General features: G+C 35.5%; 16 protein-coding genes, 5 long non-coding RNA genes and 1 other non-coding gene across 25 annotated transcripts; 12 read left to right on the forward strand and 10 right to left on the reverse strand.

Moving 5' to 3' along the window:
* Positions 1-16,814: 16,814 nt before the first annotated feature.
* On the forward strand, positions 16,815-16,894 carry Trnal-uag. Its single transcript has one exon. It is a non-coding gene; the product is annotated as a tRNA-Leu (tRNA).
* A 39,088-nt stretch (positions 16,895-55,982) lies between these two features.
* Positions 55,983-76,572, forward strand: LOC108604984 (homeobox protein vnd). Its single transcript, XM_033294509.1, has 5 exons — positions 55,983-56,548; positions 69,866-70,179; positions 70,225-70,668; positions 75,247-75,756; positions 75,898-76,572. The coding sequence occupies exons 1-5, from the start codon at positions 56,014-56,016 to the stop codon at positions 76,372-76,374; spliced, it is 2,280 nt and encodes a 759-aa protein (XP_033150400.1). The 5' UTR covers positions 55,983-56,013; the 3' UTR covers positions 76,375-76,572.
* A 23,228-nt stretch (positions 76,573-99,800) lies between these two features.
* Positions 99,801-129,994, forward strand: LOC108606503. The gene is made up of 3 exons (XR_001915455.1): positions 99,801-100,641; positions 118,817-118,841; positions 129,727-129,994. It is a non-coding gene; the product is annotated as an uncharacterized LOC108606503 (long non-coding RNA).
* Positions 129,995-130,418: 424 nt separating this feature from the next.
* LOC108607256 (activating transcription factor 3) lies at positions 130,419-137,617 on the forward strand. Its single transcript, XM_017997940.2, is given in 5 exon segments — positions 130,419-130,684; positions 130,780-130,863; positions 135,702-136,213; positions 136,265-136,334; positions 136,380-137,617. Coding segments are annotated over 5 exon segments (1,782 nt in total). The 5' UTR covers positions 130,419-130,468; the 3' UTR covers positions 137,280-137,617.
* A 6,713-nt stretch (positions 137,618-144,330) lies between these two features.
* Positions 144,331-147,176, forward strand: LOC108604985 (ATP-dependent DNA helicase DDX11). Its single transcript, XM_017994555.1, has 3 exons — positions 144,331-146,046; positions 146,114-146,311; positions 146,374-147,176. The coding sequence occupies exons 1-3, from the start codon at positions 144,331-144,333 to the stop codon at positions 146,998-147,000; spliced, it is 2,541 nt and encodes an 846-aa protein (XP_017850044.1). The 3' UTR covers positions 147,001-147,176.
* A 562-nt stretch (positions 147,177-147,738) lies between these two features.
* On the reverse strand, positions 147,739-149,008 carry LOC108605869 (S-adenosylmethionine decarboxylase proenzyme). Its single transcript, XM_017995682.2, has one exon. It carries the CDS (start codon positions 148,901-148,903, stop codon positions 147,851-147,853), a length of 1,053 nt encoding a protein of 350 aa, XP_017851171.1. The 5' UTR covers positions 148,904-149,008; the 3' UTR covers positions 147,739-147,850.
* A 527-nt stretch (positions 149,009-149,535) lies between these two features.
* Positions 149,536-151,874, reverse strand: LOC108605566 (atypical kinase COQ8B, mitochondrial). The gene is made up of 2 exons (XM_017995333.2): positions 151,097-151,874; positions 149,536-151,040 (listed from the first exon to the last, which is right to left on the reverse strand). Exons 1-2 carry the CDS (start codon positions 151,740-151,742, stop codon positions 149,653-149,655), a joined length of 2,034 nt encoding a protein of 677 aa, XP_017850822.1. The 5' UTR covers positions 151,743-151,874; the 3' UTR covers positions 149,536-149,652.
* A 417-nt stretch (positions 151,875-152,291) lies between these two features.
* LOC108604986 (asparagine synthetase domain-containing protein CG17486) lies at positions 152,292-154,008 on the forward strand. The gene is made up of 2 exons (XM_017994556.1): positions 152,292-152,659; positions 152,718-154,008. The coding sequence occupies exons 1-2, from the start codon at positions 152,292-152,294 to the stop codon at positions 154,006-154,008; spliced, it is 1,659 nt and encodes a 552-aa protein (XP_017850045.1).
* Positions 154,009-154,675: 667 nt separating this feature from the next.
* LOC108607203 (FAD synthase) lies at positions 154,676-156,195 on the reverse strand. The gene is made up of 3 exons (XM_017997867.2): positions 156,065-156,195; positions 155,329-155,905; positions 154,676-155,262 (listed from the first exon to the last, which is right to left on the reverse strand). Exons 2-3 carry the CDS (start codon positions 155,824-155,826, stop codon positions 154,990-154,992), a joined length of 771 nt encoding a protein of 256 aa, XP_017853356.1. The 5' UTR covers positions 155,827-155,905; positions 156,065-156,195; the 3' UTR covers positions 154,676-154,989.
* Positions 156,196-156,311: 116 nt separating this feature from the next.
* On the reverse strand, positions 156,312-159,274 carry LOC108607202 (mediator of RNA polymerase II transcription subunit 15). Its single transcript, XM_017997865.2, has 2 exons — positions 158,902-159,274; positions 156,312-157,426 (listed from the first exon to the last, which is right to left on the reverse strand). Exons 1-2 carry the CDS (start codon positions 159,056-159,058, stop codon positions 156,420-156,422), a joined length of 1,164 nt encoding a protein of 387 aa, XP_017853354.1. The 5' UTR covers positions 159,059-159,274; the 3' UTR covers positions 156,312-156,419.
* A 1,011-nt stretch (positions 159,275-160,285) lies between these two features.
* Positions 160,286-160,996, forward strand: LOC108606021 (probable 39S ribosomal protein L49, mitochondrial). The gene is made up of 2 exons (XM_017995848.1): positions 160,286-160,406; positions 160,468-160,996. The coding sequence occupies exons 1-2, from the start codon at positions 160,350-160,352 to the stop codon at positions 160,957-160,959; spliced, it is 549 nt and encodes a 182-aa protein (XP_017851337.1). The 5' UTR covers positions 160,286-160,349; the 3' UTR covers positions 160,960-160,996.
* A 2,190-nt stretch (positions 160,997-163,186) lies between these two features.
* On the reverse strand, positions 163,187-164,568 carry LOC108605624 (breast cancer metastasis-suppressor 1-like protein). The gene is made up of 3 exons (XM_017995407.1): positions 164,187-164,568; positions 163,867-164,111; positions 163,187-163,796 (listed from the first exon to the last, which is right to left on the reverse strand). Exons 1-3 carry the CDS (start codon positions 164,389-164,391, stop codon positions 163,446-163,448), a joined length of 801 nt encoding a protein of 266 aa, XP_017850896.1. The 5' UTR covers positions 164,392-164,568; the 3' UTR covers positions 163,187-163,445.
* A 370-nt stretch (positions 164,569-164,938) lies between these two features.
* Positions 164,939-166,314, forward strand: LOC108605889 (protein YIPF1). The gene is made up of 4 exons (XM_017995704.2): positions 164,939-165,509; positions 165,573-165,779; positions 165,835-165,927; positions 165,988-166,314. Exons 1-4 carry the CDS (start codon positions 165,057-165,059, stop codon positions 166,279-166,281), a joined length of 1,047 nt encoding a protein of 348 aa, XP_017851193.1. The 5' UTR covers positions 164,939-165,056; the 3' UTR covers positions 166,282-166,314.
* Positions 166,315-172,663: 6,349 nt separating this feature from the next.
* LOC108606065 lies at positions 172,664-173,766 on the forward strand. The gene is made up of 2 exons (XR_001915410.1): positions 172,664-172,977; positions 173,356-173,766. It is a non-coding gene; the product is annotated as an uncharacterized LOC108606065 (long non-coding RNA).
* Positions 173,767-188,610: 14,844 nt separating this feature from the next.
* On the forward strand, positions 188,611-192,825 carry LOC108606865 (ELAV-like protein 2). 4 transcript variants are annotated; one of them, XM_017997373.2, is made up of 6 exons: positions 188,611-189,136; positions 189,752-189,796; positions 189,857-190,114; positions 190,172-190,415; positions 191,063-191,107; positions 192,341-192,825. In XM_017997373.2, exons 1-6 carry the CDS (start codon positions 188,947-188,949, stop codon positions 192,663-192,665), a joined length of 1,107 nt encoding a protein of 368 aa, XP_017852862.1. In that variant the 5' UTR covers positions 188,611-188,946; the 3' UTR covers positions 192,666-192,825. The 4 variants fall into 4 exon arrangements, with proteins under 4 accessions (XP_017852862.1, XP_017852861.1, XP_017852863.1 ...); XM_017997372.2 differs by having other exon boundaries at positions 188,612-189,145; XM_017997374.2 differs by lacking the exon at positions 191,063-191,107 and having other exon boundaries at positions 188,613-189,145.
* Positions 192,826-197,749: 4,924 nt separating this feature from the next.
* Positions 197,750-200,724, reverse strand: LOC108605973 (calcitonin gene-related peptide type 1 receptor). Its single transcript, XM_017995795.1, has 9 exons — positions 200,609-200,724; positions 200,222-200,528; positions 199,671-199,761; positions 199,520-199,611; positions 199,337-199,463; positions 199,172-199,273; positions 198,987-199,102; positions 198,438-198,511; positions 197,750-198,347 (listed from the first exon to the last, which is right to left on the reverse strand). Exons 1-9 carry the CDS (start codon positions 200,712-200,714, stop codon positions 197,968-197,970), a joined length of 1,395 nt encoding a protein of 464 aa, XP_017851284.1. The 5' UTR covers positions 200,715-200,724; the 3' UTR covers positions 197,750-197,967.
* A 15,431-nt stretch (positions 200,725-216,155) lies between these two features.
* Positions 216,156-219,037, forward strand: LOC108604991 (mucin-5AC). Its single transcript, XM_033294510.1, has 4 exons — positions 216,156-216,351; positions 216,416-216,562; positions 216,621-218,281; positions 218,366-219,037. Exons 1-4 carry the CDS (start codon positions 216,156-216,158, stop codon positions 219,035-219,037), a joined length of 2,676 nt encoding a protein of 891 aa, XP_033150401.1.
* An 83-nt stretch (positions 219,038-219,120) lies between these two features.
* Positions 219,121-220,866, reverse strand: LOC108604992 (mucin-5AC). The gene is made up of 3 exons (XM_017994559.1): positions 220,548-220,866; positions 220,317-220,487; positions 219,121-219,845 (listed from the first exon to the last, which is right to left on the reverse strand). Exons 1-3 carry the CDS (start codon positions 220,864-220,866, stop codon positions 219,121-219,123), a joined length of 1,215 nt encoding a protein of 404 aa, XP_017850048.1.
* Positions 220,867-221,575: 709 nt separating this feature from the next.
* Positions 221,576-222,190, reverse strand: LOC108606088. The gene is made up of 3 exons (XR_001915412.2): positions 221,914-222,190; positions 221,707-221,859; positions 221,576-221,642 (listed from the first exon to the last, which is right to left on the reverse strand). It is a non-coding gene; the product is annotated as an uncharacterized LOC108606088 (long non-coding RNA).
* A 2,651-nt stretch (positions 222,191-224,841) lies between these two features.
* LOC108606128 lies at positions 224,842-225,692 on the reverse strand. The gene is made up of 4 exons (XR_001915420.1): positions 225,543-225,692; positions 225,350-225,480; positions 224,997-225,284; positions 224,842-224,935 (listed from the first exon to the last, which is right to left on the reverse strand). It is a non-coding gene; the product is annotated as an uncharacterized LOC108606128 (long non-coding RNA).
* A 1,174-nt stretch (positions 225,693-226,866) lies between these two features.
* Positions 226,867-227,316, reverse strand: LOC108606054. The gene is made up of 2 exons (XR_001915409.2): positions 226,998-227,316; positions 226,867-226,941 (listed from the first exon to the last, which is right to left on the reverse strand). It is a non-coding gene; the product is annotated as an uncharacterized LOC108606054 (long non-coding RNA).
* A 12,870-nt stretch (positions 227,317-240,186) lies between these two features.
* LOC108606094 lies at positions 240,187-240,856 on the forward strand. The gene has a single exon (XM_017995939.1). The coding sequence runs from the start codon at positions 240,261-240,263 to the stop codon at positions 240,636-240,638; it is 378 nt and encodes a 125-aa protein (XP_017851428.1). The 5' UTR covers positions 240,187-240,260; the 3' UTR covers positions 240,639-240,856.
* Positions 240,857-243,793: the final 2,937 nt, after the last annotated feature.

A 243,793-nucleotide genomic window follows, 5' to 3' on the forward strand; every position in this document is an offset into this window, starting at 1 on the left:
ATTCATATTTTAAGCATTAACTGAATGTCATAACTTAAGCAAATTTAGTTATGGAATTCATTATAAGCGCATAGTAATGCATTAGTTATTAGTTAACGATTAATTTAACAATTAATGTTAATTGCAAAACCAAAGGCAATGCGCTTTAATTAACTGCGCTTTCGTTTTATGTTTAATTGCACTTTGTTCTCGACTAATTATCGATTAACTTTGGCGCATTTATTAGCCATATCAAAAGCTCTTTGGATGCGCGGCCCTAAACCGACCCCAGACTTTGTCATGAAGCTTGCTTATTGCTCTCGCTTGCGACGTCGGCGTCGCGTCAGCGTTTTTGCTTCGTCGCGGTTTGGCAATTTTCAAGCGAATTCGCTTCTTGCACACACTGCAGCAAATAATCGAGTGGCAGTGTCAAGGGGCAAGCGGGGCAAGCGGCTGAAATGCAAATCGAGTGTCTCGGCAACTCGAAGTGACATATCAAAGCAGAATCAAATTTGACAGACAACCGCGCTAATTTCTGCTCGATGTTTCATTGTTTCAAGGCGTTCAGTTGCGGTTGCTATTGCCGCTGCTTGCCGCTTGTTGTTGTTCTTATTGTTGTTGTTTATGTCGGTGGTCGCTCTAAAGGGGTGCGAACTCAAAAAGCATCGGGGCTGTGTTCACTGTCACTGACTCAGCCTCCAGCCTCAGTCGCAGCCTCAGCCGCAGCCTCAGCTCAGTCGCTTGGCAGGCAGGCCAAGGCATTTGCTTCAATTATTGTGCCGTTTGACGCATTTCAGTAAAAGAGAGAGTGAGAGCGGGAGGGAGGGAGGGAGCAAGAGAGAGAGCTAAAGCTGAAGCTGAAGCTTGCAAGCGTATTCTGATTGGCTTGAAAAGAAAACAACACTACAAAAATTAAAATAATAATAAAATAAAAAAAGGCAAATAAAAAAAAAAATAATAATAAATAAAAATTATAATAAAAATAAAAAAAATAAAAATAATAAAAAATAATAAATAAATAAAATAAAATAAAATAAAGAAAAATAATATCAAAAAAAAGAATGAAATAACGAAAAAAAATAATAATAAATAAATAAATAATAATAATAATAAATAATTATAATAAAAAAATAATAATAAATAAATAAAATTAAATAAAAAAAAAATAGCAAAAAAAAAGTAATAATAAAAAAATAACGAAAATAATAATTAAACAAATATAAAAGAAAATTATTTCACAAACAATTTATTTGATGTGTATATTTATTACTGCATAACTTATAATTTATTTATTGCTTATGCTATGCGCATTTTTTTAGCTGCAATTATAGATAGATATATATAATAAGCTTATGTTATATTAAATTCATCAGCATTTTACGAGTCTTAACAAGGCATAAAACTCTGCAATCGAACAAGTTAGCGCTGAGTTAGAGCTTAACAAAGTTTTGCTATTTCATATAAATTTGGCTTGTTTTGTTTAATGAAATGGCATAAAACATCGAATTGCATTTAGTTTTTAGCTAAGTTATAGCTTAACAAAATCAGCAGTTTATAAATGCTTCCCAATAAATTGCTATATTAATCAATATAAATTCCTTTATATGAACAAACGTAACTTGGTTTTATTCTATTATTGTGTCTACTTTTTTTTGCAGTGTTTTTTGAAATGCAAGTTGATAGCTGTACAACAAGCAAGATCAGCCGAGCGCTGTATGCGGCGCATATCAAACTGCCAAACTACATTTATTAGCCTTGCACCCCCCTCAGCCCCACGCTCTGCGCACTACTCTTGGGCTTGGGCTTGGGCATCTGGAACTGGAGCTGAAACTGGGGAACGTCAGCGGCGGCTGCTGCTGCTGCTGCTGCTGCTGCTGCCGCTGCTTGTACTAAGAACTGAACGTGGAAATTTGATATAGCGCGAAATTCATTAGCGAGGGGCCTTTGTACTTGTTGAGCAAACAGCTGAAACTCGCAGCCCTTGGAATTTGTAAGTGACGAAATATATATAAACTGATTAATGCAAAACAATAGCTGATATGGGTTGCCAAGCTAAAGCCCAAAGCCCAAAGCCGGATTTACAATGAAATGGATTTTCTAATCGTTCGCCGGACCACACGCGGCCCCAACAAATTGAGGCCAGCAAGTCAAGCAAACGCGTCGTGATGCGCCATTAGACACAAAGTAGCCGTGCTCAGTGTACTACCAAAAGCTGTTGCCAAAAATAATTCAGGGCTCAAAGTGCTGCTCTTATATAAAAAACTGTTGTGAATCAAATGATTCGCGCTCAAGTGCGCGCGCTCAAGTGCTAATCAATCGAAAGCTGACTGGACGGACTGACTGACTGACTGACTGAACTGTATGAATAATAATTAACTATAATTACTGCTGAATCAGTTAAACAAATGTGTGCGCGCTCAGTCCGAACTCGGCTTAACTTATATATGTACATAACTATATACGACAAATAATTAAAAAAATTGCAAGCGAACTCAAAGCATTACAGCTAAATCATTATAAATAAATATGCATATAATAAATAAATAATATAAATAAATGTATATGAATATATATATAAATATTTAGATAATATATTGCAAATTGACTTAAATAACAATTGATGGCAAGCCTGACTTTTGTATATTTAGCAACTAAATAAATAATTAAATAAAAAAATATAAATATACATATATAGATAGATAAAATATAATTTAAATAATATATATATTTTATCTAAATATTTATATTTTTTTATTTAATTATTTATTTATTAATATGTTTGTTTATATTTGCAATGAATTTTTATTAATTATCAATAAATATATATATTTTTTAAATTATAGCAAGCAAATTGACAAATTGCAAGCTTGACTTTTGTATCTTTATCAACTAACTTTAATAATAATAAACTAACTGCCTGCTTTTGCTTAGCTGCATATGTTGCATATAACAATAAATAAAAATGAGTTTAAAAAATATATATATATATTGAATTGCTTAGTTAACAAATATTAGGCAAAAAAAAAAATCTGTCTGCTTAAACAATAAGTAAATTGTATAATTGATATTAAATTAACTGCTATTATATATAACATCTTTGCAGTTTGATGTAATTATGTATCGGGCAGATCGAGAATGTGATATTAACATTTTAACTACTAGACTAACTAACTAATCGGTCGTTATATTAACTTACTAGTTTTATTTATTTCTTATGCTTGCAAATTGCATATTAATAATTATTTTTGCAATTTAATTTATTTTCAGCCAACGACAAAACGTTTTGCTATTGAAAGCTGCTGCCCAAAATTAAATTCTCTGGTAAGTGTTTACAATTGAGCAAGTTAATAACAAATTCATATTATATATATTAATTACATGTAACAGCTAAAACTTTTAATTACAACAATTATTAGCCAACATTTGTGGTATTAAATGCAAAACGTTCTTGGAAACAAAACCAAAACCAAATTAAATGAAACTAAAATAGCAGAAAGATAAAAGCAATGACTGGCTAGCAAATTAAATAATAAACAAAAGCAAACGCTTATGCTGATAAATGCTGCAGAGCTTTAAACAGCTGATTAGCATTATATAGTTTATATATATCAAAGCTGCAGTTGCTATTTTATTTATAGAAATTGAAGCAGCAGCTTAAGCAATTTAACGCATAATTAGCAGTCGAACAGTGAAAGCTGCACAGACAGACACACATACAAATATATATGATATATATATATATATATGTATATATATATAGCTAAATATATGGAGCAGGTTAATTCGAAGCTTTGCAGCCGCTGAAGAAGCAAAAGCAATAAATAGCAAATAAGATACAGATACAGATACAGCTCAAGTGCCAAATCGTGTTTATTTGCGCTATAAAATTAGCGCAGCTACAAATACAATAATATATATATACATATATATGCATATATAGTTCTTGTTGTTGTTTATTGTTGTTCTATTTATTGTCTGTAAATTTTTGGGCACGACTGTTAGCTTGATTGCCATATGACGCGGCAGAATTTAGCTAGCATATGATTATCACACACACACGCACATAACTGTTATATTATAGTAGATGCCAACTGTTGTGCGCTATTATAATAATTATAATTATTATTAGCTGCTTGTGTGTTTTATATAAACTTCAAACTTAATTGCGGCTAATTCAGTTTGCTGACTCAGCTTTTGGCTCACACACACACACACACACACACATATATGCATGCCACATACAGCAAATTAACCCCTTAAGTGCCACTCAGTTGCGTTTGTCAAGTTGCTTTAATTGACTTTTAAATTTGCGCAAAAAAATGAAACCACAGTGCGAAAAAAAAAAAACAACAAGAGAAAGCTCAAAATGTAAATTAACACAAAAAATCAAAGCGAAAAAGTGTGACAAAGTGCTGCGTGCTTGGGCTTGGGGGTGGGGCTGGGCTTGGGGTTGGGGGTTGGAAGTAAAGTGCAGCAGCAGCAGCAACAACAACAATTGCACTCGTTGCCGTCGTCGTCGTCATAAAAATGTTCACACCTCAGACAATGCCCACAAGTGGCAAGTGGCATGTGGCATGTGGCAGGCGGGACGGGGGGTGGGGCAGCACTTGACTGGACGCAGCGCATTAAAGTTCGCTCACACGCCTCAGCAGCGACGGCAGCTGATTTTCATTTTCAAGTGTTTTCTTTGCTTTTTTTTATTTTTTTATTTTAATTTACGTCAACGCAAAATCAAAGCAAAGTCAAAGCAACTTGTCTGCCGCTCAGGGTCTGTCGTCTGCCCCAGACCGCACACATTGAGCACACCCCACACACACACACACACACGCACACAAGTCAGTGAAATTAGAATATTTGCTCTAGCGACAGATTTCGAGACAAAAAGCGGCAAAGGCTATTAGTGGACATTCTCAAATATCAAAGGCAGCCCCAAGACAAGTTCGAAAAGTGTTGCATGTACTAAAATACCGTTATATTATATTGGTATGCAGCAATTAGCAGCAGCAACTCATTCTAATTGCTGATCAATTGTTGTTTGAGCACAAATATCAATTTCAAACTTTAGGCAGCTATAAACAATTTAATTGTTTAGCATTTTAAATATTTCAAATATTTATAAAAATAAACGAAAACTTTGTTGCTTATATTAGTTTATTTTTTTCTATGCTTGCATACAAAATTGGCAACATTATTATTTGTATAAATTTTTTAATTTGCTGCTGCAATTTCTACATAAATTAATTACTGCAATTCAAAAATTAAATTGAAAAGTATGCGCAATTTTATTTATTTTAAATCAATGCGTATTGTTAGTATATTTTTTAATATATAAAAGTGTAAGCTTGAAGAAAAGTGGAGAAAACTTCAATGAAAAGGAAAATAGTTGAATAGTTGGAATAGAAAATGTTCGAATGAGATTAGAGTTCGACCGACTAATATATATAAATATCACAACTATATTTTATTTATAATTTATGTCATAAAGTGGCCAAGCAAATAATTAATAAATAATTACTGAGCGCGAATAGTGAAAAGCAAAAGAGATTGCAACTAACTTTAAGCAAATGAAAACTATAAGATTAGCAAACTGAATGCTGTAGTCAATTGACTCTCCGGCTTAACAACAATAACTTGGGCCTATCACAATTTGTCATAATAATTGTTGCATGTGTGCGTAAACACATCAGCGCGACTGTCACAACAAAGCAAAAGTGAAAATTGTCAATTAAATGTTTAAAAAATATAAAAATATTACAATGCGCCAAGTGAGAGCGAGAGCGAGCGAGAGTGTGAGAGTGAGAGAGTGCTATGTATTGTGTAAAAGATCAAAGGCACTTAATGTGCCACTTGCGGGTGAAGTCGTTTGTGGGGGGGCGTGGCGAGGGGGTGAAGGCGCCAGCAGCCCTTGTTGACTGCGAGCAGGAAATCCGTTTGAGCTTTTGGCCACAAACTTGACGCGACTTTAATTGACAAATGTTCAGCAACAACAACAGCAGCAAAAGTGTAAAAAATATATAAATAGTAAAAAAGAAGGTTAGCAGCCAAAGGCAGAACACACAACAATCTGTGTGTGTATGCAAAAATTAAATAAGATGACGCGTATAAAAAAAAAGCCGCACACACAACAATAAACTGTAACCAAAGAGCTGAAAAGCTAAAAGTGATTTCTCACATTTATTACGCGTTAAATCCAAATGTGAATTAATAAACAACAACAAGAGCAGCAGAGCAGCAGAGCAGCAGCAGTAGCAGCGCTGCTGGCAGCGACAGCAAACAGCGAAGAAGAAAGCAGCAGCAAAAGGAAATATTGCTCGGAAGTGCCGGCAAACAAAGCAAAGCACACACACATACACACACACAAATTGAACTTTGCCAGCGAACTTGAAACAAAGAGAGAGCAAGAGCGAGCGAGTGCCAGAGCGAGAGCGAGCGAGCGCAGCTTAATGCTTCAGCTGTATGGCGATGACATTTCAACGCTAATTAAAATAATAATACATAGCAATAATAACAGCATCAGCCACAATAACAATAATACAACACTTGCCACTTCATCCTAACAGACAATCTCTCACACGCACACACACAGACACACACACACAGCATGTGTCTCTCTTGCTGTCGCTGTAGTTGTTGTTGTTGATATTGAGCTTAAGCTTAAGCTCTCTTTCTTTTTGAAGCGCGCTCTGTTCGTTGTACCCGTTAGTTCGTTCATTGCTGATCTCGACGTTTTCGTTGCCGCACAGTGTGACAAAGGCAATGCAAAATGTTTGTTTTAATAACAACAAAACGTTAATTTATTTCTTACTAAAAATTAAATAAAATAATAAACAATTTGCACTTAAATAAAAGACTACATTAAAGAATGCATAATAAATTCTTGATTACAGCTATTTCTAATATGTTAAATTAAATAAAATTAAAATCAAAGCAACTTAAGTTTAATAACATTTAATTGTGTATAAATAAAAATGTTGCATAAAATAAAATTAATACTTAAATCACAAATTTTTACTAAACAAACTTGAACAAAAAATAATAGTCAACTAATTTTTTGAATAGCTAAAATTAACTGCTACATTAAATAAACATAAATAAAATAAAAGGCAGCGCAGGTCAAAATTTAATAATATACAAATTTGTTTGTGAAGTTTATGCCTAAATTCTAATTGTTTTGCCTCACTGTCGCTTGTGTTCGCTTTCGCGCTTTGTCTATTGCTCTCTCGCTCGCACACATATTGCTGTTGCAATTAGCAGCTCAACTTGAGTGGAGGTGGAGTTGAAGTGCCTCAAAAGCTGAAGCTTAAATCTCAAGTCAGCGTCAGTTGCTGCTGCTGCTCTCGTTGTTGTTTTTGTTGTTGTTGTTTCGTTGATTAATTTGAGTTCTTGTGTTTTTTTTTGATTTGTCTGTTGTCTGTTTCTTTTGTATGCAAACTAAGCGGCTCTGTGTCCAGGGCAGGTGACAAAATCAGTTGCCGATTGCTAATTGCGTTTGCAACTGTAGCAATGACTGGGTGATGGGCTGATGGGTGGAGTGGGATGGAGTGGGGTTGGGTTGGGTTAGTTGGTTTTAGCTTACCCGGCGCATGCAGCAGCGGGTGGTGCGGTGGCATTGACAGCGCTGTCGGCGGCGGCGGTGGCGGTGGCGCTTGTTGCGTGTGATGCGAATGATGATGCGGATGATGGGGATGCGAATGCGGATGATGCGAATGCGGATGATGATGATGCACTGCAGCCGCCAGCTGATGTGGCATAAAAGCCGCCGCCACCGCAGCATGAGCATTGAAATAGGCCATCCTAGAAGCGGCTGCCATGGTGAGTTGCTGCTGCTGCTGATGTTGCTCTCTGTAATGTTGTTGATCTAATGCTGCTGCTGCTGCTGCTGTTGTTGTTGCCATGTTGCTGCTGTAATGTGTTGCTGTTGTTGTTGCTGTGCTGGCGGCGGCGGCTGCTGCTGCTGCTGCTGTTGTTGGCGTTGAACGCGCGCTTAATGTTGTTGCTGTTGTTAAATCTGTTGGCGACTCGCATGCTGCTGTTGTTGCTGCTGCTGTAACTGTTGCTGTGGTTGTTGTTGTTGTTGTGGCTGCTGCTGCAACTGCAAGTCCCAGCAGCTCTTGTATGGCAAATGGCGAACGTTGCGGCATTTTCTAGCCGCTGAATCAAATCAAAACAATGCGCGCCAATTAAATTGTTTAAGCTCGTGCTCTCTCGCTCTCGCACTCGCTTGCGCACTTGACTTGGCTAATATGCCGGCTGTGTGTGTGTGTGCGTGCGTGTGCGTGTGTGTGAGCCGCGTCTAACTGCACTTAACATAACATTCAAAACACTCCAAAAAATTATTTGTTACGCGTTTTTCTTCGCTGCTGCTGCTGCGGCTGCTGCTGCTGCTTCTTCTTCTTCTTCTTCTGCTTGTTCGTTTTGTCGCCTGTCGCAAAAACACACAACAAATTCGCAATAATTTCCACGTTAAACTGTTGCCTGACTTAATGTGCACCAGGAGTTTTGTCGTCGTTGTCGTTGTCGTTGCTGTCGTCGTCGTCGCTGCTGCTGCTGCTGCTGCTGTCGTTGTCGTTGTCGCTGTCGTCGGTGGTTGGGACAACTGGCTGGCCAAAGAATATCGCTACGTTCCATCTGAACGGCATGTGGAACTGCAGCAGCAGCAACCAGCAGCCAGCAATATGCACGGACAATGGCAACGGTAACGGCAACGGCAACGGCAACGGGATTTGGCTGCTCCTCGCCAGCGCAAACGCTCGCCTCGCACGCTCGCCGACAAGCAATGCCTACAGTTTGACGCTGGCAGCGGCGCTGGCAGCGCTGCAACGCAACGTTTATCGCTCGCCAGCTCGAAGGGGCGGCGCCCGCTCTAGCTAGTCGCACTGCTCGCACTCGCAGCAACATTTCCCCTGCGCTCAACATGGCGCATGACTAAAGCGCAGCAGCATTGGTTAGAGCAGCAGCGCAGCAGTTCGCACGCGCACGCTATAGCTGCGCTGCTCTAACGCATGCAGCACTTCCAGTACTTCCAGTCATTGGACTGCGCGCATTAGTGTGCGTGCCAGCAGCTTTGAGTGTGTTAGTGTGCGCTTTGCTGGTGTGCGTAGTGCCCATTTTGTATTGTTTGGTGCTGCTGCTGCTGCCGTCGCCGCTGCTGCTGCCGCCGCTGTGGGGTGGGCCAACTTTTGGGCTCGTTCGATGAAGGACGCCAATTTATGGGCCAACGAAAAAAAAGAAGAAACGCGCCCGAGTCAAGCAGCTCAGGCGCTGTAGTAAAAACTACGCGCTGTTGTTTTTGTTGTTGTTCTTCTTGTTGTTGCAACAATTGTTTTTGGGCGCGAAATGCGACACAATAAAAAAAAACAGTCTAATTAAAATTGTTATGCAAATTAGCAAACACTAACTAAAGCTTTAGCTTGTGTGCATATTAATTATCTATTTGCAAAATATGTAAATAGTTTAGGTCTATATGCATACATATATAGTAAATATAGTACTACAACAAAAACAATTGGTACAATTAATATAAGTAAATCATTAACAGCAATAATAGCATAAAGTTACAATTACAACAACAATAACAAATTAACAACAACACTTATAACAATAATATTTACAATAAGCAAACCAACAACAAATACAATTACAACAACTACATTCATTACAACAACATTTATTACAACAATTACAACAATAATTACAACAAATATAAATAGAGTAATAAAAATTAGCATTAAATCATTTAAACCACAAGAATAGCAACAACAATTACAACATTATGCACACGATTAATAAAACAACAACAACAATTACAACAACAACAAATATAACAACAACATTCATTACAACAGCAACATTTATTACAACAAATGTATGTAGAGTATTAAAAATTAGTATTAAATCATTAACAACAACAACAATAATATCATAAAATCACAATTACAACAACAAATACAATGACAACAATAACAATTGCAACTACAATAAGAGCAACAACCAATTACAACAATACAGATAACAACAATATTCACACTAATAATAAAACAACAACAACATTTATTACAACAATTTCAACAACAACAATTGCCTGCCCACGCGCTCTTGGCTCCAAAGCTGGCCAAGTCGATTAAGCAATTGACATGGCCAAAGCCCAAAGCAAAGCTTAATAAACAAAACAGTTATAAGTTTTCTTGCTTTAGTCGGGCAGTGGCCACGCAGTCTGGCTAAGCTAGCGTATGCCGACGTGCGAGCGAGACAGCAAGCCAGAGCGAGCGAGTGCGCGATCATTTTGGTTTTTTCTATGCGTAGCGCTGGAATTTTTGAAGGTAATTTGATATTTTTTTATACGTTGTCTGCGCAGGTTGCGGCCGCCTTAAGGATGAGGATGATTCATGCCGCGAGAATTCGTTCCAACTTATTTTTAACAGATATTTATTTTTATTGTTAATTAACTTGCAATTACAATTCATTCAACGTGCGTGCAGACAATGCCAATAAAAGAAAATAAAACTAGCGTAGTGCATACGATTTTAAGCTGTCAAAATAAATATTGAGTTTCCTATTGACAAAATAATAATGCAGATAGTGATTATGTTTTTTTGCTTTAATTTTTTGTTTGTTGGTAACTTGATATGCTGACATAGTTTTTCAAGCACACATACAAACAAACGTATGTGTGTGCAAAAATCTTTCAGCTGCTAAAGATTTGGCTACAGTCGTTGTCCGAGTGCTTGCCTCTCTCTCTCTGTTTATCTCTTTCTCTCTCTCTGTTTGTGAGTGTGTAGTTATGTCCTTAAGCTGTTTGTCCTTCAACTTGCAGCTTTGTTTTGCAAATATTTTGACGTTTGGTTCTCACACTCACAGACAGACACACACACACACACGCACACATATAAAAATCTTCTTTTTATTTAATATTCTTATACAGGGTGTTGCTTTATTCTTGTAATTTTGCATGCACAATCAACTCTGCAGCAATAAAAAGAACATTTCAAGACAAGCCAAGACATGAAAGCTTTGAAATCGAACGACATTACACTGAGTTACAGCTTATCAAAGTTTAATATTTTACAGCAAGTTGTGTTGTTTGTTCATAGCATCAATAAATAAAATGTAGTCTCATTTGAACTTGTTTGCCACGCTCGTCGAATTATTTTTAGCTGACTTACAGCTTGTCAAAACTTGAAATTATGATTATGATGCCGTTTTTAAAAATTAATTTACCTAATCATTTGCTTATTTTTATTTGCCAGCTCACTGTAAGAACGCAGGACATTGCGAACGCTTTTATATTGAACGTTTGATCGACTGACTGGCTGGCTGGCTGGCTGTCTATCAGGCAAGTTATTGTGATTGTTTTTTATATATATATTGCATGCTAATCAGTTGTTTTATTTGCTTATCTATCACTGCAGCGAACGCAGGACTTCAGCATATAGGATACCTGGCTACTAAAGTGCGATCGACATCCTGCAGAGCTATCAGAGTTAACTGAACTAAGGACGACAACATCAGCACCAGCGGCAATAACAACAACAATGGCTGTGCTGCTTGGAGGATGCTGAATCAATTATTTTTATTTAAATTAAGTTATTAATACATTCTTTGTATTTGTATTCTTTATAAGAGCTTAACTTTATAGTTGGCTTGTTGATGTTTCTTGTATTATTTTGTATTAAGTCCTTGCAATGTTTGTAATTTTAGTTGTAAGGCTTAGCTGCTATATTGTAGTATTAGTAACAAAACTCTTTGGCAATAAACAAATAATTATCGTACAGAAAACGCTATCTTCTTATTATTTTGAGGGCATACAGGCTTTCAGGCTTTTCAGCTTAGCTGGCAGGACTATGGCAAGTTCGTTGCTTAAGTCTTTTTTTGTTTACTTTTTGTATGGAAAATTTGTTTTAGCTCCTGCTCCTTTGTTATCCTTCCAATTCCAAAAGGACATGCATTTTCGTGCTCCTGGGCATCGAATCTATCGAACTGCATACCAGGATATCCAGAATTGCACAAAAAAATTTCCTGAAAAAATTTGCAGGGGGTAGGTCGCAAAAAGTGGCCCAAAAACACAAAATGTCCTTTTTATCGGAAACTGTAAGGACTACAAGGATGTCCTTTGGTGTCCAAGTAGTGCTCCTTGAGAGCTTTCAGAATATACAATTCAAAGGACGAAAGTCCTTACAGGAGCCAAGAAAAACGCAATTTTTCGTATACAGAAAATAGGATATATATCCCGAATCCTTGCCAGGATCAGGACGAAATTGATGCTAAACGATTCCTTTTTTAAAGGCCTATCGTCCAGCAAAAGGACATCCGGATTGTCCTTGTAGTTCCGGAGAAAATACAGATTTTGTGTTCCTGGCCACTTTCCTCGCGCCCTGAGGCGAAAATTTTCTAAGTTGATGGACATTTAGATGACCCCATATTTTTTTGATGCAGATCGATAGAGTCTCGTCCTGTGAGTGCCAGGAACCTATAATTTTGGAAATGCGACCTAATCCTGCCGAGATATGCCCACTTTTCTGTAGAGGATCGCCAGTGCTTAGCTGCCCTTGGAAGTATGCAGTACTTTTTGCAAAACTGTAGCAATACAATAAAGTGTTGCATACTTTCGCGGTGGTAAAAAAACCAAAAATACGGAGCGACTTGGAGCTCATCCGAACAGCCTAGCTAGACGGCCTAACGCCGAGTCATCGCACAACAGTCAGGAGAAGATTAAAACGACACCCCCCTCAAGACCTGCTGGCTCGGGTCTTGACCTAATGATCTCATATCCGCTTATATCCTAGGCACTAATATCCTCAATTTATATTCAGTTTATATATATTATGTTTGTTCATAATTATTCTTTTGTTATTATTATTATTATTCTGATTTGTTTAAGTTGCCCAATTAGGTAACAGTGCACATATCCTTGATATAATTTCTTAAATAAAAAAAAAAAAAAAAAAAAAAAAAAAAAAAAAAAATATTCAATAATTAGTAGGCTCTAACTCAGCCAAAGGATGTCCGATCTGAAAGTTTTATGCATTGCTATACTCGTAAGAAGCCTCCCAATTAAACTGCATCTCAAATTTGGAAAATCCAAGGAGAATTGATTTTTTGAAAATTCATGATGTTACATCACGAATTTTGTTAAAAATGGCCAAAAATCGAAAGTTGCAGAATCCAAAATGTAATGATGCAACTTTGTTTCTAGCATCAATACGAGCATGCAACAGTAAACAGATGCACCATCGGATGATTATTGGCCAAGTTATGAACAAAAAACAAAAGCGCAGCATTGAGTGTTGTTTAATTTTAAGCTTTGCGAAGCTATAACTGCGCGAAAGCTTGTCGGATTGGAATGTTTTATACTATTTTATATTAGCGTTTAAAATACAATTCATAATAAGTATACAAATGTATGATTTGAAATTGGTTTAGACAAGTTATGAACAAAAGATTAAGCAAACCCAAACATTTTCTAGCTTTGATGGGCTGTAACTCAACGAAAGAATGTCCGATTTCAAAGATTTATGCTGTAATATACTCGTTAGAAGCATCTTAACTAAATGAATGCATGAAGTGAAACTGCAGAAACGAATCGTCCTTGAAATGCGCATCCTACACCCTATCAATAATAAATCAATTGTTTTCGTTGCATTATGTATTGTCAATTTATTTCTTTATGTTTATTTACAAATTTTCTATTATTTTAAATACAATATATAATTAATGTAATACATATATTTAATTAAATAGACTAATAGCTGTAGCATCTTTTGAAGCAGGACTAACGCTGTTCCCATTGCCGCTGATAACTGATGTTGTAATCCCAGCTTAGTCCAGACGGTTCTGCCATTTCTCCATGAAGCAACAAATAAATACAATGCGCTGTAAGAAAATTAAATTCATATTACAAATACTGTTATTCAAATATATATATTCAAAGTCTGCATAAACAAGGAATATCATTAAGAAAAGCACTAAATTCAAGTTGAATGTAACAGTTCAATTTGAATTGGCTATAACTGAAAGCTGGATGATAGGCGTAGGTAAGTATAATGGCAGACTGGATAGGTAAGGTAAGTATTTTTTCATTTGCAGACAGCAGCACACGCCGCTCTCAACTGGAGGAAAAAATAGACTTACATCAATAACAAAAGTTTGTTACATCAAAAGCAAAAACGTGTGTTGTTTAAGCTTTAAAAGCTTGTAGCTTGTATCCGATTGAACTATGTTATGCCAATTCACATTAGCGTTGCAATTGCAATTAACATTGGTATACATGTATATGCTTTAAAAAATTATTTGGCAAAGTTATTAAGAAAATAGTAAAAAAAAACGACCAGTTTCTTTGAAATATGAAGCTATGATAAGCTATAACTCAGCCAAAAGGCGTCCAATTATAGAGTTTTATGGCTTGTTAGACTCGTGAGATGTATAAGAATAAAACTGCATTCAAAATTGGAAAGTCTACGATTTTCGATATTTTGACAAAAAACGTGATGTAACCCCTGTAAATTTTTGACGAAAATGATGCCGTCTTCATTTCGTATCACTTTCTAACTTTGCGAGGCTATATCTCAGCCAAAAAAAATCGGACTGAAGAGAATTTTAGCTTAATGCACTCATGAGATACTTAAATAAACATATGCTGTTGTCTTCGATTGCTAATAAATAAATTGTTTTGACATAGTTATGGCAACAAAACCAGTGATCCTTAAAGAGTAACTTTTTGCTTAATTTCAAACTTTGCGGAGCCATAACTCAGCTAAAAAAAATCCGATCCAAATGTTTTATACGTCCTTATGTTGGCGTGGAAAGCACAATTAAAATAAGCATAAGATTGTATGATACAAAAATTATTTGGCGAAGTTATGATCAAAATAGTAAACAAACAAGATACATTTTTGTGAAAATATCGCACTTTGATAAGCCGTAATTGAGAGAAATTTACATCCGATTGCGGTGTTTCATGTCATTGTTAGACTCGTGAGATGCATAAGAATAAAACTGCATTCAAACTTGGAAGTTTTAAGACTTTCGATATTTTGACAAAAAACGTGATGTAACCCCTGTAAATTTTTGCAAAAATCAGGCCGTTTTCATTTCTTATCACTTTCTAACTTTGACAAGCTATATCTCAGCCAAAAATGATCGGACTGAAGAGATTTTTGGCTTAATTTACTCATGAGTGAATAAATAAACATATTCTGTTCTGTTTGATTAGTGAAAAAATTATTTAGATTAAGTTATGGTAGTATAACCAACGCTGCAGACTGAGTTTTGGTTTATTTTCCAACTTTGATAAGCTATATCTCAGCTTAAAAAAATCCGATACGAATGTTGTATAGCTCTTTATGTTGGTGTTTAAAGCACAATTAAAATGAATGTCATGAGGTATGGTACAAAAATTATTTGTCGAAGTTATTAACAAAATAGTAAATAAACAAGCCAATTTTCTGTGGAATATACAACTTTGATAAGCCACAACTTAACGAAATGTCATCCGATTGCACAGTTTTATGCCTTGTTGGACTCTTGAGATGCAGCTGAACAAAACTGCATTCAAAATGCAACTTTGTTGGCATCAGGACGAGTAGAAGACAGCAATACATTCAAAAATTGAATAATTTACGAATGTTATGGCTAAATAACCAATGCAGGCAAGTTGCTTTTGTTACATCAGCTTTTTACATCAATTAGTAACTTTAACTTAGTAGCCAACAGAGTAAGTAGAGAAAGTGTTTGCTCATTGACAGACAGCAGCGAGCAACGATCTCCTCAACTGTAGCAACAAATAGACTTGTAACAACAACAAAAGTTTGTTGTTTAAATTGCCAAAAGAGCTGCTGAAGAGTAGTTTTGTTGAATTCACTATGCTGTTGATCAATGAAATGAATTTTAGTATTAATAACAGAAATCTGTTGACTTAAAATTGGGCCTGGCCTCTTTCAAAGTTACATTCTGGCTTCGTTTACAGTTTTGTCAGCATATCAAAAAGAAGATTCAAATGCTCGCGCTCAAGTGCGAAAGTTGAACAAAACTTATGCATAGCCGAATTTGTATTCAAAACTTGCCCATAATTGAGTTTTCTACTGTCAATTAAATGTCAGACTTATATACCTATGTATGTTATATTGTTTGTTGTTCGACAAACTTAATTATGAACAATTAAAGTTCAGTTACTTGTTATTGTGTTGGCTTTTTATTTTTGGGCAATTCAACTGTCAGTTGAAAAAAAAAAACAAAACTGTTTAATAATTTGTTGAAAGACACTTGTAAGACGTTGCCAAAAGCAATTGTTTATTTCGCTGTTGCTCTCTCGCTCGCACGCGCAGCAGCGTTTGTGTAATTAAGTTGTTTGGCTGTCGGACAGCAGCTTTTGAAACTTGAACAACAAAAAGTAATAACAATACTATTGTCACACAATTGTTGTTGTTGTTGGTGATTAGTTGAAGCATTAATTGCCGCACAATGGCAGCTTAATAATAATAATAATAATATAATAATTATGCTCAAATAAATGAAATGAATGTTAGCCAAATACTCTGCTAATGCCAAAGTAATTTATTATTATTATTATATAAACAATAAGTGAATTTTGTTAAGCCTTAAATGCTCTCAACTGTTGGTTTTGCTATTATTAGCCTGAAATCAAACACATTATGTTATTAACGTGTTTGCCTTTTCAATTATTTAATTGTTTGGCAACGTGAGAAAATTAATTTGCCCCAACAGGTCAATGAAATTGCTTGTTTTAATTACAAACACACGCACACACCACACACATTGTAATTATTAATCGTTAGGATAATTGATAAAGTGAGACGCTTGGGGATCGCTCAACGGGCACAGGCAGCGTGGCCGAGTGGTCTAAGGCGCTGGTTTTAGGCACCAGTACGAAAGTGCGTGGGTTCGAATCCCACCGCTGTCAAGCGAGAGAGAATCTTTATTTTATTTTATTTTTTACAATGCAGCAATTGAAATTAATTAATCGAAAGCTGCAGCTAGTGTCTCTATATGCAATAAACATTATATTAAGGCAACTAACCCAAACTTAATGTTTGTTTGGTTTATTATATGCTAAAAGTTGCTCAAACAGTCTAAACTTTCATATAAAGCAGTATACTATATAAATATTATTAATAAGTGCGTTTTATACTTAGTTTAATTTTATTAATTCAGTACTGTTATATAGCTGATTCATTGCAATATCAAGAAATTCCAAATAGCTTTGCTTTACTTTATTGCTAACAGTTTTTTATTGTCATAAATTTAACAGCGCTGTGTTTCATTGTTAATATAATATGAATAAAAATAAAAGATATAAGCAAAAGTGCAATTTTGCAATAAAAAAGTTACTAATAGCTACGTTTCAGCAATAGAATTAATTTGAATGTCTGTCTTTTGTTATTAATTAACAACAACATTTAATGCTAAGCATAAACATTAAAGCAGTAATTAATACAATAGTTATTAACAATTGCAATTAATTAATTAATTTTTACTCATTTATTTGCCTGCAGTCGGCGCCACAGCAGATGGCGCAACTGTGCACAATTTATGGCTAATTTATGTGCTGCCTGTGTGGTTTGTGTCCTGGCTAAATCCTGTTGTTCTTACAGCGCCGCTAACTTAATTGACAAATTAACAGGCAATTAGCCAAAGCTTTGGCGCTTTAAGCAGCTGGCAAAGCTGTAACTAAGCCAAAGATTAAGACGATCGAAAATGTTTTAAACGCAAGCGAAATGTTTTATCATGCTCAAGCACTTGAGTGGGATTGACAAGGGTTCTTTATGTGTCTGTGTGTGTGTGTGTCTGTGTGGCTACCAAAGTGGCCAAGTGTGTGTGCTTAACAATGACGGGCAACCAATTTAAGCAACTGTCTAAAGCGGCCACTTGAAGCAGCAACCGAAATGCAAACACTAAACGCTCCGCTCAGCTCCGCTCAACTCCGCTCCAGAGCAAATTAGAAAATAAGCAGCAAACTGAATTGGAATTGTAACTGGGGTGTGAAAAATTAGTTACACACATGTGTCTCTCTCTCTGTGTGTGTGTTTCAAAATGGCCGCTGACTCTTGAATTACAATTGAAGTGTAAACGGAGAAGTGTTTGCCCAGCGGACAGCTAAATACTGTTGCAAGCTGAATTTGTGTGTGGCATGCAGCGCGAACTTGAGCGCTAATGATGATGGAAGTTGCGCCTGTGGGTTAATCAAATTCTGAAACGCCCAAGCCGAGCAGCTGGGCAAGCTGCAACTTATGCAAAGCGGCAGCAACAACAAAAGCAATGACTTCAATTAGATGCGGCACAATGTGTGGCAGACGGTGGCGGGTGACTGCAGCCAACCAAAAAAGGGGCGCAGCTTTGTATAAAAAACATGGCAGCGGCAGCAGCCTCTCAACAATTGTGCGGGGTAGGGGCAGCGCCCGTCATCGTCGTCAGCAGCAGCAGCGGCAGCCACTTTCAATTGTGGCAAATTGCAGGCGTTTCCGCTGCTGCCATCATTACTTTATTACTTGAGTTTTGAATTCAACGCTGCCTCCCTTCCACTCACTCTCTCGCTCTCGCTCTCTCTCGCTCACACACTCGCTCTGTTCCTTTTTTGCATACAATTGCTGCTCATTGTATTTTTTTTCTTCTGCTGCTGCTGCTCTTCGTTGCTCTGTGTCATTTTATTTGTTAATTTTCAAATCAAAATTGTGACGCAAATTTGATTAAAGCGCTTTCAAGCTGTGTAAGCTGCTAGGGGCTGGGGGTGGGGGGTTGCAACGCTATACAGTGTCTGCTAATGAGCTATTGACGAATTTACAAAACGAGCTCGAATTCGATCAGTTTGCAGTAAGAAAATAAAGCAATTTATACTAAATGAAGAGCGTTCCATAAGTTAAATAAATAGTTTATATAATATAATAAATTTTATTGTATATAATATAATATAATATAAATTCTATTATATGCACTTTTTATTATTGTAAACTTTAAGCAAGTTGTGTCAAACTGCTTTAGCTTTTATTTATTTTTTTTCTTTTTGATTTTAGTTGCTTTTAGTTTATTGCTTGTTTCTATTTTAACTATTTAAGTTTATTGTATTTACCTGCATACTATTTTGTATTATTAACTTATGTGCTGGCTGCGTTGGCGCTTGTTGAAAATCTGTATAAATAAAAAGATCAAATAGCTTAAACTAACTTTGTTGCAATTTATAAAATATTATTTTAATTGCTTTGCATTGCTATATTTAACTGCAGCAATGTCAATTGCTTAACTTTTAATAAAAGTTAGTTAGTTGCAAAATTTCAATTTTTGCATAACTTTTTTTGAAAAGTAATCTAAAGCAGAAAATCAATTTTAAACCCAAAAAAAAGCGCCGCAGTTGCTTTGATTGTGCGCAAAAGCCAAACAGAAAGATTAATCAAAAAAATATGTGAAAAAAAGCAGAGCAAAAGAAAAAACTGAATGAATGAGTAGCGCGTAGAAAATTGAAAAAAAAAGTAATAGCTGAGCATATATAGAAATATATAATTTGTAGTCTAAAAGCAAAAGCTGCAAGTTGAAATAAAAAGTTGAAGCCGACGGCGCTGAGTTGTGGTTGTTGCTTTAATTAGTTAAACAATTATAATGTAATATATAAATATAAAATAAAATAAAGCAGCACCTTAAGCTTATGCAGCATGTTGCATGCCCCAAATTGCAACAAATTGCAGCTTGGCATTGCTCATGTTGCTCTTAATGAGAATGACTGAATGACTGAGAGAATGAGAATGAGAATGATAATGATAATGATAATGATAATGATGAGGCTGATTTTCATACAAAGGGAGAGAGCGGGGCGCAGACTTGAGTTGGGTTCGAGTTTTCATTACAATTATGCAAATGCGACAAGTGAGTTGCACAAAGCGACACGCCCACATGCCGGCCGCCCACACTTTATGCGCTGTGTGGGCCCCCCCCCCCATTTTGTGCAACAATGCGAAAGTGCAGCCGCAGCCGCAATTTGTGGCATGCAACACACACACAGACAGAGACACACACAGACACATGTGTGTGTATGCCATGGAATTTTGCAATTTGTGCATAATAATAATAATAATAATGATAATGATAATAATAATCGCACTCACATGTAGCTGCATGCCCCAAGGAAAAGCCAAAGAAAAATGAAAAATCAGCAAAGCCAAATGAGAGCCAAGAACTGAGCTGAGAGCTGCGAGCTGCGAGCTGCGAGCTGCGAACAATTGCCGAGCTGCAAGTTACGCTGTAAAAACAAAAGCAAAATTCCAGTGGCATGCCACACACACACTCGGCTCATGTGTGTGTGTGTGTGTGTGTGTGCCATGTGCCTGGTTAATTGCGGTGGTTGCTGCTGCTGCTGCTGGCTGACAAACCAGCAGCCAGTGTGTGGGCGCTGCCACGCCCACAGCTGCTGCTGCTGCTGTTTCTCCACTTGTGAGAATTGTGCAATTTTCAATTATTTTCTTGCTACGTTTTCTTGTTTTTTTTTTTTCATGCACAGCTGAGCTGTTGTGGCTGCCACACAAGAGAAGCAGCAAGAGCAAGAGAGTGGGAGGGGGTGAGGGACTTTTGCATAATTATAAGCTGCGCTTGCAGCGCTCTCAGCCATAAATCATAATTACTGCATATGCATGTGTGTGTGTGTGTGTGTGTGTGTGTGTGTGTGTGTGTGCGCCTAAAATTATGCAATAGTCTGATTAACGCCGCTGCATTTGCAGGACCTTTATGCCATCCTGAGCTCATTAGTTAAGTTCTCAGCTGCATTTTTTATAATGGCAACGTGTAATCTTTTTTATAATACTTGTTATATTCATTTGTTGCTTAACAAAAATATTTACTGTAGTATAAGTGTGCAATGAATTTGCTTAATGCACTTTAAACTAAATTACGCAGTCGCTGGCATTAGCAACTCTTCAGTTATTATATTATATTTTATAAATAAATAAGTAAATTAAATAAATCATAATTGAGCTGTTAGTTGCAGCAGCTATAAGTTTTTTTTAATAATTTCATTTAATAACTAAGCATAGCATAGCAAAGACTTAATTCAAATATAGAGCAAGGCTTAAACTATTTGAAAGCTTCACAGCTGTTTTGCATTTACTTTTAGCATTAACATTATTTTTAATAATGAATTTAACGAAGTAATTAAATGCTTATTTACTATTAAAAAGCACTTACTTTATTTTGAGGGTAAAAGTTTAATTTGAATTGGATAAGGCAAATATATCAAGCTAAGTAAGTTAAGTATTTACGTAATAATAAATTGCTTTATACAATAACATACATAAATCTCATCAAAAAATTAAATATATGAAATAGCTTATATATACAAAAATACCCTGAAGGCCTCAGTTGCTATAGCATTAATTCTAAGTTATAATTAAAATAAATTAATAAAAAATATTATTCCTTTTTTCTGGCAATAACTTGACAATAACATTTTGTAAATTGATCAAATATTTTTATTTTCTGATATTCTCCAATGCTTTTCACTGAGTGCTGCACACTTCAAAGTTAGAAATCAGCTCAAAAAAGTAAACAAAATAGCAGCTCAGGCTTTTTAGCCATAACTTGTTCAAACATTAATCAATGCTGCAAAATTTGCAAAGCTGCGTTATGCTTGTATTAATGCTATAAAGTAAGTTGCAACATTAAATTTATGATTTTACAATTTTAATTAGTAAAGTAAAAAAAATATTGAAAATTCTAACATTGCCAAATTTGAATGCAGTTTTATTCAGCTGCAGCTTAAGCGTTCAGCAAGGCATAAAACTTTGCAATCGAATGAGCTAGAGCTGAGCTACAGCTTTGATTTTTCATAAAAAACAGAGTTTAGTATTTGGTTCATAACTTTGCTAAATAAATTGTTAATGCATAGCATTTTTATTGTGTGTATTAAACTGAAATATTTCAAATCTGATTACATTTGTTAGAGTTAGAGCTTGGCAAAGTTTGATATACATCAAATTCTAAATGCTGCGGATTTTGCGTTCATAACTGGCTCAAATCTTTAATCAAATTTATGCTATGTTAACTAATTGCTGCAAAGCAATGTAAACTGGCATTAGCAATTATTTGTTTCAGTTGATTTTGCTTGAAATTTAAACTAAAGTGACAGCCAGCATAAATTATTTTGATATAACTTTAACTAAATAAATGTTGAGCTTATCAAATATAAAAAGAGCCACTTATAGTTTAGATAAGATTAGATGCGATTAGTGCGCTTAGTTACAATTTTTAAAAATGTAGCTTTACTTTTTTGTTTTCAACTCAACTGAAACTGATTAAAAGTAATTAAATTAAACTAAGACAGCGGCTAAGCATCAATTTTAATATAAAATACAATTACATAAATATTTAATAGCAGCAGCGCATTGAATAAATAAAAAGTACTTTAGGCATAGTTCAGAGTTTACATATAATTGAATATATCGAACTATCGCATGTCACTTTGAGTTATTCTGATGCAAATTTATGCTAAAGTTAGTCACGCATTAGCTTAAAGATTTATATAAATGTTTATATATAAATAAATCAAAATATGCAGAGCGTAGCAGTAAAATTTAATTTTTTGACATACGAAATGAAATGAAATGAAATGGTTGAATATATCTATAAGCTCTAGCTTAGCTATAACTATAACTACAGTTATATTTTAAACTTTAACTAAAGCTATGTCTGCTTGCTTTGGTGCTTTGCTTTTTGTTCAAGTTGCTGGGCGCAAACAATTGGAGCAGACATGGAGCACATGAAGCTATTTGCATATGGCTATGAAGTGTCCAGCGCAAGAAAGAGATAGACATAGCAAGCGAGTGAGTGGGACAAGACATTTGTGTCTTACACTTAAGCTAGATAAGCAGCAACTAAAATAGAAATTTAGTAAAATGCTAGAGAATGCAAAAGCAACAACAACAACACAAAGTGCAGCTCATGCGACGGAAATGAAAAGAAATTGCATTTACATACTTATGGCTATGTGTGTGTGTGTGTATTTGTACTCATAAAAGTAATATACATATAATGAAAAAGTACTTCATTAAAAATCAACAACAACAACAACAACAGCAGCAGCAGCTCAAGTGTGTGTTGATTTCCATATAAAGCAACTGAGCACAAAAAAAAAAAAAATGAGGAAAAACAAAAAAAATATGCACTGAGGAAATGCTAAGTACACGTGATGATGGAAAGCAGACGGCCAAGCAGCTTAAGTTGTGCAGAGCAGGGGAGGGGGAGGTGGGTTGGGTGGGCTGCTTGGAGGCTGTGTAATGCGTCAGAGCGTCATTGTTATAGAAAATGAGGCAAGCAACAGCAGATGGACACACAAAACTCATGAAAGAGAGAGAGAGCAACAGCAAGAGCGAGAGCGAGAGCGAGAGCGAGAGCGAGAGCTTTGGAATTCATTTGCCGCTTTGACTTGGGATTAAAATTAAAAATGTGTGTAAATGAAAAAATGAATAAATATGCAGCATAGAGCGAGCGAGAGAGAGTGAGAGAGAAAGCTTAAGCCTCAGCCACACATAATTGCTACATTTCGTATTAAGCAGTTTATGCCACGCCTCAACCCACGCCCACGCCCACGCCCACGCTCTTAGCCTGCCGGCAAATGGCAACAATTGAAAAGCGTCTTTGATCTTTCGCTTGGAAAGCAATTTCCAACGCTTTTGTTTTCTTATTTTTTTTAGCTGCTGCTGCTGCTGCTGCTTTGCTTTTTATTATTATACAACACACTTGATATATAGCTAAAGTTTATTAGAAGCTGCAGCAATTTGTGATCAATTGCAATTCAGTTGCCACTTAATGTTGTTAGCTTGAGAATTGCAAATATTTTAAGTGAAATGTTGAACATTTCTTTGTTTGTTGCTTAATTTGTGTGGCAATAAATTAAATAAGAAAACTTTGCTTCACATTAGCAATTAATTCTAATTTAATTATTAGTACAGCTTTGACATATAAGCTGCTACAAATTGTTTAATTAATGCACTAATTGCTGCTGATTGCCACTTATTTAAAAAGACTGCGACTTTGTTATCAGCCATGTTTTTTACTAAAAACAATTATAATATAATATTTAAACGCTGCACTATTTGAAAATAACACGAGCCAAAGGCTTAACAAATGTTATGCCATTTTAAAGATATTCAAAAATTGTGCGTAAATGTTTAAAGTTTAATACGCAGCTAAGGCAACATTGAGAGCCGAGATTTCCATCATCTATATATCTATCTATATCTATAGCTAGCTTGTATTCATGCTGTAAAGCATCGAGCATATGAATTTATTTTTCGTTTATTTATAAGCAGTCATTAAATCAAATCTACTAAAAATTTCCATTCAAATCAAGTTAGTTTAGTTCAAATTTTTTTCAATCACCATTAAAGTTATTAAAGAATTTTGCACATAAGTAAATTATATTGAAATTTAAAGCAGCTGATTAACGCTATACACTAGTCTAAGTAATTAATAATTTAGCAAGTGTTGCTTGGCATTATAATTTATAATATATAAATTAAATAATAATAATAATAATATAAAACATGACTGCTTATGTTTTAAATAAAAACAATTATAATATGTAATGAAGCAGTATATGAAAATAACTGTAGCAAAGGCTTAACAATTTGTTTTGCTAAATTAATTCAAAATATAACAAGTATATTATATAATATTATATTAAGCATTGTTGTGCTGATTTTTACTTTCAAGCTTAGCTTAGCCTCATTTGCATCACATTAATCACTTTAAGCTTCAGTTCGCTTGCTTAGTTCGCTCTCAAATTTATGCACATGTTTGCTTATTGTTGTTGTTGTTGTTGTTGTTGTTCTGGCTTCCTGCTCGGCTGAGTCATGTGGCTGTGGTTTCCTAAAAATTGCTGATCCTTTTTGCTTCTGCACTTTGTTCCAGCGCATGAAAAGAAGATTTTTGGCATTCTTCTGTCAAAATATTTACACAATCGTTGTCAGCTGGCATAGACTGTCTGTGTGTGTGTGTGTGTGTGTGTGTGTGTGTGTGTGTGAGAGCTATTGTCCTTTAGTGTCAACAGCTTGTTGCTTGTGTAGTCTTAATTACTTGTAATTACATTATATTTGTATTTGAGCTCAAGGACACGCCTGTTGACTGCTCCTTTTTGCAAGACTGCTCCTGGTCAAGGGGCACAAGTGACAAAGTAAATAAGCAGCCTAAGCTGTGAGGATCAGCTGAGCTGAGAGCAATTGGCAGCTGCTTTGGCTTGGTAGCCTGAGAAAAACTCGAAATCGAAACTCGAACTCGCTTCGCGACTAATTTGTGCGACTTGAGTATTTGCTAAACTGCTGCGTCATGCACTTGACGCATCGCTCTCTCGCTCTCGCTCTCGCTCTCGCTCTCTCGCTCTCATAGCCCCAATTAATTGCATGATTAACGTCAATCTGTGCCACGCCCACGCAGCCGCTGCTAGGCAACTACAAGAGCAATACTTGAGCGTTTGCCCACTTGAGAATTATATGTAATTTTTTTTTTCTCACTCGTTCACATGCTCTCCAGCAAAAAGGACACACAGGTGCCAATGCCACATGGCTCAGCAACTTTTCGCTTTGCACACACACACACACACACACACACACATCTTGTCGTTTCTTTTTTTTTTCACTGCCACTTCAGTTCGGCTACCTCCCTGAACTCTAAGCCGCGCTCTAAGCGTGACTAAAGCGTTTCTTCTAACAAGCTGTTAACGAGCGTTGCATGCAACACCTAGAAAAACACACACACACACACACACACATACACATGTGTCTGTGTCTGTGTCTGGCTTGGCAATCGCATTTAATTGGTAAATGGTTCATTTAGCAGTCAGAACCAATTATAAAACACACTCGTCGCTCGCTGCTCGTTGCTCGCTACTCGTTACTCGCTAGCTCAAAAAAATGCCTCAAGTGCTTTCTATTTTTACAGTTACACTTTATTGGGTGCACGACTTTATTGCTGCATTTAAATATAGCAAAGCATTAGCTTAGATTAGTTAATCGAATTGTTAATCAATGAACAACAATTTGCGCATTGTTCGCATTGTTTTATAATTAATTAACTATTTACTAATGCTGCTTGAACTCACCTGAACATTCAGCATAAGTTGTAATAGGCTTTAATCAACTTTTGAGTCACGCTGAAATAAAAATAAGCTGCGTTTTAGTTGTTTATATTTGAAATTTATATATAACAAATTATTGTTGAATACTATACAAAATAAATGAGTTTATTTAATAAATTTAAAAAATTTTGCAATTTGCATAATTTGGTTACAAGTTCTAACAATAAATAAATAAGGCACATTTATTAAATTTATAAAAGACAAAAAATTTAAATAATGACATATTTTAAAATGCTTTATATTAATATATAAATATATATGGGCAAGTTCAACCTGAAGGCCTTTGTTGCTCTGGCTATACCAATTGTACCATAGAATTTAATTCTTGGCTACATGTAAAAATAAATAAATAAATATGGGCAAGTTATTGTTGGCTAGATAAAAATTATTTAAGTTGAACATTTATTTGCAATTTTGAAAATTATAAATTCGAGAACATAAATTGCTTCTATGATTTGAGTGATTTATTTAGATTTATTTTGATGCAAATACTAAAATAAAAATTGCTAACTAATTGTTGCATTTTAAATTAACATTTACTTTTAGTGTTATAATATAATAATATAATAATAATAATAATAAATATTATTTTATTTTATTTATTTATTAACTCTTAACAGCAGCTATAAGAAGAAAAAAATAAACGTATTTCAATTTTGTTCTAATTGCTTGGGAGGCTAAAATTTGCATGTGGCATTCATTAGAAATATTTTGCGAAACTGCCGCTTGTTGCCTCTCAGAGGAAATCAACATATTTTAACATTAATTTGTGTGAGCCTGAGCGACGCCGCAAACGAGTTAAAAGTTGCTCGCATTAATATGCAGCAAAAAAAGGAAAAAAAAAGGAAAAAAGAAAATGAGAAAAAGGCGCATAAAGTGCAGAGAGGCGGGAGGCGGAAGGCGATGTGTGTGTGTGTGTGTGTGAGCTCGACGAGCTGTTGAAATATAATAATGAGGACACACACACACACACACATACGCATGTAGCTCTCGTTAGTGACGCCGACGCACCTGCAAACGAAATGGAGTATTAAAAAATTATGCAAATGAATTCGTTGGATTCGCATTCGCCGCGTTGCCGTTTGCCACACCCACTCGACAAATGGGCGGAAATTAAGCGCAGCAGCAGCAGCGAAGGACGAAGGACGAAACACGACTTCAGGCACTATGAATGTCGTAAATTAATTTCTAGCGGGTTGTTATGTAATTCTTTTTTCATCATATATATTTTTTTTTTCTTGCTTTGTTTTACATTTTTTTTTGTAGTCAAGCTAAGCAGCGACTGAGCTGCAGCCAGGGCTGGGAGCGCGCGCTGGACAACAATTACGTTTTAATTGCAATGATTTCCCCTGAAATTGTAGCCAACGAAAGAAATGCGAAGCACCAGCACAGTGGGCACCAAATAGTTGCTGCTACAAATCAAAATTGTATTTAAAACAAATAGTAATATTTAAATTAATCAAATATAAGCAATAAATAGTTGCTGCTCTAAGTCAAAAACATATAAAATATTTTGATATTAATTATTAGCATATGCTTCAAATATAAATTGCAGCTGCTTAACAAAATGAACTATTAGCAAGCATAGCTATGTTTATGTTTTTATATAGTTTAAACATTAGGCTGTGTAATTTTATTTGCAATGCTGTTTGAGTTTTTTGCGTTAATTTTTTTCTATGCTTGCCACAAATTTTGCGCTTATTTCTAAGTAATTTATATTTTTTTCTGCGTATATTTTGCTTTATTAATTTGCTATAGTTTTTTTTGTTTTTGTTTCATAGCTTATTGTAGACCATTAAAAATATAAAAATTAAACAAGTCTTTGAGTTTAGATTTTAGGCAAAGCCTTGCTCAATTTTTTAAATAGTTTGAATTGAATTTTGAATTGCTGTGTGCGCAATTGAAATAAAAAACTTATACAAGCTGCAGCAACAAATTTTGTTTATATATAAATAAAAATGTATTAAATTGTTTAAATATTTCTATTTCAGTTTGCTTTGCACACTGTTAAGCGCATTGGCTGAACTGCTGGGCTGGCAATTTTAATTTCGCTTAACGAATTATTAAATCCTTAGCACTGAGTGTGCGTGTGTGTGCTGGTGTGTGTGTGTGTGTGTGTGGTTGAAAATCATATTCACATTCATGCTTGAATGAGTTTTCTCTGTGTGCGTGTAGGCACTTGCCTGATCAAAGGACGACACTCTTGAGAAATTATCATAAAAGGATTTGTGGGCAAAGCCTGCAGAAAAAAAAAAAAAAATTACATACAAACGAATGTTCCATTCCATTTCAATTTTGAATAGAGCGCAGCTTGGCTTTTGTTTTAGACGCTGTTGTTGTTGTTCTTGTTTTTTATATCAAAAAAATTGCAAAAATTTGAATAATGCGCAAGTGGCGTGAATGCAAAAAAAAAAAAAAAGAGAGGAAATGAAATGAAATTCATATTCATATGCATAAATGCAATGCAGGAATTGAAAAGTGAGTAGCAGCGCTGCAGCTAAGCTGATTGCATAATAGGCTGAGAGACAGACGTGCAGACGGACGGACGGACGGACGGCGCAATGTTGATCCCATCCGTTTGACTTTAGCTGCTGCTGCTTGGGCGGCAATTTGCGTATTTGCAATTAGAAGCGAGAGCCCAAATGGCAAGTGCCAAGCACAATAAACATCAATTGTGTGGCATGTGGCAAGTGCTGCCTGCTGCTGATGAAAATTGGAAAAATGCTAAATAAGTAATCAAGCAGCAGCAGCAGCAGCAGCGAGACAGCAAAGTCAATTGCAATGCGCCTCATCGCCGCCTCAGCCTCCGCCTCCGCCTCCGCCTCCAGTTGTAAAATATTTAATCGGCATTTAGCGCGTTTGAAGTGCATTCAAATTGCTGCTTACCTGTTGTGCAACCAATTCACAACACATTTGCACTTTGAAGTGGCTTCAATGGCTTGCACTTCACCAAAAGCGGCGCAGAGCAATTTGTTCAACAAATTTAAAGTAACAACTAGAAAAAAATTTAAGCAAAGCAAGCGCTGCAAATGCTAAAGACGTTAACTATATTAAATGCTTAACAATAGTTTATAAAATTTTTATGCTAGGCATTTAATTTAAATTTATATTAAAAATTTGCTGTACTTTTGAGTTGCACTTTTATTTTTAAATAATGATTATTATAATTATAATTAATTTTTTATGCGCTTTCCACTTTGCTTATTTTTTTATAATTTTTATTTAATTTAATTTTTGGCAAGCGATCGCTTTAGCTCGCTCCAGCGGCAGGACGCTGAAATTTCAGCCTGCACTGGTTTGCGTCTTGGCTAAACTCTTCACTTTTTGCTTAATTGCAATTGCTGCCAAAGCTTTCATTAAAAGCTTTTTTTCTACTACAATAAGCTGCATGCCGCAAAGGGTTGCACACACTCACACACATGCGCACATGCACACGCATACGCTGCAACTGGCTTTGGCTTTGGCTTACGCTGCGTATGCGTCACGTTTTAATTTATTAAATGATTTAATTTCACTGATTCGATTTATTGCTGCGTCTGTGGGCGTTTCCTTAGCAATTTCTTTTGCCATTTAGCAATTTTCTACGAACTCTGCACTCAATACAATCAGCGCAATAAATTCAATTTCAATTTGTGTGCCCCAGGACAAGCTTAGAGCGAGACAGAGCGAGTGGCAGACAAACAACAACAACAACAGCAGTTCAAATATGTCACAGACAGAGAAGCTGCGCGCCCAAAACTCAACCCAACCACCCACTCACTTCTTAGCTGTCCAGTTAGTTGCGCTTAAGTAGTTGGCCTAAAGTGTATTTAAGCTAAAAGCTTTACAGCCAGTCCCACTTGACAATGCGCCAAGTTATTGTTGCTGTTGTTGTTGCTGCTGTTAATGTTTTTTGTATTGACATTTCGGTCAGCATCTAATCCGTCTGCCTACCAAACAACATTCCCTTTTGGACTTACCTCGAGATTTATTTGCCGTTGTCGTTGCCTTTACCAGTTTTGTGGGCGTGGGTGGGCGTGTGCGCTGCTCTACGCTTTGGTGGGGCAGTGGCAACTATTGCGTCACTTGCTTAGCGATTGGATATGCTGCAAAATAAATGCGTTATTCTTATTAATAGTGACGACATTTATTGTTGCTAATAAATATTGCATAATTTTGTTATAATTATATAATATAGTGTGTTAATATAATTATTGTTGAAATTATGCGCAGCAAACTTAATTATTTTAGCCTATTTTTTGATATGTAATCAACTAAGCTAGAAAATATGTTACTTAATTAATAAATTATTGATTTTTTAATGCTTTTTTAGCTCTTTTATAGCCTTAATTATTTAATTATATTTTATTTAAATATTTATTGATTTTATTAGCTTTTTTTAGTACTTTTATAGCATCCATTTTTTTTATTATATTTGGTTTTATTATAATATTGATTTTATTAGCTTTTTTTTATTACTTTTATAGTATTAATTATTTTATTATTATATTGATTTTATTACGTTTTTTTTAGTACTATTATAGCATCCAATATTTTATTATATTTGGTTTTATTATAATATTTATTTTATTGCATTTTTTGTATTTTTAAAGCAAACATTATTTTATAATATTTTATTTTATTATAATATTGATTTTATTACCTTTTTTTAGTATTTTTATAGCATTAATTATTTTTATATATTTTTTTTATAATATTATTGATTTTGTTACATTTTTTTTGTATTTTTATAGCATTAATTATTTTATTATATTTGGTTTTATTATAATATTTATTCTATAAGCTTTGTTTTTAATATTTGTATAGCTCTAACGCTTTTAACGTTTAATTAATAAACAGTTATATTCGTTTTGCTTGTTTATATTTTCATAACATTCTTAAGTTTAATTACAAATATCGAATTCAGTTTAGTTTTGTGTGCTGATATTGGCATTTAACTTAATTGTTTAAATGTTGAAGCCTAAGCTTCAAATTGCTCTTTTTATGTCTAAATTTTCTTTATTGAATATTGAACTTAAGTCCCATCTTTTGCCTTTGCTTTGTTTACAAAATGAAAATTGCTTAGCTGCAATTTGTTTGTCAATAAATGAAGCTCAAAGTCTCGGAGCTGAGCTGGCTGAGCCTTTTTTATTCAAATGAGAAATTTTGCCACAACTTGCTGATGCAGCACAAAGTGTGGCAAGCAGCTTTCAATGTTGCCTCACACTTCAATCAATTGCCACACATATTCAGCTGCAAAATGTTAAATAAAAAGAAATATGCGCATACCTGAGCTACAAATATTTTTTGACAGTTCTCAGAATTTGTGAAGTTGTGTGAGTGTTTGCGGAAAATGGTTGCAACATCTGTCGCTAAATAAAGTAACGCCTAACACAGATGCAATGGCCTTTTTATCGCTGCCACACAGACAGACAGACAGACAATGGGTCGAAGTGTAAACATTGCGCATCAAACTGACAACAGCACAAGAATAAAGAAAACTATGGCAAACATGTTAACCAACTCAAAATTCTGACACATTGTTGCCGCTGAAGTGGCAGCGAGGCAATGAGGGTAGCAGCTCATCATTATAATATAATTATTATAATAACAATAATAATAATCATCATCATCAGCATCGGCGATTTAAATAAAGATAAAGTAGCGCAGCGGGTTTCACAAGAGCGAGCGCCTATTATTGGTTTATCAGCTTGCCACTGATCAGCAAACAGTTGAATGCAGAGAAAGAGAGAGGGAGAGAGGGTGCTAAGCACACACACAAATAGTTACTCAACATGTGTGTGTGATCTATTCAGCTGCATATGTTAAATTCACACAGTGCTCTGAATAAATTATTAGCATAAATTCTTAGAATTTGTTTCATAATTTATATAGCAACGTTAATTTCTAGTAAATTATTATGAATTTTAAGTCTAGCTAAATTAAATTAATAAAATACTAATGTAAATGTTTAGCTTAAGTGCTTATAATAAAAAGCTTTAATTATTAATTTGATATGTAGCTATGAAATATTTTCAAATGTAAAATTTAAAGCATTGTGTTTAAAGTGGCTTTAAAAAATTATCTAAATTGGTTTTATTATGATAAAATGCACTTTTCTAAGCATAAAAAATTATTTAATTAAGTAAGTTTACAAGTGTAATAAATAATAAATAAATAAATTGATTACACACTTTAAAACTTAGACGCAGTATTTCGATTAAATTTTAATATGTTTAATATTTAATTGTAAAATTGCTAAACATTTTTAAAATAATAAAATAATATGCATGCAATAAATACTTAAGCTCAAATTTATTTAAGCAACAGCATTGAACTCAGCATCGAATCGAATTACAACAACAATCAGTTTCAATCTTTTGGCTTCAAGTTAAAGTTTGTCAAACACACACACACACACACACACACATAGCTACAAATACAAGTGTAAGTAAGTTCGCTGGCATGTGACATGCGCCAAAGCTATTTGCTCAACAATAGCAACGCTTGCTAAGCCTGCGTCCCCCCACCACCCACTTCTCAACCCATTCTACGCATCGATGCAAGCATCATAAATAAGTTGTTGCAATAGCAACTAAGCAACGCAAATATTGGCAGCACTCAAACGCTGAAGCCAAGTTAAATGCAGTTAGCAACAAGTGCGTGGCATAGACGAATAGCTAAATACCCTGTATATAGCATATAAGAATATAATAATCGAACTATATTTATTTCCAAGCGTTTGTAAGAATTTCATTACAATTATTTCTAGTTTCGCTCATAATTTAATGACTGCAATTGCTATTGAAAAAAATTTGCAAATATTAGCAAATTAGCCACAATTATTTATTGCACATAATCTAAGCTGCATTAAATTCAACTATGCAAAAATTATGTTGTAGTATTTTTTTTATAAATATTTGCAAAAATGTACTGAAAATAATTTGTAAGTATAACAAATAACTGCTTTAGTAAACTTTGAAAACATAAGCGTTATTAAAAGATTTAAGAAAAATACAAAATAATAAACAATAATTATGTGCATCAAAAATATGCAACAATTTTAAACTTTAATAAATAAAATACAAAAAATTTTAGTTAAATATAATTTTTATCAATTTTTGAGAGACTGCATAATAGTTATGAGTTAAAAAATATTGAAGCCCAAGTTAGCCTCGGAGTAGGGTGAGGTATGGTTATGGTTTAATTTTTATACAATAATTGAAAAATAATCATAATTTTTATTTCTATTAAAACAATTTTAATAATAAAAATTTAATAAGAAGAATACTTATTTATAAAAAAAATAAGTGTTAGTATTTTTTTATTCAATTTTTTACTTTTAATTAAAATTAAAACAATTTACAAAAAAAAAAAAATGTTATTCTTTTTTAATAAAAAAAAAAAGGTGTTATTATTTAAATTTTTTAATAAAAAAAATAATCGTTACGATCACTGGAAAAAAACGCCAAAAATTTATAAACGCAAAATAAATTAATTAATTAGTAATTAATTTTAGTAGTACGTCGGAGTTTTTTGTTTTAGTTGAAGTTTTCAATTTGAATATTTCAGCTCAATTAATAACAAATTACAATCAATAGAGCAAAAGTTATAATTATAAGCAGTGAATAAATAAATAAAATCACGCACTTTGTTTTAATTATTCTGTATATTAAATAAATTAAATTTGATAGCCATGCATACCCAGCATGGCGCAGTTTCAATTCTCAAAGGGTATAACGAGTTGGCGTCTTGACTGTTGCTTGACTTGGCTGTTTGCCGTTAGTTGTGTGTTTGACAGAAGTTATTAAATCGAATCGAATCAACGTTGCCAACTGACGTCTGATGGGAGCTCTGACAAGCGTTTTGCGATTTACGCACTTGCCACCTGCCCCAGCCAGCAGAAGGTGCAACTATTTTTTTTTTTATTTATTTTGCAATCAATGTATAACAATAATGTAATATTTTTGTTGCTACTGCTGCTGCTGACAGCTCGAGTGTGTTGCAAGTTGCAGCAGCAGCTAAACGAATTTCTATTTCCAGTTGACAGTTGGCTGTTGATATTGCACTTGCACTTGCAACATGCCACACACAATGCCTGTTAATCAACAACAACAACAAATCAAATAGAAGTTATGGCTATAACTGAAATGCAATTGCGCTTAAAGCCAAAGCCAAGTCCAATTCATCAATTGCAGCAGCAGCAGCAGCAGCAACATAATGACTTCCTGACTTGCCGCTGCTTGTGGCAGCCATTAGCGAAATTTGAGCAACAACAATGAGCGACCAAGTAAAGTGGTGTGGGGTGTGGGGGGGGTTGGGAATTAAGCTGCAAGCCATTGAAAGTGCACTTAGCAACAATAATAAAAAAATAATAATAATTTTTTACGTCGCTTCACTTTTGCTAAAAGTCTTGAGTTTCGCTCTTCACTGACTGCCAATCGCTTATTGCCACGCCCACCCACACGCCTGTACGTTGACAAATTGACTAACTGACTGACTAACTGACAGTCGCTGCAATTGTCTGCGCGCTTCAATGCGCATTGCTTGTTATCAATTGAAAGCTCAACGAGCTGCGCTGCTGCTGTAATCAGTTATCGATAGACAATCGATTGGCATGCATATATATGCTATAATCAAGTGTTAAACTAATTTTATAAATTTTGTACTGCTTAATTGAGCTTAAGCTAAACTTTTTCAAATAAATAATTGCAATTATTTTGTAGCTGAAATAATTTTAATAACAAATGCTTACGCTTAAAAATCTCTACAAAATATATACAACTATCTTAATATATATATAAATATCAAACATAAGCTTGCCGCTTAGCAAAATTAGCTCAATTTTTAATTTCACTATAAATTCTATAGCAAAGTGTTCAAGTTCAATAAACATATCAAGCAATTTATATAATTTATGGCACTTCATTAATTAAGCTTCAAATGCTGTAAGCATAAATTAGTAAGTTTAATAAGTATTAATTCAATTATTTATGCATTAGCATTTGAAATATTTGAGTTAACTAATCATTTTGCCCAATTACTTGTTAATAATTTATTAAAATAAAATGCATGCAGTCAATTGATGCTGATGGAAAATAACAATCAATTCAATTATTTATGCATTAGCATTAGCCAATTTGAAATATTTGAGTCAACTAATAATTTTGCTTATTTAATTGTTAAAACAAAAAATATTGCAATTTATTTTAAGTAATTTGAGTTTGTTGGAAAATAATAATCAATTCAATTATTTATGCATTAGCATTAGCCAATTTGAAAATTTTGAATTAACTAATAATTTGAGTTTATTTTAAATAATCAAAGTCAATGGAAGCTGTTGGAAAATAATAATCAATTCAATTATTTATGCATTAGCCAATTTGAAATATGTGAGTCAAGCAATAATTTTACTCAATTACTTGTTTATATAAGAAAATCTATTAAAAGAAAATTAATTAAAAGAAAAATAAACTATTAATGCAGTCTGCTTAATTTCAAATGCAATACAAATTCAATGGCAATTATTTTTGTAAATTGTGCAAGTTTTTGCTTATTTAAGTGAAACATAATAAATATAAACTTACGCTACTTTTATAGCGATTATATGTTCGATTTATGAAAGACAATTGGTTGGTATTAATACAGACCTAACTAACTTAATTTGTGTAGCGCATAACAAAAGTCACGCTAGCCTAAGCTAAGCTGCGCTGCTGCTGCGCTGCTTGGCGCTAATGACGTTGATGAGTTGACGAGTTGGGTTAGAGCTTCGTTTTATTTTGCTTTCTTTCTTGCCAGGATATTAATGCACTGTTCAGTGGATGAGGAGGGGAGGGGGGTTGGCTTGGATGTTGGCGCAGCGTTAATGAGGACGATTATAATGTCGCTGATTTGTCGGTGTTCAATCTGATGGCAACTGAAAAGCCAAGTTGCCACACCTGGCCGCACGCAGCTGCTGCCGACGCCGACGCCGACGCTGGCGCTATCTCCATTATGCCAAGTGGGTGCTGCTGCTGCTGCTGGCGCTGGCGCTGGCTGCGAATAAGAACGCTTGGCATATTTTGTAGACTAAATGAGGTTGAGTTTTTGAGTTTGAGCAAACAATGAGCGTAACCCTAGTGCAGGCGCTAGAGTCAACATGGCTGAATATTCAGCTCGCTGTTTTGGTTGGTTGAGCACTTAGAGCGGCGGCGCGGCGCGGCGGGGCTGGGGTTGGGTGGCTGCCTATTGAATTTGAAATTCGCTGCGTTGCCTAACGATGTCGGCGCTCTCAACATAAATGTGGAAATTTGTATGAAGATAATGATAATGTGGATGGGCCCGGGCCGAGAGCTCTGATAGCTGATGACTACTTCACTTAATGTGAATTCACAGGCGAGAGCGAGAGCGAGAGCGAGCGAGAGCGAGGCCGTAATACTGCAAATCGTTGTATAATGAATGAGTATCGTCTGCTTGGGGGCAACTCGTTATCCGATTTAACCGTAAATAGAACCGTACTTAAACGTAGTTGCCGCGCACCTCGCCTCAAGTGCTCTCCACAGCAAACAGAGATCATCCTTCTGCTGCTGCTGCAGCTGCAGCAAGTCCTTGCTGAAATCTGAAATTAATATGTCATTGTGCGCAAAAGTGTTTGCCGCACACCAAAGTTTGCTAAAAATTCAATTTCCACCCCACCCAGCCCACTCTCTAACGAGAGTTGAGCTCTCTAACGAGATTTGCATATGTATGTGCCTCCCCCCATCTTCCCTCTCTCTCCAGCATGTGTGTACTACACTAGACTCTCGTATTTCACGCATCATAATTCCCAAACTCAATTCCCACTACGCCATAATCAACTGACTCTACTCCCAGCTTCAGCTTCAGCTTCAGTTGCTGCCAAGACGCAAACGCTCAAATTTGTTGCAAATTCCGCACAAAATTAAAATGAAAATTGCATAAAAATATAAAAACTTCGAAATCAGCAAAGCAAATGAAGCGCAACTTGTTGGCTCTCTGCCCATCAATTTTTATATTGAATTTGGGGCTCTGACTGCTGCTTAGTTGTTAATAGTCACTAGTGACTGATTTTATTTAATGCTATGGCTTAAAGTGTAGCTTAGTCTAACTATGTATATGTATATTATTTTAGAGTCTATTTGTATAGAAAACTAGCGTAACTTTCTATTATTGATTTAGTAGCTGTTACTTAAGCGTTTACTATATAAGCTATGTAAATATATGAGCTGAAATTTGAGCATAAAAAGTCAGCAAATAATTTGAAAATTATCTGGCAGTGTTTTATTCGATATCTGGCTTAATAACATCAACATTCTGCTCAATTAACAGTTAATTAAACTGTTTAAAATTAGCTTAAATTAGTTTATCTTATCAGCTTGGCAAAAATGATTTAATGTAGTCCCAGCTTATTATTTTTACTCTACATAATCATTCTAAACTTTGAATTTTTTAATGGCCAGCACATCTGCCAAAATGTTAAATTTATATCGAAAGGTTTTATTTATATATATAAGTATTATATATAACTATTGTTGCCAAGAATTGTTGGTAATGCTTGAAATGACTTTAATGTGCAATAAAATATTGAAGTGAGTTTGAATTTCATATTTAAAACGATAAGTAAAGACTAAAGATTTATTGAAATCAATTATGCAATATTAATTTTGAATCTAGTCAATGCGTAATATATACTGTGCATACTATAGCTATTAAATTTCATTAACGTTTGTTAATCAATTGAAAAATGTGTGTAAATTCTGCTAATTGTAATCGAAAATTTGTACGTTTTAAATTATTTTAAATTTTTATTTTAAAACAATTTGTAATCATTAGTTCAGCTTTCAAATAATTATAAATTTAATTGCAATTTACACATTAGATAACTTTCAAATAATAATAAATAAAATTGCATTTAAATCTTTCAAATAATTATAAATTAAATTGCATTTTAAACATTAGTGTATAATAAGAAAATCAATTGTAATTAACACATTAGTTAAGCTTTCAAATAATAATAAATTAAAAAGCAAATTTTACATTGCAGCTTGCAAATAATAATAAATTAAAATGCTATTAAAATTAACAAAAAAAGAATAATAAACTAATTGCTAATGATTGGCATTAATTATGTTTAAGAGCTAAGCATATTTAAGTGTTATTAAATGCATATTAAAGTTACTCAAGCTCGCACTCTCTCTCTCTCTCTCTTTCTCTCTTTCTATTGCAATTAAGCTAAATGCTAAGCGCAAATTAATTGCATGCAGTTGCGGCCTCTGCTGCTTCATTAGAGTCGACAGTGATATGCCTCATTAGAGCTCACACACACACACACATAGGTACAAGGACTTGCAGCATAATAATTGTTGATTGTTGATTCGTTGCGTTTTGATTTGATTTGCATTGAGTTGAGTTGATGCAATTCGAAATTGAATTCAATTTGCTAGAGCAACGCACAACGTTCATTAAGCGCATGCCGCCACTTTGGCTATAGCCACCCACCACCCACCAGTGGTTGCTTGGGTGGGTAGGTGGTCAGTTAGTCAATATTTCCAATATAATGTACAAGAGTCGAAAACGGCGTTGGGCCTAGGATCCAATCAGGGTCAGCAGCTTCAAGTGTGTGGGTGGGTGGTTGGGTGGCGCTGTTGCTGTCACTTTTACACACACACACACACACACACACACACAGACATACACTTGGCGCTGGTGGTTGTTTGCTCAGCTCTCACCTGTGTGAGTGAGTGAGTGGCTCAGTGGCCCGCCAACCCCCATGGCCAACCACTTAGAAGCCACCGCAGTCACAATCAGTAGTAGTCACTGTAACAGTCTAAGCTATAAGTATACGCGCGCATTCTTTTTTTTTTGTTTGCTTTTAATACTTTTGCTGTTGATAACAACAATTTCTTTTTGAACAAGTATTGAGATTGATGCTGCTTGTGTCTTGTCGCTCTGTGAAATGTGTTGTCGTGTTGCATGCCCCTCCCAGTTAATTTGTGCGCCAATGCCATGAGAGGCGCTCGCTCGCTCTCGCTCATGCTCGCTTGCGCGCTCTCGCTCACTCGTTGGCATTTTTCTCAGCATTCATTCATTCATTTTCATTTTATGAATTGCATTTGTGCTCTCTCCCTCAAGCTCTCTCGCTTGCACGCTCACGCTCTCTCGCTCAGTCGCTCAGTCGTTCAGTCGCGCGCGCTCTCTCACTCTCACTCTCTCTCGCTCTGTTGGTTTCAGTTGCTGCGCAAAAGAGGAAGCCATTATAAAATGTATGTGGTTGTTGCTCTTGAGCCCTGAGGGCTGCGCGTTTATTAAAAACGCTGATTACTCCACCGTTCGCTTAGCTCGCATTGTTGGTGGCATGCAACCACCCTGTGTGCTTGCAACATAACTAATTCATGCCCCCAAAACATAATAAGCAATCAGCTTAGCTATAGTTAAGCTTATGAATATTAAAAAAAATTATTATTATGCGCTTTGACTTTAGTTAAATTTTAAATCGCTTACATTTCATTTTGGCAAAGCTGCTGCAGTCACAAAGTTTCCTTCGCTTTGGCACACACTTTCATAAATTAAGCATAACAGTCTCCATATCCTGCGTCCTGCCTGCTTCGTGTGTATTTTATAATGAGGCGCCCCAGCCCCACTGCTTGCCACGCATCTTTAGCTGCTTTGCATTCTGTCTCTTCTTTACTGTTCGCTTAGCATTCGCTTGCCTTTCAAGTCGCTTTGCTTTCATAATTGTTCTCGCTCATGTGTGTGCGCATTGCGAATTGTTAAAACAGCATAAACAATTATTATTAATATTTTTATTTCACTTCCTTTTGAAGTCACCACTTTGAGTTTTCTTTTTTTGCTCTGCTTGCATTTAAATTTGATATCTTTGCATTTGAAATGAAATATGAATTAAGTTTTCATTAATATTTCAATACATTAAAGCAATATCTAAAGCTTTGAATTCATTATACTTAGAATTCAATATATAAGAAAACTTATTCTTCAGTCGAATAAAATGAAACAATATCAAAATTTAGTCTTAAGTCATAGCAAATGCATTCAAATCTTATCCAATTTCTATTCTTTTTCGCATTTAAAATATTATTAATTGCATTGCTTATTAATATTTTGACTTGCTATGTCCATTACTAAGGCTTAAATGCTAATTATGCTTAGTTAGTAGCCAATTTAGAGTTGAAGTATTAACTTGCATAATTATATTAAATTAATATTTCATTGATTAACTTATTTATTTAGTTTCAACTATGAACAGTCGACGATAAAAGAAAATGTTCTGTATTTTTTGATAGCTCAATAGATTTGTAACCAACATACAATATACATATATGTTGTCTATATAATATATACTATAAAAATTGTGTAAGCTTATTTTATTAATTTTTTATTTTATGCATAATTTAATATGCAGCAGTAAATGAAAACTGATTGAGACTGAGAACGAATGAGAGAGCAAATTATTTGTATTTAGTTGGGAGAATTAGCTATAGACAAAAGATATGGAATATTAACACAAGTATAGCCAAGAAGACAGTTTAATACGCATTATGATTTGTACTATGAACTATTTATATCGATTATATCGCTATATCAATTCAAATTAACATTTGTTAATCAAAAATATATTTGAAGTATTAAGAACAAATATTTAATTATATGGCCTTCGATTTATGCTCAAAACAGACTTAGGCAGCTTATAAAAAATTCCGTCAATTTTTATATTAAGTTCTAGTTTGAAAACGAAGCATTGACAATTGTTTTAAAATTTATTGAAAGTGTAAATAACTTTCTTTGAGTTATTCAGAGTTAAGCTGTTAACTTTTGTTGTTTTAAATTTTAAAGCTTAATTGCCACAAGCCCTAAAATTTATTGCTGCCCCTGACTTAACTTGCAACTCACTCTTTGGGCTCTTTGGGCTTAGGCCACAATGTGAATTTGTTAGTTTGCTGCTTTGTTACTTTGACTTTGGCTTTGTGATCTAAGCCACGAATGCGTTTTCTTTTTTTTTCATTTATAAATGGCGACGAAGCGTTAAACTTTGCTCGCTTATATCAAAGGCCTTGTGCCTTTGCCTTGTGTGTGGCATTTGGTTGATGTTGCCCCACTTAAAACGCAGCCAAGCAAGCGACGACGACGACGACACCTAAGGCTGCAACAAAGTGAAGAAAGTTGCACAATTACAAAGAGGGCGGCAAAAGGCGCGCCACATATTTTCATATATATACACTATATATATGTATATTTCTTTTTTTCATATGCATGAGCCACCGAACCAATCTCTCTTGCTTTTGAAGTCTACAAATTATGGCCGCCTGCAGCTTTTGGCCTGGGAATTGGGATTGGGATTGGGCGGCGTCCAAAATGAAAAGCAGCAGCAGCAGAAGTAAAGCGTTAAAAGGTAAAAGCAAAAGCGGCGCTTGAGTGGCGTTGAACAAACAAAAGTTGCCAGCATCATCATCATCAGATGGCAAAACGTTTTTTATTTTAATTTGAATTTCGAAATTTTCGGAATTTCAAGTGCAGCATTTGAATATCAAAGGGCAAAAAGTGCACAAAATGAAGACGCAACAAACAATAAACTGCACTTGGCGCCCCAAGTATCGCGATGGGTGGGTTTGGGGGTGGGGTGTGGAGGCAAAGGTCGCAAAGTTGGCCATATTTATATTTTTCGTACGCCATGCTGTGAGCTTTAATTTGATCAAAAGCAGCCATAATGCCCCCCACCCCCTACCCATACCCAGTATGTGTTGCATGCTGTTGTTGCACGTTGCATGAATGGCGCTTGGCACGCCCCCTCTGCCTGCACTTCTAACCCTTAACGAGTGCCAAGCGCAGAGCCCTCTTGAAATTATTAAAAATTGTTGCCTAAATGATTTCTAATAAGCGAGGGTTGCGCTCTGGCTCTGGCAAGCACTTCCGCCTTCCGCTCGAGGTCCCATCTACGCGACGCGACAGGCAACGCCCCAGGTGGCGGGCGCAACGCACAGCGCACTGCTTGCAACTCAAGTGGCAGTGGCGGTGGCAACAACTGCAAATTTACTCTTGCAATTTTCAAAATTAATTTGATGCCAACTTGAGTGTGGCAGCAACTAAGATAATGCAAATATATATAGATTTATATATATATTAATATTATATATATCTTTGTTATATCTTAAATTGCATCACAAAAAATAAACAGCATATTTTTCAGTTTAATTTACAAATATTTTTGGGCTTATGAGCATAAATCAATATACGCTTATTATAAGTTTGTTATATATTCCACACAGAAGTCAGCATAAGTATTAATTATTTTTCCTATTTAAGCAATTGTTGCTTGTGCTTTTAATTAATCAATTCTTAAATGTTTGCTTACAAATTTGAACTCAAATGCAATTTTCAAAATTAATTTGATGCCAACTTGAGTGGGGCAGCAACTAAGCTAATGAAAATCTATTATTTATATTTATATATTTATTAAATACGATAGTAAATTAAGACTTTGTCGAACAGTTAATATCTTTGTTATATTAACAACCTCAGCAGCTCACAAAAAAAAAATAGAATATTTTATAGTTAAATTTAGACACGCGAACAAGCAACGCATAAATATTTTTGGCTTTATGCACATTTATATGAGAATAAATCAATATATTATAAGATTTATATACATATATTGCTATATATTCCACACAGAAGTAAACTTAAGTATTACTTATTTTTATTTTTAAAATTGTTTAAGCAATTGTTGCTTGTCAAATTCTGAAATGTTTGCTTACAAATTTGAGCTGCAAATTTACTCAAGATACTCAAATGCAATTTTGATATTAATTTGTTCTGATATTGTTATATAATCTACCCAGAAGTCAATATAAATTTTACTTATTATTATTATAATTGAAATTGTTTAAGCAATTGTTGCTTTTGCTTTTAATTAGCAATTGTTATAAGTCTGAAAATATTAATTATGTTTCAAAACCTTTTTTTGGTATCTAAACTCTTGGTACTAACTTTTGATTTAAATAGAAATAAATTGCACACGAATTATGCGCAATTCTTATTAAAAAGTTGAAATGAAATTTATTGTTTGATTTTTCGTTTATATAATTAAATTCTCAATTACTTAACTAAACTATTACTGAAAATCAAAAATGAGAAATTCTATAATTAAACTAACTTTCGCTATAAGCAACTAATTTATATTTTCTAAGCTCAAAGCGAAACATAAAAAACTTTTGTTGCAAATTTCAATATATAAATATACAATTCGTTTCGAAACGCAATTCTATGAAATTATATATTTTTTATGCGCGTCCTAAGCACTTCCTGCCTGCCTGCCTCGCCTTTATGCACGCCATTTGCAATGGGCTGGCTGGCAACCCAATCAAACAATCGACTTCAATCATAATATATTTTCATTCTTTGCGATTTTCTTGTTACATTGATTACATTTATTACAGTTGTCGCCTGCGCGCTGCGCTGTCATTTTATTTTTCCTTTTTTTTTCCTTTTTTTTTTTTGGCTGCTGCTTTTTTTTTTTTTTCTTTTTGTAGCTGTTGCTCGGCAATTTTCCATGGAATTGTGTTGATGTCCTTAATCCTTGTCAACACACTGCGTTTATTAGAGAGCGACAGACAGACAGACAGACAATGGGCCTGTCCGTTTTGGAACGCTCATTTGTGGTGGGAAAATTGTCATAATCTTTTGACGTGCGCTACCCCCCGCTGAATTTCAACGCTCCCCCCGCAGCTCAATGCGCTAACCCTAGCATAATTTCTATTTTCTTCTTGCTTTTGTCAAGTTTTCTTGCTGCTCAGTCGCTCAATTGCTGCTGCTGCTGCTGCTGCTGCTGCCTTTGATACTTAATAAGAAATTGTTATGGCGCCTTCAGCGTAATTTGCATGCCACGTCGCTTGTCGCTCAGCTCAAAAGGCATATCAATTTACAATTCATTAAAATTTCATGGCTGACTGTCGACAACAGCAAAGAGCGTCAAGCAATTAGCGCAATTAGCGCGACTCGCTGACTGCGAAATAAATCGAATAAGCAACTGCCACATGCAGCACGTTGCAGCTGCTCCAACTGGTCACTGGCTGCAATTCGATTGTCCTTCAATTCAATTTGCGTCAAGTGTGTGTGTGTGTCTCTCTGTATGAATGCCAAGTGGACTGTGTGTGAATAAATGAGCAAATTATTGAACAATTTGTGCAACCAATTGGGGCAACACAGCAAATAGACAGAGAGAGAGAGCGAGAGCGCGCACTTGAAGTATAGTTATAACTGCAATTTGTCGCACTTAAATTTCACTTTGATGTATTTTAGTGAATAAAGTTTGACTGCTATTTAGTTACATAAAAATATTTCTCTATGCAAAATTTTGTTTAGCTTAGCAACTATTTTAAATGCCATTAATATAATAATATATACTAAATATTTCGCCATACAATTTATTTTACTTATCAGCCTGAAGGCCTTTGTTGCTCTGGCTACACCATGGAATTTAATTCTAGGCTACAATTAAAATAAATCAATAAATTTTACTTACCTTTTATAAACATAAGTCGAATTCTCAGTTAAATAAATAGCAACTGTAAGAAAAAAGAAAGCAGAAGCCATAAATAGTATATTTTTTTATAATTTTATAATTTTCATATTTTTATAATTTTATTGTTAAAAAGTTGCAGTCGAATTTCATTAAATTAATCATTCTTTTGTTAGTTAAATATTTAAATGTTTCTAGCTGCATTACTTAATTAAATTATTAGCAAAAATATTCTATGATAAATTTGTCAGCTTAACAAACGAATAAACTTAACAAATTATAGACTAAACTGTATTTTATTTGTAGCTAGATCACTTAAAGCACTAGCTATTATTATTGTATTATTAAATATAATTATTCAGTTAAATTCTATGTCTTGAGAAAATAAACATTTTAATGCTGCTTCACTTGAAATTTCAATTTTCATTGCTCAAACTTTTTAGCTTAATGTTTATAAATTTGCTAAACAATTGCTGCAAATTATGTGCATAAGCAATAATGTAAAATAAAATAATTTGTATATTATGCGCTTTAGTCGCCTCGCTGACCAAATCACCTGCGCGTAAATTTACGCAAATATTCAAATATTCAAATATTCATTGGTGTATTTAAAGTTAATAGGCATAAGAATATAATGATTGCATAATGGGCATGCGAGTGCGAGCTCTGTAACTTAACAGCTGTCTGTCTGTCTTTCTGTCTGTGTGAGCGCTTAGAACGCAGCAGCTATAAGACTTGAGTACACTAAATATGAAATTATATATTAGATTAAGTAGCAAGTACAATTTTGTGCATAAAATTTGTGTATATTCAAATTATTATAATATATAAAATTAAAAAAAAATAATTTTTTAATGAAAAATTTACATTCTTTATACAAATTGAATGTTTTAATTTTGCTAAAATATATATAACAAAAATTATTTAATAAATTTCGCATATTTTTTATACAAATCTAAAAATAATTGCCGCTTATTTCTTTTAAAGCCAAACCCAACAGCAATAGTTGGCTTGCTTAAGTGACATAGAGTCTGCTGCTGTCGGCTGTGCACTACTTAGTTGCTCGCTTGGTTTTTCTTCATGGTTTGGGCTTGGGGGTTGGGGTTGGGATGAGCAGTTGTTGGCCCTTGTGCTCATCTGTGGCTCAATTCGAGTGGAAAACGAATTTGAATTCGCATTCGTTCTCGGCAATTTCTTTTGTTGTGCAGCTTGGCGTGCTGCCTGCTCATAGAGAAGGGGGGGAGGGGGTGGGGTGGAGCTGAGCTGTGCTGTGCTGGCTTGTTAAATTGATTTATTTAACACGCTAGTGCCGTAACGATAAGCGATAATCATAATCATAATAATTGCAGCCAGAGCTGCCATTTTGTAAGCTAAGCTGCAGCTCCAAGGGGCAGGGCAGGGGCAGGGGCGAGTGGGAGCCTTAAGGGTTGGCTTTACTCTAATTGCAGCCGCAGATCAAACAAAAAAAACAAGAAGCTGTCAAAATACGCGCAATGTCACTCGAGTGAGCTCAGGCAGGTCGCGCTGGGGTCACAGGTTCCGCTTCAGATTGGATTTGGGTTCGGATTGGGATTCGTTGGGCTGCTGCTGCTGCTGCATTTGCAAGATGGCGCATTTGACTTCCATTTTGATTATTGCGGCGCAGTCACTTGGCGTAATTAAAACCAAAACCAAAGCGACAAGGACAACAAGGACACGCAGCATTGTGTTTTTGCTCGCTGCCCGAATGACATTTGCGCCACAGGAAATAGCAATTCAATTGGAGTTTATGCTCTTCATTGTGTGGAGCAGCTCTCGCGCCCCTTTTGTGTAATTGAAACCCGATCAACATCCCAGCCATGACACAGGCAATCCACAGGCTCGCAATCCTTTTCGCATATAATAGCATTGCTGCTCCTCACTCTTCGCTCCTCACTCTTCACGCAATTTAATCAACTTGACGCGTTTCCTTTTCGCGTATCAATTACCAAATGTTTTGACAGCAATTGTCCAAATAGCCGCCAACACTATTGCCGCATCCTTTTTATTTAGTTCAACCACAGCCTTGAGCAGCCGTCAGCAAGCAGCGAGCAGCACAGTCTAGTTCACAAGTTTGTGCACCAGTGTTTGAGTTTGTTTGCATTGCTTTACAATTTCGATTCACACAACTAAAGTATTCAAAGCTTTAAGTTGAATTTGCCATAAAAGCAAACTGATTATTTCTCATTTCAATTTATTTATATTTAAATAAATATCTTTTCATTTTTAATCAAATTGCGCACCAAAAGACATTAACAACTTAATTAATGAATGTTGTCTAGTAAATGGAACTATAATTATTTCAATTAAAAGCCAACATTATTTATATTCCAATTTTTATATATATTCTCTTATCTATTTTTTATCTATTTTTTATTTATTTTTGATCTATTTTTTTTCTATTTTTTATATACATATATATATTTTTTTTATTTATTTTTCATCTATTTTTTTTTTCCAGCAATTCTTTTTATAAAAGAAAATTTTCGAAAACAAAATATATTTTATTAGTTGGTTTTATTAAATGTTTACTGTACTAGCTTAGTGCTGAAATTTTAAAACATGCTTTAATCTTTGCTAATCTACAACAATTGGAAATTATTTATTGTAAGCCGTACTTAACATATTTAAAGCTTTTCGGCGATTAAAATTAAATAAAGCAAAACGTCGAGCAGTTTTTATCAAACTGTGTTAATTTATTAAATAAAACTAAAAATGCGAAAATTATTAATAAAAAAAATGTAGCATATCTGTTTCAATTTTGAAAATAATATTTGGCATAATGCAGAATTATTTTCGCTTTGCTGTAATTATTTTTAAACTAAACTAATCATAAACTGAACTAAAAATTATAAGATTATTTAAAAAAAATATGTAGAATATTTGTTTCAATTTTGAAAATAATATTTGTAATAATGCAGAATTTTTTTCGCTTTGCTATTATTATAATTATAGTTTAGTTTAATTTATAAAATTAATAAAAAAATATCTAAAATATTTGTTTCAATTTTGAAAATAATATTTCGAATTCAACAGCAATATTTTTCGCTTTGGTGTCATATTAATTGATAAATATTACAGCTTTGCTGCAAATACATTTGAAATTTATAAAAACGAAAAATTTCAGTTGCATATAAAATGTTGGAACTTTTCTAAAACGCTGCTGAGCTGATAAAAAAAACTGAACGCCCTAGTAAATGTAATTGGAACTGCAGTAACTGCCATAAATTGATTCAAAACAAGCTGTGAGTGGTGCGCTCCCAACTTAGTGACAGCTTCACTTAATGTCCATTATTTGGTGACCAGAACACAAAAATATAATAATCCAAATAATAGCAAAATTTGCTACAAGATTAAATCATTTTTCCAATCAATCACAACAGCCAAAGCCCGATGCAAGCTAAACGAATGAGCGAGGGGGGGGTGGTTGGGTGGTTAAGCAATCAATAGCATTGATGTTTACTGTAAGCAATGCAGGAAGTCAACAAAGTTGTTGTGTTCGTTATTATTATTAGTAAGTAAGTGAGTGAGTGAGTGAGTGAGTGAGAAAAAAAAAAGGAATTTGAGGCTCGTTAAAGTTGACACGTTCATTACGTTGGTCAAGTGTTGATAATATAAATTGGAATAATTTCCATGCTGGCTTAAAAGGCGTTAATGAGCAAAAGCAGCGACGGCGACAGCAATGAAATTTGATGAGACACGAACAAATTAGTGCTAAATTAAAAGTCAAAGCAGCCTATGAACAGCACAGCTATGTGTGTGTGTGTGTGTGTGTCAACAACAAATTGTGTCAAATGTCAAAATAGAGAGCTACCCCCGCTATGTGGCAACGTCACCTGCTGCTGCTGCTGCTGTGTGCTGTGCAACATCCAATTAAATAAAATAAGCGACAAATCGCAGCAAATGGATTTCAATGTGCGTCTGTCTGTCTGTCTGTGCGTCGTGCATCATGCCACCAATTAAACTAATGATAAGCAAAAGTGTAGCGCGACAAAAGTCAAAACAGCAATAGCAACAAATGTTAGAGAGCGAGTCGCAGTGTGGGGGGGCAGTTTAAGTTTGAGTTTGAGCTTGGGGGTTGTTGCTGCCGCCATTCGATGTAACTAAAATTCAGTGTATGCGGCAGCTTCATCATTATCAGCCTTATATGCCACACACACACACACACACACACATGCACATCTGTGCTGTCTGCTATTTGCTGGCGGCACGCTTCCCATAGCGTGAGACGTGAGAAATTGCTTGTTATCAAGTTTATTTGGCTGGCACATGCCAAAAAGTATGCTACAGAAATCAGCTACGTGTCGCACTTGCAACAACTGTATGCCACACACATGCGTGTGTGTCTGTGTGTGTGTGCAGCATGCAAAACTGTGTGTCGCACTGTCGCTTAAGTGGCATCATTTTGAAATAAAGTTGATTCAATCAGTTACTCACTCTCTCCCTCTCGCTCTCACAATTCATTTGCCACATGCAGCAACCAAAAGGATACAGCATGTTAGTAACATATACATGTTTGCATGTGTGTGTGTGTGTGAAACATATCTGCTGCTTTATAGAGCTAGCTACAGCAATTCTATTGGCATTTTAAAGTTGCTCAGCCAGCAGCTTAAATTTGAATTAGTCAATTAAATTATCAAATCAAATGTACATTAAATTTTTGTTATGCTGCTTGTCTAAGCTTTATTTTAAATACTATTTATTTGCTATTCATATTGTCTTTTAGCTTATACATTTACTAAAATGCATTCAAGGCTTTACTTAATTCATATATAAAGCTCAAGCATATTTATTTGCATTTAACTATATTTTTAATTTTTACAAATAGCAAGCCAAGATTTTCATGTTCGCTTTTACTTTATTTTTATATATATCAAACAATATAAAACTTTTAACAACAAATTAGCAATTTAAGTTTTAAATGCAAAAATTATTATTGTTCACTTGCTTTAATAATATTGCAAATAAATGCAATTAAATGTTAAACAATATATATTTTTTTTGTTTAATTTTTAATTTTTTTTATAATTTTTTAAAGTTATTAAAACAGCTTTATTAAGCAGCAGCTCATACTAAAGGATCATATAAAATGCCAGTTAAAAAAGCTTAAAAAGCGAAAGCTGCAAAGCTTAGTCAATGTCAGCGCTAAGTGCGCTGCTAACGCTGGCGCCATCTAGCGGCGCAGCTGCCATAAAAATGCAACTGCCATAAACAAATGCAGAAGCTTTGCGCAAGGACTAAGAGTAAAATAAAAATATGGAAATTTTTATATTTATTTCATATTTAATTTTTTTATTTGCATGCAATTCAATTTGTTAGTTTAGTTTAGTTTGTAGGCAGCTGCGCCAAAAAAAAAAGTTATTCTTTGTATATAATAAAAGTTACAAACAAAAACAAAGCGGACAAATTTGCTTTGACAGTTGCCTTGAAATTTTTTTAATTGAAAAGCGCAGCAAAAAAAGAAAAGAAAATGCAAACAACGCGACATCTGGCGGCCAATGTGTGCCAACTGCAACTTATGCAATTTAGCAGCCAACCCCAGCCACATTTCATTTGCATTTATTTCGTTTTAATAAGTAAATATATAAATTTTAAATGCTTTTACATTTATGCGCAGCCCCCAACCCCCCCAAGAGCAATAAAAGCAGCGTCAGCAGCAAGCATTAAGACAAGCGCCCCCCTCAGACTACACCCATGCATGCTCAGCTAGTCTTACAAACGTCGCTTAGGCCACAAAGCAGCTCAGCCAAAACCCCATGATGCGACAATATTTGCACCCCCCACCCTTAGCTCAAGTTGTTGCTTTTCATGTTGCAATTCATTTGGTTTCGAGATTAATTTTGAATAACGCGCGCTCTCTTCGTTTTGAATACCATTTAAAATGCTTTCGTTTCAACTCTGAAGCTGGCAGAGACTTCAATGCGCTATAATTGAAAAAATTGCGCTTAATACGACTAATGCTTAATGAGCTCTGCACCAAGGACCAAGGGTTCGGCCCAAGCAAAAGCAGCGACTTGGCCAGTTGGGTTTGGTTGGGTTTGGTTTGGTTTGGTTTTGGTGCTCGAGACTGCAATTTTATATTCAATTTTTTGCGCTTTTCATGTTTTCATAAGCCACAAGCATTGGCATTGAGCTAAAGACTGTAGCGTGGGGCTTGGGCTATAAGCAATTGAAATTAGAGACACTTAATGGGTTAGGTGGGGGGTTGGGCTGGCGAGCTTTAAGCTGTATAAGTTGAAAATAAATTTAAGCGCAAGCAACAAACAAATTAAAGACTAGCGAACATAACTGTAGCTACAATTATAAATATTTGTGTTGTATTTATATAGAAAATCGTTGCTTAAGCTACAGCTAGTATTTTATTATTAAAAACAAATTAAAGACAAGCGAGCATAACTGATACAAATAAAATAGTTTAAGCAATAATTTTTAATTGAATTTTATAAGCAATAGTATAAAATGTACTTTTTTTATAAAAAAAAATCAAAGTAAGTCAAATTTTTAATATTGGCTTTAAATTTTTTTTAAAAAAACACAAATAAGTAAAAAAAATTTTGAAAATTTGAAAGCAAAAGACCAGCATAGCATAAATACTAAGCAAATATTTTATATTTATATTTTATATTTATATTTTATGTTTATATTTTATATTTATATTTTATATTAATATTTTATATTTATATATTTTATTATCTTTGCATTAAAATCCCCCAAAATTAATTTTAACAACTTTTAGCCAAGCGTAAATTTTTTATTGCATTTTTTTTAAGCTAACCCACTACTCTAGCCATTAGTTTAATTATAGTGATACGTTTAGTTAGTAGCAGCAATTATGGCAAGCATATATTTTACTAAGCTATATGAATGCTGTCAAAAAATTTAAACATTTCATAAGTAATTAATATTATTGAGAAGATTTAACATTATAAATATTGCTGCTACTATTTTGAAAATATAACAAAATATAAAATAGAATTGTTTGCATTAATAATAATAATTTATAGTACATAAGCATAGCTATAATTTGTGTATTCTATTAAGTTTAATTAATGCTAATAATAGTTTAAGCAGCTGCTGCTGCTGCTGCTGCGACTTTGTCTCAAGCAATTCAATGCTTAGCCTTAGGGTTCTAAATTAGAAACGCGCCAACCTTAACCTAAATAGTTTTAGCTATAGCTTGTAATAATTAATAAATTAATGAGTGCAGAGCAGCGTAAGAAAAATCAATTTGTAACTTGAACTAAATGCAGCCTTGGCTAAAATTAAAATTTAAAGCATTTTTATGCTTGCAACCCCTTAAAGTCAACCCTTAACCTCATAAAAATTATACAATTACAGACAAGGGGGTGGGGTGGGTGGTTGGGTGTCTGTAGCTTGAGCTGAAGTTGTAGTCCAAATGCAAAAGTTGACCAATTATATAAACCACTTAATGTTACAACGACGCAGCAGCAACAACAAAGTCAGGCCAACCAAGACGCACACACACACACACACACACACATAGCAAGCAAGCAACATGCACAAAAGGCCACAAAAATAAATAAAACTGAAAACGAAAACACGTCAATGCGATAATTATTAATAATTATCCACTCGTCCTTCTTCTGTTGCTGCTTCTTTTTGTTGTTGCTGCGCCATTGGCACTGCGGCCGCCCGTCGAGGCCACTTGGGTCTCTCTCTCTCTCTCTCTCACTCTCTGGTGCGGATTTCGCGCTGAGTGGCGTTGCAACAAAAGCAGCCGTCTCCTCATCCTTCATCCTTCTGCCACTTCCACTCCCACTCCCACTCCTGCCTCATTCGTTGTTATGGCCTGGCTTGCTAATGGACGAGCAAAACTAAATTATGACCAAAATGGTGTTGGCTTTCTGGCTGGCTGCCACTTATGTGCCACTCACACACACACACACACATGCGTGTGTATGTTGCCCTCTGGTGTCGCCCATTTTGGGCTCCATACTCAGCGCGTGTGCATGAAACATGTAATTATGAAATTAACGATTTCCAAGTGGCTCAAAGAAACGTCGGTCCGTCGTCCTCGTTGCCACATTGCGCGTCTGTGTGTGTGTGTGTGTGTGTGTGGCAGACAGCGCGCTTGTTTGTCGTTTACGCTTTTTGTTTTTCAGCAGCAGCAGCAACAACTTTATATATTTATTCATTTAATAGCGCACTGAGTGCAACTTTTGAGTTCAAATAGTTACAACATTTTTACAAATAAGCGAAGCTACAGGCTAACTAATAATAGTTAAATAAGTCACTAAGCCACAAGCTGAGTATTGAAAGCTTAAGCCAAAAACTGTGAAGCTTGAGCACAAATCAAAAGCTAAGGGCAGTTGCAACTTAAACAAGCAGGCACTAATTTAATTACAGTTAATTAATGACAGCATATTAATTAAAATTATAATAGTTCAAGTTATATAATAGAGTAGTGCAAGTATTTATTTTGAATTGTAACTTAGAATTAATTCTATATTACAATTATGTAGCCAGTATTATGAGATTTATGAATATTATTATATTTTTTTAAGAATTTTTTATTATTATTATTCAATATCAAAATATTTGTATAAACAATGCAAGTTTGAATTATTTTGTATTACGAAATTGCAAATAAAGTCAATTGGCTATGAAAGTAATGCAGAGAGTTTTAATTTAATGTATTTTAATTCAATTGAGGCGTTTAAATTTAATTGAATATATATATATGAGTTTTTTAATATTTAATATTTATTTAAATTTAATTGAACAAATATATTTGTAGCTATGTATTTGGGTATTAAATATTTTTCAATATATTTAGCAACTTGTAATTAATTGAAAAATAATGTAATTGCAATTGGCTATACATATATATATACATATATAGACGCTATATAATAAACAATTGTTGTCTGCGCTTGTGGCTTTCAATGCCAATGGCAATGCAAATGCCTAGCGAAGTGTCAATGGCAATTGTATGCGGCGGCTGCTACTGCTGCTTGCCACAAGTTGCATGCAACAAGAGTAAGTAAAGTGTGAGAGAGCAGATTGCAAACATTAGCCAAGTACAAAAGGCAATTTGTTATTGTTAATGCGCATTTTTCGGTTTAGGCAATAACAAAAGTCAAACACACACACACACACACACATAGGCATGTGTTTTAGCTAATATGTAGTGCCCACCCAGTTGCTGCCCCCCGCCCCCCAAGGGAATTGGAAGCGTTGAGCAAAAACAAAAAATTCTGAAAAACTGGCAGATGTTTGACTGTTTTTAATTAGTTGGCCAATGCACAAGCTTTTAGTCTAATGAACGTTCGAACGCCTGCAAGTAGGCAACAGCAAATGCAGTGGAAAGAGAGAGAGAATCAATCAGCATTGAATTATGAATTTGCATGCAACGAACGCTGCTGCATGCCTCAAGTGCAACAGCAGCAGCTGCGAAAAGTGAGTGAATAAGTTTTAAATGCATTTCAAGTGGCCGCCGCAACAAACATCAAACGATAAGAACAACAATTGTAATAGCAATAGCAATAAAAAGGCAAACAAGTGTTTAGGCTTCAACAGAGAGGCTTTTAGATTGAGAGAGAGAGAGAGAGAGCGAAGGAGAGTGAGAGCGAGAGCGACTCAAGTGCTTGGCTACAAATAGTCGCAGAATCAAAGCGCTTAAGCAACTGCAAGTGGGTGGGAAGTGTGTGGGGGGGGGTTTGACGGCTGCTTCGGCTGAGTGATTAATGCAGCGCGTTTGCTTTGACCCTCAAGTGCAGTTAACAAACAAAATATAAAAACAAGCGCAAAGTTTTAGCTCTGTAAATTTACATATATTCAATTTTTAAATATAATTTTATATGCATTTTATTATAATTATTAAACGCGCTGTCCACTTTAAACTTAGCTGTGCTAATTTTCAGCGCAAGAGACAGCAACGTGCCAAAGTGTGCTAATTAAGCTGCAACATCCACCCACCACCCACCAGCCAGCAGCCAAAACCAAGCAATTAACTATGTAAAACGGCAGCCTAATTGCTGAGTTAATTAAAAACTCATATTGATTATTGCAATTGTTATGCAATGCGACTAATTAAGGCAGCAAATGTAAAGAAGTGACAAAAATGAGCGCAGAGAGAGAGCGAGAGAGAGAGAGTGAATGCAAGAGAGAGCGCGACAATTTAAATAGCATTAATTCATTTTAAATTAAATAAATAAAGCGCACTTATGTTGCATAATTAAAATATATATATATATATATGCACATTAACAATTTAAAAGAAACAAAAAAACAACACGTGAAATAAATATTTGTGCGCTAATCAAAACGATATAACTAATTAGTCAACAAAACGTTTTTTTAATACTATAAAAAAATATTGTATAAAATTTATTGAAATAAAACACGCACAGTGTGGCAATGTGACTTGGGCCGCATGGCCCGCCAAATTGGCGGCGCAAAACAAACTAAAAACTCAAGCCTAAGCCCAGAGCCGCAAAGCAGCGTACAAACACACACACACATACAATTCACACGTACAGTGTAAACTGTGTAAATGCTATGCGTGTGACTGCTTCCAGTGTGCAAGCGAAACAGCAAGATGCGCTAAGCGTATGCGCAAGCAAGCTAGCAAGCAGTTGAGTCAAGCAGTTCCCCTGCAACTGGAAAGCAGCGCAGCACTTGCGTGCGCTAGAGCGAGCTAGCCATATGCATACGCACTAGCTATTGCGCTAACAGCTAAAGATGGCGTAGCAGCGAGCAGCGAGCAGCGACGTCGACAGCAGATGCTGCTGCTGCTGCTGCTAAAACAGTTCAGTCGACAATTGGCAAGCGAAGCAGTTGAAGCTACAACGGAACAGCCAGCGAAGGCAGCAGCAGCAACTACAAGCAAGCAGTGTGTGTGTGTGTGCGCGTGTGAGCGAGAACGCGTTGCCTTGCTGTCGTGACGTCGACGCTGGCAGCGACGCTTGTTGTGACGCTTTTGCTCGCGTGCAGCGCGCGCTTTGGTTTCAGTTCGTTTTTGTACGCTAAGCACGCCGAACGCAAAAATCGGTACAAGCAGCAGCAGCAGCAGCAGCAAATACAAAAAAGCAAATTAACACCCACACCAATCAACACACACACATACAAGCGTACGAACGTGAGCAGCAGCAGCAGCAGGCAGCAGACTTTGCACTGCTTGAGAGCTTGAGGCTCTCGCTAACTAGCTAAGAACAACAGTTAACCGTTACTTTTTGAGACTTTTGTCAAAAAAAAAAAATAGGAAAAATTTGTGTGCTCAGTGCTTTGTTTTTTAATTAGCGTTGTGTTATTTTTTTTATTGTGTGCTCGCTCGCCATGTTCAAGAACAAACAAGTGCAATAAATCGCTCGAACATTTTTTTCTAAACAAATTTTCGCATCACTCTGTAAGCGCCGACGGCAAAATGCAAGCAACCAAAATGCGCACACCCTTTGCCATACAGGAAATACTTGGCCTGGGCTATCAACAACAGCAGCAACATCAACAGCAGCAACATCAACAGCAGCAGCAATCATCGCAAGCTGCTGCCGCTGCCACGCCCAGCAGCTCGGAGGCGCCACTATCGCCAGCGGCAACGCCACCGCCACGCAACGCGAATACGCCACAGCAGTCAGCGCTGGCGCCACAAGCTTTGGAGCCACCAACGCGAGACTCACGCTCCATATCGCCGGACGTAACGCGTCTGTCCGCCGCAGCTGCCGCCGCCGCCGCAGCCGCTGCGCATTGTCAACTGCCCGTGTTCAATCCGGCAAACTTTTATGCAGCCGCCGGCTATGCGGCCGCTGCCAGTGATCCCGCCAACGCAGCCGCCGCTCATCATCATCACATGACCACGCTGGCCGCCGCCGCCTATTTGCGCGGGTTTCTGCCTCCGGGCTTCAGCACGCCGCACGAGTTCCGTGGCCACTTTCAGCAGCACTTTGGTGCACAGTTTGCAGGTGAGTTACAGTCACACACAGACACACACACACACATTAGCAGCTGCAGCTAATTTGCTGATCAGCCAGCTGGCTAAACATCAAAAGAGCGACGAGAGCGACGAGCGAACTAATAAGCTCGAGCGTGTGCGACACTTCGCTGGGCAATGAAAATTAAAACAATCAAACGAGAAATTAAACACGAGCAGCAGCACAACGTTGTGTGTGTGTGTGTGTGTGTGTGTGTGTGTGTGTGTGTGTCACATATAGGGTTGGTGGCCAATGCGCAGCAACAGCTTATTAATAAACACACACACACACACACAGAGACATGCACATGCATGCACAGGTTATGAGCCTTGCTCATCGCCATTGCCATAAGTGTAAAATTTCACACGCACACACTTCAAAAGCTTACTATGTGTATGTGTGTGTGTGTGTGTGTGTGACACTAATTAAACGCATAGATTTCCATAATTTTCCACAAAATTGCAACTCCAAAGCTTTGCGCTTAAATTCAAAGCAGTTCGATTAGCAAGCAGTTTGCTAATCAAGCAGCTTGCTAACTATCGTTCTATATTAAAATATATATATGCTAAATATATAAATGCCATTAAATATGCTAGCTGCAATTTGATATATTATTTTAATTATATTTTTTTTAAATTAATTAGCTAAAGTTTATGCAGCTTGCGTATTAAAATAAGTTTTTTTTTGCTTAAATTTCGCTGCACATATTTTTGAAATATTTAAATTAGCTGCTATAACAAAGAATTGTGTTCAAGCTTAAGCTCTACTTGAATTTCAAGCACTATATGCATATTTTCTAAATACTTAATTTAATTATTTAACTTTTATAGCAAGCACTAGCTGCAAAATTCAAACTGCTTGACTTTTCAAAAAATATTTGCTTTGAAATATTTGCTCAGCTATACGAAATACGCTTGACTACAAAATCTGTTTTCAGTTTTTTTTATAGTAAGCTATGCTAAATTGAATTTTTGTTAATTGTATGCATTTGCTTAATAGTCAGCTGGCTAAGAATATTTAAGTGCAACAAATTAAATTAGTCAGTTTAGAAAGTTAACAAGTCTGCAGTAATTTTAATAGAAATGCATCATTCAAGACAAATGAGTTTATAATAGATAAATAGTTAGATTTAGCTAGCTAGTAGTAATTTTTTTTAAATAGAATTTGCATTAATCAATTAAATTAGTTGTGCTAAATAAGCGTCATAATTATTTAATGAGCAGTTTAATTCGAAGCTTAATCGCAGAAAAATGCGTTTTACTGCTCAAAATACTAATTGAAAATAGTCTAAAAATAAATGTACATTAATAATAATATTTATATATTTTTATAATAGGCATTAAAAGCTTTTTAGATTAAAGATTAAAGCAAAATCGCAAGTAATTGCAATTTAATCATTAGGGCGCACAAAAATAATTTAATTAGTAATAATGACAATTGCTAAATTGACAATTACTGGCATTAGATATGCCCAGTTGAAATCTCAAGTGAGTGCTGAAAAGGGCGTGAGGGTTGAGTTAGGGGCGAGTGCCTAAGCTAAGACACGCCCAGCATTTGAATTGCCTTTGACCACAAGCTATAGCGCTGCTGCTCACACACACACACACACAAACACACACACACACACATGCAAACATATTTAATTTTGTTAAATTTTCACACTTTAGAACTGTTGTTAGGCATTGTTGCTGCTGCGGCTTTCACTGTTGACCTTTCCGGCAAATGCTGCTCAAATAAAAAGAGAGCAAAATAGAGAGAGCGAAAGAGAGAGCGCGCGCGTTCGTTGTGGCTCTTGAAATTGCTCTAGGGCCACATTTGTTGTTTGCACAACAGTTTGCATTATACCTGTTGTTGTTGCCCCTGGGCTAAGGATGAGCTGTGAAAAAAGCAGCAACGTCTTGTCCTTTTCTCTAGCCAAAGCAACATACACAAAGGCCAGGCCAGGCAGCTGCCACTGCCACTGCCACTGCCACTGCCACTAGCCTGGCTGCTAGTTGTGTACAAAATAAATCGACTCGAGTGGTTAACCGCAGCAGTCGCCGCATTCAGAGGCGGCAAGCATATCCTTTTTCTTTTCTCTCTTTTGCACCTTTTCTTTGGCAATAGCGTGAAAATAGTGAAGCAAGAATTGCTACTTTAGTGCCTTGGCGTGTTGGCCACGTTGTTATCCTTAATTTGAGTGGCCATTGAGCGCCAGCGGCCTTAGCTATAGCATACTTTATAGCCAAGTCCAGGCCCTAGTCCTAGCCCAGGCTACTCGTCTATTTGTCTTTTGCCTGTTTCCTTTTCTTTTTTTTTGTGTGACCTTTTCAAGTACAAATATTTACTTGAGAGTCATGCAACCTGTGCGTCCTCCTGTGTGTGATCCTTATTGCTCCTGCTGCACACACTTGTCTCTCGACTTTATTATTATTATTATTATTTTCACACGTCTTTGGCCTTTGGGCCTAGCCCGGCTGTTCAATTTTCTTTAACACCATTTGTTATTATTTTAGCTGGCAAAATTAGTTTGCAAGATTGTAGCTGATAAAAAATAATAATAATAAAAACAATATAGTAAAAAAAAGAGAAAAGCGGGCAAACATTTGTTACAACAAAATTATAAAAATAATAATAAAAACATAATATAATGTGAATACTTATGAAAAGCATAGAAAAATTTGATTTTTGACTTAAAAAATTAGTAAAAAATAATTATTTAAAAAATTATACAAATAAATAATATTACAAAAAATAATAAGCTGATAAAAAATAATAATAATAATAATAACAAAATATAAAGACAAAAATTGCTTGACATTTTTCTAACAAACAAAATTGATTTTAGAGTCAAAAAGTTAGCAAAAAATTTAAAAATAATACAACAGCAAACAAAAAATTATAAAAAACAATTTACTATAATTTATGGTTGCTTGAAAAAATGTTTGAGCTCAAAATTAACTTGAATTGGCATTAGGCTAAGAAAAAATAAAGTAAATTGAAATACAAATAAAGCATATTACAAAAAATAAAAGTAACAATTTACTATAAATGTTGAAAAATTAAAAAAAACTCAAAATAAGCTTAATTTTAAATTAGGCTAGCAAAAAATTAAATAAATTGAAATGAATTTAAGCAATTTGAAGCAAAAAAATATTAGCTTAGAGCAAAAAAAATAAGTTGCATATTTTATGTAATTTGCAACTACTAAAACAACTTTTATGTCCTAGTCAACTTAGCTGCTCTTTTCTCTGCAGCGCTGCGTTAGAAAATCAATCACGGCAATTTGAAATATTATCACAAAAAAGTAGAAAACAAGGCGTAGCAACAATAAAAAAAATTGAATCGAATTGCGATAAGCAGCAGCAGACGCACTTCCGAATCGTTGCGAATCGTTGAGCTAGGTTAAGGAATCGGAATCGAAGGGGCAGGAAATGCGCAGCGTTTGTCGTTGTTGTAATTTGATATCTACTACTGCTTGCTGCTTTGTAGTTTTTCTTTTTTAGTACTTGTGGAAAAATTGCTGTGAAAATTGCTATATCAAGTGTTAATTATGTGACAATGAGTTGGCCGAAATGGAAACGAAAATTGAAGTAAAAACGACTTGAAAACGATGCGAGTTGAGTTGTGGGCAGTTAGTTTCGTTGGCTCTATTATTATTGTTTTTATAATAGTAATTTTTTAATTGGAAAACCACAAGTTCGAGCCTAGAACCGAGCAAAGCAAACAAAGCGTAACGTAAACAAATAAAAAAAAAAAAGATAATTTTACCCAAAAAAAAAAAAAAAAAGAAAGAGATACAAACGTTTCCAGCGAACTGCAACCAAAAGTGGCACGACCTCAACTGCTGCATAAACAGCTCACACACACACACACACGCGCACGCACACATATGTGCGCACAAGTGAAAGAGCCAAACAAATTGATGACAACAAGTGGCAAAGTGGCAAGCGAGCGTCGAAAGGAGCCCAAAGGCAAAGACTTTTACCAACTGGCCCACCAATTGCCTAAGGCTCTTGCCAGGGCAACATGCAACATGCAACATGCCACATGGTGCTGCATGATCAGCCAAAGGCATCCACTTCAGACTGCAGTTCACAGTGCCCAAGCTGCAGATTCAGATTCGTTGTCGTCATTTTTTCTAGGAAGCACTCAAAGTCCATTGCGTGTAAATACAGCTTGAGTCGCACTCTAACGCGCTCTCGCTCTCTCTCGCTCTCTATCTCTATCTCGCTCTAGACTCTTTCTCACGGCGCGCATTGCCTACAAGGCTAGTCAGCTCATCAGTCTAAACTTTAAGTGGCTTTGTTGCCAGCTTAATGCGCATTCACTTGCTCTCTCTCTCTCGCTCTCTCTCTCTCTCGCTTACACACTCTGTGTCTCTTTCTTTCACTGCTCGATCCTCTGGCGCATGATTTGCATTTAAAAGCCGCTGACTAGACTCGCTGCACTCTTGTGCCTAAATATATAAACCCCCCCACCACCCACTTGCCACCCCCTCGCGCACTAAATGAGGCGCCACTTGCTTGTCAATGCTTGCAAATAGTTTGACACGGCGATTTTACACAATTTCAAGCAATTTTCGCAGCCGCTACACAGAAATAAGCACAAAGGAGCTTTTAAGTTAGTCATGAACTTAGTTTAGAATTTGAGACGCTAAGACATACAAACTTATACTTATATAGGCTCTAGTATTCAAATATTATGCTAAAAAATATTTATTTATTCCAAGAGTGAAACTTATAGCTGACAAAATATTTCTGCTTCAAATTTTTAATTAAAACCTCATAACACAAAAATTATTATTTAATTTATTTATTTCAAATACATAACTTCCAAACTATTTCTGCTTGAATTTAAAAAAAAAACCTTACACAAAAATATTTATTTAATATATGTATATTTATTTCAAATATGCAGCTTATAAATTTCTGCTAGAAATTTTCATTTCTTAGCTCATTAAATTTAGCTGAGCAGCATAAATAAATAAATAAATTATATATAAATGTTTGGCAGCAAAAACTTTAGCTAAGCATAAATAAAATTACTAAATAAATGTTAAAATTGTTTGGCAGCAAAAACTTTAGTTGCTTCAATTGAAATAAATTTACTTAAATTTTAACTTTATAAATTGCTTACTGCTCTTGCATAAAATTGTTAAAATTGTTGTTAAAAAAATTGTTGTTAAAAAAATATATATATATATATATATTGCTCTTATGCATAGTTTTGAATTATTTACTCAACTAACTAGTGCGCTTAGTTCTAGTTGCTAACTGAGTTTGAAATAAGTTAATTAAATTAATTTAAAAATAGATTTGATATTGCTATTTGATATGTTAGACTGAGACTAATTTATGTGCTGCACTTGACTTGGTTAGTAACTGTAGCTAATGCTAACTGTGCCTCAAATGCAATTAGCTCTAGTCTAAGCTCTAAGCGCTCTTCGCTCTCTTCGCAGCTGCGTCGCAATAATTTAAATATTTCTTAGCCCAAATGTTGCGCATTAATCTAATCAAAGGTTGTGCCAATGGCGCTGCGTGTTGCAAGTTGCGAGTGTTAGTCGCCCCAGGCGGCGGGCGCGTGTGGCAAGTTGCGTGCGCCAAATTGAATATTAAACGTGTTAATCTATTTTACGTACTAACTACACACACACCCTAGCAACGTGTGTGTGTGCAACATTATGTGGCAAGCGTAATTTATTTGCCAATCTTAAGCAGCGTAGCGAGTTGTTTTTTTTTTTTTTTGGGTGTTGTGGGTGTTTGGGCTTTAAAAACGGTTTGACTTTTTATTAATTTCCCTGTTGACAGCAATTTGCAACGCTCAACGAATTTGTTACCACCAAACACACACACATACATATGTATGTGTGTAGTTAGTATAGAAGGGTGCTTGGTTTGTAACTGTAATGTGGGTTTGAACTCAGTTACATGTGTAACGAAACGGCCCAACAAAAAAAAAAGAGAAACAAGCAAAAAGTTCCGCATGTGTTGATGGGTTAATAAATATTTGAACACACACACACACACATACACACAGCTGTATGTGTATTTTTATATTTACCGCTATTTCCGTACCCACCCATTTGGGCAGTGTTGTAAAACGTTGCGCCCTTAAACGTAAAGGGTTGTTGCTTGTTGCAAGTTAGTTGCCCATTTAAATGCCACGTTTCGTTCTTACAACAAACAGTAAATATACAACACATACATGCGCATATATATGTATGTGTGTGTGTGTGTGTATTTGTGAGGTAGCCAGTTTTATAGCCAAATGAATTTTATACCAGTCCCAGTCCCAAGCTTCAACCATTTGGCCTGGTTTGTGATTCGTTGCGCACATTGTGGCCACATTGAAGTCGCCACAGTGCTAGCAAATAGTAAACACACACACACACACACAGTTACTTGCAGCTAACATATAGTTATCGATAAAAAGTTTAGGCAAATCACTTGCGGGCTAGCAAAGCCATAAAAGAAACTTTTTCATTTAAAAAGCAAAAATTAGAATAGCACAAAAAAGTGGCAAAATATGAAATATTCAAATATAAAGAGCATTACTTTTTTATATTTGTTGAATTTATATATAATTTTATATATAAATATTTGAGCTGCGTTAAGTTTAAAACATACTAAAATTAGTATAAATGCTTAATTTGTATAAAAAGACACAAAATATGTTTTCAACATAAAGCAGTGAACACAAATAATGTGAAATAAAATATACAATAAAAATTTATAAATGCAGCTAAAGCCCGAAAACTTGTAATAATTTTTTACTACTTAAGATTTATTATAAAATTACAGCCCAAGTTAATAACATTGCTAATGAATATACTAAAAATTATTGTTTTCATTAAAAAAATAAAACTTTTAATGATTACATTCAATTCTATGAGTTGAATAAGCTCAACAAATTTAGTCAAATTTTAAAATAATTTAGCAGTTGCTTAAGCTTGCAACGACTGCGATTAGAATCGAAAATTATATGCTTAGGTTAATTTTTTAGCGCATTTAATGAAAACTAATGAGCAATTAGACAAATTAGCAAATTGGAGCGCAGACTTGGAATGACTAAATAGCTTGCCACATGCAGCTGCCGCCACGACACTTTAACTAGCTCGATCATGGCCACATGCATGCATAAATAAATAAATAATTGACTAGCTAAGAAATCGCAGCAGCAGCAGCGCAGCAGCGAGAACTCAAGAGCAGCAAAGAATGAGCACAAAGTAAGCAGCGAATCGAAAGTGGGCGGGTGGGGGGTGGGCTGGGTAAGAAAATCTTACTAACTACCCAATTATTTCATTTAAGCTTCAGTGCTTCAGCGCTGGCAGCGCTGCCAGCGTCGACGTCAGCATACAAAATGAGCGCACAAAGCACAAAACGCAAAATGGTTGAAAGCAATGCGAACAACAAAACGAAAGCGCAGCTTCAAAATCAAATCGAACAACAAAGCAAAAGCAACAACAACAACAACAAGTTTGGTCAAGTGCGTGGCACAGTGGGTGGTGGGGTGTGTGTGTGTGTTTTTTGAAGCTAAATTGCGGCGCAGTGAAAAATCAATGGCAAACAAGCAGCAAAGCAAAGCAAAGCAGCGAGCAACAATAAATAAGCGAAAATAAAAACGATGCTAAAAAGTGAAATTGGAAAATAAGCGTAACACAAAACCGCGAGCTCAAAAAAAAAAGAAAAAAAGAATCGCATAACAACAGCTACTACCTGTGCCACGCCCACACCCCTCAGCCTTTGGCTGCTGCCACATTTTCAACGCTATAATAAGCTCACAAGTTGTCTGATTGTTGCACTTGGTGTGGCAGCCACAGAGAGAGAGAATAAAACAAATCAAAAATATATAATTAATAAATAAAATTGTACTAAAAACAATAAACTTAAAATATTGTTTGAGCGAGCAATAAATTAATCATAAAATAAATATAATTAAAAAGCTAACAAAAATAATATAACATTATGAAATGATAAAAAATAATATGGCTAAAAATGATATAGTATTTAAAAACTAAGGTTAAAAAAATATATAACAAGTTTTCAAATACTTATAAGGCTGCTGCTAAAAAAATAAAAAAAAAATTATTTTAAATTGCAGCATGTGCCAAAATTAATGTGGCTTATGTTATAAGAAAATAATAAACAAATATTTATAAAATGATTAAATAAGCTTATGGCAAAAAAAAAAAAATAGTTTAAATTATTGCTATATAAGCTTAAAACATAATTAATATTATCTAAAAATAGTTTTGAAACAATTATTTGCATATAATTTAAGCTAATTGCATTTAATTTTTTAATCTATATTCATAATAAACTGCTAAATAAGAAAAAGAAAAATATATAAAATAAAATTGAGTTAACGGCATATTTAATATATTTCCGAGAACGAGTAATAAATAAATAATAAAAAAATAAATATAATATAAAAGCTATTAAAAATCATATGCTTAATAAATAAAAATAACTATTTGCAATTAATTTAATTAAAAAAAAAATAAATATATAATGAAAAGAATATAACAATATATAAAAAATTATAAATAAAATAATGTCGCAAACTATTTGCTTCGCTATAAAAAAAAAGTGAATAAAATAGTTGCTAATTTAGGAAATACATTGCGCTAGTAACTTATTTATTATTAAGCTATTAACTAGCTGAAAGTTAAAGTCATGACACAATAATGTGCTTTAACTATTTATCGCTAATTTTCTGTACAGCATTTAACGCTAATTTTGTTTTTATGCTGCTAAAAAATTAGTTCAAATTTAATTAAGAAAATTGTCAGCGCAACCAAAATAGCCAAAATAGCAAAAAATATTTTTGGCTAGTGCAGCGTACCCGCTCCCACTCTCAGCTACAAATTAGAGCAGGCGGCGCCCGCCATCTTGGAAAAACAACGGGACTGCCGCCCGCCGTTATTTCGTATTTATTTCAACAGTAGTCAGAGTCAGAGTCAGAGGCTCAGGCAGCAGCTTTGCAAATCGAGTTAACAAGCTCACAGCAGGCGGCGGCGGCGGGGGCGGCGTGGGTGGTTGGTGGGTGCTTGGGCTGCCAAAAACTGTGAGCAGCCACCCACCCAACCAAACCAAACTGAAAACAACCCCAAACGCATAAAAAAAAAATACTAGAGAAATATAAAAAAATAAATAAAATAATAAAGAAAAGGCAACTAACAACTTAACCACCCGCCAGACAAAACGCAGCATGTTGTTCGGTGTGTGTGTGTGTGTGTGTGTGTGTGTGTGGGTGGCAAGCAACCCCCCCCAAAAGAAAAAAGAAACTCAACATTTGCCTTGCCATTTTTCTTTTGCCACTTTGCTTCTTCAACTTATTTACGTCTCCATTACAAATAATTGCGCGTCATATTGGCTTAGCTATATAGCAGGCTGTCTCGCTTGCACACACAGCTAAGAAGAAGAAGCAGAAATCCTTGAGTTTGAGCCAAGTTATCTAGCTGCTGTTGCCTTGGCGCAAATAAATACACTTTTCATTTTGAAGTGAGAGAGGGAGAGTGAGAGAGAGTGAGAGAGACGTAATGGCAGCTCCAAGTGTGGCCCCATTTCTTTAACGCTGCCACGCCCCGCACACCCACGCCCCCGCGCAGCCCATTAGGTTGTTTGTGTGTGTGTGTGTGTGTGTGTGTGTGTGTGTTGCTAGCGTAAGTAGTAAATACGCTTGAGTATTATTAACGTAAATGCAAAATTGCCAATTTCGAGTGTATTTCCTGTCAACAGAAATTTTACTTTGCTCAGCCAGCCAGGCAGCCAGCCAACCACCCAACACCCCCCAAGGCAAGTCTAGAAATAAAATTAAAAGCAAAAAATATCACCGCAGTGAATTTAGCTTAAGCGACTGAGCGAACGAGTGAGCGAACGAACGAGCGCGCGCTTCTGCTTTTCTTTTTTTTTTACGGCGTCTTTTATTTTTACTTCATTTGCATTGCCAGCGCACCCAAGCGACTCAATTTGAGTTTATTGGTAATTTTACATTTCTCTGAACGACGCGCAACTAGGCGCAGCAGCTTTTGTGGCATGCGGCATGCGGCATGTGGCAAGTGTGTTTGCCAGCAGCTTAAGTTAGCTTTGGCGCTTTACATTCGCAAACAGGCAAGGCCAATATTCAATTCATAGTCGTCTTGCCGCGTGGGCGTGGCTCTGACGGCGCAACGTGTTGAAGGCTACTCGTAAATGTAATAGAGAACTCTGTGGCAGGCAATCAGGCCAAGTACGCAACGTTAGAGTAGCTTAGACTGCAAATGCTAAACTCAACTTTAAGCTACAGTTAGCCAAGTTAATAGTCAAGTGCTAATTAACGCAAGTCCAAAGTCTAAAATTTATACACACAAAAATTTTAGTTATTTAGTTTGATTAGCATAGTATAAATATTAATTATGCTTTAATAATTAAAAGCATTAATTTGCTTATAGAAATAACAAATAGCAAAGCACTGCCTAGTCGACTTTATAAGACTCTGTGCAAGCAAACAAAGCTTAAAATTAGCTAAGAATTTGTATGCAATGAATAAAACATGTAAACAAAGTTTAAAATTAGCTAAAAATTTTAAATCTCTAAATAAAACAAGCAAAAAAAGTTTAAAATTAGCTAAGAATTTGTATGCAATAAATAAAACAAACAATTAAATTCTTAAATTAGCTAAAAATTTTAAATCGCTAAATAAAATAATTAAATTAAGCAGCTACAGCAGTAGGCAGACAAAAGTTTAAGCTAAGTTGCTAACATTTTTAAATTAAACTCATTAAATTAAAGTTAGCAAACACTTAAATATACAAATTTATTGTAAAATAATATCTTAACAATTCTATGCAGGCATTCACAATAAATAATAAAAAGTTGCTTATGTTTAATTAACATTACACGCAACAAAATTTGAATTTATGCAAAAGTTCAGTAAATCGAATCTTAGTTATGTTTATTATTATTTAGTTCTTATTAATAGCAAAATATCAATTTACTGAAAATAGAAAAGTGTAAACAGTTTTGCAATTTTATTGATATCAGTGAGCGTTGCTCATTAGCCAAAACTAAAATGCAACTAAGCAATAGTGTTGCACACTAGACTTGCCCCACAACTTGCCACACACATTTGACTTGCACTAAAATGTTAACATAGAGAGGCAGCGTCTAACCTTTCTGGCCTGGGACTGAGGAGTGAATTGTGGCCCTGGTATATCAATAACCAAAGCCACAAGACAATGGGCACAGCTTGAGCATTTGCTTAATTGAACAATTAATAGGACAAAGGCAGGCGCATTGAATTCAAGTCCTGGACAAACGTGCAGCAACTGGTATTGATTACAGCTGAAGAGCGAGAGCGAGCGAGTGAGCGAGAGCGTGCGGCTATCAAATTAATTTAGACAGAAAAACGTACGTGGAAAAACTGCAAAACACTGAAGCTGGGAAAATATCGCATGACTGCAAATCAAGCAAACTCACTGAGACCAACAGCAGCAAATTAAATTAGTGAGAGCGACGCAGAGCGACAACAAGCGTGAGCGACATTGATAGCTAACAAAAGTGGCTAAACTTATAGCTCACTCTCTCACTCTCTCTCTCGCTCTCTCACTCTCTTAGTGGGCGTCGTACTAATGTTTGCTATTTATAAGTGAGCCAAGGCTAGAAGAACAAAGCGCTGGGCTGGACATTGGGCAGCTGTTTGCGCCCCCCTCTCTCTACTACGCCCAGCTAATTGTTAATTGATGTGTGTCTAATGATGCCGCCAAAGTGGCCAGGCAATAATAAAAGCAGCAGCGGCAGCCAACGAGTCAAACTAAATTGACGCAACTATTTTTGCTTGTTGTTGTTGTTGTTGTTGTTGTTATTGTTGTTATTGAATCAATAAAGCTATCACTTGCTTTCAATTTATGCAAACTAATTAACAAACATTTCGCGTATCAAAAGTTCAATTACAAGTTGGCAACTAATTAAAGCCAAATTAAAATTCATTAAAATTTAATTTATATGATTTATATATGAGCGCTAACTTTGGTTAATAATATTTGTAGCATATTAAAAATTTATAGTAATAATTTTAGTAGCAATATTTTCAATCAAATCTCAACAGCTTTGAGTTCGCTTAGCAATGAATTTGAACATTTTGAACATAAAATATTTGCTACAGTTAAAAATACAAACTCTAAAGAAAATTAACTGCTAACTTTAATTACTTGCTAAGCATTAAGCTCATATTAATAATTAAAAAAAATTAAATTAAAATTTCGAAGCACTGCAAACATTCTTAAAAATTATTTTGTAGCTTAAAAAATAAAATTGAATGCCTACTAATTTAATTATTTGAGTTAGCTTAGCAAAGTATGCAAAAATAATATTTTTAATAATAATTTTTTAACTTAATAATTATAAAAATTATAAAATGAAGCTGCGCTGCATTTAGATTTAATTAATTTGTATTTTAAATGCAAAACTTACCTATTGGCCATTTGTTTAACTGTTAGTTAGTTAACTGTAAATAAAGAGTAGAGCATTTTTATTAAATTTGAAGTACAGTGCGTTCAATTAATTTAAATCTATTATTAATAATAAGCGCTTAAATAGATTTGCCAAAGATTGTGGCACACACACACACACACACAAATGAAACGAGTGTGGGCCCGGAAACTAATTTGCCGCTTATGAAGAAAAGTGAGACCATTATTGTAATCATCATTGGAATCACAATAGAACGCCCCGTGTGACACGCCTAAGCCGATTTTCGTTTAATTTGAGACGAGCGAGCGAGCGAGCGAAATTAGGGAACACGACAAACGAAATGAAATGAAAGGCGCAATAGAGTAAAAGAATAGAAAGAAAGGGCTAAACCACTTAACACCCTAACACCCTAATTGTCAAAACAAAAGCCAGCAGACGATAACGAAAACGAAAACGAAAACATCTTGACGATATTTCCGATAAAACGCTCACGCTCCCAGTCGCTCAGCTCTTGACTGTGCGCAAATATTTTGTTGCAATTTTCTAAGAAAGCAGCACATGCTTCTGCCGCTTTTGTTGTTAACCCTTTCGGGTCGTCTCCTCGCTGACATTTGAATAAAAATGCTGGCAACTTGTCAACAAAAAATCTGCAGCTCATGGAAAAATGTTTCAGCTGCCGAGTTCGAGGCGAGTTCGAGGCGTTTATCGTGGCATCGGGTTGGGTTATGGCCTTTGATTGAATTCAGTTGAAGCGCACGACGTTTGACTATTGTCAGGCATTTAAGCTTCGCAGCTATTGCTGTTGTTAACATGTGTTCCAAGTCATGTAACTTACATTGCCCTCTCTTCTCTCTCTCTCTCTCTCTCTTTGCAGAGCAAGCTGTCGCACGTGGTCAGGAGTACGCCAGCAGTTTGGCCAATGCCAGCGGCGATGAGCAGTCGCCCAGCAAGTTGAGCTCCAATGCTGCTGCTGCTGCCAATGTGCTGGATGCAGCGCAGCTAAGCTCAGCCAGCAGCGCAGCAGCAGCAGCAGGCGGCGGCAATGTTGCAACTGTAGCTGCTGCAACTGGCGGCGGCGCAGCCAATGGCAGCACTGGCTCCAGCTCCGTTGCCCTTTCCGTTTCGGGCGCCAGCACTTCACCCTCAGCTGGCTCTGGCTCAGCTGCTGCTGCTGCAGCGGCTACTGCTGCCGCCGCCGCCGCTGCTGCTGCTGCCGCACTGGCCGCTGGGCAGCCACCCAATGCTCATCATCATGCCGCTTTGGCGGCACATCAACATGCGGCGGCAGCTGCTGCGGCGGCTCATCATCATGCGGCGGCTGCAGCGGCGGCGCATCATGCGCATCATGCACATCATGCTCATGCCCATGGCCATATGCATGGACATGTGCATCATGCACATGAGGCGGCGTTTCTGGGCGCCGCCGCTGCTGCGGCTGCCGCTGGTGGTGGCAACGCGGCCATGCATGGCGCGCATGGCGGCGATGTGCTGGTCGGAGCGGGTGTGGCTGGCGGCCCTGGGGGCAAGAAGAAGAACAAGCGTCGACATGGACGCACCATCTTCACCAGCAGCCAGCTGGAGGAGCTGGAGAAGGCGTTCAAGGAGGCGCATTATCCGGACGTCAGTGCACGCGAGCTGCTGTCCATGAAAACGGGACTGGCCGAGGATCGCATACAGGTAAGTGAGAGAGAGATTGCCACACACACGTGCAACACGTAGCGAGATTTTTTTTTTTTATTTTATTGCGCGCTCGTTAAGCGTCAACGCTTTATGGCTGTCGCTTGAAATCAAAGATGGCTTCGATTTGTGGCTGCGCTGAGTGTGCCACACACTTGTGCCTCAATAATGAGGCAGACACACTGATTACATAATTACAAGTGAGTGCTCAAGCGACACGACACATAAAGCAACAAAGCTCTCTATGTGCAACATGCAGCGCATATGAAGTAAGAAAACGTGGCAAGCGACAGTCGCCGACACTCCAAAAAAAACACACAAAAAATTATTTTTGCAAATTGTTCAAATTCGTCACAATTCATGCGCTGTCTCTGTCGCTCTATTGCTTGCTCGCTCAGTCTTGTCTCATTTGTTGTTACCCCTTGCCAATTGGGCCGCCAACACTTGCAACATTTGCCACAAATAGAAAGTGGCAAGCAAAAATTTTAAATTATTGAAATACATGCAAAAATGTATAAATTATTTAAGTTATTAAATAAAAGCAAACTGCGCAAATTACTGCACTAATCAAATAACAAAAATTTTAAGCAACTAGCAGCAGTAAGAAAAACATAAATTTTTAGCTGTAATTCAATATATTTAATTTAATTGCAGCTAAATTTGCAGTTAGCAAATAAATGTGCAATTTGCTTAAAGACTCAAATTTGAGCTCCAACATTTATTAGAGTTTTTTATTTAGGTGCGAAATTTTATTATTGAGCATATTAAGTTCAATTCTTGGAATGCTGATGCCACAAGCTTGTGCTAATTTTAAATGCTTTAGCCAATTTAGTATTTATTTATTATTAATTGAAAGCGTTTGCAAAAAGAAATACTTGACATATTAGCTTGTCTATATAATTTAGTGAAGCTACAAAAGAAAATTCTGCTGCTTCTCTAGTTTAGTTTAGTTTGAACTAACTAAGCCAATGAAATCTCTAGCTCTAACTATTTTAGCTGCAGCAAACTTTATTTATTTATTTATTGATTATTGCGATTTTATTGTTTGTTTATTTAACTTAACTTTAAGTTTGAATTCTCGATTCTCAGCACGCGCTTATTTTTATTTGAAGCAGTTGAAATGCTTTAGCTTGTTTATTATTTTTAATTAACTATGATAAAATAGCGTTGTTGTTTTTAAAATGGCGGCATGCCTTGTTGCTGTTGTTGGGGCACGTTGGCCAATGAATGGAAGATGCCACATGCCACATGCATTATGTTGCCCTTAACTGTGAGTTTGAGTTTGAATTGTTGTTGTTGCTGTTGTTGCTGCTGCTGTTGTGGCTTGTGGGACGCCCACATACAGCAAATGGGCATGTGGCAAGAGCCGTCTATGTGGCAAGTGGCCTGCAGCTGACTTTTTAGAAGCAGCGAAACAAAAGCGTCTGTGTGCATGTGTGTGTGTGTGCAAATCAAATTAACAAGCACAATTGGCTTGTAGAAGAAGCAGCGCAAAAAAAAACACACACACGTAATACGCACACGTAACTTGAAGCGTACACACACACTCATACAAATGCGCACACGCATACACAGTGTGTGAGCGAGAGCGCAATACGCTTGCACTTCAATTAAGTGCAAATATGGCGCAGTCTGCGCACAGCTTGAACAACAAAAAAAAAAAAAAAGCAGCCGCCGCACTGCCAACGTTAACGCTTCGATATTAGTTCTCGCAGTCGACGTCAGCGTCGCAGTCTGACGTCTCGGGTTGAGGCAATCATTAGCACACAACAGTGCGTCGCAGCGAGATGAATGCGACTGCGACTGCGAATGCAAAATGTGTGCGATTGTGCAAGAGGCTGAGTGCCCATTTAAGAGAACAGGTAATGGGCAGAGCGAGTGTGAGCGCGTGTGCGAGCGAGAGCGACAATAACTACGGCAGCCATGCAAAATATACATATATGCAGACAAAAACAAATATCGAAGCAACCATTAAAAGTTTTTGCACACACACACACGCACAGTCGCTCTCGCTTGCACTCACTTACATTGTTTTTGTTTTTTTGCCAGCCTGCCTGCCGTTTTTAATTGCATTCCATTTTGTGTGTGTGTGTGCTGCTGCTGCTTCTTATTGTTTTTCGACTGCGACGCTGTCAGCTTATTGTGCAGCTTAGCAGCAAATATGGCGCTGCTGCTGAGCGCGCTACGCTCTCTTGCTCTCGCACAAAGTTTTTGGAGCAGCCGAAAAATGTTTTCGTCTGACAAAAACGTCGCTAACGTTTTGTCTTATGTGCTGTGCTTGTAATTTAAGCAGCTCGTTTGCGACGCGCTTGTCACCTGCGCTTGCTTTGTATGCGTGCGCAAAAGAGATGCAAAGTAAATAGCTGTTGTTCTTGCATTGTTTGTCAATTCTACTGCAATTGGCTTTGGGTATATGCGCTTACTTCAATTCCCGCTGGCGGCGCTGCTGCTACTTTTGCTGCCGTTGCGCTTTGTGCTTTGTTTCTTTTGCTAATTTCGGTGCTCATATTTCTCTCTTGACTGACTGCGCTTATACCCTTTGCTCTTTACTAAGAGCAAGTGGCTTGGCATATTTAATAAGCTCAGTCGGCTGCTGCATTAAAAACAAACGCAAATGCATTAAAACAAAACGTATATTGTGCACTTCACCGTCTGTTCGCAAAAACAAAAATATATATAAAATTGAAAGAAAAGGAAATCGCTTTACTTCAAGTTTAAGCTCAAGCAGCCCAAGAAACAATTGCAAATGGCATACTTAACAATAAATATGGCACAGCAAATGTATAAATATGCGCATTTTTCACTTGCTTAATATAATAATTATGATAATTATTGTGCTTATGCCGCTTTATATACACTTTTTTAATTTCTCTGCGTCTCTCTCGCTTTTAATGAGCTGTTAACACACACACACACATACAAATGCAACTGCTTACATTTCGCTGATGATTATGCATAATTATGTAATTAACATTTAAACAAAAGAGGTTATTCCTCTAGCAAACAAAAGCATTATACAAATTGCTATTTGCATTATGCAAAAAAAATAAAATAAAAAGAAAGCGCGTGCCGCCACCCTAACGGCAAAAACCCTCAGCCCACCCACTCAGCAGCGCTTGCCACAACTATAAACTGACAACAGTAACAAGTTCAGCAGCAACAACAACAACAATGCATACAACTAGGCACATTTTAAAAAGTCATTTATCAACGCATTAGCAACACTGATTGAGTTTAACCCCAGCCCTAGTTCGAGTGGGTGGTTTGGGCTGTTTAGGGGTTGTGTGGTGGGCTGTGTAAGTTTGTTAAGTGTTGTCAACTCAAGCAGATTTAATTTGCCGATCTCAAGTGCAACAACAAACAACTAAACAAACTGTAAATGCAAATGTTTAACATCACACCAGCACCACCCACCGCCCAACGCCCAACGACCAACACAAATATTTAATGCGACCAACGTCAGCAGCAGCAGCATCATCATCATCATCATCGTTGTTGCTGTTGTCGCATTTTCCATTTTTATGGTCCACAGAGAATTGCGGCACATGGCCTGAGTACGTGCCCGCAACCCTGGGAAAAAGCCTGAACTTTTCACAACAGAAGATTAAGTTGTCCCCAGAGAGAGAGAGAGACGAAAGCGACAGCGAACGAGCGACTGAGCGAATCTCAGTGCGCGCACCCACTTCACAACTTGTCTGTGAAATTGAAAATTGACCGTTTAATGTTGCAAGTGCAGCAGCAACATTTTAGCGCCACTAATCGTGCCACACAGCAGCAGCAACAACAACAACAACAACATCGCTTGTGGTTATTGAGCGGCAAATGCTTTTGGCATTGTCTGTCGCTTATAGTTAATTTAATTAATTTGCCACTCAAGTGAGACACAAGGCGAAGATTTGGGGGTGTGTTAAGTTTAAAATTAAAAATATAACTTAAAGCCAGCAGAGCAATTTCAAATTAAATAATAGCAAATGTTTCTGCATAAAGCTGCAACAAAAAAAAAAAAAGTTATTAAATAAATTAAGCGACGCAAACTAAATTTAGCAGCACAAATCTAAAAATAAAGTAAAACAGCCAAAAAAAATTATTGCGCAATAAATAATCAAACAATACAAAGCTGAATAATTAAATTTGACTTAATTTTATGTAGCATAAAAGATTAGTAGAGTAATTAATTATTTGTTCTAAAAATAAAGTAAATAAGGGAAAAATATTAAAAACAACACTAAACTCCATAACTAAATTAGACAAAATTTTAAGTAGAGTAAAAAAAAATAACTAAAGTAATTAATTAATTACTAAAGACGTAAAACAACTATAAAGGAAAAAATTATAAAAAGAAGACAAACCTCAATAATTAAATTAGCCAACAAATTAGTGGAGTAATTAATGAATTGATCTAAAAGTAAAGTAAAGAAGTAAAAAAACTAAAAGGAAAAATTTTAAATTGGACTTAATTTTAAGTAGTAAATTAATGGAAATAAATAAATTGAATGCACTAATTATTAAGCCACAAATTGCACTAATTTTTAAACGAATTTGTAACTAATTTGTTGTTTACTTTTGTTATTATTGCAGGTCTGGTACCAGAATCGACGCGCCAAGTGGCGCAAGACGGAAAAGTGTTGGGGCCACAGCACCAAGATGGCCGAGTATGGATTATATGGCGCCATGGTGCGTCACTCGCTGCCGCTGCCGGAGACAATCATCAAGTCGGCCAAGGAGGATGAATCGGTGGCTCCTTGGCTGCTGGGCATGCACAAGAAGTCGCTGGAGGCGGCCGAGCTGCTGAAGAGCGACGAGAGTGATAGGGAGACGCCCACATCGGATGACACCAACACCTCCTACTCCGCGGGCAGCACACACAACTCGCCCATATCGAGTTTCTCGATTAGCCGACTGCTGTTCGATGCGCCGCCGCCGCCCGCAGGCGCCGCCAGCGGCAAGCACAGCAAGCATGCCCACCACGCCCACGCCCATGCGCACGCCCACGCCCATGCACATGCGCATATAGCGGCAGCCAATGCCGCTGCCGCTGCTGCTGCTGCAGCGCATCATCATGCGCATCATGGCGGCGGCGGCGGCAACGGCGGCGATGCAGCTACAGCGGCGGCGGTTGCTGCCATGCATCAGCAACATCAACAGCAGCAGCAGCAGCAACATCATCAGCATATGCAGCCGCTGCAGCAGCAGCAGCAGCAGCAGAGCCAGCAGCAGCATCAGCATCATCCGTACAATCAGCAGCAACATTTGCATCATCTGCAGCAGCTGCAACAACAGCAGCAACAGCAGCAACAACAACAGCAGCAGCAGCAACAACAGCAGCAGCTGGAGCGCCAGCAGCAGCAGCAACAGGCAGCAGTGCAACATGCCATGTTGCATCATCATCATTCAAGCGCTGGCTATGCCGAAGCAGCAGTCGCTGCCGCCGCCGCTGCCGCTGCTGTGGCAGCAGCAAATGCACGCAATGCCGCCGCCAATGTTGTGCACGTTGCCGAGTCCGAGCCCGAGGAGGAGCCCGATGAGGATGAGGATATGCTGGACAAGGATTGCTATGCCGAGGCGGATGCTGAGGCCGATGGCGAAATCGATATTTGCGATGATGATGATGAGCAGGAGGTGGCGGCGCTGCAGGCGCATCAGCAGCTGCTGCTCAAGGTCAAGCAGGAGCAGGCGTCCAGCAGCGGCGACAGCGCCAGCAGATGAAACATGTACATCGATGTCTTGTTCTAAGCCAAAAACAAAGCAACAACAACAACAACAACAACGAAGCGCATTGAAATTGAAATCGATTTGTTAGCGTCACTTTTTGGGAGAGATAATTGCAATGATAATTTAAACAAATTAAACTAATTATTAACAATATTAACAATATATGCATACAATTTTTTTCATACACCTAAGTCACACTAATACAAGCTTACAAGCAAACATTATTAATATTAATAATATATACAATATATATGCATAGTCCCTTGTGTGGCTCAAATTTTAACGTTTTTTTTTTTTTTTTTTTTTTTTTTTTGGCATTTGTAAATATTTATTATTTAACTATTTTAAGTCTTGCTGCTAAATGTGATTTAATTTAATTTCAAATTTTTTTTTTTCAAAAACAACGCTTTTTATTATTTAAGCGCCACAATCAAATTTTTTTTTCTAATGTACGTACAATTTTTAAACTAGCTATAAAATTCAAACTTTTTTTTATAAGTTAATTAGACATTGTTCTGTATAAATGTAAATAGCTCACAGCAAACTACAGCGAGCAAAAATATATAAAACACAAAAAATACAAATCAAAAATGAAAAACAATTTTTTTTTCTCTTACACATGCACACACATAAATGTTTAAAATAAAATGCTATAAGTACAGCAAGTTCAAGCAAAACTCTTTTTGTATTGCAAATGCGCAAGCAAATATATATATATAAACACAATATACATATAAAAAAAAGTTAGATTGAAATAAAATGGCCGACATATATGCAAAATGTAAATTTGTTGTTTTTTATGCAGAGACAAATTCAAATAAATTCAAATGCGCATTTGAATTGCGCGCGGCAGCAGGGTTGCCATATCGCTGGCAATAGCAGCGTGGCAGGGGAAATGTGCGCAACTAGGCAGGGGAAATTTTTGTGTGCGAACGCTAGATGGCGCAGGCAGTAAAGCAAGCATGCTTATAATTCCCAACTGCAAAGTTAGCTGTAGCTACAGCCAATAAATCAGCTTGTATCTAACAAGTATATAGTTTATAAATAGCTGCGCATAGCTATATTATTTTTAGATTTATTATGTTTTGATGTGAAATATTTACAAATAAATTTTATCGCTTTATTTAGCTGCTGTTGTAAATTAGTGTAAAAATGTTGCGACACCTGCTGAAGTTTTGAGCTTCAGCGCGTTAGAGTTGGACTGGCGCGCTGCGTTAACGTGCGCGTGCGTCTCATCCGACCGCTCTATAAAGTTCTTGAACGCACAGCAGCGGGTTCGCCTCCGGCCGTTGGCTAGAGCTTTTGCAGTAAGTTGTTTATTAGAGAACTATATAGAGTTTTGAATTTCTTTCTGTCTTGTCCATCCCCAAAATTCCGCCACACACTGCTCGCCTCAATCCTCGCCAGCAAGTGTGCCAATTTTCTATGATGAGGGGAAGATTATATTTCTCGGAAGGAAGCCGTGTTGTTGCTAATACTAAAACACGCGGTGCCAATAAGATGAGAAACATTTTTTTTTGTTTTTTATGCGACCTTGCCAGCAACTAGATAATAAATAATATAACTCATATATTTTTTATATTTTTTTGTTGTCATTTGTTGACTTTGGCAAAATGGGCGCCATAAATCAAATAGGCGCTGCTGCTGCTGTCAAGGTCCAAGGGACCTACAAACATATAAATTGCGGCGAGACTTCCGTGACGCACTATATATAATATATATATATATTTTTTTTGCTTTGCGGCATGCGTGCGTACGCGTGTGCGTGGGCCAGCAGCACTTTGGCCAAATGCCAGGCCGGCTGGCTGCTCTCAGTTATTAAATTGGGCCGATCTTGTTGCTCTAGACGTCTCTATATAATTTATAAGTGAGCGTGGCACAATTTAGCGCGATATACAATACGCAAAGTAACTAAAATTAAATGCAAAATTAATTGCCCCACACACAAAGCATTGACAAATTTATGAGCAAGTTCCTAAATAAATTAATTGATTAAACAAATTTTGTATGTGTAGCACTCAGCTTTTGTAGCACTGCGCACAGCTGCTGCCAAGTTTCAAACCTTGGCTTGAGTACAAGCTTGCCTTAGGCACTCGCTGCGGTGTGTGCATCAACTATTTAGTTATGTGTCTCAGCTAAAGCTTTCAGTACATTTTAAATTGCCAAACTTTAAACTTTAATTTAACTTATTATATTCTATATATATCCCTTATTGCTATCAATTCACAGCTGCAATGCATAAAGCACAAACAAATTTGTTGTCTAAATATAAAATGCGTTTGCTGTTTTTGCAGACTCTGAGTAATGCGTCGTAATGCAAAGAAAATCGCTTTTCATGAAAAGCTGAAAATGAAATGAAAAATGTGCGGCACATGCCAACGCTGGCTGCATGGCTTATTCATACAGCCAAAATCATTAAACGAAATTTTGTGTGGCAAAAAAAAAAAGAAAGAAAGAAGAAAAACAAATAAAAATGACTATACGAAAAACCGAAGCCGAAACCGAAATCGACAAAATGCCCCGCAAAGTGTCAAAAATGCGTCAAGATCAAAGAGAGCCACAAAAACTTGGCAAATGCAACGATAAATTGCCCACAATGGCAACAACAACAACAACAGAAGCAAAATATATAGATAAAAGATATATATTTATATATCTGTGAACAAACTTATATTTGCTTTACGGCTGTTTCACATTGCTTGAGCGCTTTGGACAAAAACAAAAGAAAGCAAAAACAGCAACATGGGCGTAGCCAGAATGCGAAATAGAGGGAGCAATAATAACAAATATTACAACAACAAACAAATACGAACAACATGCTAGGAATATATCAAAATAACAAAAATTGCAACAACAAAAATATAACAACACCAATCAAAATTACAACAACAACAATTCTACAACAACAATCACCAACCCCAAATGCTTACAACAATAACCAATATTACAAGAAATAATAATACAATAATACCTTTATAACAATAACAAATATTACAACAATTTCAACAACAAATGCGAAGAAAATATAATTAATATATAAAAACAACAAATAGTGTAACAACAACACCAATCAAAATTACAACAATACCAATTCTACAACAACAACAACCATCAACACCAAGTACCCACCATACAATATTAAATTTGTTTACAACAAGCAATATTAAAAAAAAAACAACACCAATCAAAATTACATCAACAAAGTAACAATATTAAAATTTTTACAACAACAAGCAAAATTACAAAAAAAAAACTACAACATTACAACAACAATAGTAAAATTACAACAACAAACAAAATTACTACAATATTAAAATTACAACAACAGCAAATAATAAATGTTGTTGTAATATTTTCTGCTGTAACTTTGTTTTTTGTTATTGCTCAGCAGCTAAATACTAAATACTGCTTTCTATATTGATTTTTTTATATTTTATATTCAAATTGTTGCTTTCGTTATTTATTATAATTTCAAAGTATTTTTACTTAAATATTTATGAACTAGTGGGGGGTGGGTGGATTGCCTGCTACGCCTCTGAGCACTGAACATTTTACTTTTCTTACAAAATTGCGAATTGTTGTGTGTTGTGTTTGTTCAACAAATTGTGGCCTGCTGTTGCCATATGTTGCACACAAGCGAGCACCACACTCAAGTTGCAAGTTGCCCACACAGAGACATTACCTTGACTCTTGCACTACACCCACCGCCCATCGCCCACCAGCCCCCGCTTAGCTGGCCACACACAACAATTGCTTGGGGGCTGAATTTTTGGTTTGGGGTTGGGGTTTAGAAAAAAGATTGAAAAACTAGCGTTTAATGCATTTAAATGGGCTCGATTATCAAGTTGGCAGCACTGCCAAGTGTGTCCTTGCTGTCTGCCATTTGACAGCTGTCAATTCGTTTCAAGTTGCAACTGCAAATAGCAAAGTTGCAACTTGATGTTGCTGCTGCTGCTGTCACTCAATTGCTAACATAATTGACTTTTTTCAGCTTCATTTTCTTGGTCTATTTAACAGCAAAGTGGCAGCGCTGTCATTCATAATTTCAAATTCAAATGATTCAATCACAAGAAGTATTTTCAAATGAGAGTATAAAATTAAATTGAAGCATTTTAATAAGCTATATATTTTGTAAGCACAAAGTATTTCGTTGTTGCTCGCTAAGCTTCAAATTTTACATTATAAAATAAATAAATTTTTATGCTTTACTAATTTTAGTTGCTGTCTTCAAATAAATATATAAATATTAATCAAATATTAATTCTTTACACTAGTTTTTATATATTTATATTTCTTGTTATTTTCATTTAGTTAACAATTGCTGCCAATTCAAGTTTTTACATATTTTACTAATTAATTTAATTTATTGCAGCCAAATTTAAATTGTTTGCTTTATTCTAATCACATATAATTAGTTTTGGTTACTAATTTTAGATGCGCTAATGCGCTCTCTATCACGCCAAAGCTAAAATAATAATAAAAAACAAATAATTCAAATACTGTATAAAAAGCAAAATAAAAACAAAGTGAATATAAAAATAATCAAAACACTTTAAGCGCCTCTCAAGGCTGCCAACTGACTGTGGCGACTAAATAAATGTTTGTGTGTGTGTGTGCGTGTGTAAAGGAGACTCTACATAGAGCATGTGTATTGGATTTTATTTAATGGCCGCTGAGCTGGGGCTATATGAGCCATATGAACAGACAAGTGCGCTACAAAAAAAAAAAATATATATATTTGTGTGGACAGCAACAACAAAAGAAAAGAAATTAAAGCATAATAAAAAGTTAGCTGGGTCAAAGCTGTGGGGCAGACGCTATTATAAAAATATCTAAAATAAACAGCGCTACCCTGTAACTGCGCAGGGTATAAGCAACTTAAAGTAAATAATAATAAAATGAGTACAGCAAATATTCAAATAAAATGCAACATTTTTGAATGCATATGTTTAATGCTAGCATACCCAAACTATTATACACTTTTATTATTACTATGCCCATTGTTGTTGCTGCTGCTACAGTTTTGATTAATTAATTTCCTGACTAATTCCTGCACAATGCGCGACTCGCTGGAGCCGCAAATGTGCCAAAAAACAAAAAAAAGAAGAATAGAAAAAAACACTAAAGCGTATAAATTGCTGTGTGAGCGAGACAGCGCTACACTGGAGACAGTTTCAACTTTAAAAGCTGTGCATAATTTGTGAATAATTCGCAAATGTTTTCTATGGCGTAAATTCGCATTTTTTTATTGTCTTTTTTTTGCTATTTATTTTGCGCAGCAAGTTTCATAGCTTCATTAGCAAACAGTGAGTGGGAGTGGGAGAGAACTCAACAATGTGTAATTCTCGAAATGTATGAAATTGCAACTGCATTTGAGAAACAAACAATTTAGAATTGAATGATGCCAGCGACAATAATAAAGAGAGATAATAAAGTTCAAGTTCAAGTGCAAAATAAATCGATATTCACTAATTCTCAGCTTAAGCATTGTGCGCTTTTAGTTTAAAAATATTAACGAGTTTTCTTATATAACAATTTATTATTATATTTACAAGTATCGAAACTAAACAATTGATACTATTGTTAGCATATTAAATTAAAATATATTAATTAAATAGTATGAAAATAATACTAGCTATAGTAAGAAGCAAAATAAAATAAGTATGCTAACGTATAAAATTACTAAGCTCGCTAGTATCGATTAAAAATATGAAATATATCATTTATCGATAGTATCGATTAAATGTAAAATATAATAAAAATAACTCTAACGTTAGTACATATTAAAAATATACTTTCGACATAGTATAAAATAATTAAACGTATTATTTTTAAATATGTTTTATAATTTAGTTTTCAAATATTAATGAACGCTCGAATTATGTTTTTTTTCTTTTTTATTAATATCAATTTATTAATATCAATTTATTTTTTATAGTGACATAGCTATTTAATTTTTATATTATTGTTGTCTTTTATAAATAATATAATTATAACTTATGCTTGCTTTGCATTTATTTACCAAAGTCCTTCAATGTTTTCTTTTTTTTTTTCTATTTTTTATTTGCTATTCTCTTGCTAATAATTAAATTACATATCGCATAAATTTTCGGCATATGAAGAATGTCTCAATTGGGAATTCAGTTTGTCGCTGTGTGTTGAATTCAATATTTGACTGATTAAGTATGCACACACTAATGTGTGTGTGTGTGTGTGAGTGTGTGTGGGTGTATAACTTGCTTGTTTGCATAGTTTTTAGCAAGTTAATTTGCATAAGAGTTGTATTTTTTGTAGCTATCAGACCAAGAACTGAACAAACGACTCTTGATATATTGTTAGAAACTATTTGTGAAAAACATATAAATTAGAAAAGTTTTAAGCCACTTGTTGTCAACTAATTTTGTTGCGCATGCGTCAGCGTTAGTTAAAAGCCAACAGTCAACAAATGAATTAATAGCTAACAATGGACTCGAGCCACGACCACGACGACGACGACGAAGCATCTCTTGCAAGCCAGACTGATTGGCTAGAGATTCAGCCGTCTATTAATAGCTGACAGCTCGCTGGGCTTGCGATGACTAGCCGCTGGTTAATAGGGGGAGACGAGCGAGGGGGTTGCGCCATTGACAATCGACATCGATAAGTTTGCATTTCAAATTGTTGTTGTTGTTGCTGTTGGCATTTGAATTGTAATTGAATTGGCAGTGGCTGTCGCACTAACTGAAAGATCAAACACTGCATAAACTACAGTAAGCATTCAATATAAACAACTAATTGGCTCAAAAAGAAGTTTCTGGACTTTTTCTCTAATTCCATAGCGCATTGCATGTCTAAAGAATTTTATTTTGTATAAATAATAAAAATGCGACGAAAAATTTTGAGTTTATGCATTAAAATTATGTAGTTAATTTTTTTTAATTTATATTTATACTAGAAAATAATGAATAAGCAAAACGTTTTTTATGAAAAATACACTTAATTTTTTTTTGTAGAATTTTATATTTATATTACAAAAAAATATTTGAATAAGCAAAACGTTTTTTATGAAAAATACACTTAATTTTTTTTAGAGCTTTCAATTTATAAAAGAAACCTTAACTGTTTTTAATAAAAATTTAAAGCTTTTAGCGTAACAATTGAAAAATTATGTATGTAATAAAAATATAATTAAAACAAATTCTTCTGTTAATATAAATTGTAACTTAAATATCTTTTAATAAAATGCTAATATAAAAATCAGCAAAGAAATAGTTAAAAACCAATTGAAAATAAATATTTATTTTGTGTTTCTTTGCTTTTGCTAATTGTAGCCTTAATTTTGTAATTGCAATAACTGATGTATGAATATTTATCACAAGCAGCGAAGTTGCTTCTATAGAATATTTACTGTAAGTAGTGTAAACTAGCTAGCAAGTGCTTCTATAAATATTTGTCCAACTAACCGGGTGTCATGGATATTATTGACGACGAGTCGAGCGCGCTCTGAGCGTTGAGTCATGCGCAAATAACTTGGCTTATTAGAAATTCAAAGCTGTTCGCACTCGTTCCCCTACCCCTGCCCAACGCTCGCTTGGGGGTAACATAAAACTCAGCGAGGCAGGCCAAAGCTGCTGCCACGCCTGCAAGCAGCAGGAAGAAGAAGCAGCAGCAGCAGCAGCAGCAGCTTAAAGAGCAGGCCAACATTCAAATGCAAATGAGCCACATCAAAAGCAGAGCCAGAGCCCCAAACCTCAAACCCCATGCCCAGTGCTGCGCCCCAGGGCTTACTACTTGGACAACTGTTGAGCAGCTTGTTGCTGCTTTTGTTGTTGTTGTCATTTTGGCCAAACAGTGTTAATGAAAAAAGCAAAACGTTTTAATCACAACATATTTGAATTTGCATATAAATTATTATACATTTTGTTTCTTTTGCTCTCGCAGCTACCCTCGCATGACTTTTATTTCTTTTTCTATTTTGTAGCACAAACAAAATGTTAAATACTTGCGCAAATAAGCAGCTTAGAGACTTGGCTGTATTTTTGTAACATTGATTTGGTTTTTGCCATAAAACAAAACAACGAACTTATATATATATATATATATATATATAGCAAATACTCATTAGCATGCAGGCTGTGTGGAGAGTGCTGCGTGGGCGTAATTCCATAAAAATCAAATACTTGTCTATAGAAAATATAAAAAAACTTAATTGCAGAGCCGACTACAAATGCGCTTTCGACTCGTTTTCGCTGAGTAAAAGCAATGCGCATAGAATTGTTGGGCGCAGTCGACAGTGGAGTGCGCTGTATAAAAAAATTATAGCGCATGGGCTACAATTTTTTTTTGCATATTTTAGACAAAAGCATTTAGAAATTTTCTATAGACAGAATAGAAAACCTGCTCAAGCGTTAACTAAAGCTTTTATAAATAATTATGACAGAATTTTATAAATGTTTTAAGAACTAAATTTTTTGTTCTTTTAAGCTTAAATAATTTTTTTATGTTTGCTTTCTTTTCAAATTAGTTTACTCAACAAAAAATAAGCAAATATATTCAAATAAATGCCAAATATTTTTTAAATTTGCAGAATTTATTACGAATTTCTATAAGAATTATAAAAATTTGTTTACTGTACACACAAAAATCGAACAAAATCTAAAGTTCAGCCCAAGTTTATTATTATAATTATATTAAGCATTATAAAAATTTTGTAAACATCAAAAATAAAGCTTAACTTTAATTGCATAAAGTTTAGAGCTTAATTTATTTTAATTTTGAATTTAATAGTTCATTAGCGAATTTTTGCTACAGATTTCAGATATGTTAAAAAATAAAAGACCGCTGTACTCAGCGCTCTACAGAGTCTACAAAAAATAATGTTAATGCAGCAAAGCCAATGGAAAGTGTCAGCATTTGATGTGAATAACGCAGCCGTTTGTTGTGCTGACTTCTGTGGTATGAGCAATGCAGACATTAAGTATACGCACTGTATGACAAACGCAATGCAATTGAAAAATCATAAATTATGTGAATTAGATAAGCAACGACATTGACTTTTGCACCCGCAAAATATATTTGCGAACAGTGAGGCAAAAGGTGCAAATCGGCAACGTGTTTTGCGATTGGCCAACGATAAGCGCTGCGGCCCGTGTCTAACCAATCCCAGGGCTGGCCACATTGTCGGCGCAGGCCAATGCCAAAACGAGAGCCGACAGCAGGCGCAACAGTGCGCGCGTCCGACTGTCCATGCGACTCTCCAGTTATAATTAGCCATTACACTCAGCAAAAAATTTTATCTGCTTGAAATTCAATTCAAATTTATTGCCCATAGGGCGCTCTATTGTAATTGCATATCAGTGTTGCTGTTGTTGTTGTTGCTGTTGCGATAGCAACCAACTTGAATTTATTAGTTAATTGTTTTAAGTCTATGTAATTGCGACTATTTTCACAGCAGTGACTTCATCTAGCGATCTGACTAACGATCATTGATTGGCTAAAAGCGCATTTGACTAGTGGGTGGAGTCTCATCCAGCCAGCCAGCCAGCCAGGGCTGCAATTAATCTGCACAGATTTATGCAACCCCATTATGCCATTAGCTGTTTTTAAAACATTGATTCATTGACTGATAGCCTAAACGCTGACTCAGCTCCAGCTCAGTTGCAGTTTGGCTTGACTTTCTATATAATTTGCATAGACCTGCCCTCGTGACTAACTCAAGAGACTTTAGCCAAAAGGCGAACTTAATATTGGAATAAAAAGGGTTGTGCAATCAAAGTCTATAATTGAAAAATAATAATTATTTGTACGTTTCAGTGGGTGAAATTAACTTTGCAAATTTGCATTTCAATTGAAGTGCATTAAGCTTTGATTATAACTTTGGAAATTACATTTAGCAAAATTGCATAAAATTTTTGAGACACTATTTGAACTAAAGAACGCTCAACGCAGTCCCAAAATTGTTGAGACACTAGTTGGACTAATTAACGCTCAGCCCAGGCCCAAATACATTTTTTAATATTTTTATCTCATTTTATTATACTAAGCGATGGTCTGGGACTGCTCTTGGTCTCTCCCTTTCTCCCTTTCTCTCTCTCTCTCTCTCTTTCTCTCTCTCTGTCTCTCTCCTCTCTCTCTCTATCTCCAATTTACACTGGTAACAATTTTTTGTAATTTCAATAGCATTTAAGCAATATTCTTATACTAAAGCTCTTAAATAATTTGATTTATTTTACAATTCAGCAACAATTTGTGGCTTTTAAATCTTCTGGGTCTGGGTCTGGTTATGTAGGTAAAGAGTGAATATATATACAGCCATATAATCTATATAAGCAATCTCTGTATTAGCTATTTGTTCATTCAAGAATTTCTATATAAATTTCTATAAGCAAGCTCATTATTTTCCGCTTAATTTTTCATTCATTGCAATTTGATTGAAAACCAAAAATACAAAAACTCACAGTTTATTCATAAAGTTGAACATTTTTATATTATTATATATTATATATTGAATTATTTTTCTATAAAAGATTTTTTTTATATTTTTGAAAATAGTTAGTTGCATGTCTTGATATAAAAACATAAAATAAATATCAAACATTGCTTAAGCTAAGGCAAATATTATTGTTTTATTTATATAAAAATTAAATAAGTTTAAGTAGTTTAAGAAATTAGCGCATAAATTAAAATAAACGCGCGTTATAACATAAAATTTAATTATTTACTTTTAAGCTCATCCATCAATTCTATTCACTTGCTAAAAATAAAGCGTTAAACATAGTGCAAAGTACAAAGAGCCGTAGCCCAATTGTTTATTTGGGGTTTAGACAATGCGCTACACTCTGCTGAATTATTTAGAGTTTATTAAAATAATAAAATAGCTACACCCACACACACACACACACACACACACACACGCTAAATATTTCAATGTCAGAGCTGCTAATTGTTGGTCAGTAATTATAATTGGAACTGTCTTTGGGTCTCTGTTTGCTTGGCTTGCTTGCTTGCCAATCTAAAGTCATCAAAATTGCTGTCGCAGTTATCATTGCCAAGCAAGAACACACACACACATGTGTGTGCGTGCGTGTGTGTGTGTGTGTGTGTGTGTGTGCATAACGAAATGTAATCTTTATTTAATTTAAAGTTCACATATAGGTTGAGGATATGATTCATTTTAATTGAGAACATTCCAGAGTATTTTTTTAAATGCTGTTACAAACAGAAATAAAACAGTGGCGTAGTGAAGTGGCAGCAAAGAGGGGTTGGGTACAATTAAAATAATATTAAACATTTATTTAAAGTCTAAAATATAATAATTTTTGCATTCTTATATTCATATTAAGAAAATTCCTATTTGAATTTGAAGAAATCTTCAAAACTCAAATTGCAGCTGCTATAAAGTTATTAACAATTAACAATGTGCTAAATTAATTTTTGATTGATTTTGCATTTCTATAAAATTTTGTAATAAATAATAATAACATATGTATGTAAACAGTTTATAATAAGAACATTTCTAATTGAATTTTTACAATTTTTCAAAATTCAAATTGCAATTGCTATAAAATTATTTAACAATATTGATAAATTAAATTTGATTGATTTTGTATTCCTATAACATTTTTTAATAAATAAAATATTTAGATATGTAAAAAGTATTTCATAATAAGAAAATTTCTATTTTTTAAAACTCAAATTGCAATTGCTTTAACATTATTAACAACAAATATATATAGTAAATTAATTTTGATTAATTATAAATGAATAACAATTTAGCTTAGCCCCCTCTTGCTCAACGCCACTGGCTAAGACGCCTTATCAGCAGCTATAGCTGCAAATATTATGTCTACACAGCTCAAGTAACAAGGCAAGCGCTTTTTTTTTGCCCCCTCCCCCCTTGACTCGCTGTTGCGCCACTGCTGCTAAAGCCTGGGACGGTGTATATCAAACAACTCGATCTGTTTGGTTTGATTTGAGCCCAAGCGCTTGGTAGCTTCAGCTTCGGGGGCGCGTGGGGTGGGTTGGTGGCTTTTAAGTGGCGTCCCACGCGTTTGTTGACGCCATTAGGCCACATGCCGCATGTGGCACATGCGGCAAAATCACATACGCAAATATATGCGAAAAGCGCAAAAGCCATGGGCGCCTCACAAATCGCCAAGACAATAAAAATGAAAACCAAATATATATTTTCTACCTCTCGCTCTCACTCGCTCTCACTCTCTCTCTCTCTGTATTTTTCTTGCTACCTTTAAGCGCTGGCTCGCTTGTGGAAATGAAAATGAAAATGTCCTGTAGCCGTCCTTCGAGTGTTTGAATTAATTGCGTAGCGCACGCCCGGCTGGCGACCGACTACGCCCCAGCAATCCCAACGACGACGACGGCTGCTCGACCATGTAACAAACGAAGCACACACACCCCCCAAGCCCACAAGCCCGCACAATAAATGAGTTTATGTCCTAGTCCGACAACGACGTCGGCGGCGGCGTCGTCGCCTGCACATCCGCAAGTCCTTGCAGTCCGTTGGCGAACGCGTGTTGCTTTTCGACTACATAAAACTGGCGCCAGCAGTCTGCACACAAAATGGCGGCCCACTTGCTAACCCCCACTACCCGCCCAGCCCCTTAGACAGCCGCCTGCCGCTTTATTATACAATCGTAATTTCGCATCGTAAAAGCGGGCGGCGAAAAATGTCGAAGAAAGTTTTCGTGTTGCGTGCAGAAGCGTCGAGCATTTGGCTGAGAGGGGGCACACACACACACACACACAGACTAGCAGCGCACAGCTGGCGCTAGTCCTGAGTCCTGCTAGAGCGCGCGGTGGGGCTGCCTATCAAATATTCGATACACACAACATGCCTCGGATTCAATTTCGAAGGCAGCATATTGACAGCTACTCTATATGCATATATATTCTAATAGAAAACGCAACTCGAGTTCTTATTTATATAAATAATAAGGCAACATATATTAAATAAATGTTGCAGCATTCGTAGCAGTTTGAGTTTAATGTTCAAAGCATTTTTTATAAATATTCTGCAGTTAGTAAATTCTAATTATAACTAATACTCAAAGCTTAAACGCAAATATGCATTAAATCTAACAAAAATTAATAATTATATATTATACTATTATCAATGGGTTTAATGTCAAAGCAATTTTTATAAATATTTTAGTAAATTCTATAAATTCTAATTAAACTAATATCTAAAACTCAAAGTTAAAGCTCAAATATGCAAAATATCTTTATTAAAAAATATATTATAAATATATTATATCAATGGGTTTAATGTGAAAGCAATTTTTATAAATATTCTGCAGTTAGTAAATTCTATAAATTCAAATTTAATTAAAAACTAATTATAACTAACAACCAAAGTTAAAGCTCAAAAATGCATAAAATCTATATAAGAAATATATTATATGTATATTAAATATATATATTATATCAATGTGAAAGCATTTTTTATAAATATTCTGCAGTTATTAAATTCTATAAACTCTATTTATAACCAATACTCAAAGTTAAAGCTCCAATATGCATTAAATACTTCAAAAAAATATATTACATATATATTATATTAATTCAAAATATTTACTTGTTAGCCTTAAAGATATTTATAACATATTTTTAGTTTCTCAAAACTTTATATATAAAAATTTTATTTTATAAAATCAATTATTTGCTCAGCTTATGCTTGTTGCTTGCATTTATAATTGATTAATTAATACGTAACATTTATCTAAATGCCACATATATATTTTAAAAATTTTTAAAAGAGCCTAAATTTCTATGAATTATTTTAAGTAAAATAAAATTGGCAATTATTTGCTTTAGCTTTTGCTCTGTTGCCTTTGGAGTTCTAATTTCATTTAAGCGCATTTATTTATGACCAAAGCAGGCTTGGGCTGCATGTACTTGCAACATAGCTATATATATATATAAGATATATATACAGTACACACATGGTGCACAGACAGTAACGAGGCTGCCAAAAACGGGAAATGGGTCAGCAGTCGCAATTGCTCAAGTTGCCAACTCGAGGCGACGCGACTGTTGCTGTTGTTGGAGTTCACAGCAGCAGCAGCAGCAGCAGCAGCAGCAGTTGTTGCTGTCTGTTAGTTTGTAATTGAAGTTTAAAGGGCGACGACTGACTGACTGACTGACTGACTAAACGACATGAGCCCTAGGGGCGCTTAATCGCGCGCTCTCTCGCGCTCTCTCTCTCTCTCTCTCTCTCTCTCTCTCTCTCTCTCGCTACAATTATTGATCCAGAAAAATAAAAAGCCAAAAAAGTGTGCACTTCAGTTGGAAAGGGGCGTGGTGGGGGGCCGGAAGCGTGTTGTCCACAGACAATGCTGTTTGCATTGCTGTCGAGCAGCAACTTTGGAATTCCAAAGAACCGCAACTCGCTACATGGCATGAGCGAGAGCCTCAAGCTGCTCGCTGCTCATTGATTTCATTTCTGCCGCTGCTACTTCAAAGCCAAAGTGATTTCTTATCGCTTACCATGGCTTACAAGTGGTTACAGACTGGTGCAAAGGGTGCAGAATGTGTTGCTGCTTAGTCACTCACTAAATAGTTAGTGCATAGCTGGAGCTGTGTGTGTGTGTGTGTGTGTATTAGTGGCCAGTTGGCAAGATAATAAGGTCACCCTCCAGTGCCTGCCTGACTGCCTTGCATGTATGCGAAATGACTTTTTAATTGCACACGTCATTTGCATACACATAACTCATACAAAGTTAGTAACTACTATATGCTTAGTACATAAGCAATTAATGCACTTCCAGCGAATTGCTGCCAGAGTGCGAGAGTTGTCATAAATGTGAATTAATTCGCGCTTAAGCTTTAAACGCAAGTAAATTAGCGAGTAAGTATAACGAGTGCAACCAAGAACCGTCGATTGCTACTAAAATAGTAAAGAAAACTATAGAAAGAATATTTAACAAACTTAGCGAGTAACTATAACGAGTGTGAGCAGCAAGCTTACGAGTAGCGAGAGAGTTAGTATAGAAAACTATTGAAGGAATATTTCAATTAACAAATAGCGCATAACAGTGCAGCTAGTGCAAGCTTAGCGAGTAACTATAACGAGTCTAAGTAGCGAGAGCAAGATGAAAGAGTAGACTTAAGCTAAAATATAGAAAACTAACAAAGCACAAATATTTCAAGTGTAACGAGTAGCGAGTAACAGTGCAGCTGGCAAGCTAAGCGAGTAACTATAACGAGTAGTGAGTAGCGAGCGAGACAAAAGAATAAAGATAAGCTAATAAATAGAACACTAGGCCAATCACAAATATATTTCAAGTGCAACGAGTAACAATGCAGCCTGCAAGCTTATAACGAGTAATTATAACGAGTACAAGTGCAGCAAGCTAGCAAGTAGCGAGTAAGACAAAAGAGAAACTAACAAAATACAAATATTTCAAGTGCAACGAGTAGCGAGAAACTAGTAACTGCAACGAGTAGTTCTTCAAATAGAAATATAATGCAGACTTACATGAAATGTGGTTCGTTTAAACTGAAAAAGAGACAAAAAGAAAATTATTAATAATTTGTTGACATGAATAATCAAAAAACAATTGGAATTAATATTTTTAGCTAAAACGTCGGTTTACATTAATATAAGTTAAGGTGCGAAAATTAGAACCAAACCATTTTCGATTATTTCTAATTATTTGCATTTTTATTTTAACTGCATGCAAAAAATTAATTAAAAATAAATGAAAAAAATTTTATAATAAAGTTTTACTTCCAGCAAAAATATTGTTTATAATTGAATATAGTATAGTAATTTTTTTTTAAAGTTTTATATAATCTAAATTAATGCTCAACTGTTTTTAAGATAATTTGCTGCTGATTGATGAGCAAATTAATTGAAAGTATTGCCAGCTGAGTACGATCGATGCCCAAAACTAATTGAATTTATTAGTAAGCATAATTAAAATGTAACTGCTGTGGCTAGAGCTCGTCACAGTAGTAAGAGCAATATATATATATCAAAGGTTTATTGTATATATTTAGTTTAATCTGTTTTATGGGCTGCTTCGTAGAATTGCGATAACTGAACTTGTAAAAATATATTATAGATATATATATTGCAGTTGAGCCTTAACTATGCGTATGGGATACATGCACGCGCCGACAGGTGGCGCTAGTGTACAACATTGTTGTGTGTTGAAAAGGAATGTTGAATGCAATTTTGCAGCTATTTTTCTAATGGGCTACATACTTAGTAGTAGTTGTAGCTGAAGTACATAGTTTGGCATAATAGTCATAATATAAACTGCTCGGCACTCTCTCTGCCCAGTCTCAGCTCAGAGTTTTATGACATTGCATGTGGCCATAAAAACGTCGCGTGCATCTCTTTGCATGATGAGAAGAGAGAGAGAGAGAGACCGAGAGAGTGAGAGCGTGTAGCATGCCCTACAATGTGGCACATTGTGCCAAATTTTTTGTTGTTTTTGTTTTTATTATTGATAGCTCTTGTGCTTGAATTTCAATGCTATAGCCTAGAACCCTGCTGAGCAAACTTCGCATTTAATGCAGGAACTGGTCTTCCGTCTCTCTATTTTGCATAACAAAATTCGTTGTACGTTGACAGCTAATCGCTGCTCAATGCGTTGAGCTGTTTTCGGCAACTCTCGCGCATAATCAATAACCCCATACTTAAGACTTGAACTCGACTTTGACTTGGGGACAGGTTGACCGTCGAGTCGACGCTTTGAAACAAAAGCTAGATGTGTTAATCTTTTGTGTGTGGTACATTGCTTTTCAATTTCTACAGCAGCAGCAGCAGCAGCAGCAGCTGCCTCGCTCCCTCGTTGGTTCGCTGGCATGCGGAAAACAAATTGAGTAAAACGTTTTCGATAATAGACAATTTCAGTAGCTTAACTCTTGACTTGTTTATAATGGAAAAGTATGAAAAGAATCTCTTGGCCAAGCAAACACACACACACAGTTCAGTGGCTTTGTCTCCACATAGACAAACATTCAGTTGATCAACAAAGCTCAACAAGCAACAAATTCGTTTCCAATGTAAACAACAATCAAAGCAACAACAACAACAACAACAAAAGGCAACTGCGACAAGCGTTGACACGGTGATCTGTCAAAAATTTCGGCAGCTTAACACTGTCCACAGTGCGTATGTGTTATATCTTAACCACACCTCCTCTCCACACACACACACACACACACTGCGTACATTTTTATGTTGTTGTCGCCGTGTGTGTTCCACAGCTTTGGAAGCCTCTGGGCTACGCTTTGGGCACGGCTGGCATTGGGCGCTTTAAACAGTAAAAAGTAAACAACTTGGCATTAGTTAGGTTAGAAACGTTCTTTTCTAAATAGCCTACAACATTTGCAAGAATAGGCAATGATTCAATTTGTTTATGTCATTAAAAGTATTGAAAATGTTTTTTTATATTATTTTTAAGCTATGCTATAAATGTTTCAATAATTTCTTAAGTCGATTGCTAAGTAACAAAAAAAAAAGCAATAAAAAAGGCATAAGCATTGACAACAGAAAAGATTAAAAATTTGAATTTTGATTGCTACAATAAAAATGTCAACTGCATAAAGTTAAGCTGGAAAAATATTTGAAATTATGCATATGCATTTTATATGTAAAATAAATAAATAAGTACAAAAAATATATAAATAAATAAAATTTTATTTTTAAATGTTATTAAATACAAATTTAAGGCAAGAGTTTTATATTATCTGCTATTAAAAATATAGAAAATAGTAATGCGTATACTTGATATTTAAAAACTAAATTGCAATAAATATATAAAAAAAATAAAATAAATGCATTTTCTATTGAACTAACATGGCTCTAAAATTTTATTGATATTTAAAAATTGTCATCAAGCAATCAAATCTGTTGTGACTGAAATAAAACTAACTAACTAATTAACATTTATATAATAGTAGTAGTTTTTCTCTCTAGTCTTTTTGTCTTTAATCAGTTTATTAGCTGGCATAGTTGTATACTAAACACTTTGATGCATATCAATAAACTCATCTTGGCATTTCCGGATGCGCTCATGCCCTGCAGCTCTATACTGAGTAAAATACAATATGCGACTGTCATTTGAGTTGAGACAAGATCGCGCTGCGTCAATCGGAGATCTAAGAGATCAATATGCAAAACTAAAACAAAAACAAAATATAAAATATGCAAATATAGATTTTTATATTTTGCTTTTGCCATTTTATGTGACAATATTTCAATTTGTAACTAATTATTGCCACAAAGTCATTTAACTACGCATATGTATATAGAAACAGATATATATAGCATAACGTATGTATATCCGTTTGTCCAACTTGTGTGTTGTATATGCAAATGCATAAAGCTGAAAATTTATTGCAATGCCGTGCGAACGAAACAAAACGAGCCCCACCAACCCGAACTGATCGAGCGAGCGAATGGGCGAGCGATCTAGGCGGGTTGGCCGGGGCATACTGGTCGTATGAGTAACAAACAAAAGCTATTAAAAATTATTATAGCTGTCTATTTAACGTAAGACTGTCAAACAGCGAGGGACCCCAATTACAATTGCTAGAGCGCTAAGCGGCTGTTTGGCCAGGGGGGAGTGGGTGGGTGGGTGGTCAGTATACTGTTGCTGCCTACTGTTAGGCGCATCAAAGGCGATCCATAAATACATTTGATGCTCTAACTTAAGCTATATGAACAATCAAAGTTAGCACAACATTCATTTATATTTCAAAACATTTTTTGTAAGTTCGATATTCTAAGAATCATAACAATATTAGAACAAAAATTTTGAGAATGTTTTTCAAAGAAATCAAGCATTAAAAATGCGAATAAAATTGCAATAATTTAATAACAAATTATTTAAAATTTAGTTTAATTTTTTAAGTTTTTTTAAGCAGCCAAATTGAGGCACTCTAATGCTCATAGTTAGCATAATAAAATTATTACTTATTAAATTTCATAAAGTTGCTCAATTTATTGCTAATTGTTGCTTATTAATTTTCATATTAATTAATTAATTTAAGGTTAGTGTATTAAAATCTTCAGCAAATATTATTGCTGACTAATTTTTATGTCTTGCTGTTAGTTTGCAATGAATAATTTTAATATGCCACAAAAATTTATATATATGCAAAAGTGCAATGCAACTGCTATTAATTATTGTATATACATATATAAATTTTTAAAGTTTTTTACATAACACGTTTGCAGCTTTGAATGTTATTTAGGCAATTGGCAACTACAACTGCAACATACAAACTTTGCCACCTGTTTGTGTGTAGAGTAGATACCAAATCACATGCCACACAGCAGACACTAAGAGACAAAGATAGCTAGAGAGAGAGAGAGAGAGAGCGTTAGCAAGCGCAACTGTTTACATTTTGGCACGCTTTGTGCGTCGGCGTTGGCGTTGGCGTCGCTGCAAAAAAATATAATTTTTTTTAATATTTTTGCATTGACTTGACTGAGTTTATTGTTATTGTTGTTACTGCTGCTGCTGATTTTAATGCTCATTTTATTCTTTCATTAGAGCAGCCGAACGCCGGCGACATAGAACGTTTGATTGTTGTTGTTGTTGTTGTGCCTACACTTTGTATCTCGTCGGCTGCCTTAGTAGTTGTAGTTGCTGCTGCTGCTGCTGCTGCTCGTGTTCGGTTTGAGTGGCTTTGGCCAATCAGCGCGGCGATCACCTCATCGCGCGCGTATGACTGCAGCTGATGCGGTGATGCCTAAAAATAGATTCTGAACATTCACTTGAAGCCGAACGCACACGAAGCGCCTGCGAACGCTACGAACGCTTCGTTGTTGCGCCCCACGACGGCCTTGGAACACAATGGAAAAAGAAACGAAAACTGTGGCGACGGCGCTGCCACCGGCAACTGCCAGCTGAGCAACGCACACACTCTCTAGTGCATGCTCTCGCTCTCTCTCTCTCTCTCGCTCTGTCGCTTGCAGAGAAAGCTTTGAGCATGCGAAAAAAAATGAAAATGAAAACATAAAAATTATGTGTAGGCGCTGACTGTAACTTTAATTGCTTCAGAGCATGAATGCAATTCACTGTTCGTACTACAAGTACAAAGAACATTTGTGTTATAATCAAAAGCATTTGCTATTTATATTTATAACGTTGCTTGTATGCTCTAACTATATGAATAAAATATATTTGCATAATTTAAGTCGCAGCATTTAGCCGAGTGCTATAAAACATTTAATTTATATAATTTATGCTTTGTTGTTGTTGTTGTTACCAACGACATTTAGAAACTGGTATGCTCTTCTTTGTTAGCAGAGTGTTCGCTGCCTTTGCGGACGTGGTGGAACGACTGCCCGTCGCTGCGTCAGTGGGACAAACAAACATATTGGCGGAACGGCATGGAATTGAGACACACACACACACACACACAGCGAAACTGAAACCAAAACAGCCGGTTGCTATTTGTTCTGCTTCTTCTTCTGCTGCTGCTGCTTCTACTTTGCTTTTGCAATTTTGTGCTCCAGAGTCACGAGCTTTGTTATTGTTTCTTTTATGCGCACATACATATGTATCTAGATACATTTTTAGTTTGTTTGTATGTGTGTGTGTGTCTTCCGTTTTGGGTTTTGTGACTTTTGCCGGCTCTATTCCCTATAAGCCCCAAGCTTGTCTTTAATCATATCAACTACACTAGTCAGCATATTCCACATTCGTAAATTTTTACTACTTCAAGCTAAATTTACAAAACTTATGCTCAAGTTGTAAAGTTCTGATCTCGAGATATGGCAAGCGGCCTATTCGAGTTTCGTCTCCCGCGGGCCTCTTAAAAATTCTGTGCATACTTTTCTTATCGATTGATAAAGCTACAAAAAAAATATATAAAAAAAACCATGCGTATATTATTTAATAAAAAGTATAGTATAGTTAAAATATTGCGCCCAGCAGCGAGCGCACCTTTAAAAATTAAACAAAGCCCAGCCTAAGCATTAAATATTCAGTTCTTTAGTCTGAGCTCAGCATGATATTATTATATAGAAAATGCATAATGTATTTGTAGCCTAGATTAAAAGGTTACCGAAATAAATATTAGTTTCTACAAAGTAACATAATTTTGTTTTAATATATAGCGTTGGAAATGTTGGAACTACATAAAATATATAATAAATAATTCAAGCTAAACTTCGAGCAAATGTATTAATTAAATTTTTAAACATTTTTTATAACAAATTAATGACAATAAGCTGACGATTAGTTTTAAAAAATGCCATGTTAAAATCTAAAATATCAAAAAAATTTGTGGTGTACCAAATTGTTCATTTTAGAATAAAAAAAATATTTTAAAAATATTTGCCATGTATTTGAGCAAAGAAATTATTATTTTTATAGCTACAAAATTTAGCTTGAAGAAATAAAAAGTTCCAAGTTGCTTTTTGACAAAATAAATATGGCAGCTAGTGTATATATTTATTATATATGTATGTATAGAATATTTACTTGCAAATTTAGAAACTTAGCTGCGCTTTGTATCTATGCACAATATTATATATATGTATATATATCGAAGCATATGATTGATTGCCAATTGCCTACACACATACACACATGCTTATGTGTGTATGTGTTTCTTAGCTGTGTGCACTCTTTTTAGCACGTCGACCATGGCCCATGAATAACAACGTCGCCGTCCCTGCGTCTGCCGTTGCCGTTTGTTCTTGCTGATAACAGCTTTGAGTTTGAGTCTTATCAAAAAGCAGTTTCAATTCTTGTTGTTACACACACACACACACACATGCATAGGCTTGTTGCCTTTGTTGTTGTCAAGCAACAGTTAAGTGTTTTTTTATGCAACATGCATTTAATTATGTATGCATCATATCATGTGCAATGCCTTTAATAAAAGATTTTGTTCAAGAAATATGCGCCCCAAGGTCATGGGCGCCCATGAAGTTGCATTTCTAATGAGCGCGCGCCGCGTCTCAATGTCAAGCTAACAAACCAAACAAAACAAGTAACAAAATAAATAAAATGCAGCTATGCTTATGCTTAAACAGCCATATGGCTGCTATATAGACATTTTAATAAATTTACAATACTAATGTTATAAAATAAGAAACATAAATCAACAAAATTTATGAATTTGACTTGCCTAAAAAATAAAATAAAATATAAAATAAAATAAGACTTGACTTATAAAATAAAAAGCATAAACAAACAAAATTTATGAATTTAACTTGCTTATAGAATAAATAAAATAAAATAAAACTTGACATAAATAAACAAAAATGTATGAATTTGACTTGCTTTACTCACAAATTATGAATTGCATACTAAAAATTATTCAAAAATAAATAAATTTAAATATATATATATATATACATATATATATATATCATAATAATTATTACATAGTTTTTAAAATAAGAAAATTTATTTGAATTTCAGCTCGATTATTGATTACTTTTCAATTTTCAAAATAAACATAAGAAGTAAATGAAATTCAGCTGTTTAAAAATTTTGAATTTTAATTTGAAGTCAACATATGTTTATTTTCAAATATCTATTTGAAATTTCTTGCGCTGTATTTATGTATTATATGCTGCATATATTTAAAATATAATGTTATAAATAAAAATGTTTTAATATAAATAAAATTACGCTGCCTAAAAATATTTAATAAATTTTTTATGCTAATTTATAGGCAATAATTACATGCAGTATGTTTTTTAAATTTCTTGCTATATATATATTTATGTATGTATCTATGTTTGAATGAATAGCTGTTTAGCTTTTGGCTGCGGCGCAAACCGGCAAAAATTTGGAATTTGTATTTTGGATACAGACACACAAGCGCACACACACACACACACACACACACTGACACGCATGCAAAGAGAGCCCCCAGCGCGTTGTTTGTGTGCACACATTTCAATTCCATGACATTCCTATGGCAATTGACACTGGGCGCGCAGTGGCGTCGCTCAATTAACGCAAAGGGGATACACTTGCTTAGCAGCGTGTGTAACGGCGCCTCTGACTTTTGCTTTGAGTTTGCGGCGCGCCGCGTGCGCTTCGCTCGTTTGTTTATTTGTTTGGTTTGGTGGTCGTTCCATTTTTCAGTCGTTTTGCTTGAGCAGCGTTCGCTTGGCCGACCGAGTGTCGCCGCTTTTTAGTGCTTTGCGTGTAACTGAATTGAACGCGACGACGACCAATCGACCGACAGAGCGACAGTCCGTCAGCCTACTCAACAGCGCTGCCCACCACCAAAACGCAAGCAGCGCTAGCGACAGAACCCGAACGCGCAGCCGACGACGAGGTTCTTATTAGATTTTTATAGTGGCAGCTTTTGTTGTTGTCTCGAGCTTTAGAACAACAACAACAACAAAGAGCGCTCGCTTGCCGCGCCTTTGCCTTAGCGTTGTTTTTATTATTATTATTATTCTTTTTTTTGCTCGTTTCGCTGCTGCTGTCTCGTCTCGTTTCGTTTCGTTTTGTTCTCTTGTCGCTTCGTTCGGTATTAGAACGAATGTCGCTGTCGACGTCGCTGCCGCTGCCGCCGGCGCTGGCTGCGCTGCCAGCCAACTGACTTATTGGCTTTAAGCGTATTTCAAATTCACCCGAACTTTTATTCAACGTGTTGGTTTCGTCGCGTGAGCAACTCTGAAACTGAAAACGAATCAAACAAACAAGAAAGAAAAAAACACAAGCAAAAAAACAGAAAACAAACTAAAGACAAACAACAACAACAACAACAAAACAAACATACACTTAATAACAATAAATACATTTTTTTTGTATGCCCTACACCTACAGAGAAAACCCGAAAAAAATTCAACGTACACCCACTCGGAAAGACGTAGGCCCTTAACTGTGTTTACGTCTCTTTTTTTTTCGGTTAATTTGTTATAATTTTTTTTTTTTGGATCGTCGTCGTTTCCGTCTCGTCGTCGTCGTCGTTGTTGTTGTTGTTGCAGCTTCCACAACCGGAGATCGTATTGTATATTTTTTTAAAGTGCTTTTCCAACAACGAAGTGTTAGCAAAACCAAAATATGCCTTATAGCGTTACGCTTTAGTGTTAAAAGTGCACACGCCCCCACCCCCTTCAAAGCCTCCCCCTAGAACGCTTAAAGTGGCAAAAACCCAAAGGGCTTATGCCACCACATTTGAAAAGTTTAAGCGAACAGGTGTCAGTGTTGGTTAACGTTTTAATGGACAATCAACAAAACTGAAAAATAAACAAAACAAACTGCTTCCAATTCTTCCGGCTCTTCTCAACCAGCAGCAGCTGCAAACGAAACGCGTTAACAGGTGAGCGCTTCTAAAACTAAAAAATATATCTAAATAGACCCAAAGTACGTGACTTGAGACACATTGAAAGTTGCACGCCCACGCCCACAAAAACTAACGCCTACGCGCCAAACGCCCCTTTGAACCCGAGAACTGCAATTGCAAAAGTTTTAATAGCTTTGATAATAACTCTTCAAGTATGTGTGTGTGTGTGTGTGAGCTTTTGCGGTTTGCATTTACGAAAGGGGGAAAGTCCCCAGAGCTCACAGCTGTTGTGCCTACAAAGGCTTGACCCCCCCACATAACATTCATTAAAAAAATATTTAATAGCGCTCAAGTTTAAAAAAAAAAGTAAAAATTGTGACTAAATGTCAACGTTAATAGTAAAAATGCATTAACTAAATTGTATAAAAATAAACTGCATAATTATTATATTATATATTTAAAGTCTAAATTGCTACAGCAATTGAATTAATAATATAAATAAATTAAATATTTAAATAGCTATTGTGAAGAAAATAAAGTTGCAAGCAACAAATAAATTTTATATAAAGTTGGCAGCAGCAATAATAATTAAATTAGTAATTTTAATAGACATAGACATTATTTAAAATAAAGTTACAAAAAAAAAAAAAAATATATATATAAGCTTAGTCAACATTAATATTTATAATTATTTTAATGCAATACAATTTTTCAATAATTTAATTGGAATTTAGAAATTCAAAAAAATAAATAATTATTTACAATAAGCTAAAAATCAACTCAAAATATTTTAAAAATGTTATAAAAATTATTTTCAATTTTCAATTCAATGCAATAAGCTTAACAGGTGTTTTGTTTATAACACACACACATGCATACATAACTAAAAACAACAAATGCAGCTTAATTTATTGTTTATTTTTAACAACTTTATGCGCTGCGCAAATTTCATTTATTGTACAGCAACCCAAAAAATAGAAAAAAAAAAAAGGTCAAAGCAACCCCACACAGCAAGCAAAGTCAAGCCCCCCACCCCACAAAATTTTGTGCTGAGCATCCCCCAAAAATATTGTCATAAAAATTGCAGGCTTAGAGCAATATATATATATAGATAATAGTATAATAGAAAATTTGTGCGCTGCGCATTTTATCGCATAAGATTTATGCGAACGTATGCGGAAAATGCGATGGAAAATCAGCTTTAGCTTTTCTGCAAGTCGAAGGGAAAATGCGTGTGGCCACATGAGGGTGTTGCCAGAGCGGGGGTTAGCTGGCCATGCTATGAAAGGGGCGAAAAAAACGAAAAAAAAAAACTCTTTACATGTCTGGGCGATGAATGATTTTCATTGTTGGCTACCAAGACGCAGTAGCTACTGTTGCTACCAAAACTTCGCTCTCACTCTCTCTCTCTCGCTCTCTCTTTCTGTGTGTGTGTGTGTGTGCGTCTAATGTTCCGAAAACTGCGGCGTCACATTTGCTTCGACGACCCCATTGACCCGCCTCACTCTTTCGCTCTGTCTCATTCTTTTTAACAGTCGCAATTCCAAACTCATTGCCGCTTCCAGTTTTGGGCTTCCATTACCCATACCCCCCATTAGCCCCCCCTCCCCATGCTACACACATTTGCCAAGATTTTTGTTGTATGCGTGTGTAAAGTTTTGTGTGTGTGTGTAGCTCAGCGAGCTCTAAAAAGAATGTGAGCGACATGTGTTTATTTTCTATACTTGCTACAAAGCACTTTTTGCTACATGCCACATGCCACACATAGCCACTGAAGTTTATAGCCTTGACAGCCAACAGGCCAACAACTCTATTTGACACACACACACACACACACATACAAACTTTGTCTTGCTGTCAAATTTTTCAATTTTTAAAAACCAAAAATTTTCACCATTTTGCTGCCAAGTAAATAAACTAATAAATAAATATTATGTTGACACACACACACACACAATTGCAATATGCAAACAGAAATGCGCACAGAGATTCTCTCTCTGTACATAAATAAAAAATTGCAGTGTAGTCGTCGCCACTGGCAAACGCATTTCAACAGCTTGACAAACAAAGTACAGTGCACACTCATTGGTTGCAACAGCAGACAGCGCAGCTAAGCAATAAATTAACAACATTAATTATTATATCCCAACATGTTTGCAACTAAAGCTAATGTTTTCATGTTTTTATACATTTCTAATACATTTTATATTAAGTTTGATTTATTCATATTTTAAAATTTACTAAAACGTAACAAAATGCAGAACTTGTTGAATTATAAACAAAATCAATCGATTTTGCATATTTTTTAGAACTTATTTCTATATAAAAATTCATACAGATCTATAATATTTTACATTATAAAAATGCAGCATTATTTAACTTATGCGGTAGTACTTTTTAAAATGTAAAGCAACAATCTATAATATGTTTTAGTACAAAAAATAAATACCACTATTTTTTTAAAATTTATTAGCTTCAGCAATTTGATACTTCTTATTTAAATATAAAAAATTTACAAATTTATAATGTCTCTAGTGCTGCTCAAAATGTTAAAATAATAAATGTTATCAATTATTTGTTAGTACTTTTTAGTACTGCTAAATATCTAGCAGTCTATAATATTTGTTAGTACTTGCTAATACATTTAAATTTAGTTGTTTTGTCATTTTTATTAGTTACATATTAACAAAAAAAATTAAATCTATTGGAATTAATTTATTTTTTTAATTGCTCTAATTAATGTGAATGCAACTTTCTTTTTTATTTTAAAATATAGTTAAAATATAAAGTTCATTTATTTGTTAGCACTAGTACTGTTAAAAATCTAGCAGTCTATAGTAATTGTTGATTTGTTTAAATTTAGTTGTTTTGTCATTTTTATTAGTTACACATTTAATTTGTTGCTGTCTTGTATTTTTTGTATTAATTAAATTTAATTTTTTAATTTAAATACTTCATTTCAATTATTTGTTAGTACTGTCAAAAATCTAGCAGTCTGTAATATTTGTTAGTACTTGTTGATATATTTAAATTACATATTTATTTTGAATTTTTCATGCATTTTTAGTATTAATTTAATTGCGTTAATTTCTTGTTTATACTTTAATTACTGTATTTAATGCATAGCCAACTTTCTCTTGCACCCTGTATATATTTTTTTATTTAATTTAATTGCTTGTTCTGACTTCTTTTGTTAGAGCCCGCATCAGTTGATTTGCCCTTTTGCAGTTGCCAACAATTAATTTGAGCAGCTCAAAATTCAACTGCAACGCTCTCGCTCTCTATCGCTCTCTCGCTCTCTCGCTCTCTCGCTTTTACTTTCTTTGGCACAGTAATTCGGTTTGAAAATGTTGAATTGAAAATTTGTATGCAATTTATTTACTTAATGCTGTACAAAAAGTGCTTAAAACACACACAAAAAAAAAAAAAAAGGCAACAACACGTAGCTTGGCCAAAAGCCAAACCGGTTAGCCATTTGTCAAAGCCAGGGTCCAAAGCCAGGCGAGCGAGCAAAGCAAAATAGCCAAAAGTATCCAGAATAAAAAATAAAATAAAAGCAAACAAGCGACGGCAAGCATTTAAATTTTAAATCAATGTTTATAATGTTTGCAACAAATACAAAACTGAAGCGTTCTAAAAAAAAAATTGAGTATGCATTTTAATAAATTATTTTTAACCTTGAAGCACATTAAAAACGGAAAACTGAGCAGAGCAGAAGAAAGAGCGCAAAAGTGAAGAGAGTGTGTTAAATATATGCACAGAAAAAAAACAAAAAAAAAAGAAAAGTTTATATAAATAAAATGTGTAGCTGGGGGCATAAACAAAAATAAAATAAAAAATACATGTGGGGTCGCGCATTTTATTTTGTTGTTGTTTTTTATAATTGTTAAGCTGTGTGTGTGTGTGTGTCTAACTATATATCATCTTTTTATTGTTGTTGTTGTTGTTGTTGCTCCAAATATTACTTAATTGCAGCCATATGTGTGCTGCTGTCTCTTTCACTCAAACTGGAAATGTGTCGTCGTTACGCTGTGAATATTCAAACATTTTTTTGTTTTGTTCAGATACATTTGTATCTGTATCTACGCATTTCTTAGCTTGTTGCCTGTACCTAATTCTAATTTATTTTGCGAACACAACAGCAACAAAAAGAGAAACAAAGCAGCGCCGCGTATAAAAATAATGAGACAGGCAAAGGAAGCGCACGAATCTCTCACTCGCTTCGCGCTATTGTTGTTGTTATTATTTATTTTATTTGATTTTGTTGCCAGTCGCTTTTATTTATTTATTTATGCGTTTGCTTTTGCTTTTGTTTTTTTTTTTTGTATTTTTATATATGTTGATCAATAAATTACGCTCTGTTGACATGACTGCCTCCCCCCCGCCCCGCACAGACAACCCCGTCGCGTTGTTTCTTAGCCACCCCCAAGTTGTCGCGGCTGTCACAGAATTTGAACAATTTCAATTGCAGTTAGCGCTGCCGCTGGCGCTGACGCTGGCGCCTGCTGTTGTTCGCTGTCGACGTCGTCGTTGGCGTTGGCGTTACGCGCCGTTGCGCTTTAATGGCCCAAACGCAACTTTTGCTTTCATTGCACGTACAACAAGCGACGACAACAACAACAACAACAATTGAACTTGAATTTGCTGCTCTGCAGCCGCCTCAAGCGCTTCTCACGCTTCAAATCGAAAGACGTACAAATGAAATTAGCATTGGCTATTAAAACAAGAACGTGTGTGCCTTAATATATTGTGGGCGTGGCAACAGCCCACACACACACACACACACACAACAATTGCTTGTAAGCTGTGTTTTTTTATTATTCACACCTCAGCTGATTAGACACACACACACACACATACGTAGGCTAAGCCGCTTTTTGATTTCGACTGCTTAACGAGCCTCGCACAAAATAAAAAATAAAACTTTTGCTTGCTGCGCTGCTGCTTCTTCTTCTTCTGCTGGGCAGGTAGTCCTAAATGAAATTCGCGTGAGAGCTAAAGCGAGAGAGAGAGAGAGAGAGAGAGGCACACGCATATTAAAAACTTGACGTTTGTCAGTGCCTCCTCTCCCCTCTCTCTCTCCCTCTCCCACTCTTGCCATACCCAACAACAAAAACTTACAGCGCACGGCTTGTGTGCCCCATTAGAAAATCCCAAAAACGTGTGTGTTAGTCAACATAGGCGACTTGCAAATACCCTGCGCTTAAAAAATAAATTATTAAAAAAAATTTTAAATTAATTATTAACTATATTGTATTTATGCAATCTATTAAATTAAAAATAATATTATTTAGTAAAAAATTTTAATTTTAATTTTTTTATTTTATTTATATTTATTCAAGCGCTTAAATTGACAAATAAAAATTTATTAACTATATTTTGTATTTATGCAATCTATTAAATTAAAAATAATATTATTTAGTAAAAAATGTTAATTTTTTTATTCAAACGCTTAAATTAATTAATGAATTCTTTTATAATATATAAAAATCTATGCAACATTCAATTAAATATTTTTAGCCAATTCAATTCGATATACAAAATATATATTGTTAATATGCATTTTATTTTAAAACAAAAAACTTAGCGCATATATCAAAATTATTATTTTTAGCACATTTATTATATAAATTTTTAAATATGCCTGCTCTAACAATTTTGAAAGCGTACTCTATCCTATATGCTTTTCAGCTTATTGTCGTTAGTTGTTCGTTTTGTTTTTTATTTTAAAAAATGACTTTCCGCTGCGGTGGGCAGGGCTTGAACCCCCGAAAGCGTTTCAAGCGTTTGTCGGCGGCTTGGGCTGGTTTTTTATACTTTTTGTATTTAGATTTAGATTTTTGTTGTCTGTCTGACTGACTGACTGACTTGTATACATGTGTGTGTGTGTGTGTGTGAGTGTTATTTTGTTTTATGATTTGTCGGTGTTACGCTTTTTGAGCCATAAAATCAGACAGTAAATGAAAAACAGAAATATAAAAAAGCAAAATAAACGCGCTCCAAAATAGTTAAAGTATAATAATAGCGCGCATCTTAATTATATAACAATTAAACGAACGCAGCAGCGCAAAAGAACGAAAGAGAGCGCGCAATAGAAAGAGATAGCCAGCGGGGGCAGCGGGGCAAACAGTTGAAGGTTGCTTAAATATGGGAAACTGGAATGTCTGTTGTTTTTCACACACACACACACACACACACACAACTCTCATTATACGTAATTTATTTAAAACAAAGAAAATTTGACAAAACAAATTGGGAGCTGGAAAAAAAAAAAAAATTAACAAGCGTTACGGCTCACGATTTGGATGCGACGACTGCAAGTCTCAAGGTTAATACGATTGCGTTGTTAACAGTGAGCGCCAAAAGCAATTTGTCAGCTGTAAAAGCGCAAAAAAAAAAAAAACACAGAAGAAATTTAAAAAGATCAAAGCATGCATTAAATGCTGTAATTAATTAGAATATCAGCGTATGGCAAGCCAAGCAATAAATATTATTTTATTTATAGCGCAGAGAACTCAAAAGTTAATTGTATTTGAGCCAAAAATAATTTGCACATTGGACTGCGGCTGGCGACGGCCTGGCGTGCGCCACTTGCCACGCGGTGGTTGCAACTTGCAACCAACAGTGGCAGGAGCTCAACTCAAATTGCAAGTTTGAGCTTTAAACGCAGCTGTCAGAATTAATGTGCGGAAGTAACTAACACACACACACACACACAAACACATATATGTGTATGCTTAAGCCACATTTTGTTGCGCTAACTTTTGATTGATTCATTTTTGTTGTTTCCATTAAGCATACGCCGCTTTGGCCGCACTGGCCTAAGGTGTGAATTTTTCAGCAATTGGATTTTGTAGCTTTATCTTTTAGTTTTTTGCGTTTTTGGGCGCATTGTTTATGCGACTTTACGTTTTTCTCTTTTTCGCTTCGTTTCGTTTTCGTTTCGAGCGCAAATTAACTTTGAACTTCAACAGCAACAACAATAACAATAGCAATAACTCAGCAATCAACTTCACCTTGTTCAAGGTCTAAGAGCAACGGCAACCAAAAAATAAAACAACAAACAGCCAAAAAAAATACAAAATTAAATGAAAACAACAACAACTATTGCTTTTGTATTTTCATTGCTGCCCATTTGCATAGGGAAATTGAATATTGTTGTGTGTGTCTATTTTATTTAGCACCTTTGCATTGTTCACAGCAAACACAAATCTAACAGCTAGTGATAGCTAAAATTCCAACCTGACTATTATTAATATTTTTATTATTATTATTTCGTTGCAAATGTCATAGCAAACAGTTGATCGTTGGTTTTTCTAATCATTTAAATATTAAAATAAATGCAAACTTACAGCGAGTCCAATTTGGATCTGAAATAGAAACAGCAACAAGTAATTAGTAATTAGTTTATTTGTATTTCAAAATGAGCACAAAATGCTTAAATATAAATATTCAAAATTGAAAAAATATGTCCGAATTACTTGAAACACAATGCAAAATTAAGTTTTGATAGTTAGAATAAATTCAATAAATTATATAAAATTAGGAAAATAGTAAAAAATAATACAAAATTTAGTTAATTGTTTGACAAGCTAAAATCATTTTTTGTAGTTTTTTTCAATTATATATATGCAAAATAGGAAAAAATATATTTATATATATTTTTAATAGATTTTTTTTTTTCAAATTATAATATAGCATTAATTCAATAAATTAAAGTAGTGAAATCGAATAAATATATTTATTATTTTTTTTCAAATAATATAGAATAAACTCAATAAATTATTGTAAAGTAGTAAAATTGAAAAAAATATTTAAATATATATTTTTAATAAATTTTTTTAAATTATAATAGTAAACGAAAATAGTAAAAAAAAATATTGATTAAATTACAAAATTGAATTAATTGTTTGACAATGCGAAATGAATTTTTTGTAGATTTTTTTTTAAGTAAATTATACAAAAGTAGGAAAATACAAAATTGAATTATTTGCTTGACAAGCAAAAATAATTTTTTTTTAAATAATAAAATGTAATAAATTGCACAAATTATATAAAAGTAGCAAAATAGTTAGAAAATGCCAAGAAAATGAAAATAAAAAAACAGTAGTTCGAAAACGATTGATTAAAAAATGTCAGCTGTGCATTAACTAATTATAACGTTTAATTTTCAACAGCAAATTGAATTGATTAGTAATCGCAATTGAAGTGCCTATGAATAGAAACTAAGCTAAGCTGCTGGCGTCTGCTCATTGACAAGCTTGTAATAGTTTTAATTTAAAAAAAAAAAAACACAACACACATTGCTAATTACAGTCATGAAGCTTATTAAAAAACCCACACACACACACACATATAAGCAAACGCATGTTTAGAAGCCTACGCTAGTGATTAAGTTCAAGTGACCGCAGCTTTAAGTAAAGCTGCTAAACGTTGAACATTTTTGATTTAGTTTAAAGTTTTTGTTGCTATTGAGCGTAGGCGTTAGTGCACTAGGCTGCACTTCCGCTGCTGACGTCGACGTCGACGCCAACGCCAATGAAAATTCACATGTCGCTGCGGCAGCTGAAACTGAAAAAAAAAAAAAAAACTTAACGTGGGCTGCACTTTTAATTTTCTGGTTTTTATGGCTTTTAGTGTTTGTCTTGGGGTTGGCCAGATGGTCAAGCTTAACGTGTGGGCCAACGTTAAGGAAATGGCATTAGCTCGTTATATCCTGGACTGCTAATCAAATTAATGCATTGAGCGCGCGCTCTCGCTCTCGCTCGTTCGCTCTCTGCTACACTAAGGGTGCGGCTTGTAGGTTTGGCTGCGGCTTTTGCTGTCTTCATCACTTTCGCTGCACATTGTGTCCTTTTTTTTATATATATATATATATATGGGTCACCCTATAGCGCTTTGAACGCTGTTGTTTGTTGTTTTTGGGTCATGTCCATCAACAGCTGAAACAGCTGGTAATATAATATGGTCAGGATGTCCGGCGGGAATCCATTTTAATAGCACATTCTATGTAGCGGCTCATGGCTCACGCTTTTAGCCAAAGTTGTGTGACGCTGCTTCTTATTGCTGCTGCTGCTGTTGTTGTTGTTGTTGTTGTTGTTGCTTTTTTTCGCACAATATGGGCTCATTAGCACAAAAGCGGCACAGTTCACCCCCCTCCTCACTCCTCACTCTGGCAGCTAATTAATTATGCCGCTGCAAGCGTCACGGGGGTGTATTATTTGCATGTGTTTGTTTCTGTGTGTGTGTGCGTTAATGTATTTCAATGCCTTTTTTTCGTTGTTGTTGTTTTGTCTGCCTTTTTGACTAAATTACATGCGGCCAGCAAAGAAATTTGCATTGTATTTAGTTACACACGCACATGCTTAGCATATATACTATATATATATATATACCACACAGTTGTAGACATAGTTACATACATAATATATATGTATGTATGCATATCAACTCACCAAAAATAAAATAGCTGCTATTATTTTCTATATAGAGTAAGGCGCGCATTTTATTTTGCTAACAACAATTATTTAGTTTTTAAATTGTGTTTTATTTATTAAATTAATTTAATTTAATTTTTTATATATTTTACATATTTTAGTGTCAATTATAGTTTAATACATTGCTTGCTTTTTTTATTTAGCTGCTACATTTGCTGCAAATAAATAAATAAGCATTTGCATTGCTTATTTTAAACTGTTTAATTACATAGCATTTAATTAAAGCATTTAATTATTTTAGTTTAAGCTACTTTTGCATTGCATTTAATGCTTACTATTAAATAATATTTATAAATAATAATTCTTAAAAATGTAAGCAACTAAATTTTTCTCAAACAATAATTTTTTTTTAAATTTTTGCTATAAATGTCATGTTTTTATTAGAAATTGCATAAATTTGATTTTTTTTAACAATTTTGCATTTCAACAAAGCGCTGAAATTATTTATTTTTCACATATTATTTTTAATTAAAAATTTAGCTACACTTATATTATTGTTTTTTTTTTTTTTTTTGGCAATTTTCCAGCTCTAAATTTGTTAAACAAAAAAGTATTTTATTTATTTAAAAACATAGCAAAGCTAAAGAATCAGCTAGAAGCAGCTACGTTTGTGGCTTATTGAGCTTTTGCCAAGAGCAAACTCTTTTAACTGAAGTAAGTCAAGTGAAGTAGGCGAGACTTCAATCGATTAAGTTGACTGAAGTGAGTAGACAACGTGGCGAGTACGTAACTTAGCTATAAACACAAATGTAACTAACAATGGCATGGCACACATACATATGTGTGTGTGTGTGTGTGTGTTTGTAAGCTAGTATGTCTGAGATATGCAAATTAGCTGTGGCCTTGACGTGGGCGTCAAACTTTTGGATTTATAACTTTGTTACACTTTGTTACTTTTTTTTTTTTCGTTCAACTCGTTAGTGGGTGTTTGTGTGTGTTTGAAAAATGCGCTAAAAAAAACATTAGTTTTTCTATTAGTCACTAGCGACATCTTCATAGTTTGTAAGCCGTTCAATTTGGTATTGGGCGCGGCTATTGCAATTTCGATTTGATGCTATAAATTCGTTAGAAGTTCAGTTAGCAGTTTTCTCTCTCTTGGCCATTCCATAAATTATGCAAACTAATAGACACACACACACATAGAGCAGTAAAAGAAATAGAAATAGACAAACGCTCAAAGCTCATTTGATGGCCTCTCTGGTTCATTGGCATTTGCCATATACGATATACGGCTTGACTATATGTCTCTATATATATATATATATATATCTACAACTTCCCATTCACGCACACTGACGTGCCACTCGACCATTCATTAGCTTCAAACTAGTTTCTTTTTCGACACTGTCGTTCATATACTTTATATACATACTGTATATATATATTTGTTTGCTTGTCTGTTTTTCTTTCGTTGATGTGCATGCATAAATATTTATTTAATTCTTTCGAACATATGCTAATTAACAAATAAAACTCATTTAAAACAATAAGCAATTTATATATAAAAAAAAACACAAAAATTAATTAAATAATCGTAAACATTTTGGACAAGTTTTTTTTTTGTTTTTGGCATCATAATTATGGCAAGACTGTCATATGCATACAAAATGTATATTTAGTTTAAGAAAGTTCTTGCAAAAGTGGTTCAAGTTCTTTTTGGCGTTGCCAGATTAAGCTAAAGCTATTAACTAAAATAAATAATTTTACAAGCTAGCGCCAATAAATATTTAATTTAAGTTTAATTATTTTTAACAAAACAATAAATTAAATAATTAAAATAAAAAATTTAATAAATTAAATAGTGCTGCTCAAAAATTTTCGAAAACAAAATACACATTAAAAAGTTTAAAGTTAATTATTAGAAATAAATGAATATATATAAATATTATGGAATTTGTTTAAAAATGTAAAATATTTTTATTTAATGCTGCGTTTAATTTTTTAAATATGTTTGTAATTTTAACAATTAGCTGTGAAAAATAAACTAATTAGTAATGGATTAGAAATCAATTTATTTAATATATAAAGCAAACAGCGTTGCCAGACAAAATGCATAATGCTAATTGAACTTTGTGGGCAGAGAGGTTAATAACATGGTTTGCCCCCTTGGGCTGCTCATCACACTTGGAGCTGCAACACACCTTAACAGGTGTGTGTGTGTGTGTGTGTGTGTGTGTGTCTGGCTTAATTGTTTATTTGAATTGGTTGGCATTGTTTTGGGCACCTCGTTTATTTGCATTTGCAATGTTTGCTTTATATTTGCAAATTTGTGCGCCTTTTGTTTGCCAGGGATACACAAACATGTGTATAGGGTTACCGCTGTGTGGGTGTTGCACGCTGCAGCGACATTGAAAACAACAGAACACAATGCACAATTAACAATTTGCTGCCACGCCCACTCTGCATTGACCACAATTGAAAAACATTGTTGAGTTCTCTCGCTTTTCATTGCATGTCGAGTCGTCGTCGGCACATGCCCGCAAGCCAATTGTCAATTATAGAGACTATAGAAAACGCCATAGAGCAGCGTAAGCAAGTTAATCAATCAATCAATCAATTACTGTAATAATGACGAGCTGATTTTCTACGATTTGTGCTGCAGCAGCAGCAGCAGCAGCAACAACAAAGCAAAAAATGCCGACAAAGTTAAACGGCACCTGCTGCTGCTACAGCAACAAGCAACAAGCACTTGCCACACAATTGGGCCACCCACTCTATGGCTCAAAATTTATACCCAAAGTGTGCCAGCAGCCAAATGAACTTGAAACCGATATATACATATATATATATTATATTATATTTATAGCTTATATACACTTGAGTGTATATACAATATATATAATGCCTAAGTGGGGTTGGGGTTTGGCACGATTTTGGAAAATGTAAAACACGCACTCAACCGAAATTTATGAGCAGACATTTACATATTTTAAAATGTCATTTTCATGAGTTTTATAGCAGTTTGCTTTCTGTTTTGTTTGACAACTACTTTGGTGTAAGCAAACAAATGCGCTTTGTTTATTGTAGTTGCGCACATAATTTTAATAAAATTTATGTACATGCCAACGTGCATTTAAATTATTTATATATTATAAATTCATTTTTAGTTTTTTTTTAATTTTATAATTCAAAGTGTATCAATTGTTGATTGTGCTAGCATTTTTAATACACTAATTTTTATATTTATAATCATATATATTTTTATTTGAAATTATAGAATTTTATAATATTTTTTTACTATTTTATTGTGTATGTTGATTATTGTTAAATTTTAGCAATTAATTCTTAAATTAAACTACACACATATGAAGAAAAGAATAAAATGCATTGCAAATTGCTAAAGAATTCGGTGGGCATCGAGTATTTATAAATGCTTGCAACATATCCTTGTATCCTGTGCAAGCAACTAAGCAATTTTATTTAAATGAATAATTAAAACGCACCAAAACGTAAAGCACCATAAACAATCGCAGGCAGGCAAATTTTGTCGTATAAGTAAAATTATACAAAATATTTATTATAGTAAATTATTATTATTATTATTACTGTAAAGTTTGCAGGCAATGCAAAGCTCATAATTTATTTGAGCATATCCAAAATTTTAATATTTTTATGCATTGTAATTCAAATATATTTTTTTCAATTTTATAATTGGTCTATTTTTTCATAACTTTTATCTAAAGTGCATAATCAAGTCGTGCAGACGTTGATTTCGAAATTTTTTGTATATTGATTGCCCCGAGCAAAGTACAACGCCCATTAAAAAGACATTACAAAAGTACGTCAAGTACATAATATAATAAACATATGTACACACGCACACACGCACACACACACACATATACATAGCTCAATATGCAGCAAATGATTAAAGGAAGTTCATGTCCAAAAACACAAAATTCAAAGCCAAGTTAGCGGCTGATGTTTGTCCCGTTTTGGATTTCCGCTACAAACAAACAACAACAACAAAATATTAACAAACATCAGCGTACTTAAGTCGGCTGCGCTTTGAATTGAGCAGACATACAGTGAAATTATATTTACCCATTGATAATGAAACGGCAATTAACATTACATGTCCATTGGGCTCGAGCCCATGTCCATAGCTGCGGTCTGTTCATTCGTTCATGACTAAAGTTATGAGTAATTGTTAAATATTTGCGCATCTGCTGCATTATTTTATTATTATTTTTTTTTTTTTTTGACTAATGCAGTTTCTAGCAAACTACAAAACTGAGTAATAAAGCGCAGCCAGCGAGTTCTGCTAAAATTAGTTCCAAGAACTATGGCAAAGCATAAAAAAAAAATATTGTAAACTATTCTATTGTAAATTCACAAAAGCGTTGGCGTACAAAGAAGCACAAATAAAGAGAAAGCAACTTAACAAGGCTGTGATGAATGTTGAATGATTATATATATAAAAAAATGTCAATTTGTTGACATTATATAAAAAATAATTATGCAATAATTATTGTATAATAATCAAAATTAGCACATGAAAATAATGCATTTTAAAAATATATAAAAAAAAGTATAAGTATGCAATAAAAATAAAAAAAATAAATAATTATAATAAAAATTCACGCATGCTCAGCTAAGTATTACTTTTGCTTTAAGAATGCAATAAAAAAGCTATAAAAATTTAAAAAAAATTTAATTTGTTAAAGTTGTAACTAAATTCTTTGTAAATTTATGTAATTTACTTTAAATTTTATATTATTTTGTATAATGAATTATTTTAATTTTTTTCTGGCACGGTAATCATTATAAGTTATATTATAAAAACTACACGGTAATGATTATTTTCCAATTTTTAAGATATTTTTCAAACGTAATTATTATTTTCAATTTCATAAAACTTAGACTATAATCATTATTTTTGATTAAAAAAAATAAGACTCAAAAAAAAATGATTATTAATTATTTGTATATTTTTCTCTCAAAATAAAATTTTTAAATAATTTACAGCTTTTTTCCTCGATATTATTACATAACCTTATAAAAGGACCTATTGAAGCTATTCTTCAGTACTAATTTGTTTCTTCAATTTTAATTTTTAAGTAATACAAGTTTGCCCAACTAAATTATACATTAAAAAAAAAATAGTTTAAATATAGAATTAAATATTAGGAATGTAAGCATGCTCAACTGAATTATGTGATTTAAATTGCATACAATTGTTATAAAAAATTCAAACAGCTGACAACTCTGTTTGATTAGCAAAGCTCTGTCAATGATTTATAACAATTTATAATAAATGCGTTTAGTGCATGACTATAGCTTGTAAATAGTTGTATGTGTGTGTGTTATATGTATAAATTATTTTTTGGCCATATCTTATCAATTCGTGTGCTGCTTTGGCTGAAGGTCTTACAAACTTTAAGCGCTGGTCAGAGAGCCAGTTGCTGCGGCTCTGTAAGCCTAATTAAACCGGAAGCATTAGCCAAGTTGTAACTGAGGCCAGCCAGAGTGTTTGTCGTCTTTGTTGTTGTTGTTGTTGTTGGGCTTAGCTTTTGGGTTAGGTTTGTTTTTTATGTTTTGTTTTGTTTTTTGTTTTTTTTTTTTTTTTTTTGTATCTTGCTGCTGTCACGCCCCGGCCTTTTTGTTATGTTTATTGTTTTTAAATTATAGCACAGGCAAAGCTAAAAACTTAGGTATATATATGCTGGGGCTATAAATTAAAATCAGATGCGCAATTCTACTCTCGCGCGATTTGCTTTTTGGGCATTAGCATTTCGCTCTGTGGCTTTTGACGTCTCATTTGTATGGAAATGTTCCCACTAGCGTCATATATATATATAACTGACTAAATCTGGCTTAAAAGGCAAATGCTGCGTGGTTGTATAATCAACAAAAAAAAAAAATATATTATATATAAATTATATATAAATTGTAAACGTAACTGCTTTCTTCAAAAGGTTAAGGCAGACACTCACTTGTGTGTGTGTGTGCGTGTGTGTGTGCCAATTAGACTTTGTTCCAATTAAACGATTATTATACAATTAGAAGTTGCTGCATGTGTGTGCGTGCGTGTGTGTGTGTGTATTGAGTTTGACTTTTAAGTGTGATTTATGTGCAACGCCCACGCGATCACATGTGTTATCGTAATCGTTATCGCTGCTGCTGCTGCTGCTGTGCGGTCAACAAAGGTCACATAATTTTTCTAATGTTAATTGAATCGAATGTCTGTGCACAGTGGGTCAAAAGCGCGCTGCAGCAGCCGCCTAACTACTAACGGTTAATTCATATTGGCGCTGTGCCAATCAATTTACGTCAAGCGCTTGATTGGAGCCCCAACCTCTTAGACCCCAAAACACACACACAAAAAAGAGCCACCCCACAGCACTTGGCGGGGCGGGTGGGGGGTGGGTTGGGTGAATTAATGAAATTAGACAATCAACAGTCCGCAGTCTGCTGCTGCTACAGCAACAAAAAATTAAAATCACTTAATTAAATAATTTTTAATGTGTTTCTGTTTGTTGCTCTTTATTTTTAGTGCCTGCAGCTTGTTTTTTTTTGTGGAGCAGCTGTCGTTTGTTAATTGCAAAGCAGCCATTCTAAATGCTCATCTTCATTATTTAAATTTCAACTCTAGCTCTCTTTCCGGGAGCACATGACACTTGGCGAAGGCCACACAGCACATAAGATGCGCTAATTGGTTTTAAACTAGTCGTCGATCAATAAACTGTTGAAACTAAACACAAAATTGTGATCAGTCCAAGGTCTTGTCTACAAAATTCTTATGTCAACCAAAACAGCAACAAAAGAACTTTAATCATAACTCATAACTGTTAATGAGCCACTCTCATAAAGTTAAAGCCATAATTTGATGTCTTCATATGCAAAAAGCAACAACAACTGACAATCAAATTAGCAACAAATAGCAGATTCTTTTTTTATTGAGCTGCAAACGCTTAAGACGGAGCCCTATGCATTAGGGTGACTCGTTAGCTAAATATTAAACTACGAAAAATTTGTAGAATATTTTCCATAACCAACTTATAGTTCTAAAATTCATTTATACTCAAATTTGTTTGTAGTATTTTTTTTATTTATCATTTTTTTATTTAACAAAATTTTTTTAATATTTATTTAAGCTAAAATGAGCATAAAAAATGTTAAATTAGAGAAATAAAATTTTTCAGAAAAAAATTTCTACATTGCCTTTTAACATTTTCTATTCGATTTTGTCTTAAAAATCATTTCTACACAAATTTTCTATGTTTTCTATTACTAGAACTTTACTACTTTTGTTTAATTGACTCACCCTACTAGACACTTCGACCAGCTTATGGGAACTGTAAAGCGGCTTGCATTTAATTGAGCCTTAATTTTATGCCAGCCCATTATACAACAAAACATTTTTTATTGCCACACATGCTGCAGCAGTAAAAAATGAATATTGCTAACAATTTCAGTTTTTTATTTTGTAGCTAATTGTTTGCTTAGTTTGTTGCAAAGTTTTTGTATTTATAAAAAAAAAAATACAATTCTATTGAGTTTGTGTGCAAACTAATTTAAATTTCATATAAAATTGTTTGTTAATTCAGTTATAAATATGTTGTAATTTAATATATATTTTTTTTATATTTTTTAACTAATGAAATTGCGCATATTTTGCATTTAGTTATTGAAATTTGTACTTTGACAACTTTGAACTTTAGTTTATTGAAATTGAAACAAATATTTTGTTGTGCTGCAAATTGCTGCAGTTGCTTTATTTTTAGCAGATTTTGCTGTTAATTGCAGCTAATTGGGAATTTTGCACATTTCAATGCACAATTTTGTGAAAATTCACACAAAATAACCAAATGAGCGCTAGAGCGGCACTGACTGACTGACTGACAAACTGAGCTGTAGGCAGATTCAGTGCTTAGCACTTTGGTCCGCAACGCTTTTGGCATTTCAAACAAATTAATGCCCATTAAGCTGGCAAATAAGACGCTTGCAACTTTCAAGAAAAGAATTCTTGTGAGCCAAAAAGCAGAGAAAAAAAAATACAGTAGGACACACTAACGCTGGAGGCTGCAGCAGTGGCGTGGGTGTAGGGTGGGGGGTCCGCGGTTTGCAAGCCAAAAGCCAAATAAACAAAACATTTGCTTTTTTGCCAGAATTTAAGCTAAATTAATGGACACAATACAAACTGCTGGCTGACTGTTGGCTACCTAAACAATTCGCCAGCATAGAATACACTCGTACCCTCCCCCCCCCCTGCAGCACCCCTCTTAGCTTCATGTGTGTCGCTTGTTTGCCTAAAAAATCGACGCCGCTACCTACGCGCATTTGTTTTTAGCGTCGCTCTCTTGGCTGTACACAAAAATATATTTTTGTATATTTTTTTTTGTTTTTTTTTGACGTTGCTGCTGCTGATGAATCATGCGCTGGGTCGTCCGCCAATTTTGGCTGGCGTTGGCTGCCCAAAAGCAATAGCAGACAGCCACTTAATCAATAATCATCAATCGTCTTACACACACAAAATACTTTAGCCTAGGCTGTTCATTGGTGTTGGGTGGGTGGCGGGGTGGGGTGGGGGTAATTGATTGCCATAAGCTGCAATTATTGATGGTCGACGCACACAGCTTCGATTACAGCAAAAAATTTGTTATTAAGCCAAAGACATTGAGCATGGCCGTTATTAATATGCAAGTCTTTAAAAAACACATTAATGCTCATTATTCAATAACTCATTTGTTTATGTTTGTTTATCATTGCAGGTTTCAAACGTTTGTGCATTTAATGGTAAGTCATAATGAAATAAATTTAAGTTAAGTTTACTCATAAATTGCTATAAATTTGGTTTAATTTAAATAAGCATCAAAATTAATTGTGCAATTAGTTTTATTTGTTCAAAATCAATGCATCAATTGAATCTATTATTTAATTAAGCAAAATTTATAGAACTAATAGTAAGAAAATTTTTTAAAAATATTTGCTGCCCATTTTAAATATTTTTCTATCAATAATTAGCAAATTAAATTAATTTGAGCTATGTTTGCAGCTTGGCTATAAATTTAGTTTAATTTAAATAAGAATTGCATAAAATTAAATCAAAATTAATTGTGCATCAATTGAATTTATTATTTAATTAAACAAAATTCAGTTCTATGAATAGTAAGAACATTTTTTTAAAATATAATAATTAGCAAATTAAATTAATTTGAGCTATGTTTGCAAAATGAAAATATTATTTGATTAAAGTAAGAAAATTAATTAGTTAACAGTAAGAAAAAATTATAAAAATAGTTTTCATCAATTATTAGCAATTTTTTTCGTTCAAATAATAAATAAATAATAATATATATGCTTACTTACATTTATGCAGTAACAAGCTGAAAGTATAAAAACAAAATTTGATTAATTTTTGTTAAAATTTGTTAAAAAAAATTCTACTACAAATTTCCATCAGCATAAATATTTGTTTAATATCAATTGTTGTTGTTTTTTGTTTACATGCTGTAGGCCATTGCCCGTTAGCCCATTTCTAACGGCAGCGGCGGCGGCTGACATGTAAACAAGCAAATTTGTGCTCTAAATTTAGTGACACAGCTGCTGCTGTGGCTAGCATATATTGCGTATACGCAGCGTATACACAGCGTAAAGTAAAATCAGAAAGGAAATCAATCAAAGGCAGCTAATTTGCTGCACGCAATCAATTCGGGCGCTACGTCGTTGCTGCGTCACAAGGTGTGGCAAGAGGCAAGCAACAGCAGCAGCAGCAGCAGCAGCAGCTGGTGAGGCAAGCTCTGGGCTCTGGGCTCGTGTGGTGTGAGGCACTCGAGACAAGCAGGCGCCAGTGCTTGTCCTTGTCTCTGTTTGCTGCGTGTGCGCAAATCAATCAGCAAAAGCAAAAGAAAACGCAGTACGAGTAAAAACTAAAGTTAAAGCCAAAAAATGCTTTAACAAGAGCTGAGCGCTTTAGTCTCCAATTAACATAATTGCAAGCTATACAAAAAGTAAATAGAGAGCGAGAGCGAGCGACAGAGTGTGAGCGAGCTAGCATGATAATGTCGGCGCCAGCATTTCCGTTTAATGCGCTACTTGCTTTTTATTCTGTGTGTGTGGCATGTCCATGTGGCATGTCCATGTTTGTCTGACACGCACAATTAAGTGCCACAAGCACTACAAGGATAAGCTATAGCAGTATAGCTATATATCTGTTCAAAATCAAATCAAAATAAAATAGTATAAAATAATATAGAAAATTTATAGCGCTCACGCATGCTCTGCCTCTCGCTCTTGCTCTCTCTCTCTCTCTTTCTCTCTCTCTCTTTCTCTGTTGCTCGCTTTTCATTTTGATTTTCGTTGCTGCTTCGACTATTTCTATTTCTATATGTAGCTCTCACATGTATTTAACGTTTTCACTTCCGTTTCGCCTTAATGCACTTGACCTTCAGCCCAAAAAAAAAAATGTCTGTGCTTGCCGCTCGCTTTGGCATTTCAGTTCTCAAGTTCTTTCCATCACACACACACACGTAATTTGTTGCTATTTTATTTCTAAATTTTTATCTGAGCAGCAGCGAGCAGCCCAAGCGTGCTGAGATTTCCGCTTCAATCGTAGCAGCCAAATTTTCATTTAATTTATGCTGCAGCTATTAAAACTATTTGAACTTAAATTTAGTTAAAACTTTGTTGCAAGGCGCATACATTTTGCTAGTAAATTGCTTAGGACACAGTGTAAATTCCATTAGGATTATATTACCAAGCACACACACACACACACACACAGGGTCGAGGGAAGCCGCAAAAGTTTTGCGCTTTGGCAAATAAAGTAAAAAGAATTTTCCTTTTATTATCCTTGGCAAAACGTAAAAAGTTCAAATGGATTAGGGCCATACGCCAAGAGCGGAAGCCTGACAAGGCGTTGGCCAAAGCACGCACACACACATACATAGCTATAGTTGAGTTTGTTATGCGTGCCAAGTGTGTGTGGCAAGGATATGTGTCAAGGACAGCAAAGCGCCAAGTTGCTTACACATATGTGCGCCTTATATACTTATTGTATATATGTATGTGTATGTAGGCGTGTTTAGCTGCAGTTAACACACACACACACACACACACGCACACACATTTGCTTTGCATGCTGTTGTGAGTGACACACACACTAATTGATATTTTCACAAAAACGTCTGTCATTTTTCTTAGCTGCTGCTTCTTCTACTTCCACATTTTGGCACGACGCACCCTGAAGCGCATAAACTTTCCGCACACGCCCAAAAAAAAACAAAAAAACATAAGCTTAACGCTTATGCAGCTAACAAAGTATAGAAGAGATTAAAGTTGGCTATAAAAATTAATGATTATTTAGACATTTATCAAAAGATAAGCCAACAAACAAAAAAAATATAGATTTAACCTTCGCTACAACAAGTTTGCTGCTTAATATTATCGATACTATCGATACATATTAAAATATGTTACAAATGCATTGAATTTTGCTTAAAAAATTTATAGAAATCAAAACTATTGTTAAATTCTGTTGTATAATTTATTGAAACATATTAGAATATTAGCTATGCATCATATATTGATAGCTAACAAGTTATAGCTGATTTTTAGCTTGGAAATTTACATTACAATCGATATTATCGATCAGTTAGTCAGTCATTATAGTTGATTTGACATCGATGATCATTTATTTATCGATGCTATCGATTATACATTTAAAAAAAACAATTCGTTTAGAATATTATTGTTAAGAAATTGCAAATAATTCGATTAAAATAATATTTTATAGTTGATTTATTTATTTATAGTTGATTTATTTATTTATCGATACTATTGATTAAACAATTCATGCCAAAAGTAATTGCACTAATTCAATTGCAAAATTTAAACATCTGCTCAATGCTTTTTTTTATTTGAATTCAGCCCCTATAGCCGATTGCATACAATTTATGCAATATTTATTTAGAATTCGTGCGATCGTGTTGCATATAAAAGTTCTGTTGAAATAGCCGGAGCGGATATCTGTGGCAAGACGCGTGCACTGCTATAAACAACGACGTGCAGCGTTTTTGGCAACAAATGTTTACGCCCCACACCCCAAGCCAGTACTACAATTCAAATGCTGTGGCTGGCTAACTGGCTGGCTGGTTGTGGTGTCTGCCACAGATGTATGTGTGGCATGTAATTTCCTAGAACATTTGGGCAACGCGCACGCTTCGCTTTGCTTGAGGCCAAGTGTCCAATGCTTGTTTGGCAGCTGTTTTGGAAAGCGTAGGAAACGCCAACGCAAAGTTCGCAAAACTCAACTCTTAAGCAAATGAAATGAAAACGAAAAAAAAGCACAAAAAAAACCAAAATAAAAGTTTGCCTACGTGTGTGTGTGTGTGTGTGTATTATTCTTAACATTTTGGCCGTTTCTCGATGCTCGTTTGCAATAAATAAACACAATAAACAATTTTAATGCGAAATTCCTACATAAAATTTTGATGTTGATGTGCCGCGCCGCTGCTCATTATCATCATCAGCAGCAGCAGCAGCAGCAACAGCAACTGTTGTTGATCATTATGATCTTAATGCTGCTGCCGACTTGAATTACTCTGACAGCTGTCGCATGGCAATGACAGCGTCAAGTTAGAAAAGAAAAGAAAAAAACTCAAAGATACAAAATCTATCTACACATAAAATGAGGTGTGAAAAGCATACTAAATGCCTTTAGCCAAAAGCCAAACAAGAAAAACATAAACTAATTGTACGCGCGTTTTTGATAAAATTCCATACAAAAAGTAGCAGAGAGACAGACAGAGAGAGCGACAGAAAGAGAGTGACAGAGTATACAAACTACAAAGAGTTGGCAAGCAAACTTGTAAATAATAATAATAAATTAAAGCTACATTGCCAGGCTTAGGCTTTGTACACCAACAATAACAACAACATCAATATAACAGCAATACAACAACAACAACATATATGTACACACACACTTAAGCTTTGTACACCAAAAAAAATACACCAACAAAAGTTCACCAACGCACACCAACAACACTACAACAACATATACATACAGTCTGAGGCATTGTGAGCCAAAAAAAAATACACCAATACAACAACAAAAGCTCACCAACGTACACCAACACACACATTTACGCTGATAATGTCAATAATATCACTTGCCTGGCTATAATCAACATAAATCGCTTTGATGTTACACTTGTATTAAGTTTTTGAAATTAATTAGATTTTCTCGTGCCACACACACACACACACACACATACAGAGATAAGCGCATTGTTGTTGCCTCTACTTCCACTTGCTGCTGCTGCTGCTGCTGATAAGACATCTTTTTGACACAAGACACGGCAGCAACAGTTGCCCTGATAAGCTGCAATTGTAATGAAAGTTTTGATTGTTCTGTTTTTTGTTGTTGTTGTTGCTTTGATTAGCAACGTCCTTGCAAAAAACTTGCAACAACAACAACGCAGCGACTTGGACTTTTGCTTATTTAACTGATTAGTGACTAATGTTGACTTTTAGCCGCAGCAAGTGTCCACATAGAGATACGCACTAATGCAAACAAATAAATTTATATGTATGTATGTGTGTGTGTGTGTGTGTGTGCGTATGCAAGATATAGAGATAGGGCCTGGGGCCTACGATTAGTTATGTAGGTACATGTGTACCGCTACATGCTTCATAGATAGCTGCATATGCCATGCGTACACTGAGCAAAAAACTCAAGTTAAAGATTTATATAAAAAGCATACATTTTACATTATACATATTATTTAAAAATAAGCGTTAAACAGTTTTCAGTCTTACTAATGTATAATTAATTTCATTTGCTTTGGCTTAATCGATACTATCGATAAGCAGTTTATTAAGCGCTTGCTTAGCTACTTTTATATATATGAATAAATATAAATATTTTAAAAGAAACTGGGCTTGACTAAAACGCATAACTAAATCTAAAAAATGAAAGCAGCAAGCATTGAGTGTAATCGATGCTATCGATTGCCAAACTTTTGAGCTATAATAATAAAATAATTTGAACTAAAACTAATTTTTAACATTTTTTAAAGTAAACTAGCGTAAGCAGTAAAATTATTTGTATTTTGTAGTGCTATGCCTACGCATTGCGCATTTAAATATTTTTTTTTGATTTATCGCTTATGCTGTAAATTATTAAGCATTTTTTTTCAGTGCATATTTGTTCACTTATTTGTCATATGTACAAACGACATACCTTACGCATGAATTGCTCAACATATTGTAAAGCATTTCGTGTTGCTTTCGATGTTGTAAATTATCGATAAATGCTGCAACTATTTAGCAATTTGGGGACTGTTAAAAAAAAGGTCGTCACATAATGAGCAAAGTTTTTAGGCTCTCAATGCTAGAATATTAGCATAAATTTGCCATTTCGTAATGAATTTCTATTTTCATTTATTTTCATAACGCATTTTCCAAGTGGGTGAGTTGCGTGGCTCTTTCTCTATCTCAAATTTAACGCTCGAAACGTGCGTTGAAATGTTTATAACTGTAAAACTTGCGCGCCACGCGTTCGCCATAAGTTAGCGGCACTTCATTTATATTTCTTTTTCCATCCATTCCCCATTTCCATACCCATTTACACATTTCCATGGGCCATTTCCATAAGCAGTTCGAGCCCAACCCCAGGACATTTTTGGCACAAACGTTTCATTACACAACTAAAAGTGTGGAGTGGGTTGGGCGGGGGTGGGAGCGTTGAAACTTGCGGGCGGTCGCTGCGCTGTATGCGAAATGTGCGAAATTCTTTGGTCAAAGTTTTTCTCGTGCGCGTTTAATTTTTATAACATTTTTATGTGCGCGCCAGTGGGATGTGCATGCCAAATAGTCGACCCCCCACCCCCTCCCCCCATTGCCAGCGCAGCCCCTGCAACACTTAAGTGAATAATAAATTAATTGAATGGGCCACGCGGCCCATTTCTGGCTCCAGAGCTTGCGCGCTCGCTCGTTCGGGTTTCGGGTTCGTCTATGGGTTTCGTATTCGCTTCCTGCGCAAAGTGCGTGCAACGCAGTACAGGGGCGTAGCGCAGAGGGGGCGGGCTTTAGTTCGCTTTGTGTGGCCTGCAGTACATTTGCCAAGTTTTTATGTTAATGGTGCCGCAACTTTTATCACACAAGCGAAGAAAAAAAAAAAAACTTACCCTTATTTTTAGCACCCACACCCCCCTGCTGAGTGCCGCTGCACGCTGCTAATCAAAGGCAAGCAACACATTATCAAAATACTTAATTAAAGTGTAAATTTTGCGACTTTGACCGCCCCCCACCCCCCACTCGATGGCCATTAGTTCGCCCACCCCCACACACACGAATCAATGACACTTAATTAGAAAATAGCTGACTTTGTCTCTAAGCTGCGAACTGACAGCCCGACTGGCAGTCTGGCTGTCGCTTTAATGTGGCAATTTTGTATCTAAGAGATACTTTTAGCCATTGCAGGGCAGCGTCTATCTGGGCTGTTTGCCTTTGGGTTTGTTTGGCTTTGGCCAATGCTTTTAATTAAGCCAAAGCGACAGCGCGCCAGCAGCAACAATAACAATTGCCACACAAACAACAAAAAAAAAATAAAAGCAAAAGAGAAGCGCTAACTACTTTTTGCTAAAGCAAAAAAACAACATTTGGCTTGGCTGCAAATTGATTTAGGAACTTTTGCAAAAAATTTAATAACAAAAAAATAGTTTTTGCGTAGCTTGCAAAAAGAAATTCCTTAGATAAGCGCAGCAAACAGATAATTAACATTGATAACTAACGCTCGCTCTCGCTCTCGCTCTCTGTTCAATTAGTCATGACTGCCACGCCCACTTTAACTCATTTGAACTCAAATATTTTTGACGCGTTTCGTGTGAAATGTATTGTTGCAACTGAGGCACGTACAGCGCGGCAACAACAACAACAAAAGTCACAGACAGCATGATAAAACTTGTTAAATGCTTTTGCTTATTTATTTTATTTTATTTTTTTTTTGCATTTTTAAAATATCATTTGCATGTGTGTTATTCATGCTCTTTCTACAGTTTGCTTTAGCTTTGGCCACGATCCATCGATATAACAGTAACGTTATAATTACGCATATATTATGGTATTATACAATATAATTTAATAGATGCCAAAACGTATAAAATATAAAGTAAAATCTGAATTTAATTCGCAAATTTTGTTGCGGTTTTTTTGGGTATTTGTGAGTCACATGTTGAAATTAAAATATTGCCAGCGTATATATATTGTCATTATAATAAATGTCAGCTCGCTGATTATCGATGAATTGTTAATGCCAAATACAAAATATATCAATAATTGGTGTCTTTGATATATCGATGCTATCGATAGGCATAAATCACAGACAGTTAGTCATTTAAAATGTGCTAACATATATATTGATATGTTTGTTAATCTAATGAGCTTTGATATCGATACTTACTATCGATACAATAGTAAAATATTTTATAAACTAAAGTTTAATGAACTTAATAGTATTCTACTAATTTATATTTATCGATACTATCATTTATATTTAGTAAATACATAAAAATTCATTTTAAATGAGCTACTTTGTTATATATGCTAAGCTTAAAGCTTTAATATCGATACTATCGATACAAATGTGCTACTTTTTATATTTGTTAAGCTTATGATTAATATCGATATTATCAATACACTCATTATATTAGCTTATTATATAAATATATTGGTTTATATTTGCCCCACATATCTTGCAGTTTTTACTGTAATATACCAAACTATTATATATCTATTGATCGTGTTGCAGTCGCACACACTTGAGAGCAATACACAAAATGCCAGCAAATCAACAAATCAGACAAAACCACAAATAACTTCATTACACAAGCTGGCAAAATGCATAACAACAACAACAACAATGAATGGAAAATTGTATTTTCCGCTGTGTGGAATGTTAATGGCTAACAAGAGAAAGAGACAAACGATCGCGCCCTGCTGGGCTAACTGGCTGGCAACTTGTCAATAGCCGCTGCTGTTGCTGCTGCTGCTGCTGCTGTTAATGTCAAACAGCTATCGATGGGCAATTGCCAGTTGGCAGTCAAGCGACTGTCAGCTGTTTGCGCAAGGCCTCACAGCACAACGCTGCGTATGCGCAATGTGCAAACATTGTCGCACTGCCGTGACCTCAAAAGTTCTCTCAACAACGACAACGACAACGACAACGACAACGCATTGCGCCGCCGCCGCCACCACATTTGGTCATTTGGTAAACGCAACAATATTGAAAAAAAAATTAACAAACTTGAACGAAACTTTTGCGTTTTTTCTATGGCGAATGTCAAAAGTTGCAGCCCCAGCACATCAAAGACAAAAAGGCTTTAAAAGCTAACAACGTCCCCTCCCGCCCCTCCCTAAGCCCGCCACGCCCAACACTTAAGGCAGCGGCCAACAAACATGCGAAAGTCATAAATCATAATTCTTTATTCTGGCTTTTCTCATTTTGCGTTTGTGCTCTCAAGTTGTTTTGCCTGCTTTTTTTTTTTGCTTTTATATTTATATTTTTGACTGACTTTCAATTTGCTCAAGTGTATGCCGCACTATGTGCGTGTGTGTGTGAAAGAAAGACAGAGAGAGCGAGAGAGAGTGTGTGCGAGGGGGCTGCAGTTGGGGTGGAGACTACACACGCAAACATGCTCGCGTCCATGATAAATGGACTAAAAGGCAATAGAAATATATTGCACAGCCATAATATGTTAAGCTGCCAAAGCCGCAGAGTACAGTTGCGCCTTTAAAGCATTTGCCAGGCATTTGTTAAGTGTATATAGTAGTAAATATATAGGGCTCGTCGTGCTGGCCTAAAATAAAGATTAGTAATTGTCAGCATTGCTAATTAGATTACATTAATTATAAAGCTTAAGCAAATAATTAAATTACAAATGGCTAAGCTCAATTAATTAATGAAAATAAGTTAAAATAACTATAATAATGTTTATTTTCCATAGTAATATTTTAATAATTGAAAATAATTTAAATAAGCCTCCAAAACTTTTTAAGAATATTTTTACTCAATTACTTCATGAAAATTAGTCAAAATAATTATATTAATAATTCAAAATAATTAAATTAAAGCACAAAATCTTTTTAATAACATTTTTGTTAATGATTTAGATTTAATTGAAAATAAATAAAAATTTAATTAAAAAAAGTAAAAGGTAATTGAAAATTAGTCAAAATAATTATATTAATATTTTAAAAATTGAAAATAATTAACTTAAAGTACAACAACTTTTTAAGAACATTTTTGTTAATGATTAATTTTTTTTAGATTTAATTGGAAAATAAATAATAATAGTTATATTAAAAAAAGTAAAAAGTAATTGAAAAAGGCATCATTTATTATTTTTATATTTATTTTAAATAAGCTTAAGTAACGCCAAATTTGGTATGCCAACATTATTTGCTAATTTATTGCTATTAGTAATTGAAATTGAAAAGGCAACTGCATCATTCATTTATGCAAATTATGTTAAATACATTTTGTAAGCAATTTGTGCGTTTTTCTTTTTGTTTGAGTGCAATTTCAATTGCATTTGAAATTGAAATTAAAATTATAAGGCCTATTAATTGGCCTATTGCATAGCTTGCATATTTGCGCATTTCACCTTCAACTGTGATTGACCGCAACACACGCACACATAGGCACATGCATATAGCTTATATATATGTAGATCAATTGTATAGTTGCTAACTATTAGACAGCGTCTGCATTCAATTAAACGATTAAGCTTTTAATTGAGACATCCACAGCGGCAGACCAACTTTAAGTTTAACCACAGACAGCGACATATATTCATTTGTATTTGTGTGTGTGTGTGTGTGTGTAATTGCAGCAGTGGGTCAGTCAATTGCTCGTTCAGTTGGTCAGTGAGTCAGCTGCTGGCAATGCGCTTATATAAATCAATTTATTTACGTTTACTAATTGAATTCATATTGTTTAATTGTGCTTTTGTTTAACAAAAAAAATAAAGTGCAATAAAATATTAACTTTATTGAAAGCGAAAATAAAATACTTGTAATCTAAATGCAACAATACGTAATAAAATTAAATAAATTTGAAAATAAGCAGTAAGCAGTAAATATAAATTTTGTTTGAAAATTAAATTAAAGTGCAACTAAAAAAAATAAATAATTATAAAATACAGCTAAAGCAATACAATTTATAAATAATATGCATATAAATTAAAAGCAAATTTAATCAATTTGGCAAATAAATATAAAAATTGCATGTTGAATACAAAATAAATTTGCAACTAAAATAAATTAATAATTAATATAAAAAATATAAATAATATGTATATAAAATAAATGCGAAGTAAATCGATTTAAGTTTAATTTAAAAATAGCAATCGAAAATTTACTAAATAAATTTTAATGCAAAACAATTTTAAACTTTTTAAATTACTAGTCAGCTAAAATTATATTTTGTATAATTTTTTGTAGTGTATTTGCTAGTCGCATATGCTAAGTATTTTTTTTATATTTATTTTAGAGCTGTACTTGCTTTTAATTTTACGCTCTTGTCTACAGTTCTCAGCTTGATATATTATATTGATGCTTACTAACTTTCTCTCTCTCTCTTGCACTCTCTTTCTCTCTCTCTCTCTCTCTCACGCAGCAAAAGGCAAGCGTGCGATTCGTCGTTGTTCGTTGTCGTTCCATGTCTCGATGTCGTTAATGTGGATGAGCAGTGGATGTGTCGAGCGTTGTTGCCGGTGGCCAAAAGCAATTGCCAACATTATTCAGTTGAATTCAACGCTGTGAGCAACACACGACGCTGTTAGCAGCGCCGATGGAAACCGCGTCGCGACGCAGCGGCAACGGCAGCAGCGGCAGCGACAACAACAACAGCAACAGCAACAAAATAAAAACAAATCTTTATTGTACATATGCAACAATCAACAATCAACAAGAGACAACAACAAAATAGTTGCCAAGCAGTCAAAAAGTTTTATTAACAACACATTTGTGATAAACCAGAGAGAGAGACAACAAACAAACAAATAAATAAACAAATAACAACTTGTAGACGCGAGTGTCCAAAAAAACATTTATATATACAATATATACAATAAAAAAAAACAAAACATTTAAAAAAAAAAACTTCATCAAAGTCCAACTAATGCAACGCGTAGGCCTTCAACTGTGATTTACAAATATAAATAAAAAAAAAAAAAACTTTTGAGAAAAATATTACAACAAGCTACGTAATTTAATTTTTTTGTTTTATATTTTTGTGATTTAAATTTTAATTTGTTGTGCTCTTCAAAAAAAACAAAACAAAACAAAACTGTGCGTGCTTCATACAGCTAAAAATTAATTAATTTAAATATATCGATATATATTATAAATATAAAGCCATGTTCAACTCAAATATACCGGCAACGGCGCTGCTCAGCATTGAGGGCAGCGGCTTGGTGGGCGGCCATACGCCCAAAACGCCAGAGATTCTCAATTCGCTGATCGCCATGACAAATCCAATGGATAATTATAATTTTAATGCCTCCGGCAATTGCAGTGCGGCCAGCACGCCCGTCGTTACCGTACGCAACTTTTGCGGTAATCCCAATGGACAGGTGCGTCGCTTGCTTATTTCATTATATTACGCATACGCCAGCGTGGCGCTGCAATTAAATAACATTATACTAATGTTTTGCTCTCGCTTTTGCAGTCGCAGGATAGCAGTCATTCCAGTTGCTCCGCATCGCCACTCGACTCGCCAGCGGGCACGGCAACCACGCCCAGTGTACAACAGGTGAGTGGGAGCCTCAAAATGGCAGCCCAAATAGTTACAAAAATATTTAAAAATCAAGCAAAGTAGTTTCGAGTGCTTTAAAAAAAATTGCCAACACTATTTGCTAACAATTAAATCAATAGCAGTTGCTGAAATCTTAAATTTTCTTTAAAATTTGTTGCTAAATATCAAACAATAACAGAAATATTCAAAGCAAAATTTGCTGTTATTAATAAATATTGAAAAAAATATAAAAGCTTTTAAATAAAGTAATTTATTCCTTGAATAAGAAAATTAAGCTTTCGTTACTTTTTGTTTAATCAATTAAATTTGTTTTAACTTATTTTTCAAATAATAAAATTTTTAAAATATTTAAAAAAATATATAAGCTATTAAATAAAGTAAATTATGCTTTGAAAGTAAATTATTCCATTTATATTTGTTTTTAAATATTTCTCAAATAATAAAATTTATGAAATATTTCATTTATTGCTAAATATTTATTGCTGTAAATCCCCTTTGCTCATTTGCTTTACATTTTCCACTTGCGTTTTCAATTGACGCTTCCAATTTCTTGTCTGGTTTTCACTTTCAATGTTCAATATTCGCTTTGGCATGCAAAAAACTCTTGACCACAGCAAATTGCATTGAAGCACGCCCACGCCCATGCCCACGCCCACGCCCCAACTGACGACAATATGCAAGTTGCCCACGCATTTAATGCGAATCTCTGCCACAGCGTCTCGAGTGCTTTGGCACAACAAAAACCAAAAAAAAAAAACAAAAACGGACGGTCAAGTGTTTGCATTGCGCTTCGCTTTGGCTGCGCGTTTCGCTTTTTTATGTGGGCGTCCCAGTTGACACTTTGGATGAGCGCAGGCGACGCAGATGCGACGACAATTTGATGCTCTAACTGAAAGATTTAGTAGCAGCAATGAATTAAAAATCAAATTCATTTTAAATCAAAAATAAAATTCAAAGCATCAAAATTGCAGCAGCTTTTCCAATAAAAAAAAACTTATTTCAACTATTAGCGCTTAATTTTTGGCTTAATCAAAGCTGCAGCTTAATTAATTGCAGTAACAATTTATAAAACAATAAAAGCAGCTTAAAATTTAAATAAACAAATCTATAGAAAATTCATGCATAGTTAAAAAACTAGCGTAATAAATATTGTGCCTTAGAGTTTAAGAGCAGTGAACAACATTTTAATAACAAAAATACACAAATTAGTTAAATGACTTAAAAAAAAAATCATCGATGCGCAGAAACAAATTTTTGTTAACCATAAGAGCACTTAAAAAAAAACTTTCAAAAATAAAATTCACAAAAAAAATTCTAAATATATAAAAAAATAAAACTAGCTTTAGCTGCTTTTATATTTATTCAAATATACGCGTGTGTGTGTGTGTGTGCTGCATCTCATATCTGACTGACATTGGCCTTAATGAGGCGCCTAGCTAACTGACTGTTTAGGTGGGGGCGTGTGTAATCCAGGGGGGGTGGGGGGTGACCAGCAAGTGCATCTTTGGTGTTGCGGGTGCATGCAGCACATTTGCCAAAGCGGCAATTAAAAGCAAATGTAGCTCGCTCTCGCTCTCGCTCTCACTTATTCATTCTCGCTCTGTCAGTTTGTTGTGCAATGCGCTGCCGGCTGCGCATCCAACAGATACTTAGATACACGCGTTCTTGCCATTGCACTAATTGCCAGGTGTCAGTCGCTCTCTCTCTCTCTCTCTCTCTCTCACTCTCACACGCTCAGTCAGTCAGACTGTCTGTTATGTGTGATTTATGATTATTACTTCAAACGAATTTATAGACATTGAACCGAGCCGCGAAAAGTTTTTTAATTGCCAAACAGTCAACATTGTTTCAAGTGCAATAATATTTTGAACACTTCCCCCCCCCCCCAATTTGTTTTCGAACAAATTTCACATAAATTGTTCAACACACACAAGCGAAGTTTACGGCTTATTCTTTAGTCAAATTAATTTTTGTATTTTACGCAAATATTTGCGCACATGTTTAACATTTTTATTTGCAAATGTGTTCAAAAATGGCGAATATTGAATTTCGGCAAGCCAATTCGATTTTTTGCATACACTACATGGCAATCGATTGTGGCAGCTAATAAGCTCAACAGTTTGTATGTAGAGTATGCGAATTTGAGTGTTTTTTTTTGGCAAAGCAATAAAGTAAATGTACTAAAAAATACAAAACTAAAATTTTATGACAGCAAAAAAAACTACAGCGAATGAGTCAACATTTGCATATATATAATTTATATATGTGCATAAATTAAAAAATATTTATTACAAAAAATATATATGCATATATATTTTAAAACTTAAATTTTGTTTAAATTTAAATTAACAAACTATTAGCTGATGGCAATTTAAACGCTAATAGATAATAAAATAAATTAGCTATTTATTAAAATAACTTTAAATTTGCTTTAAATTTTTCAAATTTCAATTAAAAAATGTTTATTACAAAATTAAATTGAAAACGTTTAAATAAAAATTATCAAATTATTTCCATTAAACGCTAATAGATAAAAAATAAAATAAATAGCTAATTTATTTAAATTTGGTTTTAAATTTCAATTAAAAAATGTTTAATACAAAATTAAATTAAAAAAAAATTAAACTAAAATTAACAAATTATTTTCTTACGATTGCTATTAAACGCTAAAAGATAATAAAATAAAATAAATGCATAAATTATATTTTTAAAATTTGCTTAAAATATTTTTCAAATTTTAATAAGGGCGACAATATAAAAATAAATTTATATTTTGTTATGTTTTGTTAAATTTTTCTAAGCAATTTAAAGCTTAAATTTATTTAAAATGTATGGCGATATTTCATTTTTTAAGGAAATTTTGTACAGCTTTTTTGAAATATGCAGACGCATTTTTTACAGCAACATAAAAATTGTTGCGTTTGCGTTATATGCTTCATTTGCAGTTTGAAATGTGGATGCGTCTGTTGCCACAGAGAGCGAGAGCGAGAGCGCGTTGCACAACAATTGAAGCAAAAGTAGCGAAAAATAAAAAGAAGTCTCTATGGCAAGTCAAAAATTCGTTTTCGCTGCTGACCATATGGTCGCTCCATTGAATTGAATCTCCCAAGCCAAGTCGTTGGCGCATGCGATTATTATGATTTCTCTACACCCACCCCTCCCCACACTGCCCCCAGTCTGCGCTGCTTTTTTTTTTGGGAAATAAAATTTATTTATCTGGTTTTTGGGTCAATAAATAAAAAGGCAGCGTGCCTAAAATTTAAATGAAACAGCAGCAGCAGCAGCAGCAACAACAACATGCAACAAGTTGGAAATAAAGGGCGCGTTCAGGGGCTGGGCCTGAGGCCTGCGGAGACAGCAGCAGCGTCTGTTTGTTTTTTGTTGTTTTTGTGGGGCAAATGGGGCGCGGGCATTTGTCAGTGGCATCTGAACAATTTCTCGAGCTGACAACAAAAACTTTAGACGGCTTGCCACTGACACTTGAATGAGCTGTCATTGAGCAGCAGCAGCGCCAGTGGCAGTTGCAAGGGCGGGGCGTCAGTCAGTCAGTGGCGATTTAAAGCGATAACGAGACAAACATAAACAAGTTGAAAATGTTGTGTGTACAATCTCAGTTTCAATTTAATGCAATTTATAGCAAGTTGCAACTAAGTGGGGCAGACGTCTCTCTCTCTCTCGCTCTCGCTCTCGCTCTCTTTCTGTTATTTGCATTTGCTTAAATGAAAGTTGACAACGACCATCTGTTCGCAGCTTTTTACGCGTCTGTGGCCCACCCACCGCCAGCACTTGTTGCCACTTTGCTTGCCCATTTGTGTTGCATGCCACACAACTTGTGTACGTTGGCCTTGCGCGCTGCATTGTGCTGCTTAGGGCGTGGCAGACTTAAATATTTTATAAGTTAACACACAAAATGGCACAAAGCCAACTTAAGCATACACTTTGTACTAAAATTTAATTGCTTAAAGAGCAGAGCAAAGCTTAAGCATTGAAAGTATACAAAAAAATAAAGCTAAAGTCAACTTAAGCATACACTTTGTTTACAAAAGTAGCAGCAAGTTAAAAATAAATGACATATAAAGCAAAAAAATTGTGTGCAGCCAACTTTGCGCTACGCTTTTGACGTTTTGTGTAATAAATTTACATATCTAAAATTGCTGCATGCTGCTGCTTAACTAGAAGTAGCTAGTGCAACAAATTGGTAGCTCTAGCTGCTGTAAGTTGTAAGTTTTGCGCGCTCATACAGTCAGCGAAAAAACGAAACAACGCAGTTTGACTTGCTGCACAAACTTAAACTACCCTAAGATTTTTTTCTTATAAAAAAACAAAGTGTATAATGTATAAAAAGGCCTTTTTTGTTGAAATCAAGTTGACGTAAATCAACAACAAAAAGCAAAGCCGCGCTAAAGTCAGATAAGAATCAGTGCCAAAAAGTAAAATAACCAAATTCCAAAACTCTCGAACCCAAAACCCAACCCAACTTCATATTAAAAAAAAGTTCTGCTGTCTACAAAGGGCCCAAGTTGTTTACCTGAGTGTCTCACTCTCTTTCTCTTTCGCACACTTTGAACGTTGCTTGTTGAAAAGTTCTTGTTGACCTTGTTGACTGGCAAATGGGTCAATTGACTGAGCTGCGCTTCCAGCTGCGCGCCACGTCTCGCTGACTGCTGCGACTTATGCAACATGTGGGGCTATGTGGCATGCTGCCTTCTTTGGTTGCTGCCACCAAGTTGGGCTATTGGTGACAAACCGCTTTGCCGACTTTAGCGCTTTTCGCTGTTTGTGGCTGTTTGAAGGACGCGCTACTAATCAATTGACTTTATTTTACTATATTGCAGACCTGTTCGCAGCTGATCAAGGCGGGCCTAAAGCTGTCCATACAAAGCAAACGCAAGTTGTCCACCTGCGATTCGAGCAGCGGCAGCGAGCAGCCCAACTCGAAGTGCTCGCGTCGCGGCGACGAGGACTGCGATGAGAGCAGCGACGATGACAGCGAAACGAAATCAGTGCCCAAGGGACTAACGCCCGAGGATGAAGATCGACGTCGGCGACGACGTGAGCGCAACAAAATTGCTGCAACCAAATGTCGCATGAAGAAGCGCGAGCGTACACAGAATTTGATTAAAGAGTCCGAAGTGCTGGACACACAAAATGTGGACCTGAAGAGTCAAGTGCGCACCTTGGAAACGGAGCGGCGGCAATTGCTCGAAATGTTGCAGGCACATGCGCCCAGTTGTCTAAAGCGTGGCGGCTGTCAGTTGCCCTCAAAGCTGTTGCAGTCACCAGCGCATAAATATTTGGCAGATCTAGAGCTGGACGACAGCAGCAGCAGCAGCAATACGCAACAGCAGCAGCAACAGCAACAGCAGCAGCAACAACAACAGCAGCAGCAGCAGCGCAGCATGCAGAGCATACCATCGATGTCGACATTTAAATTTGGCAGCAAGGCAGCAATGGCAGCAGCGCTGGCAGCAGCACGCGTGCAACAGCAGCAGCAACAGCAGCAGCAGCAGCAGCAACAGTTGCCAAATGGTTATTGCAAACCATCGCCAAGTCCACAGGAGTTTGAGCATGCGGGCTATCTAAGCTCACCAACGCAGCAGCAACAAGCAACACTACAACCCGCCAGTAACAACAACAACAGCAGCAATAGCAACAGCGACAGCAGCAACAATTTAATTGTTAGCCAACAACAAATATCAGACTATGTGCCCAATTGTGAGGGTTTAAGTTTAGCGCTCAACAGCAGCAGCAGCAACAACAACAACAACAACAACAGCAGCAGCAACAGCAGCAGCAACAACAACAACGAGCTGAACAACAACAACAACAATGTTGTTGTTACACTGCCGCCTGCGACCACGCCCACCAGCGCTATAGAATTTGTTAAGAACGAGCTCGTCGATTCGCAGTCGCCTTACACTTCCGCTTTGAGTGCTGAGCGTTTCCTCTTCGATGGCTTTCCGGATATCAAACATGCAGTCAGTGTGCATCCCAGCAGCCTCAACAACATGACCAGTCTGGCTGCTGTGCACAACAACAACAATAACAACAATAATAACAATCATTTGCTGGACTTTCATAATGGGCATAGCATGGCCGCCAGCATGATGACGCCTTGCTATGAGGAGGAGCAACTGTTGCTGATGAAAAACAATTGCTATACAAATGATTTGCTATCGCAGCTAACCGATGATGCTGCAGATTTCGTTGATCTGGATACGGGTGCAGCAGCATTTATAACAAATGGCGGCTGCCTGGCGTGAGATCAAGCCGTTGCTGCCCAGCAGCAGCAGCAACAGCAGCAGCAGCAGCAGCAGCAGCAGCAACAACAATTGCTGTCTGTCGAGACGGAGACGCAGCTGGAGCTGGAGCAAGTGGATCCGGCCTGGGCAAATGTGGACTACTGGTGTTGAGCTCGTCGCCGCCGCCGCCGTCTGTACTTTCAACTTGTACTCATTACGCTAAGTTGTGTGCAAGCTGCGCCCCCAAGCAAGCGACCACGCCCACACATACAAAAAACACACACACAGAGACCCCAAACAATAAGTTCAAGTTATATATCCAAGCTCTTCCATTGCCAGCAATAGCCTCGAATTCAAACTCTCTCTAACTCTCACTCCCTCTCTCTCTCTCACTCACTCTCTCTCTCTCTCTCTCTAACGCTCTGTGTGTCTTTTGTCTGGCTTGTGTCGCTTGCTTTGCAGCTTTGACTACCTCATATATTTTGATTTAACTTTAACTTAACATTAAACGTCGCTTTGTTATTAATTTCTTAATATTTTTTTTTTGCTCTCGTTTGTACATAACCTTACTTTTTTTTTTGTATATTTTTCGATAACATTCCGATAACAACAATTGTGCATATTGTTGGCAGTCACATCCGCATCAGTAATTATTAATTTTAATTTGTTTGGCTTTCAATTTGTAATTCATTTGAGATTTTAAATTTTAAAACCATGCGATATGATGACCTTTGATATTTAATATTTGTGTGTGTTTAATACTATATACTATATATAACTATAAATATATATATATTTTTTTTTTGGTACTTAGTCTTTAGTCAGTGATAAAAACTTATTCTAAAAACTAACAAAAAACTAAAATTGCAAGCCTCTGTTAAGAAGAAGAAGAAGCACAATTGTAAGCTGTTGCCTTAAAAATAATTATTCAAAAACACACTTAACTTGTAGTCGCTAAGTTTGTTAACATTTTTTTGCATACAAAACAAAAACTAAATGTGCTCTTAAATTTATATAAAAAATACAAAAAAAAAAAAATCAAATCAAATTGCCTTAAACAAAAGTAAAATAAAAAATAAACGTTTTTTATCGTTTATTGCAAAAGCAAATTATTTACAAACATTTTATATTAATAAACTAAATGTCAAAAAAAAAAAAACAAAAATCTTGTGAAAAAAAATATTTGTGTGTGTTTACCGCTTGATATAGAAAACAACAAAATTTAATACATATACATATATTTTCAAATATATGTGCATTTATGCAATATATTTATTTGTGTGTGTGTTTATAATAATCAATAAATAATAATAATGTTTATATATTGTAAACAGCTGTGAACACCAAAAAGTGGCCTAAACGATTGAAAAAAAAAAACGAAAGAGAGAACATCCAAGTGCTTTGTTAATAACAAATACAACTTTTTTTTTTTGTCAATATATAAATATGCAAAATAACTAATTAAATGAACAAAATGAATTGCCTCGATTTGTACTAAAGATTTAATATATATATACAACAAAAAACTATTAAATATACAAATATATAATTATATACTTATAGCATAGTAAGCACTGCTTTGTAGTTCAACCTCACCCTGCCCGCCTGAACAACCCCCTTAAAAGCATAAAATAAATACCATGTTGACCATTTAAAAAGTGCCTAACCTTAAATCCAAAAAACAAGCCTTAAACGCTGATTAAAATTATTACAAGCAGCTTCCAAGAAAAAAAAAATTAATATATATATGCAAAAAAACAAAAATTTGAACTCAGGTTAAATTGTATGTGTATTTTTCTGGCTAATAATATATATTGATGTATGTTTATTGGCAGCAACAAACAAAATTATTATTAAAAGAATAATTAATTGTTAAACATATACAAAAAAAAAAAATTCATACTATGCAATCAATGTTAAAATTTATACTAAGCAACAAAAAGTGTAAAAATGTTATTATTATTTTTGTTACAATTTTTTTTTAGAGTTATGAACTGCAGCTGATAAAAAAAATATTTAAAATAAAATAAATATATATCTAAACATAGTTGTTCTCTCGCTCTAACTCTTTCACTATCACTATCTCTCTCGCTCTCACTCTCATTTGTAAATTTGTGCATTGTTCTCTCAGTTGTCTTTCAGTAGTGGCGCATGTTCTATCAAAAATCCTTTTATCCCGAGCATTATCTCTATATGTTTATACGCTTAGCTTTTAGTTTTAGGTTATAACAATAACAAAATTGTTTATGAGCAAACAAAATGCGCTACGAAGTACCTGTCAAATGTTATTGCATATTTAATACAACTAATACTATATAAACAAATTCAGCTGCAGACATAACTTTTCAGTTTCCAACAACAAAAACTCCCAAAACAGAAACTCCCAGAAAATGTGCTAAAAACAAAAATCAATTAACAAAAGTATTATTTATATATTTTTGACAGGCGCAAAAATATATGCAAATTTTATTTTTATAATTTTTAAGGCACATTAATTTTTAAGTTCGAACTCACACACACACACACACACACACACAAACAAATTAAAATTAAATTGTTTAAATTTAGTTTTTTGTTTGTTTAATAAGCATATTGAATATGCGCACTTGTTATTAAAATTTAAGTAACATTAAATTAAATATTTGCAATAACTATTTTTATTTCAAGCACAAATGAGAGGCACACTGTATCAACTAAAAGCCAAACAACGACAACACACACACACACACGCACACTAACACACACACACACAGCTAACTGTCTAAACGCTTTTAATATAAACAAAACAAAAAAAAAATGTACCACAAGTAAAATTTAAAAAAAAAACACAAACTTAAATTGAAATATTTGTATTATGTATGTAATTTATTATGCTACTTTTAAAAAAAAATTAAAAAAAAAACATTGTTTTGTTGCTGCTTGTGTTTCTAATTTCTCTTTTTTTTTTTGTTTTTAATATTTAAGCAGCTAAAAATATAAATTTTAAACAATATACATATTATAATTTTGACAATTTAAGGAAAATTGTTTTTTTTTAAATTATGATTAAACATAAAATTAAAAAAACAATGTAAAATTTATTTAAAAACTAAAAAGAAAAAAAAACAAAAAAAAAAACACAACAGACAAAAGCAAAAAAAGTGTAAAAAATAAATGTTCTGCTTCAAAATCGAAAAACGTAAAAAATGAAATGTGCGTACTTAATGCAAGGGGGTGGTGGTGGGTGGGGTGGGGTGGTGGGGCTAAACTAGATTGCCTCGACTGTCCAGCAGTTACTCATCGCTGCTGTCTTCGATCTCGCGGCTCGGCTCAATTGTTTATGCACAATTATTGTTGTTCTTGGCGCGTGTCTTGGCGTAGGCGTGGGACACACACAGTGGCTGCTGCAGCGAGAGGGGGGGGCGGGGCGAACAGCTCAATTGCCACTGCGTCTATAAAAAGCAAATGACATCATAAGCACGAGAGACTGCGACACTATTAAAGCTTAGACGATTAGCTCGCTATCGCTCGCTCTTTCGCTCCACTCTCTATCTCGCTCTCTGTTATGCATAATGCGCTTAGAGAGTTGAAGGCTTGGGCGACGCTTTCGGCGTTTCGCTTATGATTAATGCGCCGACCACTGGCACTGGCCGTGATTAATGCTAAATTGCTTTATTGAATGTCATAACAGTAATTGAAACATGCTAAAATCCTTCTAAATGCAAATTTCTGCTGCAGTTAAATAATCAATGTGTCATACTTAAACTGCGATCGCGCGCAGCTAAACAAATTGCAATGACTACTCAGTGGGTCACAACAATCGGAGCGGCAATTGCAACAGAAATAGAAATAGCAGCAACTACAGTGAGCGCTGGAAAAGCTGCGCTGCAATGAGCTTATCGATGCATTAATTATATGCCAAGAAATTAGAGAGTTACTTCTATCGATACTATCGATTCCAAATAAAATAGTTTAAAAATTTCATATGCAAAATTAAATACCAGTAACATAAAAATTTCGCATAAATAAAATAGCATAAAGTACAGTGGTAACAAAACTAAATAAGCCACAAATGCAATCGATACATTTTAAAATTTGCAATAAATCTAAAAAACTTACATAATAATTAAATTAGCTAACAAGCTTAAATTAGTGAGCTAAAAAAATGCAATGTGCTGAGCTAAGCTACAAACTTATCGATACTATCGATACATTTGCATTTGCATATTGCTAGCAAACTTAATAAATTTAAACTATTGATTTTTGAAGTATGCTTGTAATAGAATTTGTGATTGAAATTAAATCCCTGCTCAACTGATAAGAGGCCCTTTCAATTTGGATGCTTAACTACTCAAGTAGTGTTTCCTAATTGTCGTCATACACTTTTGCTCAAGTTCTTCTTCCGCTGAGTGCAATTTTAAGATAGCCAATGGAATGCTGAATGCTCCAATGGCTCTACTATCATCTCAAGTGGGCCTAGGCCTAGGCTAAGGAGAGCAGCAGAGGCGTGTGTATGTGACGCTCGCTGATAACTGATAGCGTTAGCTTAGTTATATAGATTGCCCAAGTGAGCAAATCTCTATATAAAGCACTCGTAAGTCTGCTAAGTCTATTGATGTGTGCGTGTGTGTGTGTGTGTGTGTGTGTGGAGAACGTCATAAGCCAACTAAAGAATGGTTACAATATGCCATAAGCCATGCTATATACTAACTTACATACCGTCCGAAAAAACAAAACTGAAATCAGTGTCGTGATAAATTATAGCATTTAATCGTATAAAATATCGGTCATAAATAACAAAACGCATTATCATTGAACGTACTATTAGCAATCACAGTGATACACACACGCACACACATACATAGAAATATACATAGACAAACTTCTCTCTAGCCTGTGTGTATTTTTAGTCGTGCGTTAAGTGAAAAATTATGCCACCTTAGCAATAATAAAAACAACAACAATAACAATAACAAGTTGGCCAACAACAAGTGCAATTGTGATAAATGGGCTTGTCTTGCGGCCGGCCAAAAAGGCTCAAGATTAGCTATGACCAATAATAAAATCACAATGGTCTTTCCCTGTCTCTCGCTGTTTATGCGAAGGTCAGTTTAGAAAATTGAAAAAAATTGTAACTAGTACAAAAATTAATAAATAAATCAATAAAAAATAAATAGAACTTACCTAGCATAAGCTAGCCCATATAGCTAGAGTGACAACCTGTAAAAGAAAGAAAGAAAGCTAAAATTAATTACCGTTAATTATAAAATCCTATGTATAATATTTTATTATATATTTTTTATATACAAACTTATTGAATTTATTTATTTATATAAATCTATTTTTATTATATAAATTATATTTACAGAATTTATTTAACCAAAAAATTTAAAAATTTGAGGATCTATAGTAAAATTTCAATAAAAAGGAAATTTTATATAGCTGATATTTTATATAATTTATTAACCAATAAAGCTTTATAAATCTTGCGTATCATATTTTATTGCTTCCAGTATATAGCAAATTCATATTTATGCATAAATTATTTTCTTTTTATTTATTTCTTAAATTGACAATTAAAAATGTAAGTCAATTTGCAAGTACTTTTAATTTATTATTATATTAAATCAATTTTTAAGTATTGATTATTTTTGTTATTTTTATAAATTACTTGTCATATTTATCATATTTATATGTTTTTCTCGAACAAATTCAATTCTAGTACTTAAATTAAATTGCATAGTCAGCGCTAATTACTGCACACATCTTGGCGCACACAGTTTATGACAATAGCTATCTTTAACTATAACTATGATAGCATCCAATGTATATTTAACTCAATTATAAGCCAAAGCGATGGGCACAGCAGCTGAAGCGTTGCAACATTTGGCGCAACAAATGGGATGTGACGGCCAACAGCACGCGGAACGTTTAGCAGGCGGCACTCTGATTGTTGCCCCAAGGTGTTGCAGCAGGTGGTGCGGGTGGGTGGGGCGGTGGCGTTGCTGCACTTTCTTAATTTTAGTTGTGACACAAACATAAAAATTTTTTGCACAGCGCATTGTGTTTGGCCGTCAATCATTGTCAGTTTGTTGGCTGCTGGCTGGCTGGTTGAGTCAAGCATTCAATCAAGGTGCAGCAGCCTATGCTGCTGCATTTTGGCCCGTTGCAGTGGCTTAAGGTCAGCCTGGCCAACATTGCGTATGAGTAATGGTGGTGCGCATATTTATCTCGCTGTGTTGTGTGCTTATGCATTTATTTATGTTTTGCATTTATGTTTATGTTTATGGCGTATATCTCTCTCTATCTGGCTAATTGTGCCACTGTGCGCCCACGCAACAAATGTTGGCTGTACTATAAGCTCAAAATTGAATTTCGTTGAACAATAATAATACAGCGCCATTTTGTCATTAATATTATTATTATTATTCTAAGGCGAGTCAACAGCGTGCGCGCTGCTCAGTTGGGAGTCTGCGCTGACGCATATCAAACGACCGGAGCCTTAAAAGATTTAGCATTTAGAAACGATTTAATACTGCACATGACTAATTGGCAATCAATCAATGTTTGGCATTACTGAGCAAGCAGTGCAGCTAACACAAAACAAAAAAAAATACAATACAAAAGTTATAAATTTAAGCAGCTACAAGTATTTAAAATATTTTACGTTCTTATTTACATAACGGAGAGCCTTGTTTATTACTCATGGCTTCGGTTTTTTTTTTTGTTTTGCTTATACTACGACGTTGCGAATGATTGATATGCTGATTGGCTTATTCACAGCGCTATTTTAGTGGTTTACGCAATTTGTAAGACAAGTTTTAAATTTAAGCGGGCTTGCAGTGTTGCCAAAAGCTTAACTTTAGTTGGGCAGCCATAAAATTTGAACCAGCAGAGCCGCTTATTACTCCTACTAAGCGTGACTGAACCGCTTGCCAGCAGCTGCGAAACTAAAATTTGAATTGGCGCCAACAGCAAAGTCGTTCGCTTTAGTATGTTGGATGATACTTGCAAACTTTTAAATTTGAGCTGGCGCCAAGCGCTAAATCGTTGGTGGATGATAGCTGCAAGCGCTAAAATTTGAATTGGCGCCAACAGCTGTCGTTCGATTCATTGTGCTGGATGATACTTGCAAACTTAAACAACACACTGTCATTCAAGCGTTGCTTTATATTTATGCTGCTGGCGCAACAAGTTAAGTTCAATTTTGAATGTAAGCAATTAATTAATTATTTGGCGCGCTATGTTTTCGCCACGCAAAGCGCTGCCAGCGCCAACTGCGCAGGACTTTGGCTTTCCCTATACGCCATATGAAATACAAGCGCAATTAATGCAGGAACTCTTTCTGGTGCTGGAGCGCAAGCAAATTGGCATCTTTGAAAGTCCCACAGGCACGGGTAAGTCATTGACGCTAACTTGTGGCGCTCTGACTTGGCTGCAGCAGCATGAGCAGCTGGTCAGAGCGGAGCTAATGCAGCGCATTGAACAAGTGCAGGCGGAGTTGGAGCTGCTGGAGCGCGAAAGTGCGCAGGCGACGGATTGGATAACGGCGCAAAGTGAAACGCAAAGTCAGCGACAGGAGCTGCAGCAGCTGCAGCGACTACGCAGCTTGCTGCAGGAAAAAGAGCAGCAGCTGCAGCAAATGCGTGAGCGAAGAAAAACGCAGCGCAGAGCAGCGCGCAAAGCGCAGCAGCTGCTGACTGAGCACATAGCAGAGGAAGCAACGCCTGAGCTGGACTCAGACGACGACGACGACGACGAGGAGCAGCAGGCGCAAACTGAGCTTGAGCAGCAGCAGCCGGAACGCTTTCGGGATGTGCAAATTTTTTATTGCAGTCGCACGCATTCGCAGCTAACGCAAATTGTCAGCGAACTGCGCAAGACGCCGCATGGCAAAAATGTGCGCTGCGTCTGCCTCGGCTCACGCCAGCAGCTGTGCGTGAATGCGCAAGTGCGTCGACTAAACAGCGTAGCGCTAATGAATGAACGCTGCTTGGATATGGCGCGTGCTAAGGCAGCGCCGGCGCAGCCCAACAAGAAGCCGCGTCTTGCCGCTACAGCGTTGAAGCTAAGCCGCTGTAGCTTCAAGTCCAGCGTGCCACTGCAGCAGCTGCAAGATGCGCTGCTCTGTGAGCCGCTGGACATTGAGGAGCTGGCACAAGAGGGCGCAAGCTGTGGCGGCTGCGCTTATTACGCTTCGCGGCAAGCGCAGCCGCAGGCGCAGCTTGTGCTGCTGCCCTATGCGCTGCTGCTGCAGCGTTCGGCACGCGAGCAGCTGGGACTGCAGCTAAGCGGCGCTGTTATAATCATAGATGAGGCACACAATCTGCTGGACACAATTGCGCAGCTGCATAGCGCCGAGCTGAACGTGGAGCAACTGCAGCTGGCGCGTGAGCAGCTCAGCGGCTACAAGCAGCGCTATGTGCAGCGTCTAAGCAGCGCAAATTTGCTGCGCCTCAATCAACTGCTGTTTGTAGTGCGGCGTCTGCTGCAGCTGCTGGAATCCTCGCAAGCGTCGCGACTGCTGCGCACTTATGAGCTAACAGCTGAAGGAGATTTCTTCAATATCGATTTGGTTGCATTGCTGCAATTCTGTGAGCGCACACGCTTTGCTCAGAAGCTGCAAGGATATGCCAAGCAGCTGCAATCGGAGCCACAGCCAAGCGAGAATCGTGCGCCGCCGCTAACGCTGCTGCAACGTTTGGCCACGCAGCATCAGCAGCGTCTCGAACACACAAAGAAGCGCAAGCTGGAGACAGAGCAGCAAGCAGCGCCGCCGCCTGCAGTGCGGCAGCCTTTGTTGCCTTCACCTTTGCGCCCGCTGCTTGCATTTCTGAGCACGCTCACCAGCGCCGCTGCTGATGGACGCGTCTTGTTGCAACCTGCAGCTGGCAGCTTCAAGTATCTGCTGCTTAATCCTGCCGAGCATTTCGCTGATATACTTAGCCAAGCGCGTGCTGTAAGTAGCAAGACCAACTTCAATTCCATCTACTTTTTAAACAATTTTCACTCCTAATCCTTACCAGCTCATCATAGCTGGCGGCACCATGCAGCCCACGCAAGAGCTCACAGCTCAGCTATTCCAAGCGTGTCCTGAGCGCATTGTGCAACGCTTCTATAGCCATGTAGTGCCAGCGGATGCAGTGCTGCCATTTGTTGTGCCCACTGGTCCCACAGGCGCGTCGCTTTGCTTTAACTACGCGCAACGTGCTACGCCCGCTATGGTAAGCGCCGCCAGCTGCAGCTCCAGCTCCAGCTCATATAATTAATTTTAGTCTACTTGCAGCTGCAGGAGCTGTCCATGTTGCTGCAGAATCTTTGCAACGTGCTGCCCGCTGGCGTTGTTTGCTTTCTGCCCTCCTATGGCTATCTGGACACTGTTTATGCTCAACTGGAGCGCAGCGGCGTGCTGGCGCGCATTGCTCAGCGTAAACGCATTTTTCGCGAGTCAGCTGGTCAAGCTGTGGAGCAGCTGCTGCAGCAATATGCTGACGCCATTCAGGACTCCAGTGGCGCTTTGCTCTTGAGCGTCGTAGGCGGCAAACTTAGCGAAGGCCTCAACTTTGCTGATAATTTGGGACGTGGCGTCATTGTTGTTGGTCTGCCCTATCCCAATCGCAATTCTCCAGAGCTGCAGGAGCGCATGCGCCATTTGGATGCCACTTTGGCTGCCGGCGCTGGCTCCGAGTATTATGAGAATCTTTGCATGAAGGCAGTGAATCAATGCATTGGACGCTCGGTGCGTCATATAAGAGATTATGCCTGCGTCTATTTGCTGGATGAGCGCTATGCCAGCGCCAAGATTCAGCAGAAGCTGCCCGCCTGGATAGCGCATCAGTTAGTCGTAGCCAGCGGCGGATTTGGCAACGTCCAAGCAAGCACAGTGCGTTTTTTCAAGTCAAAACAAACTTAACAAACTCGTAATGTTTAATTTCTAAATGTTAAAAGTTTATGTTCCTTCAAGTATTTTGTAGCTCTAATTAGTTGCCAACCAAATTCGCTGTACCTTGTATTCCTTCAATTTAAGTTTATCGAATTGTATATTTTTTTTAAATCTGAATTCTTAAGTATTTTGTTTGTTCATATATTTTCAAACATTTTTGTTAACCAGCACTATTATTTTGTAATTTAAGACTCAAAACGAATTTATTTTTAATTTCAAATGCCTCAACTTAATTATTTGCTCAGCTAATTCGAATATTTTTGCTTATTGCTTAATTCTTTTCGAATTAGAATTGAATATTTGTATTATATTTTGTATTTTTGTATACTAGAATTAATTAATTTTGTATGCCTTCAAATTATGTATTTCTTTAATTTAAGTTTATGAATATCTTTTAACGTTTCCCAAAATGTTCCTTTTATTGAGATTTTATGTAGCTCGAATATCGTTCTAATTAGAACTAAGACCCAGTACCTTGAGATTTTATCTACCCTATTTTTGTTTTTCTAAAATATACAAATTTTTTAGTAACTAGTTTTAGAATAGAAATTAATTTAAATAAATTAATTTTGCATACAAAAGTTCGATTCCAATTGTAGAAAATTGATTCAACATATTGTTGATATTATTGTTGTTGTATTTGTTGATAGCCTGGAAAGTCCATCCAGATACCAGTCTGCACCCATTTAAGAAAAACTACACTTTGTTTGAATTGGTTAACTGATTCTGTATTTAACAACTTTAAAAATTTGAATAACAAAAAATTCTAGCTTTGGATGTTTTTGTATGGAAGTTTGCGCGTTGATGGGCGTGGCATTTGTTATGTAGAACTACTATCCAACTTTCTTGAGTATTGTGCAAACAATAGATTGTATAACGGGAAATTGCAGCATTGCATATCATTGCGTTGCCAATTGGATAATGTTGAATATTTGATTTCTAGTTCCTTCATCGTCTCATAGGCGAGCGATGATTTATTAGCGAATATGGTGACAATGAATTTGCCGGGTTTAAATGTTTTGATAACCTGATTGATAAGTTTCGTATAGTTATCAAGAGCGACATTGCTTTCGAAACTGACGTAGCTGAATTTTTCTTCAGGCGTTATATGTATGGTCATGTATTCGCCACGCTCGTTGATGCCATTCATGGAATAGCCACATGGATCAAACAAGAAGTCATCGATGAGCATATCGGGCAATATTTGTTCTATACCCGTCGCTATGGTTGCCTCTTGGCCGGTGGTGTATTTAGTTTTGCTAAAGCAATCCATAATTTCCGTATCTAGATTTTGCATAAGTATTTCGATAGTTTGATCTGGCTCGGCACTATCCTTAACAATCGCTTCCTCAACTATAACATCAGATAAGGCTTTTACTTCGGGTTTGCTAAATGTATATAGATACCAGCATTCCTGATTAATGGAACCGAGACAATACGATCGACCCTCCGGGAATAAAGTATCTAGATAATGCACTTCTTCGTAGAAGCCACGATGCGGTGCGTTTTGAACTTCCGGCTTGGTAAAGTTCTTGCGGGAGTAAAATATATCGGTTATAACGGTATATCCCTGCTCTGCTGCCAGCTTCAATAGCTGATCGAGGCACTTCAATGGCGTCGTCGTGCCACATGTTTTCAATATCCATCTCCGACGGGAGACGAACATGCTGCTCTCGCTCAGCAGGAAGGCATCGATGAGGTCGTTTTTTTTAAAGCTTATTATCTCGCATTTCACGTGGCCCAGCAGGTTCTCCCAATCTGAACGGCTTATGTTGCGCAGGTCACCGGTTCCGGTTGAACTTTCGGCAAACCACACTTCCAATAGTTTCTCAACACCTTCGAAAAAGTAGACATCGTTCTCCTCCTCCGCCATGCTTATCAGCGAGATTAGATTGATACGGACCAGACCAGAAAGAACGTCTAACCGTTTTGACTGCAAAACGTAATATAAAAAAATAAAAAAGCACAAAAGCAAAACAAAGCGGGCTAAAGAGAGCAAAAGAAGCAAAAGAATAGAGGGAGCGATAACATTACGCGGCTTGTGGGGGCTGAACGATAAGCTTATCGATGGTTTAGCATCGTTTAAGTTTGCTAAACAGTTATAACTAATAATTAATATTAATGCATATATATACACACATAGGTGGACATATATGATTTGCACCCAAGAATTCGACAGCTACAATTAATATAAATATAATATTATTTTTAGCTTAACTTGTATAAAAATAGAACAAGGATTTAATAATTAATTCATTTAAAAATTTAAAATTAATAATTATAAAAAAATTTATGTCTTAACTTTTTCCACATTTAATCGATTAATCCGTCGATTATCGATAGTATTGCCTTGACACCTTTAAGTTCTAACCCGGTAATGTTTGATTTGTAAAGATTACGAGTATATAATATATTATAATTAACTTATATAATTGCCTATTGATTATGGAAATTCAGATTAAAGTATTTTTTATTATTTTTCATTAAAAAAAAAAACAGTTCTTCTAAAAAGATTCTCTATATTATTATAAACTGTTTAGTAAACAAATTAAGAGCACTTGATCCAAGCGGTTAACAAGTTTGGGCGGGTGGAAGGAACAGTTGGAAATGTAACTAACAATTTTAATCCTTGAACTTGTTGAGAATGATGTCCTGATAGAAGGGCATGCAATTCATGCGGACATTGAGCCGCGCGCAGAGCAAGAAGATGCCCGACAGCTTGCGATGTATGGAGTAGATCTCCTCAGGCGGTGGGCACAAGCGCTGGGCGACCATGGTGGGCACCAAGGCGGCGAGACGCTCCGTTGTATTCTGTTTGCCGAAATCAAAGTCGCCGTTGTAGCGAAAGATCTCGCCAAGAATCATGACAGCATCAACATGAGCCTGCTCCATATGTTTGCTCTCATAGCCGGTGAGGAAACCCATTTGCCGGGACATGTCCAGCACGCCCTGGCGATTGTTCTCAGCAGCGCTAATGATGACCTGGCGATAGTTGCGTATGAACTCGTGTTTGTAGAAACGCGTGGAGCCAAAGTCAATGAGCATGAGCCGGCGACTGGGCGCATCGTAGAGGAAATTGCTCCAATTGGGATCCGTTTGCATGCACTCGATCTCGAAAAGCTCGCGCAGGCAAAGCTTCAATACCGAAGCGGCAATATGCTGACGATGCTCGTAGCTAAGCTCAAAGCATTTGTCCAGCGGCACGCCAGGCACAAATTCGGTGGTGAGCACGCTCGAGGTGGTAAACTCACGCACCACTTTGGGCACATAATACTCTGGATAGGGTGCAATCATTTCGCGAAACTTTTCCGTATATTCCGCCTCGCGTGCATAGTCCACCTCCCACTGCAGCTCGCGCTTCGCTACACGCACCACATTGTCAATGAAGAAGCCTTGGGGAAAGACATCCCATACTTTGAGCATGCCGACCAGATTATCGATGTCGCTCTCAATGCTTTGAGCTACACCAGGATATTGTATTTTAATGGCCACATCCATGCCATTCAGCAGCGTGGCACGATGCACTTGTCCAATGGATGCAGCGGCAAAGGGTTTGTCATCAAATGACTGCAAGCCCTGACGCCAATCCGGTCCCAGTTGTGTGTTCATCACACGCTCCACCTGCCAGTCGGGCATATAGTCGGCAGCCTGACGCACACGCTCGAAAGCTTTGGCCAGCTGTGGCGACACTACATTCGAGTCTTGTATGCTAAGTATCTGGCCAATCTTGAGCGCTGCGCCGCGCACTTTGCATAACGTATCGACAATGCGTTCCGCATTGGCAGGACTAAGAAAAGCCTCGCGCATATTGGTGGCGCCGCCCAGACCCAAAGCGCCTTTGGTTAGCTCGTTGATGGTGCCAATGCCCAGGCCAGCAAAGAGACCACCAAAGCTGGCCATGCGTCCCAAACGTGACGAAGGCACGCGACGTTGTTTGGCCACCTTGCTCAGCTCCTGCACAGCGGGTTTGCTCTCAACGTCCGGAGCAGCAGCAGCAGCAGCAGCAGCAGCTATAAATAATTATTTTTATTATTATTTTACTCTAGCTGCAGCCATTTGTTTCTACCTTTAGGTGTTGCTGTTGTTGTTGCTTTTGTGCTGCCACCTGCCACAAAGCGCATTACATCATCCACATACTGCGTATCCTTGGCCATAATGCCCTCGGAGAACTTCTGCTCCGGCGCCTGATCCAGCTGCACTTCACTGCTTTTGGTATGGGCTGTGCGTAGACTTACATTGCGATTCTTATTGCGCTTGGACAGTATTTCCTCAAACTCTTGCAGCGTTATCGAGGATATATCCAAGTTGGCTGCATCTGCTGCCTCCAGCTGCGCACGCGCAGCGCTTACACCTGACGGCGTCATAGCTGCTGCTCCAGTTGCGCCAGTTGCTTGGCCTGATGTGGCTGCCTGCATTATGCTTAATTCACGTGGAAATTTCGTTTCGAGCAGCTGACAAATTCCTTTGGCTACGACGTAGCTACGTTCGCCTGTTTCCTGCAGCAGCTCTTGTAGTTTCTTTAGCTCCTCGCTGGGCTGTGCGTTGCGTACTGCTTGCGCCGTTTGATTCACATTCTCTGTAAGCAGTTCGCGCACACTTGAGTTGCTCCATAGATGCTTAGTCAGCGCCAGATGCTCGCGTCCGCACGCCTCCGCAACTATTTGCAGACCCCGCAGCACGCCGAGCACATCTTGCGCCGAGCGTGCCATCATCACACGTTTGACCAGTTTGCGTGGGTTGGATATGTTGTTTTTAATATTTCTGCGCCGGCCCTCTCTATGGTATTTTTTGCTTTTCCGTGTCAACCTGCACTCGCTTGTTGTCTACATATGCATTTGATGCTTGACGCTCGTCGAAACTGTAAACCGTTACGTAAACATTTAAAAGACGAAAAAATTAAATAAAAACACGCACAAATTTGTTGCGAAATTCAAAACAGCTGTTTCAATCGGCAAGTAATCTGTAAGCCGGTTGGCAACGCCGCACAGCAAACAGTTGGCAACAATCGTTTTTTCATTTACTGCACTAATTATTAAGCACATAATTTAAATGTTTTAATTATGCTTCTAGAAAAAATAAAATAATTAGCAGCGCAAATTTAAATTGCAACTGCCAGTTGTGGCTATCGAAAAATAGCTAGATTTAGCTAGCAGCTGACTGCTAGCAGCGCAAATTCAAATTGTAACTTGTTATCGATAGAAAAAAGTTATATTTGGCTAGTTCTGTCGTTAAAATGTCTGCATTGCCAACACTGAAAAACAATGTGCGGCATTTTTTGTGCCATTGGCGCAGCAACTGAAGAAGTTTCTTGTCATTTACACAGTGCACTGCAAACTTTATTGCAAAATCGTGGACCCGATGTACAGCAACAGCTGTTAATTGACAATGTGCTGCTGGCGGGACATGTGCTGTGGCAACAAGGCGCCGCAGCACAGCCTCAGCCCATAGCAGAGCAACAGTTGGTGCTGCTCTTCAATGGCGATTTGTACAACTTGAATGAGTCTAAGCCGAAGGAGCAGGCGGATAGCGCTTGGTTGTTGCAACAGTTACTGCTATGTGCAGACGATGAAGCAATGCTGGCATTGCTTAGAGGATTAGAGGGACCTTACTGCTTAATTCTATACAATAGGTAAGTGTGGGTGCGAAAGAGAGAGCAAGTCAATTAAAGTCTCATGTTTGTTTTGTAGGCAAGAGCAGCTATTATACTTTTGTCGCGATGCACTGGGCAGAAATTCGCTAATCATAGAGCGGCAGCAACAGACGCTGAAGCTAATGAGCAGCTCGTACTTCGTGGCGGGACAGCAGAGCAAAGTGCTGGAGCTGCCGCCGCTGGGTTTATATAAGCTAAGCTTAAAAGAGCTGCACAAATGCAGCTTATACCCTTGGCAGCAGCTGCTGGAAACGCAGCAAACGCAGCTGCAGCTGCTCAACGAAGCTATGCAGTGGTGCATGCAGCTGGAGCAGCCTATAGCACCCAGTTGGCTGCAGCAAATAGAGCAAACCAAGCACGACTATGACTTTTATGAGCTGTGTGGGGGCGGACTGCAGCTGGAGCAGCTGCTGCTTGAGCCTGCAGTGGCAGCAACACTAGCAAAGCTGCATAAGCTGCTGCTGGCTTCAGTGCGCGAGCGTGTGCTGCAAACAGCGCCAGTCTGTCGCCATTGCCAGCAGCAGCGGCATTGTGAGCATGCCAAGCTGTCTATACTTTACTCTGGCGGCATTGACTGCAGCATTTTGGCGCTGCTGGCGCATCGTTTTGTGCCTGCGGCGCAGCCCATTGAGCTCATCAATGTGGCATTTGAGCGTGTGGGCGATGTGGCGCAGCAGAGCTGGCAGGTGCCGGATCGTCTGAGTGCGCAGCAAACTTTGCAGGAACTGCACAGAATTTGTCCAGAGCGCTGCTGGCAGCTGCTAGAAGTGAATGTAAGTCGCGAGGAGCTGCAGCAGCAGCTAAAGCAGCACATATGTCAGCTTATTTATCCGCTGCAAACGGTGCTGGATGAATCATTGGGCGCTGCCTTTTGGTTTGCTGCTGCTGCGCCGCAATCTCATGCACGCGTCGCTTTGCTTGGCAGCGGCGCTGATGAACTCTTTGGCGGCTATGTGCGTCATCGCAAAGCTTGGCGACGTGGCGGTGCCGAGCAGCTGCTGGCGGAGCTGGAGCATGATTGGCAGCGTATACCAGCGCGTAATCTAGCGCGTGATGATCGTGTTATTGCCGATTGTGGCAAAACGGCGCGTGCACCTTTCATAGAGGAGCACTTGGTGCACTTTGTGCGATCGCTGGCGCCCGCTCAACGTTGCTGCTTCACGCTGCCCGAGGGTGTAGGCGATAAGCTGCTGCTACGTCTCTATGGCTACAGCCTGGGGCTGCGTGATGCGGTGCAGCTCAAGAAACGCGCCATACAATTTGGTTCACGCATTGCGGACAAAAAGCAGCAGGCGAATGAAATTTCCACTTATTTAAAAATCACTTAACTTTTCAAATGTATGTTATGCATTTTGACAGTAAATTTTATTTGAATATTAACAATTAATTAATTGCAATTGCTTTTGTAAAGAACTGCAAAATTTGTTTTTTAAAGCTTTAACAATTACTAAGATCAACTGCAAATTTATTTTTATAGTTTTTCCCATATTTCCCATATTAACAAATTAATATCTAGCAAGGTGTAGCTTATTAATGATTTGCTTTTAATATGATATTTAAATTCCCTACTTATTTATGCTCTAAATATTTTGTATTAAATTACAAAAGTTTCTACATTTGTTTTAAAAAGCTTTCAATTAATTTATGATTTACTGATTTATTATAGCAAATTTGAATAGTTTTTGAATTTCATATTCAAATTTCATATATGTATAAAAAATAATGTAAATAATTGGAATTAAATTAGAAAACTTATAAATACAAATTGTGCAAGAAGCTGCAAACAATTTTTGATTCAATTGTAATTGTTAGTTGTTGAATTGCATAATAGTATTTGCAAATACTTTGTATTAAATTACAAAATTTATATCATTTTAATAATGATTTGCTATCAAACTATTAACTATTGATCAACTGTTGTAAATTAGCGGCAATTCTAATAATTTTTGAATTGCATATTTACATTTATATATATAAAAAAAAAAAGAAAGCCCAACATGTATAAGTACAAATTGTTTTTGAAAGCGTTGCTTTAATTTATAATTGGCTTTCAAACTGTAGAGCGGAAATTTTTGAGTTTTAGACCGACTTATGTCTATATAGTTGAGTGTGCGCTGCTTGTGGTTTCAATTTACAAACAGCTGCACTCACATGCAATTAAATCAAAGCAATTTTAACAGAAAATATATATATGTTAGATAAACGAAGTACATAAGGCGGACAGATATATACACAGCGAAAAAGAAAATATAGATTAGCTAACTAAATAATTGCACTATGGAGACCCTGGACAGAGTCTGAAGCCGATACTATTTGCTCTGGCGCCCAGCACGCTCCTGCGTAGCATCGACCAACTCCCAGGCAGGCTTATAGCAAGCCGGCGTATCCTTGTTCGCGCAGCTATCGAAAAGCAAATGCGGATTGGGCAAAGTGTTGTTCCTATGGCCAATCGAAGTGTAGCCGCGATCATAAAGCGAGCAATAAGGCACATTATGTATATGAATATAATGCCAAATATCGTGATAACTCCATTCCAGCAAAGGATTCAAACGCATCATGGCCGGCCAGCCGTTATCCGTGGGCTAAAGAATGAAGAGACAGCTGAATAAACTTGAATGCGCGTGTGTTGATCACTGCATTGAGCTCACCTGCATGGGCTTAATTTTATCGCAATAAGGATCCGTATTGCGACAGCCCATGAAGACAGCCTTAATCTCTGGCATATCCTCAGTCATATGCTTCAGCGCTGACATTAGTGGCTGCTGATACTTGATTAACTGCACCTGATAACGCTGCACGCAGTTGGCAACAAACTCATCGATATCCGCAAAGGAATCATGCGATTCTATATACAACATGGGTATGCTGCGACTATCTATATTCTGTTGTTGCAAATACCGCATGAGCACATCCAAGAGCACAGTGCAATCCTTGCCGCCATTGAAACAAAATATGAGCTCTTCCAGTTTATAGATCTGCAGTGTGCTCTCAATGAATTCATAAACAATTTGCACACGTTCTTGGATATGTTTGCGTATTGTTGTTGTTATTTGTAGCTCACATTCTGAATTGGGCTCTGCTGACATCCTCCGTTTATCCAAATTATTATTTGTCAGCGTTTCGGTTTGCAGGCAGCAATGTTTCATGTTCACTCTCTCTCTCTCTCGCTCACACACACAGGCCAACACACGCTGCTGAGTCAACGTTTGTACATAAAAGCTTCAGCTTGACAAAAATGCAACAACTTTAGTTAAATTATTGTTAACAAATGTGCGTTTGTGCAGTTTATATAATAAGTGTTGTATTTATTGCAAGCAAACTGCATAAATTACATCACATACTAACACACGCACACACACACACTCACACACGTGTGGTACTTACTTGCTTTTGTTTTATGTTTAGCTAGCTTATGTTAACTAAATAATGTTAAGTTTTGTGTTTCTTTTTTTTGTGTTGTGTGTCAAATTAAAAATTTTCCGCAAACTTAAAACAGCTGTGCGTAGTAAACGGAACTAGCTCATTTGTAAGCTTTTGGTGTCTGGCAACGCTGTGCGCAGTGTTGAGCAGCGTTATCTGCAAATTTGAATTTGTGCGCGCAAAAGACTTGAGCATACATTTTTCGATTTTATTTATTTTTTTTTGTATTTTTTTGCCATGCGTAGATTAACGGAACAGAATACACCAAGAAATTATTTAGTTAGTAGCTATTTACATGTTTTGTTTGCTTCATCTGCATTTAATCCCGTGTAGTGGAATCGACATTGTCGAGTATGTCGTCAATAAGCCGAACAACCTTTTGGCGAAAACGACGATTTTGTTTGCCAGTCATCTCGCTCAAATAGGGATGGAGGCTAATCAAAAATAAGAAGTTGGCATCGGTTTGCATTGATGCTGGTGTCGGCGGCAATGGGGGCGTGGTGCTGGACACTTGATTCTGCATTAGATGATTTGTGGGTGGATTCCATGGGGTGTAGGTGGCGCACATGCTGTTGGTGCTCACATTGTTGTTGTTCTGACGTATCCAATCGGCCAAATCATGCCAGTTCATGGATGCAGGCAGCGTTATGCATGATTGTATCTGTTGCTGCTGCTCACGCGTAATCTGTGGTGGTGGCTGGGGCAGCGGCTGCGGCTGCTCCGCTTTGATTGTAGCCAAGGGTCGGCAACGTATCGACGGTTGATGCGTCGGTGGTGGCTGCTGCGGCGGCTGCGGTGGTGGCGGCGGCGGTGCCTGTGGCGGCGGCTGCTGAGCTTCTGCATCCACGCACACACACTCAGTTTGCAGCTGCTTTGGCTGCATTTCTTCACTGTCTTGACTATCACTGGATATATCTTCAAGTATTGGCTGCTGCTGCTGCTGCGACTGTCGTTGCTGATGCGTCTGCTGCTGCTGCTGTATGACTCTCAACTGACCTAGGCTGCGATTCATGGGCACAAATGTTGCACTGCTCAATTTGCGTAATACCATCCCACCACCACCAATCGGATTGGCCTGCAGTTGCGCCAAGGCCTGAGCTTGCGCAGAAAGCGTCTGCGGCTGTTGCTGGGGCGACTGTTGCTGCTGTTGCTGCTGCTGCTGATGCTTGTACAAATGAGCACGCGCCTTGGTGTAGGGTAGCAAAAATTGCAGATACTTGGATAGATAATATTTGCGCTTGCCACGGCCTGTCTGTGTGCGTCCCAGCTTCATGGAGCGCAGAAAGCTGCTGCGTATGGTGCGCCAACGCTCACGAGAGTTGCGCACTGAGAGTGAAAGAGGGTAATATAATTATAAAGCTTATGAGTTGCGCCTAACAAAGCGTATAGCAAATTAATTATGTTGCTAATTAGTTAATAAAGCATGTAAATCAATTGATTTTAAAGCTGGCAAGTTTATTTTTTGCATAAGTGCAACAAGTTGAAGCCTTGAATGAGGCCTGAGGCAAAAAGCTGCTGCTGCTGCTGCTTGCAAAAGTTGCGCAGAGAGAGAGAGAGACAAAGAGAGCTACTTGTCTCTCTTTATTTAGTATGTATACTAGTGCATCCCTGCAGCGCTTGGCAGCGCAATTGAAGGAAAATGTGGTTGATGACGCAAATTGATTGACGCAAAAGTAAATGAGAGACTGTAATAATTATAAATGAGTGTGCAGCCCTTGCAGCATAATAGTGCATGAATTATTATGCTGCATAACAATTATAAATCAATTAGTTTTATAGCTATTAAGCTTATGCTGCGAATTAGAGCAACAAGTTTAAGCAAGTTTAAGCCTTGAGTCAAAAAGCTGCTGCTGCTTGCAAAGAGTGGCGCAGAGAGAGACAGAGAGAGAGCGCGCGTTAGCTACTTGTCTTTTTCTTTATTTAGTATCTATACTAGTTGCATCCCTGCTGCGCTCTGGAGAGCAATTGCAATAAAGTTGTGGTTGATGACGCAAATTGAATGACGCAAATTGAAAAATGCAGCACGCGCAGTGTTGTAAAGCGCCACAATAGAGAGAGAGCGAGAGAGCAGTATATAGTATATATTCCAATGAAATCCCTGTAGCCCGGGAGAGCAACTGATGACGCAAATTGCGAATGACGCAAAAGAAAATGCTGCTTGGCAATAAGTTGGAGCCGCGTCAAGCTTATGCCGCCTACAGTGCTGTAAAACGCTACAAGTTGCTGATCATAGAGTATTTGCATTGGCGCTGCAATTGCGCTAAAATTTTTAATTGCATGCCAAAAGCAGCAGCAGCCACCAGCAGCAGCAGCAGCAGTAAAAAATAAAAGTAGCAACAACAACTACGAAAAAACTAATTGCATGCAAACGCTGCCGACGACGACGACGAGCTGCTGCTGCTGCTTGTTGCTGTGTGTGACACAGTGACACACCTACACACACACACATACATGCAGCTGCAATTTTGTGCATGTATCTATACGCAGTTATAAAGCTTGCAGCGAGTGCAAGCGAGTCGGCAATGTTTACAAATTGCGATTACATTGAATTTCACACATACTATGAAAGAAAAGCTTGCATCATAGACACACACACACACACACACACACATGAGCAACAAATGAGCACGCAATTGCATTTGCACACACACACACACATACAAACGAGCATATGCAAGCGCTAGCAAAAAAAAAAAAAACGAAAATGGAAATCTACAACAAAAATGAAATTAAGAATTGCAGCCAGACTGAGACTGAAATTGAATTTAGTTTGTTATTCGTTTTCGTTTGTTATTGTTTACCCGTGTCCTTCATATCATTGGCGACATCTTGCCAGGCTCGTATCACTTCCTCCTTCTTGCTATAGCCCGGATGTGTGTAGTTCCATAGGCAAGGCTGTTGCTCCACCAATTGCACGAATTTTACATTGAAAACGGGATCGTCCTTGCGATGCGCCATTGCTAACGTTTTACAACACTAATGATCACACCAATTTACCGTTACACCAAACACAGCAACACGCATAAAGCAACAAAAACAAAACAAAAAAGGCGCGCTGCAAATTCTTGCCAATTACAAATCAAAATTTTAATTCAATGACACGCGCGAGGGGCGGGCGGGGCGAGCAAGCAACAACTTGTCGCAACGAAAGCGCAGAGAAAACTAAAACCCGCAAAAACTGTCTGAGCGTAAAAGCTGCAACGTAAACAATGCCGTCGGCGGGGCTTTGCTGCTGCTGTTGCTGTTGCTGTTGCTGCTGCTGCAACAAGAATCAACAACCAATGCAGCAAATGTTCCAACAACAGCTGCAGCGCGTTAATGATTAAAATAAGCTTCGTGAGCTTGTCTGTGTGTGTGTGTGTGTCTGTGCATACAAAAGCTTTCGAGGCGGCATTTGTTGCATGCACAGCTAAATGGTGTCAACTTGCTGCATAATTTATATGGCACGCAAACTCAAACACGCACACACACACACATACACACATAATTTAAATTTATAGCGCCGGCTGCATGAGTGTGCGACGCCGCCAAATTAAATAAGCTTTGAAAGCACAGCAACAAGTTTCACCAACACTAAATAACAAATAAACATATATAAAATAAATTAGCATAATAAATTTGTATATATAAAAATAATATAAATATTACATTTATATATGTATATCATAAGCAGCAGCATTTAATTAAAATTTAAAAGCAAATAGCGCGCGCAACAAGTTTGAGCAACACGAATTTTGCAACACTAAAAATCAGCAAGTGGCAGCACTCAGCGCAAAAGTACTGACTGCTCCAAATTGTCATATTTTTAGCTTATTAAGCAGTGCAGCTATTTTTTATAATATTAATGCGCATTTAATTAATTATTTAGCTTAATTTTTCGTAGCGAAACAAACATCTAAGGCAAGAACGTTTGCTTATGATAAATCAATATGCCGTCAGTTCACACTTTGGTTCCAGTTCCAGCTAAAAATAATCAAAGTGGCAGCACCAAAGCTAGAAATATCGTTTGCATGCATTGATATATAAAATGCCTAATGTAAGCAATTAAAACTTTAGTTTGCACTTATTAAATAAAATTGTTATGTTTAATCTATAAGCACAAACAATAAATTTCAAATATCGCTAAGCTTTGTCTGATAAATCGATAGGCTCAGTTCACGCTTACAGTTCCAGTTCCAGTTCCAAGAGCAGCGCTGCGCATATGTAACACATTTGTTATTAATTTTCTTTTGGAATTCTGTATTAAACAATGGCAAGCAGCGCTAAATTGGGCTTTAGCCGTTTGCTGCAGCACAATCTAATGCAGGCAAGTTCTTTTAGGCTAAACCAGTATTATAAATAACGGTTTTTTCTAAATCACTTTGCAGCTTTGCACTCGCCGCGCACTGTTGCATACACAACCCGCCTGTTTGTCCAGTTTTCGTTCATCAAAGGAGCTGCAACCGCTGGAACAGTATCCCGATATTGAAGTGCTGCATAATCCGCCGGAATGGAAATACGTGGAGCGTCTACTGCCGCCCACTTTAGTGCCAGCGCCCGTAGCCAAGCCGGCTTATCCATCAGGCTGGCAGCCAGCCACAGCAGATGGCACCGCCGAGGGTTATCTGGTGGCACGCACCAAGAATCACATGGTCCCCGTTTATCTGCAGACACGCTTCCGTGGTGAACGTCGCATTACAGTAGTGCGACGCATTCAGGGCAACATCTGGGCACTGGAGCAGGAACTGCGCGAGGTGGTGCAACGTGCGCGCAATGGCAAAATCTGCGCCACACGCGTCAACGAGCTGAGCGGACAAATTCACATACATGGCGACTATGTCGACATACTGCGTGAGCATCTAAAGTCCAAGGGATTCTAGTTACATTTTGTTGTTGGTAATTAATAAATTTATAAAAGAAAACATTCTTATAGTATTACTTAAGCTTTTAGTTATTGTCTTCTTTGCAGTTTTCTGTCCTTGCTCAATCTTTCTGCCTCTTGCTACGTTCTGGAGATTTCCAACTGGCATTTTTTTCTCTATACTCAATCCTTTTAAGCTTCTGCTCCTCCATTCTGGAAGCCTTAACTCCAATTGCAATTTTCTTCGTTACGTTTGGTAACTCTTAAGTAGGTCTTCCGAATAAATAAGGAATGAAGCAGCCCTGCAAATGCTTTCAGCGGAATTCTATCTCACTAGTGACCCATAAAATATTTAAATTTTAAAATTCCTTGTTTATTAACATTTAGATGCTTGTCCAAACCTCTAGAGAGTGAATGGTTTATTTATTATATTTATTGTTAAATAGACAATTTTCTCTAGTTTGTAGATAATGCTTCCGAATATAAACTTCCATGCCAAATTTGTTTTTTAGTTTTAGAACGCCGTGGTATTTGACGTTTAGATTCTTTTCCAAACCTCTAGAGAGTGTATGGGTTTCTATTATTTTATATACTATTGAATTAACAATGATCACGACATCGATATACGATATTTCATAGATCAAGTTATTTCTTGTGATTTCTCGCCACAAATTTGCATTTAGATTCTTGTTTGAACATCTATATTATTATAATTATTATTATAATTATTGTTAAATAGACAATATTCTTCTTTTCGCTCGTAATGCTTCCAAATATAATCTTTCCAATCGAAATAATAATTTAAATTTAGATTCTAGTATTTGCTTTTATAATTATTGAATTCCAATTTTCTCCGTTCCGCTTGTGTAGGACACAAAATATTTAAAAAAATGTTAATGCCTTGGTTTTAACATATAGTTTCCAAACCTCTACAGAGTGAATAGTTGTTTTTTATTATAATAAGACAATGATCACGACATAGGCATACGATATATCATAGATCTTGGGATTTCAAGAATGTACATATATATTTAGCATTTACATTCTTGTCCAAACGTCTAGATTAATAAATAGGTAATGGTCACGACATACTCATACTATATTCCTTAGATCTAGCTATTTTTGTATTACCCTGTATGCTTACTAGCCAGGAATTACATCATTTAATGCCTCTTGGTACTTAATATTTAGATTCTTGTCCAAAACTCTAGCGAGTGTGTGGATTTCTTTAATATTATAATTATTATTATTGAAGACAATACTCTCCGTTACGCAATTGAAGCTCTCACGTAATGTTTCGGAATATAAGCTTATTTGTCAAAAAAAAAAAGTAAATTTTTGAACGACATTGTAAGTTACATTTCGATTCTTATCCAAACTTCTAGCAAGTTTGGTTTATTAATATTATTATTAAATAGACAATGATCACAACAAAGACCTGCGATATTTTTTAGATCAAGGGATTTCTGTAGCAGGTCCCAATCAAAAATTTTTATAATTTCTTCTTGTCCAAGCCTTCAGCGACTATGTGCTTTCTATTTTGGATAATAATTATTATTAAATAGACAATGATCACAACAGACACTATATTCCATATATCTACTTATTTTTGTGGCTTCCTTATCGGCTTTTTTGCCAGGGCCCCCAAAAAAAATTACATCATTTAATGCCTCTTGGTACCTTAATATTTAGATTTGTGAGCAAAACTCTAGAGAGAGTATGTTGTGGTATTTTTTTGTATTATAATTAATATTATAGATAATGCGCTCCGTTACGCAAGGTCTCACGTAATGATTCGGAATATAAACTTATGTGTCAGGAACCAAAGAAAAGTTACATTTTTGAACGGCATGGTAACTTACATTTAGATTCTTGTCCAAAACTCTAGCGAGTGTATGGTTTTTTTTTATTATAATTATTATTAAATAGATCACGACATAAGCATACCATATTCCATAGATCTACTTATTTCTGTAGCATCCTTATCAGCTTACATGTCAAAAAAAAAATTACATCACTTAATGCCTCTTAGCATTTTGACTCTTGTCCAAAACTCTAGCGAGTGTGTTGGGGTTTTTTTTATATTATAATTATTATTGAAGATAATATTCTCCGTTACGCAAGTGCTTGCTCTCACGTAATGTTTCGGAATTTAAACTTTCGCGACAGAGGAACCAAACAAAATTTACATTTAATTTATTTTAATTTTTGTCCAAACATCTAGAGTGTCTGGTTTCTTTTTTATTATAATTATTATTAAATAGACAATCCTCACGACATGGGCATACGATAATCCATAGATCTACCAGTATATATACATTTGTTGCTGTATATAGCCATTAAATTTACGCTACATTTATTATGTGTAATCTTTTGCTTTTGTTTATACTTTTGCACCTAAATTTAGTTTTTTATGGGTTTTATGGGCTTAAAGCGTGCGCTTCTTCTTTTTTGACGACTTTGTATGCTTAGGGCTAAACTAGAGCGAGTCCGAGTAAATCGGCGTTATCCATTGCCACCAACTATAGCCGTCGGCGCAAGTGTGACGAGATTATTGACGGCTGCGGCTTGGGTGCTAGTGGTGGGGCCAGTACTAGTGCTGCTCGTGTTGCGTTTAAGCGCTTTGCGTATAATGGTCCAATCCTCCATGATGTCCTCCTCGCGCAGCATATAGACGATATAGGGTCCGGTGACAGTGACGGCCTTTTTGCGCCCCGGTCCACGCACTTTGCTCTGGCGTTTATCGTTGCCCCAATCATTCCACGAGATGTCCACATTGTGGCGATCCTCCTCGAGACGACGTATGCGCTCCAATAGATCATCACGCAGACTGTCCACAGTCAGCTGCTTTTCGCTCTGCTCGTCAAGAACAATGATTAGCAATAGGAATCATTTGATTGTTTTGGCGGGAAAAGCTTTATATTACCTCAAAATGTTGTGTGGACGCCTGCACTTCGGATAAATATTTATGCTCTATATTATCCAGACGAAACTTGCGCAGCACATCGGCTACTTCAATACGCGTGCGATAGACCTTGTCCAGTTCCTTTTGTGGCTGCACAAACTCCTCGGAGCGACCCGAACGCACCTCCGACAATTTGTTATCAATGAGATTGAGGCGCACAAAATAATATTGTTCGCGTAGTTGATTGAACTGACGCTCTAGATTGACTGCAACCCAAAATCAAAGCAAGTGTAAGTAAAAAGCGCCTCAGTTGCATCATATGCGACAACGTCTGCGCTTACCCATATCTTCCATATGCTCGGCACGGCGTCCTTCAATTTCGATTGCATCCATTTCGGATGAATCGTCCGAATCACATTCGTTTGCCTCCTCCTCCTCCTCCTCATCGCTGGACTCATTGGCTCGACTCGAATTGGAGCGCTCCGTCTCTGCGCCAGAGACATCGCCCTCCGCATCAGATTCACCACCATTATTTTTCACTGGCATTTGTATATTGTTTTTAACTTAACACTTACACTGCTAACGAATTAATTAAATGCTGCAAAATGTTGTTTGCAGCTGCGTGGCACTAACAATTTGTTGATAAACTAATTTTTTCAATTGTGTACAGCTTGTTTTTGCGCTTATACGTTGAGAGAATATTGTATGTGAAAATTTTTAGTGTTGGTTTGCTGTGCACAGAAAAGAGCTGAACTGATTCAAGTGAATGGCTTCAAGTGAACAGTGAGCAGTTCACAAGGCAAATGAGCGCAGCTGCGCATTTTTGCGCAGCTGATTCCATTGAGCTGCGCAAAAATGCGCAGCTCAATGGAATCAGTTGAGCTGCACTTTAAACTCAATTTATTAATTATATATTATATTATAAATAAAAATATATAAGTAATATGTAAAAAAATATTGCTGCATTTATGCAATTTATGATGTTACTAAAAACTAAATAAATATGTTGCTAATGGCAATGAACTAGTTCATGAGCTAGCATCGATACTAGCGGAGCAACGAGCAAACAGCTGACGTATATGTGAGCAAGATAAACTAAAACGAAAAAAAGAGAAGACAACAAACAGGCGCTGTGATAAAATACGTGTAATATTTGTTTTTTTTTTTTGCCTGTGTCAAATTACAAATATAATAAGCATAAGAAATTAGCCATGGAAACACCCAATGCAGACGATTTGCTGCAGTTTCGCGACTATAGCGTAACTAACAGCGGCGGCGCTCCAGCACAAATCAATGTAAACTCGCCAACTCATGTCAGCGTTGGCGGCGGCGGCGGCAGCGGCCACAACGCACAACGTCAACGTGGTGATCCTTTAGCGGATCTTATCTATGATATGACTAATTCAGCGCAAGTTATGTCGGGCGGCAGTGGAGGTGGCGGCGGCAATGCTGGCAACGCAGACGCTGGCGCTAGCAACGCTGCTGGTCGCGTTTCGTTTCTGACCATTGAGTACTATCAGCAGTTCTTCAATGTGGACACCTACATGGTGCTGGAGCGCATTGTCAACTCAATGATACCAAAGCGTGCAGCTGCCAACTATTTGCGCATGAACATTGGCGAGAATCCAGATCTATATGGACCATTTTGGATTACCATAACGCTGGTCAGTATATATAGAATGAATTTAAATATAATCCCATATTGTAACTTTTTGCGCTCTGTGCAGATCTTTTCTATTGCTATAAGTGGCAATCTTGCCAGCTATTTGCAACAGGCCAACGATAGCTACTATTGGCATTATAATTTCCATTTGGTTTCGTATGCAGCGTCTTGTATTTTTCTTTATGCCAATATATTGCCCGCCGTGCTTTGGGCGCTGTTCAAATATAGTCTGAAGCCAGTTGATGAAGCGGATGCCGTTGAAAATGATAGTGTAAGTTTATTTGATTTATATGTCGCTTTTCTTGCTCACTCTTCGATGTTTGCAGGCCAGTTATACACCCACATTGCTCTCGCTCATGTGCATCTATGGCTACAGTCTGGCCATTTACATACCCGTCTCCATACTCTGGGTTATTAATGTAAGTTACTTTGATTCTCTGCTTATTATGCATTAATTTATATACATTTTCCTCTGTTAGATTTCCTTGCTGCAATGGCTGTTGGTCATCACCGCTGCTTTGCTTTCGGGCACTGTTTTAATTGCTGTTCTTACGCCTGCTCTGCGTAATTCGCAATATTCCCTATTTCTTATCATTGGCATTCTGGCTGCTCATGTCATCTTGGCAGCTGGTTTCTTGCTCTACTTTTTCCATAGTCCCACTGATGTGGTGGCGGCGGGCGCTAGAGGAACACCAGCGCCTTTGGTTAAGCTTGTTACACAGTCAACCGCTCGATCGGTGGTGGGGGATTTGCCCTCTAATCAGACAGGCTAGTAGTAAAGCATTCCAAAAAAAAAATAACAACAAGCGACATGCTCAAGTTGTTGATCTTATTTTTGAGGTTATGAACACTTTTAAATGCTCTATACTATAAAATAAAATTATAAAATATATATATATATTGTATATATAGTATTGTTTGCAAATCTTTGTTTAATTATTATTTATTGCTTAAGTCAGGCAGCATACAAAATAATATTTCAACTTTAGTTAAATACAATACAATTTAACAGCCAGCTAACAATAATAAATAAACAACAATTAAAATAGTTTTCACATTGATTTAACAATAAGTAAATAGTGCTTAAACAAAATTGCTGCCAGCTAACAAACAAATATCAAAAATAAATGCAAAATCAAATTGCTAAAGTTCTCAATAGATAATAGAAAAAAAGCTAATAACATACGAAGAAAATAGATTGAATAATGTATATAGTTTTCGATTTTTACAAAAAGCATTTAATATTTAGAAAAGTGAATAATATAATTTCACTGTTAGCTGATAAATGATACGGATAAAAATATACTAAAAAAAATATAAATAGTTTTCAGTATGCACAAATTATAAAAAAATGCAAATAAAAAGAATAGCATATACTGCCTGCTTAACAAAAAAAAAAATAATGAAAAATACAACAAAAATGAATAATATAAACAAATTTACAAAAAGTATTTGCTTAATAAATTAAATGTGTAATTATATCAATAAAAGGTAAGAGTTCAAATTAACGATTTTAAACAATTGCTTAATTTTCTGCCTATAGGCAAAAGTGTCGTATGTATTATTTAAGCGTTATTTACTGTTTTTATATAAAAAGTGTTCAATTATGTATTTTATTGTTGCCAGCGCTAATCCTCTAATGGCAACGCACACACGTGTGAGACTAAGACTAAACACACACGCACACATGCAAAACTTACTACTCTCTGTAGGCTTCAACTTGAAGCACTTTAACTCCCACACACACTTTATGCGTCTCTCTCTCTCTCTCTCTTTCACTATTGCGCTCTCGCTCTGCTTCGCGTGCATTGTGCTGACGACAGGTTGCTTCAAATTTCTTTTTTCACTTATTTGCTTTCTTTTTTTTTTCGTTTTTTTGGGCCACTCACACTCTTGACGACGCTCGGGCGTACTCAAAGCTGTTTTTGTCGTTATGCCTTGGCTCTTGGCATAAAATTTTATGCGCTTGGTTAATTTATTTCAGCTATGTGCAAATTATTTGCAAAGGCAACGAGACTGGAGCAGCTGTACTCTGTATAAAAAGTTGCAGTTATGCAACTGAGCAGCAATAATATAATAAATAATAATTATAAATAATATATAATAAATAGACGAGTCAATGGGCCTAACTTATTAGTTTTGTATAATTAAACTTGTAAATAAATAAAATCTCACACTTGCATTACAGCGTCTCACATTGTCGCTAGCGCCCAACTGTAAGCTTGAGCTTTCATGCAAAACACATTTGTGCTTACAAACATTTGCACATATATACAATATATATATGTATATATGTTTGTATATATAGCGAGGCAGCTACGTAGCTAAAATTTCTCAATTTCGAATGCAAATATTCCAGCAACGCATCGTTAGATTTGTATTCTGTGGGTGGCGCTGTGTGCAAGCGAGATAGCAATATATCGCCCTGGCAACGGTTATTTGTCGCTTTTGTTGCAATTCATGCATGAAAACTTTGTGTACATGTGATATAGCGGCATACCTATCTACGCATGTGTGTGTGTGTGTGCTTGCATACTTGCGTTTATTGTATGGTTGGCTCAATTGAAAGCTCAATTTTGCTTTACACATTTTTTATATTTAAGATAAATTCTGTAGCATTTGCTTAGCTTCAATTTTTTTCAATGACTTAAATTCTATTATTGCAACTAAGCTCAGCTGTTTCTTAATGAGTTTGATTTTAATATACAATTGTCAATGGATTTTTCTTTCTATATTTATTAGCTTCTATAAATTTGTTTATTATAATTTTAAATATTATTTGTTAAATAATAAACCGAATTTCGCAAAATGTTTGTGGTTTTCTAATTAAAATTCTTACTTTTAATTTGTTACATTTTAATTAAAATTTTAAAATATATTTTTAATAACATTTTTGTTTGGTTTTTGATTGAGAATTCTTTAAATATTTGCTATTTTAATTAAAATACTGAGAAAATTTAAAAAATAGCTCTATACATTGCTGTTAAATTTTAAGCAAAATTCTATAAAATTTTAATTAAAGTTCATAATTTACTTTTTTTGAAGACAACTGAATTTCAAACAAAAATCGCAAGCTTATTAAACCTAATTAACGCTTTTTTTCGCAACGTTTTATATTAATTTGATAAATAGCTTAATCACTAGTTCATTATATTAAAGAGTTGTGGCGTAATTCATAATTATATCGGCTGCGACTCCTGCAGCTGAAGCGTCTGTGGCTGAGGACTGAGGTTGAAGGTTGTGAAGCTGTCATAAACACACATTAGCCGCATTATCTTGCTTTGATTAGCGAGCATATAACCTGCGAAATGGTTACGCACACCGCATCGCGCTCTTAGCTAACCCTAACTGTAAAGCTAAAGCTCGCTTGCATTTTGTCTGCAGCAACGTTGGCGGCTGAGCGGAAACGGAAGTCACTCGACGTCAGTTCGTTCTCGTTGCTCACACTCTTGAATTTTATTTTATTTTTTTTCGGGTATATTAGCATAATGTGCAGCAGCTTGTGAGACGCTTTTTTAAAAATAAAAAAGAATGAGGTTTTTTTGGGGGCAGGCGGCGCACCACTTGAAGCAATTAGTGAGTGGCATGCTGCATGTGTGTGAGTGTTTGTTTGCTTATGCTTTGAGCCGCCCTCGTAATGCATTTGAAGCGTTAAAATGCCACTTGACAGTCAAAAAGTGGCAGGAGCGTAGAGCGTAGAGGGGGGCGGAGAGTGAACAGTTATGCACGTTTGTGGCTGTGGCTGTTGCCTTGTGCATTAGACTGACGTTGACAGCTGCCACAAAATGCATGCAACTGACTATGAGTGGCATAATAAACTTGGCAATGTATTTGATAAATTGCGTATACGACCTGTTGAAAATAGCTTTGCAGCACGTGCCACACATATACGCAAAGAAATTAAAAAAAAAAAAAGCGTAATAGTAAAATTGCTAAATAATTTGCAAAACAATTTGAATATAATTTTCTTTAATTTTTTGTATGTAATTTTTATATATTATATATATACAAATCATGTAGCTGTCTTATCTCAACTATCACAGCTTGCATTTGCTTTTGATAAGATTCAAATTAAATATAATAAAACAGGCTGCAAACTTTATTAAGCAAGTTTTTCGGCTTGCAACATTAGCTAATGAACTAACAGTTGAAAGTTTGTCTATAAATTGATACGTGTCGAATTTATTGCCCAGTTAACATTTAATTATGCGCTGCATAAATAAATTTTAGTCCCTACGACAGTTGCCAATTAAAACAAATAAAATGAATTCATTTTAAATTGATGATAATAATTGATTACCAAAATATTTTGCGCAACAAAATGCATTTCATGTCAAAGGGCAATTGCAATTTAATTAATTAGCAATTGGCAGTTGCCAATTTAAAGCAAATAAAATATATTCATGTTAAATTAATAGTAATAATTGATTACCAAAATATTTTGCGCATCAAAATGCATTTCATGTTAAACAATTTCCAAGTAAGCCAATTCAAAGGGCTATTTCTATGGAAAAATATAAAATGCAATTTAATTAGTAGCATGCAAGCCAATTAAAATAAAATGCATGCTAACTACATGAATCATATAAATTAGTCAAAGCTAAATGAACTAAATACACACAAGCTGATCAGGGCTCTGATTAAAATATAATAGTTGCTGAGTTGAGTTCCATGTGCCATTTGGGATTAGGGCGACGTGCCTGGGACTTTTCGTATATGTATAATACGTATACGTAACGTATACTTGCTAAGAGCTGCAGCAAATGCAGCTGACCGGATTTTGAGGGGCGTGTACCTGCCACACACACACACACACAGCTTGACACGATTTCACAAATTCTGCAATGATGAACTATGTGTGCTCCAATTTGCAGGCTTGCAACAAAACTCTCCAACCGGCGACAGCAGCAGCAGCTGCCGGCAAAGAAGTCTACACAAACAGGAAGCCGCAAACTATAGCCGGAGACGAAGCCCAGCGCCGCTCTATATAAAATGGAAGCGTAAGCTTTTTTTCTTTTTAATATAGAGAGCTTTGCGCAGTTGCATTGATTTTCATGCCACGCCTACAAATCGCAGCAGCAGCAACAGCAGCAGCAGCTTGCGGTTTGCGTCTTGCAATAAGCCATAAGCATCCCCCTACCCACGCATACGCTCTCTCTCTCTCTCTCTTTAGCTATCTCACTCTTCATGTTGCATGCAACCTGTAAGCCGCATGCGGGCTTTGTGCCCGCCATACATAAACCGCATATAATTTCATTATTTATTTTTCTTAATTGCAAAAAGCCTCTTCAAAAGCCTGACCCGCTTGCTGGTCGAGGCATGTTGGGTGGGGGCGGTGGGGGCATGCAACTTTTGCTAATTGCAATTGCAAGCCATGGCCTCAAGGGTCCTTGCTGCATGTCAAGCATGCCTCAAGTATATAAATCTTTAACTATTTGCCAATAGCATCAAATATGAGGGGCAAACATTTAGCTTTAAGACTTTTGATAGCAAATTAGTCACTAGCGTTAATAGTATATTTAAACAAATAAATAAGCATTATAAATATATGAATTATATATAAACAAATATTTTGTAGCATACTTTGCAGCTGTCATGCCACAAGCAATGAACACTCAAAACTTAAATTGTGTTAAAAATAAGCAGCAATAATTAAAAATTTACTGTTTTAAATAAAAACAAAGCTTTATTTAAGCCACGCAGAAAAATAAAGCAGCAAATACTTTTTATGTTTAAAAGCATAAAGTTTGCATTAAAAACAGCGCTTAAATTTAATAATATATTAAGTGCAAGCTTAAACTATGTGTGTGTGTGTGTTTTATATTAGAAATATATTAAAATCAAACTGCAGCAGCAGCAGCTGCTTTAATGGTTATTGACTTGCAAATCGCGGCAAAGTGCACTTAATACAAATCTAAGCAAAAGTCAAGTGGGTGAGATGATGAAAGCAAGTGCCACCCACTTGCTGGTTTGGGTTGCTTGCTGTTGGCAATTGAATTGCTTATGAGAGAGGCGCAGTCAGCTGTGGTCGCAAATTGAGTTTGAGGTTTACCTATCTGTAGTTGCCAGGCAGTTGCATGTGTATATATATATATATATATATACATTATACAAATTAAATGGCATTGTGTGTCACGCCCACAAGCTTACACTCAAACAACAAGTGGGCATAGTTTATAATTAAAGCCTAGGTTAAAGTGAGAAAGCGGCAACAAGTAAATTATATTGGAATATTACAATAAAATTCATTTTAAAATATGCAATAATGTAAAATGTGAAGCTAACAAAAAATTGTATATTAAAAATGCTTTTAGTTCTCATTATCATTCTAACAAAATATTTTATAGTTTTTTAACTGCTAAGCATTTTTAAAAATGCTTTTAGTTCTCATTATGCAAAACTATATAAAACAATGAGCATAAATTTTAAAATATGCATTAGTATATAAATAATAAAAAATAAAAATTGTAATTTAAATTTACTAAATATTCAAAATATTATTATAATAAAATTAAGCTTAATTAAATATTTAAACACGCAAAATATTATAAGCAAAAACAATGTTATAAATTATTGTAATGCTTAATAAATAAATGTAGTTATTTAGAATTTATACAAATGTTTGTTTGTTTAATGCATATTAATTAGCTGCGCGAGTAAACAGCGATTTGTACGCTGCTTAGACTAAATAAATAAACACATATTATGTTTATGTAATATATATATTAACATAATCCGCAAGTGTGTGTGTGTGTGTGTGTGCCTATATATGGTATTTGGCATGTATATACATCTCATATATAGGTTGGGAGCTATCTATAGCAACTTGCATATTGCTCTTAATTGAAAGCAAGTTGCGCTTTTGGAGACTTGGCCCAGTTGCAGCAGCGCCGCTGCTGCTGCTGCTGCTGCTGTTTGTAGAGTTTTCGTTAACCGTTAAGCTTTAAGCTTTTGGGCATCCCCACAAAGCTTTACTAGGCGCCATGCCCCATTGTCCATATTGTTGTTGCTTGTTTATGAACTCTCAACTTAGGATACGTTGCGTTGCGACTGCTGCTGACTGCGCTGCCTGCCCCGCTATCGACTGCGCTGCTCGCTGGTGCCGTTGCTCTCTTCTCGGTATTCTGTGTTTTCAGTTGTCAGTCAGTACGAGTCAAGCAGTCTTCGGCGTATCCAGCAAACGCGATTCTTTTTTAAGCGCGTTTTATATTATTCTACTCATATAATTTATCATTTGCGTCGCTATATGATTTCCTCCTTGTTTCAAGTAGTACACAAATAATAAATAAAAACAACAACTCAGCATACGCTCAAAAGTAAATTTACCCATAAAGTAAACATAAGAACAGCAACAAGAACAACAACAACAACAGCAGCAGCAACAATCAGCAGGCCGGTTTATATTCTCCAATCCTTTTCGCATCCTTGTTGTTGTTGCTCTTTGCCCAATCATCAGTATCTCAGTCTCAGTAGGTTTTCGAATTACTCTAAGTTTGGCTCAATTTATTAAACTAATTTTTTTGTTCCAATTTTTCACAAGCCTTAATCTTGACTAAAGTTTGTATTGCATTCTCTTTTATGCACCATCAGTATACACTTTGCCAAATTTGAAACAAATCGCACTTAAATTAGAAATTTTTCAAGTTTTTTTTTGCAGGTTTTCCAAGCCTCAATCCTGAGATTGGTAATGAAATTTGGTAAACTAACTAAACAGCATTAATTGTACTCGTTTAAGTTAAACAACTGTTGAATTGGCTTTAAATTTAAAAGTTTCGAAATTTCCCATTGATTTTTTACAGCAATTCTAAACAATTTTCTATATATGCATTTTATCTCTATAATTTCAGTCAAATGAGCAGCATAAAGATAAAATCTGTAATCAGCAATCGAGAAAGCGACGACTAAGAAAATTCAACAAAGTGCAAGCGAAAATTGTTCAAAAAAAAAAAAAAAGAAAAAAATTAATTTCCCACACTTACTTTATGTTAAACATTTTTTCCAAGTGTAAAAAGCAAAGTGACTTTAAATCAGACGAAGAAGAAAAACAAGCAAATGTTTTTTAAGATGTGCCATATATAAAATATATATCCACTGATATTTTGTACGCTAATAAGTGTGTGCAAACAAAATAGAGAATTTGCAGGTTGTTTTCTCTCTGTGCTCAAGCCAAAAACACTTAAGAAACGATATTACCCACAACGGTTTTTATAAAGAAAGTAAAAAAAAAAAAACAGAATTTATAGGGCAGCTAAAAAAAATAAGAACACCATATATAAATTGTAGGCAATTGTTTTTTTTTTTTTCTAAACGCATAAAAATATATTTACATTTCACAAAAAAACAAAACACAAGACTTGAACTTCTTTAAGAAATTTAATATTTATACACGAGAATTATAAAAGAAATGAAATAAATACAAAACGGACTTCCAACGATTTCAAAATACGACGAAATATTTTTTAAAAAAGTGAAAAATTCCCGCTTAACAAACAAACAATAGAAAAAAATAGTAAAAAAAAAAACAAACAAACAAACAGACCTAAAAGCAAACGAGAAAACAAAGAATTTAACGACAAGCAGCAGATTGAGGATTTAGATTGAGAAAAAGCACGAGCGAGTGAGAGACGAAAGCGTTCAGCTGCCAAGTGATATTTTATAAAGCAAAATATCAGTTAAGGACATCAATTTATAAGGTAAGATTTTGCTAAAAATATTATGTTATATTTACTTAAATTAAATTGAAAATAAATAAAGATAAAAAGTTAAATATGTTGATGCAAAAATTAATTTTATATAATTTGGAGACTTGAAATGTGTGCGCACAAAAATTTTATAAAAAAATAATTAATTATTTAAGAATATTTGCATTGGATCTAAATCGCTCTTTTTTGAATTTCAATAAATTTTGCTTATTTTTGCTAAGTTTCAAGGAATTGGAGAGTTGAACTTTTAGCGCACAAAAGTATGCTAAAAAATTATAATTATAATATATAAAATAAGTAAAAGCAAATAGTCTAATGAATGCAAATATTATTTAATATCTGTGATTAAAATCAAAATCGAACACTTGCTCTTAAGCTGTGAATTTTGCTGAATTGCCACTTAAGCTGCTTAGGATTATTAAATTTGTAAATGACAATTGAAATTTCAAATTTGAATAACGGCTGCCCCATTGTCTTACTAATGCAATTTCTAATAATAGAAAATTTAATCGCATACGTACGGCATACAAAATAATTACACTTAAGCCTTCCACATTCACCATAATCAAGGCTTATTTATATAACAGAACGTCGACTAAGTTTACCACACATCCCACTCAGCCAACAGCCCCCAACGCCTCCGCTTATGCATCTTCTACGAAAATCAAATATGTAAGCGCTTTATGAGTATCGAAGCCCATCACATTATTTGACAAGCAGCTGCACTTCAGCTCTTCCAGTTGGTAATTTGTGTATTAATTGTAGAACGCTGATTGCTTTGTTCCATTCCCAATCCAATTACACACACACACATATAGGATGTTGACAATAATGTCCTTGCTGCTTGCATAGTCCCCTGCTTATGATGAGTTCAGGCTATAGACGCTGCAATTTGATCGATTTTTAAATTGATACGATTACGTTAAATGCCACTCTAAGCAATTTGAACTTTCGACCATGGCATATACACGAATATTCCATTAGAGAATGAATCCATTTCGCAGTGTGGTGGCAAGCACTTGACTTTTAATATTTCACGAAATGCATTTAAAATGCAAGTTAAGTTTAGCTCTGTCGAAAACTTGTCTGATGAGAGGCCTTGGTAAATACATAAATAAATATTTGTGTTCTGTTGTCATTTGAGTTGCGGGCACTGTAAACGTTGACAGCTTTGTGCAATAATATTTACCAACTATGTTCTAAAATAAAACCCATTAGCTAATCAAGTCAAGAATAAGCTAAAAAATATTTGGTCATATACTGCATTAGGCAAAACCGTATTTAAGGTTTGAGTATTTTAAATATCATCACTATCACTAACATTTTGAATAAGTCCCCAGTATTTCTGCATAAAAGCAACAGCATTAAAAAAAGTGTTTGGAAAATAGTCTTCAATGCTAATATTTTAAATATATTTCAACTATTTAAGCTCGAGAATACAAAAAAATTCCATTATACATTGAAGTTATTGAAAATCTATAGCAATGCAAATAATTTGAAAACATTTTAAAACTCACATTATTTTAGCATGGCTTCGCATTCAAAAAGCCATAAAAAAGCCAGTATTTCGACATAAACCTCTATTAAAAAGAAACCCAGTATTCAAAAAATGTTTTAATAAATATTTCGTAGTATTTATAAAGTGAGCAAGGGCGAGGACATGCACTTGATATGACAGTTATATAAAGGTTAGCGCGCCTTGCCACTCAAATAGACATTCAAGGCAAATAAAATCAATTATTTAAATGTAGCCAGGCGCAAAAGTTCCGAATGCATTGCAGTGTGCACAAAAAGGGGGCTAAATGCCAGGGCTTGGCCCAATAGGGGGTGGTGGTCAACACAGCAATCCAACCACTACATATACATATATATAAAGGAAGCATGAATGGATGGATAAATTCACATGCAGAAATGTGAAATGAGAAATGAGATTTGCGGGCAGGAATCCCAACGTTCAAACATTTTTGAAGCTGATTGAAGCAGCAAAGTAAGTGGGAGTGGCATTTTGTATATATAGAAAGAGAGAGAGAGAGAGCAGCTTTAGCTCTATGTATGGATAGCAGCCAAAACACACACACAAAATTTTGCTACAAAGTTGCTACGCGTGTGTGTGTGTGTGTACTAGTTGTAGATACTCGAGCACTACAAAAGTTTTGCTTGCAGTTTTCTTTTGCCTTTTTGCCACCCTCATTGCCATACAAACAAACTGGCGACCATTATCAACAGCACAGCATCAACAACAGATTCAATGGCAGCGCAGAGCATTTTTTAGCTTCTTTCTCTCGTTTGTTGCTCGTCGCCGTGGCAACATTTGGGCCTTTGTCACCTGTACAAATGAATGGCATGCAAATCAGCCAAGTGCGCTCGTTATATATATACATATATACACATCTAAATTGTAAACATTTGCAGCTTTCCCTTTGATTTATATATATCATAATAATAATGTCAACATGTGTACTATTTCCCCCTATTATAGTTCAGGCTTTGAGTGGGCTTCACTCAATCAAAATATTCGCATTGCGTATTCAGATGATATTGCTATTAATATATTAATTATATTATATTGCTTAATTAATTAACAATATTAGTCATTGTGCATTGTCTTTATTTGCATTAAAAACTGCTACGCATACTTGTTTTTTATTTATTTATATTTTGATTTTTTTGCTTTAAAAATTTTGTTATCAAAAAATACTTTAAATTAAATATCAAATATTTAAAAATATTGCTTTGCTATGAGTACATTTTTATATTTCTACTTTGATTTTTTTTGGCCTTTATATATAATTTTTTAAATTCTGTTATCAAAAAATACTTTAAATTAAATAATAAATATTTAAAAATATTGACATTTTAACTTACTAAATTTCTATTCTATTTTTATAAATGTTTAATTTCGAATTACGTTTCATTTTATTTTAGCAGCTGCATATTGTTGATTTTTTAATGTTTTAATACACTTTTTAATGCCATTGGCTATGCTTTATTAAAAGCAGCAGCCAGCTTAACTAACGACACACCTTAAAGTTTATAAGCTGCTGGACAGATTTTTATCGTACTAAGACCCATAAAGCTTAACGCAAATGCAACTGCAACAGGCGTACATGCCACACAGGATTTTCTTTTATGTATTTTTGCATTCACTTGGCAGAAGTTTTTTTCAAAGAAAATTTTTCTATTCATTCGCTCTGTGCTGCTTTTTTTTAAATAAAGATTATGTTTTTGTAGTTTGTTTTATTTATTTGTTGCACTCAGCACTGCGGCTACATAAGCAAAAAATATGTAAATGCTATTAAAAACTTTTTTTCTTTGCCTTCATCTGCTTTTACTTCTGCTGCTGCTTCTTCTTCTTTTTTTTGCTACCCATTTGACAAGTTAACAAAACACGCAAAGCAAACAAAATTAGGACTTTAAGCTGAGCTGAGAGCGCAAGAAATTCAATTTCAAAGAGTTGGCTAATTTTTGGTTCCCCCATTTGTTTTCTACTTGCAACACTGTGTATTTTGTATGTGTGTGTGTGTGAAGAGCTTTGTCAAGTAGTTTGATATTATGGACTTAATCATAGCAAAAAACAGCAAAATGAATTTAATTGAAATATGCTTTGAAAGAAAATTGCTGCGCTTTTATGTTTGAACGTTGAGCTTGTTGCTTATTTCAACTGAAATTAAATTGTAAGCATAATGAAAAAAAATAGCTAATAAATTTTCTGGGCTGCATTTGATACATGGGGCTTATTATTTTATATAATGTACATTTTAAACAAGAGTAACAATGTGATCATTAAATTATTTAACTACATGAAGTAGCAACGCTCATAAGTATGCAACAATAATGACGTTTTTTAAAAAATGCAACCAAATCTGCAGGACGCTCATAGGTTTGCAACCTTAATATCTGATTACCAATTTTGCATTTGCAAAATAACAAGAGACAAAAATATAAAAATATGCATATTTTTTTACGTGACTATCCATGGCCGTAGCTTCATCCTGTTGTTATACGGCCGGAAAACATCCACACATATTAGAGCTGTGGGTGACACAAAGGGGGCAGGAAGTTGGAGTTAAAGTTGGAGCTGGAAGTGGGAGTTGTAGAAGGAGTCTGTGTATTGCTGCAAGCGCATGCGTCATATTGATTTTCATAGCCTGCCACATGCTGCAGCAGCAGAAACTTCAAAAGGAAACATCACATAAAAAAATTGATGCGAGCATACAAAAAGAAATTATAAAAAAAAATTGCTGAATTTGAAATGTAATATTCAATGCGCAATATCCAATAACCAATCTAATGGCAGAAAAAGTCGCAGACAGGTTTTCATGTTAACTAAAGCAAAAATGCTTATGGAAATTGAAATTTAAATTGAATATTGGCTCTGTGGCTTGCGTATCGATATACTGCAATGTAAATAATCAAAATGCTTGACCACAAAGAGAAAGCGCATGAAATGCAATTAAATTTTCAAAAATAGTCAGACGGCAATCAATATAAATATATGTACACACAGTTAACTTTGTTTACATTTTAAAATTGCATTTTATATGCAGCATAGCAATATATTATTTAATTAAAATCTCTTTGCTGTTGCGCCGGTGTTTGAGCATTTAATTAAATGTTATAACATAGCATAATAAATTTAAAGTGCAGCTCATCTAAATTGCTTTTTATCTCTATTGCATTGCTTATGCAGCTAGCTTTGCTTCCTCCTCCTCTAGTAGGACTTATGCCTTATTTAGTTATATATATTGCTAAAAGTAGGTCCTTGCTATATATTTCAGCTGCTTGGCTCGAGTTGCTTGCGGGGCTTTAATTAAAATGCAATTCAAGTGCACTTTGATGTAATGAAAACAAGTTTACAGCACAGTACGCAGCCTCCAGGCAAACATAAAAAAAAAAAAGAAAACACAAACATACACTGAAGGCAGCAGAAAAATATCAAAACCCACCCAACTGCAAAGTCGCTACTTTCATTACCTGTCAAGCCACCACTGCTGGACGCTCAACTGCAGCTAGAGAGCCGCCCAACCACCAACCCAAGCCCACCACTCAACTCGAACAGAGCCCAAAAACATGCGCCACATGCAAATCTGCAGCCATTAGGCTAAGGCTAGGGCTAAAGCCATAGCCAAAGCCCAAAATCTAAAGCCCAAAGCCTGTGCTGCTAAAACTTTGGACGCTTTATCTTTTTTTTTCGATGCACTTAGGCATTTTTTTAAAGAAATAACAAAGGGTAGCATGAAGTTGTGCAATGTGTATGTAACTAGCTGAGGCAAAAATGTTGTATATGCTTGCTTAGCAAGAATTTGTTTGTAGGAGCAGCGAAAACTCAGAGACTAGAAAAGTTAGAGCTACAAAATTTAGCATATAGTTGCTTCTATGCTCTACGCAGATCGGTAATACGCAAAAAACCTTTTAGAAAATAAACAAAAAAAAAAGCTTATAAAAGTGTATATAAAAGTTGGCTGCAAGCAATTTTAATATGCTTGCTTGTGTTTGCTTTATTTTCGTTATGACTTGACTAGTGCAACTATTTTGCTACAATAGAGTTAAATTTTTAATTGCTAACTAAGTGTATCTGCTAGTCAGCTTACCTTTTTTTTGCTTTTTGTGTATTTTTCAACATGCACATCAAAAATGTATAAACTGAAGCTGAAACAACAACAACAATGATGACAACAAGGCACAATGGCTGGCAAAATTCAAAATTCAAGCACCACTCCAAGAGCGCCCAGTGCACGATAATTGAAATGGACAGCATCTGGTTTTCGTTGCACTACGTCCGCTTGTTTTTTTTTTTTGCTTTTTTCAAATGCAGCCCCTCACCCCAACCCCCACTCCAGCGTTTTAGGCCGTCTGCGCTGCTGCTATATACAAGTCAACTAAAGTTGTTGTTTTTTTTTTTTTTTGTTATGCTGCTCGTTCTTCTTATTTTACATAACATGTTAAAACATCAACATCAGCGTTTGCAACCCTAGTCGGCGCTTTATCCTTTTGCAGCAAAACTCATTATTGTCTGCCGAACTTTTATTTAAATTTAAAAAAAAAATCTCTCATTTTGTTGTGCTTCGCGCGTTGAAAAAGCAAAAATTTCTCAAGTGCTAAACAATTAATTGGAAAAGTTTTTTGTTTTGCTGCTGCTTCTTCTTCTTAGGCTAAGTAACTTGAGCATGTCTCACTTACCTGTTTTAAGTTTTGGATGCCAGCGCGCAGATTTTTATGAAATGAGAAAAAATGTATATTAGTTAAAAACGTACAGACTAACAATCGGCTAGACATATGCTTACATTTGTCTGCATAAAAAATTCATTTGAAATTCAAAATTTGTAGCTTTTTGTACATATTTCCATTTGTCATTTAATAACTGTATGTACTAATACATGAAAGGTTTTTATGTTGCTATAGCTAGCTAAATTGCAATTTATAAAGCGAAAATAAAATGAACATGTGCATATAAAAAGGCTTGACTGACTAAAGAAATACCCTTTCACTTTTATTATATTCTTAAAAAATATAAGCGGCTAAAAATAGCAAAGCTACTTTTAAGTTTATTATTTTTTTTTTTTTAATTATTGCACTACTTATTGTTAGCGCAACTAACCCACAAAACTTTTGGCAACATCCTTTTGCACAAAAGCATAAAAAGCATCAAAAGCATTTATGTGCTAACGAAATAACAAAAGCCGGCATTGCTGTTATTTTATTTTCTTTTCGCACATAAGTGCAAGCGAGATAGCAAGAGCCGGCAGCCACGTACACAAAACCGACACAAAGCATAAAATGCAATGAGAGCGCGCGCTCTCTCTCTTTTTCTCCTGCTCGCTCTCCCACGCACCTCACTCTCTAACATTTGCGCACTTTTGTTGTTGTTGTTGTTGTTGTTGTTGTTGTTGTCCACAAATTCAATTTCCGCACATTGTGCGCAGATCCCCAAGAACAAAACTAATAGCATCTACCTAATGCCCCAACCGCATGCACAACGAATCATGCGCACTGTGCAACCGATACGTGCTCTCTCTCGCTCTCTTTGGTGTGTGCATGTGTGTGTGTGACTCTCTCACGGGGACGTCTGAGCGCAAAAGAAAAAAAAACTGTTTTGTATGCCGCGTAGATTGCGCAATCTATGGAAATCAAAACAACGCCCCACAAATGCGATACATTCATATGTATGTGTGTGTATGTATGCATGTATGTCTATTCATGTTAAAATTTTTGGGCGGCCACCGGCCGGCTTAAATATGTAAATAACTATGTGCATACATACCCCAATGTGTCAGAGTTCAATATCCTTCGTAGTCACAGAGCTTGCAGGTAACGGCATTCGCTTACACTGGAAAAAAAACACTGCACTATTGCACTACACAGAAAAAAAACAACAAAAACACTTCACTCTATTGCACTGCACTACACTGCAAAAAAAAAACAACAAAAAACACTGCATTACATTAAAAAAAAAGAACAAAAAACACTGCACTGCACTACACTGCAAAAAAAAGAACAAAAAAAAACACTTCACTCTATTGCACTGCACTACACTAAAAAAAAAAACACTTCACTCTATTGCACTGCACTACACTGCAAAAAAAAACAACAAAAAACACTTTACTATACCGCTCTGCACAGCACTGCAAAAAAACACAACACTATTGCACTTAATAAACGTCATTCACGCATTTGTATGAACACACAAGTTTGAAGTGAGAGCGGTGAGTGAGCACAAACTTAACGGTTAATCGGTTAACCGATTTGCTGACCGGCGGCACGCCGACGCAAAACACACACACGATGTTCACAATCGCAAGATCAGCAGCCAACTGAAGAGTGAAGAGCGTGAGAAGCCAGGCTCTGCCTTCTTAGCTAATAAGGAGACATTCCTTTTGGCTTTGTCTTCGTCTTCGCTCTCGCTGCCGCCCACTCTTAGAAAATTCACCATGCATCATGCACTGAGGGCAGCTTATACACCTCTGGCTTAGCTAAGGCGCGCTCTATTTAGGTGGGCGCTCTTATAATTAGCATACGCATACTCTTGATGGCAATGCCAATTTTCAATGCAATGAATTAAAATTATATATGAAATAATGTATCTTTATTCATATTATTATTTATTACATTAAATAAATTATTATTCTACATTCATATGCACATATTTAAGTGTGAATCAAAGCAAATATAGCTGCAATAATTAAGCAAAGCGATGCATTCTCTTTAGTAACTAAAATGCAATTTTCAATGAATATCAACGAAATGTAATATAAAATCCGCACATATTTGAACATTTGTGCTTATGTACATATGTATCTAAATCGTTTTAAATGTAAATTACAAGATAACCACAAAGCAACAACAAAAGAAAACAAGTTTAAATATTTTTACATATTTTGTCCTAAGGCGACAACCCCTTTTGCAGCAATATATCGTATATGGCCATATGTCTTTATTTGTACATAAACAATGTAAACTTTAATGTGAAATGTTTTTTTTTTTTAAATTTGAGCATAAGTATTTGTTAGAAACCAGTTTAAGACAAAAGCTAACTTGTTTCTTGTTGCCAGCAGCAGAAGGAATCAATTTGCAATGGTTTTTGTTCTTGTTGTAATGCACGATCTACCCCTAACTGCACCACCCTATACATATATATGTATGTATGTACGTATATATAGCCCAAATCTGTAGTCTAACAATTTATAGTCAGACGACTTATTGACATTTTGTTGTTGTTACATATTCTAGCGTTGCTTGCAAAAATTTTTATTTTGGCAAAACGCACGTAATGACAAATTTTCTTGCCACACAGCGGCGTACATTAAGGGGGGTTAAGCAAACAAACTGTTGATAGTTAGCAGCATTTAGTAAGCAGCTAAATTAAAGTAAATGATTGCAAAAATGGAAAGTTGACATACTTAACCCCCATTGAGGCATGCGCTAGCGGCGCCACTGGCTGCTGTTACAATTTTGCGCCCTATGAAGGCGCGCGCTCGCTCAATCACTCTCTCGTTCGCTCGCTCGCTCTGTTTACAGTGTCGCAAGTTCAATGCACTCAGATAATTGCAAAGCATTTTTCAGGTAGCAATTTCAATAGCAAGCAATCAGCACTTGTTCAATAGAAACATGACCACTGTGTCGCACAATGTGCGTGCCTAAGCAACAACCCTCTCTCTCCTCTCTCTACTCTTTCCATTGTTTCTAATTTTGATTCGCATAGGCACGAAATGTTGCCTTCATTAGCGAACACACGTGACTTACATACATATGTATATGTATACATTACATACGCGCATATTTATGTATGTATGTATACATACATATAGAGAAACACATATGTATGTGTCTAGGCTTTAAGGGTTGTGTCTATTCAGCTGAATGAGATATAAGATAAAGGTAGAGCCCAGCTATTATAATTATCTAACGCGTATTCAAGCTAAGCTAATTATGCGGCACTACTCACATAAATGCATATCTGTGTTTGTGTGTATGTGTGCGCGCATCCTGATCCCACACTCTTATATTTTACAGTGGTGCAATCAATTGCAGCACTACTAGCACTACTAAGCTCATGCATTTGTTCTAGTTACATAACATGCAGTCCACTGTTGAGTGCCGCAACTTATACAAAACTGAGAGTGAGAGGGAGAGTGAAAGCGTCGCAACGCGCGCTTTTAATTGCAACAAAGCAGACGAACGAAACTAAAGCAACAACGCATGCATATGTAACTGTATTTGTTTAATGAATTAAAATGGCGCAAAGGGCTTTTGTTAAAATGTCTGTTTGCAGTTGTTATTAAAATTGTCTTATATATATTTTTAAAATTGGCACACATGCGACAGCAGCCAAGCCCACTTGACACCCTCTTAAGATACAAACAGCTAAACAGAGACACATACAAAGGCAAAAAAAAAAAAAAATGTATGCGGTGAGCCACCCCAAAAAGAAAATTAAATGAATTGGGTCATAGGATAAATGGCATTATCTTCAAGAGCCTAAGAAACACTTTAAATTGCAAAAGAAAGAGAATGCAAAAGAAACAACATGAAAATAAAAAACAAAATTGTGCACGTAGCGCAGGAGCAACAACAACAACAAGCAAATGCAAGTAAACCACGCAATAGCTGCTCTTATTACCGCCCGCCTTCACACTCTTGTGCTCTTTGTCTTTCTTCCCCCCCCCTCCGCTGTTATTGCTTAACAGCTGCTCCATACTTTTGCACAGCAGTGTGGCGCTGTTGTCAACCCAAATGCTAAAATTTCATTATTTATAATACGGAAGCTGTATGTGTGTGTATATACACACCCACACACGCGCATTTAAATGTGTATGTATGTATGCATGCTGTTTAATAAACTGCGGCTTGCAAGGTGGCCTCCCAGTAACAAAAAGAGAGCGCAAAAAAAGCAACAAAAACAACCGGCGCGCCGGCTTAACTGTAACTGCGAATTTATCTCGCTCTAACCTTTTGCGCTCTCTCTTGCTGTGCGTGGAGACAGTGGGGCGTGTGCAACTTATATTTTTTTGTTGTTAGCTAAGCGCAGGCTTTAGTTTAGTTTATTAGGCTTAGCGGCTTATAAACAAATGGATTTAGTGCAGACTAAAGTCATATGTGCTTCAAATAATGTTCGTTTATATGTTTAGCCTATGTACATGCATAAAAAAGGAAAAGAATTTTTTGTTGGTTGGAGCCATAAATGCGGCACACGGTGGGTGGTGAGACAGGCAGGCAGGCAGCTAAAAGGACGACAGATTTTGACTATTGCCGGTTCGCTCTAGCAAAAGGGTGTGTGCTAGGTAACCGCTGTGGTGGGACAGAGACAGCAAACACGTTTTGTTTTGGTGGTTGGTTTCATTTGGTTGCGTATGCTCTCTCAGCATTTTTTGTTGGGGCGTTTGTAGAAAGGATACAAGCGCTCGAAGGATACGAGTCAATGCCGGCGCCTGTTTGCCGTTCAGTCGTACGTGTTCGTTCGTTGCTTTCGTTCGGTTTTGATTCCATTCGGTTGTGTTTCTCATTCGAGAACATTCATTTATAATTTTTTGACTCCTCCGCACCAGTTTTTGTGTTGTATTCAGTTACGAATTTGTTGTGTTCTCGGTTTTTTCCAACTAAAAACAAAAACACACACATATACATACATAGTTATTTATGTATATAACACACACTTAACAACTTAGTCAACCAGTTAGCAACAATAATAATAGTTACAAAGAACAGCAATAACTGTGCTTCAAGCTCTGTGCAATATATAACCAAAGTATTTTTATATACTTAGAACTATCGTTAACTATCGTCTAGCACAGCCGATTTGTTTTACTATCTCTCTATCTATATACATATATATATACTCAGTATATGTAGAAAACAAATCTTTTTTGTTGCAACTCTCGCGTCGGGCCTAAAAATTGCAATATTGTTAAGCAGCAATAATTAACAGCAACTTCTCATCGATTGTGTTCAACAATTCTAGTCAAATTTTTTCCACAATCATTTTTTTTTGCGTTCCATAACTGTGAAAATCTGTCTAAAACAAGGACGAACAACAACAACCACTGGAATAAAACATTACTAAATTACTTACACCTAACGGTAAGGCGCCCATTATAAAAAAAAAAGAAATGCTTTTGACAAAGGCGTGTAAGTGAGATAGCAAGAGCAATGGCAACTAACACAAGCTTACAGCGTGCAAAAGAGATGGAAAGCTAAGAAGAGCGAGCCTGCAATCAATAGAGCAGACTACCAACACTCCCAAAAAAGAAAAAAAAACTTTACTCCTGCTCTCTTATTACACAGCATGTGCTATCTACTATACGCTATGATAGTGTGGTGTGTTTCCTTAAGTGCTGTGGAAAAAATATACAATCAAATGAGTATTGTATATATTTTTGTCAGGCTCAAACTTTTTTTTAGCTATTTATTTTAAGTGTGTTTTTTTTTATAGTGTGTGTGTGTGTACAAAAATCTAATTAAACTAAAGCGTGACTAAAAATAAATATGAAGTCATTTGTACCACTGTGCGTTGTGGATAAACAAAACTAAAGCATATGCGCGTGCATGATGCTGAGAGCTTGATCTTAAGCAAAATGCTGCATGCGCCGTTAACTTACGCTCTTAGTCGCTCGCTAGCTCTCTCTTATGCACATGCCTTACCCCTTGCCGACGCGAAGACGTTGCTGTTTATCCTGACCCACCTCAAGCTGCTGCTTGACGACACACATTTAAAATGAGGTCATATACACAAACATACATATGTATATGTATATACATATCGGCGTAAAAGTGTCAATTACATACACATACATCAGCATTTGTTTTATTCTTGTTGCTGTGATTCCTTTATGCTGCATCTTCTTTTCATTGACATGCATATGCTTATAAGAGCAGCGCTGCCAGCAGCGACGGCAAAAGCGACAGCGACGCTTTGTCAATGCGCAAAGAGCGTCGGCGGAGGAGGCAGCCTAAGTGGCTATGCATATTAATGCAGCGTCATGTCTTTTGACTGTGCAATTAAACGCAGCGCGCTCTCACACTCTCTCTCGCTCTCTTGCTGCGCTTGCAGTTTGCTTTTGTGCTGTGTTTTTGATTCTGCTTTGTTTTTGCTTTTACTTGTTACCTTGCTCAAGTGTGACACTTTTTATTTTTTGCCTGCCTGTCTGCGGCGAGTTCACTGAACGCTAACAGCTGTTTGCCAGCCACAAACATATAATTGCAACAACAACAACAACAACGTTGATCTTCGACAAACTAGTAAAACGTCATAGCGCAACGGGTTCATTGAACCCCATGGCTTATGGTCCTCTTACTGTCCCAGCAGCGAACGCTGGCCGACGTTTGTTTGTTTTTCATGTCAGGTTTTTACCCTATTTTAATGCACACACACACACACACACATATATATATACAAACGAGGCTGAAGCCTAGACAGCTAGATTTTATGCTCATACGTTCGCCTTTCAACCCCCAACAGCAAAATGCCAATTGGACCAAGCGATGTTTCCAATTGGAATGAAATTCATGCCGTTCGCAATTACCAAGCTGCATTAAATAACTCTGCTAGTCGACTAATAAATATACTATAAACAAAAGAATATATTTAACAATTAAAAAAAAATATGCAAAATATTTTTGCATAAATATTTATGCGTGAATTTTTTTATATAAGCTTTGACTTTAGCTTTGGCAGTGTATTTGCATTTTTTAGATTTAAAAATTTTTGCTGAATCAGCAACAACTTTGTGGCTCGCTTGAGTGGTAGCTTTGCGGTCTTTTGTGTACCAATATATGAACGTATGAATAACTGAGCCACATATTGCGCATTTCGCCAACAAAACAATTTAATTAAATTTCAAACCATTAAGCAATGCCATATAGAGCTAACAAAGAAATTCAATTTGCAGCAAAAAAAAAAAAAATAAATATATATATATGTATAGCAGAATATATTACAATTGACGTTAGCTAAAAAAGCGCAACATTCAAATGATTTATTAACAATAATGTTGCAAATATTTTAGGCTTATGCTTTTGTCTTTTTTGTAAATTAGACAGACGCTATGTGTGTGGGGTGTTTGAATGGGTGAGGGAGTGGGGTTGGTGTTCAGGTTATGTAATCGAGGGTTGGCCTCACTGCTCAAGGATAATGAGCCGAGTCGAGTGTAAAACGCGCTTAGCTTCCCTCTCACACTTTCTGCAAACTTGTCAACTCATGCAACAAAGTTCTGATAATACAAAAATTGTTTTATACATTTTCTACTATTTTTTTCTTTTTTGTTTTGTTGCAGATTGAGTAAAACGTGCGAGCAATCAACCGGCTATCATTTATCACAGAAGAGAAACAACCAGATAAGAACAACAATTGAAATTGCGAAGAAGAAGAAGACAACAACTTGTAACTGCAACAAAAGCAAATGTAAAACCAAACACCACCAAGCAAAACCAACAACTATTAATTTAAACAAAAAACAACAACAACAATATATATATAACGAATAATCATATTTAAAAGCTATATACAACATTATAGTAAATACATATACTATATTATATGTATGTATACTTAATAAATAAATAATAAAAACAAAAAACACAAAGAAGTTCCAACAAACCAAAACAAAAACCAAAACATCGCAAATTAGTCAAAGTAAACAAATAACAAATAAAAACGTATTGCTAACTTTTTGCATTTTTGCAATTTTATATATAAAAAAAAAAAAAGGAAACATCACAAATTTTTTTTTAAAAAAAAAAAGAGAAGACACACACACACACACAGCAAGCCGCAGCCGCAGCAAACTTTAGCAAAATTTACTCTTTTAACTAAAAAAAAAACAAAACAAAAATCATATTACTACGAACTTTAATACAATTTTAAATATTAAGCAAAAAGCCAAAGAACGGTTTAATATAAATAATAAATAATTTTTTTTCGCGATCGTAGTTGATCTAAAAACCCAAATATATAATAAAAAAAAAATTTAAAAACCTTGCGGCAAACAAAACTTGACGGGACTTGTGCAAAGCGCAGTCAAAGGCACTTAAACTATACTTAAAGAAAAAATTAAATTAATAAAAAAAAAAACAAGCAGTGAGATTAATTACTAAGCACAAGCAACAACAAGTACCAACAACAACTACAACAACTTAACGAGTGTAGTAGCCAAAGATTTAACAGCCCCACTGTTAAGCAGTTAACAGTGCCTACAACAGCAACAGCGTCTTAACTGTTAACGCGTAACTGAGACTTTTGTAATCATGACCAACGCCATGGATATTGTCAAGAACGGCAGCGCCAATGGCTCCGTTGATGGCAGCAATGATGAGTCACGTACCAATTTGATAGTCAACTATCTGCCACAAACCATGACGCAAGAGGAGATGCGTTCGCTCTTCTCTAGCATTGGTGAGTTGGAGAGTTGCAAACTGGTGCGTGATAAAGTCTCAGGTAATTTGGGTAAATATTAACCAATGTTTTCTTTCATTCATAATAAACAAAAAAAAACATTTAACACGTTCATTTAAAATTTTAGTTTTAGCTTGCATTTAAAAAAGTATTAAATTGTAAATATTTTGAACATTTTTTAAATAAACTTTGCATAGCTAAGCCTAAAATTTGGTATCTAACGTAGTAATATTAGTATTTTTTAATTATTAGCTGCATATTGTTGAAATATTTTCATTAGCAGTCTGCTTTAAATTTAATTATTTACTTAAAATATTTGTTATTTTATTGCTATTTTGTTTTAGTTTTTATTTTAAAACAATTTATTTTTTAAATATTTTTAAGCTTTTTTATATGCCTAAAATATTATTTGTTATATTCTTATTTTAGTTTTTCTAATGCTCATGTATTAAAATATTATTTTAAACAATTGATTTTATTAATTTTTATTTAAAATTTTTTTATGTACTTAAAGTATTATTTTTAATAATTTTATTTTCTATGTATCAAAATTTACTTAGAAATATTCTTTATTATAGATTTATTTCTTTATTACAACACTACACTATGCAACATAATTAGTTTACCACTAATATTATATTTTCTACAATTTTACAGTCTTGCCAGCATCATTGACCGCACTTAATCCAGCTTTGCAACAAGGTAAGCCTTAACTACTAAATTAATTTAAATTTAAAACTAACTGTTATTGTTATTTTGTAGGTCAGAGCTTGGGCTATGGCTTTGTCAACTATGTGCGTGCTGAGGATGCTGAGAAGGCTGTGAACACCCTGAACGGTTTGCGTTTGCAAAATAAGGTTATTAAAGTATCATACGCCCGTCCAAGTTCAGAATCGATAAAGGGTGCTAATTTATATGTATCGGGTCTTCCGAAAAATCTATCACAACCAGACTTGGAGGGGATGTTTGCATCATTTGGCAAAATAATTACATCTCGTATACTCTGTGATAATATTTCTGGTAGGTGTTAAACATAATATTATTATTATTTTATTTTATTTTGTTTTTGCTGTTTAGGTCTATCGAAGGGTGTCGGTTTTATACGTTTCGATCAACGCAACGAAGCTGAGCGTGCCATACAGGAGCTGAATGGCAAAACCCCTAAAGGCTATGCCGAACCGATAACCGTTAAATTCGCCAATAATCCAAGCAATAGCGCTAAGGCACAAATAGCTCCACCCTTGACTGCATATTTGACTCCACAGGCGGCAGCAGCTACTCGCCGCTTAGCTGGCGCTTTGCCATCGGCCGGACGTATTAGGTTTGTAGACAAGCATATATTTTAACTAAATGTAACGAGTAACGAGTGTAAAACAACGAGTAATGCAAAACTAGTAAGAGTTAGACAGCTAGTTGCAGCTAATCGCTGTAGTTACTCGCCAGAGCGTACAACGAGTAACACACAGCGAGTAACAAACTGCTCGCCAGTGCTACTCGCTGTTGTATAGTAAAAAAATAGTGACAGTCAGGCCGTGTGTTTACAACGAGTAGCACTCGCTGTAGTTATTCGCCAGCGCGTACAACGAGTTACAAACTACTCGCTAGTGCTACTCGCTGTACTATAGTAACAGTCAGTCAGGTGTGTTTACAACGAGTTGCAACTACTCGCTGTAGTTACTCGTTAGAGCGTATAGCGGCAAGCAAGCAAGTTAGCGAGAAGACTGACAACGAGTAATCAAAAATTTTGTTTCTCAACAACAAGTGCTAATTTTAATTTAAATTAATTTTCGATTAATTAATTGTCTACATAAGCATATACATAATAATTTTATTATATTTTTTCTATTTGTTTAACTATTTCCTCTAACTTACTTATGTGGCATTAATATTTTGTTATTTCTTTTTTTTGTCTAACAACAAACAAAAACCCAAAAAAAAAAAAATCAAACAAATTCTCATCATTTTTAGCATTGGAAAAAGTCCCTTGTTTACGATTAACAAGGGTTTGCAAAGGTGAATTTTTGGACTTATTAATTTCTTTTTACAACAACAAAACAAAACACACACATCACACACACACATGCGTATACAAGCATTGATTGCAGTTTATTTTATTTAATTACTGAACAACAAATAATAATAATATAATAATGTTTCAAGTCGTTAAGGATCGACTATTATTTTTTTTTAGCTGTACTAAAGTTAATAAAAATTAATATAGTATTTGGTCCGCTCCACGCAATTGACAATTGACTTAAATATTATTAAAAAATTTAATTATTTGCTAGTACAGTTTAAAAAAAAGTGCAAAACAAGCAATAAATTCAACTTGATGTTATAATAAATGTTTAGATTAAATGTTTGTGTGTAACTTGTTATACTCTCATATACAATTTATTTTTTATACATTGCGCAGTAAAAAACAAAAAAAAAAAAATAACATTTTTGGTCTCGTTCAAAGCTTTTTCGAATAATTCGCACTTGGAGCTGTGAGCTTTCATTTTGCATGTTTTCGTTGAAAAAGCTGAAACTTAACAAGAAACATAAACAAATTAATAAACAATTGTTTACTTATCATTACGTACAATATATATTTTATAATTAATATCATTTATATATTTCATTTTCAATTTTATACTACAAAACAGCGACAATTACATATTTGTGCTTACAACGCAATTGGGAAAAAAAATTAGAGTCAAAAAAAAAGCAAAATTTTCTATGCAGCACAGTGTAATAGTGGCCACTATATATACATATATATAACATTATAAATATTATAAAGCATGAGATTAACAAATGAGAAGAACATTCGGCCAGCCGAATATATAAATACTCTAGCAGACAGCTTAAGGTTATAAAAATAAAATAAAAATGATTTATTTTAGTTAAAAAAATAATAATAAATATTTAATAAATAACTTAGATTGAGTTGTGAAGTGAAAAAAAAAATCATTTTATTTTTATCTTACAATTAGAATTTAATTTTCATAGTCTGCTTAAGTATAAAATCACAAAAAATAAAAAAAAATCATGCATATATGTAACTAGTCTGCTAGCTATCTCGGTGTTTTAAAATCAGGGCAACGACACTTTTGTTTCAAGAAATGTAAATGTAACATAAAAACGAAACAACAAATATATTAATAATATTTATATACATATATGATATGCTTAATCCCAAAAATAAATATATAAAATCAATATGAAAATAAAATAACTAATTACAAATATATTTCTATATAGATACTCACCGCTGGCTGGAGATCTGTTGGCAAACTCCATATTGCCGGGCAATGCAATGACTGGCTCCGGCTGGTGCATATTTGTTTATAATCTGGCGCCGGAGACTGAGGAGAATGTGCTCTGGCAGCTATTCGGACCATTCGGAGCGGTGCAATCGGTTAAGGTCATTAGGGACTTGCAGACGAGCAAATGCAAGGGCTTCGGCTTTGTAACCATGACCAACTATGATGAGGCTGTGGTGGCCATACAATCACTCAACGGCTATACTTTGGGCAATCGTGTGCTGCAAGTTAGCTTTAAGACAAACAAAACTAAAACTACTTAAAGCTAAATTGACAGTCAGAGAGAGATGGAGAATGAGTGTGAGTGTGAGAGCGAGAGCCTCCAAAGCAAAGCGCGCACAACAAACAAACAAACAAAAAAAAAAAGAGCAAAAGAGTCAGCGAACCTAAGCGCAAGTTTGTACTTTAGACACAAACAAAAAACTTAATAAATTATTAAGAAAATTGTAATAATTTGTGTGTGTGTTTGATATGAAATTCTATTTAATTTGTATGCTTAACAAAATTATAACAAAAAAAAAAACTTAGCAAAAATTATTATTTAATGAAAAAACAAACAATTTTTTAGCACACTCGCTTACTTACTAAACTTATATATTTAAACTTTATTTAAATTAAATTCAAATTATTTCATTTTTAATACAAAAAACAAAGCTTAAATGAGGCAACAAGAACGACACCAAACAACAAAAAAATCTTAGCGCAAAAAACATACAGACGTTTGTCTATAAATAACAGCTAAATATATACTACAAAAATACCAAAAAAAACTAAAAAAAAAAAATAATATACTTAAAAAAAAAGAGCAGCATATAAGTCGCATATGAGATTTTTTTTTGTCATTTTTAAATTAAATTGAATATTAAACTTACGTAACTAAAATTATTTAATGTTTATTAATTTTACTTAAGCAAAAATACTAAATATAATTACTATACATATTGCATAACAAATTTAAATATAATTATTTAAACACAATTTTTTTTTACTTAATACAATTATTCAAAAAGTAATGCAACAATTTAAAATTTTGGTTGCGCAACAAAATTTAACCCATTGCTTGCAAATGAAATGTGGTTATGTTTCAATTCGATTTTGTATTTGATTGACTCTCACGTTATAATATTGTAGCTTATATATACTTATCAATAAATATTTAATTCAATTTCGATTACAATACGCAATAATTTGTTCAACACTCAAGCAAAAGCCGCGTTCATATAAAAAATAAATAAATAAAAGAGCGATGATTGTCAATAAACGCAACAACAACAACAACAACAAAATATAAGAAACAATTATACACACATAGCTCATACATATAGCCATTTATTATTATTATGATTATTATTATTATTATGATATAACTTGTATTGTAAACGTTTTCTCAATTGATTTATTTCGTCGTCTAACTTATAAACAAAAGCAAGCGTAACTAAAGCAAAAACCAAAAAAAAAACCTAAAAAAATACCAAAGTATATTCAATATTGTATGTGCAAAAGCGTTAAGAAAAACAAAATACCAAAAGCAAAACTTATTACTTATATTGTATTACCATTATATATTATTATGCCTACTTATTATTCCATTTTTATAATTATAACTTATATGCATTAAACCATAAACGAAAACCACAAAAAAATGCATGAACTACAAAAAAAAAAATACCAAAAAAATATATATGAATAAAACAAAATTAAATAAAGTACTAAAAAAACAAATACATATATATATTTATTAAATGTGTGACTTACTATTTAAAAATCGATGCAAAAAAAAACTACAAAAAAAAATTAACAAAAAACCAAAACACAACAATTTTGTTTTTCTTTTACAACAGACACCTACAACAACAACCACATCAACAACAACAACAACAACAATATACATAAACAAGCAAATTACTACAATGAAAATTGGCAATAAATAAAAAGTAAATAAATAAACAGTCAGTGCTTTTGAGGATAAACTATGGCTACGGCTGAGGAAAATGAAGCAGCAAATTTTAATGACAGCATACACTCTGCTACAAAAATTTGGTAACTGAAGAGTGGCAACAACGCCTGCAGCAAGTTTGAACTTTGCTCCACACAACAAAACAAAATAAATAAATAAACACACCCATAATTTTCCCCAAAAAAAACATAAATAAATAAAACTACAGCACTCGCATTTTAAAATAAACTTGAAATAAAAAAAAAAATATACCGTGAAAAAACAAAACCAAATACTATGTTAAGCTCGTTTCAATGTTCTAACAAATATTAAATACTATATGTGCATAAGTTTTTAGAAGCTTGATATTATGTTTAAACTATTTTTGAACTTCAATGCAGTAGTAGCAATCAATGCGTGTGTGTGTCAGTAGCAGTAGTTACAGTATATACTAAGATAAATAATTTTTTTTTTTACATTTTTTTTTGCGCATTATGAAAAAGCCACATCTACATGGCAAAAGTTTATAACAATTACTACATTAGGTGTATAAGCAAATGCAATGTGCGCTGAAAAATGCAAACAGCAGTTAAATTTAAATTAACATAACAACAAATTTGAGAGAAAACACCAAATTTTACATATACATGTAAACATTTTTTAATGAAAGATTTATAGTAAAATTTATTAACATATTTAATATATATATTAAATATATATATATACATATACTATACAAATACATGTCAACAGAAAACTGATAAAAAAAAAAGAAAACGAGCAGTTATATAACAATGTGAAAGACATTAAAAAAATAAGTTACATAAACCAGTTAAAATTGCTATGCAGCCTACATTGATAAGTTGGTGTTAAAAAAACTTTTCATATATACTATATATTAGTTAAAATTCCATGTTAACGCACACGAAAGTTAAATGTGCTTATGCTATATGTATACATGTTTGTGTGTGTGTGTGTGTAATATACAAAAATATTAGTTACTACACTATTACGCAAAGCAATAAAATGTAATGTTTCAAAATGCAGAAAAAAAAACTTTTAACCTCTTTATGCTCTTTTGAGCTTATAACGGTTACAGCAATATTTAATGAGATTAGAACATAAACAATAATAAATACTCAATTAATTTACATAAATGTCTGCAAATAAACGATACTACACTGGTCGGCATATTTATTTGGATAAACAAAAAATTTTGTAAGTTGCTGAATTTCTCTATTTTTTGTTTTGTTAGCTGAATGATTTAAATATAAATAATATTAATATGCACTTAAAGTAAAGAAAAATATTTAATTTGTCGTTGTTTTTAATTTTTTTTTTGAATAATTCATTTAATTATTTTTTATATTAAATGCCATGCCTTGCAAAAATATTCGTCCAAAATTTAAATGTTTTTGTTGAATATTTAGGGAATTACTAGAAACTGGCAAGAAAAAAAAATATATGTCGACCAGTGTATATCTTATGTATTTTATACAAATACACACCCACACACACATATATATATACAATTGAATAGCTAAGACCTGTAAGATTTTCAGCAGCATAAGCCGAGAAAAAAGCCAAGAAAATCATAAACTAAGCATGAAATGCATTTAAACATTATTTCAAACATAATATAAATAAAATAAATATATATATATATAGTTATCATATAGTGTCTGTCAAACTTCCAAGGATTTCAACTCAATTTTTAAGCAAATTAGCATAAAGATTATGAATTGATTTTGCATTATATAAAGTGCGATGCCTTCTTTGGCAATAACACGGTCAAAAAACAATGCCGGCTCTTAAAATAAAACATATATACACATAATCCATATATAGCCCAAACATTAGTTGTTAACAAATTAGCAATTAAGCAGCCAAAACCAAAAAAAAAAAAAAACAAGTAGCAAATTAAATTTAATCGCAATTCAATCAAGCTCTACAATAATTTGTAATTGGTCACAAAAGTAAATATTAACAATTAAGCTAATTTCAAAAAAAAACGTAGCCGCTTTAGTCGACGGAACGCGCCCAAACAGTAAATTTAACCGTAGACTTGTAAGAAAGCAGAAATTTACTAACAATTGATCAAATAATTAGTAACGTTAGTGTCATCGATACTATCGATGACAGACAGAACTAACGATAGTTAAATAAAGCAATTGCATGTTAGTTTTAATGCAGTTTGTAAGAAATATTGATATCGATAATATTGCTAGCACAGTTGCAATTATCGATAACAGAAAACAAATCGATTGTTAGTTTAATGCAGTTTGTAATATGCTTGACAGGCAATCGTTTATCGGTAATATTGCTAGCAAAATACATTTATTGATAGTTAGCTTAACAAATCTTTGCGCTTGGGTCACACTATCGTTTGTTAGGCAGCTTTTATGCACAATTAAACAGTTTAATAAGCTCACACACACACACACACACACACACACACATACACAATAAACATACATAAACTTACGCTCATGATTGTCTATTCACTATTAACTGCTATTTATGATTGTCTTATACTTAAACAACTTATTTAAAATACTTAACATATATTTATAACAAATTTTCAGCATAATAGATATATATATATATTATATTCCACTAATACTTATTAGCAGCATTATATTTATGTAGATTCTTTTAGACTATATACTTGTTTCGAAACCATCAATCAAAACTAACTGTTCATCATTACTTTTTGTATATACAAAAAAAAGAAACACAACACAATATATAAAAATCATAAGAACTCTTTAGATGTGGGTATGATAACCAAAACACGATTTACACAATTTAGAATCCATAATATTATATATAAATATATAGTATGCATATACACAAATACTTATTCAACATACATGAATTTAACTGTACTCGTGCATAACATAAAATTGATATTGAATGTATATGTATGTAATATTATTATATATTGTATTTGTATTTTTCTTGTACGTATTATATTAGTTTTTGGTTTTTTTGTTCAACACTCTTTTGCTCTTTCATCAAATTACCCAATCTAACAAATAAGAATTGATAAAGAAAACCCAACAACAGAACGCCGGCAAGCAATGGTATAACAGTTAATCTAAGCATAATAAAATACATGGCAATGCAAAAACAAAAATAAAAACAAAAATTCATGAAATTAAATAAAATGAATTGAAAAATCTGCTCAAATTTATGTTTTTTTCTTTCTCTTTTGGGAACAAGGCAAACTGAGTTGATTGAGCTATGTGCATCGCTTCTTTTGACTGTATGAGCAACAATAACTCAGCGCATATAAAAGCTATATATGCTATACTCACCAAAGTTTGAAAAATGTAATGCAATTCAATGATAGTTGAATATATATTTTATTTTTAATTGCATATTTTTGTTGATTACAATTTGTAGCTGAGTATTTTTTTCATATTTTTAGACAGTTAACATACATATAGATTTGTTTAAGGTACCCACAGTACGTATGCGTAATAATTTAAAAATTATTTGCTTTTGATATGCAATTGCTAAAAGAAAAAAAAAATTGGGCTACTTCTTTGGTTTTATTATTATTTTGTTGTTGTTGGGGCTAAAAGCGTAATTTGGTCAACTCAATGACGTGGCGGGATTCGCGTTTAGACGCCCAGCTCGCGACTGGGCGTGGTTGTGGCCATGTGTCCAGTATTACTCCCGGCAGGTGGCGCTGCCACCAAGCGTGGCATCAATTTGTTAAGCAGCGTGCGTATGGCAAATGTCACATCATGATTGACAAAGCAAAAGAGAAAGGAGACCACAAAGCCTTGCAGGCTAACCAATGCCACCGATAGCAACTGATAGAACGCATCCAGCTGTGAGCCCGCATCGGGTCTGTAGGGCAGCAGGAAATGTTGCAGGCCAAACAGTGGCACCAATATGATTGTGGCACGCACCGCTTTGCGTATGGCCAGCGGTGCTGGCTGCGCTGATTGTGGATGCAGCTTACGCACAATAACGCGCAGTACATTGATAAGAAAAACTGCCAGAGAGCGAGAGAGAGAGAGAGAGAGAGAGAGAGAGAGAGAGAGAGAGTAAGCGTAAGCATATTAAGCATATTAAGTATACGCACTGAAGCTGGCCAGCAGCGAGATCGTAATGGGCACGGAAAAGATCCAGAGATAGAAACTGTCATTGATCCAGCAGCTGTAAATTAAATAATTTATTTTATTTATTTTTATTGCTTTAATTTTTACTAATTTTTAAATTTATGCTAACTTTGATTTGATTAAAAACATTTGCTTTTATTTTATATGCAAATTAACTATGTTTAAATAATTTCTAAGCATAGCTGTGTATGTTAACAATTAATAATAATATTATTTTTATTTTAAAGCTGAACTAATAATTAAATTGCAATAATTTTTGGCTACATAATGAAGATTGGAAAATAATTAAATTAAATTAATCATACAAATTGCAAAAAAATAGCTCAAGCGTTTTTGAGAATTTCTAATTCAGCTTATAATTAAATAATTTACTGTAATTATAAATAAAACAAATATATTTTATTATATATAACTTTTTCTATTTGCACAGTTCTGTCTACTAGTTTTTTTTGAAGCGCAATTCAAATAATATATTTCAAGCAAAGCTCTAATAAATATTTTAAAGTACTCACTGTGCATTATCATTGCCAAAGTGTCGAGCAGCGCCATAGGCAGCTACTATGAGCACCGGCGACAGCCAGCTAAGCAGCTTAAACCAGCGCATTACAATCGTATCCTTGACGAAAACCTGCGAAAACGAAATGCAAAGGATTTAAAGCAATTTACATGTGAATGGCAGCAACTTGGCGAAACTTGCCACAACTAAAACCAAATGCAGATGCAAACCCTCGCAGAACATCCAGAAATAGTTGACCAGCATAAAATAGTGCACAACCAAATGCAAAGCAATGCACCAGAGCTTAAGGAGTGAGAGCACAAATTAAATTCATGACAGCCAAGTTAGTTGAACTAAAGAACTTACAGGATTTTCGGCTATAATATCGGAATGCTCGACAACCAAGCGATACCAAAGTATCCAAGCCAAGCAGCTAAATGCAAGCGAGACAAACAAATGCACATGTATGCGTATTCTAGTGCAGCGCAAGGATCTAGCAGCAGAAATTATATAAATTAACTTCAATTGTAGTAAACACTTGTAACTTACTTGAAGCCCAGAAATATAATTATGGACAGCAGCAGTGCCAGCAAGGACAATGCATAGCCTCTAACATACAGCTCATTGACTAGTTGACGAAACTGCAAATATACAACGTTGCGTATACGCATTATACAATTGAATTTCACGCTGTACGCACCTCCAAATCAGGTGTGTCCACACAGTTGGTATAGTTTGACCAGATTTTGTTTGATTCTGGGTGACGAAGCCACGAGCCATTGCTAAGGCAGCTGAAAAAATTAATTTAATATTTTTAAAATTTATTGTGTGCAGCATAAAGTTGAAATAAATATTGAGAGATTTCGAAATCATACTAATTTAAATTATGCTGTACTTCACTTAAGCACTATCTAATTTATTTTATTGTTGCTTATATTAAATATGTTACTTTTGGCATATAGTTAAATATTATTAAATTTTTCAAATTGTGAAATTGAATTAAAAACTTAATAAAATATTCCTTGTAATTCAACAGCTATGCAATAAAAACAATAAAGTAAGCAAATAGCTTAATAAACGCATTATTATCTGAGTAACTGTAGCTAAAATTAAAACGCGCTTTCAGCCCCAAGTCAGAGCTGCTAAACTAATTGAAACTATTGTATTTGCTTACGGCGAGAACCTTTTGCCTGTCTGGCTGTCTACTCAATGATTGGCTTTGCCTTTGGCCTTATTTTGCATTTAACTCACGTTTTGCGTGCCAAAAATCTGGCATTGAACCCCTCAACAAAGTTGGGACAACGTTGACTCAAGACAGTGCCGGCGGGTGTGGGCGGCCAGCAGAGATAACCATCGAAATTTGTGGGGCAGTAGAGACCCGAAGCGCGACCAGCAGCGCTCGCATTACTGTTGGCCAATTGATTTGTGGCCATTGTTGCATACAGCTCCTGCTCACTGGCCGACAGCTCATCGATGTCCTGCATATCAATGCTGCCCTCATTGAGCACAGCATCCTCCAAAAAAGTCGGCAACGTATAGTTGGTAGACAAAAGTTCATCTATGCGCAGCAGCCGCCGCAGTTAATGCCAAAAATAAACTCAACTGCCTTTTATTATATATAGAGCTAGACATATTTACCTGTTGCTAGTCCCGGCGGTGTGTAATTTCGATAACGATTGATGCATTCAAGATATAAATGCCGCACAAAGGCGAGCAAATTATCCTGCGGCTCCGGCACGGACATTTTTACGTGCAAGCTACAGTTTCAACTCCAGTGGGCTGTAAGCAAAAAGCCAAAAGAAAGAGAGAGCGAGCGCCCATTGTTTGTTGTTAACCAAGAAAATCAATTTCATAAGAATTTCATTTTGTTTTTGTGCGGCAATTTCAATTACATTACAAAATAAATAAATAGACTTGGATTTGAAAACTAGCAGACAATTTAATAAATACATTTATTTTATTTGTGGCTCAGCAGTTGTTGGCATTTTATTATATTAAATATTTATTAAAATTATTTTATTAAAGTTATGGCTAATTTTTGAATTTTGTGCTACTTTTCATAGCCATTAAGTTTTGTTTTATATTTAATACCCAAACTGCTTTACTTGTCTTGCTCTGGAATTTTATTCTCTTTTACATTTATTTTATTTAAGGCTCAGCATTTGTTGGCTTTGTTTTGATTTCAATAATTAAAATTTAATCATTGGAAATTTCAACTTGCTTTAGTTATGGCTAATTTTTGAGTTTTGTTCTACTCTTCATAACCATTGAACATTGTTTTATATTTAATACTCAAGCTTTTAATCTTAGTTGCTTTACTTGTGTCTTACGCGGAATTAGAATTTTATTCATACATTTATTTTATTAATTTGTTTTCGTTCCTTGTTCTAATTTTCATAGCTCTTGAGTATAAAATCTGCGTATTTACTTTACTTCTCGCTCGATTTTAGTGACTTGTTCAACTTTTGCTAACCATTGTTCTAATTACTTGCATATTGTTCTGCCCCAAGCTACTTCATTGCATTTACACACACACACGCTGAAGCTTTTGTTTAGCTTCAAGTCCCCATGGGCATTAATTGCAACTGGCTGGCTGGCTGGCCCTTGGGGCATGTGTCCTTACAGTAAAACGCATTCAAATAAATCGCTTTATCGTCTAATTAATGAAAAGCGTTCATTTCAGTGGAGCAATATTGTTGCTGTAATTGTATTGAAAGCAATGCAAGTCTTACATGCGCTTTTAATTACCTACCACACACGCTTACACACACACACACACGCACACACACACATGCATAAAAAGTTAACAACAGCAACCGAGCATATGCTTCAGTGCACTGCGCTATATTTTGTCGTCGTTTTTGCGCTGCCTAAACTTTGTTATATTTTTAATCAAAACTCATTCCACTTGATTGAGTTTTTTACACTAACATGCCACTAGGCTCTGCTCATAGTTCATATATATGCATATATGGCCCATGTATATATATTTTACATTTGTATGCGAGTGTGGAGCAGTTGCAAAAATATGAGAAACTTTGTAAACTGGCTTACAAGGCGGATGCTTAATATCGCTAGCAAGCATTGCAGCAGGCATTAAATAAAGATTAATAATTATTATACAATTTAAATTAAGTTTATATAAGTCATAAGAAGTTAAGTTTGGAATTTAGTTGTTAATAAAAATAATTTTAAGCTTGCAGCATTTTAATTTATTTAAAGTTTAATTCCAATTTTTGTTATGCATATTTTAATGAAATAATTTTATTGGCTGAAATTTAAATTCAGATAAAAAAGAATCTTCAAAGATCTCTTAACAACTTTGCTTATGATTAAATATATAACTAATTTATTTTATTGAATTTTATTTTATTTTATTTAATTATTTATTTAAGTCTGCATTATTTTATGCACTAAGTGATTTATTTTAAAATCAAGCAGCGACTGATTACTATGAAATTTGATTTATTATGAATTAAAACCACAGCGAAAACATTGTTAATCAAATAGTTAGCCATATTGTTGCTATACGTGCATGCGGTGAAGCTTGTTTGGCTTTTAATTGCATTACATTATGCGCTAAATTCAATTAAATGTTGTCATAGTAAATATTACGCATACGTCATGTGAGCACACACGCGACACAGTGCATGCTTATTAATTAATTATGAATATTAAAACGCAAGTTTAAAGCAAGTTGTAAAGTTGAAGCAGCAGCGTTGAGTCTTACACTGAGTTCTAGAAATGCGGCTCACGAGGCGCATACTTAATAAGCGTGCAGAACTGAGCGCTGTACATTTTTAAAGCTACGGCCTAGTACTGTTATAATATTATGATTAATGCTAAACATGAAAATTTCTTGTTGTTCTAGACAAAATATTTGCCTAAATGAAATTGATGTTGGAAATTTATGCGAACGTCGAAAAGTAAATGAAATATAGTATATTGATGGTAGGCTAATACAATTATGAGCATGAGAGTACGCTTGCATGCAGAATGTGTGGTTGTATGTGTGTGTGTGTGTGTGTGTGTGTGTGGGGGGTGTGGGCGTGGCATGTGGTTAATGATGCTGCCGCGCGCGCAATAAGAAAAAAAATACACACAAAAGTTTATGTTAGGTATGTAATATATTTTTTTTTTTTTGAGCGCAATTATAATAATAAATGAGTTTTGCTTTTGCTAATGTTGCTAAGTAAATTTTGTGTGTGTGTGTGTGTAGTATAATTAGTTAGTTATATGTTTATATTGTGCGCGACAAATTTGTTGCAAATAAATAAATAAACAATTTGCTTTAATAAAGCTGTTAGCTTTGGATTTTTTGCTGCTATTACAACAATGTGTATTTGTTAGTTGTTTAGTTAAATAAAAAAATAAATAAATATTTGCGCATTTAGTTTTTTTTTTAAATTTTATTGGCTGCCTGCTGTTTGTTAATTGTTAGTAAATAAATAAATTTAAAACAGAATTATGCAAAATACTTCAATAAAATTGCTTGCTATGCAAGAAAGTGTATTTGCTAGTCGTGCTTAGTCAACGTTTTGCTTTTGGCAGTTGATTTAGCAAGTTAATTTGGCTGCTGTGTCAGCTAAATACAATTTTAGTTGCATGTTTATTAAATTTATGACCACAAACAGAAATTCTTTCAACACACATTTGATTGCATATAAATATTGTTTATACTTATGTTTTGAATTGCCGCACTCAAATCAAAAACACTTATAAATTATAGCATTTGTTTATGTCTATATTTCATATGTTTTTTGTTTAAATAACGCACTTTTTTTGGGCTGCGCCGCGCCTGTCGTTGGCTCATTTATTTATACAAATCGAATGGCGCCAAAAACATAAAACAAAACTTGAATAAAATAAAGCAAAAAACTATTTCTTTGCTTGGCCGTATTTTGTGGCAAGCGTAGACGTCCGTTAGCTAGCACAGGAACTTGACAAATGAGCCAATGTTGCATGAACTTGGCCAAGCAGGCACAGCAGCCAAAGCAAGCAGTGCAAACAGCATATAACGCACTGCTTGCTTTTCAACAGCAACAAGTGCGTTAGAACAGTTGGAACGAGCTGCGTTGCAAGAGTTTTAATATATTTATTTACAAAATGCGATACATTAAATTAATGTTTATTTTTTTTTTAATAATTTAATTTTTTCTTGAATATTTTGAAGCAATAAATGTTGCTTGTTGCATAGAGTGTGTAAACTGACAGCTTAAATTTATTACAGCTGCTAACAACAACTGTAGCACACCTCGTATAACAGTTTTGTATAGCAGAATTTTGCATTTAGTTCGTCACTCAGCATGAGGCGCATGCAGATGACTGAAGACCAGCTGCCATGACAGTTGGATAAATTGATAAAAATAAATTTAAATGTTGCTGCAGAAGCTTCACTCATGCGTTGAGTGAAAGAGCAATACTGTGTGTGAGAGAGAGAGAGAGAGAGAGAGCGAGAGAGTGAGAGCAGCCGCAACTCGTTTAACTGTAATGTCAAAATGCTCAGACAGCTGTTGTGGCTTATAGCCGGTGTGATTTAAGCCACGACACCGCTGAGAGTTGACCTTTTTGTCAGAGAGAGAAAGAGTGAGCAAGAGACAGAGAGAGAGAGAGAGAGAGAGAAAGAGACTAAATGATGCTATAGCTTAGCATATGTGTGATTGAAGCTCATTTTAAACATGCGCTGTCCTTAGATTACAAACTTATGAGCAACTTAATTTATTTTTATTTTAATTTAAAAAAATTGACTTAAAATTTTTGCCAACACAAATGTAATTTTATTTATTTGTATGTTTTGTAATTTTAAAACATTGATTAGAGTTCATTATTAAATTATAACTAGCTGCACTGCAATTGTATTAGAAATAATATAAAAATATAGCATAATTATTATTATTATTATAATAAATATTAAACTTTAGTAAGCAGCAGGCGCACAATAATTATATTAACTAATAACTAAGCAAAAATAATTGAAAATATTGCATAATTATTATTGTAAATAATTTAATAATAATTATAATAAATATTTAACTTAACTAAGCAAAAATATTTGAAAATATGATGACTATTTTTATAAATTATTTTAAAACAACATTAAAATAAAATAATATAAAATATGGTGTAATTATTGTAGTAAATAATTTAAAAAATTGAAGCAGGCGCACAATAATTATAATATTTAACTTAACAAAGCTGACTACTTTTATAAATTATTTTAAAATAATATACATTATAGCATAATTATTATTGTTCATAATTTAATAATAATAATTATAATAAATATTTAACCTAACTAAGCAAAATTTTTTTAAAATCCATGCAATAAACTTCAATAGATGCGCATTATATATCGATTATGTGCAAATTAATGCAAATATTTCAGCTGTGCGCTATAATTGAATTAATTAGTTAACATAATTGAAATTTAGCAGCGCTCATTGAATAAAAATGTGCAGCTTCAAGTTTGATTAGCTAAGCTGCAAAAGGAAGCAGCTGTATATGCATTTGATTAAACTTAATTTATATACTATATATTGCAGTGCTTGCTTATTATTATTATTTATTATAGCTGACATAATTGTGCTTGCTGAGAGTTTTTAAAAAATTGCACGTATAAGCGAAAGATAAGTTAAGCATACGCTGGCTGAGTTTAATGACGTTTAACGCGCTACAAAGTCTGCACTGACAATGGGCATCACGTGCAGCGATTAGAGGCGCCAGCAGGCAGTTAGCTTAGCATAGGTTATGTCACACACACACACAGAGAGAGAGAGTGCTGAGTGCTCATAAAAAGGCAATGCTAAGCTGTTTGCAAATCATTCAGTTGCATTGACAAGTTCAAGTCAAAGCTTAGCAATAACCAACATGACTGCTCTAAGTTTCTGCATATTAATTAGCGTTGCCTTGGCAGTGGCTGTGGCGCAATATTATGGTGACTCGTATGATGAGATTGCCAGCTATGCTGGTGGCTCACAGGTGGACTATCACTATGGCGACTATGCACCAGCTTATGCGCATGTGGGTCCCAGTCAAGCGGATTATGGTGTTAGCTATAAGGGAAAAGGCGCAGCGGGCTCTTATGCTTATGCCATGGCGGCGGGTAATAATGGAGCAAGAGCTATTGCCGAGGCACCTGGTCCAAGCTCCGGAAGTTCTGGCAGTTATGTGAAGCCACCAGCGCCCTACTATCCGGCTTATCCAACAATGGCGCCTTACACGACGCCAGCGCCGACTACAGCAGCGCCAACGACAGCGGCACCCACAACAGCTGCGCCGACTACAGCAGCACCCACGACAGCTGCTCCGACTACAGAGGCACCAACTACAGCTGCTCCGACTACAGAGGCGCCTACTACAGCAGCGCCAACGACAGAGGCTCCAACGACAGAGGCTCCAACGACAGAGGCACCAACTACAGCTGCTCCGACTACAGAAGCTCCCACTACAGCTGCTCCCACTACCGAAGCTCCCACTACAGCTGCTCCCACTACCGAAGCTCCCACTACAGCTGCTCCCACTACCGAAGCTCCCACTACAGCTGCTCCCACTACCGAAGCTCCCACTACAGCTGCTCCCACTACAGTTGCTCCAACAACTGCCGCTCCAAGCACTGTAAGTATCACTTGCTTACATAGTTAACGCTCGCTAACATTTTTCTATGCTTTCTTTGCTTTCACAGGGCGCTGGCATTGTCATTGAAATCGTTGCCGGCAGCGGCATTTCACTCTTCTCGCTTGGACTCAATCCTGGTGGCAGTTGTGCTGCTGCTGATCTTGTGGAGATTACCATAGCGCGTAGTGCCGCTGTTGTCTTCAAGCTTGTCGGCTGTCCCGTTTAAAGTATTACGTATACGTTATATGCATATTTTTAACTAACAGGCACTTTTTTGTTCTAAACTTACTCACAGCAAAATAAAATTTAATAGCAATGCATATCATATTGTTGTTGTTGTTGTTGTTGTTGCTTCCGTTGCTTAAACAATGCCTGCGAGAACAAAGCGACAATCCTTTTTATTGGCGTAGGGCTCTGCGTCTATTTCGTTGCGGAAATTAACAAAGAGGCACAGCGGTCCGGCGGTCCGGCGGCCCGGCGGCTACAAAACATTAAATGACAACAAATATTGTCATTTATATTCAAATTGTTGTATGATTTACACTTTTTGCTTTTAAATTGCTTGCCTCATTAAACTGTCAGCGCTAAAATTTGTGTTTACAACATAAACAAGACAATTTTATATTGATTCTGATTTTTTTGACAGCGCGCCTAAATTTATGACTTGCTTACGTGCTGCACACAAAATCAACATAAGTTTTGGTCTATAAAAAAAATAAAATATAAGCAGCAGCATTTAGTTGTGCAGAGCAAAGCAGCACACGTTAATTAGTTCCACGAATCGTTAGGCTAATTGAAAAAGTTGACAAATCCCACTCAATGTCAAAGTTTGCACGCCTAGAGCAATTAAATGTCATTTGAAAGTTACTTTGATATTTGAATTGGCTGCAAGCTGAATTTAAAAAGGACAACAGCAGCAAATTGCTTTTGCACTGCCAAATTTAAAGCTGGCCAAAAGCTGATAGGCCTGGTCCATTGTTGCTGCTCGAGCATGTGAGCATAAGCTGCAGGCACATAAATCAGCTGCCCCAGCTGCTGCTGCTGCTGCTCTTAGCTGAGGCAAATTGAAGTGGCGCTTTATGCTTGCAAATATTTGATTTAAATTCTTTGAGGCTTGTTGTATTTTTTTTTTTCGGTAGGCCCAAAACATAAATCAATGTAAAGCGTGTGGGCGTGTGCGCTCAAATTTGATTTCATTGATATTTATGGTCGTAAAATGGGCTTAAAATATTGCGTATACGCCGCCACGTATTGTTTATAATTAACAGACGCGCTCGCCACAATCAACGAAATCAGCATTAATCTAAAATGCGAGCAAACAACAATGTGTTTATTATTATTATTCTTATAGATTTAGCCATGTTTGCTGAACTTGCTCACATCAATTGACGCCAGCTGCTGGCTCTAAATTGCTGCCTTATTGTCTACGAGTCGAGCATGGAGAGCTGCTCGCTCGCCTGCTCATGCATTGGAAATTTTGTTTACGAGCAGAAGTAGCATAAACAGCATGTGAGTACTCATTGTGAATTTAAATTGCCAGCGCGCTCGAGATTGATTTACTTGATGCCAGCATATGCCAAATATCAGGTAGCATTTGTATATTAATTGGTTTTTAATTGTTAGGCACAAGCGTTAAGTTAATTACTGCATAATTACATTGGCAAATTGCATAAATATGCTAAGCAACTTTTTATAAATGAGTTAAAGCAAAAATGTGCGCTTAACAACATAGCAATTAAGCTAATTAACTAATTACTTTGTAATTACATTTTTTATTATTATTATAATATGTTTGATTTTATTGTATTTATTGCTTTAGCTGCGCTTTTTATAAGTATAGCAAATAATTAATTTTTATTTACTAATTATATGTTTATTAGCATTTAATTGTTATTTATTTATTTAATGTTTATTATAAACAGTCGACGATAAACGAAAAAAATTACAAAAAATATTTAAAATTAAATTTAAAAGTATTTAAAACTATGTTTTTTTATTTGATTTGTTATTTTGTTTTCAAGTATTATTTATTATAATTTTGAAAAGTCAATTTATTGCTGCTGCTACTTAGTTAAGCTAATTAAAATATAATAAAAATATTTATTTAATTAAGTATTAAATACTTATAAGCCAATTAACTGCAATACAAGTTTTAAGCTTAGCTCATTTACTAATTGTGTGTAATTTTTTTTTTTAACAACGGAACTAATTGCCAATCGCCTAGAATTTAATGCGCCTAACTTCAACTTATTAGTACTTATACCAATTAGCTACGTAATTAGACTAAGTACTTGAGTAATTATAAATAAAAATTGTAGATAGCTTAGGGCTAAGCGGCAACTGTTCAGCACTTCAATTGGCTGACAGTTCCACTTTAATTTATTATAAGCTAAGCAAATGTTACACACACACACACAGCGCGTGTGTGTGTTTACTGTTGTAATGCGGCATAATATGCTAAATTAATCAAAAGGCAGCAACTTTGACAGCTCATACAGTGGGCGGCAAGTTGAACGTAACAAAATTATATATACATGAAGCTCACAATTACCGAAATAAAAAAAAAACATAACTTTCTTGTTGTTGTGCTAATGTAAAATGCACAACTGTTGTTGTCATGAAATTCAATCCAGTGTCCATTTTTTTAGGCTGCTGAGCAGTTTCTTTTTTGTTGCTGTTTGTTCTTCATTTTTTTAATGCATAAACATATATATATATATATATATTTTTTTTTTAGCATGCGCCTAAGCTGCGGCTGTAGCAACAATTGCACTTGCTACAAATTATGCTATTAAAGTAGAAGCTATGAGAAGCTGCTGTAAGTAGCAAACTAACTCAAACAGCAAACAGTTGTGGGCTACTATAAAGTTTATGTAGTGTCAGTGTTGTCGCTTTGTCTGAATTATGGCTAGATTTGTAGCCAACAAAATGGCTGTAGTCGGTAGAAATTTGCTACTTTTCCAACCTTTTTCTTTTAGTTGCATAAACTTATTTTTAGACTTCTTTTATTTTATTTTTTTTTTTTATATTGATTTGCAATTTCAACAAGATTTTAGTTTGATATAAATAATATTTTATTATTTTAATATTATAGAATTTAATGAGCATATTTATTGATAACAAATTTAAGCTAAAAAAATCTTTTAAGGTAACAAATCAACTAAAATAGCAAATATATAATTTGATCTGTTTTTGGCTTCTTTAAGACTAAGCTTTGTTTTTAGTGGCAACACTGTTAGATATTCTACAGTATATAATATATATAGCCTGTCAAATTTGTTGTCTGGGCAACCAAACAAAATGGATTTTCTGCTCTTGAGCTCTAGTGTAGTGTAAAGATATTTTGAGTGGTTTAGTTTAGGTTTTATTTCAATAAAGATATTTATTTATTTATGTTCGCAACTGAAGTGCAGTTTACTTTACTTGTTTTCTTTTAAACAAACAGCAAGCGAAAGAAAGAAAGAGAGAGAGAGAGAGAGAGAGAGAGAGAGAGCAAAGCAATTTTGCTGTACTAGCAGCATGTAGCACAGTGTAATTACACACAGCTTCTATTTTCGTATACGCAATTTTCGTGTCGTTTACCAATTAGGCAGCTCCTTTAGCTTTACGCTTTAACAACCTGTTGCGTTGCCTATTTTCTTTTGCTATGTATGTGTGTGTGTGTGTGTTGACTAAGCAAATGTTTGCATGTGTTTGTGTTTGTTTGCACACAACATTTTAATGAGCAGTGTCAGTTTAACTTTGTCATTTGGGCTGCGACACGTGTGTGGGCAAACGAAAAAAAAACAGCAGCAAATCATTTGTCAGCATATTGAATTGAAATTGAAATGGTCTATACTATGGCTATATAATAGATATATGCGTTTGATTTGCAACAATAAAACGATTGTCTGCAGCCAAAGTGACAAATTGATTTTGTTTTGTTGTCACTTGAAGCAAATAAGAGCAAAAGAGCAATGCACTTGGCAAATAAAATGTTGCAAATCAATAAATTAAATAAGTAATAAAAATAAATTAGAGCAATATATGAGCAACAAAGCTGTATTAATAAAATTATGCAAGTAGTTTACAAATAGTTAATAAAGTAATGAAGAAAGTAAATGTTATAATATTAAATTTAAATGCATCAAATCATAGGCAATTTAATAATATAATATTTAAGCTAGTATTTTAAAAATTAGTTGTACGCTTTAGTTAATTTAATTAATATAAAATTGAATTGGCTATAAGCTAAAACTTAAATGCTGCAATTTGTATAAATAATTTTAGTTCTCTAATTATAAATTATAGATTTTTAATATAGCTTAGATATATTGGGCATTTATAATTCATTGCTTTGAGTTGCAATATACTTGCAGTTTATTTTTATTTATTTAAATGCTATTAACTTGTTGTTTTCGTCTGTGTAGCAAGTAAATTGAATATTGAATTTACCTGCAGCACTGATGAGAGACAAAGGCTAACAGACTAGACCCGCCCTGCATACATATATGTAATATAGAAAGTGTCACTGTTGAGCCATAAGCCTTACACAATTACAAGATGTTTGCCTGCAGCACGTAATAGAACTACGACAAGTGGGTTGGGGTGGCTGCGGTGGGGTGGTGTAGCAAGAAATATTTGTTTTGTGCGCTTTCGTATGCCCGCTGGCATAATGAGACAATATTTAAGCGAGAGAGAGAGAGGCGCTGCGGGGAGTAACACTGTAAGCTAATCGAATCAGCAACCGCATGCTGAACAGCTTGGGTCAACATTGCGTATACGCAATAAAAAAAATACTACTTTCAAGCCTACAACACACAAGCAGCCACAGCATTTTTTTTATAGAAAAAAAAGCAGTCGCCATCCACTGAATAAATCATAAATGCATTGACGTATTTGCATTGCAAAAAAAAAAAAAAAATAACATTTGTGATACAAGCTGAACCGGAAATTGTAAAATCTAACGCCACGGCACGGCAATGAAATTTCCTGCATTTAAAGCAAGATTTATTTTAGATATGTAATTCTCTTTTTAGGCAAACGCCGCCATAAAGCCAAGCATTAACTATTTATACACAAATGTGTGTGTGTGCAAAAACCGAAAAATATTTATTTAAGTTTTTCTTCGCTCACCTTGCTTGGGGCCATCTGCACTTTGCTCACGTTTAGCGCAAAAATTTTTTTTTTTTTTGTTGTTTACACAAAAAAAAAAACTTTGCTTGAGGTTAATATACTTTTGTTTAGTTGGCGCCAAAAGTTCACAGTTTAAACAAAAATGATTTTACGAAAACAACAGCAATTTTACAATATTTATAAATTTAACTGTTGCTAGTTGAAGCGTAGCGAGGACTGCTCGCTGCAGCTTCCAGCTGCCAAATGAAATGAAAATATATGCGCAACTGCTTTATCCTGCCGCACCGCATAAAGCAAGCAGTGCAAATAACTGTTATACGCGCCGAGCAGCCTGCTTGGCTACACTAAACAAAAACAAATATAGACAAATGTTTCAATATACAAAATTTATTGTTTACAATTAGCCAAACATTTTGCTTGTTTTTTTCAAACAGGCAGAAGCGCAAAGTTAAGAAATTCATTTTGCTACAATTTTTGTTGTTTTTCTTTTTAAAAGATTCTTAATAATTTTTTTTATATATTTTTTATCAATTTTAATGAGCTAAATATTATGTTTGTTATTACAAACCAGCTACAGCAATAAAATATTACTTAGAGACACGCACGCAACTGTAATTGTTTATAAAAAAATGTTTACCGTTAACTGTCACGTTCTATTGTGTAACTTTAATCAGCAAAAGCATTTGAAAGAGTTTATTGGCTTTGGCTTTGCTGCGAACAACACAGAATATTTGGCTAAGTGCTTAGCAAGCAGTGCATAATAGTCAAGCAGTGCATAATAGTCAAGCAGTGCAAAAGTATAGCGCGCTTCAATTTGAATTGCTATGCAGCCAACGCTGCAATTAAATGAAAAATAAAATAAAAATTTGAGCATATTAAAAATACTTCAAATTGAAAACAAAATTTGTTTTTCTATTTATTTGTAACTCGCTGAACTGTAGCTCTTAAGCAGCAACCGCTTATAGCTGTGGCTTGGCTTTTGTATTTTTATATCACTGCTCAGCTCTTTGTTTGCCATTGAGAACAAAAGCCTGCGTGTTGTTGCGTGTGTCTGCAAGCCGAAGACTGCATTAATAATCAATAGCTTGGGTAAGCTGGCGTTTAAGCTTACAGTCGTCGCGTCGCCGTAGCGCAGGGCACGTAAATGGGCAGACAATTAGATAAATCGTTGGCGGCGGCGTCTTGAGAAGATTTCTTCGTTCATATATAAGCATTGGTTGCTCTGGCGTTTAGGCATATTAGTTTGCCAGCATCGTTTTTAACATGTGCACAATATTCATTTTGCTAGCCCTAACTGCAAGTTGGTTGCCAGCTCAAGCGCAACGCTGTCTGGATTATGAGAATCCACCGCCGTCCAACTATAGATCCTGTGGTCCTGCCGTCTGCGCCACCAATGGCTATTGCTATCGCTTATATGCAAGTGCCTGTGCTCTAAATTCGCATAACTTGCAGCTCATTTTTGCTGGACAGTGTGGTGAGCTTTTAGCAATTTTTAGCATTTACATAGATTTTACTTTTATGTTTTTTTTAGAACTTGTGCAAGCCGAGCTTCATCATTGTCTGCAAACGGAGCCCTATTCCTATGACTTGCCCTACTATGCGCCTGACTATCAAACACCTTACGGCTATGGTGAACTGGCAGCCTCTACTTCTTATGCTGCGCCTTATAATCCTTATCCTCAGTACAACACACAACGTTCGTATGCACATGTGGGCTATATGAATCCTAGACCGGAGAGTCCTAGAAGCTACAATCGCTATGCTGGCATGAGAGAATATCTTTATAGACCACCCACTACTCGACCACCAACTTATATATCGCCGACTTATGCACCACAAACGAATCGAAAGCCAACGTATATATATCCAACTAATGCACCAGCAACTACTCGAACAACAACAACGTATATATATCCGACTTCTGTATCAACAACAAGTGCTCCAGTAACATCTGCTCCAGTGACAGCTACTCCAACTACAACGACATCGACTACAGCTGCGCCAACTACAACAACACCAACTACAACTTCACCTACTACAACTTCACCTACTACAGTATCATCTACTATAACTTCTCCAACTACTACTTCACCAACTACAACTTCTCCAACTACAACGATACCAACTACAACTTTAGCTACTACAACTTCTCCTACAGCTTCACCAACTACAGCTTCACCAACTACTACTTCACCAACAACTATAGCTACTCCAACTACAGCTTCATCAACTACAGCTCCACCAACTACAACCTCACCTACTTCAACTTCTCCAACTACTACTTCATCAACAACTATAATTACTCCAACTACCACTTCAACAACAACTTTTTCAACTACAACATCACCAATAAGAACTACGCCAACTACAACTATGCCAACTACTCAATCCACTACATCTTCACCAACTACCACTTCACCAAATACCACATCACCTACAACCACTTCACCAACTACAACTCCACCAATAACAACTATGTCAACAACAACAGCACCTACTACAACTTCACCCACAACAATTACGAGCACCACTGCTACGCCCACTGCAGCTGCTTCCACCACAGCAGTTACTTCTACAACAGTTTTCTCAACAACTACTACACCAACAACAGTTTCAACAACATCAACAGCCAGCTCAACAATAGTGACTAGTAATTCAACAGCAACTACTATGCAAAATAATTCGACAACTGCAACTATATCTCGCTCTACAGCGTCACCAACTAACATTTCTACAACTCCAAGTAATACAACAACAACAGGGACGAGTTCTAGTTCAACGACAGCATCCACAACAGTTGCTACAACAATTTCTACTGGCAATACGACGTCAGTAACTGTACCAGCTTCTACAGAAACTACTACAGTAGCAATAAATAGTAACAGCACAACATTCACATCCACAACAGCAGCAACAATATCAACAGCAACAACAACTGTTAGATCTACAACAGTAACTATAGGTAATTCTACATTGCCAACAGGCAATTCAACTACACAAGCTACAGCTGTTACTACAGCATTGCCCAATAATAGTTCGACCACACAATCTATTATAATTAGTTCAGCATTACCTAGCAATGCTACGACCACAGCACCAAGCATAGTGTCTACTACAGCAGCTACAATAAGTTCAACTACAGCAGCCGTTAATATAAATTCAACGATTACAACTCCAGTGCCTAATGTAAATTCAACAACTTCAGACTTTTCTACAACAAACGCAACTGTTCAATTAACAACGCCAACAACTACGCTCAGAACTCCACCAACAACAACACCAACACCTGTAACAACAACAACAGAATCAACTACAACAACAACTGCTGCAATTACATCAGCTATTGCGGTAAGTAGCTTAATTATAAACAATTTAAAAATAATTATAACTTAAATGATATTTTTTGTTAGGCCAACTTGGTTTCGCTTAACTTTACACTGCCCAGCGGTCGCACATTGAACCTCGCATTGGCCTCCCAAGCAATTAACGCAGCAACTGGTGCAAAGAACTGCGATGAGGTAACTTTATTAGAGTTGAGTTTCCAAGGTGCTGTAGCACCGCTCAAATTCTATGGCTGTCTCTTGGATAATACAGCGAGCGTAGAGACAACAGCCAGACCAGCAACAGCCTATAAGCCATATACATATAGACCCTATACACCAAAGCCCTATACATATAAACCTTATGGCTATGCCTATAGTTTTGCTTATGCTAGAAGTGATGGTGAAATATCATCGCCAGTTTATGCTGCAGCAGCAGTGCCAGCCAATTGGAATGCTTATCGTAGACGTTAAAATAAATAAATAAATTTAAAATTAATTAAAAAGTCATAATTTAAATCTAAAACAATATATGTTACAATTTTTAAGCAAAAACTTAGCCTGAAATGTATAAAAATTCATTTTACATTACTATAAATTTCTTAGAAAAATAAATAAATATTTAAAATAAATATTTAACACATGTGTGGAATTTTTATATAAAAATATCAAGCGTGCAATAACTTAAGCAAAGCTACAAACAAAAATTACTAAGCTTGCAATTTTTTATATGCGCTTGATAAAACGCCGACCTTGACATTTATTTATCATTATTATATATATAATTAACAATTTTTTATTGACAACGCAATTACTCACAACGCAACATGCATAATGCCAAAGAAATTTAATTCATGAAATTTCCCATGCATTTAACACGAATAAATGTGATAACAAGCATAAAAAAAAAAATTTCGTAAGCTTGCAAAAAAATGAAGAGCTGTTGCTGTCTAGTTTAAGCAAAGTAATGCTTGATATATTTAAAAGTTGCGCTAGGCACGTAGACATTACGATGATATGAGAGCACGAGCGACTCATCGGGGGTTCGCTGTCGGGGTTTTTTTTTTTTTTTTTGGTATAAAAAGCGCAGCCTGGCCAAGGCTAAGCTATAGTAAGTCTCAACTCAATTTGGCGCAATGTTTGCTTTCTATATACTTTGTATAGCGAGTCTGTTCTCAGCTGGCTGGAGTCAAGGCTATGGCTCCACTTGTGACTATATCAAGTGCTCGAGCAAAGTAAGTGAGGTATGTGCCCAGGTGCCGGGCACAACGCTTACCCTGACCTTCGCCAATAGCTGTGAGGTGCAACGCCATAGTTGTCAAACGGGCGCATGTAAGTTGATCTGCTACAGTTGATTGTTTAACTTGAAACTCATTTGTTCGCTTCTCTTTTTCAGACTGGCACATTATCTATGAAGGTAGCTGTGACTGTCCCATCAAGTGTCCATTCAATTGCAATCCCATTTGTGCGCAGCTGGGCAATGTGCAAAAGACGTTCAACAATCAATGCGAGTATCTCAAGTTTAGCTGCCAAACAGGCGAACGTAAGTATTGCTTAGGCTCAAGTCATTGCCACACTTGCAACATTCGTTTCTTCCACAGCCTGGGAGTATGTGCATAGTGATGCCTGCGTCGGTCAACATGCGCCACATCCGGAAGCCATCTATGGTCCATTTGGTGCTTCAAATTATCCACCTCCATCCTCACCTTATGGCTATCCTGCTGCCTTTTCGCCTTATTCTCCTTATGCGCCTGCTGCTTATGGCTATCCAGCCTATCCTCCACCACAGCTATCTCCATACTATCCGCCCATTCGTAGAGCTCAGTTGCCCACGGAATCCAGCACTGTCTTTAGCACTACAGCAGCCACAACGACTACATCGGCTCCAACCACAAATGCTGCTGATGCTCAGAGAATACAAAGTCTACGCAAGGCATTTGAATCTCAGCCTACTGCTAGTAGCTCAAATTCAACTACGACACCAGCCAGTTATCCAGCAACGACCGCTGCTCCTGACAATTCTACAGAGAGCTCATCACCAGCGAGTGAAGCGCCAGCAGCTGCAAGAGTCCAGAGTCTAAGCCAGACAGCAACAGCGAATTCCTCCACTACTCCTTACTCAAATTCCTCTCCAACCACCCCCAGTTATTCTTCAGAGTCAACAACCGCAGCTCCCGCCAATTCTACGGAGAGTTCGCCACCAGCAGCTGCCAGACTTCAGAGTCTAAGCGAGACAGCAGCAACGAATTCCTCTACTACTCCTAGCTACAGCTCCAATTCCTCTCCAACCACCCCCAGTTATTCTTCAGAGTCAACAACCGCAGCTCCCGCCAATTCTACGGAGAGTTCGCCACCAGCAGCCGCCAGAGTCCAGAGTCTAAGCCAGGCAGCAGCAACGAATTCCTCCACTACTCCTTACTCAAATTCCTCTCCAACCACCCTCAGTTATTCTTCAGAGTCAACAACCGCAGCTCCCGCCAATTCTACGGAGAGTTCGCCACCAGCAGCTGCCAGAGTTCAGAGTCTAAGCGAGACAGCAGCAACGAATTCCTCCACTACTCCTAGCTACAGCTCCAATTCCTCTCCAACCACCCCCAGTTATTCTTCAGAGTCAACAACCGCAGCTCCCGCCAATTCTACGGAGAGTTCGCCACCAGCAGCTGCCAGAGTTCAGAGTTTAAACCAGACAGCAGCAACGAATTCCTCTACTACTCCTTACTCCAATTCCTCTCCAACCACCCCCAGTTATTCTTCAGAGTCAACAACCGCAGCTCCCGCCAATTCTACGGAGAGTTCGCCACCAGCAGCCGCCAGAGTCCAGAGTCTAAGCCAGGCAGCAGCAACGAATTCCTCCACTACTCCTTACTCAAATTCCTCTCCAACCACCCTCAGTTATTCTTCAGAGTCAACAACCGCAGCTCCCGCCAATTCTACGGAGAGTTCGCCACCAGCAGCTGCCAGAGTTCAGAGTCTAAACGAGGCAGCAGCAGCGAATTCCTCTACTACTCCTAGCTACAGCTCCAATTCCTCTCCAACCACCCCCAGTTATTCTTCAGAGTCAACAACTGCTGCTCTACCCAATTCTACAGAGAGTTCGTCACCAGCAGCCGCCAGAGTCCAAAGTCTAAACCAGACAGCAGCAACGAATTCCTCTACTACTCCTTACTCAAATTCCTCTCCAACCACCCTCAGTTATTCTTCAGAGTCAACAACCGCAGCTCCCGCCAATTCTACGGAGAGTTCGCCACCAGCAGCTGCCAGAGTTCAGAGTCTAAACGAGGCAGCAGCAACGAATTCCTCCACTAATACCAAACATGGAAATTTTGTATAACATTTTTATTTTCAGAACAACAACTGCTGCTCCAGCCAATTCTACGGAGAGTTCGCCACCAGCAGCCGCCAGAGTCCAGAGTCTAAGCAGGCAGCAGCAGCGAATTCCTCTACTACTCCTTACTCAAATTCCTCTCCAACCACCCTCAGTTATTCTCAGAAGTCACACCGCAGCTCCCGCCAATTCACGGCGGAATTCGCCACCGCCAAGCTGCCAGAGTTCAGAGTCAAACCAGACCAGCAGCAAACGAATTCCCTCCAATACCCTTACTCCCATTCCTCTCCAAACACACCCCAGTTTATTCTTGCAGAGTCAACAAACCGCAGCTCCCCCAATTCTACGGAGAGTTCGCCACCAGCAGCTGCCAGAGCTCAAAGTCTAAACCAGGCGGCAGCAGCGAATTCCTCTACTACTCCAACATCCAAAAGTTCTTCAACTACCCCAAGTAGTGCAGTCCAGACAACAACCGCTGCAGTCGAGACAACAACCGTAGCTTCGACGACGACGACGGAAGCTTCAGCAAACTCTACAATTAAGCCTGCTGGCAATCAGACGATTGTTAGGGTAGCTGAGAAGGATGATGTGCCCATAGTTAGGATTAAGAATGGCAGTCCAAATCCCACATATGTCTTTATATTCATGGGCAAAGGCGCTGGCAAAGAAGTTGAGATAATTAACGAGAACTGAACTAATATAAATTTCGATGCTAACATAAGAATAACAAAAATAAAAGACTAAAATGCGAATGTTTAATTCAATTTGTTTAATGTTTAGCTTGCGCTTTTTATGGACTCAGTGGTTGATTTAGTGGCGGTGGCATTTTGTGCAATTTGTGGTGCAGCCAATGCCTGCGGCTTGAAAATTGTAGCCAGTGTGGTTGTCTCTAACTCCAGTGCTGTTGTGGTTGCATCTGTTGTGGCTATGGCTGTTGTAGTAGGCGTGGCGTTGGTGGTGCTGGTGGAGGTGGTGCTGCTAGTGCTGGTGCTAGTTGGTTTTGTAAATGGCATATAGAAGTATTTAACTTCATTTTCAACTGTTGTGGTGCTAGGCTTTGGTGTTGTTGTTGTTGTCGTCGTTGTTGTTGTGGTGCTGGTGGTGCTGGGTGGTGTATCTGTAACTGTGCCTATGCCAGGCAAATATAGGGACAAACTTGAATCGGTTATGGCACCATAATTAAGCCCAACATCGTCTATATTATATACGCTATAGGCATTGACAGCTCTAGAAACTGAAACATCCGAATTAGCTAAGCCCAAATATTGTCGAAATTGCATTGGCATATGACTTGCTGGTGTGGCGCTTGTGGTTGACGTTGTGGTTAGCGTATCATAGAAGTGTGATTCGATAGGCATTTCGGTGGTTGTGGTGCTGGTGGTGCTGGTGCTTGTGGTTTTGCTTGACTTGCGTCGCAGCTTGCGTTTACCTTTGCTCTTGCGTCTTGATTTCCTCTTTTGTTTGCTCGGCTGACAAATGCCCTTGTTGAGTATGTGAAAAGCTTTAAAAAGAGCGTAGATTATATTATTATATAAAAAATAGTAGCTTAGCTTAAATTAAAAGCGCTGCTTTGATACATACAGTAATAATTTCATTTAAATTATATGCAAGTTGTTTCAACTAAAGCGTAGATCAAACAGATTTGATTAAAATAAAAATAATTAAATTGCAATTTTTATGCAACAAATTGAAATAAAATAAATTTAAATTATATGCAAGTTGTATCAACTAAAGCGTAGATTATTGATTATCAAACCGATTTGATTAAAATAAAAATAATTAAATTGAAATTGTTATGCAATGAATTTAAATGATATGCAAGTTGTTACAAGTAAAGCGTAGATTATTGATTATCAAACAGACTTGATTAATATAAAAATCATTACTAAATGATTTTCGACTTTTTAGCATAAAACTTTGCTATGCAAATTGTGTTTTCAGCGCATAATTAAATAAGTTTTTGATTGCTTACTCTGTTGGGTGACACATTGACGTCGCTGCACTTCACACTCATTGCCAAAAGTAATGCCCTGACCCTGCTGTTGGCCATCCACAGCGGCAGCACACACGGGCTCATAGTGGGTGGTGCATTTGATGTTTTCACAGTTGGGCAAACAACGTTCCATTTCGGTGGGTTCAAGTTCTAATGCAAAAACGCTTGACTTGAGCTATGTTTATTCACATTGCACTTAGCCTCACTTACCGTGACCATATTGAAAAAGTAATTTCATATTATGCGCCTCCAGCTTGCAATCATTTTCAAAATAGTGAAAAGTTTTGCCATCTGTAGCACAAACGGGTTCCCCGACGCCAGCGCGGCAATTCGGTTGATAGTCCACATATTGATATTGCAAGTTGCCCAATGCAGGAGCCTCCTGCTCCTTGTTGTTATTGCCTGTTAGCATTTTCACATACTGTGCATTTGCATAGTGCGGATTATTATATTGCCAAGGATCTTCGGCGATTGCCAGGCTTAGCAATTGCGCCCAGAGCACAAGTTTTTGCAGCTTCATCGCTCGCATTATGCCAGTGACTTGAACTTAAGCTGCTGCTGCAGCTTTTCGTCTATATATAGTCTTAATCAGTTACAGCGCCAGCAGACGCGTGAGTCTGTTGCCCTTCCACACCATTCTTTGCCATCATGACCAGCTATTGCATTGCATTATCCCCGTGATTTATGATACATCAGTTGGAATTCATTAATTCAGCGACGCTTAGCCTATCATGCTGGATTATTATTACTATATCATTATTCATTGTCTATGGCGCCTGCTTGATTTAAGTTTGCCATTCACCACTTACAGCCTACTGTTCCTTTACTCCATGACTGCTCGCCACTTATATCAACATTCTCTAACATTCAGCAGCCTCTTCCTGTCCCTGCACAGGTTACCGCTTCCACTTTCTTCAACACCTACTTCGCAGCTCACTCACTGTTGCACTATTTGAGGTTGAGCGTTGCGTCCTAGCCTTGAATTGGCTCATCGTTTTTTTTTTTCATCGCATTTATCTATATCCCACCATTTTTTTAAATTGTATATAATATATATACTTCGTAGTTGATTTTTTCTTTATTATTCCGTTTCACCACTGCTTTATTTGGCTTTATTTGGTACCTACTTACATATCTTTACATTATTTACATAGCGTGCCTATTGCATTTATTTATAGCCTATCTACATTAATCATTGTCTTCGCTTGGTATGCTGCTACCATTTCTACGTGTTTTATTCGTGGGATCATGGCTTGCCTTGTTTAACGCAAACGCAGCGCCTTGAATGGGCGTGGTACCGTACATCTAAACAATAAAAAATATATATATATATATATATAAAGTTAATATGGCGGCAATGCACACTTACTGCAAAATATATTGTTCTGGTATACAATTATTTTTAACAACTGGGAGACAGGCGCTAACTGCATCCAATGCTGGTGGTACCACCTGCCAGTTCCCATATTTGGTGGCATAATAAACATCCATGAGTGTATTCGCATAATTTTAATTCATCGAACTGTATTTCACTAGCACATAAATAATCAATGTAATCAAATTAGTGCATACTCACTGTAACTTGAATCAAGAACACAATTATTAACGGCATTGCAGGTGCTAACGGCAACAATTTGAATTGTGGTACCACCTGCGCGTCTTTACATTATATAGTACAACATCATGTGGCATCAATGAAATCCATACTAGTGTTTTATATGTGTTTTGATGAAATGGTCCTATGTATAACTTAGCTTCAGCTACATTTATATTTTAGTTGCTCATTCTTTAAAACGAAAAAAAAAAAAGAAAACAATAGCCAAACTTTTTAGGGTAACGAAATTTTATGCCGAAAAAAAAAATAAATATAAATATTTTGGAATTTTTGTTTTATCCAAATATAGAGCTGTTTCCCAGCTGTGAGCTGGAAGCAGACTGAACTTTTCGGGGCTGAGAAAATAGAGCTGGAGAAAATGTTGAAAAATTTTTAGGCACCAGGCATGCTAGATGAAAAGTTTTTCGGCTTTTGCTGCTGACTTGAAATTTTCTACAAAAAGTTTTGTACGTTGTTGAACTTTAGGCTCTGCAGCGCTTTGGCCCGGGGTGAAAAGCTCTGAAAAGCTTTTGGGTTTTGCTTTTGCTATAAATCAGTTAAAGAGTTATGTAATAATGCAAATTATATAGTCAATTGATTGTTTATAAAACTAATATGTTTGGCTAATGCTGTTTTTAGAGTCATAATATTGGCAAAAATAAAAGAAGTTCGGCTTATCATCTTGTATTTAATAGATGCAGCAATGCAATATTCAATTCTATAACTATAATAAAATAATCACACTAATCAGGCCATCGCTACTAGTTTTAGTTTACTGTTAATATTGCAGCTGACCAAACTGCAATTAAACATAAACGAAACATTGACAAGCAAATAACTCACACAAGCTAAACAGCTAACTATCTTTTAAACGCAACTTTCCGTTTATGCCTCTCACTCAATAACAATATATACACACTATAGATAAATCTGCCGCTCATTAATAGCAAAAGCTAACATATTGTCTTCGCATTGGGTAATATCGCTGCTAATTTTCTAGTGTCTAATGGCTTGCATTGTTTAACGCAAACGCAGCGCCTTGAATGGGCGTGGTATATAGAATGTTATGTACGCTCGACGCATCCTTTTGTCCCAAAGGTGCGTTGCGCACGCGCTGCGATCTTTATATCGTATATACATTTTTTATTGCCCAACACTGCACATTCAACCATCACTCTATTTAAGCATTGCACCCTGCCGATGGTCGCCAAAGGAATAGAATGGGAAGTGTGCAACATGCATATGGACAGAAGAATATTAATTTTGAGCTCTGTAGCACTGACTGACTGCCCAGTGGAAATTCCATAGGTGCATATGAGCAGCTTTATGCTTGTTTTATTACAAGCTACAAGCTTTGTAGCCTCTGTGGCTGTAAAGAAACCTTGGTAACAGCTTTTGATGCTAAACTAAACCATAGCAACTGAGGCCTTCTATTGCATATATATCAAATAGTTATACAAAAATAGCTAAAAACCACAAACTTATGCCGCCCTATCCAATATAAAAGCATTGCAACTTAATTTAGCAAAAATGCTTGCAATCAACTAATAAAACTTAGACTTAGCTGCACTCTAGCATTAAAATAGCAATAGTTAGTTAATTATGACAAGATTTGCATTACAAATGCTACAGAGCAATTTAATCAGCTGCAGTTTACTTGCACTTTACAAATTGCTTTTGGTTTGGCAGCATCCCGCGAGAATTTTCTTTACGGCATTAAAATTGCTGTGGTGACAACAGGCTACGCCCAGATTTAGCTATATATATTCGATGCTTGGTCAAGCGTTGCGCACAGTTGCAGACTATTAAGCAAATTGTATATTATTTTAATTGCGAGCAGCGCACATAAGTTGCAAACTCTACAGTTTGATTTATTTACTCTATGCACATTGCGTATACGCAAAGGAGACTGCCGTGCATTTGATTGGCGCAGCCAGCAGCTTTGCATATTACGTTTTGCATTATGTATTATAAATTTTTTTGTTATTGCTAATTGAAGCAAAAAGTCGCTTGCGTCGATATGTCAAGAAAACACCACGACGTTTGGCAGCCAGCCTTGAATTGGCAAGCATTGTAGGTATATAGAATGTTATGTTTTACAAGTGGGCGTGTACAAAATTATGGCAAAATGTCTGCAAAATGTCTATGTAAAGACAAAATGGCAGCAACTACTGCAGACATAGCAAAACTTTAGTTGGCGACGGCTAAAAATTGCAACAATTGCAGCACTTCTATAACTAATGCATTTTAATTGACAAACAAAACTGCAACTCAACAATCACTAATAAATTTTAAACATTGCTGACATGCAGAATGGTCAGCCAGCTATACAGTTTAGCATCAAAAGCTGTTGCCAAGGTTTCTTTACAGCCACAGAGGCTACAAAGCTCGTAGCTTGTAATAAAACAAGCAAAAAGCTGCTCATATGCACCTATGGAATTTCCACTGGGCAGTCAGTCAGTGCTACAGAGCTCAAAATTAATATTCTTCTGTCCATATGCATGTTGCACACTTCCCATTCTATTCCTTTGGATTAAGATTGCCAGGCCAACGCAGCAGCGACGCGCTATCCAACGCAGCAGCTGCCCACAGTTGAGTTCCTCACATGCTGCGAGTCATCAGACAAGCTTATTGTTTTTAGTTTACACACAAAAAATGCCAGTTAATTTAGCAACATACGCTTGCTTTGTTGCCGAATTGTAAAAATTTCATAAATAAATTCACTGCTTCCAGTCGCACTAAAGTTCTAAATCAATCAATGCTGCATTTGCTTTTAATGTCATGTTTAGTTTTGTTTTGGCAAACAGCAGCGGCAACATGTTGCATGAATTTGGCATCAAAAGGCTGCAATTAATTATGCTAAATAGCTAAGGGCAGACTGCAGCTGCAATTGCAAATTAAACGCATTTGTTTCAAAATCTTATTAATAATTTATTTTCCAATCAACTAATAGGCGAACGCCAAGCACTTGAACTTGAACTTGCAGGTTCTGGTACCGTTCAAACTGCAAGCACATTAAGCATTATTAACTATTAAATTCAACTTACTAATAAACAAATACTTACAGTAACTTTGTGTGTGTTACAACAATTCGTATGCTCTCATTTTTGTAAACGCAACATTCTTAAATATTAAACAATGTTAACAATGTTGATAATTGATAATTGATTATGGGCGCCAAGCTGCAACGTCCCCATATGGGGCGTGGTACCGCCTCTGGACAGGTTAACAAACGCGTGTAGTAGATAATCACCTTAACCATAATCACCTTAACCTATCTTGATATGCATTGAGCGTGTTTCTTTTTTTGCTTGATTTATATTATTCAATATATTATATATATTATTCATTGTCTAAGTAAATAGCAAATTTGCATTACATTGTTTGTTGTTTTATATTTTTTGTTGTGCATACTAACCAAGTGTAGTACATAATCACCTTAACCTTTCTTGATATGCATTGAGCGTATTTCTTTTTTTTTTTTTTGGTTGAGTGTTGTCTATTTGCTCTCATAGTTAATAGATTTATATTATTCAACTTTTGTTCAGTCTTAGGAAATAGCAAATTTCAATTACATTGTTGTTGTTTTATATTTTGTTGTGCTTACTTACGTTTAACAATTTGTTGTCATTGTTGTTGATTTGTTTAACTTTAACAATTCACTGGGCTGAGTGTGTGTCTGGCCGTGTAAAAATTAATATTAATATATGAAACTTGTTTAATTGCTTGTTGTAAATGTAAATTTCATTTTTCTTTGCTTTTTTGCGAAACAATTTTAAAACCAAAAATAAATATATATATTCGAGCACAACAAAAAACATTATTATTTTACGACAAAAAATTTATTTATATACATTTTTTTGTAAATTTTGTTAGCCAGAAATTGGAGCTGTATTCCCAACTGAGGCTGGGAGCAGACTGAAATATTTTGTGTTCAGCAGCGGCAGCTCGAAAAATTTGGTCGGCTTCAGGCTGACTAGATTGTTAGTTTTAGGTTTCATTTTAAAAGCTAACTAGATGCTCCTTTTTTTTTTTTTTATTTGCTTGATATATAATATATATAAATTGACTATAATATATATTAAATTGATATATAATTAATTTAAACTACAAATCTATGCGCTTGCTCAGTTTTGACGAAACTAAAGTTGAGCAATTGGGCATTTGTAATTGACATATTGGTATCAATGGAAAGGTCTTCCCTTTTGAATGATACAACATTTGTCTTAACCCATTAAGTACCCATTAAAAAATTGTATCTTTTCTAGACATTTAAAAAATATTGGGATGCAAAAAGTTGCCCCTATCTATATTAATAGTGACTACAAAAAAGTTTTTTCAAAAATCTTATTGCTTATATTTTTTATGATTTTTTAAAGTTTATTATTTTGTATGAGAAGAAAAAATTAGTCACTTCATCGTCATTTCGTCAAAACACAAGACATGAGCCAACTGCTGAGCAGCTTTAACCACAATATGGACTAATTAATTGCAATATAGTTTAATTAAGCACCAATTTGTTTGCATTAGTTTGTATTATTTTATTTTACAATCAATCAAAAAGGCTATTGCATATTTAATAGCGAACGCCAAGCACTTGAACTTGAACTTGTAAGTTCTGGTACCGTTCTAACATTTGTATTTGTGTGTATTTGTGTGTATTTGTTATTGTGTACATCTAGACAAATCGTATGCTCAGTGTACTTTTCATCACAAGGAATAACATATATGGTAAATATTAGATTAAGTATACGTCGCTTAAATAACCAAATATGCAAGTCAACTTGCATATTTGATAATAACTGTTAAATTCAGGCGCTAAGCTGCGTCGCCCGCTTCGCTTTAGTGGGCGTGGTACCGCCTGTGGACAGATTAACAACCAAGTGTACAACATAATCTCTCTTGATCCATCTTGATATCCATTTAGTGTATTTCTTTTTTTTTTTTTTTTGTATTGCGTGTTTTGCTCTCATAAGTAATAGATTTATATTATTCAACTTTTGCTCAATTCTAACGTATATGTTAAATTTTAATCCTTTGCATTATTTATTGTTTTACATACTTACGCATTAAAACATTGCTGTAACAAATTTGTTGTTTATGCTTGATTTGCTGGGTTAACTGGGATGAGTGTGTGTCCGGCCGTGTAAAAATATTTATTCTGAATTGATATTAATATATGAAACATGATAAATTGCTTGTTGTAAATGTAAATTTGTTTTTTTTCTTTGCTTTTTCGAGTAACACAATTTTGAAACCAGAAAAAATGAATGACCGAAAAAAAAATGAATATTTTACAACGAAAAATTTATTCATTTTTATAAATTTTGTTAGCCAGAAATTGGAGCTGTATTCCCAACTGAAACTGGGAGCAGACTGAAATATTTTGTGTTCAGCAGCGGCAGCTCCAAAAATTTGCTAGGCTTCAGGATAACTAGATGGAAATTTTTAGGTTTCTGTTTTAAAAGCTAACTAGATGCGAAGTTTCTGAGTAATGCTCAGCTGCTCAATAAATCAATCAATATACATATGTATATTCTAATAACTATTTTCATACACATGCTTGTATATTTCTCTGCGCCTGCTCAACTTGATATACACTTTAGGCAACTGAATCAATCAATATACTTACATATGTAGCTGCTGCTTGTATATTTCTTAATATTTTGCTTTGTGCGCAGTGTGACTGACAAGCAAAATTAAATTACCCATCGATCAAGTGTCCTTTTTGTCCTTTTTTGTATAAATTATTTAAATATTGATTTATTAGTGGCAAATTTTGTAAACTAATTTGATAAAAGCTCCTATAATTTATAAGCAGCGCCGCACAGAACCAAAACTTTATATAAAACACAGCAGTAGCTTTGTTGTTGTTTCACTGTTTGTTTTTTTGTAATCCTTTGACAGTAAGCTCTGAGCAAGGACAGTGCACATTTTTTTAAATACGTTTTTTTTTTGTATTTTCTTTTTGGTGTGAGTGTGTGTGTGTGTGTCTGTGTGTGCTTGTTGTTTGGCATGACTGTTGCTGTGGCTAAATGAAAACTCGTTTATTAATCTGCTTTTGGCGGTGGCTATAGCCTGGCAATAGCAAACATGGCGTTGCTTTTGGTTCAGTAAGCTCCTGGACCAAAGCAACTGCATACAGTAACAGACACACACACACAAACACGAATACATGCAAGAGCTGTGTACACACACACACACATGCAAGCATATATTGCTTACCATATTGCGCATTAATTTACTGACTTTTGACCATAGTTTTGTGCCTAGCATGCATAAGAAATCCTCTATACATGTACGTACAGTGGGGCAAGCAGTGTTTATTTGAAGCATCTTTATTATATAAATTTTTTGATTACTTAAATTTTTTGAAACTAATTATATATATATTTGTAAAAAAAATACAAGTTATTTTTTTATATTTATTATAAGCAAACTCAATTCATTTTATATTAAATTAACATATAAGCGCTAAAATTCATTTAAAAAAAATTTAATTTCTAATTTTTAATCTAGCCCACTGTGCTTGCAGTTTACTGTGCAGCAGTATTTAACACTTTCCTTACATGCCAATTACGTAAGCTGCTACGTGAAGCGCTGCTATTGAATTCAAACGTCAGCTTGTGCTCATTATAAATAAGCTGATTAAATAAGCTAATTGCAATAAATAACAACTAAGATATGCATGCACATTCATGTCACACAAAGCGCAATGCCAAAAAGCAGCAGCAAATTTTGATTTTCATTTCCTTGCCTTCATCTCGCTGCAAAGCAACAAACGCGAGAACGCAGCGGACAGAGAGTGAGCGCAGCTTACGCTCTCTTTAATGGCTGATCACAGCAAGCAACAATGCAGCAGCGATGCAGCAGCGATGAGCGCTCGCTCTTTAAAGCGAAGCAAAGCTAAGCACATGATACAATATTACATACAATAATAATGTATTATTGTATCACGGCTAAGCACATGCTAGAATAATACAAGATAGCGGATTTGGTTCCTCGTCTTCCATTTTGTAACTTACTTGCTCTCGCTCTTTTCGTTTTGTATAGTGTGTGAGCGAGAGCGACTGTAGCCGAAACACTGAAAACGAAGAGCGCAAAAGCTATGTACGCGAGAACGCAGCGGAAAGAGAGTGAGCGCAGCTTACGCTCTCTTTAATGGCGGATTGCAGCGAGCAGCGCTGCAGCAGCGGTGCGCGCTCTCGTTGTTTAAAGCAAAGCCTATGCTTAAGGCGCTGCTCACGCAAGATACAGTAAACGTTTTCAGACTCAATTTTAACTAATTTAGTTAGCTCTTGATATGATACAATAATATTATTATATAATATTATTATAAAACTAATATTATTGTATTATGGCGCTTGATTTGCTTTTGCTTGCTTTTATCCTAGCAATACTCGGAGAGCGCAAGGAAGAGAGTGTGAGTGCAGCTTACGTTCTCTTTAATGGCTGATCGCAGCTGGCAGCGCTGCTAAGCAAAACCTTTGCTTAAGGCGCAGCTGGTTAGTAAGCCGCGAGCTCTTAAAGGCGCAAGAAGTATTTTAGCAGCGCGCTTGATCGCACTTTTTTTTTTCTACATTTCTTTTGTTTTATCTATTTCATAAACAGTTAGTGCAGTGCCCAAGTGTCGTTTTGCCAAGTGTGTGAAATAAAGATGAAATTGCGTGTGAAGTGACGCAATTGAAGTGAGTGCAAGAAGTAAAGTGTTCAGTGTTATTTTTCAGCTATGCTACATTTTTTTTTTCCTTTTGTGTGACTGTGTGTGTGTGTGTGTTCAAGCATTTGCTGCTATTGACTGACATCAAACAGTAAACTAATAGTAGAGCACGACTGGACGCTGGCGTGATGTTCGTTTGTGTCAAAGGTAAGTTTTCTATGCCGTCGCACCCCCTCCCCCCTTTTTCATTTTGTCAGCCACAATTTGCCTACATATTCGACAAGCCTACTATGGCCATGAGACCTTTTGAGAGTGTTGCTACGCGCTGTGTGTGTGTGTGTGTGTGTGTGTGTGTTGCATGCTTCATTAAAAAACTTGTAGCATGCCTCGTATTTTTTTGCTGCTGCGTATGTTTGTTCAAAGTATAACTTTTGCCGTAGCACGTCTGCATACATGATGTATATATATGCGTGTGTGTGTGTATGTGTGCGGCAGTTCAATAATTTCCACATGAACTGGACGCATAGCATAAGCATATGCAGATTACTCTCGAAACTGCTACAGTTTTCAAAAACGGTTAAACAATAAACTTTCACGTTTTAAGGCTTTTAAGTTTGTTGTTGAAAAAGTTTTGCGTCCATTTTGTGTCTCAGCTGTGTTTGTAACTTATTCGATTGTCCTTTGCACAAAATGTTGGTCTACTCAATTAACAAAACTGTGTGAATTTAAATGCTATTGATTTTAGCTTTAACTTTTGGCCATTTAATTCAATTCTCTTTAGTAACATTAAATGAAATGTATTAAAATCTGCAGGCAGCTCAAACTTCTTCATCAGCATCAGCGCAAGCTAGAAGTTCATCATCGGCTACACATTTTTTATACAATTCCTCAAAATTTATTTCATTTGCCGATTCAGTTGCGTCACTCTCAGCATCATCATCGCTTAGCTCGATTGCATCTTCATCGGTTGCATATGCAGCTTCATCTAGTTCATTGTTACTTGCTGCTGGCATTGTCCATTCTTCCTCATCTGCTTCGTCCTCGAATGTCATACCCTCTCCTAGTTGTGCATATTGCCATGCCATCATTTTTCTTGGACGACGCTCCAACGAATCGACATACGGATCTGTTTGCTGCACCATTGTCAAAATAATAAAACTTTTAGCTAATAATGCGCGTTACAAATTCAAATGATATAGTTATAGTTAGCTAGAGAGCGAGAGAGAGAGAGATAGAGAGTGTGTGAGCAGCGCTGCTGCTTGTTTAAAAAAATTTTATAAACTTGGCTTGTTGTTGCTACAAGCTGAGTCTACTTTGATTTTAGTATTTTCTATGAACTTACAATTTCCAACTAAATAAAATTCTAGGAGAAACTGCATTTCATTTGAAACTTCAATTAATAAGTTTAAGCAAAACTGCTGCTAAGCAAAAATTAAAATTTTGTTTAAATTTCGTTGCTTAATATTTTTTAAAGCAAATCTATTATGCGCTAAATTCAATAAAAAAGTTTTAAATCTATAGCAAGCACTAAAATTTGAAAATTTTAAATTTAATTCAATAACAAAGCCTAATTTATTTTAAGCGTTTTGTTTTAATGTTGCTCAATTTTTATTTGATTTTAGTAGTTGAATTTCTAACATCAGCAAGTTAAATTAAACCATATTCTATTCACTTCAAGTATTTTATTTTATATTATTTGCAAATTGATAGACTAACAGTTGCAGCCGCTTTTATAATTCAAAACTCACTTTATTCGCTCACTGCAGCCAACGGCACTTTGTATAAAATAATAATAGAGCGTTCAATTGTAGCCAACAGGCATAAAATTAAGCTAAAGCTTTAATAGTATTGAAGTATTTTATGTAACAAATAGAAATAGATAAAACAACTGCAACATTTTTAATATAAAACAAGTCAATTTGTTATAAAACAACAACAATTGATAAATTTTTAATAAATAAAATTTATTTAAATATTTTTTTTATTATTTGCTTACGATTAATTTTGCTTTTGAGACCAATCAAGCTCGCTTACTGTTTAACTTAGCCAACTATATTTCAGTTTCATTACTTTGATTCATGTGGCTTTAAAATGCTTTTAATTTTAATTCTTATAGCACAGCTGTAGGACAAAAATAAGGAACAAGGTAAAACTTTAGCTTGGCCAAGCAAAACTTTCTGCGTTTTCTAACAATTTTCACTTTCGATGGGATAAAAGTTTTGCTGCTTGTTTCTACGTTTGTTCTTGCTACGCTGCTCTGTCTTATGTGCTGTTAACTGTAGTAAATGTTAATAATGCATATAGTAGTGAAATCAGCAAAGGATTTTCGAGTCTATCGACTGGGCAACAAATTAGTAAACAAAGTTTTTGTGCCTAGGTAAATAATGAAAACAGTGACTAAAACTACATATGTTGGCCACTTAATAATAAACTCTTTAAAAATACACACACACACGCGCACATACAGCTTAGGCTGCTTTCAATGTTTGCAGGCATAAGCACAGCTAAAGCTAAAGGTATTATTTTTTTTTTTTATTATTTTTAGTCTGTGCTAAAAAGCTAAAGTTCATATGCACAGCGAGAAATGTTAGTTTAAAATTTTGGCCAAAATAAAAAGCAATTTGTTTATTTATTTTATATTATGCTGTAGCTACAAATGACGCTTATGCTTTAGTTTGAGATGCTGTTAGCCGAATTTGCTGTTTTGTTAAGTTTTTGGGCTTAGTGAACAAACATTTTTCTTGCTGTGTGCGCAGCGCGCGATACAAATAATGTGGCAGCTATTGCATGCAACACACACACAGAGAGAGAGAGAGAGAGAGCGACGAGTGGCATATGAGACAGTTGGAGACAGTTAGAGACACCAACCTTGGCAGCCGCAAGTTGCAAGTCGCACGTCCTGTTTTCCTTTTTTTTTTTTTCTTCTACTTTCAGCATGCGCTGCCATAACGCTAAAAAAGGAGTCAAGTGTCTGTCTGTCTGTCTGTCTGTTGCTTTTTTGTTTGTTTGTTTGTTGTTTGTTTGTTGCCACAAGTGCAACCACAACTTGAGGTTAACTCTCAGCTGTTAAAACAAATTTGTAGCCATTGAAAATGCCAAAAAAAATTGTTTTTGTTTTATTTATTGCTGCATAACTTGTGTTTATTTTGATATTTGCGATTAAGTATACATTTCTATGCTTTATATCATTAAAAAAAAAAAAAATTGTTTGCTTATTTAATTTTCGCGAAATTAACTAAAAAATTTTAATTTTTAATCTTTTGCCATTTGACAGCTTTATATTTTTGTTATTAATTAATTTGAAAACATTTTTAATCTATGCATAACAAATTATTTGCTACGAAAATAAATTTAATGAAATTTGCTATTGCTTGATTAATTAATTAATTTATTGATTAAAAATTTTTTGCTATAAACTTAAATTTAATGAAATTTGGCAAACATTTAATATATAAATTTAATTAATTCATTAAAAATGATTTGCTACAGATTTAAATTCAACAAAATTTGTACATTATTTATTGCTTGTTTAACTATTGTTTGGTTAGTATATAATTGTTATTTAAAATTTGTTGCCAACGGGCATATTTTATTAAACATTTAAATGCATATATGTAGTTTGTGCAAGTCTTTGCAAATTTCTATTTTTTTCATATTTTTAATTTGTATTGCAAATATTAAGTTATAGCCGAAATGTTGCTTGCTTTTTAAATATTATATAATAAAATGCTTGGAATATTCTTTAATATATATTAATAAGTGTTTATATTATTATTTTAGCATGCATTTAATCAAATTATTTTTAAAATAAATCGTCAGCATCAAAAAACGTAGCAACATAATTTTAGTAAAATATTTAGATTTACTAATTCTGTCGCTTTGAAAAGATTAAAAACAAGCAGCTTGTTGTTTTTTTTTGCCAAACAATTTCACATTTTTAAATGTATTGAATAATTAAATAAACTACAACAGAATATTTTTCACTGCGCTGCACTCATTTAGAATTTCTATTGAAATGTAATACGAAAAGAAATTTCATTGCTGACTTTCCAAAAATGGGATGTGGCCTCATTAAATTAAGCAGCGACGGCGCAGCCGACGTAAATACAATAGTATTAAAATTCTAATAATTCTCATAAGTAAATTACATAGCATGCGATTATATATATAAATGCGGCTGCATATTTGTGCAATCATTTTTAATATAGTTTTGTTTTAATTGTTGCAAACTTGAGTCGGTTTTAGAATGTCCTAACAATTATATTTCTTATAATTTGTTTTAACTTTTTGGAACATGCAGCGCTTGTTCAAAATTGTTACATACAACAAATAGATATGACGACGGGCTAAGTGAAGTAAACCGAACATTGCTGGCAGCAGCTGTAAAATAAAAACACATTAAATAGCAAAATCAATAACAATTCACACATTTGTTACCTTTAAACTTTTGTAGGCGTTGCAAACAAAATCAAGCGCACAGATATTCAAGTAAATTGCGCTAATTAAAGCGCTGCAACAATTGTAAGTTGAGCTAGCTGGCACAAAATAAAAGAAGACAAGCAAATATTAATGCATATTCAATTTTGTTAGCTTGTTTTTTAACTAATTGTGTGCAGTTTTCTTCACTTCACTTTGCACTAAGTACTAAGCAACAATTACAACAGTTTTATACTTGAAATGCACTTGCGTTGCGTCGTTTATGTTTGTCGCTTTAGCTGCCGTAATAAATTGACTGGCAATATATGTCGTAGTTGAAATTTTATATATTTTAATAAATTTGTAACGCTTCAGACGTTTTGCAATATGCGACGGCAAAATTGCACACCAAACACTTCAGACAACACACACCTCACACCTTGGAGCCCAAAAACGTTTGACGTGTGTTCGTTGTAGCTGCGCTGTTGATATTACGCATACGCAGTGTATGCAGGACTTATACTAAGGCATCAATACGATGTGTGTGTGTGCAGCTACGAATGGGAAAGCTGCATTTTGATTTGTCCATGCAATTAATCAGATATGGGTCGCATTCGCTCTCTCGCTCGCTGTAGCAAATGCACTGGTCAGAGCTCAGCCGCAGTCGCAGAGCCTTTGCTAAACATACATATAAGTAAGCGGGTTTTATATTTTTAATATAAAATGTATTTATTTAGTTTCTTTATTTGTTTCTCAGCTCATGCATGAGATTTATATTTCGAGTTTTCGCTTAAATGAGCAGCGCCACACAAGGTAAAAAGGTAACAGAAATTTTATTTACGCTTACGCAATGCTTTAAAATATATATTACAAAAAAAAAAACAACATTTTTACGCAGACAACAAACTGCAAAAAAAAACTTCTTTGCTTACTTTGTAAAAGTTAATATCAGCCATAAGCAAATATATGCACACATTTACATATATATGTTGTTTATGCTGCTGTCACTGTCTCTTTATATGCCTATGACCAAAATGAAGCGTTAAAACCACAATTTGCAGACATGCAATATGCTCGTCTGTTATGGTCGAGTGCGCCACAGTCAAGTTGGGGGCATGAGGCATAGCTTTTGTTTCGGACTGCTTTGATTTTCGTCAGGGTTTTGCTGCTGCCGCCTGCGCTGCTGCAGTTTGTGGCAATGATAATTGTATGTGCCAGTTCTGCTGGCTGTTCTAGCAGTCACTGGCAATTTGCAAACAAAACAAAAGTTTTAACACTTTCAAGTCCTGGCACCAAACCAAGCAGAGAGCAAGAAAAAGTACTGCATACTTTTTAATTGTTAGCATAATAAATTAAAACGTCTCTCATTACTAATTGCATATTTTTTTTTACAAATCTATAAAGCATATCAAATAAATTTTTTTTGATTGCCACAACTTTTTAATTGAAATAAAATAGAAAATGTTGCGCTTGTTGTTGCTCATTCTCATGCTCATTAGTGTAAAAATGCATTTATATGCTATTTTATATATTTCAAGCTGCAATTGCAATTTAAACTGTTACCTCTCAATTCAATAGAACATTGATTAGTTTGCACATAGAACGGATCCCCTAACAATTATTTTTTTCAAACAATGCATTTGGTGATTGCTGCTCGCAACTGCAATCGAAGCACTGCCAGCTGCTGCTGCTGCTGCTGCTGCTGCTGCTGCTGTTGACAATAACAGCATTAATAACTGCAGACAATTCGTTCGTAAGAAAAAATCATAACTGCCATGCTAGCCAACAATTGAAAACTAAATCCGACATTTATATACTGCTCAATTGTTATTCTGGTTTTTTTTATACACTTTGAACTTTTTCTGTGTGCAGTAGCAAGGGGTAGCATGAAGTTGTGCGCTGTGTGTGTAACAAATAAAAAAGTAGTATGATAATATGTCTTGATTATTTGACTGTATGAGCAACAATATCTCAGAGATTATTAGAGCTAAAGTCACACAATTCGATATATATATACTTCTATACTTTCAAACATTTTTCTTATACACTTTTGACATTTTTAACATTGGCAAGCAAAAGATTATATTTTTTTAAATTAGCAAGGCAAATTGAGTCATTTAAGCCAATTTTTTTTTAGCTGCCATTAACTCTTTCTATTGACATTTTTCACAGCAGTTAAAATGGGAAAAGGTTTGTAACAAGGCAAACTGAGTCGTTTAAGCCAATTTGACTGTCCGTCTGTCTGTATGAGCAACAAAAGCTGAGAGTTTATAAGAGCTAGAGTTATAAAATTCAGTATATAGTTACTCCATATATTAGCTACACATTTTTGAATATTCAATATGCTGTTCCAACGCTTATGCATTGAAAAAAAATTGTTACTTTTGTGTGTTCCAAAGTGTATCATGCAGTTAGCTGCGCTCAACTCTAAGTGCTGATTCTTGTTGTGTTCATTCCGCTGGCAAATGCTATGTGACGTGCATTGCTTACTTTATTACAATGTAAGTTTCTCGATTGCAGAGTTTATAGATATTAAGCCTTAACAAAAACAAATTTAATTGGACAGCGCTCAGGAGCTTTTATCGATTCGCTTTTTGATTGTCAAAACACGTCTATTGGCAATGGCAGTGGCAGCGGCGGAGGCGGCGGCGGCGGCGGCGGCGGCGTGCGTGCAACTCAATTTGCGATGCGCGCTATTCAATTATTAGCCTTGAAATTGCAACAACGTATTAGTTAGCATTGGTGGCACTCAGTGGCCTCTAAACACTGCTGCCATTCTCTCTTGAGCTCACGTAGCATGGTGGCGCATTGTCAGTGGCAAGGGCGTGTTGCTTGCAAAGGGCGTGGCATGGTATTTACGGCATTTCGTTACACAGCATACAAAATGCATTAAAAGCGGTGTGTGAAGTGTAGAGAGTGAGCGAGAGAGAGAGAAAGAGAGAGTAAGAGTCTTGACGTACTGTCAATGCTGTATGAAATATTTCATTGCATACTTAGCAGCGCTGATTTTTTTCATACGCCATTTTTATTTTATTTAATTGGTATAGAATTTCAATTGAGTTTTGCATTTAATGTTTAACAAAATGCATTTATTTATAATAAAAAAATAATAATACGAAATGCGTTTTTTGTCTAAATTAATATGCAATAATTTATTTATTTAATTGGTATAGAATTTCAATTGAGTTTTGCATTTGATGTTTTACAAAATGCATTTATTTATAATTAATTTATGCCTGGAAATTTGAGCAGTCTGCTAGTATATGTTTATATTTATTTAAAACATTAAAGCATTTAGTTGTGCGCTATTTTGTCTAAATTAATATGCAATAATTTGTTTTTACAGTGCATAACTTTATTATTATAGTCTAATGCATTAGCTAATGCTACTTATAAAATAAACACAACTATAAACACTTTAATTCCAATTTAATTCGAATACCTTTGATGGAGCAGTGTGCAATTTTTCGCCTACGACTGTTGCCCCGCTGCCTGTGCATAGCGGAAAGAGAATTTTGTTTTGTTGTCCTTGTTGTGGGCGTTTTTTGTTCACATTGGGGGTGTCGTTGCATGCCACACACGCGTGCACACATCGGTTGCGATATCAAACACCAAATTAGATTATCAGACTTTTTGCCGCATGTTGCACAGCAGCAGCAGCAGCAGCAGCAGCAGCGAGTATATGTGCTTCAATATTCATTGCAATGCAGCAGGCAACGAAATCAACTATAAAAAAATGACAGAACTACAACCTGAACTGAGCTGCGCCTAAAGCAACAGACGCGAGAGACAAATCTGGTCAAAAAAAGTAAATTTAGTAGCAATTTGAAACTTTTAAGCAAACAGTTGAAAGTTATAACTGAATGCACATGACATTATCTTATTAAAATGCATATGTCAAATATGCATACAAATTGTATTTACAAATTACAGAATTATGTCGAAAAATTGAACGTAAAAAATGAAGTGAAAAATAATATTAATATAATTTATAATTTGATTTGTGTTGGCAGTTATTTCACTCGGAAAATTATGATATGCAAACACACACACACAAATACACACGCATACGCGCATATTAATAAACAATACAAATCGTACATGGCACTATGGAGTTGAATAACTATTTTATTTATTAATAATGCACAAATTTATTTTAAAGGCTACTGCTCATTTCTTAACTTAAAGACTATATAAGCTTGATATATCAAATAGATTGCTAGTATAGTATATTTGTACTTAAGTCATTTGCTGTGCGTTCGTCTGTATGAACTCAGAGCTTTAGTATATAGCTACTACAATTATTAGCGCAAATCTTGTCCATTTTATTGTAATTTATATTTTGTACCTTTTTTATGTTTTACTTACCATTGCATACCAGTGTAGAATTTTTCACAGTAAAATAGTCACTGATATGTCGTATCAGACATTTCTTGCGCCAAATGTATTTTCAATTTTCAATGCAAATTTCTTCATAAATGCATGTCCAGCAAAATTGTAAGCCCACGCTCTCGTACATGTCCGCATTTTAATAAGTGCACAACTGCCAAATATGCATGTAGGCATATCAATTTGCATGGGCCCAACACAATATGTAATTTAAATTAAATCATCTGACTCAACAAGCAAAACTGCAATAAGCCAAAGAATGTGCACAAATCAAGCATTTGCTAATAACGTTGCAAGCTCCAGACTCTATATACTTGATGTTGCAGCAGCCACAAGTTGGCAATAAGCTGCAGAAAGTTGCAAAAGCAAAGGTGCAATGGCAAAAGATAAGCATGAGATGATGATGACCGACAGCAACTCAGTTTGGATTTAATTGGAATTCTCCATTAGCCACGCACTGTTGGTTAATAAATGTATAAAGTTTTTGAAGTGGGCGGCTAAAATATTTGCAAAACGTTTTTTTTTTTTTTTTTATTGCAATAATAGTTAGTTATTAAAACTGAGTGCATTTAGTTTGAAAAGTATGCAAATTAAAAACTAATTTGAAGCGACTTTATTGCAAAAAAAGGCAAACTAAGGAAAAAACAATTTATAAAGTTAACTAATTTGTAACCACGCAATTACAAAAGCAAACGGAGCATTTAAATAAATGTTGCTAAACTTAATTTAGGTAATTTAATATTAATTTTTATAAATATTTGGCCACTTCACAACAAATCATATATTTAATACTTCAAATATGTAACAACAATGCAGCAAACAAACTACAAATTAAATATAGCAGCTCACTATTTTTAATTAATTATTGCTGCAACAAAATATTTAATTAAGGCACTTATTTTTATGATAAATATTAAAAAAAGTTTAAAACTAATTTGAAGCAAACTAATTTGAAACAACTCAATTACAAAAGCAAACTAAGCATATAAATATATAAAATGTTGCTAAATCTAATTTACGCTATGTCTATTAATTTTATTATTATTTGCCACTTTATTAAAATTAGCTAAATAATTAGCAATGCAGCAAACAGACAAAAAACTATGCAAAGCTCACTATTTTTAATAATTTATTATTGCTGCAGTATAAACAAAAAATTAACTAACTCTAAACTACTAACTATTTAAAAATTATATATAAAATTATTGCACTTATTTGTATGTTAAATGCTTAACAAAGTTTAAGCAGCTTAAATAAATCGAGCATAAACGCAATTAGCTTACTGTTTGGCAAATTAATAAATCAAAGAAACAACTGCTACGAAAAAGAATATCAAAATTGCTTAAAATACAATAAAATTTCAATTAATCCAAAAAAATAAAATAGCTGCATACAATAGAATCTTTTTATGCTCAAACAACTGTCAGCATTTGAGACTAATAAAGCTTCAGCTTTATCTCATTTTTTTTTTGGTGTTGACCTGCGGCGAATTTTTTTCCCTATATACAAATATCATTTGATATGTGCAGCCGACTATGGCAACAAGCAAAAAAAATTACACTGCAATTATCGCATTTCCTTTTATGCAAACGCCGAAAAAAAATTCGATGTATTTATTGCAAATGATGCATTTTTTTTTTGCTGAACTGAACTGGTTGATTCAACTGAGCAGGCGGCAGTCTAAAGTTTAACAAATTTATAAACAACGTGTATATTTTTATAATTAAATTTACTTTGTTTTATTGAAAAATTGCAGTCAACTGAGCAGGCGGCAGTCGAAAGTTTCAACAAAAAATCAACAAAAATATACACAACGTATATAAATATTTGTTATAAAATTAATTTAGAGTTCAATTTAATAAGCATGTCCGGCTATAGCGGCAACATGTGCGCTCAGCGTGAACACATTAATATCTTTGTGCCCGAGCTCAATCATTTTCCCGAGCTGCGTTTGCTTAGTGACAAGAAGGGCTACAAAGCTGCCAGCTGCAGTTTGTGGCGGATGATGGCGGAGGATGATAAGTTGCCGGCGGTACCTGCACTGGCGAACGAATTGTCTGCCGCTGTTTGCGAGCAATCGCTGAAGCAGAGCAAGGACCACAAGGACACGGCCGTTGGCTGGGGGCGTTCCATTTATATTGTCGATAGCCAGGGTACGGTGCTGGAGCATGTGCGTTATCAGGGAAAGGATTATCGTCGCGCCTTGCGCGCTGCGGTCGCCCTCAAAGCCAAGCAAATTTAATCGAAAACCTTGCAGTCCACCAGTCACTGCCCCAGTCCACGCACCACTCACCACACACCAAACACCACTCGCATTGTTGCAAAATTCTGGCATAATTATAAACATACATACATGTTAAATGAATGAGTCCAAATTTGAAGTAGCTCTAGACAATATATAAGCAAAATAAATCGATATCTAAAAATGCATTCGAAAAAAGGCTACAACAAATAAACTATGACTATATAGCTATTGACATGGCCAACAAATTGAAATTCAAGACGCAGCTTTTATTTTGTTTATTCGACGATAGAAGAAAATGATAACAACAAATATTTAAACCTCAATTCAAGAGTACTAAAAAATTAAGTTTTTTTTTTTAAATTTGTTAAACTTATAGATTGCAAGTATCCAAGCAGCTCTGGTTTAGTTTTAATTAAATAAGTTAAATAAGACTCTTGACACTTTGAGAGCAAATTGAATTCAAGTTGCAGTTGCTTTAAGCTAAATTCTCGTTTATTTACAAAATTAATTATTATACAAACTTATATAATAACTGAAGATGTTGTGCTACAGTTAACTAGTTGTGTTTATAGTCTAAGAACTTAATTATTGTGCGTTAGGTGCGCTGAGCAGCGAGTTTGCTTGAATCGGGCCTAGAGTTTCCTTGAGTTGTGGGCAGGTTCCCAAAAGTTGTTGCTTTGATAGTTTTCCTTCGCATTTGGGGCATCTGCGTTTGGGTTCTGTGACATATAGCGGATATGGCGGACTAGTTGCTTTGTTTTAATCCATGTGCGTAATTGTTTCATTCCGACGATTTGCTCTATTTGCAGTTACGTCATAAGTCGTCTCTGATTTTTATGATGACTACAGTGTTGCCATATTAGCTTATTATAAGCTAAATCTACCTTTTTTTTTAAAGTGTTATAGCTTTTATAATTTGGAAATAGCTTTTTTCAAGCCATAAAAGCTATTTCCAAATCTACAAGCTATAGCTAGATCTAGCTTTTTTGAAAGTGAAGTAGCTTATAGAATTTGGAAACAACTGAATCGATACAGCCATGTTCATGTTTGCTCGTCCGTCCGTCCGAATGTTTGAGCAACTGTTTCTAAGCAACTATAAGAGCTAGAGCAACCAAATTTGATATATAGGTGCTGCTATATACAAACCCAAACGCGTACACTTTATTTATTTTTATTAACTCCCCGCTCGCCCGCAAATCGAATATAGCGATTTTAAGCAATAAAAAAAATATTTAAAAATACGAAATAAATTACAAAAACGCTTGGTTGGTATTCACGTTCAAATTTGCTGCTACGCTGCCGTAGTCGTAGTCGCCTTAAGGCTTTAGCGGGTAATAGGCCGCTGGAGTGCAGCACCAATTTGTGCCGTTCAATTTGTTACTCCACTTCATATGCACTGTGGAGTGCAGAGCCACGCACATAGCAGCGGAAGTCTGTAAACTAGCGCAGCAGCTGAATTCGTTTATAATTTGAGTTGGCTGCGATTGCCCAGATTTGAATTCCGTAGAGTCATATTGGCAGAAGTGAGTGGCAAACTGCGCTTTCGATTAATCAGCCCAGCGAAGTTGTTGGATTCGTAGCCTTCAACTGTGGACCAAAGGTGAGCCGCTTGTCGAAAGTTGTTCCAAGTTATTTCGCTTGCGACTGCTGCTAATTGTATTTCAGGGCTAGACATGATTAGTCTGCTGAGAGTGGAAACATGGGCTGGTAGTTTTTAGCGGATTGATGCTACAGCTGAAATCATTTGCGTTATCATCTGCATAGGTCGAGATAAGTGCCTTGGAGTTAGTTGGGGTCTGGGCTATATCGACAGTATAAAAAATATATTAAATAAAAATATGCTTGACACATTAAGTTTAATATGCAATGCTCAGTTAGTTAAGCTAAGCATAAAGTACACTCTCAATCTCAATGGAAAAATTCAAACTGAATTACATACAAAATTTAAATAAAAAGCTACATTAGCTTTAGCAAAAAAATGGAATTCAATACTCAGTTAGTTGCACTAAACATATTCAATTAATTTAAACGCATTTTAATTTGCGTATAATTAAAACTGCATACATATTGCCATAGCTGAAAACAAATAAATCAAAATAAATGCACATGAGCTCATTAACTTGCAGTTGCTTTAAATCAAATGCATTTGTAACTCAAAACGCGCCACAGACACTTGAAATATATATTAACCCTTTTATTTTGGGGATGCTTGATGAACCCTTGGATCGATGCTAAGCTGCAATGCAATTTTGTATTATTATTTTGATTTACTGCAGCAGCTGTCTGAAGTCTAAAGTTTCATTTATAGGCAAATTAAACTGCATTGTGTATTAATTAATTATTTTATACAAAACTAAATGTGCAACTGCTGATGTGATGAGAGCCAATGCAGACTTTGTATTAAGTTACCAATTAGCAGTTGCACTAGACTCTCATTAAAATATTTGCTTTGCACACAAGCAATTTGATTTAACTGAATTTGTTCCTAATATTCTATTGAATTGCAAATACAAATATTTGCTTAACTTTTTAATTAATGCCAACCAATTTATAATTGGTCATAAAAGTTGGCGCAAGACTTTTATTGAACAATTGTTGCTTGGCTACGTTTATTTTTGCTTAAAAATTAAAACTAATTTAATTGAAATACATAAAATTATAGCAAATGTTAAGTTAAGTCAAACACGCATTACAAATAATAATTCAAAAATGTTGCAATGAACTAATAATAAACTTTTATGCATATTTAAGTTCAAATTATAATTTAGTATTAGATATTGCTGCATTTATTCTTATGAACTTAATTGAAATACAAAAATGTTAAGTTAAGTCACACACAACAAATAATAATTCACCAATGTTGAAATGCATATTTAATTTCTAATTATAATTTAGTTTTAGCTATTGCCGCATTTATTATTAATATGTATATGTTTTCTTCAACAGCTTGCCACATTCTTTTGTTAATTAAAGGTAAGTGCAGTGCATTAATATTAAATTTATTGCAAAACTTGTAGCTAGCATGAAATAAAAAATCGACTTGTCAGAACTTTTGCAGTTTGCAACATTTAAAGTTATTGATTCAAATTGGGTGCAGCCCTTTAAGCAGCCGCCCCCACCCGCTCCCCTTTCACTGTCTGCCTCTTACGCCA

Source organism: Drosophila busckii, chromosome X (genome assembly GCF_011750605.1).
Source record: "Drosophila busckii strain San Diego stock center, stock number 13000-0081.31 chromosome X, ASM1175060v1, whole genome shotgun sequence".
NCBI classification, from domain to species: domain Eukaryota; kingdom Metazoa; phylum Arthropoda; class Insecta; order Diptera; family Drosophilidae; genus Drosophila; species Drosophila busckii.

Coding starts and splice junctions, on each gene's coding strand:
- LOC108604984 (XM_033294509.1), top strand. CDS start 56,014: ATGCAAGCAACCAAAATGCGCACACCCTTTGCCATACAGGAAATACTT. Junction 56,549..69,865: donor CTTTGGTGCACAGTTTGCAG/GTGAGTTACAGT, acceptor CTCTCTTTGCAG/AGCAAGCTGTCGCACGTGGT. Junction 70,180..70,224: donor CTGCTGCAGCGGCTACTGCT/GCCGCCGCCGCC, acceptor GCCGCTGGGCAG/CCACCCAATGCTCATCATCA.
- LOC108604985 (XM_017994555.1), top strand. CDS start 144,331: ATGTTTTCGCCACGCAAAGCGCTGCCAGCGCCAACTGCGCAGGACTTT. Junction 146,047..146,113: donor TACTTAGCCAAGCGCGTGCT/GTAAGTAGCAAG, acceptor AATCCTTACCAG/CTCATCATAGCTGGCGGCAC. Junction 146,312..146,373: donor AACGTGCTACGCCCGCTATG/GTAAGCGCCGCC, acceptor GTCTACTTGCAG/CTGCAGGAGCTGTCCATGTT.
- LOC108605869 (XM_017995682.2), bottom strand. CDS start 148,903: ATGGCGGAGGAGGAGAACGATGTCTACTTTTTCGAAGGTGTTGAGAAA.
- LOC108605566 (XM_017995333.2), bottom strand. CDS start 151,742: ATGATGGCACGCTCGGCGCAAGATGTGCTCGGCGTGCTGCGGGGTCTG. Junction 151,041..151,096: donor AACAACAGCAACACCTAAAG/GTAGAAACAAAT, acceptor AATTATTTATAG/CTGCTGCTGCTGCTGCTGCT.
- LOC108604986 (XM_017994556.1), top strand. CDS start 152,292: ATGTGCGGCATTTTTTGTGCCATTGGCGCAGCAACTGAAGAAGTTTCT. Junction 152,660..152,717: donor TGCTTAATTCTATACAATAG/GTAAGTGTGGGT, acceptor TTTGTTTTGTAG/GCAAGAGCAGCTATTATACT.
- LOC108607203 (XM_017997867.2), bottom strand. CDS start 155,826: ATGAAACATTGCTGCCTGCAAACCGAAACGCTGACAAATAATAATTTG. Junction 155,263..155,328: donor ATAAAATTAAGCCCATGCAG/GTGAGCTCAATG, acceptor TTCATTCTTTAG/CCCACGGATAACGGCTGGCC.
- LOC108607202 (XM_017997865.2), bottom strand. CDS start 159,058: ATGGCGCATCGCAAGGACGATCCCGTTTTCAATGTAAAATTCGTGCAA. Junction 157,427..158,901: donor CAATGATATGAAGGACACGG/GTAAACAATAAC, acceptor TTTCACTCTCAG/TGCGCAACTCTCGTGAGCGT.
- LOC108606021 (XM_017995848.1), top strand. CDS start 160,350: ATGGCAAGCAGCGCTAAATTGGGCTTTAGCCGTTTGCTGCAGCACAAT. Junction 160,407..160,467: donor TGCAGCACAATCTAATGCAG/GCAAGTTCTTTT, acceptor ATCACTTTGCAG/CTTTGCACTCGCCGCGCACT.
- LOC108605624 (XM_017995407.1), bottom strand. CDS start 164,391: ATGCCAGTGAAAAATAATGGTGGTGAATCTGATGCGGAGGGCGATGTC. Junction 164,112..164,186: donor CGAGCATATGGAAGATATGG/GTAAGCGCAGAC, acceptor TTTGGGTTGCAG/TCAATCTAGAGCGTCAGTTC. Junction 163,797..163,866: donor CGTCCACACAACATTTTGAG/GTAATATAAAGC, acceptor CTTGACGAGCAG/AGCGAAAAGCAGCTGACTGT.
- LOC108605889 (XM_017995704.2), top strand. CDS start 165,057: ATGGAAACACCCAATGCAGACGATTTGCTGCAGTTTCGCGACTATAGC. Junction 165,510..165,572: donor TTTGGATTACCATAACGCTG/GTCAGTATATAT, acceptor CGCTCTGTGCAG/ATCTTTTCTATTGCTATAAG. Junction 165,928..165,987: donor CCATACTCTGGGTTATTAAT/GTAAGTTACTTT, acceptor TTCCTCTGTTAG/ATTTCCTTGCTGCAATGGCT.
- LOC108606865 (XM_017997372.2), top strand. CDS start 188,947: ATGACCAACGCCATGGATATTGTCAAGAACGGCAGCGCCAATGGCTCC. Junction 189,797..189,856: donor TAATCCAGCTTTGCAACAAG/GTAAGCCTTAAC, acceptor GTTATTTTGTAG/GTCAGAGCTTGGGCTATGGC. Junction 191,108..192,340: donor ATTAACAAGGGTTTGCAAAG/GTGAATTTTTGG, acceptor ATTTCTATATAG/ATACTCACCGCTGGCTGGAG.
- LOC108605973 (XM_017995795.1), bottom strand. CDS start 200,714: ATGTCCGTGCCGGAGCCGCAGGATAATTTGCTCGCCTTTGTGCGGCAT. Junction 200,529..200,608: donor ACCGCCGGGACTAGCAACAG/GTAAATATGTCT, acceptor TGCTGCGCATAG/ATGAACTTTTGTCTACCAAC. Junction 199,274..199,336: donor ATATTATAGCCGAAAATCCT/GTAAGTTCTTTA, acceptor TCACTCCTTAAG/CTCTGGTGCATTGCTTTGCA.
- LOC108604991 (XM_033294510.1), top strand. CDS start 216,156: ATGTTTGCTTTCTATATACTTTGTATAGCGAGTCTGTTCTCAGCTGGC. Junction 216,352..216,415: donor TAGTTGTCAAACGGGCGCAT/GTAAGTTGATCT, acceptor TCTCTTTTTCAG/ACTGGCACATTATCTATGAA. Junction 218,282..218,365: donor CGCCACCAGCAGCTGCCAGA/GTTCAGAGTCTA, acceptor TTTTATTTTCAG/AACAACAACTGCTGCTCCAG.
- LOC108604992 (XM_017994559.1), bottom strand. CDS start 220,866: ATGCGAGCGATGAAGCTGCAAAAACTTGTGCTCTGGGCGCAATTGCTA. Junction 220,488..220,547: donor ACTTTTTCAATATGGTCACG/GTAAGTGAGGCT, acceptor TTTTTGCATTAG/AACTTGAACCCACCGAAATG. Junction 219,846..220,316: donor TCAATGTGTCACCCAACAGA/GTAAGCAATCAA, acceptor CTCTTTTTAAAG/CTTTTCACATACTCAACAAG.
- LOC108606094 (XM_017995939.1), top strand. CDS start 240,261: ATGTCCGGCTATAGCGGCAACATGTGCGCTCAGCGTGAACACATTAAT.